General features: G+C 37.3%; 5 protein-coding genes across 14 annotated transcripts; 3 read left to right on the forward strand and 2 right to left on the reverse strand.

The window, feature by feature from the left end:
* The first annotated feature begins 273 nt into the window (after nt 1-273).
* On the forward strand, nt 274-13,972 carry st6galnac5b (ST6 (alpha-N-acetyl-neuraminyl-2,3-beta-galactosyl-1,3)-N-acetylgalactosaminide alpha-2,6-sialyltransferase 5b). The gene is made up of 5 exons (XM_051904373.1): nt 274-448; nt 1,175-1,351; nt 9,260-9,669; nt 11,013-11,120; nt 11,253-13,972. Exons 1-5 carry the CDS (start codon nt 434-436, stop codon nt 11,467-11,469), a joined length of 927 nt encoding a protein of 308 aa, XP_051760333.1. The 5' UTR covers nt 274-433; the 3' UTR covers nt 11,470-13,972.
* Nucleotides 13,973-18,008: 4,036 nt separating this feature from the next.
* Nucleotides 18,009-23,085, reverse strand: si:ch211-150o23.3 (uncharacterized). 3 transcript variants are annotated; one of them, XM_051903635.1, is made up of 8 exons: nt 22,502-23,082; nt 22,323-22,358; nt 21,308-21,622; nt 20,919-21,230; nt 20,530-20,844; nt 19,890-20,039; nt 19,756-19,811; nt 18,009-19,149 (listed from the first exon to the last, which is right to left on the reverse strand). In XM_051903635.1, exons 1-7 carry the CDS (start codon nt 22,533-22,535, stop codon nt 19,774-19,776), a joined length of 1,200 nt encoding a protein of 399 aa, XP_051759595.1. In that variant the 5' UTR covers nt 22,536-23,082; the 3' UTR covers nt 18,009-19,149; nt 19,756-19,773. The 3 variants fall into 3 exon arrangements, 2 of the variants coding, with proteins under 2 accessions (XP_051759595.1, XP_051759596.1); XR_007931343.1 differs by lacking the exon at nt 18,009-19,149 and adding an exon at nt 20,140-20,201 and having other exon boundaries at nt 22,502-23,085; XM_051903636.1 differs by lacking the exons at nt 18,009-19,149; nt 19,756-19,811 and adding an exon at nt 20,140-20,251 and having other exon boundaries at nt 19,892-20,039; nt 22,502-23,084.
* Nucleotides 23,086-23,493: 408 nt separating this feature from the next.
* prkcz (protein kinase C, zeta) lies at nt 23,494-138,363 on the forward strand. 8 transcript variants are annotated; one of them, XM_051903621.1, is made up of 18 exons: nt 23,494-23,555; nt 36,849-36,970; nt 38,792-38,881; nt 39,164-39,214; nt 88,658-88,743; nt 100,703-100,834; nt 101,525-101,621; nt 104,443-104,501; nt 104,730-104,918; nt 110,176-110,273; nt 110,964-111,050; nt 113,043-113,178; nt 113,292-113,379; nt 113,522-113,641; nt 115,436-115,515; nt 117,692-117,781; nt 127,725-127,840; nt 134,465-138,363. In XM_051903621.1, the coding sequence occupies exons 1-18, from the start codon at nt 23,509-23,511 to the stop codon at nt 134,550-134,552; spliced, it is 1,776 nt and encodes a 591-aa protein (XP_051759581.1). In that variant the 5' UTR covers nt 23,494-23,508; the 3' UTR covers nt 134,553-138,363. The 8 variants fall into 8 exon arrangements, with proteins under 8 accessions (XP_051759581.1, XP_051759580.1, XP_051759586.1 ...); XM_051903620.1 differs by lacking the exon at nt 23,494-23,555 and adding an exon at nt 25,881-26,463; XM_051903626.1 differs by lacking the exons at nt 23,494-23,555; nt 36,849-36,970; nt 38,792-38,881; nt 39,164-39,214 and adding an exon at nt 45,199-45,613.
* Nucleotides 138,364-138,422: 59 nt separating this feature from the next.
* Nucleotides 138,423-147,896, reverse strand: si:ch73-70k4.1 (damage suppressor protein). The gene is made up of 4 exons (XM_051903634.1): nt 147,651-147,896; nt 147,368-147,500; nt 144,916-145,751; nt 138,423-138,684 (listed from the first exon to the last, which is right to left on the reverse strand). The coding sequence occupies exons 1-4, from the start codon at nt 147,809-147,811 to the stop codon at nt 138,612-138,614; spliced, it is 1,203 nt and encodes a 400-aa protein (XP_051759594.1). The 5' UTR covers nt 147,812-147,896; the 3' UTR covers nt 138,423-138,611.
* Nucleotides 147,897-155,541: 7,645 nt separating this feature from the next.
* skia (v-ski avian sarcoma viral oncogene homolog a) lies at nt 155,542-226,934 on the forward strand. The gene is made up of 7 exons (XM_051903618.1): nt 155,542-156,900; nt 217,615-217,734; nt 218,248-218,363; nt 219,062-219,339; nt 220,451-220,779; nt 221,750-221,980; nt 222,909-226,934. Exons 1-7 carry the CDS (start codon nt 155,989-155,991, stop codon nt 223,104-223,106), a joined length of 2,184 nt encoding a protein of 727 aa, XP_051759578.1. The 5' UTR covers nt 155,542-155,988; the 3' UTR covers nt 223,107-226,934.
* The last annotated feature ends 61,424 nt before the right edge of the window (nt 226,935-288,358 follow it).

Genomic DNA, 288,358 nt, shown 5'->3' on the forward strand with positions numbered 1-288,358 from the left:
TGTTTTTCGAAGTTTCGTAAATCTTATTACATAAAAATGTTTTATCAATAAAATATTCCCAAATGAACCAAGAAATGATGTGGAATATTTTTTTTTCACGTGCCATCAAAATGTGTGCAGTAGAGGGTTAAATTATTCTAATTAATTTCGAATAATTTTAAATATTTTTCAATAGTTCATCATTTTTGTCTGTCAATAACTTGCAGTGTTTTGTAAGGGATTGAGACTCGGCGTTCTTTAAGACCACGCGTGCGCACGGCCGTGTGTGTGGACGGATGACTGTAGATCTGACAGAGTTCAGTGGAGCTTCAGTGTGAAGGTGTGTGAGCAAGCAGAAGTGCTGGATGGAGGATATGAACTGTGGATTTAGCTCCTGTCGGTGAGGCTGAATAACACGCCTGGACCAAGCGGACCAAATTATACACTTCACAATATGAAGACGCGAACGGTAGCGCAAACTCTTTCTGACATTATTCAGAGTAACTTTAGCTGCCCTCACAAACGTTTACCATGGTGCATAGTTTCCGCGACAGTGGCGTATTTACTACAGTTATTGTTGTTCTGCAAAATCGTAATCACTGATAAAATATGGGATCTACTTCAGGCTTTCAGAAACTTTCTGCTATTTTGGTTTTGTTTATTTTTTATATAAGATGTGTCAATGGCGAGTTAAGTATACTATTTTGGTGGAAGCTGGCTGCTATGGTAAATCACTGTAAGCGTGATTCCAGTCAAGACTATTTACTACAGATTAACATATCAAATAGAGTAATTTTTGTCAGAGTTATGTTGTCAGATTAATGTTTGGTGAGCACGTTTGTGTGGTGAAATTTATATGTATAAATACAATTTAATTTAAATATAAAAACTTATTTAGGAAATAGTTTTTTTTTTATTTTGGTTAATAACATTACTTATTTTTTTGAAACACACTAGCTGTTCATTCAGTCCACTGAACTCATTTCATTGTAAAACTGTATGTATCAATTTTTTTGTGATAAATTTTTTGCAGTTGTTTATCATTTAATCAGGTGTCTTGGGACAGCTCTCTTGTGAGAGTTTTTATTTGATATATATAATACCCATATTCACCCAACATCTCATTCAGAACCACAGATAGAGGATAATATGAGCATCCTTGATAAAAAAAAAATTCTTGTTCCTCTTGTTTCAGCGTCATGGGATCATATTGATTGGTTTTGTGACCGTGCTTACAAGCTTATTAATCCTGTACAACAGCAGTTCTACCGACACACCAGAAGATCAGATGCAGTCAGACGGACATCAGATGAACGTTTTAAGATGGCAAACATCCCACTTAGAAGGGTACAGCAGCATCATTGAACATAAGGTGACTTACTTTCATTAGGTCTGTAAAATGCGATCAAGCACTAAAATGATTAATATGGCACTTTAAAATGTAAAAACTAATTGAGATGAAAATCTTAAAAATATATTTATTTGACTAAACAACACATCAGTCTTGTGAAATCCTGTGAAATTGTGTAGTTCGTTTATAAGTTATAATGAATTCATTTTGATTATTGAAATGTTAAAACCTATTTTAATGCAAGTCTCTAGATATTCCTTTCACTGGGGCTTTAAGAATGTATTTTTTCCCTTTGAATGTTGCATTTGATGACTATAGAGCCACATCAGTCTGTTCTTTTCTATATCCTCAATTTTATATGGAGAAGAGCTCCAAACTTTTTGTTGTCTTTTTTTTTTTTTTTTGTAAATGTTTCACAGACATCTGGGAAATGTTGACCTTTAAATCCATAATCTAACCTCTTAGACTATCTGACCAGGCTGTGATCTCCTATTCTTTACCTTTGCACAAAAACATCATTGTTTCTAGAATTTAAATTTGCTCACTAATGTATAAACTAGGTGTGTAACAATATATTGTGTCACAATATATAGCAATACAAAAATGCAACGATATGTATCGTGGATAGTGACAATATGTATTGTGTATAGTTCACCCAAAATGAAAATTACTGTGTGAGGGAAAAAAATTCAAGTTTTAGTTTTAGTGTCAGTTCTACATTGAACTACTATATATATTGTTAAATATAATAAAATGGGGGAATATTTGTGGGTCCTGATAATGCCAAATGTCTTATGTTACCAGTAAAAAGTGGCCTACATTATTTTAAATATATCTAGTCAATGACAGAGTGCAAACATATTCGTATTTTTCTGTATTTTCAGCTTCAGAATCATGAATATTTTTATTCTGGTATCAACATTGTCCTGTGCATTGGGTTACCATCAGTCCAAGCCTGTTCATTTCCACTACCAATGTAATACCAAATTTAGCATTTTAATCAACAGTTAATTTTTTGCTATCCTTTTACCATATGTCTTGGAGTATCGCAATGATATCATATCTTGAGTTCAGTATTGTGATATGTATTGAATCGTGACATGAGGGTATCGTTACATCCCTAGTATAAACCCATTAAATGTTCTTTGGAAACATCAAGACAGTTGGATGATAACTTAAATGTGAAAAATAACGGCAATGTGCAGTATCCTTACCTTTTTTATCAAACAGTTTTGATGCAGTTGCATTTTTCCTTAATCGTCAAATAATATCCTCATACATATAAGCATTATTATACTGGCACTGGCATTATATGATATGCAGTGCACTATAATATTCAGAAGACTTGACAATTTTTCTTTCTTTCTGTCATCTTTTTCGGTCTTCTGCCTCTGCAGTTTTTCATGATAAATCAGGTGCAAGCCTTTAAAGCCTTTTTAAATGACACTATCCAGTGATCCTATAATTTCTTCCTTCACTCCTGATCAGATAATGTGGAAAGCTGCAAGCAGGTGTTGTCAAGCTTTGGCCTCATCTTTAGGCGTTGTAATCACCAGAACTATCAAGGATGTAAATCTGCCTCTCAGTTCTCTCTCTCTCTCTCTCTCTCTCTCTCTCTCTCTCTCTCTGTCTCTTTTCTTTCACTCCCGCATCTGTTTTATACTGTCACCAAGGATTAGGTTTAACACTATCCTAACTGTGCAGAAATGCTATTTGCTCTCTATGGGTGTTTAAATGCACATGTATTTTTATGTATAGGGTGTGTGTAATGAGAGATTATTACACACTGATTTCTCATTTAAGTATATAGCATGACATGTTTTGATCATTAAAGGGCTAGTTCTCCTGAAAAAATAAAAGCTCTGCATCATTTACTCACCCCCTCCCCATGTGACTTTCTTTCTTGTGGAAGATAAAAGGTCTTCTATATACATTGAAAGTGGATCGGGACCAAGGAATATCAAGCTCCAAAAAGAACAAAGAAGCACCAAAACACATCTTTATGCACCATATTCCAAGGCTTATAATAGCTTTGTGTCAGGAACAGAAGTACACAGTGTAAGGAACATAGTATACTTACCCGACAGTCATAGTCACCGTTCACTTTCATTGTCTGGAAGAGATCAGCTTGGACATTCATAAATAACCCACAAAGAAAGTCACAGTGGTTTATAAAGACATGAGGGTGAGTAAATTATGATAGAACGTACATTTTTAGGTGAACTATCTCTTTGATATGGGTGTGATGAAATATAAAGCATCTTAATATAAAACTTCTAAGAGAACATCTTGTTCTCGTTAGTGAAAACTTTTTTATTTTTGACATCTTTGTCATATTTAGATTTGACCCTAAACTGTGCTCATCAAAGCATGTTGATCTCACTGTCATGAGGCATCTCTGTCATATACTTCTCACTGACAGACACAGCTCTGAAGTCTACCGGCTGTCATTCGTCAAAAGAGCACTCTCATCTGAGCTAATAAGAGCTCCAGGATTCAGAGATTTTAATGGATACTGTGTGGAAGTAATTTTGTAACAGTCAGAAGCGTAAGATTTGCTTATATTAGTGTAAATGAACAGCCAGTGTAGAAGATAGCTAAATGAACATGGCCATCAAGTCTTTATCAAAAGCAGTTTCTAACCATCAGTGGAAGGAAATGGTTTTCCAATTTCATTTCACCCTGAAGAGTTGGTCGGAAAACATGCAGAGGATCTGTCTAATGAGAAAAGCCAATTTTGAATGGTATAATAACTATGATGCAATGTCAACTTACTTTTGGCATTTTAGCGAATGACTAAAGTCACCTTTAAACATAAAATATGATGTTTTAAAGACCCCCTTTGCTGAAAATCACATTTTAAATGTTGTTTATGTCTATGTGGTGGTTTTAATGTTTTAAGACAAATCATATGGAAATTCATCAGTCAGCACCATTGCTGCGTATTTTCTACTTAAAGGCGCTGTATGCGATTTCTCAAATTTGTTGTTGAACACTGTTGATATTTGAAATCAACCCAAACAAACCCACCCCTCTCTTCATTGCTCCACCTCCAAAACTCACATTCCAATACTAACCACCCTGCTCTAAGTCGGTCTCGAACCGACTGCAGCCTGATCACTGCTGGCATGCGAGGCGAATGCACTACCAATGACGCTAAACACCGCATTCTCTAGTGATTGTCAGTGTGCAGTTTTTTAACAGCAAAACTCTCACTATCTGGTCACTGTTACACACGCAATGCGAGTGGATGTCTGTTTATCACAGCTGATGCGCAACAAAATGCTTCACGAAAAATAAAGCGCAGTTGATGAACGAACGACAAGGAAGCACAAAGAATGAACGTACAGTACACAAAAGTAAATACAAAGTGTTCATTGTTAGTCACAAACAGCACAGCAGCTCCAGACAATCAAAACCCAGTGTACTCACATGAGTAGTGGGATCAAAGCAGCCTCTGTGTCTGTTTTCAGGCCTTCCCACTTAGCTCTCTCCAGCGCTGGAAAGCTTTTCTAATATAAACGCGGTCCTAAAGCGCTTGCCCAGTCATAAACCTTCATTCCAGTGATATTCTTTTGAGCTCTTTTGTATTGTGTTCCATTTCTCGTTCTGCAGTTTTTTCTTCTTATTTTCAAATCTCCCTCTTGGTCGTTCTCTCTCTTCAACCGTCATACGCCCCCTGATGCTGATTGGTTAGACGTTTGTTGTTGGTATCGGCCCGACTAACTTCCAAACAGTTTATTTGAAATACTACTGAGTCCCCCTTTAAAACTGCAGTCAATGTACCAAAAATAGTTTCAGAAACATGGTTTGAAACTGCCCATGTTTCTTGTTTCCCTGTTTCCTACCATTTGAAACCGTTTTCCTACCCTGTTTCTTTCTCCTCTCACTTTCTATCAGCTGTGTAACTTTGTTTTAAAAACTGGGTGGAATAGGAGTGTGTGTGTGTGTGTGTGTACTTGTATTTATTACTTTGTGGGGTCCAGATGATCCCACAAATTACAAAAGATATGGAATCTTTGACTTTGTGGAGGACAAAATCTTTTATATGAGACTAAATGTTGAGTCAATATACTATCGTCCATCCCTACACTATACCTAAACCTACCCATCACAGGAACATAATTCTAACATTCTTATAGAAAGTTAAATAAGTGTCAAAAGAACACTTTTGTGCCAATGAGCGGCAATGAGCACTCAGCATGATTTCAAAAACAAAACATCCCAGAGTCAGATCGCCTCTTATTTAACACCAGCGACGAATTGCACCGACGAACGAATTGCTTTTACATCCGTGCTGCGAATTGTTTCAAAAAGTGGTAGGGACAATATCGACCCTGGCAAAAAGTGGTGGGGAGGGACATGCCCCACCTGCCCCACCCGCAAATTACGCCTATGCTTTCTATGATGTTCAAAGTGTTTCTAAGGATGCTGATTTTTAGAAGGCTGTCTGACTCTGAGATGGCGAACAGGAACATGATTTATGTAACATTAGCAACACATTATTAGCTGTTTGATAACGTAGTCAAGCCAAAGGCTAATCATATTAATTACCATTATGTGTCCGACGTTGTAGAGAGCGATACATAACCATACGTTACCATTCTGATATGTTGACTTGTAGATGACCCTGTATAATTCACTCTTCCTCTTCTTCTGAATCTGTTTCTGGTTCAAACATATATGGCTGAATTAAACCAGTATTTCCACTTGCCATTGTGCAGCATTTACTACAGTAAAGTTGACCGAGTGGATCAGGTATTCTGATCTGGTGCGATTGAGTAAAGGCGGGGCTAATTTACATATTCATGGATCAGCGTACTAAATGAAGCAAGGGTGTAGAGTTACATTTAATCTAGTTTAAGGCATGAAGAAATTATTTTAACATCAAAACAAAAACATTTAAACGTCATTTTGATTATCAAAGATGAGTTTTAAGAGATGAAATTATTGACTGCAAGGGGACTTTAATCAAATATTGGTTGATGTTGGATATATCAGTCTGTTTTGGATATTTAATTTATTAATTTCCCCTATTTTTACTTTTAGATTACCTTTGCCATCATGTAACGCTTAAAGTTAATCTTTAAAAACACAAATAATTTATTAATGCTAAATACAATCAGTTAGCAAATCTCATACTGTACTTTATAATGCTGTGTTGCCTACATTCACTTGTAGTATTTAAAATTATTACTTTTTAGAGTTTTATCTTTAATTTATATAGATAAAATAGTATAGAATTCAATATCGACCATCAGTTATCAGCCGTAACTTAATTATTATTTTATCAGTATGGTCCAGATTTTTTATATCGGTGCATTTTCATTGATGCTAGCTAATGAAATAATCATGCAAACTTTCTGAACCACAGTTTAACCTCGTTAAAATGATCAAAACATTTGTATAGTGTGATGGAATTTTTTTAATTAATCACAACTAACATTTCTTTTTCCTTGCAGTAATAACGTTTATATGCTTTTGAAACCTAAATGTCCTCAAACCTTGAGCCTAAGTCAGTATGTGTCTGAAACATGTCCAAATATATGAAAAGTGGAAATGAAACTTGGGGACAGCTAGACAACTATCTAAATATAATAGCCCCATTATATTGAGTAACCAACGAACTAATAAACACATGATTTGGGCAGATCTTGCTTTACCTAGTAACAGGAGGGTTTGACATGAAGAACCAATCATATTGTAGAATGCTTTACCATGCTCCTATCCTATATAAACTGTTGTATTCTTTTTGCTGGTGGGATTCTCTGTGATTGATACGAGGTCCTCCGGCCGTGATTAAAGCATGTTCTAGGACAACAACTGGAGTCTCTGGTTATTGTGCAGCGCTGCAACTTAGACACTTGAAATCTATTTCCCAGGTTTTGTGTTGTAGGGGACGAGACGTCGTTCGACTCAGAGTGAGACTTTTAGGCGGGGTTCTGATTGCGGTCAGGTAACTATAACTCTTAGGCATCATATGCGGTCAGAGCAGATACACTTAGGCGTCAACCTCTGCGGGCAGAGTGGGATTCACCTGAGGATAATTCTGGTGGGTGTCAGGGACACCAGGTTAATTTAGGTCAGGTGCGTAGGGGAAATCTACCACAATAGGCAATTTGTTTGCCCATAAAGGATAATTATGGCCTGAATTCTTCCTTTTTCCTCAGAAAGGTTCTTAGAAGGAGAGGGAGATTACTGTTAGAGTAATTATGATCATATGTCCCACTGGAGATAGCTTAAGAATGAGGATGTTAATGAGAGAATAATAAGTGTGGATGGTTATTTACTGGGCCTGATTTGTGTTCTCTCCACTGGGCCATTATCTCCATGGAAACGACCCTGTTTATCACAGCAGAAGAAATCTAATCAAGAGTCTCTACAGCCAAGAGTCAGAGATACCCGCATAGGGAAAGGGCTGTCTGAGGGTGTACGGCTTCACGTGAATCATCTTACATAGTGGCAGGTGTGTCAGGGGGCCACTGCTGTCACATAACTGGCCCCATATGTCCTTAATCAGCCTTTTGTTTTGAGGTCATGTGTAAATTAAATTAGTTATTTTAGCTCAACTGTAAAATGAATTAAGCTTATTTTGCAAAAATTTAAAGTGCTGTGGATTGTATAGTACGTTTTAGAGTATATTTAGCTTGAAGATGCACACTTATCCTGTTTGGAAATTAGGTGAAATATTTGTATTTACTGGAATATTGATAAAAACACTTGATTTTTGGTGAATTAAAAGGGATCTGGATTCATGTTGAACATTTTATGAGCTGTATGCTGTACTTTCGTTTTTAAGTAGACTTTGTATAGGGTCTAGATAGACTGAGATCTACTAAATGATGGTTCAGAATGCTTTCCCTTGAATCTTTTCTCGTGGGTTGGTTCAATACCTTGGTGTTGATTATGCTGGAGGGATTCAATAATGGAGCTAAAGGTAACAATAAAGGTAAAGAGAGTCTTTGTGGACCAGGCACTTTGATCTGTTCTGCCCTTTCAGTGTGTTTCCATGCATTCATTTGCCAGTGATCTCATTCAAATGGATGTAAATCATTCACTCACCATAGGTTCATCCTTTTGTATTTTTTGGCTTTCATAATTGTAGCCTTTCATAAGCTTCATAGCTTTTAAAATTCATATAAAATGAGTACATCTCTTCTATGATGACATGTTTTCAATTTTGATATTTAGGATGTTTAGTATGGGGAGTAGAGTCAAAAATAGCTTGGTAGTTTAACTGTCTCGAGGTAAAAAGAAAAAATGTTGTTCTACGTAGTTTGGTAAAATGTTTAATTGTTATTTCTTTGAAAATATAAGCAGTGAAGCAATTTTGTTTTAAAAATATTATTAATATTTCAAATTATGTTTTCCAAATCAAAGTCAGTCTGCTATATCCAACATATAGGATGCCATTTTGTTGTTGTTTGACACAAAAAAACATAAAATGAATCTTTTAGACCCTTAAAAAATAAAAATGTTTTTTTAAAAAAATCTATTTTTAATGTTATTTTTTATTATTTTTTTAAAAAAAGAAAAGAAAGAAATATTTTGACCTTTTTATGAAAAGGCAGTTTTTGTTTAGGAAATGGAGTAAGAAAATGACTGAACCCCAAAAACACATTTTTTTTTTTTTTTTTAATTTAGAATTTTGAAAATTGAAACAATGTGTATGTGTGTGTGTGTCTATATATATATATATATATATATATATATATACATATATATAATTATTTGTAAAATAATTGTAGTTGTACACTCTTGTGTATTCAAGATGCAAGGGAAGTATTTTAGTACTTTAATTAACCACTTGAAGAGTAATTGCATTAAACTTTTTGTAGATTTTTTAAAAATGTTTTTCAAAAGTGAATGAAACCAACTTGAATAAATTATACATAAAAACAAACTTCTCATCATTGTCTCCATCCTCAGCCTCTTAGGATGCATTGCAGAAGTTGTGCCTTGGTGACCAGCTCTGGTCACATGACAGGAAGTGATCGAGGTGCAGAGATTGATAGCAAGGAATGCGTCATCCGTATGAACGATGCCCCGACAAAAGGCTACCAGAGGGATGTGGGCCAGCGGACGAGCCTGCGTGTGGTCGCACATTCCAGCATGCAACGTGTGCTACGAAACCGCCATGAGCTACTCAACTCCAGCCAGGACACATTCTTTATCTTCTGGGGGCCCGGAAACTATATGCGACGAGACGGTAAAGGCCTTGTCTACAACAACCTGCGCCTGATGAAGCAGATGATGCCTAAACTACAGGTGTATGTTATCTCACGGTTGAAGATGTTGCATTTTGATGAGCTTTTTAAGAAGGAAACGGGAAAAGACAGGTGAGGATGAAAATATTTCTTTGTGAAGCACGGTGGATTATTAGCACCATCAAGGCAGGAAAAGTTTGATTAAATCTCTTGATTTTGTACGACTTGCTGCACAACACTGTTGAAACTATATGAATTCCTTATTTATGTGTGGGAAGTACATATCAGCAAAATATTAAATCATCTAGGGTATTATTGTATAACGTGGCACTGTTGGTCGTTCTACAGGCTCACGGTTTCACAGCAGTTCGCAATCAATAAGTACTGCACATTTATTCCAAACGATTGCGTATTGATCTACTGTTGATGTATTATGACAATATTTACCTTATGGTGTTTATATCATACCTGCAAACTCGTCACAGATGCATTGTATACAGGGTTTACCAGGGTAACCGCTATATTTCTGCTGATATATATATATATATATATATATATATGATTTAGGTTTAAAGGCTAAAATGATAGCAAAATGGCAAGTAAAATTTTTTTTATTACTATTAAAAAATACTATTGGGTAAATTGGCAGTGGGCGGAATCACACAGACCAAACAAAAACAGACATTCTGACGTGGAACGCACATTTCAAAGTAGATTAACTGGCTGTAGCATTTGTTTTTCAAAGAAACAAGAATGTGAAATTAGCATGTTTCCTAAATATCTGCAAACATATTATAGTATTTTTATGCTAGGCCTATAGTAAAGTCAAAAATGACAGCACACTTAACTCTGAACATTAAATCTGGGATAGGAGGAAAATATTTTAATATTCTGAGAAGATTATACACATGTCCATTAATCAATTAAAAAACAAACAAACAAACAAACAAACAAACAAAAAAACTGGAGGAGCATCTTTTAAAGAGAGATGGAAGTGTAACTACTAATTCACTGCAGGAGGGTTTGTTGACTAATGTGCAGACCACCAGAGCCTGCTGGAGGGTTGATATTGCTGGCCCACAGGGCACACGGCTTGGCATCAATGCAGATTAAGGGTTAGTACAGGATCAGTGCCAGCTGGAGACAGCTGCCAGCTGGGATGCACCCAATCAGACACAAACTGCTTAAGGCAAAACACTCACATGTTCTTAAACTCTTGGGTTTTTTCGTTCAGTCTGTGGATCTTTTATCGCTTTTATCTGATTATATCACTCTTATCTCAATCCATCTCCCATTGTGCGTCATTCAGTGGAACTAAAACTGTAAAAATTATGCTGAAAATGTTTTTCCTCAAAAATCTAAACATATTTCCAAGGAGACAGCATGCATTGCATTTTATTTTTGAGTGTGTATATATATATATATATAATTACCACAGTTACATAGATGTCCTCTTTCTGTTTTGTTTTATTCAGGAAAAGGTCGAATTCATGGCTCAGCACTGGTTGGTTCACCATGGCAATCGCTATGGAGGTTTGTGACAGAATTGACGTCTATGGCATGATTCCTCCTGAGTTCTGCAAGTAAGACTTTCTGTTTGATATTCACCATAATGCTGTTGGATCACTTTTGCGTTTACCATGATTTCATTCAAACCTTATTGCATTTTGGTGGTTTATGACAGATTCAATTAAGCATGTGACTGTTCTTCTCAGGTCTCCCAAGCCCTCAGTGCCGTATCACTACTACGAGCCTGCGGGGTCGGATGAATGCACCATGTATCTCTCCCATGAGCAAGGCCAGCATGGCAGTCACCATCGTTTCATTACAGAGAAACATGTCTTTGCCAACTGGGCACGTATGTTCAACATACACTTCTATCAGCCTGACTGGAGACCGACGCCAGTCGCAAAGAACAGCACAGACTCCTGAAGTTCGGATGTTTTTAGGACTCAGAGCCTGTTGGTGACAGAGTGTGTCCTATTGAGGACAAATTAATGTTTTAACTTAAACATTTTAACTTGAACACATTATGAATGATGTTCTTTCTAGAGGCTTGAAACACCAAGAACAACTTTATACAAGGCACTTGTTGGACATAAAGACTTTTTTTGATGAACATTTTAATTGCAAAAGCTGAAGTGCTGAATGAAAATGTTTAACGAGTATGTTAAATGTGACAAGAGCACATTCATAATTCAGAAAACTGGGTTACTGTATAATTATATCACATTTTCTGTTTCCAGCAATTACTAGTTTGATATCTAGGCCATATTGTTCCCCCTGTGTAATTTCATTTAAATTACACAGAGCCTCACTAATTTTTGCCGCTTTTAGAGTGTCGAGCATATGTTACAAATGTACTTCTCTCAGTGGCATCTAAAAGGAACCATGTGCAATTTGTGCATTTTCCAAATGAGACTTTGTTCATAGGGCCTCATTAGATTTGTCTGATTTAGTTTTTGTACAAGTAAAAAAAGATGTTTATCTCTTAAAATAAGCTGTAAATATAGATTTATGCTAATACATGTGATGTTCTCAGTAGTTCTAGTCTTTCCTCTAAATCAGAGGTTTCCACAGACTGTTTCATGCTAGGACCCACCAAAGTAAGTAAATCAGTTTTAAGACCTTTTTTTTATATACAATTTTTTATCGTCCTTGTCATATAGTTTAATATAATATAGTATAATATTTCATGTTTTATGCTATGTCTTGATGCATTGACACGGAACTAGCTTAAATGAGTCTCATGGCAATTCTATTTTACGTTTAGTGGATAATTCATAACAATTAATTTCATATGATCGTACGTTTAAAGAATTAGTTCACTTTAAAATGAAAATTACCCCAAGATTTACTTATGACTTTCTTCTTTCTGATGAACACAATCGGAGTTATATTAATAAATATCCTGACGCGCCCAAGCTTTATAATGGCAGTGAACGGGGACAACAAGTTTGAAGCTCAAGAAAGTGCATCCATCCATCAAATACATACTCCACACGGCTCCGGGGGGTTAATTAAAGGCCTTCTGAAGTGAAGAGATGCGTTTGTGTAAGAAAAATATCCATATTTTACAAGTTATAAAGTAAAATATCTAGCTTAACTTACGAAGAAAGTGTAACGCCTCTCGCAGTTCAAAGTGCTTATGCTACGTCCTACACCTTCCATATTCAACTGATGCGACATTTTTTTCATAAGTTGAATACATAAGGCGGTAGGACGTAGCTTAAGTGTTTACACCTAGGATGGCTTGAGGTTGATTTTCATTTTAAAGTGAACTAATCCTTTAAGCCCCAGTGGCAGTTAGGTTTAGGTGCAGGGTTAGGGTAGGACCTTCATGCTTACTTTTTTCCAAAAATCGTACATTTTTCAACAATTCACATCGTACGAATTTATACATAGGTATTTTTTCCTGTGAGATTGGGTTGGTCATAAAGTATGTTGACTCAGTAGCTGCTGTGAACAATTCGTTAAAAGATTTGTCATTCTTATTCAAACCGATAACACCTGAGTTTGTTAGTCTTTTAAACAATGAACCAAATACAAGTTATGGCGAACTTGTTAATTAAATCAGAGAACTTATAGTTTTCATATTTATAACCTCCACCATTATTCTCAGACTATGTGCGTCCTACTTATTTCCACAGTTTGAAAACTGCTGCAAAGACTTTAAGCCATAGAAAATCTTTGGAAGTTCCAATGTCATAGATGTATGAAGCCCCTAAAAGGACATTGTAATGGAAAACATTTTGTGAGCAAATGCAAATTTTCTCCAATCTCATTTTTTTTTTTTTTTTTTTCATCACCATATCCCTTTAGAGCAGGAGTGGCCAACTCTGAGATGTGGGAACTTTTGAGGTCTGAGATGTGGGAACGGTGAAGAGAGAGAGGGCAAATAGTTTGCAGTTTAGCTCAGTATTGCCGTCTAATCAGCCAGTATTGTCTTAAATAGCCATAGCACTTCATCTTTTTATAACATGAGGTTTTGACCAAATGTAGCCTATTCAATCTTGATTTTGGTGAAATGTTGCAACAATTTTTTTTTTTTTTTTTTTTGTGAAAAATTACAGTTATGGACATACAAGGTAATAACAAATAAATTAAAACATCCCTTAAAGTAACTACAAATGAGCATGTAAAGCAAATATCTTCTGTTCGGAGCATGCCCCCACCCCACGCAATGTTCTCACCTTTTTCCCCCCTTACCTGTTTGCATCCCTGAAAGATTCAAGGAGGCCTTTACTTCTCTGTTAGCAAATGATATATAACCAGTGCTATAATGTATCCATGCAGACGTTAAATGTAACATCAAGAACTTTCTTATTGTCATAAAATCTCAAGAACCATGTACATCAAAAAAAAATGGTCCTTGATAAGGACAGTTCTTTGTTGAATTTCGTCACATTAAACATTTATATTGGAGTTTCCCACAGACATATTTTACATCATCTTTGCACTTTGGCACAAATGCTCTCATATTAACCTCTGTGGTCTTTCTTGTTCTTCCCACAACACTGAACCAAATCCACAAAACTCTGACCATGACAGCATGACCTTTAGAGTGAGAGAGAGAGCTGCCTTTGTTTTTTTTCTGCAATCCCGTGCTGCTCTTCCTTCACTTCCCATTATAAAGGTTGTGTAAGAGCGTATTGACTTGCTGCCTGCAACATTGTTCATTTTGCCTCTACAGCTGGAGGTTGGGGCCAATGTGGAATGCTAATAGTGTGACATTCTGTGTTCTTGCTCAGGCTTATGGAAAGTGCTCTGGTTTAATGGGATATCATGCTATGAGTTCTGCTTATTCGCAGTGCCTGGCGAATGTGCCTAGCACAACAACGACTGTCCCTCAGGAAGTCTAAGGAAATTGGAGGGCTTTAAAGGACGCAGGAGTCTGTAAATGAGGCTGGCCTTTGATTCAGCTCTGCTGGCTGCTCCTGTAATCAGTCACCCGAGGCACCACCATGATTACGGATGACCTTGGATCAGGCCTGAATAAAATAAATGTGTGGTGTGAGTGACGTTTCAACTTGGTTTAGACCCTCATGTCTTACATTTCCATTTTTTTTTTTTTTTTTAAAAACCTGTCGAGTTTACAAATGTCTCTGATTGGAGAGGGTTGTGTTGAAGGAGTTTTCTAATTTGTTACTTGTTCAGTTTCACACAATATCTCTATCTAAAGTATGTCGTAGAATGCTTTAACAAAACATTTCCATGAATAAGTTTGTCTTTTAACCTAATTCCCTAAACATAGACAATAAAGCTGCATCTGAAATCGCATACTCTCTTGAGTAGGTACTTATTTTGAGTAAGTAATTACTTCACGGCCGCTAAAAAGAACATGGTATGAAGGTGATGATACACGGGCCTACTTTTTGAGCAGTGTTGCCAGGTGATGTTGCTTGGGCACTTTCCCATTGAGAATGGGCAACAAATTTTTATCTGGATAGTGGATACTTTAGATCAAAATTTGTTGCCCATTCTCAATGGAATCTCGCCAGAAATAGTAGGTCACCCAAGTACTTTTTGGCTACTCTTTCATGAGTACTGGCTGTTTATTCGGACATAGTTACTTTTTTCACATACTGTTTTTTTTTGCCTACCATATAATTGGGAAGTATGCGAATTTCGGATGCAGCCAAAGTAAATAGACTGATAAATTGACTCATGGTCAGTACTGCCATCTAGTGGTAGTGTTAGTACCCTACATATTCCACTGTATGAATGATCACTTTCCCCAATTAAATTCTTGTAAGCTAGTGCTCGTCTGTTCAGGGTTGCAGTGTAACTTACAGCAGTAATGCTATAAATCTTATTAAGTGTAATATTTTTATATGTACACGCCACTCATTTATTTAAATATCACATATTTTGCTGCACCATCAGTAACAACTTTTTATTTTTTTTTGTCTCCCTTAAAAATGCTATCATTTATTATTTAAATCTTTTTTGTAAGAAAATAAAAATCTATTAAATTATGTATTTAATTGTTTTGATTTATTTAATTAGTTTATTTATTTATTTAAAATCTATTAAATATTACACAGGGGTTATTTTATTTTTATTATATAAATACTAGCATACACGACAGCAGTGTTTATAAATGTTTATTCACAGTGTATAATGGGTATCATTTTAGAAAGTTTAACTGGTTGAATTATGCGTAAATACCATCAATAAATTCATCCATCCTTGTCATCCAATGATTGCGCTGCGGAAGTGCGTCACATTGTTTACAACTCTAACGGATCTGGCTCTTATATGTAGGTGACCGCGACAGCATAACCACAGATTCCTCAGCAACCAGTAACCACAATGTCTATTTTATTTGCTTAAGCATTATATTAGTGTATCAAATATTCAAAGCGAGTCTGACCATTGCGAACAAGGTTAGTGTGCTATTTATAACTTTAGATTTCACGTCACTGAACAGAAATAGTCACAAGTCAAAGCCAGTGCATCTAGGATATGCTATATATGGAATAAGACATTCAATACAAAATTAAGTCCCTATTTTTTATGTATGAATCGAAAATAACATTGTGTTGGTTCATTTAAAATAGTTGCGGTCTTTTGTTGCCACTAAATTTCTACCACAGACTTGAGGTATTTACAGTACAGTACTAAATGCAATACCTAATATTGTGGACATTAAATACATAATGTTGTTTGCATAAGATGTAAATATAGTATCAAAAGTATGATACAAACATCACAAATCCCCCAGTCAGTCGAAGTAAATCAACTAACATCTCAAGGTTTTCTTGCCACTGTTAGTAACAAGAAATAACGAATATTTCATTTTCGGTTTCACAGAAAAAAGAAGTGTTTCATATTGAAACCCAGCCACTGTCATTCAGTGAAAGTTATGACAATGTTGAGCAATAAATCCAACGAGGAGATCAGATTGATGCTGGATGATTACGGAATAAAACATGGTCCTGTGGTCGGTAAGTTCAATTCTACGTGATTTAAAATAGTCACTGTTCTGAATGAGATTGTTGCAGTGTCATTGAGATGGATTCTTTTTTCTTTTCTATCTTCATGACTTTTTATGGTCTTCAACAGATTCCACCAGAGCCCTTTATGAGAAGAAGCTGAGAGAAGCCATGAATAAACAGCGAAGAACCAAACCTCAATCCAATAGGACGTATTACAGGGAGGAAGAGGGTAATCCTTACAAGATAATCAACACAAAACATGAGTATCTGCAGTTGTAATGTCACATCACACCACTGATTATAACTGGTTACGCCTTTGCTTTACAGAGGAAGTCACTTATGTTCACCATCGCAGGCCTGTGAGTACTAACAACACTTAATAAAACTAGTTTCAGACTTGTTGACATACTGACTTATGTTGATTTTTTTTTTTTTATTCATTTAGCAACACTATGGTGATGTGAGCGACAGGTAAGGCATTCTGAAATGTATAGCAGATTAAATCATGTTATTGTGAAATTGTGAAACTAACAAAAAACCTTTTGTTTATTAGAACGTGGTCTGATTATAGAGGGATGGACTACATAGATGAGTAAGATGGCTTTTTTTTTGTACAGAATTATCACTGTCAGGGGAAACATAATGTTATTAATGAATCTAAATGCATTAATTCTTCTTTTTGAAGGCCTGCTGTATATAGGACTCAAGCTTCTTACCGCAATACATCACAAACAAGAAACATGTCACCGGAGCCTCGAATTCAGAAAACGCCAGAGAAGAGTTCAACGCGCTTGATCCCAGTTTGGCTACAGATATTAGTGTTTCTGATTGTTTCTGGACTTCTGTACTTTGTTTTTATTAATATGGAACCAGCAGAGCCTGTCAAAAGACTGACGTAGCCTGATCTAAAACTTTAAAAAAAAAAAAAAACATTTTGCAGTGAATTTTAACTTCATAAATGTTGATGGTTATTGTGTGATGTTTAATCAAAGTAATAGCCCAACACTTTCACTCATTTGACAATATGAAGGAAGTGGGTGTTACAGGATGCACCTGTTGAAGGATTATTTTTAACATGTTTTATTTTGTTACTAGGTAATGATACAATAATTGTCCACCATAATACTGGAATCCATTTTACAGTACTGGATTTTTTTGGCTTTTAACAGTATATTACTACTTGACTGCTACTAGAAAACTTTAAAGCATTTTTGAATGAATTACATAAACATATTGTACAGATTAGTTACTGGATTTGGTGTTCATTGTTTAACAAAAGCAACAAGCTATTTTTCAATTGCAATATTTGTCTGGAAGTGTCACACTTGCATTTGGGTCAGACTCTGATTTTGTATGTATTTGAATACGCTGGAGCCACATTATATGAATGTCGGAATCGATTGCTTCTGATGCGATTTTAAAACAACAGGTTTTTATTAAAAGAAACATTTTAGATATGAAAATGTTTATTGTTTTAACAAAAAGGTTTTGTTTTTACAGTAAAAACACTACATGCATATCAAAACTGGATTTTTGTTTTTAATGGCAAAATAAGTCTACAAATTTTATTACATGTACCAAAAACTGCAACAAAAGAACAACCATTAGTTCTCCACACTGCTAGACATGAATGTAACAGGTAAGTGACAGTAGTGTTTTGTCACACACCTTTTTTTTTTTTTATTATTATTTTGCTCAAATATTATTTTTAAGAGTACAAAACATGTATGTTTTAAACTAAACAAGTTCATTTCAAATCTGTCAGCCTCTACCTGTGACATTTAGAACATCACATTTTGTATTTCCTTGTTACAAATGGAGTGTATATACTACTGTAGTGTTAGCAACTGTTTTCTTGGTGTATCTATATGATGCACTAATATAATGCTTAATCCACACTAAATCTTTTATTACTATTATTAATTATTGTTCCATTATATTTGTAAATACAGACATATCCTGTGCTGTACTACGTTAGAAATTTGTCTGAGGATTTGTACTTTTGTCTGCTTAAGCTTTACATAAGATCTAGTGAATAATGAGTTCAGAAAGCTCACTTTTTTTTCAAAGAGAACATATGAACAAACCAGGCAAAAAACTACTTCATGTAGTGACCTAATGTGATAGAGGTTGTTCTTAGGGCTGTCTGTCCCTGTTCCCACCTGTGATTAAACGGACATGATACACATAAGATCTTTAAAAACAACGGTAGTAGAAAAAACAATAAATACATTATTTTAAATTATAAAGCCCCTCAGAGAATACAAAGAAACGAAAAAAAAAAAAAAAAATTCCTCCAAACTTTTCACAGTTTTACAGTCTTTTACCTGCAACAATATGGGAAGACCTCAGGATGGGTCAGACATGGTACCTCTAAAAACTAAAAAGCCCTTTTTAACCTTGTTAGTGCAACAGCATGTGTTGTAATTTCACCTCTTCAAGTCTAGTGATATCAGCATTTACATATTTACTTATAAAAACACCAAAAGAAAAAAACTCCAACCAATGACAATCGAAATGTGTTTCTCTGTAACTGACAGAGAATGGCAGACAGTAAGAAAGGGTGGTTTCTGTGGTTCTTAAAACTTCGATCTTCCCTTTGGTTTGGACATGACACTGAAACACCAACCTCAGATGGACCAAGTGACCAGTTTAGAGAAGCCTCTAGTTGCTGAAACAACAAAAAAATACACAAAAATCAGAACACCAATGTTTTTTCTTTATCAACTTTCCTCTCTGTGAAATTTGGCAAATAAAAATGAGATCTGTTCATAAAACTAAGGTGCTTTCACACTTGGTTCGATTGCCTGCTCTGAAACCGGGTTTGATTGCTTCCCCCTCCCCTGCCCCTGCTGGATTGTGTTCACATTATATTATATGGGTCCGAACCGTGGAGCGTTTGCGTCATCAAAACAGAAGCTGTTTACCACTGTTGCTTGGTAACAACGATGCAGGAGAAGGCAGCAAAATGCATAGCGTTGCTCGCCTCACTTTTATATTTTGGTTACCCAACCTTGGATTTAGTCCAGTGCGTCAGCACATAACAGCTCGTGTCTATCTGCCGCGAATGCACTGCAAATGAACGCGGGAGTCCATTTCTACTGAAGGTGACCAGAAATGAGATATAATTCAAGTACTTAGTGCTTGTTTGCTATTTTTGTACTAAAACTCAGATTACCGTGAAAGAGTTCAGATGTACCATTCATCGCCTTGTTGTGTTGTGCCTGATTAGGACAAAAAATTAAAAATAAAACAAAATAAAGACACCTCGCATTACCTATGTTTTCATCTCCAATTACTTGATTGTCAAGGCAATGTAAGTGTTGTCAACACCTGTAATAAAAATATATAGTTCATCAGTGGAAGAAACACAAATTATTGAATATTCTTTGAAATCACATAGTTACTCACAGGTCCTACTCTCTCGCTCCAGTTCAGTGGGTTTCCTCGCTCTCTTGCAGTACACTTTGGCAACAATCAGAATGGCACATGTTGCCACCACAAACGTCAAACCGGATACCAGCAAACTGATGACCACCGGGCTCATCACCGGATCAACTTCTGAGATTTCAATAGAACAGCAAATCAAATTTAGTTGAGATGCATAAATGTCCTAAAAGTTGCAATGAAGCAAAAGTAGTGAAGTCGTACTGTGACGTACATCGGTTGTTAAATTGTTGTTTGATGTGGGCACTGCACTCAAAAATTGCAGATCAAAGCCAGCTTAGAGGGTTTAAGCAAAGTACATGATTGGAGAAGTCTGGCATATGTCACTAAAGAGAAGTGTAAAGTTTCACCCAAAGATTAAGTTATGATCTTAGGTCATTCATTTATTCATTCATAAATAAATAAATAAACACACACATGGATGGATCATTCACAATAAGATCAACAACACACATTTCAAAAATAGAATTTCTAGAGTGAATTTTCATTTCATGCCAACTATAAAAGAACTGTGGCTTTTATTCTGAATTATGGATGACCATTGGTGCTGAACGGGCGCTTTTAAACATCCCAAGTCCACCTGGGCTGGAATCACACAACTCACCTCGAATAGAGATGGGTAAAGGTTGACTCTCTCTTGAGATAAATGTGCGCTCTCCAGTCTGGACCTTGTAGAGACAGCAGTAGTAGCCCTCATTATTGGATTGGGCATTGGAGAAGGTGAATGTGACAGAGGGAGCGAGGGCTGGCAGAGAGTGCCGGACGGTCCCGTTGGGCCTGATGAGCCGCAGCTGAAAGGAGCCTCCTGGATACTGAGGCTGAGTGGAACAGGTGACATTGAAACCGTGGCCCCGGGTGACCCAACCTGGCCGGGCCTCAGGAGACGTGTTGTACCAGATTTGGGGAGTATGAATCTCTACTGCAAAGAGAAAACAAAAGTTAGTTTGAGACTTTTGGCTGTCAGTTAAAACTTTAGCAGCAGATGCGACTTACAGACTGTGATGTTGATGAAGTTGCTGTGTGGAGAATTTCCTGAAGCAGAGTTTCCTAGTTTGCTGTGTATCCTGTAGAGACAGCTGTAGCTGCCCTGGTGGGAGATTTCCAGGTCTGACAGAGTCAGATCCACCATCATTTGTCTGGGATCGGCTCGCTGGGTCACTAGTGGCGTGTCTACACCTCTTTTGTACAGATGGAAGTCAATGACAGACTGCCAATATGGGGCAGTGCATTTGAAGTGAACAGCTTCTCCGGTCGAGTAAGCATAGAAGCGTGACTGAATTGACAAGGTGGGTGCTGGAAGTTTTCCTAATTAGAGAAAGAATTATGAACAAACACAAACAAACACAGGTTCAATAAAATAAATCTTTCAAACAATCTTGTACCTGTACACTCCACTCCAGCATCCTCACTGTGTGTACACACATCATTGAGGGTACGTTCACAGAGATCCAGGGCAAACTCGTCGCCCGAGCATTTCACATCCCTCCACAGCACCTCTCCGCCGGCCCGCCCGAAACGAGCGCCACTCGGAATGTCCAACACGAAGCCGCAGTTAAGCTCTCGGCAAACCACTGCAGCATCCTCCAGATCCCAACCCTGCTGGCACACGGTGCCCCACTGATGCCCATGACGCACCTCCACTCGCCCCGAACATCGTTCACCCTGTCTGTCATTCACAAGTCTGGTGATTGGGTCGTCTGTGGAAATAATGAGAATGAACCAGTGTTGTTATCATTAACTGAAACTAAAACCATTATTAATCATTTCTGGCAACTGAAATAAAGCTGAAATTAAATGAAATATAAATATTACATGAAAAACCTAAACTTTAAAAACCTAAAAAATGTTGCATTGGCATCTATAAATGAAATAAATAAATAATAAAAATTACAAAAGCACATAAAATGATTAAAATAAACCAAAATAAAAAAGAAAACTGAAAAAATAAAAGATAATTCGTATGAATTGTAATGAATGTGAAGTTAAAAATAAAATAAATACAACCAAATTTAAATTAAATTGATTAAAATTAATTAAATGTTTTAAAATTAAAATGTTTTTTCAAATATCCTAAAGATGGATAGAGAAAAATAATTTTAGAATAACTATAGGCTGTTAACTAAAATAAATATTTTACAGATATAATTTTAATAAACTGTTTCGGTTTTTGTACAACGATAAAATAGGCAATTATTTTTTTTTTTTATTTATTTTTTTTTTTTAAAACATCTTGATAATGTCATGCTTAATGTTTTTAGACAATTAGTCTAAATGAGTTTCTAGAGCTTCTAAATATATCTACTTTTATATTTTAGGAAGGGGGTCATCATATTTTTGAGTTGACATAATAGTTTTAAAATCCCTACAGAAGACAACATCATAAAGCCAAAAACTCACCAAAGGCATGGACATCTTCAACAGCAACATTGCATCCTGTTAAAGAACACAAAAGTTATAATATAGACATATTCTTTTCATAATTCTGTATGCATGAATCAGAATGCTTGCAGCTGCTGATAATGTTTAGGACTCCTTTAATCATTTATTTTAAAAACAAAACATTATATTTTACTAACCAAGCATAACCAGACCCAGGAGAATCCTCGACATTTTAGATTTCCCATGTAACGCAAGTGCCAGGGATCATTTATTAACTAAATATCTCCGTCAGTGTCAGCAGCCCAAAAGCTGAGGTTCCGGTGTGAGGAGGACCAGGAGCAAGTTGATGCATAGCACTTCAGTCTACTCAGCTAGCTGGCTAACTAGCACTTCTGAATGCCTAAACTGTTTCTGTTCACCACCATGTGATTGATACAGTTACACTATCCATCAAAACCCAGGCTTCAAAACATACCTGTAATACTCGATAACAGCAAATAACACACGACAATTCAGAGTCAGACACAGAAGCTACCTGTAGGACTGGACGGCTAATATGCTAACGTTGCCTTAAAGTAAAAAGAGTTATTCGCAAAGCGAGAAACTAAAGAAATACTGATGTATCTACAAGGCATAACTGCGTAAATCTGTGTTCAGGTAACGCTTCGTGAGTTGGTGTTCTCCGCGCGTACAGTATTCCCACAAACAGTGTCATAATGCAGAGTAGTAAACTGGAGCCGTCCGATTCGTGAATGAATTGTTTTTTGAGTCGGATCTTTTGAACGAACCTTTCCGAACAGACAGAACCAAACGACTCAGAAGAGCATTTTGCAGGGAAGCGAGTGCTTGACTGATGGTGCGGAAGGTTACATCAATATACACACACGAAACAGTTTGTTTTAATGATTTAATTATTACGTTATATCTATAATTTAAATATCAAACACTTTTTTCCAGACTAGATATGTAAATGAATGTAAATACACATTCGTTTCTAAATGACTCATTCTCACGAGCTGAATCATGGCAAATCTGAAACAAATGACACATTAAATTACATTAAACAGCCGTAATAATAAACGTAATAAACAACAATTATTGTAACGTTTTAAAGCATGCCACTCAGGGATTTCAGGATAACGTAATGACGTATGCGTCGGACGCACAAGAATCACTGAATTGTCTTTTTAACGGATTCTTTTAAATGAACCGTTCATATGAACCGATTTGCGGAAACGAGTCAGACGTCCCGTAAGTAATTGAGACGAGACTGTACTGTAGATGTTCTTTTAACTGTTCTAAGACGTTGCGCAAGATCTGTGCACAAAAAGTTCGCTGATTTGCCTCAGGGCTTAAAACAATTTTAAGTTTAGACGTGGAAAAACAACACATTCAGAGACACCATTTAATGACGCCATAAATATCGCCCTGCTTTGAGACCTACAGTACTATAATTTTATGTATCCACCACTTGTTTAGTTTAGCATTTTTTCGTTAATCTAATTTCGGATTCTCTTTATATTATTTTTCAAACATTGCTTATTTATTCATTATTCTTTCCTGTTCATATTTAGGCCTAAGTATTATAATATTTTTTACGTTTTCATAGCCTAGTTCTATTGACAATTAAAATATTATCAAGTAGTATTAGCTGGAACTTCAGGACCATAACTTTTATTTGAAGGAGTGGTGAAATTTTTGATCCGACAACTACATGCAAGCATTTATGTGAAGGCGCCACCAAGTGGATAAAATTAGCATTACAACACAATCCATCTATCTATCCATCCATTCTCCAAACGGCCTATCCTCTGTAGGGTCGCGGGTAACCTTAAAGGGTTAGTTCACCCAAAAATGAAAATAATGTCATTTATTACTCACCCTCATGTCGTTCTACACCCGTAAGACCTTCATTCATCAAATTAAGATATTTTGATTAAATCCGATGGCTCAGTGAGGCCTCTATTGCAGCAATGTCACTGAACCTCTCAAGATCCATAAAGGTACTAAAAACATATTTAAAACAGTTCATGTGAGTTCAGTGGTTCTATGTTAATATTATAAAGCGATGAGAACACTTTTTGTGCGCCAAAAAAACAAAATAACGACTTTTCAACAATATAGTGATGGGCGATTTCAAAACACTGCTTCGGAGCTTTGCGAATCGAATCAGTGACTCGGAGCGCTAAAGTCACGTGATTTCAGCAGTTTAGCCGTTTGATAGGAGATACGAATCATTGATTCGATTCATAAAGCTCCGAAGCAGTGTTTTGAAATCGCCCATCACTAGCCTATATTGTTGAAAAGTCATTATTTTGTTTTTTTTGGCGCACAAAAAGTATTCTCGTCGCGTTATAATATTAAGGTAGAACCACTGAACTCACATTAACTATTTTAAATATGCTTTTAGTACCTTTATGGATCTTGAGAGAGGAAGTGTCATTGCTGGCTGTGCAGGCCTCACTGAGCCATCGGATTTAATCAAAATATCTTAATTTGTGTTCCGAAGATTAATGAAGGTCTTACGGGTGTAGAACGACATGAGGGTGAGTAATAAATTACATTATTTTCATTTTTGGGTGAACTAACCCTTTAACCAACAACGAGCAATACATTTTTTACAATATTTATTAACGTTAGTTAATAAAAATACAACTGTTCATTGTTAGTTAATGTTAGCTCAGGTCCATTAAATAATATTAGCAGATACTTTTTGATTTAATAATGTATATGCTTGAAATTAACATTAAGATTAATACATGTTTTTAAAGTATTTTTTAGTCCATGTTAACTATTAACAAATGTTTACCAAATGTGTATTAACAAATGGAACCTTATTGTAAAGCGTTACCCACCTTATATCCAGAGACACTTACAATACAATGTTACAGAAAACTAAAGCAGAAAGTTTTATTTCAAATAAAACATTTATTTATTAAAAATAATTTGCTGAAAAACCATGATTACTTAAATTTAATTTCCTTAGGTTGTCTTTACAAATTTCAACCTCAAGGTGGGAGTCAAACAAGGCTTCAGTTTAGGATGATAAATCAGCTTTGGTGTCATGATGCAAATACATTTGTGAATGACGTTTGTTTTCAGATACTACACTTTTAAACTGTAAAACATGAGTTCAACGACTCAAATAAGCTTGCTCCTTGTTTATTTTTTTTGTGTTTGCACTTTTTTAATGAAATCCACAAGTTCCATAGAACTTCATCATAGAACTTTTACATAATTTAACATAGCGCAATAGCACAAGGGCAGATATTGTGTGGGTGACCCCACCCTTACCTGCAGGCTAGCGCTTTAATGATTTTTTTAGTAAATAAATAAATAAATAAAGTTAAAAAATATACTCAGTGCATCTTTAATATTGACCAAAATATGTTTATTTTACTGTTTATAGCCGAATTGTTATACCTGCATCTTTCTCGAGAGTTCAGGAGTAGTTTTCAGCCCATTCACGTGCATCATTCTGAGCACAACCTTTTCTTCTCTCACCGACCTACTTCTGTTTAATTGGATAAGCATTCAGTCTCTACCGAGAGAGAGAGAGAGGGAGAGAGAAAGAGAGCGAGACCGGCTGGACCCACACTGTGCAAACCGTTATCCACCTGCAAATAATGCGTTCATGGAATCTGCACATTCCTCGCTGACGTCACAGCGGATCGAATAATGGAACAATCGCCGCGCGAAACACGCCGTCGAGCTGTTATGATGTTATGAAGTGCACTTTGGAATATTTCCTCGCGACACGGAATGTCCCATGGAAGCGCAAGTGAACAACAGGTGGATTCCGAGGCCAATCCAGCCCTGGAAGTAGCCATACTTCTGTGTCTCTCCGCCCCTATGAGTAACCATAGCAAAGACACCGTAAAATCCAGCGTACCGGAAAGAAGCTGAATAACGCGCTCGCGATATGGATCGTTTCAACTGTGACGTGACGTTGGGAGCGTTAAGGACACGATTGACCGCTGACAGAGTTCATTCGGAATAATGTCACTTTACATCTGATATCGTCTTCTAATAGTCAGCGGCTGTGTATTTCTGTCCCAAGAGAGTGTTTGTAGACTTTTGGAGTTATAATGCCTGTCAGTAACGGATCGATGATGGATTTGCCCTCGGAATATGTGAAAATAAAGGCGCATTACGGAGGGTGAGTGTTGTAAACTTTCACAGGTTAATGTTTTAAAGTCGGCCTGCTGTGCGTTGGCGTCAAAGGTCGGAATATGTCCGGCTTTTAGCAGTTTAATGTAAGCAGAACATGTTTGCACTTCACTCCCACACCTGGAAAACTTTGACGTCCTGAATGTTTTTGATATATTTTTTTTTCAACGTAAGATATAAGGTAACGTAAGGTAGCCTACATGTTGTTATTTTGGAGACGTTGTCAGCTGAGGCAGTTTACAATATCAGACATGTCAGAAAACATCCAGGCCTTTTCATGCCAATAGTAAAAAAAAATAGCAAATACTATTATTAAACTCTATGAAATGTTGCAAATGATTTCTAAAGGTGCACTCAGTTCTGCTAATTAAAAAGTTTTACATATAAAGAAATGAACTAGGCTATATATTTGAAAAAATCATTAAACGTATATAGACTCTTTTATTTTACTTAAAGCAGGTTGCCATCTCATGGGTGCCACCATGTTGACATCACATGACCAGCCATGCCATGTATTTGTCCAAGTTACTGGTATGTTTTTGACCAGCTAAAAAGTAACTTACTGAGTGCATTTTTCAATATGAAATATTGTTGTGGGCTGAAGATTGTGCTCGCATTGCCACTTGTTGCTCAAAACACTTATACTGTTTATATATATATATATATATATATATATATATATATATATATATATATATATTCTTCAGGACACAAATTAAGATATTTTTAATAAAATCTGTACCTCCGTTGACAGCTAAGCAACTACCACTGTGATGCTTCAAAAAGTTCATAAAGAGATCGTTAAACTAATCCATATAAATCATATGAAGCGGTTTAGTCTAATTTTTTTTTGAAGAGACATGATTGCTGTATGTGATAAACAGATTTAATTTAGGCTTTTATTCACATATAAACATTCATCAACGCACACATCAGTTGTGGTAAACGAAAGCTCAAGCATGTTTGCTTGACATGTGCGAACCAATGAGGTTTGACGTCTGAGCTTCCGCACAAGGTTTGTTCTTGCGCATCAAGCAGGTTCGGTTGAGCTTCTGTTTATGTTTGCTGATCAATGTTTATATGTGAACAAAAACCTAAATTAAATCTGTTCATCATATAAAGTGATCGAGTCTCTTCAGAAAACTTGGACTAAACCACTCAATTAATATGGATTCGTTTTATGATCTCTTTATGAACTTTTTGAAAGTGGTAGTTATGTAGCAGTCTAAGGAGGGACAGAAAACTGTGTTTTCTGTAATTTGTGTTCTGAAGATGAACGAAAGTCTTACTGGTTTGGAATGTCATGAGGGTGAGTAAATGATGATAGAATTTTCATTTTTGGGTGAACTATCCCTTTAAATCAGATCAGTGTCATTCCACCAGCTTATCTTGAACTGAGTAAATATAAGTGGCTGATGCCACACGACTTGAATTGGCTGCATTGGTTCTGACCCCCGCTGTGGCTTCTGTCATTAAACAATAGATAATTGTTTACTGTTTCCAACTTGTAATTATCCTCCTCAGGCTTTAAAATCTAGGCTTTATATTTTTGTTTAAATATTTTTGGCTAAAAGTGTTCCATGATGTAAGCGGTCAGGAGAGGGTGAGATAACACAAACACACACTGTCTACATACATCATTGTGAATCATTGTTATTAATCACATCATCACTCAACACAGCTTCAGTGCACAGCAGGTGAAATCACCAAGCTTTTAGTCAACAATGTGAATGATTTAGATTCCTTTTCGAAACCTCAGTGTCTAGTCATATAGCATTCTTAAAGCAATAATTTGCACAAAAATGAAAATTCATTTATGTAAATTTTGTCATCATTTACTCAAGGGTGAATAAAGGATGACAGACTTTTTTATTTTTGGGTGAACTGTCCCTTTAACAATTATCTTGGTGACAACTGGTAGTAATATTAATTTTCACACCTTGAATTAGAAAAGGTAAATCTCTAAAGTAGTTAATTTTGAATAAATATAGTTACAAAAAATGTAAGAGATTAAAGGGATAGTTAACCCAAAAAATTGAAAATGAAAATTTTGTCATCATTTACTCACTCTCATGTTGTTCCAAACCTGTATAAATTTCTTTCTTCTGCTGAACACAAAAGATATTTTGAAGAATATGGGTAACAGTTGATGGACCCCATTGACTTTCATAGTATGTGGTGAAAAAAAATAATATGGAAGTTCATATCAACTGTTTGGTTACAGACATTCTTCAAAATATCTTCTTTTGTGTTCAGCATAAGAAATAAATTCATACAGGTTTGAAACAACTTCAGGGTGAGTAAAGGATGACAGAATTTTCATTTTTGGGTGAACTACTTAAATAGAAAGAGAAGTTCAATTGTTCTGACTTCTTTGGCCTTTCATGTAGTATTTATGCTGATTTATGTGGTAAAAAACTAAATTGGCTTTGATTGTATTTTACTCATCTGTTTGAAACATAGTATTTAACTTCACTTATTTGGGTAGTTTTTCAAATAATGAAGAACGTGGATTCTTCACTTTTTTATATTACTGTTCATATTACTATTTAAAAAATATGCATATTGTCTAATATTCGCATTCCATAGATAAAAGCATGAGACAATGCACCATAAATCATTGTTGGACTGCATGCTTTACATATTTATGCAACATGTCCTGCTGGTTTAGTGGGTGGTGAAAGACCTTTGAATCAAGAGCACAATTACCTGATGGCGTGCCAAACTGGTATAGGAAGTGAAGAGTGAATATAGTTCCTCAGTGTCTGTGGAAGTGTAAATTCCCTCTTACATTAGTGTGTAAAAGTGCTCTCTGAATTTGGGTCAGCCTTTTCAGAGCATTTTGAAAGCCTTGGTGATTCCCACTTCTAAAAATATTTTGGAGGAAGTTAGCACCGGGCGGGACAGAAATCTTGGTGACTAGCTGACAACCTGAGCCAGGCAGTTGCCTAGCAACGGGTTATAAGCCTCAATAATGACTCTTTTTCACAGATTCTAGGCACTGTTTATTCAAGCACTGGCCTCTAGTTTTCAGTCCAAAACATTTCATTGTTGAGCAATCAAGAGAGAGATTACATGGTTTTAAATAGCAGATCTCTAAGGGGGAATTGCTGGATACTCCAACAACGTTGTTGACCCTGTGAGTCACCTGAAGTGTCACGTTAGCTTTGTATATTTAATAGACAGAAGTTGTTTGTCATGCTGGTAAAAAGTGCTGTAAGCTGTCTTGCCATACATAAAATGTCCCTGTTATTTGACAGATACTGATATTGCATTATGCCTTGAGTCTCAGTGACAGCCCTAGGCTATGCAAACAGCTAAAATGTGGCAGGGGAAGGGCCTGAACTTTTTTTAGCCAATCGGAAATGCTTTCTGCATGTCGATCATTTTGCAAGTTTGGGTTTGCTGACATGTTTAAGGGTGGGATTTGTGGTTGAAGTGTTGGGGACTGGTCTCAGTGGCTAAATCTAGCGGAAGTTAGCAAAACAACTTTGTTGTTGCTTAAAGCACTTTACTATCTCAAATAATAACATACTGTATTTTTCATTTGGATAAGACTTTAGGTTTTTTGAAAGAAATATACACCACCGTTTAGTGTTAATTTTGTTAATGAAAACTATGACAAAAAATGTTCGTCAATGAGCTTTTTCCCCATGACTAAGATGAGATGACGAGACGACACCAAGGTCAATAAATGTGACCATATTAACATGCAATTTGATTGACGAAAAAAGACAAGAGAGACTAAAATGTACTTAAAAAATAAAAACTTTACCAAAATTTCTCTTTGTCAGAAAAAAATAGTTATTAAATCTTACATACTGCTGTACAAGGCTCTACTACGAGCTCATGTTCATGTTTGCGATTGCCAGATGTCAAGTTTAAATCCTCCAATCGGAGCTTTTCTGTTAAAAGGATACATTTTTACTTAATCTTTGCAATATGGCAACCATGTGCGGAAGATGATGATCTGAAAACACAGACAATCAAGTAAGCTGAAGTTTAGCGATCTCCACTTGAGATATTCTGCTTAAATGAAAGTGTCATTCAGTCAGTTTGTGTTCCTTCATGAGTCTAAACTAAATATGCAATCAAACTGTAATAAATTCAAACATGGATCTCGACTGTATTGTTTGTGATTGTGCTTGCTGAAATTGCTGTTGTTTTAATAGAAAAACATTAATGTAATTGGGAATTATTGGGATTACTATTAGGATTCTCACTGTTTTCATTTTGAGAGAAGTGTCTTGTTTTACCAGTTTTCATAATGTAAACAGAGAGTGTCAATTTATATAATAAATAGCCTATAATAAATCAGTACACTACATGAGGTAAAAACTATGTGTATGAGTTAACATTCTTTTGATTTGTGCTTATAAGCACAATTATTATGATGAAATGTAAAAATAAATTTCTCAAATGACAACAGTCGTTGCGAAATAATCGTGATTATCAATTTAACCCTTATACAGCATGATGAAATGTGACTGAAATTTTCATTGACTAAAACTATGAAATGGCTAGACATTTAATCAATTAAAACTTCACTAAACAAAAACAGTAGAAGGTTGACTTAATATAATAAGTAAAAAATACATTTGATACAGGACTAAGACTAAGACTAAATAAAAATATAGCTGACAAAATTAACACTACTACCATTCAAATTGTGTGATCGTAAGGTGTTTTAATGTTTTTGAAAGAAGCCTCTTATGCTCGTCAAGGATGCATTTATATGATAAAAAAAATATTTTAAATTTTTGTTTTAATTTATAATTTATTCTTGTGATGTTCAGCATCATTACTCTAGTCTTCGGTGTCACATGATCTATCAGAAGTCATTCTGATATGCTGATTTGCTGCTCAAGTAACAATTTTATTACATTATGGATTTTGCTAAATTATAATAGTTCTTTTACATAATTAATCATAAACAAACCTTCAGTTTAATCTGTTGGCAATACTGAATTAACATTAACCTGTTAACCTTTGACTAATGACAGAAAAGAAGTGTGTAACCATACTTAAGTTTTCCTTCACTTAACCATCAGCAGCATGTGCTGCCAACAGAGAGTTTAACTTGGCAGGTATTTCTCATTTCCATTTCCAGTGCTGGACTTTAGTCCAGGGCTCATAAGGTTCAGAGAGATTTGATTTGCTATAGCAACCATACAGACAGGACTGGAGATAATGCTCACCGCCCATAAATCACTGTGAAACCACAAGTGAAACTTTAGGGACCATTATAATATGATCAAAATTCTCATGTTAGCAATGACATTGTTTTTTTGTTTTTTTTTAATTTAAAAACTAAAATGATTTCTGTGAGATGTCTCGTCTGAATTCTCTGAAATGATGCAGACATATAGTTTGAACTTGCTGGGAACAAACTATTCAGAATCAGTGAATAGGCCTTAAATCCCCCTTAAATTCAAAAGTTTCAGTCACAGAACACAGTGACATCATAACAAAGACTTAGCTTCCTAAACCTTTTCCCGTCATTCAAATCTACTCTGTGGGAATTTGAATTTATATCCAGCGCTGAACCTGATTACACTATTCTCCATAGAGACAGCACATTGTTCACAGAGCTTCATCTCTTGTGTGGGCTTCCTCTTTGGCTAGTTGCGCCATTTCAGGTTGGTTTTATAGTTCAGTCTGGCAACTCCACGAGCAGGGAGTGTTCTTGATGATTCAGCCTGTGCATATGAGGTACAGCTGTTACCCAAAACTGCACTCAACTGGACAGCTCATCCAAGGGTTTGAGGATTGTGTCTTTATGACAAAAAAGAGACAGGCCACACATGTACTGACAACTCTCAGGAGATTGGTATGGTAATAGAGATTGGCATAGTAATGGATATGGTAATGTTAATGTATTTTGTCTTGGCGGAATAGATCTGCTACGCTGCTGCTGCTGCAGAGCAAGTACCAAGGCTTGATATTGCCAATACATTCAGAGACATTGCTGTGATCATGTAAGACATGCTGCTGCTGTTGCACATGTAACACACATGAATTAACCCCCATAGCAGATATATACAGGTGGAGCTGGGGAAGTTTCTGCTAACAGCAACACTACCGGTATTTGTTTAAATGTTGAGCCATAGCTCACTGGCCATTGCTGCACCAGCAACCAATAAGCTGTGCTATGTAGATAATGACATGATCGCTACCAAATGGGTTAAAGACCTATCAGCCTGCGCCATCTAGAGTTTAATGCCAGAACTAGGTCATTACTATTTTACCATAAAGTCAAAGATTCACTTCTAAAAGAGAGTTTCAGAATACACCACAGTTCTGGATTCTGTGTTTAGTTAGGAAATTGCAAACACATAATTTTCTAGAACTCTGTACTACAGTAGCAAAGTCTGGACGACTGTGTGATGAAATGTGTTACTTAACCTTCTCTGAATGATATAAAAATTACAACTTTGGCTTGCTTCTTTTTGTCAAAGTTGCATTTTAGAATTAATTAAAAGAATTTAAAAATCAATTATATGGAAATTATTTTCAATGTACGCTACCGTTCAAAAGTTTCAGGGTCTGTATGATTTTTTTTTTAAGTCTCATCAAGGGTGCATTTATTTAATCAAAAATACAGTAAAACAGTGAAATATTATGACAATTTATTTTTTTTCTATTTTAATATATTTTAAAATGTATTCCTGGTATGGCAAAGCTGAATTTTCATCCTTCGGAAATCATTCTAATATGTTGATTTGCTGCTCAAGAAATATTTCTTCTTATTATTAATGTTGAAAACACGGTTTGTGGAAACTGATACATTTTTTCAGGATTCTTTGATGAATAGAAAAATATTTATTGGAAATAGAAACATTTTGTATTATAAATGTCTTTACTGTTACTTTTGATCAATTTAAGGCATCCTTGCTGAAAGTATTCATTTCTTTTAAAAAATCATACTGACTACAAACTTTTGAATGGTGTATGTCTAAGACATTTAGGGGTTATTATCACTGGGTTTGAATGATTTCAATGTTCATATACTACGTTCATCTTTATATTTAAGTTAGACAGATATGTTTTTGTGTTTAGAAACAGCTGAATGCACTGATCTCGTGACACTTTTTTCAATATTATTTTATTATTATTTTGGTCAGTGTTTTGGATAGGAATGGCTCAACTTTCGTCCAACAACCAACTTTTCGACCACCGTCCATTCCTATCCAACACCATGATGGTGCCATAATTTTTGTTAGTGTTTCTTACACGGTTTTTCTTGTTAAATGGCTATCACATCATTTTCACATAACTCACTCTGTAGGCCGCTAATTCACACTATCCAATTATGAATCATAAAAAGAGGTTTAGCTGCTGACCAAATTGCTTATTTTTCAAGAGAGGTGTGGCGGCTGTCTTGATCAATCTCTGCTGAATCTGTGTTTTCCTTAGAAGAGTTTATTTCTTGACATTGTGATAGCTGCTAGTGTCACACCTTTGTCAAATGTTTGAGTTTGTTATGTTATGCTGTGCCAGAGTCATCATTCACAAATCAAGAGTTTACTTATTATTTATCACCTCTGTTCTTCTTCTATTCAGTGCAAATAACATTATTGCCACTCTTATGATTCTCTTATGACTCTATTTCAGAACCACCATTTTCTGTTTTAATATGGAGTGAGAAATTAACACCTCTGAAATTACTTTATTTAACTGCTGGCATCCTCAGGGATGGTTAGCACTTATTAATGTTAATCAGAAATGTTTCACATGGCTCGCTCTGGAATTTAATTTCCCTCCCAGCCTCTTCAGTTACGTCAGAGCCGAGCGAAGCACCATCCAAATGGCAGCTTCTCGAGGGACTCCTAACGTTTATCAGTAGATCAGGCCTTAGAGAGTTGTGCAGTAGGAGATTCTTTCAGCCCCAGCTTCAGTGCCGGCCGGTCATACGGGGGCTGAGGATGGTGGGGGACGGATGGAGCCATAAGGGCAGAGTGGCAGATGATGAACTCATGATGAAGGTTTCCCCGCTGAGGGGCAAGCTGCTATACAGCTCATCTCAGCAGAAACACACACACATACACACAGTATATCTGACTTGTCATACATCACATTTTCCATCCACAAAAGAACTGTGGGAGGTCTGTAGGCTGATTTGTAAAACATATACATATATATAAAAAAAAATATTTTAAATGTGTCTAAATGCGCTAAATATTCAATATTTGTAAATGAAGATACAATTTTCTTTAGCTTTAAAAAAAAAAAAATGCAATTAAACCAAGCTCTTGGTATGATTAGATAAAGAAATGTATAATAATTGATGATAATTTTTAATTTAATTTATTTATAATAAATCTTTTTGTTGACACATTAATATTTTAGCAAGTAGGCTCTATTCTTCGCCACAATGGTAACGCTACAAAACTAACATAACAGAATATAACATTCAGCATAATTCCTGCAACTTTTTTCTATTAAGTACAATTAACTTTCATTATTATTTGAGTGAAACAAACTCATTTCACTTAATTAAATTCACTGTTCGGTTTTACAGTATTTAAAATAATTATATTAATAATTATATTAAATATAAATGCTCTTAATATTCAACATTTCTAAATGTTTTTAGCTTCTTATAAATATAAAAAGATCAAAAGAAATGTAATTTAATCAAGCTCTTTATATGATTAGACATAAATATAATTTAAAATAACATGATGAATGATCATTTATAAAATTTATGATAAAAATATGTTGTCACATTTAATAGTAATAATAAAGAATATCATTTAAGTATGCAATATTTAAAATATTGCAGACTTAAATATATTTAGATATTTAAGAGTTGCATTATAATTATATTTTTCTAAATGTGGGTACTGTTGCAACTGAACCAAACTTTTTATATGATTACATTAAGAAATATAATTTATAATAAAAAATTTCTAAATGTGGTTAATTTTTTCTTTAACTTATTATTATGAACTTTAATTTTCAATTTATGCTTTAAAATATTTGTATGCTTGAAACAAACAACTTTTTATATCATCTTTAGGTGATTTGAATGCTTAAATCCATCATTAAACAAATGTAACTCTTTCTCTATAATACGGTACTGCAGTGAATCCAGGACATGGCAAAGGCTGTTAACGGAAAAACTAGGTCAACGCTGGTTTATCCCGGTGTAATAATGTTTGTTAATGTTATGAATGAAAGTTATCATACAGTGTTACTGAGAAAATATTTATTAGTTATGCACAATATATCATCCCATATAACAACAATGCTGTGACAGAAATACCATGATAATAATTTCATATGATATTGAGTGTTTCTAGGATTGAGTATACTCAATTACTTGAGAAAACAGCCATTATGCCCCTCCAAAAAACATGAGATTATGTTGAATCCACACACACATTAGTCCTGATGCCCAAGAAGGCACTTTGAGGTCAGCGATGATTGAATCATTTCTTAGGAATATGTTTGCACTTTGAATCTCCCTCTCTATCTGAAGTGATTCCGAGCACAGCACCAAATCATGTTTTCTTGTACTTGGCTCTCCCTGACGCAGCTCTTTCCCGTATGCAGTGTAAAATTGGGGCAGGGACCAGACTAGGCAGCTGTGTACTAGAGAGAAAAAGTCTCTTGTGTATCCAAACAGATGTGGCTTGTTTGTCTGTGGATGGACCGTTTCAGTCCAGTGTTGCAAATTAAAGCTACAGAGAACATTTAGACCTCATCTGAATAAGAGATGCATGATTTTGTGATGTGATTCTGGACAGTTTAGACACTAATATAGCCTAGCCATGAATGCTAATGGATAAGGTGATAAACTTCTGAAATGGAGCAAAATCTGCTCTTTTGTGTTTTACCAATTTTATATTAGAATAGAATATCAGAGTTAGTTTTATTGTTATTGCTCTTACAAGAAATTTGATTTGTTGACAAAGGACAGACATTACAAGTAAGCATTAGCAGTAACTAATGTCTACCAAACTAAATATTTTCCAAATCAACTAGTCGGTGAGTTACCTGGGTAACCTGTTGACTTTCTAACTACTGTACTTGTGTACGGCTGTAGTTGAATTTTAAAAATTAGCTTTGGGGATGCTAATTAAAGCACTGCTGCTGCTGCTGCTGCAAAAAAAAAAAAAAAAAAAACGAAACGAAAGTCCAGTGACCAGTCAGCTGGACAAGTTGTTGACTAGTCAGCCATTGTGACCAATTACTAGCATCAAGTATTGTAATACAACAGCTAGTGTTTAAATGTAGAAGTCAACTTAGGTTGCATCTTTTATACTGTGAAATAACTAATCTTTAACTAAATAAATCCCATTATACAGAAGAGGAATTTAACAGTTCTCAGATCTGTATGAAGGTGCTTTTTTTTTTTTTTTTTTATAGAGACATGCTGATCTCAGACTTGGATTTGGCCATGACATACACAGAGGTGTGTGAGGAGGTGAGAAAGATGTGTGGTGTCCGCAGAGAGATGCCGATAACACTCAAGTGGATTGACGATGAAGGTATGTATGACCTTTGAACTCTGGCCTAAGTGGCTACGTTTACATGCACCAATTTTCATCAATCCGAATGAATTCAATCCAATTGCAGATCTGTTTATATGTACTCTAAACATTGTAATCTGATTCAAATATCTGTTTATATGTGTTTTATATACATTCCGATTAAAACTTTTGCGCATGCGCTCTGCGTGTGTGACGTCATATCAATCACATTTGTGGTAACCCGGGTTGCGTCAACAGACGATGATCATGTATGATCAAAAGCATCAAATCTTGGCAATATTAAGAGGATTTGGTATTTCCAATTAATGTAGGCCTGTTACATTCTTCTAGTCTATTATTTTAACTATTTAGGTTCAGCTTCTTTTATTATTAAATTAATATTATACCTGCTGTGAGGATAATAAAAGATTAGGCTATTAGCTAGCTTTGGAAATGTTTTAAACTTTTTTTTTAGGTCTATTATACAATAAATTATAGGCCTATAATTAAAATTATTAAGAGTGTAGGCTATAATATTTCCTAACACCGCAGTCATCAATGAAATACTGTTATTATCATTTGTTTCACTAGCCTATCTGTACGGCCACAAGAGAAATAATGGAATAAATTAAGACAGTTATATATACCGTTATCAGCATGTTATGTTGAAATTCGTCTTTGAGAGAATATGCCCCGTTAATGCAGCGTCAGACAGCTCTGTCACTTTTTACTTTCCGTTTCTGTAGTGAATACTGACCGAGGTTGAGACTTTTTCACCGGTATAACTCTTGTGCAAAGTTTGCACGTTGCTTCTTATGTGATATCCATTGGCTTCCCTTCTTGTTTTAAAACGGAAAGATTTACATTATTATAACGAAGGGATACAGCTACGCCACTGCCTGTTGGCATACATCTTTACAACTAAAGACGTGAACGTGAACTTGCGCACTGCGCATGTGCCCGAGAGACTTCTGAATACAATTGAGAAAGTAGTCGGATTCAAGCGTTTACATGGTCATTTTTTGCTGTTGGATTGGATTAGAAAAGGAATAAACCACCCCATTCATTAAGAAAGCAAAAGGGACCAATTTTGATTTCATGTTGACTCTAAGTCCAGGGGTTGTGCCTATAATAAGTCTTAAGTACTTATTAAGTCGCTTAAACATCAGCTAAAAAATCAGGTGTTTTCAAATGTTTTGATGTCAGGGGCCCCTAAATATGACGATTCCCCATTTATATTTATATTATTTTACATTTATAAAAAATATAAGGCATTATATTTATATTTAATAAATATAAATATGATTTATTTTACAATTTTTCTCAGAATCAGATAAGAAATAAAATAAAATATAAATATTAGATGAAAAAACTTAAACTTAAAACAAACATAAACAAAGCATATAAATGTTTCCTTTGTTGCAATTAACTGAAATAAAATTTTAAGTGAGTAAAAGTTTAAGAGGAACTAAAATTACTAAAACTGCAATAAAAATAAATTAAAGCCAATAGAATTATCAAAAAACTAATAAAATTGAAAAAAAAACACCAAAAAAAGACTAAAACTTAAGCTAAAGTTTAAGTAAAAACTGAAAATATAAAATAGAAGCTATTTCAAAATATTAATAAATACTATAGTATATAAATAATACTAAAAAAACACTTCCCTAGACTCCAGTTTGAAAATCCCTGAGCTAAATGTCAGCTGTAAATATTGAGTATATTTGAAAAAAACGAATGTTTAGAGATATACTTCAAAAAAAGCAAAATACCACCTATTGCCCTATGATATTTTAGAGTGTTTGTTTACATTGTTTTCTTTGTTGTCTTGTTTTTAAGGGGACCCGTGTACCATCTCATCCCAGATGGAGCTGGAAGAAGCATTCCGGATCTACAACCGGAACCGGTGCTCTGGACTCCTTTTGCATGGTACTCATTCACTCAAAACATCTGAAATGAATCTATTTTCCCCTTGTTTATTCCAGTAGTAGAATTACTCTCTTTTTTTACCATCTATTTATAAAGAGCTTAATGCAGCTTCAAACCACACAGCGGAAATCTGCCAAACCACTCAAAATGTGTACACAAGTTCATTTTCTTTCAACAATTGCGTATATTTGCAATTTAGCGTATTTGCTGACTACATGCCTATAAATGAAACCACTGGACTGAGTCACACTCATTTCTCTCTGTCTTTCTTTCTCTTTCTAGTATTCCCAAGCATTCCTGAAAAACCTGGTATGCCGTGCCCAGGAGAGGACAGTGAGTCAAAAGTCATTCTGCCACTTTCAGCCTTTTTCATGTGCTCGTCAGTGCTTTAAAGAGGTCATTCTGTCTGCTACAGTCACTCAATACAGGAAACAGATTTAAAATGATCTCTTTCAAGTCTGTCCCAGGAATAGTTTCAGTCTGTGCATTTCTTTTTTCCCCCCTTTGCTTTGTTTAACAGCTCACTGAACACATTGATGGTCCAAACCTCTATTAATTTATGACTTCGTGTTGTTAACGGAATAGTTCATCTGAATCATTTACTCACTCTCATGTCATTTCATACCCTTATGGCTTTTTTCTTCCATGGAACACAAAAAGAGAATTACACATTTTTTAAATAAATAAACTGGGCACTCTATATGTCTATATAATCAAGCTCCAAAATGACAGAAATCAAAAGGGGTACATACAACTCTTCGGAAGCCATAGATTGAGTCATTAAGGTCTGGTTCGTGAAGGAATCACTCAGGGGTGCGTTTCCTGAAAGCATTGTTAGTCAACTATGGTCGTAAGTCCCATTGAACTCTATTGGTAATGACTGAACTTGCGACCATAGTTCACTTTGGGAAACACACCCCAGACTGGGAACTGGAACAACAGATTAATTGAAATGATCTCACTCATAAGCTTTCGTGAATCGGACATTGCTGCTACTGTCAGAAACAGGCCAAGGAGCAGAGGCTGATGTCAAGATGCTCAGTGAACCTATTATGCAAAATTCACTTTTATAAGGTGTTTGAGCACCAATGTGTGCCCACAGTGTGTGAGAACAACCAGCTTATAATGGTAAAAAAATCCACTCACTTACTTTTTTTTATTTTTTATAATTCTCATAAATCAAAAGCGGTCTCTTTAAACAAGCAGATTCAGATTCATTTTCAGTGTGTGAGATTGTCCTGTTTTGTTGTTACCGGTATGCTAGAGCATGAGCTCTTGAAGCTCTGTCCTCTTCTTGAAAGGGGGCCAGGAGCACCAGCTCATTTGCATTTAAAGGGACTCAGACAAAAATGGCTTGTTTTTGCCCACTGCCCAAAAGTGGCAATTTTAACATGCTATAAACAAATAATCTGTGGGGTATTTTGAGCTAAAACATCACATACACACTCTGGGGACATCAGAGACTTATTTTACACCTTGTAAAGAGGGGCATAATAGGTCCCCTTTAAATTTTGCTTTATTTATCCTACAAAGCTAAATGGCTTCAGAAAACATGAAATATAGCACATAAGATGTGTGGAATACTTCTATGATACTTTTATGGTGCTTTTTGTCATATTAGTGCTTGATTGTATGGAAAAGAGTACATTTTTAAAAATTTCTCCTATCAGTTCAAGACTTTTTATTTGTCAAATACACAGTTAAATACAGGATACAACTTACTACTACTACTTACATAAGAAAAATAATGAAAAGATAAATAATAACAACAAATAGCAAAAAGGCAATGAATAGTCAAATGTACAGAGATATGCAAGAATAGGGAATACAAAAACGCAGAAAGAAAGTTATACGAAATTAAAATGACGTGAGGAAGAGTGAATAAGAGTAAATGAGAGAATTTTTATTTTTAGGTGAACTATTCCTTTAATGTCTTGTAAAAGGGTAATACATTCAGTTTTATTGTCTTCAAGGTAAGATTTTATGGTGGAAAAATGGCATCTCTCAGTGGGGCCGTATACCACATTGGTAAGTGCGCAGTAATCCTGTGTTAATGTGCACGTTTACTGCCCCAAAGGCCAGACGGGGCTGACCTGCTGAGTCAGTGCCTTGTACAGAGAAAGGCTGCCCCTTTCTGAAGGCGTTATGAATTCACGATCATCCTCGCCTATGGCACGGGCGTGAAAGATGCCGTCAGTGCTGTTTGTGTGTGTTTGTGTGAGAGAGAGAGAATTGTGTGCTGCCCTGTCATAGAAGTAGTGCTAAATTTTATTAATGGTTCTCTTGTGCATCTTGCATGTGCCTATGTGTGTGTATAACAATATGCGTTGTATACTTATGAGTGTGTGTGTGTGTGTGTGTGTTTTGGAGCCTCTTTTGTTTTGCATTACATACACATGAAAGTATCTTGCGTTTCTGTTCTTTGCCTGAATGATGTCTTCAGTTCACTGTGGATGTGATCTTGCTTTGTACATGAGAGGTGTTTGTCTGACCCCTTCTGATTGCCGTTCTGTCGGTACATAATGACTTGTGACAGGCTGTTAACTTCTGTCTGTGTTCGTTTCTGTTCTGGCCCACTTTTTTCTCCTTGTCAGCAATTTGTGCTGTATTTGTATCGGGTGTTTTCTCAGAGGAGGCAAGAGAGGCAGTGCCTGCTCATAAAATGTGGATGAGAAAATAATTTACAGCATAAATAAAACAAATATTACGAGTTTTTAAGCTGTTTCACTCAGCTATACATCACAATAGGGAAGAAAAGACTAACACAACTTCTGTTTCATGCTAACTTTAAATAAATACACGCTGCGTGTTTTAGAGTGAAGCGTGGTTTTCACTGTCTTGAAATGGCTCGATTCGTAGTAAATGCTGCTCTACATGAACTCATCTCTGCATGTACTTGGGTGGCTTATGGGTTTGGGTTGCTTATTACATGCATTTTGTAAATGCAGCATGTGCCAACCATCTTCCCAAACGTGTAATAAGAAGCCCTTATAAACCGGCTGTTGTCAGCAAAAGAGAAAAGTGGGCTCATCGCACTGTGCATAATATAACGCATATTATAAAACGGTTAGTTCTTGTCCTTGATTCTGTGTTTTATTCACGATAAAACACGGCTATGACCGCTTCACCCAACGGTTCTGTGTATCACTACACAACACCCTTAGCAACCACTCTTAGCAACATAAAAATGAATTGAAGCTTGCTGTATTATGTAGAACTAGAAGAGTATTGTGAGAAAGAGATGGAGTAAGCGAGTTTATTACCTGCATTCAGATTTAGCATTTTCCTTCAGGTCAGTCCTATGTTCATAATAAAAAATCTGTTTAAATGTCCGATGTATTATCTTGTCCTTTTAACAGTTAAGGGGTTTTCCTGTGACTGACAACGCTAGTCAAAGCATTTGTCAGTTGCATCTTGTTCCGTGTTCACAACAATTCAGTCTTTTCAATGTAAAAGTCTTTGCTACTGACTGACACTCTCATAAAGACAGTCTTTGCCGCCATCTAATGGCGTAATAATGTAACTGTTGCTTTTCACGGTCAGGGACTATTTTTTCCGGCGGAAGGAAGGAAGGCTTTTAGTTAAAGTTTACTTCATGAAAGTTGCATTGATACATATTTTTGGCTTTAATATTTGTATTGTGTGGAAGCCCTACAAACAAGCGCAGCAAACTTGTAACCTTTTATTTTATGACATATATAATGGTAGTAACAGATCAGAGCTTCAAAAAAGCTATTCAATAAAAAAATGCATTAACTTAATGGTACTTTACTTCGATGTGACTTGGTTTAAATAAAATTTAGTATGCTAATTTAAACATGTTTTCGTATTAAGTGTTTGCTGATGGTATAAGGTGTTTAACCAGAAACCATGTGGACATGAACATGAATTTATTAGACTAAAAAACCCTGAAAAGACTTTTCCCCCTCATTTCCAACCCACACTGCGGTGCTGAACACAGTAATCAAGGTTACTGTGTGATTTGACAGTGTAAAGACCTCAGGTTCAGCTGCTTACTGTTGTGTAGAATTGGTCTGGGCTTATTACTATGCAAGGTTAGTTATTCACGTCTTGCATGAAAGCTCAGTAACTTTGAGCGGCTCTGGTACAGTGTTGTAGGGACAAAGAATTATAACCTTTTATTCAGAAATAATCTGCTTCACTGATCATGGGTGCTTTTTTCCCAGACTTTTTTCCCAGAATGCTTTCAAAGCCTTTTAAGGGATTGTGACTAGACATTAAATTACATAAAAGCATCATAAAAGTGGTACATATGACTTATTCCAGGTCTTTTGAAACCATATGGTAACTTTGTGCATGGGACAGACTGAAATTTAGGGAGGGGTAGTAAATGAGGACATAATTGTAATTTTTGGGTGAATTATTGCTTTAAAGCAGCAAAAATAGGGACGGTGGTTCTTGACATTCCTGAGAGTCACACAGTAAAACCTCCAGTGTTAAATGAACACTGTTATTGTTAAATTAACATTGCCAGTGTTTGTATAATCCACACCGGATTATATAAACATCGGGTGACACTGGAAGTGTTAATTTAACACTGGATGTTTTGCTGTGCACTAATAGGAATACAAACAGTATCAGGGTCTCTTCCATTCCTACTGGACTCCACTGAGGGGTGTATGAGGGGTCCCTGACAGTTTAACACTGATCTCAAAGTCTTAGGGTTTTCGTGACTGTCTCTCGAGTCCTTTTGATTCTATCAGTGGTTGTAAACACTCACTGTTTGTTTAACACCAAAAACTAGATTATTTCAGAAAGTTAGTTGATTGACTAATCTACTAATCTACAAATGTCTGCACATTTTTTTCCACATTTATTTGTTTTTTTCTTTCACGTAAATAAGGTAATGAATAATATAACTAGTTCATTATTTTAAAGGGCATTTCATTATTTTTTCCCTCCATTTTATATGCAAATGATCTCTTATGATTGGCTAACATTAGTTCATCAGGGCGATGGTAATTACTGAATATATAATATTTTCCAGATATGTTGGTACTATCATTATCGACTGTTTTTTTTCAATTGATCCACATCTCTCGATATTGTATATTGGCTAATTAGATGTATTAAATATAATCTTTAGCCAGTGTCAAAATTAATATCAATTTTTCCTACTGCACTTTAAAATTTAGTAATCAATAAAAATTACTTGTAGATTTAAAATATTAATGTTTTATTTTTTTATTTATTTAGATAACTACATTCATATATACCAATTTTTCTTAGAGCAGCACATGATTTTAATTGATGGTATATGAGGCAGCATTTTTTCCAATTTGTCTTGGGATATGGCCACTATAAAATATGAATCCAACCCTTAAAATTTATATTGCTTGATTTGCATCAAATGAAAATTACCATATGTAATGAAAATTTGTCTGTTTACTCATAATTCATAGGAAATGCCTTCTCCAGCTGCAGTTAAAGGGATAGTTCACCCAAAAATGAAAATTCTGTCATTAATTACTCACCCTCATGTCGTTCCAAACTCATAATACTTTCACTCATCTTCGACAAAACACATTAGGATATTTTAAATAAAATGTGAGCTTTCTGTCCCTCCATTGACAGCTATGCAACTACCACTTTGACACTTCAACAAGTTCATAAAGAGATCGTAAAACTGAACAGATTGAACATTAGGCTTATATATATATATACATATATATATATATATATATATATATATAATTTTTTTTATTTTAAATTTATATATAATTTCCCATTTTCTGAAGGAAGTGTTAGTGGTGTTTACTTGTGAAGTGGTTGCTGGAGTGTTGCTAAAGTGTTGCAGTTGCTGAGATGTTTTTTATGGTTCTGGATGGTTGCTAGGTGGTTTCTTACAGACACAAGTGAAGAGAGCCCTCCTCCAAGTCTCAGATTCTTTTTCATTGTTAATCTGTGAAGTATGTTCACCTATTTTATCGTCCGCCACACAACCAACTTAAAAAAGTTAGCATGCTAGCGTGGCTTTCCTCGGCAATATGCGTTATTTGAGGTGTCCGTTCCACAAACAGTAAGTGGCGAAATGTAATACTTTGTTCAAATTACCACTAATTAGCAAACAGTCCCTGCCATTATCAGACACTCCATCCCCCGTTCTCCTCATTCAACGCACACTAAGCTCTTTCACCATCCACCCTGATGCTCCATTCCAGTCACCCTCCCACTCCACTCCATGTTTTCCACAAAGCCCCTCAGCTGTTTGCCACCGGCTCTCTGGGGACCCAGCTACACCCTGACGAAAGGATGAGAGAGAGAGAGAGAGAGAGAGAGAGAGAGAGAGAGAGAGGGAGAAAGAAAAGGGTGAGAGAGTGAAATAATAGAGAGAAGAAGCAAAGAGTGCAGAGCAGAGCCAGGCACCGTAGCAAAATATCCGTCTGTGTTGCAGGAACTCCCTCCTTTTGTCTGTGCCGCCCATCTCAATTAAGGCTTCCAGCAGAGCCGCCCGTTCTTGATAGAAACATCCCTCCATCCATCCGTCCATCCATCGAGGACGCAGCCTATACAAGGACAGCCAGCTGTAACGACTGCATGCAGGGAGCGACAGAACGGCAGGGAGGGGGAGAAATAATTAAATAAGTCACAAGGAAGAGGAGAGATTGAGCGAACAGAGGAGACCGCGAGGGAGGAGGGGATGTAGCCGGTGCGTCGTTGGAGGCTGCCAGGGGAAATGTGCTGAAACGAGCAGAAAACAGGAAGATACTGGTGAGCACTGCACTGTTGAGATCTCTTCCATTTGTCCACCCCATCATTTTGCCGCTGTCTTTGTGTACGGATGTGATTGACATTGAGCTAGCGTGACCGAATCCGCCGTGTGTCCAGACCTTGTCCATGCATGTGTGCTTGATGCATTCTCTTTATTTTCATCTCACCTGCAGTGATTTGATGGCCCGTCTTACTTGACATACTTAGGTTTAAACCCGTTTGGCTAGTGCGGCAGCATTGCGTGCGGGTGTATGTGTGTGCGACTACCTACCTGGCATGCTTTAGTCAGAGTTCCAGAGAGCCGCTAGCATCCTTTTATTTAGCTTTCACACACAAAGGAAGACACACACTCCCTACCTCGGTCTCTCTCTTGGTACTGGAGACCCAATGCATCCTAAGAAGGCTGACGGTATGTGAACGGTATTGTATCATCTTAAGGTCTTGCTTCGGGTTATTGTGTGCATATTTTCTTTTCAGATGTGTCACGAGAAAGGTTTATGTTTGTGGCCACTAATGAAAGGAAATGTGCAGTTTTGACTGTCGACTCAAAACGGGGGTATTTATGTCATTCATGAGTGCTCCTCGCTCTCCAAAGAGGGTGGTTAAAATAGATGCTCATGCATTATTTAAGTCTGACTGACATAATTAGCGAGATGTCAGTTATCCGCCACCTCTTGGCCGCGGTGCACCCAAACACGAGGCTCTGCATCCTTCCCATGACTAAAGACACAAGGACTCACATTCGCATTAGTTTGTTTCTGACGTTCTTGGGGAAATAACAAAGGGGAATTGTGCTCTGCTGGAACGGCAAGACCTTGATACTGTTGCTGCATGACGTTAGATTGATTTTAGAGTTGATTTTCTAACACAAATACCTGCAGATACAGCAGGATTTGAGTTGACCCTGCTGTCAGATGCATGGCGGGTCCGTTTGGGATCTATGGTTCATTGATTGCTGTTTGGTTTGTTTTCATGGTGCATTTAGTCACCGCCCTGTCCTTGATGTTTCAGACCAAGGAGGCCAATAAAGTTGCTGAAAGCAGTAGTTTTAGGGTCGTTTGTGTGTTGAACGCTGTTCGGTGTTGCTGTTTTTAGCTGCAGTGTCTGTGTTGGGATGTCATATGATCCACCTGTTCCAGTATTGATTGGCAGTAAATCTAAATATGGCCACTGCAGCACACCAGCGCCTGCTCGGGAGAACCCTGATGATGTGATGTAAATATCTTCTAACAAATCTTCCAGGGGTTATTGATGAGTTTTGTGATTTATAACTTTGTAGATGATGGTTCAGTTCAGTGGATATTAGCATTTCTGTAGGCATTTTAACATTTTTTAGTCAGTTAATACAGATGTGATCCCATGACTTTAAAGGGATAGTTCACTCAAAATTGAAAATGTTGTCATCATTTACTCACACTCATATTGTTTCAAACCTGTATGAGTTTCTTTCTTCTGTTGAACACAAAATAAGATATTTTAAAGAATGTTGGTAACCAGACAGTTGATGGTAGCCATTGATTTCCATAATATTTCTATTTCTACTACTATGGAAGTCAGTGGCTACTGTCAACTGTTTGGTTACCAACATTCTTTAAAACATCTTCTTTTGTGTTCAACAGAAGAAAGAAACTCATACAGGTTTGGAACAACTTGAGGGTGATTAAGTACAAAAAAATTTTCATTTATGGGTGAACTATACCTTTAAGGTATTTGGCTAATTATTATGTATGTCACATAAATGCGTAATGATTTGTTCTTTGAATACTGATTGACTACACATTCATTTCTCCTTCACACTGCACAATTAACATTTGACTTTTAGTCTTAAAGGGTTAGTTCACCCAAAAATTATGTCATTAATTACTCATTCTCATGTCGTTCCACACCTGTAAGACCTTCGTTCATCTTCGGGAACACAAATTAAGATATTTTTGATAAAATCTGATGGCTCAGTGAGGCCTGCATCGCCAGCAATAACATTCCCTTTTTCAATGCCCATAAAGCTACTAAAAACATATTTAAAAAAACAGTTCATGTGAGTACAGTGGTTCAACCTTAATATTATAAAGCAACGAAAATACTTTTTGTGCATCAAAAATAACAAAATAGTGACTTTAATCCACAATATCTAGTGATAGGCAATACTGCTTCACAGTATGGAGCAGTGTTTTTCAACCAGGGGGCCTCATGATGAGTTAAGATTATTTAAAATACAGGCAAACAAACTTTAAAATAATCTAAAACAACAAAAAAATGAAGATATTTCTTATTTTAAGACTTCCCCTCAAATTCTTTTTTGAAGATTTCTAGACCTGGAAAATCCATATAAATGGATCTTTGGCATTTTATACATTTTATGAATATACATTTTTGTAATTAAGCCGAGCTCTAAAATATTAGTAAAATAAGTAAAAATACTTAAAAAAAAAAAAAAAAAAAAAAAAAAAAAATTTCTTATCCTTAACCATTATCCAGTAAATCATAAACAACTGGAAAAGTATGGCCTTTGACTATTGTTGTGGAGGGTGGGTGACCTTGGAGTCAAAAAGGTTATGAACCACTGATATAGATTAGACAGGAAAATGCAGGGAAACATAGAAGTGGGATGGGATTGTATGAGGGCGTAAGCCAGATTTGAACTAGCACCCCCTTAAACACATCAACATAAGTCCCCTTCAACCCCTTTTAGATTTTTTTACACTAGTTTAACCAAACTTAGTAAGGAAGAACTTCTGTCAATCAGCAGTTTTAGCTGCTATCTGGTCCACAAGCTAGATCAGCAGCGCTAACCTGCAGAAGCCACTCTTTGAATTCATGCTTGTCTAAGCTGCTTTTGTCAGCAGGATGATGGATGCTTCCCAGATTTATCTGGTTCTCCACAAGTGGAGATATTGTAGAGAAATCTTTTTCATGAAAAAAAGTCAATCGATTTCAACATTGTTGGCAGATTCTCCTCAGGGTCTCCTACAGGATGTGGGCGTATCCAACGACTCTGCAAAGACCAGAAAAGTTTAATTTTATTCAAATGAGAAGTGACAACACGCCAACAACCAATAGGAACAAAGATCTCATGTGATCCGTCTTCTTTGAGACACTGTGTAGGCAAGACAGAGGAAGACGTTCATGTTACTGTGAGCGATTTCACAGTCCTAAATGTTTTGTCTCAGCCCACATATAGCAATAAATAAAAAAGGATGCGTGGAAAACTGCATCAGAAACTGTGGGAATTCTGAAGTGAGTTTGATTCATGCATTGATCTTGTTCATATGATGAATTATGCACTACTGAAATTTATATTCACACATTTTTCCTTGCTGAATGATCATTTTTAGCAGCAACAAGCTGATTTCCTTGTTAAAATAAAATTGCGTTTTCATTTTTACCAGCAATGCTCATTTGTGTTTGCCAGCCCACAACTTAATCCGCCTACTAGTGACCAACTGTACAGTGACCTTCAGAGCTGACGTAGAACGGTTTCTTGCTCATATAACAAGCATTAAAAGAATGAATCCAAATGTCTGGCTTGTTTCCTGTCATTGTATGTGATGTATCACCACTTGTCTTGTGTGATAAGTCTGTGGTTCTCAGTTTAACCTTCTCTTCAGGTCAATGGAGGGCAACTGCATTGGAGGCTTCTCTTTTCATTCTGCTCTGTTGCGTTCATGTTTTGTGGCTATTTTAGGAATTAGGTGTAAGAAGGTGCTAGCTTGTTATGTTAGCTGTTGCTGGGTAAGGTTTATTGTCATGGTAATGGCTGTTATGAGGTAATAAATATGGTGGATCTTCTCAGGAAGACAGATTGCTGTAAAATGGAGAATGTAATGGAGTGTTGAAGACCTCCCCTCCTCATTATTTCTCTCCCACACTCGTCATTCTTTCCTGCTCATTAACTGACTTTTTGACTTCACCCTCCTCTGTGCTGTTCTTTCTTTTCTCTCCCTCGTTCTCTCTATCCATCAGCCCTCTCTAACCATCTTACCAACTCAGCTTATTCTGCTGCGTTTGACTGCCCATCTTCCTCTCCTCTTCTCCTCCGCTCATGATCTTTCTGTTTTTTTGCTCTTCTCTTCCTCCGCTGTTATCGTTCTCTCTCTCTCTCCCACGCTGGTCACTCTCTTCTGTTCATTATCTGTGCTGCTGTTCTTTCCTCCTCCTTTCCACTCCTCCAGCAGCCAGGTTAGATTTCATCAGATGTCCTCCGCAGCGAGAAACCTTCCGTACTAAACATCCACGCTGGAAGCTTTTCCGGGATGTTCATTATTTAGTGGTTAGTCATTTCTTGTAACTGTTCTTTCAAATTTTAAGTGGGTGTTCTGAAATATGACTACAAGTTTTTCTTCAGTTTTGGGTACTTTTAGGAAAAAAACCTCACTTTAAACTATTTTTTTTAAATTTCTAGTTGATTTCATTTGTCAATTAATCATGTCCAAAAGTGGACATCGAATTTTATTTTATTTTATTTTATTTTATTTTATTTTATTTCATTTCAGTGGTGGAAATTACATTTTAAACAATCTTGCCTTAACCATTTTCATAGCTAGTGTTTTATGTATCTTAAATACACAAAATTAAAGAATATTTTCTTTGCATACTTTCAGTTATAGCTTGATTAGAAATGAACTTTTTTAACTTTATTAGGGGTCAAATGTTGGTTGTTGTGGAAATGATGCGGTGGAACTGGTGGACCGGTAAAATGTATATAATTTTTACAAAATAAATATTAAAACGATTTGTTTACTTTACTTTTTGTTTAGGTTATTTTAGTTTTAAAATATAATAATAATAATGCATTTTTTATTTTGGATTTTCATAATTTAAGATTGAATGTCTGGGTCTAGGACGGGGTAAAATCTCTACATAAAAGGCATTTTAAAAATATGTTATGTGACCATTATATAATAAAAAGAAAACGAAATAGAAAATGTGTTCATTGTTATTTTTATTAGTTGTTTTTTGTTTCATTTTGCTGTTTGTTTTCTTATTGTAATAGTTTAATAAAAAGAAGAAGAAAATGTTTGTTTTAATAAAATTCAACCCCCTTCCCAGATTTGAAGAAAAACCGTTATATACAGTATATAAATTCATATGTTTGTTTCAACAAACAGTGTCGGTAGTTCTCAATCCGCTGGTTTATACATGATTTTTTTTTTTTTTTATTTTGTGGTGTAAATGTGTTAAGACGAGGATATTCCATCTATTTCGAAGATAAAACATATTTTAAAGATCATTATAAGGCGGATAAGTGAAATCCCCCAGATCTACATTTGAAATCACCACCAGAAGCAGCCTCGATAAGAAAGCGGTTTTATCTGAGTTTACAAAGAGCATGAGTCCAATCCCCCACTTCTCTCTTAGTCATGTGATTCTTCTCACACAATGAAGGACTGAAATGTGGATCAGGCACCAGCAGTGCCCCGAGCCCTGAGCCTAGCTGCTCAGACACCCATCTTAAAATAGACATGCATTCATCCTCTTAGTACTTCTCTCCCTGTATCCTCCTGTCCTCTGCCTCTTTCTCTCCTCTCTCCCTCTTTTGTGGTCCAGAACAATGTTTGCTGGAGTCTTAAGTGGGTGCCAGTGCTTAGTGTTCTGTCCACACAATGACCGGCCCAGACCTCTTATCTACTGTCAGAGAGGCCAAGGACTTCATTTCTTGGTGCTGTACTTCCAGTTTGATGCCATGTTATGATGCTGTAGTGTTTCTTTAAGAACATTCAAACAATCCCCTTGAACCATCATACTTAAGTAACTTGCAGTGCATCATAAGGATGAATTTGATGTTATGTTGCCTAATATATGTATCAAATATAGGCAATTGTATATAAATTCATCACATTTGAGCAGTTTGTCAGACTCGCAACCACAAATAAATAGCTATTACAAGGGAATACTTGTGTTAACACTACACTAAAATGCACTTGCTTTCTCTCGATTTACTTAATGGCTTGTTTGGAGAGATTTTTCCCCGTGGCTATAATGATTTGCCTTCTCTGGTTTGTTTTGTGTTTTACAGCTCTCTAGAAATAGTTGTCATCCTTTATAAACCCTTATTTTTGCATGTTGCCAATCATTAGGAGCCATTTTTACGCAGTAAATCAATAACTCTGTTTAGGCTAAACATTCACCTGTTGTTCACCTGTTGAAAGGAGGAGGGTGGCAGAGACTTCTGCTCGGTCTTAAAGGGATAGTTCACCCAAAAATGAAAATTCTGTCATCATTTATTCACCCTCAAGTTGTTCCAAACCTGTATGAATTTCTTTCTTCTGCTGAACACAAAAGAAGATATTTTGAAGAATGTCAGTAACCAAACAGTTGATGGACCCCATTGACTTCCATAGTATTCCATATTATGGAAGTCAATGGGGGAACTGTTTGGTTACCCATACTTTTCAAAATATCTTCTTTTCTGTTCAGCAGAGGAAAGAAATTCATACAGGTTTGGAACGACTTGAGGGTGAGTAAATTACAGAATTTGCATTTTTTGGTGAACTATCCCTTTAATGTTCTCATTTTACAGGGCCAGCAAAAGGAAAATTTTAAAATATATGGGTTATTTCTCAAAAAATGAGGATGGTGAACACAGAAATGTTTAAAATCAATGGGGACCATCATCAGGAATCATGATGTTTTCTACTTTTATAATGGTTGCTACACTGTTGCAAAAGTTTACTACGAAAAATAATTTTCTTAATTGGTAATTATCTTTTTCTTCCTAACCCTAATCTTATATATTATCTAAACATCCTTAAATAAAGATACAAACAATACGCAAAACTGTATGTTATATTAAGGCTTGATTTCAGAGAATATGTCTTAAATTTAAGTTTTTTTTCTCATTTTAAGCATAAATCTAACAAAATGTAGTGAGTTTTATGCTTAAAACAAGAAAATTACCCACCCAAAACACATTTATGTAGTGTTAATGCACTTCAGTATAGTATGTCCTGCATTTCACTGGTTTTACAGGTGATGAGAAAAGAGAAGGTCCATAAATAAATAAATAGACAATATTTGCACTTTTATGGTAAAGTGGTGTCTTGGTGTCTTTCTGATGAGTATATCCGTCCAGCTGGCAAATGAAATCGCTCTGTAATGATTAGATCTGAGTGGTTTTGTACCAGAGTAATCAGTCAGATATTATTTGCATAGTTCTCCTAATCAATGTGATTTTCTCTTCCCTAAACAGTCTATCAAGCTTTGCTTCCATCACATCCATTAACAAACCACTGGGTTTTACTTTCACAGACCAAAACCTAATCAGAACCACCTGAAGAGTTTGATGAGCACAGTTTGGTGCTTTTATTTATCCCAAACCATTTATTATACAGCAACAAAATCACAGACTGATCCAGGGTGAGGGGATGCTCAAGCCAATTAAATACTCAAATAAGCTGAATTATCCTATCCTGAGGTAGTGCTCTCATTAGCATGTTGTTTCTATGCTTCCTTGACAAGTGTTTGTGTTCCTTCCAGTGTTGTGCTTATCAGAATATTCTATGATCTGCTGTTTTAAGATGGTTGTACAATGTGTAAAGTTATGTAATGATTATAGACCCAATGGAAAATTGCTTTATGGGTGTAGTTTTATTTTCTGTTTTGACTTAGCTTATTTCTTATTGAAGTTTGGATGGGACATATTGAAAAGACACCTTTTTTAATATCACAGGGTCTGTGCTTTGCTTCTCACTAGTTGTTTGAAAGTGGTATTAGGGACAGGGACGTTCTCATTCTAGAGCATTTGACTGGACAAAAATCTGTGTAGTGCAGGATGAGTCATCGATATTTTTAGCTTGTTAAATGTCAAATACCGTTCGAAGGTTTGGGATCATTATGATTTTTTTTTTGCTGTTAAAAGAAGCCTCTTATGTTCACCAAGGATGCATCTTATTTGTTTTAAAACAGTACAATTGTGAAACATTATTACAATTAAAATAACTGTTGTTGCAGTGATGGCAAAGCTGAATTTTTATCATCTTTACTCGAGTCTTCACTGTCACATGATCCTTCAGAAATCATTCTAATTTGCTGATTTGGTGCTCAAGAACCATTTCTTATTATTATGAATGTTGAAAACAGTTGTGCTTCTTAATAATTTTGTGTGAACTAAAAGCCATAGTCCAATTTTGTTCAGAGGCTTCAGTTTTGCCTTGTTTAGTTTTCTTCGTGTTGCAAATCATTTTTGGGGAAAAATATTTTCTTTCAGTTTTGAGTTAAATATACCTTTCTGCCTGTCTCAGTTTGATTTAAGGCCTTCCACTATAAAGAAATGAGATGAGGATAATGGTCTCAAGGTCCACAGCCTCACTCTTTTCTCACATCCTCTCTTTCCTCACTTTGCCTTCTTTTTCTGTCTTACCCCTCCCTTCCTGTTTCACAGCCTGAGCAGACGACTGTCAGAGTGAGAGACACCAGGTGTTGACATGCGCGCTCTCTCTCTCTCTCTCTCTCTCTCTCTCTCTCTCGCTTGCTCTCTCTCTAGAAACAGCCTTGTACCTGTTAAGATCAATCCGTGCAAAATGGTAATCATAATCAAATTTTTATTTAGTTTTAATATGATGCCATCTTTTTGGAGAGGTGGAGAATATTCAAAAATGTATATTCTGTCATCATTTACTAAGGAAATTTTAGAAAATCAGTTTGTTTTCTTGCAGTTTGTCTTTAATACATACTTTTTTTCTATGCAATTAGAATAAGTAAGGCTTTCGAGGTAAAAGGATGCAAAAGTACCATAAAAGGTGCCCTAGGCAATTTTTGTCGCTATTTGTTGGTGCTGTGGTTTTATATATACACGTATATGTCATAAACTATAACTTTAAGGCAAAACTGAAGCATTTGAACAAAATCTGGCTGGTGTGGCTTTTAGTCATGTCTCTTAGTTTTGAAGCCTTCTGTATGCTAGTGTACTACTAAATGTTGACAAAATTCATGTTTAGAAGATACATACAGCATAGCATTCAAATGCTTGGGGTCAGTAAGTTATTTTTTTTAAAGAAAGTATACTTTTATTCAGTGAGGGTGCATTAAATTGATCAAAAGTGACAGTAATGACATTTATAATGTTACAGCAGGTTTCTATGTAGCTAAATGCTTTTCTAACTTATTATTATATGTCTTGTTTAGTAAAGCTTTTGTGTTTATCATTAGGGGAGATCCCTTATTTTGTAAACCACCAAAATAAGATTCTTTGTAGCTTAAGTCTGCGTTCAGTGCAGCAATATGCGTGTGCATGAAAGAGAAAGAAAAATGAATCTTTGACAATAACACGGCTGTATTATTTTGGATCAGATGAGTCATCATTGCACATTTGTTTTAAGATATTATATACCAAAATGTCATTTACCAAATCCCCAGATACATACTTTGGGGGATCTATAAGTCTAATTGGCCCTCTGTGGCAGTTTTTTTTGATTCGGTTATAAAGGGATGGCACAATTCTTCCAGTGCACTCTTGTGTTGGCTAAGCAAAAGCTGAGAGCTGCACTGTCATTCCAGTGCTGTACATGTGGGCGATTATGATATAATATGCCCTAAATAGATACTGAATAACTTTAGGGTTAGTTTCAAATATGCTGGAGGCTTATTGTGTAGGAGGATTTGGACTGAAATAGAAGTTTAAAAAGTTGTGAAACTTTCCAAGTAAAATAAAATGTTACCAAAACTGCTTATCGCTTCTTTCCTCAAACATTTCTAAACCAAGGATGGGTGGCTGAAGGAGCAGTCTTTGAATGGCTGCTAGAGTGTTGACTTTGCAGGCAACAGGCTGAGGTATAAAGGTACGTTAGGGATCTGAATTTTGGATGTTCTCAAACTGTCTATCTTGTGACAATGCTTGAAAAATAAACAAGTGTTTTGCCACTATTTTCCCTCCTTCGCCCACCAGATAGAAAGGAGAGAAAGAGGTGACTTCACTTTTCCACCCACATCACACTCTCAGTGGTGCTCAGCTGTGAGGTTTGTTAACATGCATCTTTACTCCTGTTCAGTTAAACGCCTGGGGCTCTTCTCAACCCAACACTCATTTTAGTAGGAAGGGGCCTGATTATATCTTGTATTAGAAATTAATTTGAGTAATTATAGTTCTTGCAAGGTATTTTTATATACGCTATAGTTAAGAAATTTTAGATTCTAGTAGTGAAATCTCTCAGTGACCGACAGAAAGCTATTCAATATCTAACTGCCAGTGATGATGTCGGTGTAAAATTTGCATGCTGAATTGTGATTGGTCTCTATCGAAAAGTTATGAGTCTCAATCTCTCTCTCGCTCGCTTTACGTCTGTCCCTCTGTCTATTTTTGGGTTATTCAAACTTCAAAAAAGGAATTAATTTACCGTAGTAAGTGTTGCAACAAGGCATGAAATGCCTCGTAAGATTTCTTAAAATTAGTTATTCAAAATTCTCTGAACATGTGGCAATTTAGCTTCTAAAATTATTTTGTTTTAATGATGTTTAACGTATTTGTCCCAGAGAACTAGACAAATGTTTTTGCTGCCTTGCAAGCAATTTTTTTTCATTCAGATTTTATATGGAAACCAATACAAAACAGATATTTTGTTGGTTTCCACATAAATAGGCTTTGGAAAAGTGTATAAACGGGATGTTTGGTCAAGAGCAATTTGCTTTGCATGATGAATTGATGTTTGCAGTGATCTTCATTTTGTTGTAATTAGCGTGTGTCCCGTGATTATGATGACTCAGGGAATTTTCAGCTGCAGTCTCATAAGTGTCACACCCAAACTAATTCACCAGGGACTGTCAGCTTATTCTCTTCAGACACAGCTTAACACTTCCTGTTAATGTATTCTGGGCTTAAAATGGTAGAGAATCCAGATCACATAATTATTTAGCCAGAATCTTTTGGAGATATGATTGTGAAGCACAGCAGCTAAAAGAGATGTTGAGGAAATGATGGTAGGCTTGTGCAATCTGCCATGAACCTGATGGCAATAACTTTGTCCTTTTAGAATGATTTGTGTATTTTGACATAATGGTTAGGATTTGTAATTCACTTCCAAGGGAATATCTCACCATGGCTTTCAGTAAAAGGGCTACACATTCATTAATTACGCTGTAGTCTGTCTTTGTTTCCACCCCAAGTCTCAACTTATGATTTGTTCAGTATTATAAAGTCAGCTCTGTCTTCCAACCACTGGCAACACGCATCATAGCACTACAGCCAATGGTGTTTCTCCCTGTAGCACCTCACACCCAATAAGATTCCTGAGCTCATCAGCTGACTGACGTGAAAGCTTTTATTCATCCTTTTATTCATTTATTATTTAACATGAAGCTGTCTAGAAAGTCCTACTGACCTCCTTTTTGGAGGATGCATTATTATTTCATCCCATATTGGCTGTCTGTTGACCTCTGTTGGAGAGTTTATTGGATTATAATCCAATTCTTGAGCCTACAAATGAAAATAAATTGGATTGGTGGGATAATTTTGCTCAGCTAGTGTACTGCTAGATGATTTTAACTACAAGAACTGGTAAGACATTATAGTTTTGCATGAAATAGACCTACCATTTATAAGTAATTCATTAATCTCCTTTACAAAAGAATACCTGGTACAAACCTTGTTTATGCCTAAGAAAGGCTATATGAGACTGCTAAACTTGTTAGGAAGTCCACACCTTCTAATGAGGTGTGTGATCTTCTTTAAAGGAGTCTCTGTCATGTCATGTGTAGGTGGGTCACTGCTAATGAGCGCAGCATGTACTGTATGTGTGCCAAATATATGTTGCTGATTTATAGCATCTGTGTTTACCATGTGTTTGCATGGTGTTGATTAGGTCATCAGGATCAGAGTAAAGCTCAGATGGTTTTTCTTTCAGTTATGCGGATTGTCCACCCAGAATCATATCTTAGATGCGTCATGCATCTTGAATTGACATATATATATTATAAATAAATTACTACAATTCATTATTATCATAATATCGCAGCTGTTCATTTGGCATGCTTCAAATTCTAGTGTCTGGTGTCAAGTCTGGTGTGATTGTCCCTTAAAGAGGTAGTTCACCCAAAAATGAAAATTATCCCATGATAACTTACTCACCCTCAAGCCATCCTAGGTGTATATGACAATCTTCTCTCAGACGAAACACAATCAGAGTTATATTAAAAGATATCCTGGCTCTACCAAGCTTTGTAATGGTAGTGAATGGCACTTACTATTTTGAAGCCCAAAAAAGTGCATCCATCCATCATAAAAGTAATCCACACGGCTCCAGGGAGATAATAAAGGCCTTCTGAAGCAAAGTGAACGATTTTGAAAGAAAATATCCATATTGACAACTTATGCTTCCGCCATAAGTCGACTTGCGTACGGATGTTTGTCGGAAGCTGGTTATTATAGTTTATAAAGTTTTAAATATGGATATTTTTCTTCCAAAAACCCATTGCTTCACTTCAGAAGGCCTTTATTAACCCCCTGGAGCCGTGTGGAATACTTTTATGATGGATGGATGCACTTCTTTGGGCTTCAAAATCGTAAGCGCCATTTCACTACCATTATAAAGCCAGGATATTTTTAACATAACTCTGACTGTGTTCGTCTGAAAGAAGATAGTCATACACACAGATGGCTTGAGGGTGAGTAAATCATGGGATAATTTTTGGGTGAACTATCCCTTTCTTAAAAGTCTTTTAAGCCGTGTTTCCACCGCAGGAACTTTCTTCAGGAGCTAGGGACTTTGGGGTGATAGTCTGTGTGTTTCGACCGCAGAAACCAGGGTCTAAATGAAGTTCCTGTGGAAACGAGGCTTTATTGATATATTTACTTATAATGTGCTGGAAGTAGTGAAGATTACAGTAAATTCAGAGCCTGCAGCCCTGCTCTTTATGTCCCTTCATGTTCATGAACTAAACATTACCTGGTTTGATCTTCCTGCAGTGATCATTGCTTTCCACTGTAGAAATGATTTCCTATAGGGTGACGCTACTGGACTTCTGATTATTTGCCATTGATTCATTTTTGCCTTCATATTGATGTTGCTGTCTCGAGTTTGGTTCTGTAAATGAATCTATTAGTCCACCATCCCTGTACACTGCATGCTGACCTTGACTACACAATGTCTTGTATTCTACAGCAAGCACACACACATCGGATTTTCATGTTTAGTGGCCGTAAGGATTTTCAGACAAAGCTCTATGTTGGTGAGTTGACCCTGAGGGGCTTAAAAGAGAAAAATAAGAGGCTCTGTGTTCTCTCGGTCAAAGTAGAGAAAATGGAGGAGGGGTGTTTGTATATATGTGTTTGTGTGATTGCATCTAAGGCTCTGATTGGCTGTCTCCACTGAGCTGCTTGTCATCATGCATGAAGGAACCAGCTGTCGTTGTCATGATGAAATCTCTTATGCTCAAAGGATGACGGCGGTGATGGGTGGAAAGGGAGGCCTGGCAGAGGCGTTTTGACCGGAGCAATAAGGGAGGCAGTAAGTGTCTCCTCAAAAAATCTGGATAAAAAAATATTTGTTTTTATGTACAGTCAATTATTATTTTATTAAACGATATATTAAATATCTTTATATTTGATCTCATATTCATTCTAAAATTATTGTGAGATATCCAACAGTGCAAATGTGTTGGCATCCAACAGTGATGCCAGCAAATAATACTGACTATGCAACTTGATTTTAATAAATAGTTATATACAATAGTAAAAAATACTTATATATATATATATATATATATATATATATATATATATATATATATATATATATACAGATATATTATATAAATCTTTAATAATAATTAAATTATTTATATAAAACTATTCGTTTATTAGTTGTTTCATGGAAATGCAAAATTAACCTGGTAAAGCTTTATATTTGTTCCTTTGCCTCCTCATTCTTGAAGTCCACCGCATCCCACTGATGTTTTGAGCAGTTGCTCTCTGAAATGATGCATGGCAGGATATATTGTATGTAACTGGAAGACAATGCTGTAATCAGAAAGATTGACAATCCAATTTAGTTTTGGATAGAAATGAGGGAAGAAGGTAGGGAGTTTGAGAAGGACGATGAAATTGGCATGAGCTGAGAGAAGAAAAGCGAAAGTAGGGTAAATATGAGACAGAAGCAGGTAAGAGGGGAGAAGTTTAGTAAGAGCGAAGAGCTTCTCAGTGAAGGTTTGAGCCTCAGTTATTATGTTGTCATTGTCATGTGTAAATACGGAGCGTTCGCCTGAAGAGCTGCTCAGAGCTACATACCACCATGATCTCTGCAATCCATATTCAGTAGCTCTCAATGGAAATGCACAAATAAACAAAGACTGATGAGCAATCAAAGCAATATTTGACCCCCTATGAGAAAGGAATGAATAGAATAGGATAAATTTACATTTAATCAGTTAGCAGACACTTTTGTCCAAAGCAACAAACAAACGAGGAAAATCACTTACTTCAGATGTTTGCTTTACCTCCATCTTTTTCACTAGCCCCACCACTATTTAAATATGATAAATAGTAATTTGGTTTATTGTTTATTTTTCATTAACTGTTCAATTAAAACCACAAATCATTCTAGAAATGTTGACAAAACTCCATATGTTAGCAAGCTAAAAAATTAATAATGAGTTCGAATAGAATAGAATAGAATAGAGATGTGGTTTCAGGGGTAATGAATGTGGTTTGAGACGTATCCAGGAGCAAATAGAGTTTGAATCCTGGTTTGGTGATTTAACGATTTCCCCGACCTCCTTCGCGGTATTATTTAGTATCACTATGTGTGAGTCTGCGATGGACTGGCCATCTGTCCAGGGTGCTTTCCCCCTGCCTCTGGCATAAGAAACTGGGATAGGCTCCAGCCCTATGACCCTAGAAGGTTGTATAAGGATCAGTGAATGAATGAATGAATGAATGAATGAATGACTATGTGTGAGCAGGTTTACTTATTCCAACATGTACACTAGAGAGGAATCATGTTTATTGTGGATTTTCAAGCACTCACCTTGTTTGAGAAATTGGATTTTGATATGACAATACTGTGTGTTGTAGGATTAGTATTGGATTTCTGTAGTACATGTACATTAGTACATGGATTGGATTTCTGTAGTTACGTGCGGTGGAACATGAGCAATGATTCCACAACCTTCTGATCTTCCAGGAAAAGTTAATAATTGGGGTGTGTATCTAATTACAGCAGTTAAATAGTTTTTGTTAGGGATGCACCGATACCATTTTTTAAGGACCATGTACAAGTACCGATACCTTTTTTTCTAGTACTCGCCGATACCAATACCAATACATTTATTAATTTCTCTCTCTCTCTCTTTTTATTTATTTATTTATTTATTTTTTGGTGATGTTGCAGTTTCCCAAGCACAACACAGTGAGACTAATGAATGTAGGACAGCTTCTTTATTATTACTCTAATGAAAAAAGTAATATTTTTTATGTGCTTGTCACAAACTTAAAGAACAAAAATTTCACAGTGTCCAATAACCTTCAAAAGGCATAATTACCAATATATATAATTGTTGTTATATAAAAAGAAATTTACAAACATATTACAAACAAAACAACAAATACTATAGAGATACAAATTAAATAAACTTGTTTTTCAGATACAGTAGGTTTATTTACCATGTATACATTTATTTAACATATTTTGTTGTTTTATTAACATTAATGACAAATATAGGCTACGGTCCCTTTAAGACCGAATCCATGGATACTGACACACATCCTGTTTTCACCCAAATGTTTACGTCCACTTAAGCCATAACCGACTGTATTTACGTGAGATACTCCACACGATGGACATTTTGACAACTATGTGTGCATTTGGCCATTTAGGTGCAAGAAGAACTGGGATCGCGCGCAAGAAAGAGAGAGAGCGTGTGCGAGAGAGAGAGAGCGCTTCTGGTCTGTGTCATTCAGCGCGATTCCGCCTATCCCGCCTTCACTAATCTATAACGAATTGTGATTGAAAGCATGCAATTCGCAATGTGTGTGTTGTCATCATTAATTTTGAAGTATTTCCACACCCCTGAGGCTGACATTGTCTCTGTGTTACGTCATGTGAGGTATCGGTCTATTGGTCAAGTACATGAGCTTGGTATCGGGCCCGATGCCGATACTGGTATCGGTATCGGTGCATCCCTAGTTTTTATAGTACAACATTTCACTCTGCCCTAACCCTGACCCTTCAAAAAACATTTTATTTTTATTTTAAAATTATGAAAATTATTCACTGTATATTTTATTTTATTTTATTTTATTTTCTATTTTTATTCTAATTCTTGTACAATTAACTGAATATCATATTTTTTGTTTAATTTATATTTTATTTTATTTTTCACAAAATGATTTCTGATACAGCAGCATCCACAGAGAGACAAAAAGCCCTTTTCAGGACAGGAAGTGATTTGGCCCAGTGTGTCACATGATGAAATCCACAGTCGTGATAGAAGCCATTGTTTATTCACAGGACAATGCAGATCTCTAGTCAGATTACAAATAAAGTATTTACAGTAGATGTTACCACATACCCCAGATAAGTGTTCTGTTTGTTTAAATATGGGACTTGACTATTTGAGCATTTATAAAAAACAAAAAAACAGATCAATAATCATATTTGTGATTGCATAATGCTATTTAAAGATCAGCATGTCAGCTTTTTTATGCCAGAATTGGACTTCAGGATTAATGTCCGCAGTTGGATATTTAAAGATTTCAAGGGGATCCGTAATCTTTGTAGGATTACTGCTCCTGAATGGCTGACATCAGCTTTCGTAACTTTATTCTGTGTTGAAGTCGCAAGTGAAATTAAAGTGAGTGTGCAGTGTGCTCATAATCTCCCATAATGCATTCCTCCGTTTTTTTTTTATAGCCACAGTCTCTGGTGGGTGTTACCCCACAGTTAATCCTCTTTTTTAAAGCACTGTTCCGCCACCCTTCCTCTGCAGATCCAGACCCTCTCGTTAAAACGACCTCTTAAAAAGTGTGCCATATTTCTCTCTCTGCCACTCTTTTCTGTTAAAATCCAATTTAATGTAAACTGGAAAAAGGTGCAGCACTCACTCTTAAAGAGCTTATTGATTAAAAGATATGATGTTTCGGCCGTTCAAGGCCTTCATCAAGGGCTGCCTTGAACAGCTGAAACGTCATATTTTAATAAGTTAAGAGTAAGTGCTGCACCTTTTTCCAGTTTACATGCATTTTTGATTTTTTTGGTTGCACCTCCTCTTTTGTTGGTAGAGCACCTCTTTTTAACATTTGTTAAAGACCCCCGGTGGTGAAAATTAAGTTTTTAATGTTGTTTATATGTCTATCTGGTCTTTTTAATATGCTTTAAGACAAACCATGTGCAAATTCATAAGTCAACACCATTACTGAGTATTTTCTGTTTAAAACTGCAGGGGAAAAAAGATCATGGGTGCTTGTGACGTCACAGACTACCTTGTAACCAATCACATCAACGTGCTGGCGGGCTTTAGCATATCATTAACTATGACCGCTCTGAAGCAAGAGAGTATGGAGAGAAGCCAGGTTATCCCAGTATATTTTCTGTTGATATGAAAAATTGTGTAGATTTAGTAATATGATGTATATTATGATGTTATGAACTATTTGCCTTTTTCCACTTATGTTCTGAGTTGTTCAAAGCATTTGTAAGGATACTGATTGTTAGAAGGCAGCTGTCTGACTCTGAGATGAAGAACGGGAACATGGTTTGTGTACACATTATTAGCTGTTTGATAACGTAGTCAAGCAAAAGGCTAATCATATTAATTACTGTCATGTGTCTGACAGAACCGTCGCAAGGGCTGTGCCAAGTGTGCGAGCGCATAGGGCCTCGCTCCAAAGTAAAGTGACAGCTGACTTGAAGTAAAGCCAGTAAAGTTCATGTTTTTGACCTTCGAAATTTTTAATACTATAAAACATAGCTAAAACAAAATTGCTCTGAGCGTGAGCGTGTGACCGTGATTCATGTGCATGTGTCAGTCAGGGTGGCATCACATGTCAAGTTCGGAGAGAGCTTTATTCGTTCCATTGTAATTCTGATTTTGGCCGCCTCTGAAATGGATCAAACCATAGATATTAGCCTACCTGATAAGTTCAAGTAAATACGCTGGAAATCCGCGCTCATTCAAGGATGTGCGTTTATTGTATGTAGGCTACAGAGAAGGCACGGGCGCCTGTAGGATTGCAGGTAACGTTATGCACAAAGGGTTTTTTATTTAACAATAAGAAGTTAAATAAGCATATATAGCCTAACTATTACACACTTTGAGAGCAATGGTTCTGCAGAATGAATGTAGCTCTAGCTCTAGACGTTTTAAAAGTTTTTTTAAAACTGAAAACTGCAAAAAGCAACGAAATTGTCAGACATCCATTTAGCGCATGTTCACAGAGGAAAACGGCTGAAAAACAGCGCTGCTTGTTCTCTCGATATTGTGTGTCTTACTGAGAAATCACTTCAGGTGATTCGGTGAGAGTGCAATCCAAATGAATGCCTGTGAATTCAGACTGTTTTGCAAAGGTGTTTTACCAATTCATAATTTAGAACACAATTAAAGCGTCAAAAAATATGTGAACAGTTCAGTTACACAGCTGTTAAACTGAATAAACGAAGCGAAGCAAGCTTTTTTCTTAAATATCCACAACAAAAACAACAAATTGCTTGTGAGTCCTCACTACAGCAACAGTAGACTCTCTCAGTGCGAGAGAGGAGGTGGGGCTAATTTGCATATTCGTTTAACTATGAATATTAAATGAGGCACGGGTGTAGAGTTATATTCAAGCTATTTTAAGGCATGAAGAATTTTTTCACTGGAAAAAACGTTTAAATATGTAATTTGGTGATCAAAGATGAGTTTTAAGGGATAAAATAATTGACCACAGGGGGACTTTAAAATCCAATTTAATCTCTTTATATTCACTATATGATGATGTCATAATGGCAGTCGTTTAAAATCTGGGACGATCATGCTCTTCCATGTTCCGTGACATCATCGCGTCATTCCATTCCTCCTTTTTTCTCTGTTTCTCCGAGCTTACGCTCACTTACGTAACCATTGATTCACAGATGGCACAGCTGACCTGCTCTCAGTTAATGTGTTTGTGTGACCTTCTGACACTCTACGGCTGGAAAACGTTTTATCTGAATGACTCTACATGTGTTACATTTAAAGCAGGAAATATGAGAATGATCATTGCTACACAGACCCAGACTCAGATGAAGAATAGACCCCTTAGGACCCGGATGACTAGACTTGTACCTTCTAAGACCAGAAAAGACTAGACCTCTTAAGACCCAGACCAAGATGGCTATGTTCACACTGCAAGCCTTAGTGCTCAGTTCTGATTTATTGCTCAGATCCAAATTTTTGTTTGGCTCTTCACAGTATCAGATTCGAGTGTGAACAGGTCAAAGTTCCGAACTGACCCGAATGCACAAAAGAACAATAACAAAGATCAACACGCAACATTAGCGCAGAATTGTGATGAATGTCAATCTAGAGTGATGTAAAAGTCGCATGAACTCAGACTGAGTTCGCATTGCAAAACATCTGACCTGTATCTGATTTAGTACCACATATGGAAGTGGCTCAAATCAGAATTGGAAAAATCAGATTCCATGTGTTTTGTGCTGTTCACACTGTTTTGAGAAAAACAATTTGGATTTGGGCCACTTTTTCCTGCAGTCTGAATGCAGCCAATTAGACCCCTTTAGGCCTAAATCCAGACCAATCTCTAATCTATTTGTATTATTAGCTTTTTAAGACATTCTTTAATGTATTGAAAGGTCTTTGTCCACCTTAACACAAGATACTACATGTATGATGCCGACCTTTGACCTTTTCATTCCTTATTCTCTCTTGTTGAATCAGAATGGTCTTGCCATCTGATGTGTTTCATGACAGACCTCGACTTGTATTAACCTGAATGACCTCAGTCAGTAGTGTAAAATAACATACTGTGGATTTCTTTCCTTCTAAGTGGTTGTTAGGCTAATTGGCTTGTTGTCTGAGGATGGATGTCTTTGCAAAAGCTTTTAAAGTGACCACCTCCTCCCCCCTCTTCAAACTGTTTAATTTGGAGGAGTGCCCAGGATAAAAGGAGAATATTTCTGCCATCTTATGTGTATGTGTGTGTTTATGAATGTGCAGTTTGAAGTTCATAGACACCATCTGCTCATCTGCATCAAACATATTGAACATGCACTGTAATGTTTTCCTCATATCCCCGATGAATATTAATCTTAGACTAAAAATTGCACAACATTATAAATGTACCAACTTATTCGACATCTTCAGAGCTTGATTGAAGCTACAAAGAAACAAATTTCTGTTGTCTCTGGTTCTTAAATGGTTTGTCGAGAACAGTTTTCTTTCATGTGTTGATGTATTTCCTATTGAAACTGGTTTGAGTAGGTTATATTGACCTGCTCAGTAGGCAAGGATCATGATTTGCCACTTGCTATTGCGTTCACCTTGCGTTTAAGGTGATTTTGATTAACTTTTAGTAGTGCACTAGCATATAGATGACCTTTAAAAATAATAGCCATTGATTAAGAGTCACAGAACCCCTATTGAGTTTTTAATGTTCTCTCCAGCTAGTGTCCGGCTGTTCTTGTGAGTGATGTCATCCTGTCAGTCAAAGTGAACATGGCTTTTTGCTTCACATTTTCTTCAATGCCAGTTCTGTCCAATTCGCTTCATTTTTACCAGCGTGAAACATTTGTCAAGCGTCACGATTCGATTACGCAGACACATGTGTTTGATAAATACATCTGACAGGCTGCTCAGAATGATTGTGGTATCAGGATTCAGTGTGTGGTCGGACTCAGACAGGAAGTGTGACTGTGAGAGTTCTCAGAGTTAAACTGTGTCAGAAAAAATTAATCTTAATTATGTCAGACAACACTTAAGCAAAACATGGTCAGGTCAAAGTGTCCAATAATTTTTGGTTCCAAATTTTTATCAATTTTACTGGTAGTCCACTGTATGAAAATTTTTTGGGTATAATATGTCACAGTTTACTTTATTTATCTATCCTCACTTACATAAATTAACTAGAGTGTCCTGCACCCACTAGTAAAAATATATAAAAAATATCAAAAATGTCTGAATAATTTTTGGTTTGACTGTGTATATATATAAAAGTCAATAAAAAATTTAATTATTTAATTATTAAGCACCATTACAGAAGAGATATTGCTTGAATTGGTGCAGAAGTGATGTGATAATTTTAATAGTTGATGTACTGAGTAATTAATTATTCATTAGGCCACATGTTTGTACTGTACTTGTTCCCTTGCCATTTTAAATGAGAGGCAAAACTGTTTGAATTGCTGAAATGCATGTTTGTTTTAACCACAGGATGATGTTTGAGCACATCTGCTCAATGACTGATCGACACACATGCAATTTAATTTCGGTGATGCACCACTGGGGCATAATGGAAAACCATTAGAGTTACACAAACCTTTAGCTGTTTTCTGTCTATGTACCAGTCACAGGGCCTTCCATTAACCCCTTTATTTACATGAAAACACGCATGCTCACTCAGCATACATTGCTAAGCCAAACCAGACAGACCAGATGGGTTCATTCCATGTAGTGAGGCACGTAAACAGAACTGAATTAAGGCCTAATGGCTATGTATCGAGTTTGCCTTTGGGTTTCAGTTTTACAGTGTTAAGTTTTTTTTCTATATACTGTTAGGATGGCAAATCATTTTGCTGTCAGATGGCAACACTGAAACGCATCAGCTCCAGCACAGGAAGTACGGTTGGCAGCACTGGACATAATGTGCTCTTTCTCATTGCAGAAATTCCTGGCATCATTTTTAAATCTGCGTCAAACTCTTGCCATTTCTATTTGTCACATTAAATGTCTGACTCATACCGAAGGTCGCGTCCTCCTTTTATAGATACTGTGGAATGCAATAATTGCTTCACTATTGCTAAACTAACAACTGAAAGGACAGGAAGTGGACGCGAATATGTCGCGTGGTGAATCTGAAGTAGGCAGTATGAACTGGAGCAGTGGTGGAGGTGAAAGTCCTCAGATGAGATGAGTTTCCTGAGCGAGGCTGGACTCTAATAAAGCCAACCATCCTGAGGAGAGAGAGATATTCTCATTGTTGTGGAAAGGCTTTCACAACCTCCAAAGTATTGCAACATCAGCCAGTCAAGGAGAGAAATTGAGGTCTTTGCAGGGGGAAAAATGAGAACAGGAGGAAGAGAGGCTAAGCGATATATAGAGGTCAAATATTCTGAATTTATGGTTCCAAAGGTATCATAAGTGGAGAAAGAATGTTGAACTCTGATCTCTGCTATGCATGTGTGTGTAGGCATGATTATGTTGAAAACAGTTGTGCTGCTTAATATTATTGTGGAAACCGTGATAGATTCTTTGATAAAGACAGAACAGCATTTATTTGAAATAGAAATCTTTTATAACATTATAAATATATACTTTTGATCAGTTTAACCCATCCTTGCTAAATAAAATCTTTCAAAAAATGTTTACAGACCCTAATTTTTTGAATAGTAGAGTAAGTGTAGGTGTTTTAATGCATATGCGCTAATTGTTGTGCTGTTTTCTATTATATATCCCTTAAAATATTCCATATATAGCCTTCTATTCACTGTTAAAGCTTCAGTTTCTTGGCAATCACGCCCTCTCCATCATCTCACAAAATAATAAATGCTTATCTCTGCTATATGTCAGTCTCTGAATCCTAAAATATGGCTTCACCTGCACGATTTTCCTTTCCTGACTCTCCTTGCTGCACAAGGTTTAATAATAGCACCAAGTCCCCACAGAGCCAGAGAATCAGGCCAGTACAGTCTGAAAAGTCAGCTTTGCCCTCTTGTGGCAGGTGCATGTTATAACAAGTTTCTACAAGTGAGGGCATCAACCTGCAGGGGTCCTCATGAAACAAGAAGAGAGAGAAAAGAGAAGAGGAACAAGCCAAAAAAAAAAAAAAAGAAAAAATCCTTTAAACATCCAGTAGAGATAAACTGAGCATGCTCAGTTCCGCTGTGCTTTTCAGATGTGTGTGTGCAAGCAGGCAGAAGGAGACAGAGGGGTGTGTGAGGGATTGCTACTGAGCAGGAGTGGGAACGAGTCAGTGGGGACCAGAGACACGGGCTGAGCTCCAGTGGCATGGCAGGAAGGATGGAAGAGGGACAGTGAAGTGGATCCAGGCACCACCAGCCCATATAGGGATGCTGCTAACACTGCTGTTCTATCTGCGAGTGAAAGGTACCATTGTATGCTGTACACAGAGACCGAGAGACAGACAGATAGATAGATAGGATGAAAGGATCAAATGGAGGGATAAATAAGACAGAATGGTTGTTTTATATGATGGATTTTGTTCCTTAAAGGGATATTGCATCCAATTTTTTTCAACCTTATGTTATTTCAAACCAGTTTGACATTCTTCTTGCATGGAACACAAAAGGAGATGCTTAGCAGAATGTCCAAGCCGCTCCTTTTCCTCCAATGAAAGTGAATGTTGTTACTGGTTATTTGACATTTCAACTAAATAAAGAAAATATTTCAGGTTTGGAACAACATGAGGGTGAGCAATGACAGAAACGTCACTTTTGGGTGAACTTTCTCTTTAATCTTCCAGTAATGGTTGTGTATTTTGACGTAAGGGTTCGTTCATTCTATTTTTGCTTTTGTATGCCCTCTTTCTGTGTCTCTTTATCTTGTCCTTTATTTAACTGTCCTCTATGCGGAGAGAGTTTTCAATTAGCTCATGGTCTAACAGCTACACGCTTTCTACATGACTGCAGTATCACGTCTTTGTAATGTCAGGTTTCGGATCTTTCACTCGGGTTGACAGGATCTATTTAACTCAACGTCTATGTAATCTGAAAGCTGTATTAACGTGTAGTGACTCTTATTATGAAATGTGTCCCCCTTTGCACCATTTGAAAGTGAGTTCCTTTGCATTTAAATGTCTATTTATGGATTATGTGTCTATTTTTAGTGCATAGCTCAATAATAGTTCCTCAGGGCTCTGTGCGCTGTCCACTTTTGTTTCAAAGCAAAATGATGTTGACAGTTTGTTCACATGTGCTGGAAGCTTAGCTCATTGTGTTTAGCAAATATTGCTAAGGGTGGTGTGCTGTAGTGGTTAAAGCTCAGGGTTAGTAATTAAAAAACAATAAGCCATCACTGTCGTACACTTGAATACTGAACCCCAGCTTTCTTGCCCTTGCAAAAGGTTACGCTGCAATGCTGGGGTGGTTGTCAAGAGTTTTGCTGTGTGGTTGCTAGGGTGTTCAAGTGCTAGTGATTTTAGTGTGTGTTTAGTTGCTATGTACAAAGGGTACTGTGTAAGAATGATCTAAAAAGTCGGTGTTCAGTCTACTGTCTACTGCTGAGGCTTCTGCTTGGTCATAAAAGCTGTTGTTTTATGTGTCTGGCTGCAGTTTTGTTCTTCGCACCATGGACAAACAAAACAAAGCCCTTCAAATATAATGATTAGTCTATTTCTCAAAAAATGGATGAAATTTGAGGTATCATTTCCATTTGTAGCACAAACGGTACAGGAAATGTCACGCACTAAAGCTTAACACTCAAGGGTTCAAATAATAAGTGGTTTATCTAAGGCGACATTGTGTGAAAGCCCTGGTCGTGTGGTGATACAGTACATAAATATTCTACGATGAGGAATTGATACCAGATTTGTACATGTGTGTTTTATTTTTTCCTGAGTGCATGCTTAACATTTCAAAGACTTCATCATGCATGTGCACTCAGCAGTGGGCTCTCATGGGAGTTTTGTTCTCCCAAGAGTGAAGCTTTTTTGTTTACTTCACTCCTAATTACCTAAAACTGCCTAATTCTGTGAAGCTCACACTTATACTTGTTATGTAATACTACTTGTACTACTAATATTTTGCACACACATGGCCCCAGACACGTTTCTTGTCTTAGGGTCATCTCAACAGTGACAACACGAGAGACTCACGTTTGGGGAACAGTGATATTTTAAACCTTTGAAGCTCTGAATGGGGTGTTTTAAAGTTTTAAAAACATCCCAAGGAGCTAAAAGCTCATTATTGATGAAGAATATGTGTTCAGTTCATATGTAAGGGAATAGGAAAGAGATTGTCAGGCCAGTGAAAGAGAGGCTTAAAACGAGGCGCCTAAAATCAAAGAGTTGCCCGCGAGCTCTGCTGTTTCATCCTGGATAACTCTGATGAGCTTGAAGTAAAGGCTGCCACTCTGATGTCATTTTTTTTAGGCTTTTCTATCAGCAAAAAATTTCAGGAGCCACAAAAAGTGTCTCCTAAGAGAATTCCCCCCCCCATAAGGTGAAATATTAACCGGGCGGTTATGAAGACTGTTGCTGAAATCTGAATATCTCTGACTCGCGGTTGGTGTGACACACAGACACAAGACAACTGTCTACGTAACTTTTACAGCATTTCATAATGCATCGCAAAAGTTCAAAGAAGTTTCGGAGAAAGAAAAGGATGACAGATGAAAGGTGATAGAACTATCAGTGTTTGTGTGTTTGCTTGAGGCTTTGCAGACACATTGTGTGACCTTAAATAGCTCAGAACTCATTCTCTGCTGTGGAGTTTATTTCCACTGTATGATTCAGTACAAGCATCAGCGTGAGACTAAAAGACACATAAAATCACTTGGTGGTTTTCTTTCCTGTGTTGACATTTCCTGTTGAAACAGGAAGTTTGGGAAGGATATATCGGACTTCTCAGCTAGTAAAGTTTTTATTATTTATTTTATTTTATTTTATTTTATTTTGGTTGCTATGGTGTTGCTATGCATTTGCTAGGGTGTTTTCTGTTTTGGATGGTTGCTAGGTGGTTGCTATGGTGTTGCTATGTGGTTGGTAGGGTGTTCGGGATGGTTGCTAGGGTGGTTGCCATCAGTGTTGGGGTAACGCATTACAAGTAACTTGAGTTATGTAATCAGATTACTTTTTTTCAAGTAACTAGTAAAGTAACACATTACTTTTAAATTTACAAAATACCTGAGTTACTTTTTCAAATATGTAACGCAAGTTACTTTGTTTTCACATTTATTGACTGACCTGTTGCCATGTTGAGAGAAATCGAGAGCAAGTGTAAACGTTGTGTGTAAACATGACGATTATTGTAGTTTTAGACTAAATGTGAGTATTGAATATAGCACAAACCTGCAATAATTAAATATATATTACATGAAGCAAATATACTTTATTTAATCTCACTTTATTAACCAATGTCTTTGCTGCTGACCTTCGATGATCCAATTCAACCATACTAATAAGCAAAAATGACTTTAGATAAACATCACGTTTGTGATCAGCCTGAAGCTTATTCATTTTACTTTTGGTGTGAAAGGGCCTTTACATTTACCAAAAAATAGAATGTTTGTTAAAAGTTGTTATTAAAAAGCAAACAAGCAAACCCAGCCCAGGTAAGAAAAAATAACGCTAAAGTAATGTAACACATTACTTTGCATAAAAAGTAACTAAGTAACACAATTAGTTACTTTTTAGCAAGTAACGCAATATTGTAATGCATTACATTTAGAAGTAAAATGGTTGCCATTTTATTTTATTTATTTATCTTTTAAGAGTATACTAGCATATAAAAATTAACCCTTATGTTGTGTTTGGGTCACTTTGACCCGGAGAGGATTTTCTTTTTTCCAAAAACGTTAGTTAATGTTATCGCTTTGGACTAAAATTTACTGACTTCGCGCACACAGGGTATAACTACTTCCCAAAATTTTTGGGATCATTTTTGTACTTTATTGGGATTTTTTCTCCACCTTGTTACACTTGTGGTGTTCCCAGTCAATAATGACCGGCCTACAAAAAATAGCTTATAAATCTCTCGTTATGCTATATGCTATATTATCACCAAATATTGGATTCAATCTTTCTGTCAACTCGTTTTCTTTTAATTAGGACAGGTTTTGTATTTAATTTTTAAACTAACTGACTGTAGGCCCCATTTTTGACTGGGGACTCCAAAGTTCCCAGTCAAAAGGTGTTACAGGGTTTTCAACACAGTGTAAGGGTTAAATAAAAAAAGTCAAATTTTGATTTAAATACACAATCACAAAATTGACTGCGCAAAATACATAGATGTTAAAGAAATAAAAATGTCAAGTAAGTAGAGAAGAGAATTAAGTTTCCTGAGGAGTTTTGGACCAAATATTATAGGCTGATTTGCCAGTTTAGGTACAAGCAGCAAGTTGCAGTTGGTTAATCTGAGATGTAGCTGGAGTATATCTCATAGTCATATTGCTAAGGTATGATGGACCGACACCATGAACATTTAAGTGGGATTTAACTAATCAGCATTTTTCCAGCTGCATTCTGAATTGTTTTAAGTGTTTAATAGACCTCTTTGGTGAGTTCGTTTAACTCATTTCGCTAATTTTCATGTATTTTTTCTGTATTTATTCTATAATGTGTTGGTTGCTCACAGAGTCAAATATGTTGTATTATGCTTATGCAGATATATTGTGTAGGTGCCAGTTGTCACAATGTTCTTTAAGGCTTGACTCACTGATTGTCTACATTTAAGCAGTGTGTGTGTGTGTGTGTGTGTGTGTGTGTGTGTGTGTGTGTTTGGCTTTTGTCCAGTGAATCCCACACACTCTGTGTGAAATGTACAGATACACTCCCATCCCACGCGAGAGCAGATCAGAGGGGTTACATCACAGCAAAATGTGGCAGCAGTCAAGGAGTGTATGAGTGAAAATGTGTTGTGATCTGATTACTCTGACATTGTGGGAGACTTCAAAACGACGTTAAAACAATACAATTGCATACATGGAGCACTCTACAGGAATCAGGGGCATCTGTGTGTGTGAATGGGTAGTCTTGTGCCACATGCTAACTCCCAAAGTAATCAAATTTTGTCTAATCTTTTGGATTAGGACACAGCTGATAAATTAACTTCCTTTTTAAATTAAGTACAAACTTCAAAGCAGCCTATTCACAGTAATGTTATTTGCCTTGCAGTGGTTTATGAAGCTCCTCCCTGTCAATTAACACATTACGTTAATGTCTGCTGCTGAAATTAGCATCTTCTCTCAGTGGGATGCCGCTAACACGCTCATTGTCATTTTCTCAGCTGCTATTGTCCCTGTTATATGCTAACACATTATTTTTAAGGGCTATATCCTTCACTTTTATAGCATTGTTTTTGTCTTGTATCCCACTTATAATGATAGTCAAGGTATCTGGCAGTTTTACGTCATCTTTTTCCTAACTTTCTGACAAATTTTAAAGGTACAGTAGCACAAACCACCTGTTCTGAAATCTATGCAAATGACCTGTACCATTATTGGCTAAACAGTTTGCCTGTGCAATGAGTATACTCTCAGAAAAATGTGCAAAACTTGTACCTTTAGGGGTATAACAGCATGTCGCTGGGGCAGACCCTTAAAGGGACATCTTTGTACCTTATTTACCCATAAAAGTTCATGGTAGTAGTACCTTAAGGGTACATATTACTAATCTAAGGTACTAAAATGCACCTTTTAGGGGTTGATAAGGTACAAAGTTGTCCTTTCAAGGGTACTGCCACAGTGACAAGCTGTTGTAACCCTAAAGGTACAGTTTTTGCACATTTTTTTCTGACAACTTTTATTTACAGTTATCTCGTCCTCCCCAATAACAGCCTCTTAGCAAGTTCACAAAGCAATTTGGCCAATTATGTGCTATGCAACTGTGTTTGTCTTCTCAAGAGCAAGGAAAATCCTGTTTTCCATGATATGACCCATTTAAATTGTTTTACTTGAGGGCACAAAAAGTCAAGTAAAGGTCATCTTAGGTCCTGATCTTCTCCTCAGGAAGCTCGAAGTGGTGGGTGTAACTGTTGTCAGATTTTGTTAATAACTGACTTTGTCATTGTTAGTGATTTGAAATTTGTTTCTGGATTTATTTGTCAGTGGAATGTTTATGCGGAGACGTCCAGTATTTTTAGTGAGAAGTATTTTTAGTGAAAACAAGACAAAATACTGATTTAATAAAATGTTTTTTGCAGTAAAGCCTCTCTGAGAAGAGTGAGTCTGAAGTGGCCAAGAACAGAGGAGTTAGTGTTTGTGTATGTTCAGGTCTCAGTGGCCGAATATAAGGGCCCTTATACAGAGAGTGCTAAAATGTTCTGCTCCTGCTGCGTTCCAGCCGTGCGCTTCAGTCCCGGTTGTTCATTCAGCTCAAATCCCACTGTCTGCTTTGATCCTGCACACCCTCAGCACAGCAAAGGAAAGCCCCCTTTATCATCTTCCTGCCAGCCCAACCAACAATGTGTGGAAGTGAGTCAAACCCATTTTAACTGGTCCTGCTCTCTGAGCCCCTAGCCTTTACACACTCACCAGACAAAGACCCTCACAGAGGACGTTCAGCCCTGGCTGGAGCATTCTGGGGTCAGCGTGGCACGCCATGGCGGGCTTCTCCATTTTGATCCAGAACTCGCAAGGTGCAACTCTAACTCTCGTGCCGCTGTGTTCTCTCGTCGTAGCTCCTCTGACCGGAGGAGGAGGTGGAAGAAGAATGTGGGGTGACGCAACACTGGTCTGCTCTCCGACTGTCGCAGGAGGTATCCTCAGCATTTATCTTATCAGTAGGGAGATGGACATGAAATGGAAATGAATTTAGGTTACAGTTTTTTTGGAAATTTTTCATCTGTTCCAAGACTTAGTGAAGTGCCTCGCTGCCTAACTGAAATGAAAGAGATTCATTTGAAATTATTTGATGTTCTGAATAGGCAACAAACCGCATGGGAGATGATGCGTTACTCTAATAAGCTGAACAACACTGCAAAAAATCTGTTATTATTTTCCAGTTAAAATATCCTAAAGTTCTTGAAACAAGATAAATTGACTTGAGAAGCAACGCTGCATAAGATATTAAGATTTGTTAGCAGATAATGTCTTTAATATGAGTGTATTTTGCCTTAATAGACTGGCAGATTTTTTCCCCCTGCTTGTTTTTAATTTATTTCTACTTTAGTCAAGTAAAAAAAAACAAAATGACAAAATACACTATGCAAGATGCAATCTATCAAAAAAGGCGTACTACCTTATGCAGCTTTGCTTCTTAAAAATGTCTTGTTTTAAGGATGTTAACAAATTTTGTCTGGAAAACAAGTTAAAAATTATTAATTAAAAACTCCTTTATTCAGTGTATACATAGAACACACAATTTTATGCTAAAATAGTGAGTTTATCTATTAATTTCAGCAATGTATGACATCCCTATATATATATATATATATATATATATATATATATATATATATAATATAGGGGTGTAGCGGTATACAAACATGACAGTTCGGTACGTACCTTGGTATTGAAGTCACGGTTCGGTACAGGTTCGGTACAGAAGTGGGGAGAAAACTTAACATAAAATTGCTTTTTTTTTCTTCTTTTAATTAAACAGTAGTTTAATACATTACTAACAGGTTAAGTAAATTTAATGAATACATAATCTAATATAGTACATATATTTAGTGAAATTCTCCCCTCTAGAGTTCATTTCTCTAGTGAGCTAACATGCTGTGGACAGTAAATGACTTGCCTGAGGTAAAAGTAATGCTACGTGAGATATTATTCTCAAGCTGTTTTATTGATGTCTTTCCGCGGTTCAAAAAACTTATTGAGAGATTACACACATATCTAGATCGTCTGTTCTTCTTCTGCGCTTTTTCTCCACCGCACGCGCCCCCTTCTGGATTGGAGTGTGAATCACCGGTGACTGAACCGTGACGTCCGTACCGTACGGTTCGGGACGAATACATGTTCCGTTACACCCCTTTGCAACAGAGGAATGCCTATGATATGACAGTATCAGTCTCATTATGGTTTCAGCAAGCATGAGCTAAAGTAGAGAAAACAGTCTACTAGATTTAAACCTCTCTTCTTTTCATGTATTTATATACAGATATGAGATGGGTTCTAATGTGTAGATGAAGTTTGATTATTCCATAACTCTGGTTCTTACTCTCTTTTCATAGTCAGTAACAGATTCAATGTAATTCAGTGTAGACTTTCTGGCTCCAAAGCCATTGTTCAATTTAAGGTCAGAGATTTGGATGACTGCCATGATACCTGCAGTCTCGCTGGATCTGCATCAATTCTTTTTAACTTAGCCTTCCATTAATGGTGCATTTGTCTCGTATTTCATCAAGTGAAATCTTCACAAGTGTGCTGGAATGTTCTCTAATGCATTATTGTCATTAGTGTTGAAGATGCATTAAGTAATTGTTTAGTTTAGTTAGTTTAATTGGCCAATACAACAATGGTCTTAGACTTTATTCTGAGATTTCTGATGCTTATAAGCATACAGTTGATGTATGTTGTCAGTTATGTAACAAGTATGCACTGTATACACTAAAAAAAGACTTCTTAAAGAGTTTATATACACACACACACACACACACACACATATATATATATATATATATATATATATATATGACTCGTAGTCATAATCATCATAAATAGCAGTCACAGTATGCCTGTCATCTGTCTTCTGACATCACACATAATAGATGACTGTGTGTGATTGTGTAAAGGATGATATGGCATGATTCCAGGTCTAATTAACAAGGTCAAACGAATATGTTAAGTGCACCGCATGTGTGTGCGGTCACGATGATGACTGATAACAACTGACTTGACTAAGTAGCGTTGTGTGATCACATCTCTGCTGTGCTAATTCAGTTCAGTGTGGAGAATGCCAGCATCGACTCTATTCCAGTCTTGCTTATACCCTCGGGTGCGGCGTCGCCCTCCATCCACTGGAGCAAGGGCAGATTTATAATGACGGGTGTAAGTTCATGAGCGTGCTCTGATTGAGCAGTTGCTGTCACCGGTTAAGTGCAGCTGTGAAAAGGACAGGGCAATTAAGGATAGCAGGGATGGAGAATGAGAGCACAGTTATGATCAGAGTCAATCAGAAGCGGAAAAGATCACCGTCATTTTACTTACTATACATACAATATGATGGTTTAATAAGTGCTAATGTCTGTGATGAATGTGTTCACTGTGATGATTTTTCCTGGTTAAATACATGATATAGCATTAACATGCTTTTAACTTCCGTAGTGTGATGTATTTCCAGGCGAGACAGAAAACGAGTGGGAAATAAGATTTTCTTCAGGGTTTGATTGCATCATAAAAAGTAGGCTATGATGTTATTAGTTAATATTAATGTCCATGCCAACCTTGAATTTGTCTTAAGGAAAGAAAAGTAATTTCAAAAGTGGTGAAAGTTATTAAATTTCAAAAGAAGAAAGTTAAATGGTCAATTTAGTATTTCATTTTCTGATACATGAACTATAAGTTTGGTTTTCTGGTAATGTTTCATAGTAACGTGTTCACTGTTGTTGGACACTGTTTTGCACATTTGGGGCCAGATTTACTAAACAGGGCAAATTAGCGTGAGAGCGCAATTAAAAAAAAAAAAAAAAAAAAATGCCGATGGGAGTGGAAAGTTCTGACAAACGCGCAAATTAAAGAATACAGATGCAGCCTGATCCTTTCCATAATGACCAACACAATCTACTAAGAGCAGCGTAAATTAGCGTCTGGTTTAAGACATGCTTTTTTGGAGCAGTAAATAATGGCACAAATACCAGTAAATTGACTAGCGCAAACCTTAGTAAATCACCTTGCATGATTCATGTAAATCCCTTTCAGACGCAAAGTCTATGGGAGGAGAGTAAACACCTACAAATGCATATGCAATAAGTTCAGCCGCAAAAATAACGCCATTTCAGCGCTATTTTTTCACTGGGTGTCTTTAGTAAATCCTGACAGTAGTTTTTTAACACCAAAAGAGTGTTTGTGCTGATGCAAACTGTTAGCAAATCTGGCCCTTGGACTGTTAAAAGAAGAGCTTATGTGGAAATTGGCCATTCTTTAGTCACTTTCATATATTTCCAAAACTATGCTGTTGTTTTTTTCTGTACACTCTTAAAAATAAAGATTCTTTATTGGCATCCAATGGTTCCATGAAGAACTTTTAACATCAGTGGAACCTTTCTATTGCACAAAAGGTTCTTTAGTTTTTTTTTAAATGTTCCCCCCCAAGAACTGTTCACTGAAAGTTCTTTGGGGAACCAAAAGTGGTTCATCTATGGTAGTGGTTCCCAAACTTTTTAGAGTGGAGTACCCCCTGAGGCATTTACCATCCTTCTGTGTACCCCCTCTCTTCCACTTAGACTGCACCTTTTCCATTAAAGGACGATATTTGCCCCCTAAATTGACTTTCCAGTGAATTTATTATCTTTATAAATATCTTTACATCATAAAAAATATTTTAAATAAAAAAAATTTCAATAGTAAAATATGCAATGATGATTAAAAATGTGAAAAGTGATTCTTTTACATACTAAAACCGCCAGTAGGTGGCGGTAAGCCTTAATGCATGAGTCACCGAATCATTCGTTCATTCAGTAACGAAGCAAGTGGCTGTATATATGAATAAATTATTGGATCAAGACTTTCACAAATGATTCGTTCAAAGCCACAGATTCGTTCACGAAACACCGCTGTGTCTGTTGTAGTTCTGCTGTGGCTTTCGTTGGAACTATTATTTCGTTGCAATATAGAGTAAATACTGACAATATTGTGAAGAACATCACTTAATATTACCCGTTTGTTTGTTTAACTGTTCTATTTGGATGTGCATTCTTGCTCATATAATATTATCAACATTAAAAACAAGAACTCACAAAAGGTATGTTTTGTATCAAAAGTTTGAATCTTAAATTGATCCATGCACCTCCTGTGCCAGACTATTTGTTTTTCATGCTAGAAAGTGCTAAATGTACAGGTACATTGTCGAGAATGGCAGTAATGTAGCGCGATCTGTTAAGGCAGCAGACTCTGACGCAACCTATCAGCACCCATATGCACCCTGCTTGTGTGGAAATGGATTTAGTTTGACTGCGAAAGATGTGGTATTTTTTATTGGATGTCATGTATTTATGGCATTGTGCCCTGAAATACATGCTCGGTTTTAATGTTATTTTAAGGTGGGGAAGAATTAAATGAATGACAAAACTCAGCATTTTGTTCGCGTACCCCCTGTGTCACATACCCCAGTATGGGAACCACTGATCTATGGCATTGCTGCGAAACCCCCATTTTGGAACCTTTATTTTTAAAAGTGTATTACGCAAAAATATTTTTCACAAAAAAGTTTTTCCACATACACAAACATACCAAAAAAAAGCACCAATAAGTGGTCCATATGACTAGCGCTCTATATTTAAGTTGTCAGAAGCCATTGAGTAGCTTGAGAAACTGAAAAATCTGTAAAATCTTTGTTTTCATGGATGTTTTATGTTAGTTAGTGTTCTTTTTAACTTAGGAAGAACTGGTAAATACGCAGATGATATGGTCACATGACATCCAGCCTGAGAGGTGTTGGTTGTGGACATGGAGTACTCTTTCTCTTTCTTTCTGTGGTCAAATGTTAGAGATAATGACAAAAAATAGTGCTGGGTAACTATGGCAACAGCACGGTTTCTCTAGGTCTCTCCCTGTAGGGGTGAAGTTAATAAGATTAGAGATAGATCTCAGCGATGACAGTGCTAAAGACCTCGGCTCTGCCTTTTAATTAGCCCCTCGCTTTCCCTCTCTCTCTCTCTCTCTCTCTCTCTCTCTCTCTCTCTCTCACACACACACAGACATGCACATACACAGACACAAAGCAAAGGAGTAATTGTATGTTGTGACATTAACATCATCTGGTATTCTTCAGTCCTGGCAAAAAAAAAAAAGAATGAAAAAACAAAACAAAAAACAACAGCTCTGCAGAAATTGAGAAAATTGATTTATAGTTTCATTACTCTGAAATACAAACCCGATTCCAAAAAAGTTGGGACACTGTACAAATTGTGAATAAAAAAGGAATGCAATAATTTACAAATCTCATAAACTTATATTTTTATCACAATAGAATATAGATAACATATCAAATGTTGAAAGTGAGACATTTTGAAATGTCATGCCAAATATTGGCTCATTTTGGATTTCATGAGAGCTACACATTCCAAAAAAGTTGGGACAGGTAGCGATAAGAGGCCGGAAAAGTTAAATGTACATATAAGGAACAGCTGGAGGACCAATTTGCAACATATTAGGTCAATTGGCAACATGATTGGGTATAAAAAGAGCCTCTCAGAGTGGCAGTGTCTCTCAGAAGTCAAGATGGGCAGAGGATCACCAATTCCCCCAATGCTGCGGCGAAAAATAGTGGAGCAATATCAGAAAGGAGTTTCTCAGAGGAAAAATTGCAAAGAGTTTGAAGTTATCATCATCTACAGTGCATAATATCATCCAAAGATTCAGAGAATCTGGAACAATCTCTGTGCATAAGGGTCAAGGCCGGAAAACCATACTGGATGCCTGTGATCTTCGGGCCCTTAGACGGCACTGCATCACATACATGAATGCTACTGTAATGGAAATCACAACATGGGCTCAGGAATACTTCCAGAAAACATTGTCGGTGAACACAATCCACCGTGCCATTCGCTGTTGCCGGCTAAAACTCTATAGGTCAAAAAAGAAGCCATATCTAAACATGATCCAGAAGCGCAGGCATTTTCTCTGGGCCAAGACTCATTTAAAATGGACTGTGGCAAAGTGGAAAACAGTTCTGTGGTCAGACGAATCAAAATTTGAAGTTCTTTTTGGAAAACTGGGACGCCATGTCATCCGGACTAAAGAGGACAAGGACAACCCAAGTTGTTATCAGCGCTCAGTTCAGAAGCCTGCATCTCTGATGGTATGGGGTTGCATGAGTGCGTGTGGCATGGGCAGCTTACACATCTGGAAAGGCACCATCAATGCTGAAAGGTATATCCAAGTTCTAGAACAACATATGCTCCCATCCAGACGTCGTCTCTTTCAGGGAAGACCTTGCATTTTCCAACATGACAATGCCAGACCACATACTGCATCAATTACAACATCATGGCTGTGTAGAAGAAGGATCCGGGTACTGAAATGGCCAGCCTGCAGTCCAGATCTTTCACCCATAGAAAACATTTGGCGCATCATAAAGAGGAAGATGCGACAAAGAAGACCTAAGACAGTTGAGCAACTAGAAGCCTGTATTAGGCAAGAATGGGACAACATTCCTATTCCTAAACTTGAGCAACTTGTCTCCTCAGTCCTCAGATGTCTACAGACTGTTATAAAAAGAAGAGGGGATGCCACACAGTGGTAAACATGGCCTTGTCGCAACTTTTTTGAGATGTGTTGATGCCATGAAATTTAAAATCAACTTATTTTTCCCTTAAAATGATACATTTTCTCAGTTTAAACATTTGATATGTCATCTATGTTGTATTCTGAATAAAATATTGACATTTGAAACTTCCACATCATTGCATTCCTTTTTTATTCACAATTTGTACAGTGTCACAACTTTTTTGGAATCGGGTTTGTAAATCAATGCATATTTAGAATTAAAGGCCAGTGGACAATCTCATATCTTTAAATCAGTGGACAAATGAAGCTGTTTATTTTCTTGTTTTCCATCCATATTTGTGTGTATATACACAATTTAATGCAAAAATAATAAGGAAATAACCAGTTTTATTTATATATATATATATATATATATATATATATATATAATACAGTCAAACCAAAATTTATTTAGACTTGAACATTTCATTCATTAATACAGTTTATTCACTATAGTTTAAAAAAAAAATGGTAATAAAATATGACAAGATGTCAGATAACATGGTCAAGTCAAAGTGTCTGAATAATTTTTGGTCCCAAATTTTTATCAATTTTACTGGTAGTCCACTGTATGAAGAATTTTTGGGTATAAAATGTCACAGTTTACTTTATATCCTCTCTTCTATCCTCACTTACATAAATGAACTATAGTGTCCTGCACCCACTAGTAAAAATATATAAAAAATGTCTGAATAATTTTTGGTTTAACATATATATATATATATATATATAATAACCAGTGTGTGTATATATATATATATATATATATATATATATATATATATTATATATACTGGTTATTTCCTTATTATTTTTGCATTAAATTTAAGTTTTACATTCATCTGTCACTTTGGTTTAAACTATATTTAGCCTAGTGTTTGTTCTATGTGTTATGCTGGTATTATTTATGCGTTTATACAATTGTCCGTTTTGTCATATCAATAATTTAGCATATTGAAAAAAGCAGTTCATCAAAAAATAAATAAATATATGAATTTGAGGACATTTTTGTATGGTACTGTACTGTGTTAGGTCGACCTTAATGCAGTCTGTTCAGAAGAGTCATCTAGCATTTGTTTTTGATGATTTGATGCTGTCTGAAGCCTGCGAGTGTTTTGCAAGATCAAAAACTTTCATATTTGAGGAGACAGGCGTAGACTCAGCTCCTTTTAAACAGAAAGAGAAGAGAGAAAGCTCAATTATTCAGCTTTTGTTTTTTTTTCATCACATTCTACTGCGAAATTATTTCTGGTATCTGGTAGATGCTTTTATTCCAAGCGACTTTCAAAGTAAACCTAGTCAATTTATGTGTTCCCTGCAACTCCAACATTGACCTTGGCGTTATTAACAGCATGCTCTTTCAGTCGAGCTACAGGGAATGAAAAAATGTGTGCTTATGATGCAAATATCTACAAACCAACCCGATTATATAACAGAGAAAGACACTGCTCTGATTTAATGGAGCTCAGGGCAGTTTCTAGTTTTAAAAGTAGAGCTTTTAGTTCTTATTTTTGATGTTCCTCCTCCTTTGATGCCTGTTTTTGCACTTCACAGTGTTGTCAGTGATGCATTTTGTTGCGCAGCATTTGGCAAACCGCTTTGTGTTTTTGTTGTAGCCGATGTTGGATGTTCAGTGTATTATTGCATATGGTGTGTTTGTTTGAGTGTGCGTCGGCTCTCATGTCCGGATCTCTCGTCCACAGAGCTGCTGGCATCTGGCACGTATGGCACAGGAGAGAGTGTGTGTTGCCATGGCGATGATGGAAAAATTGAATTTGTGCCTGCCGCACCCTCAACCAGGCCGTTTCCAGGCGATTGGTATCAGCTTCACTAAAAGAGCTCTGTCAAGCAGGAAAGAGCGTTTAAAAGCAGCTCCTTCATGGGTGAATCACTTGAATGCATCATTGTGACTCAAAATCACTAACATGTCATGGAAGATGTGGCAGCCAACCACCCTGCCAAGTTTTCCAGTGCAAGAAGAGTCAAGTTTACATTTACAGTTGCTTTGGCTTATGGGACCTTATGACTGCAACAGTCAGTGAGGATTGTGGGATTGAGAAGAGAGACTACAATGAGGTATAGTTCATAACAAAATACACGATTTCATCTTCAACATTGAGAAATAAATTACTGTTATGTGGCCAATTGCTGAGCCAAGATGTCGAGCAGGGCTTCAGACCTATACATGCTGCCTAACAGGTCGAAGAACAGGTGTTTCGGTGCCCATCTGGATGATTATGATAGCAAACACGTAGCTGTTTCCTGAGCAGCTGTTACTGTGCTCTGTGAGGGGGATGAGCGTTTGTAGTTTTGTTGAAGTCTGTCACTGGTTTGATGAAGGAGAGGAACATTGTGAATTGTTTTGTTTGCTGGAAGAAGGTAGAGTATAATAACTTGCACTCGTCTGGCTGTTTTAAACATTTGTTGAAGGAAATATTTAGCTAAGAAATACATTTATTTAAAGGATTAGTCCACTTTTAAATTAAAATTTCCTGATAATTTACTCACCCCCATGTCATCTAAGATGTCCATGTCCTTCTTTCTTCAGTCGAAAAGAAATTAAGGTTTTTGAGGAAAACATTCCAGGATTTTTCTCCATATAGTGGACTTGAAGGTAAAAATTACAGTTTCAGTGCAGCTTCAAAGGGCTTTAAACGATACCAGACGAGGAATAAGGGTCTTATCTAGAGAAACAATTGGTCATTTTCTAAAATTTTTTTAAATGTATGCACTTTATATTAACAAATGATCGCCTTCAAGTGGTTCCGCCAAAACCGCACTTCCGTATTCTTCAAAAAGCTTACGCTGTATGTCCTACGCCTCCCTATTCTACTTACGGAAAAAACGGAACTGGCGCCGCGTTCGTTCCTCATCTGGCATCGACCCTTATTCCTCGTCTGGTATCGTTTAAGGCCCTTTGAAGCTCCACTGAAACTGTAATTTTTACCTTCAACCGTTTGGAGACCATTGAAATCCACTATATGGAGAAAAATCCTGGAATGTTTTCCTCAAAAACCTTCCTTTCTTTTCGACTGAAGAAAGAAATACATAAATATCTTGGATGACATGGGGGTGAGTAAATTATCATGAAATTTTAATTGGAAAGTGAACTAATCCTTTAAGGGTGCCATGTTTTAGCATTTAGCATTTTAGCACTGTAGCATTTTATTTTTCACCTGAAGTCCATTATAAGTGAAAAAGTCATGTGCTGTGTCCGAAATCTCTCCCTATACCCTCATTCACTATTCACTACATTAGTCCACTAATATAGTTCGCTTGAGGGAGTGAATGAAAACAAGTGAGCGAATTCAGACACTGAGTGTGCCGGAAGGGCTGCTGCTTTTGCATAGTAATAATTATTTGAAATATTAATTATACCTAGCAAACTGGCAGCTCCAGTAGTAAGATGAAAATATTTATCTTGAAGTCTAGCTTGAACTAGTCTTGAACTAGCATGTATAGACCTTAATTATACAATGTAATAATCTATTAAAAAGGAGTTTATACCTGTATGATATTACACTTTACCCACATTCGACCAGTGGTTTGGAAAATGGATGGATGGAGAATTCAGCTGTGGGCGCCGTCTTCTGGTCAGACGCGGAGATTAATTCACTGCGCGACTTTCATAGTGCATTATGGGTATTCTCTAGCTGTTGAGCGTACATCGGTTATACACTCGTTATTGTGGTGCATTGTGGGATTGAATGAGTGCACTCGATAACGTCCACTATCCCTGACTGCAACATAGTGTCGGCCCAGATCCGGCCCACATCTGGTCCGCGTGGAATCCATACTGATGTGTGCCAGATCTGGGCCGACACTATGTTGCTGTCTGGGTATGGATTTGGACACTACTACAAATGGCTGTCCCCTCAAACAGTGCCCTATTTAAGGGTATATGGGACGATTTCGGACACAACCATAGTTAACAGGGTTAACAGGTTTTTTTTTTTTATACTATACCTTTAAGATATACTACCATTTAAAGTTTGGGGTCAGTAAGATTTTTTTTAAAGAAATTAATTAAAATTTTGATAAGACATTTATAATTTTACAAAGGATTTATATTTCAAATAAATGCTGTTCTTTTGAACTTTCTATTCATTACAATATCCTGACAAAAATGTATCATGGTTTCTACAAGAATTTTAAGCAGCACAACTATTTTCACCATTGATAATAATAATAATAATAATAATAATAATAATAATAATAATAATAATAAAAAAATCAGCTTTGCCATTGCATGAATAATGTGATATATATATATATATATATATATATATATATATATATATATATATGTGTGTATATATATATATATATATATATATATATATATATATATATATATGTGTATATATATATATATTTTTTTTTTTTTTTTTTTTTTGAAGGATGAATGATTAATTAAACTTTTGGCATGTGAAAACTGCCATCACGGCAGGCCAAGATGCTGAATATTAATTGATATTTAAATATCAGTGCTAATTTTAGTATTTTATTATACCTTTAACCAGGCATGTCACTTCAAATTGGTGAAATTTGTCTTTTTTAATCCTTTCTCAGCTTAATATGCAGACAAAACTATAACTAAGCCATTAATTGGTTGATTTCCCCAACAAGTGTAAACACTGTGGCACCATTAAATCATTGCTCTGTTTGTTTGATCAGCCTCACAACAGCAACTTTGGCTCAACCAGTGGTGTGAGTTTGGGACAGGGCTATCATTTTTTTCTGACCAATGACAAGAACATGGTTCTTTAGGAACAAGATTTTAATTTTTCAACATCATGTTAATGTGTTCCATAATATGATGACCAGTAAGAAATAGTAAATAATTATATTTCAATTAATCATATTCAATTTAACTAGATTCTTTTTTGTTATGTAATCCACTTTTTAATCCATTTTTTGTCTGGCCTTTATCAAACAATGATAACAGTGACTGTTTTTCCTCACGTCAGCCTCACAGGGTTGGATGTTAAAGTTTAAGAATTTGCTCCTCTCCTCGTGTTTAACTGCTCTGTTGGGGCACCAGTCATTCCTCTAGAAGACTGTGTGAGTTTCAGCTTTATCATGTTCTATTAATAAATGATTCATGTTGTGTAGTTTTGATGCAAACGACACTTTAAATGTCTGAATGTGTGGTATGTTTATATGTTGTGAGTGTTGATTTTACGCTGACATTTTAGGTTTAGTGCACTCCAAAGCTGAATATATGTTGTGATTGGTGTTATGTTTTAATATTCAAGCACTGCTTTATGCCACACACTAGTTTCTGAAGGCTTAACAGACTTTCATTTTCTCATTTTGCTTAGATCTCTCTCTCATACGCACAAACGTCCCAGGCCTTTGAATCTCCTCTGGTGCTCATTAGTGGCTGACACTTGAAAGTTTCGACAATATTTCAATATTTATCGGTTTTACGTAACTGAGCTGCAGTTGAGGGCAGGAACATGAAACGGCAGCAGACAGAGCGAATCTCTAGGGTTTGAGCACAATTCTCAGCCTCTCCTTTATACTTGAAAATGATGAAGGTCTGCCAACTTAACTGGAACATTAGATAAGGGGCATAATGACAGAGAGATATTGGGGTATCTGAGGTACCTGTGGATCACTAGCGAGGACACTATGGTGCTTGTCTTTCAATGAGTTTAAATATCAGTATTTATGTAATCTCATTTTATCTTCAGTGATAAAATCCATTGATAATTTAGTCAGTAGACATCATTGTCATTATAATAAGCAATTCAGCCACTAAAGGGATAGTTTATAGACAATAACAGCTGCTCACCCTCATGTCGTTCTAAACCTATATGACTTTCTTTCTTCTGTGGAACAGTAAAAGATTGAAAATGTCTGTTTTTTTTGTCCATACATTGAAAGTCAGTAGTGTCCAGTGTTGTTTTGGACCTCACTGGCTTTCAATAAATGGACAGAGAGAGAGAGACAAAATGGTATTTAAACTCTTTGAAAGACAAGCACCATAATTTGAGCAATGTAATTTGTACCTTTTAGTGATAATTACCATTATTAAATTAGTTCTGTCCACATTTTATTTTTCATTTATAATAAGCAATTAATCTACTAAAGGTGATACTTAAAGGGATAGTTCACCCCCGAAATTAAAATTCTGTCATTTTTTTCTTTGAAAATTTTCTTTCATTGACTTTCATTGGTTGTATGGACAAGGACATTTTTCAGAATATCTTCTTTTGTGTTTTGGCATACTATTTCAACTCACTATTTTGGACACACGAATCCTAATTTTGCACACTGTTTAGGGTTTATAGTATGCGAATTCAGATGCAGCCTGTATTTTGGTCTGTATGTGCTCAAAAACCTCCCAAAAAGGTCATCTGTGAGACATAAAGACAAAACCCCAGAGATGCAGCAGATCAAAGTCTCATTGTGGTTGAATCAATTTAAGTCAAATCTAGACGTTTGTCACTTTTACATGAAACAGTCGACATGTGACCAAAGCGATGCTGCAGGGAATAACAGATCGACAAGAAAAAAAGAAATGAGAGAGTGAGAAGAGGAGGGTGGGTCAGATGGAGACACTGAAGCAACGAAAGAGAGCAAGAGAGGGAGGGATTGATAGCTTTTTCCTGTTGCTTTTGAGTGGGGCATGTTTTCATCCAGTCGCAGTTGAAATCCATCCACATTCACTCGGGGTCAAGACCAGCCACACCTCTGTCCAACTCCTTTCTTCTGTCTCACGTCTTTGAATCCTCATTCCGTGTTGGGATTGATTTGTTTTCATTCCTCGAGTCTCCATGTTGCTCCTATACAACCGTTTCCTCTCTCTCCTAGAATCGATCTATCGCCGTGGAGCTAGACGATGGAGGAAGCTGTACCGGGTGAACGGACACCTCTTCCAGGCCAAGCGCTTTAACAGGGTGAGTTAAAATCCTCTAGTCCTCACCAGCTTGAATGATGACATCTGATTGGATACTTAATGTATTTAACCCACTTTGTTCAGATGTATGGTCTGTTTGTGAGATGATTGCATTTTATGATAGATCTTGTTTAGGGCAAATAGCATTCTGTGATAGTGAACACATTTTTAAAGGGTGTCAGAGTTGTTTATGTTTAAGCTGCAAAAAAAACCTCTAAATCTGTGGATGTCGTACACTTGAGCAAGATGGGCAAGAGAGAAGTAGACTTGCAATAAGTATCTGTTGCTGTAGTAAAAAACCACTGCAGATGAGTTTTTAAATACAATCTGTGTAGCTATTTTTTAATTACAATAAAAAATAATATACTCTATGGTTCAAAAGTTTTTTTTATTTATTTATTTATTTTTTTTATTCAGCAAGGATGCATTAAATTGATCAAAAGCTAGTGGTTTTCCCAAGTTACTAGCCACTCAGCATTTTCACTGGCCAAAATTTTGACATCGATACCATGGGAAGAAAACTGGCATATAGATATTTTTAATATTATCTCATAATTTGGCAGCAGGTATATTAGGCTGCTGTCACTTTAAAACCGGACGCACGGATCCATTATACAGTTACACATGTGTTTTCTTTCTTAACTGTGTATGTTCAGTTAAAACATACCTGATTGTGTTTACATGAATACTTGCCAAGACCAGCATTCTGACATTATTTTGTGTGTATTTGACTGTTTAAGTGCAATAAGCAGAGAAAAAGAACTCAATTTAGTACTGAGAGATGGCTTTATGTGTGCCCACTTTGGGTGTGAGCACAAAATCTGTGGGAATGAGTAAAATTATGCGCAATACGCAAAATCCCATGCTGAAATTCAAGCCCTGTAACACCAACAATAGTCATCCAGAGCAAATGAAACGAGTGAGTGAGGGGAGGCGGTTTTGTGTGTCGACTCGAGAAAGTGCAGCTGGTATCATGTATCTATTCTGTGGAAAATGAGTATTGGAAGTGTTTCAGATATTTCAGTAACGATATGTAAAGTTTGATTAACTTTTTTGATCCACTTCAAATGTTGACTACAGTATTATATATAAAATTCAACCCGCCAAAGTGGCTAGTAAGAGTGACTGCGTTACACGCCACTGCTGAAATCCATAAGCCCTGTACATAATAATAGTAAATATATTTTTATTGTCTAACCCTTCTCTTCAAATGACATTTTTGTTCCAGAATAAATGATTGAGTAGCCGTAGTAGCAACTGTTAGCATATTAAACTGTAGTAGTGACTGTTAAAAAAAAGTAAAAGTCTCTTTAACCATCAATAAATATCTGGAACTCTTGACTGGAGAGAGTTTTTTTTTTGGTGGTGTAATGGTCTGCTTGAAAAGTGTTTGGTTTTAGCCCCAATTCTCCCACTCCAACCCAATCTAGTGCTTGGAATGTTTATCATACTGACTGATAGAAAGCCCACAGGAAGGCAAGGGAGAGATAGACCGAGGCTCATGAGTGTGATGTTTCTTTTATGCGGCGATGCCCTGCCTTTAATCAGATATCATCCCTTGAGGGTTTGTTATGTTAATGCAGACCTCTTCCTGCAGTAGTCTTCATTCTTCTACTGAGCAGAACATGTGCCAGACAAAGAAGAACACCAAAACAACACAAGAGAGAGTGATAGAAGAGAGAGAGGGAGGAACAAAGACAGGGTAGAGACGGAAAGGGACATTGTTCTTTTTCGCCTGTGCTATTTTTGCGAACACTGAAATGTCCCGTTTCTTGGAGATGTTTCAATGCCCCCTAGCAAAGATGAAGGATAAGAAGAAAACAGAGAGAAAAAGAGGCTTAGAGAGAGAGTGACGCATGATGAGGAAAGTGCCCTCAGAAAGCTCCCACTCTCCACAGCAGGTGTGTGCCATGTTGATGTGCGTAAATTACTCTTCTCATTTTCTCCTTAACAAGGTCATCAATGTTTGACCACATTATGAACAATATGGTGGAACTGCAGTATGACATCATCAAGATGAGCAGTCTCCAAAATCATGTCTAGAGAGTCTAATTTTTCAGATTTCCTGAAAAGCTCTAACGTCAGACTGCAGACAGGGCAAAACTCTGCTTAACCCAGACATCCATTTGAGTCCATGAGTGTAAAACACTTTTAGCCAAGCTAATGGTGGCTGTTTAAAGATGCAGTTTATGAATTCTGTGCTACTAGTGGCACAAAATGGAATTACAAAAATATTGTGAACAGCATCCTATATACAGTATATATATATATATATATATATATATATATCATGCATACTGTGCACAATATGCAAATTTTCTGAATGAATAGAATATATGGAATGTCTTTTAATCTATTCTTTAAATTATTTTTATATAACATTTTAAAAATAAATTAATGTTCTCATTATTTTTTATATTTGATTTATATGTGATTTGTTTTATATAGACATTTTTACAAAAAATATAATTATAATTATATTATATAAAATTATAATACATCTAAAATTTGCCAAAACACACATTACTTGGAATACTGTATCCCACAATGCAATGCGGTTTTACCTTCTATTTCCAGTGAGAAGCATCTTGTCACAGTCACCCTCAGGTTCTGTTTGTTTTGGTTCTGTCGTCACACGTGCTTCCTTGTTCCATGTTCCCGCCACTCATCAATCACCATGGACACTAACCACCATCACAGCTGCATGTCATTAGTTAATCTCTCTTTGCGTATATCAGTTCCTGTTTGTGTTCAGTTCCTTGTCCGTTCACCGTTATCCTAAGTTGTGTTGTTCCTGCCTGTCTGCCCGTTTGGATTGAACTCATTAAACTTGGAGTATTTTGATATTGACCTGTTCGTCTTCGTCTTCCTGCCTTAACGCAACCTGACACATCTATTGTTAATATCTATTTTTTAATTATTATGTGATCAAATTATTCTCATTTATATTTCATTTTTATATAATGTTTTTTTATATAATATTAGTTATATTTTTGTTCTTTTTTAATATATGAAAATTATTTGAGAACATTTGATTGTTTAATACATATTTACAAAAAATGTAGTTATATTATAATTATATAAATTTTATTAATATTTATTCATAAGATGATAACTAGATGCCAATCACACACTGAAGTCTTCTGACAGTAATGTAGCATACTAAAATTTAATACGTTTAACATTGCATAATACCTATCTAACTTGCTATTTTTTTTTAAATAGTAATCAATAAGTAGTTAGCTTGTAGTCAGAGTCTATTCAACATCAGAGGAACTTCCTGTGGCTGCATCTCTCTCTCTCTGAGAACACATTCTGCCCTCCTGCTACTTTTCCACTTCTCTCATCTCATTCTCCATAGAAACAAGGGATAGAGCAGAAGTAGGTCATGTTTTTTCCTCCCTCTGTCCTTCTTTTAAGGATCTGACTCGTTCCCTCCCTCCCATCAGCACCTCTGTCTGTGTTCTCAGCACTCTTTGGACAGACAGGACATGTGCAATCTGTAACAAATCAATTGAAAGGCTATATAATAAATTCAGTTTTACCATCACTTTTTTTCTCTCTGTTTTCATGTGCTTTTCATCTATCATATGTGTGAACTGTGTTTCCGCTTTGTTAAGAACAGAATAATCAAGTCACATCCTTCTCCAAACAATACAGATGCATTTCAAAGCCTCTTGAGACTTCTGGAAGTTTATTTTCCTGTAATGTGGCGGAACGACACAAAACTTGTGCAGTTTGCTGAGATTATTTCCACTTGTCCATGTTGTTTTGGCTCTTTGATCGTGTGTGTTGTGTCTGAAAATGAAAAGAGGTGGAGATTTTCATCCAATTTGAGTACGTAGTTCACAGAGATTAATTTATGATGTCATAAATAAGGAAATTGGCATCTGTTGCTGTGGCGATGGAGGTGGCAGGTGTGGCGTCTGTGGTGTATCAGACAGACCGTTGGAGCTTTAGAGCATAATTAAGAAACAGCCCTTAAAACTAAGCAAACTGCAATTGAGCTGTTACAGAAATGAAGATATTTTCTAGGAATGGTCATAATTCTTTATATCTACAGTGTTTTTGTGGTGTTTTTTTGACTTCTTAATATTGTTTTTAAGGGAGATTGTCGGATGGCTTGATCTGAAGTGTTTCTTTTCTGTGTGGATATTAAATGACGGATGTTTAAAAGGTTTGCTCATGCTACGAAGGACTGGCTTTTGTCTGAACTCTGCTGTTAGCATGTCCTTCCTTAACAGGTAAGAAAACAAAGTGGCGATTTCAAATGACTTACATTAAGTGATGGATATTGACATGCACAAACTCTAGACAGTCAAAGCACTGTTTTAATGGTAAGTGTTTTAATAGTGTGTGTGTGTGTGTGTGTGTCTATAATGCGCTGAGATCATTTCCAGGCACTTCACTCATCTCGGCTCTTCTGAGGGCACGGTCAATAAAAACCGAGCCTAGGTTTCTCTCATCTCTTAGCCGACTGACCTGTATTTTCTACACAATTGGCAGCGATAACAAACACTTAACACTTCACCTTCACCCAGACACCAATGATAACAATTTAAAGGGGTCGTATTCTACATTTTTACATAAAAGAGCAGCAGATTTTCTTCAAATGTGAGTCAGTGTTCATAGAGATTAATTTATGATGTATATAAAAAACAAAAGTGGCATCGGTTGCCGTTGAGTTTTGTGGTACGTATGTGTACATAAATATATATTTAGGACCTAACTATCAAATATACCAACAACTTCAGTGTTCAGCCCCTTCATTAGTTTAAGGCATGTTCCATTTCGTTGGACAGATTGTACTTTTTGCCTCTATTGTGTTCTGTGTGTTGTCGTTTAAGGGCTCGTGGCCAAAATCCCTATCAAATTTACGTCATGGAGCCCAGCGTAAATGGAAATCTGTTTCATCCAGCACTCAGAAATCCATCCTGGTTGTATGATTTGTAAGGCATCTCGGGTGAATCCTCATGATGAGTCTGATCCAGATCTGCAGTGCTGTAAGGATGCCGTGGAGCGTTTGCCAAGTCGTGAGGGAGCAGAATGAAATCGCACCCTGTGTCTTTCTCCCATGCTTTTTCTCATCAGTTTTTTTCATACATTTTTTCCTGGTGAAGCAGTTACATGGTGTTCTCCTATGTTAGCAAAAAGACTATTTTTACTTGCTTGTGTTTGTTTTCTGTCACTGCTTTTCGATGAAAATGTTTTTTCCTTGTTCTGCAGCAGTTCTGCCAAGCATGCTTTGCATTCCTTTCAAGCTTGAACTCAGGTTGATGAGCCCCAGTCCGTTTGTTTTGAGATCTGAGCATATATCGAAGATTGTGATTAGTGTGTGTGTGATCAGTGTGTGTGTGTGTGTGGCACTCCCACTCTTCAGAGATTCACAGATGATGTCACTCTGAAGAGCCTCAGGTCCTTGTAATTATCGTCAGTGTCCCACTTATGGCTCAGGAGTGCGTGTGTTTTAGAAACTGCTGAATGACATGGATGGCTTTGAATTAGACATGTTTTATTCCCTCTTTACAAAAGAGACAGAGAGGGAGGATTATAAGAGGAGAGGAAGTGAAAAATACAGAGGCAGGCGAGGAGGGCTGTGTGTGTATGTGTGTGTGGGTGTGCATGTGAAAGTGTCTGACATAAACGTTTGATCATCTCTTGGTGCTTGCTCCTGCTCCTCATAAAAAAATAGTGAGCTGCAAAAAAGAGACAGATATTCTTCTGCTGGGTTAAAAGTTTTGCATTAAATTTTTATGTCTTGTCTCTGGTCATGTTTAACCGCTGTTTTTCTAGCTCAGAGCTGGGTAGTAACGTATTACATGTAATCTGGATTGTGTAATCAGATTCCAAAAATCAAGTACTTGTAATTAGAGTAAACTACTTTTTAAAATACTCGTAATCAGACTACAGTTACTTTTTTATGGATTACATGATTACATATTATTTACACAATGGCAGTAAGTTGTTCACAATTCATTGATTCTCCTAATTTTTCATTTTTTTAACGTTTATAATTTTTTCATAATAAACCTGCTGCTTATATACATTTGTGATTCTTCGAGTTTTTCCGGCAGTGAGGGGGAAATATATATGAAATATAGATGAATATATATGAAATAATAATAATAATAATAATAATATATATGAAATATAGATGAAATATTTGATGTAACAGTGATATTGCTGTGAATTTCATGTTTTTCAATATTTGTTTTTGTAATTTGCTGTTTTCTAAATTTACTTAATTTTAAGTAAATCTGTTTTAAAATCATAAGATGTGATTTTGTTTTATTCAGTGTTACTATCAGCAAACACTAACAGGTACATTAGTGTTAGTATTTTGAAGTATTAACTGTCCATACATTGCACTTTAAAAAGAATCTGTTGAGGCTCTTGTTGGTGAATAGAATATATTTTTTGGAATATATTTTTTCTTTGTATCTGTCAAAATACTACAAGATTATCCTACAATATATGTGTCATCAAATAAGGGTTAGCACAAAAGTAATCTAGATGTAATCCAAAAGTAGTCAGATTACGTTACCAAAAATGTGTAATCTAAGAGATTATATTACTGATTACAAATTTTGTCATGTAATTTGTAATCAGTAACTGATTACAATTCATAAGTAATCTACCCAGCTCTGTTCATGCTCTACATGACGTACTTATAAAATATATATATATATATATATATATATATATACCTTTTGTCTATTTGCTCATTTATATTTTACTCATCTGTCATCTGTCACAATAATGTCTCTGAGTTAACTTCTTTTTTTTCCCAATTATTTATTGATTAATTAATTCATTTTATTTTTTATAAAATATTGATATTTGTGCTTAATTGCAATTTATTGACTTAATTAATCTGGATATTATGTAATTAATTAATTTTTAAAAAATGAATTGATTGACAACCTTAATTCAAAAACAACTTTATTGAAAGTGAGATTGAAAATGGATAAAGTCTCGAAATGTGCTGTTCTTTTGTCTTTGTTTCGGACAATCGATTTATCGATTTAATGTGTTAATTTAATATAATTAATTAATTAAAATGGCAACAAAATATTGTACCACTTTCTTTAAATTATCCTTATTTTTTTATTTATTTGCAAATATTGATATGTGTGATTAATTAATTGCATAATATGCAGACTTAGTGCAATTAATTTAAACATTTTAATTAACGATTGACAAACATAATTCAAAAACAGCTTTATTAAAAGTGAAATTGAAAAAGGTTAGAAATAAGCTGTTCTCTTGTCCGGATTTGGGAAGTGACACTGTCCCACCCACTTATACATCAGATTTTAAGAGGCCAAATTCATATCAATTCTCTTTTCTTTTCTGAAGTCCAATTATATAATTTTAGTCAAGGGCTTTTGCACCAAGAACATTTATAATTAGTTTTGAAAGAGTAATTAGTTTTCCACCTTTTCTCTGAGATTAAGGGTACATTTACATGACAACGATGTACTAAAAACGGAAACGTTTTTTTTTTTTTTTTTTGTACAGATGACAAAGTTATCAAAACATTCCCTGTTCACACGGATCCGGGAAAATGACTAAAAACGCTGTATTACGCATACCAGACAAGTAGTTGGTGATGTCCCTTTGTAAAGAAAGACTACTTGCCTGCACATACACATTCTTTTAGAGAGCACTCACGCCAAACTTGCATGCCTATCCACCTTATTTTTACAGTTTACTGCATTTCGATATCCCCTATTGGGGCTAATAAAGTGGAAGTTTCCTATTTAAATTGGAAGAGTTAAACAGGCTGTTTTTCCTATTATACCTTTTTTATGTAAATTACTTCTGTTGTGATTGGCTAATCTCTTTGCATATTAAAGAGATTAAAGATTAACATCACCCACACTACGACACTCATTATAAGGTTGATATGTAAACATGCTGATCATATGTTAATTCTCATACATCATGTTGAATTCTGAACAACACATTTTTGCTGCTTTTCTCAGCTTTTTTTTCCCCGCTTAATAATCACAACAACACAAACAAAGGCTTATTTAGATGTTTCAGTAGCTGTATTCAGACATCTGCCTTCATCTTGCCTTACATTCCCCTGAAATTCCTGCTGTATCTGGGATACATGGTGCACACGCTCAGCCCTGAAGGCCCCATTCGCTCAGCTGTGCTAAATGTTTGCTATTTGTTGGGGACAATTGGTTGGGTTTAAAGTTTAATCCACTGTCCTGAATGGAAGCCCGATATGTGCAGACTTGATGTGTTTTAAATGGGTGCAGAAACACATTGTTTCTCTGGCACTGCGTTTGCTTAGCAGCGCTGGCTCGATATGCTAAAAAAGTCCATGGGGTGGAAGCTGTGCTGGGATTCAGATGCGAGAGGGGGAGAGAAGAAGAAAGAGACTGTTTATATGAAAGATTGCTCATATTTCTAAGAATAACGGCACAGAATCAGTGCATATAGCTTCAGGTGGATTCATCATGTTCTTCTTTGATCATTTCCTGCTGATGGGTGATCTGATGCTGCCTTCTAGTCATCCTTGAGGAAGATCCTGAGATTTGGTCGGAAATAAAACAGACGGGTTAGGATGTTTAATACTTCTTGCATGGTTTTTCATTCCCTTTCAAAACACAGGAAGTTTTTTTTTGTGCTAGTATAACAAAAAGCAAAAGATTAGGTGTTATAAGCTGCTGGATTTCAGATAAGTCGCTGCTACACAAACTGGTTAATTAGGTAGAATTTCTGTTTTGTTAACAGTTTTTGTAGGTACATTCTTCCGTGGACAGAACAGCATACTAAAGTACTCTGACAGTGTTTCCAACACTACTATTTACCGGCACTGCAACACTTCTACTGAATCTACAGTGCGAAACAGACCAAATTATTGAGTGAATAGGCCTAAATCTTTTAATGAGCTGGTCCTCTTTAGTGAAACAGACACAACACAACCAGTGATGTTTGATTTCACAACAAATGACTCGTGTGAACCGGTTCTTTTTAGTGAATCAGACACATACAGGATAACAAGGGTAGTCCAATTTCTAAATAAATGACTCTTATGAGCCAGATCTTTTTAGTGAATCAAACATATGCAGCGCAGTGTACTCTGATTCCCAAACAAATGACTCTTATGAGCAGGAACTTTTGAGTGAATCAAACACATACTGGTCAACCAGTGTGATCTGGTTAGAGAATCACTGACTCTTATGAGTCTGTTATTTATAGTGAATCAAACACATACTGTACAGGTCAACCAGTGTAGTCCGATTTCCGAATAAATGACTCTTATGAGCCAGATCTTTTTAGTGAATCAAACGCATGCAGTGCAACCAGTGTACTCTGATTCCTGAACAAATGACTCTTATACGCAGGAACTTTTGAGTGAATCAAACACATACTGGTCAACCAGTGTGATCTGGTTAGAGAATCACTGACTCTTATGAGTCTGTTCTTTATAGTGAATCAAACACATACTGTAGAGGTCAACCAGTGCAGTCTAATTTCCAAATAAATGACTCTTATGAGTCAGATCTTTTTAGTGAATCAAACACATGCTGTGCAACCACTGTACTCTCATTCCTTAACAAATGACTCTTATGAGCAGGAACTTTCGAGCGAATCAAACACACACAGGTCAACCAGTGTGATCTGGTTAGAGAATCACTGACTCTTATGAGTCTGTTCTTTTTAGTGAATCAAACACATACTGTACAGTGTAGTTCGATTTCCAAATAAATTACTCTTATAAGCTGGATCTTTTGTGTGGATCCAATCCACACAGCACAGCCAGTGTAGTCCAATTAGAGAATGAATGACTCTTATGAGCTGGTTCTTTTTAGTGAATCAAACATATAGCTTGCAACTGTGAGACTTAAATCAAAGTGACTGACTTGTTGTTCCTTTGACAAGGTTTAGTTAACATTATACACATTATACATTTTGTAAGTACTATTTAAATAGTACTGTTTGTTCAGTATTGTTGTTTAAAGTATAATTACTGAAATTATGCCTCCTCTAAAACACTGTGAAAAGTCATTTAAAAAGTCTGTAAAAACATTTCTGCAAAAATAGTTTTACATTTTGTTTTTTATTGAAATAATATCATCATTTGGTAATGGAATTGCATTTCTTTTCTTTTTTTTCCTTTAAATATTTATGCCTTTCATGTACTAAAAGAATTGTTAATGGATTCATTAAGGAACCAGAGCTGTTAAATTCTTTACTATTTCCATCCCTAATCATAAGAAACATGTTTATTTCCTGATGCCAGCTTCAAGCTTTAGATGTGTGTGCTACTTTCAAGCCCTGATTTTCGAACGTTTAACCCCAGTTACATAAATTGCGCACCTGACAGAAAGCGCCAAGAAAATATAGGTCATTCATCAGGGCTGGAGGCTTCAAAGATACAAAGAAATCACTGCAGCAGGTGAACATCTCCTTAGATGGTGAGAAAGTGCTGTCTGAAACCTCACCAGCAGCACAGGGATCATGACATGCTCACAGAGCTGTGAAATAGAGTCGAGGAACACAGAGGAAACGTCAAGCACTGACAAGAAGAGCATCATGTATATCCAGTGAGTCCTTCTCTGAGGGTTTGTTGAAGGTCTGTTAAACAGATGATGCTCAGTTATCTGCTATGGCAGAGAGGGGAAACTGTCAGAGGAAGTGCATGTCCATTAATGAAAGATTAGCATATTTTAATAGGATTATGCTACATGAAGCACTAAAGTCCTGCTGTTAGAGCCCCCTGGTGGATGGTTTTCATATCACATGGAGAGAAGACTTTTGCCTATAGCATCTTTCTTGGTCTTGCCCATGTTATTCTTTGCTGTATTTATTTTGCTAATCATTTCAAAGTTTTGACTAATATTATTTACTATATTTCTATCATGCTTTTAAATATCACTTTTTACCGTAACATCGTGTCCCTCTCAGGCTTTAGCTCACTCTCTCTCTCACCTGCAGACAGATGGAGAACCTCACAACAAACTGAGCTAAAGATATTTTCATTTATTTATGACTCACAGGGCGTGTGTGTGAGCAGGTGTGTGTGTTTGAAACCTTAATGTTGGTTACAGCACTGTCAGCAGAGTCCTCTGATCTGCCGTGCTTGGATTTTAAACAAAATCTGTTGAAATCATTAGCTAGGCTTTAAGTATGTACGGATGCTGACCGCATTATCTAGCATGTGTTAGCTGTACACTGGTAGCTTGCTATTTTAGCAATTCAGAAAATGTGAATAATACATTGATACAAGTATGATACATGATATTTATCAACCAACATCCTGTCAGAAATGGTTAATATTTACTTTACATACAGTTTCAGTGCTTATGCTCACCAAAGCTGCATTTATTTGATCCAAAATACAATAAAAATGGTAATATTGTGAAATATTATTGCAATTTAGAATAACAGTTTTCTATTTTAATATATTTGGACAAAGTATTTTATTCCTGTGATGGTGAAGCATCATTATTCCAGTCTTCAGTGTCACATGATCCTTCAGAAATCATTCTAATATGCTGATTTGTGCTCAAGAATTATTATTAAAGTTGAAAACAGTTGTGCTGCTTAATATTTTTGTGGAAACAATGAAACTTTATCCGATCTCTTTGATGAATTTTTTAATGAAACATTAATGTCTTTATTGTCACTTTTGATCAATTAATGCATCCTTGAGGAATACATTTTTACTGACCCCAAATGTTTGAACAGTAGTGTATTTAATTCATCATGCTTTGTTTTATTTTTACTTTTATACTTAATTTTAATTCAGAATTCATTACTCAGCAGCTCATGTGTGCCATCTACTCATGTGATATCTGTAAGACATCCCTTTTTTCCTTCATTGTTTACTTAAGTTTGTTGTAAACAGATTAACTCATTCATGAAGTGTTTCGACTTGCTAAACTGATCATAGATAACGATAGTCTAACTTCAGTATCTGTCTGTGTCTCTCTTAGAAAGCGTACTGTGGCCACTGCAGCGAGAGGATATGGGGACTGGGGCGTCAGGGCTACAAGTGTATCAACTGCAAGCTACTGGTCCATAAACGCTGTCACAAGCTCGTCTCACTGACCTGTCAAAGGCATATGGTGAGTCTTTTAGTCAGATCTAAAAATATTCATCATCTGTATGTTGTCACTGAGAGTCATAAAGAAGCATAAAGTGAAAATTTGACTTGCAAAATATAAAACCATAAATCAGTTTTCTTGTATTTGTCATTTCATTTAAATAAGCACATCCTCAGCTGTTGAAAACCTCATTACTTTTTAATTTAAATGTTTTTTTTTTCTTCGACCTTTTGAAACTATTTGCCTCTCTTCTCACTTCTCAAGAGTGTTGTTGGATTTTTCAACAGTGTTTCAAAGATAGCCCTTGTGGAATTTGTCAGATGATAACACTGTCTTGTCAGTATTGAATTGACCCAATTCTGTGCTTAGACAGAATTTCGAAATCATAGACTGAAAACTGTAACATTAAACGTCTTCACAACACCACCTTCTGTAAGAAACTCCAGTTTTTCAGTGAAAACTGTAACATTAAGATTAACTGTAACAGAAATTCAGTGTGAAATTCAACAATGTACTTTTGATTTATTTACATGACAGAAGACATCAGACTTCAGATTTTCTACGTCAGATTTTCTTTGAACAGAACCCAAAACTGATGAGTTTTTGATTTCATGTTAGGATAAGTGAAAATCTGATTTGGAGCTTCAAAGATGAGAGGAAAAAAAGATATTTGAAAAATACCTTGCCTGTATCATCTGTTTTTCTCTGCAGGATCCAGTCATGCCATCACAGGAGCCGTTGGTAGATGATGATAAAAGTGGAGAGGAAGTGGAGCTCCCCCCTGAGGACCCTGAGGAAACAGACGCAAGTAGGTCTCCATCTCCGCTGCATGCATGTGTAAATGCTGTTTTTGTGTGGGTATTGGGGTCATTCTGTCCTCTATCTGTCAGAGGGCACTGCTGACTGTGGTAGGATACTGTAGTACATCAGGTGTGAGTAATGTCACATTGACCTAGTTGAGAGAGAGAGAGAGAGAGAGAGAGAGACATGCTTATCCCTCTGAGACAGTCCAGTCTGTGGCTCCCCCTGCTGGAATATTATAGCGTTACACATTAAACATTTCTCTTAGTGAAAGGAAATTGTTCTTTTGAATCGGTTATTTTTAATGATTCATTTAAAGTGCCCCTATTATGCAATTTGAAAGCTTCCTAATTTTGTTTTGGAAGACTTCTACAATAGGTTTACATTCATCCAAGGTCAAAAACACTTTAATTTTCTCGTAATATGCATTTCACATCACCTCATTTCTTAATCTGAAAACGGTTTATTCGAAGTTTCAAGGGATAGTTCACCCAAAAATGAAAATTTTGTCATCATTTACTCACCCTCAAGTTGTTCCAAACCTGTATAAATTTCTTTGTTCTGCTGTACACAAAGGAAGATATTTGGAAGAATGTTTGTAACCAAGCATATCTCGTCCCCCATTGACTACCATAGTATTTTTTCCCCCTGGGTGAACTATCCCTTTCAGTCTCTCTAAACTCCTCCTTACTGCGAGCCTACTCTGATCAGACGGCCCTGTCTGTTATGATTGGTCTACCTCTTACAGTGCGTGTCAGAAACGAAACGTCTGTTTCCATTTCAATTCCGGTGTGAGTCCTCATCCTTTTTAAGTGCATGCAAAGTGTATTCGCAGTTCAGAAAAAAAAGCATCTTTTCGACATGTCGACAACACAAACCAAATTCTTTCAGGCTTCAGCTACAACTGCAGTGTTTGACGGCAGGCCAAAGTAGACGTCATTCGCTGGCAGCCAATGAAGACCACAGGCTGGCATTATGCAAATTTGTTACATAGGTATGAAGTGAGACAGGGATAGAGTGATGGAACTATGACGCATTTTTGTAGGCCAAAACCCAGAAGCAAGTTAGCATTTTAGCACTTCTGGTTCCATCGTCCCAAAGTCAATGGGTTTTTTGAACGGGTTTTTGGCTAAATGGCTTAAATAAGGTCCGTGGTTAACACAAGCTCAAGATACTTTCATGTTTTATTCTACAACATAAAATACATCAGTATTAACCGACACGTGATTTTTTTTAAGGTGTTACATTACATGTCTTGAAAATGATGGTTGCTCACAAGTGGTTAAATCAGACTATAGAGGCTGTCAGTGACATTAAACATCATCAAGCCAAACAAGGTAAGCTTAGTCCGCTTTTACAGCCTCGTTGTGCTTATAATTGCGAGCTTACGAACTATTCTAATTCAGTCTTTCAGGGAAATGTTTTTTGATAAAGACTGAAAGAGTTGTGGGAAGCTTAGGTGGTGATGCTGAAATTGTGCGACCGTGGTGTAGTACTTATAGTCTACCTTTATCTTTTTACTTTTGGCAACTGCATTTAGGCTTCAGAATTCATAAAAGTTGTGTTCATCTGTGAAAATTATCTTGATGGACAAAACGTGTAAGTATCATAAACTGATTACAGAGCTTATTTTTTGTGATAATCCAAAAGCCTATGGAAAAATCCTATTGGGTTTGTGTCGAGGGAACCAGCGTGATGCTAACTGCCGATTTGCCTACAAAGCGACGTCATCACCACTCTATTGCTGACTCGTTTCGGCAGTTCAGAATAGATTTTTTTTTTTGTAGAAGACAATAACTTTATCTGCCGTGCACTTTGATCTTTAAAACTTTGCAGACATTTTACATTCACAAGCAGCTACTATGTTACACACTACAATAAAAGGTAAGATTCAAAAAAGCATAATAGGGGCACTTTAAACTAATTTCAAAACTTTTGGAAGTCGTTCGACTGTAACGGAGAACTTTGTTTGGGGGTTAAACTGTGAGGTACAGTAGGCTACATTTTAGAACAAAAAACATTTGATTTATTTAATCTAATTGAAAACATACAATGCATTTAATGTAAAATGTCTTTTGAGAACTAATTGATGAATCTTTTTATTTTTGTTTTTGCTGTAACTATAAAATGAACTGTCTGCATGAACCAATTCACTACAGTGAGAATGAGTAGACTTCCCAATCCAATTGCTGTGAAATTTAAAGGGAAAAATGTAATTTTTCCTATCATCTCCTAATATATAGATTCATATATTAATAATAATAATAATAATAATAATAATGATTGCTGATAACCATTATTATTTCTGAGTGATGCATCAAACTAATGAATGATTATTTTTTTACTATTGCATTGAAATGAACCGTCTGAATGGACTAGTTAATCTACCCAGTCCAACTACTGTGAAACTTAAATGGGAAAATTTTTTAATGTTAAAATGATCCCTTTCTGAATGTATGTTAATAATAATAGTAATAATTATTGTTGTTGTTATAATTATTGCTGATAATTATTTTAATTGTAATCTTTTTTTCTGAGTGATGCAGCAAAATGATTGATTCTTTTTTCATCATCATGAACCAATTCACTATAATGAATCAGACTTGCTAATCCAACTGCTGTGAACATGTTTATCTTTCTCCTAGCCTCTCTCCAAATATATAGATTAATATATTCATAATATATCTCTCAGTTTCAATTTAAAGTGCTTTATTGGCTTGACTAATAATATATACAATATTTGAAAAAGAAAGATAACAGAACAGAAATGTAAAGTGAAAGGACAAGAACATAATAAGAAAGACTCTCCCTCTTTCTCTGTCTCTCAGTTCCAGTCCCTTTCTTAGCACACAACCGGAAAGTGGAGAAAGCTGAAGATGACGCAGAGGTAAGATGCAAAGCATAACCGATTGTCCCAAATTTCCACAAGGTCTTATTCACTAAATAATCATATACAAATGCTTTTACTCACATTCTTCATACCTATATATTTTGTACAGGAAGTCAGGAATGCATGTAACATAAAACCTCACTGTATTTCTGCAGCATTTTTGAGTTTGTTCAAGAGAAATGTTATAATAGTTTTGCACAAAAAGTTTCTGCTGTGTGTGCACAGGATCTGAAGGCGGTGGTGGACGGGATCGAAGGGATTCAGATCTCTCAGTGTCTTGGCCTGGGGGACTTTGACCTGATCCGGGTCATCGGGAGGGGCAGTTATGCTAAAGTGCTGCTGGTCCGACTCAAGAAGAACGAACAGATTTACGCCATGAAGGTGGTGAAGAAAGAGCTGGTCCATGATGATGAGGTAACAGACTGTTGTCTTGGTGATGATACGTGAGGGTGGGGCTGCTTCAGTTTTATCATGGTGTCTCTGTGTGTTTGTTGCACCTCACAGATCTATGAAAATGCAGGAAGTTGTATAGTTTGGACATGTGATTGCAATTGACACCAGTAGGTGGTGCTGTGGGATTGTGCTCATTTTAATTGCTAAATCCTCCATCACTAGCTTGCAGTTCATCTTCAGGGGTTTTCATAAGTTCATTCATACAAAAGATAAAGGCACTTCCCATTTTTCTTGTGTCCACATAACATTTTCAGGAGCCAAATAAAGCTCATAATTGAGCATGGCATTAATATATATATATATATATATATATATATATGCAAACTTCTGCAAACAATAATAGAAATAAATGAATAATTACTATTTTGGAAAGATAGCTAATTAATAGATGAAATGAATAGTACTTTTTAATTGTCATAAGAGTAAGAATACTCACTTTGTCACAACACAATTTTTTGCATTTTGTTTTAAAAGTAGCCCGCCCACATTTAATTTTCAGAGAAAAGATATTGCTTTTTTTATTTATTTAAAAATGAGTCTTCATGTATTTCTAAACCCACTGTAAATGTTTCTCTTTGTGAGGTTTGGTTAGTGGTGGCTGAAATGCATCTTTAAGCACAACTGCCAGCCTGCATGGAGAGACTCCAGAGACACCGGCAGGTTCAAATACCTGTTTGCTGCTCAACACTGGCTTTTTTTATAGCTGCCCTTTTAATACAATTATTTTTTTTGACAGGAACTTTCCTTAATAAGCCTTTATCTGACCGAGTTCTGCTGTGCTCTAAATCACTCACAAATCTTATGATAATTCGATAATCTCCATTCAGTTTTCACACAGTATTAGTTGTTTTCATGCCTTTTGCACAACATTGCACCATTTCATGCTTTTCATCTTCAGAAAGATCTTTCTTCCTCCCCATATTGCATGAGAACTGTGACTTCCTTAATAATGTGGAACAACCTCTAAGTAGGGTTTCCATAGACCTGGCAAACTATTTTGTCTGAGATTGATACCAGTTATCTAAAAAGACATGGATAAATAAACAAACAAACACTTTCTTAGAAAAAACTAAAATCTGAATGTTTGTTGTACTGAAATCCTACTGATATGTCACTTGCATAATACTTTAAAACACAGTGTATATAGGTTTTATATAGTTATTGTAATGTAGTAATAAATGTAATTTATTTATTTACACTATCGTTCAAAGGTTTGGGGTCAGTATGATTTTTTTTTTTTTTAAAGACATTTAAAAAAAAACCTTTACATTTGAAATAAACTGTGTGTTTTTTTAAACTGTTTTCAACATTGATAATAATAAGAAATGTTTCTTAAGCAGCAAATCAGCATATTAGAATGATTTCTGAGGATCATGTGACTGAAGACACATGATCCTCACTGAAGACTGAAGAATTCAGCTTTGCATCACAGGAACAAATTACTTTTTAAGATACACTCTATTGCCAAAAGTTTTGGGACACCTGCCTTTACGTGCACATGAACTTTAATGACATCCCATTCTTAATCCGGGTTTAATATGAAGTTGGCCCACCCTTTGCAGCTATAACAGCCTCAACTCCACATGGCTTTCCACAAGGTTTAGGGAGTAGGTGTTTATGGGAATTTTTGACCATTCTTCTAGAAGGGCATTTGTGAATTCAGGCAGTGATGTTGGCGAGAAGGCCTGGCTCGCATTCTCTGCTCTAATTCATCCCAAAGGTGTTCTGTCGGGTTGAGGTCAGGACTCTGTGCAGGCCAGTCAAGTTCCTCCACACCAAACTCGCTCATCCATGTCTTTATGGACTTTGCACTGGTGCGCTGTCATGTTGGAACAGGAAGGGGCCATCCCCAAACTGTTCCCACAAAGTTGGGAGCATGAAATTGTCCAAAATGTCTTGGTACGCTGAAGCATTAAGAGTTCCTTTCACTGGAACTAAGGGGCAAAGCCCAACCCCTGATAAACAACCCCACACCATAACCCCCCCTCCACCAAACATTACACTTGGCACAATGCAGTCAGACAAGTACCGTTCTCCTGGCAACCTCCAAACCCAGACTCGTCCATCAGATTGCCAGACAGAGAAGCGTGATTCGTCACTCCAGAGAACACGTCTCCACTGCTCTAGAGTCCAGTGGCAGCGTACTTTACACCACTGCATCCGACGCTTTGCATTGCACTTGGTGATGTAAGGCTTGGATGCAGCTGCTCAGCCATGGAAACCCATTTCATGAAGCTCTCTACGCACTGTTCTTGAGCTAATCTGAAGACCACACGAAGTTTGGAGGTCTGTAGCTATTGACTCTGCAGAAAGTTGGCAACTTCTGCACACTGTGCGCCTCAGCATGCGCTGACCCCACTCTGTGATCTTACGTGGCCTACCACTTCGTGGCTGAGTTGATTTTATACACCTGTGGCCATGGAAGTGATTGGAACACCTGAATTCAAAGATTTGGAGGGGTGTCCCAGTACTTTTAGCAATATAGTGTATATTAAACAAAAATGTTTAATATATTGATAAAATAAATGCAGCCATAGTGAACATAAGAGACTTATTTCAAAAACATTAAAAAATCTTACAGACCCCACACTTTTGAATATTAGTGTGTTTATTTATTTCATGAATATAGCCTTTGAATGCAGTGGAATTTGAATTTATGCTAAAAAGCACAAATACAACATTGAGAGACATTATTGTTTTTTGGTTGCATCAATTAAGCAAAATCAAAGAGAAACTGTGTTTCTGTGCACTATAGCATTAGCGATATCTTTATTTCTCTCCCTGTTACGAAACCTGGTATGTGTGAATGGACATCAAACAGAAAGACAAACCGAACTGTACAGCTATTAATCGCAATGTAAACTCTGTACAGTCAAAGCTATTGTGTCTTTGTAAACTTGGCACACTGAGGAACATAAAGCCATATGGCTGTCAGCTAATGCACATGAATGAAGTTCACGAAGAGCAGAGGTCTTTCCAGAATGACAGAGACATGCAGTTGAACTCTGAATATGCACAAACAATATAATGGCTTCCTGGAAGGCAGGCGTTCCTTCAAGGAATGTTCTCCATCTCTTACTGTACTGTACATGTGCGTTCTGTGTAGACTATGTATGTTGTGCAATCACCATTCACACTTTAAGGTTAATGAGGCAATTTAATGATGCATTCAGTTTGGAATTTATACAACAAATTGCAGTTTGACATGCTGTACTTAAGCAATAAGGTATATGAGATGCCGTGCTATATTGTGAATATAGTCACATAGAGTGTTGTTCATCCACTGATCTCTGCTGGTTCCAGAAAATGTCTTGAATTCAGTTTTATCAAACTTAATTTATTAAAAAACAAACAAGCAAGCCCAGCCAGGTGAGAAAAAGTAATGCAAAAGTAATGTAACACATTACTTTCTATAAAAAGTAACTAAGTAACGCAATTAGTTACTTTTTTCAGGAAGTAACTCAATATTGTAACTTCATAATAGGTTTTTTCTCTATGGATAGGCCTACTGTGCAGTGATATATAATACACCATAGCTATTGGTCAACATGTGTTTTGCATCATAGCTATAGTGTTTCTTTTAGTTTGACTGAAATGCTGTATTGAGCCGTCAGCATCTAGGACTGGAACTATCCATTTTATTTCATTATTTTAGACAACATTTTTCAAATCTTGTCTGATTATCATATATGCATTTATGCACCTCATATGAATTGAGAGGGAGATTTGTGCATGAATAAACTGCAGACTAATAAAGTGGTTAAAAATTAAAAATGCTGAAAAACTTTAAAGAAATGCTGACTAGTCACAGTACCTAAAATATACACTTTCCTATAATATATTCATATTAATTTTAGCTTAAAATCCTGATGATGGAAAAACATTAGTGAATGAATTAAAGCCGATGTTATTTGTCGATTACAATAAGGTTTATTATAGTTAACAATTAAAAAAAAAAACGTAAAAATGTTAATTTATTAAAGTAAATGTTAACTGAAATAAAATATGTGTATAAGTATAAAAAACTTGTCTAAAACTAGTAAAATTACTGAAACTAAAATGTAAATAAATAATGATAAAAAAAACTATATAGACATATCAAAAAACTGATAAAACATACAACAATATATGTGGGTGTGTGTGTGTATGTATGTATATATATATATATATATATATATATATCATCTGTTTCTCTTCATGTCTTTATGCTGAGACTGCTTTCCTGTAATCTGCTTTCCACTCGTCCAGGAAATTAAATTGCTCTGGTTTTGGAAATCAGACTGTGTGTGTGTGGATCATGTTTTGCCTACATCCTGGGGCCAGAAGTCCCATGAGGAATATGTCTTGATAAACATGCTAATTAAAATCTAAAAATCCATACAAGTTTCTGTTAGTGTTAAGTTTAAGGTCAGGGGATAGAATACATCATTAGCTTGGTTTAAAAACAATATTCGCCAATGAAAACGTCCAGACATGATAGAAAAACAAAGTGTTTGTTTGGGCTGAGATCTCTCATTTCACCCTTAGCCTCTCAAAAGATGTTCATTGTCATTTTTCAACTTTAGTTGTTGAGTAACAGACGTTCTCTTGAGTTCTTTGAGCACTTTTTACAAGTGTTGCTTAATGTTAAAGTGTCGACACAACAAAAATACTTGACTTTATCAACACATCACTGAGCCGTGTCTTCACACCCAGAGACATTCTCAATACAGATGTTTTGTAACATCCTGTCTGGACTGTTCTGTGAAATGAAAGTGTAAGCATGTTTCTAACAGGAAAAAAAAAAAAGAGTGTTAGGTGTACATTTGAAAGATACTGTACAATATATACCTTTATTGACTGATCTTGTGATTTATTTACATGTCTGTTTCTCTTTTCTCTGTTGTCTTTCCTTTCTGCGCTTTTTAAAGAAGAAGAGAAAGGTGCTTTTCTTCTTTTAAATCTGAGATTTGCCTCCCCAAAGTGACAGCATGCAATAGTGCCAAGTGTTTTCCGCTGTTAAACGATCAATAGATGAGGTTTTTCTCAGAAAACACAGGCTTGTTTTTTTCTTTATCCTGCAATATTCCCCCAGTAGAGGCGGTGAAACATCATGTCCTCTCCTCTAGTTCTTAGAAAGCAGTGAACCAGATTCCTGTCATGATCATTTGCAGTTCATTATTCATGATAAGTCAAATGTCTCTCTCTTTCTCTCTCTCTCTCTTTTTTTCTGGTGTAGGACATTGACTGGGTCCAGACAGAGAAACACGTGTTTGAACAAGCATCGACCAATCCATTCTTAGTGGGACTTCACTCTTGCTTTCAGACAGAAAGCCGGTGAGAGGAGAATGTATTTCATTCAGCAAAGCTTTTTGTAATAGCACAATTAAAATAAGAAACCTTCGCCACAAGAAAACAACCATAAAATGTGAAACGAATCACAAAGGACATTTTTGTTAAACATTGTTTGAGATTGACAACCGTGTTTTTTCACAGATTTGATCTTCAAATTACACATAAAACTGCAGGTATGAGTGGATCAAATAATGTCTGTGTAACAGGAAACCAAAGTCAATGGTAATAGCCATGTTTACAGCCTGTAACCATAGCAACAGATAATGATAGTAAATATTGTGTTTTTTTCTTCTGAGCTATTTTAGGCGTTTTGGAACAAACCTGCATTCTCTCTGAAATGCCCCCAAAATCTCTTCTTTCTTCCACCGAAACTCTTTAACAGGAGTTTTTTTCTAGCTGTACATCTGCACAATATCACTATTTAGTGCTATTTTTCATAACTTGAGAGGTTAACAGTACTAACAATATTGAAAAATGACTCTCAAAAGACAACTAGTAGTGTAACTCGTCTGTAGAAAATTTAAGGGAGATACTTTGAGTTATAGAACATGGTTGTCAATCTCTTTCATGACCAAATGTAGTGTGAACATATAGCCAGTATATCTGTCACATACAGCACATCTGAAATAAAAACTAAAAAGAAATGATGAATGTCTCCTGCTCTCCGTTCAGGCTGTTTCTAGTGATTGAGTATGTGAATGGAGGAGATCTCATGTTCCATATGCAGAGGCAGCGGAAGCTTCCAGAGGAACATGCCAGGTATGTGCAATTAAAATAGAGATTGATTGATTGATTGATTTGATATTTTTAATACAATAGGTGTATTGACGGACGGACGGATGGATGGATGGATGGATTGATGGGTGGATGGATGGATGGATGGATGGATGGATGGATGGGTGGATGGATGGATGGATAAATGAAAATGGGTGGATGGATGGATGAATGGATGAGTGGGTGGCTGGGTGGATGGGTGGCTGGGTGGGTGGGTGGATGGATGGAAGGATGGGTGGGTGGGTCTATGGACAGACGGACGGACGGATGGATGGATTGATGGGTGGATGGATGGATGGGTGGGTGGATGGATGGATGAATGGATGAGTGGGTGGATGGATGAATGAAAATGGGTGGATGGATGGATGGGTGTATGGACGGATGGACGGATGGATGGATGGATTGATGGGTGGATGAATGAATGGATGAATGGATGAGTGGGTGGCTGGGTGGATAGATGGATAGATGGGTGGGTGGATGGATGGATAGGTGGATGGATGTGTGGGTGGGTGGATGGATGGGTGGATGGGTGGACGGATGGATGGATGGATGGATGGATGGGTGGGTGGATGGATGGATGGATGGATGGATGTAGGAGAAAAGGAACAAAGAGTTCAGATGAAGTAGTTCACTAGATGAAAAATTCTCAACGGGTGGGTTGCTAGCCAAAAAATGGGTTGCAGGTCTGTTCTGAATGAGTTGCAGACCACAGCAACTATAAATAAAAAAATACGAACCATTAAAATAGCTGATTTCTCTGGATTTAAACATTGTTGGAAACTTTTGGGATAATGTAAGTACACCAGTCAAAATATATAACATTGTTCTAGTGGTTTTTGGATATTTTAATCCAAAAATCTTACATATTATGCCTTTAAGCTCACGGCATTCACTCTGGCACCATCGCAGATATCAGACTTCAAAAACATGACTCATCTGTATAGTTTTATTAACTTGAAATTGTCCGTCCTAATGTTTAAACCTAAGCCACGCCCTTGGTTTGAATGCAGATCTCACACACTTCTGTTAGGCTATTTCTGTTAGATTATGACTCCTCCTCAGTGAATCCTGTTACAGCGACTGATCAGAGCACTGCAGTAATGCCCCTTTCACACGTCTGATAAACTGAGATCAAACACAGGCTAATTAGTCGAGTCAAGCGCACCCCGACCGGTCCTATCAGTATGCGTCCTGCACACCACACATATGCAAATCCACATGCTAATTACGGGTAATGAGCCTAAATATTCATGAGTTGCTCCTAAAGGTCTCACGAGCCCTTGCTGAGCGCCGACATGAAGCAAACGATGCAGAGTGCCAGACGTGAAACCTGATCGGAAATGTCACCGCTCGTTTTTTCTACTTTGAACACCTTTCTTTTTCTTTTTGTTTTTTCTAACTTTAGACAGGCAGATGCTGAGATGGTTAGAAGCACAGCTCCCGCTTGGGAAAATCTAAAAAATGTATCTAATATTCTGTGTTGATTTCACATATATATTGACTACATAGTTTATCGACAGTTTATTTTTTCCTTGTTTGCGACATTGTGCCGGGTAGCCCACTGTGAAATTTCATTGGTCAACAACACCAATCCTCTTAACTAAACATTAAAGTTTATAAAACTGTCCCACTGTTTTTTTTGTCAAAAATGTATATGTTTATTCAGCAAGGATGCATTAAATTGATCAAAATTGACAGTAAAGCCTATTATAATGAAATAGTATATACATTCAAATAGAAAACAGTTCTTTTAAATTGTAATAATATTTCACAATTTTACTGTTTTTACTGTATTTTTTATCAAATAAATGCAGTCTTCGATGATTTACATTAACAAATCTTACTGACCCTAAATTTTCGAATGGTTGTGTGTGTGTTAAATGTGGAAATCAACAATTCATCTTCAATTATTCCTCATCTGTATGCTTTAAAAATGACGAGTCTTACCAATGACTTATTTTTTCCTGTTTCCCACAGATTTTATGCTGCTGAAATTTGCATCGCTCTTAATTTTCTGCATGAGAAGGGCATTATTTACCGGGATTTAAAACTGGACAATGTACTATTGGACCAGGATGGCCATATCAAACTTACAGACTATGGCATGTGCAAGGTAGAACCTAATGCTGATCACAAAAGAAGTAGCAATAGTTGTATCTCTCAATAAGTCAAAACATACTGTTAAAACAGGGTAGAACTCATAACAGATTTTTTTAATTGTTTCAGGAGGGAATCAGACCAGGTGACACCACCAGCACTTTCTGTGGGACGCCCAACTACATCGCCCCAGAGATCCTGAGGGGAGAGGATTATGGTAGGTGTGACTACATGAATCCATACACGTCCTCGCTATCAATACTGCACAATTCTAAGTATTATAGTAAAATGTATTTATTTACTGTTATGTGAATCATACTGATAAAGACTGAACTCGCTCTTCTTTCTCTGTATCTCAGGGTTCAGTGTAGACTGGTGGGCCTTGGGTGTGCTCATGTTTGAAATGATGGCAGGCCGATCTCCCTTCGACATCATCACTGACAATCCTGATATGAACACAGAGGAATATCTCTTCCAGGGTGAGTACTTGTGAATTCAACGTTTAGTTCAATTCAGTAGTTCAGCATAAACCATGTATTATGGAAGTTTTATTTACTCTCCAAAGCTAATTTTACTTGCATTTTACAGTGATGCAGCGACTTATATAAATCTGTGGTAACACTTTATTTTAGTGTTCTTGTTACACATGTTACATGTAGTTACTATAGTTATAACTATAAATTATGCATAATTACATGCAACTAACACTAAACCAAACCCTAATCCTAACCCTAACCCTAGAGTGAGTACATGTAGTTAATTATTATTACTCAGTACTTAAGTGTATAATTACACTGTAACACGGACCCCTTAAAATAAAGAGTAAACAAATCTCTTTATCTTTTTCCAAATTTCAGATGGTATGTTTGATTGTAGTAGATGAGTGAAAAGGACACACCTTTGAAGCAGTTTTTAGTCATATTTTTGTCACAAATATCATCAAATGTATTCTAGTCACAGCCAATACAGTCTTATTTTTAATAACATGAGATTTTGGTCTGAGCGCCCACTTAACTACAGTAAATTTTATAATGTGCAAGTTGATGAAAACGCAATGCGATGTACTTACTGCCTCAGATGCGGCTGTTCTAATGATGGACAAAACACATATGTCTGAAATTCACTGGTCAAAAACTCCATTTGAGCTTGATTTTGGTCAAATGTTAATAATATAATGACAGATACAATTGTTTGACCATAAATATAGCCACAGTATCAACTGTAACAAGGCAGTGTTTAATTATTTAAAAAATAGTGTTTTTTTTTTGGTTTTTTTTAATTTCCTGAAAAGTAGGAGATTTTTGGAGATACAAGGTTTCAGCCCGACAGCGATGATATGTTCATATATATTTCTGAGCCCTCCCTGGCATTTGTGTCATTCCTTTATGAGACATTCTTTCATCCCCCCCCTTTCCTCGCCTCCCTTCCATCTCCAGAGCAGAGAGTGTGTGGTCATCTGCTTCCCTGTCTGTTCTCTAGTGCTCCAGCCGTGAGGGCAGCGTGCTTCTGGATCACTCTCGTTCATACAGACACACACAACATGAACCTGGATATCTCTCCACAACCGGAACTCCGTTCCCCCCATCCAAACCTCAGTTCGTCCATATGCTGCAGCGTCGTCCCGGTCCAACCTCCCCCCGGCCCTACACGGCCTCCCCTGCCGGCACTCCGCCGCCCACCCAGGAGCAGGGCAGATGCTGCCACCGCCGAGCCAACACTTTAGCCGCTTTCGGGCCGCCGTCCAAACCGCGTCACAGCAGCAGGGCAGAGCCCCAGCAAGACCTAAATCCCTTTAGCTTTTCATTCGGAAAAGAAAACAAACAGGGGATGTGGCATTCAGAGAGGGGAAAGATAAACGCTCGTCTGCACTCCGTCTTTGAGAGAGAGATGAAATTTAACAGGCTTTACTTCTGGACGGTTGCCCAAGATACGAAACTGTAAAAGAAATCCAAAAAAACGCAGGGATGAGACGTATTAAAAAGACATTTTTTTACTTTTTGTGGGGTGTTTTAAATCCACTTAACACCGCGACAGAATTTTATGAATTTACAGAAATAAACACGGAGCGGGGAAGAATCTTTTGAGTCTTTGATTGAATATCGAAGGGTTTATTCAGGCGTCTGTAGTGTGTGGGTGTATGAGCGAGAGATTTTGTGTGTGTGGGTTAAAGCCTGTCTCTCTCTAACACTGCCGCACAACACGACGGGCATACTCTGCAAGAATGACTCATACTCTTTTATCTTCTGTCTTTCTTTTTCCCCTCTCTCTTTCAGTAATTTTGGAGAAGCCGATACGGATTCCCAGGTCATTGTCTGTTAAGGCTGCGAGTGTGCTGAAAGGTTTTCTGAACAAGGTGAGAACAGAATGTACTTGGTACGTAAACGAACGCTGCAATACAGCTGTCATGTTTTTGCAAAACACAAGGAGACGAGGTTATACAGAACAACAAAAGAAAAGACTGCAGAGTTACAAAGTAAAACAGCCATTCAATAAAATTAAATTATTAGTGCTATTGAATAAACTAGTAGTGCATGTAGCAACACCAAGGTTAAAGGTTTCCCAATACCTTGAATGTGCTGTAAGGTGCTGTGATAAAAAGGACTCTGTAAAAACATTGCAGCATTTCATGAACTCCAAGGTCATGCTTCTATCGAAAGCCAGTGTGATTTCAACTTAATTTCTTAAAAACTGTGTTTACGCACTGAATTTCTACAATAAAATTCTTATACTCCCAACCCTGAAATGACATGCACCAATCAGAGAAGTTTTTGTAGGCTAGTGAAGTTTAGGTAGGTAACATTAGCTATAGCATAACAGAAATAAATTGATATTTGAATTATTGTAATGTAGGGGTGTGATGATATCTCGTGCCACAAGATCTTGCGAGATTAAAATGTGACGAGATTTCTCGACGAGGTGAAAAGCTGTCTCGTGATATTGCCATGACGGGAGTGTGAGGGTGAAATTAGGATAGAATATGCCACTGCTACGTTTACATTATGCCTCCACTGTTGTTTTGCTTTTTATAGAAATAAAAACCATTTAAATCAGTTGGATAACGGTCGCTTCAATCCCATCCAGCTCATCCAACACAAGCTGCAGAATCGTACGTAGTTCAGCAGGAATCAGAGTTCATTGATCACGTGATGAGAGTAAGTGACTGACAAGACTGTGGCAGAGGATTCATTGCACAACAGAGCCTAAGTGTCTGACAAATGTCTGATCTTTAGAAAGCGAAAGTAAAACGCGAGTGCGCATTCAAAGCCGATTTCAATACCCCGCATTTTGAGTATTGTTATTTTACTGCATAAAACTGATAATTTTACTGATAATTCATACTCAGAAAGTAGAACTGAAATGACATTCATTACAAGATGATTAGTTAAAACATTACAAATGCACCTGCAGACTATTTTTCTATAGTCATGTATTTCGTCATTGAGGATTTCTTAAAAATACTGTGTAAAAATCTTGTCTCGTCTCGTTCTCGTTCTCATGAACTCAGTCTCGTGCCTTGTCGTGTCTCGTGAGCTAACTGTCTCATCACACCCCTATTGTAATGTTTTACCTATTCTATTTTATATTTTGGTTAAATAATTCACTAAATATTTTTAGCAAAAATTCTCAGTTGGGTCAGGGGTACGCTTGATTCTTTCTATTCGAGCGAAATTCAAAAGTCCACTACTTCTTAGGTATGTGTATTATATCTTTATTATTATAAATATATATTATATATATATTTTTATTATATTTGTATATAGTTATATAATATAAATAATTTATAATAAAAACTATAAACGACAGTACTGGTATTTTGTAATAAGCAAACCCAGACTGATTCAGTTACATCTTACAAAATTCTTTACATAATGAGTAGTTTCTTCTTTTTCTGCTGAAAACTTGATCACTGTTACGCTCCATTACACAAGAAAAGATGGATGAGAAACAAATAGGTTCTTAGGGAAGAAAAATGCCATAATTCATGAACATTGCACACTGAGGTTTATAAACGAGGGTCTTAACTCTACACAAACATGCACACAGTTTGCCTCTGATAGAACAAATATATGTGCTATAATTAGGAGGGTCATCATCCTCCAGATGAAACTGATCTCTTGAGGGTGCGCACACTTCTTTTCGTGTGCCTGTGTGCGTGCAACTTGATTAAATCTATGAATAATGAAGCGTTTTCCTTTAATCGTCAAGACAAATTGCGTTTATTGAAGCTCTGGGGTTCCTCAAACTCAACAACGGCCTGTAATCAGTGTTATCAGCCCTCTTAGCCACTGCCTGATTCATTGAGATTAAATGAGCGTAGATCAGTGCAGCGAGTCGCTCCAAGACCCCTGAATCCTCATCTAACATCTTGAAGCACAAGATAACGTATGCACTAGTGAATGTGTTTTGGGTTAAACCCACTTTCCTGAAATAAAAGAGTACATGAAATGAAGTTTCATGTTTTTGAAGTTCTCTACACCAGATCTGGCTTTTGTTAGATGTGTTATTAATAGGGTGTGTGTTCTGTTCAGGACCCGAAAGAGAGGCTGGGATGCCAAGTTCAGACCGGATTCACAGACATCAAGGCTCATACGTTCTTCAGAAGCATAGACTGGGACCAGGTAGGCTTTTTGTCACTTTTTATATGGAGACCAAAAAGGCCGACAATATTTAGAGACTTACGTTAGCAATAATGGAAGTTGCTTCGCTGGCTCTGATATTTTTTACCTTTTTTTCCCCCTCAAAATTAGTATCATCAGACATTTTGTCAATCTTTTTAATGGCCTGAAAGTTTTTAAGGGTTGTTTTTCCTATTATTCTTTTTCGGGTATTACCTTTCAAGTAGTGTGTAATATAGCCCTTTGTGAATGAAAAAGGTCTGCAAAATTTTAAAGATCAAAGTGTGCCATAAATGGAGTTATTGTCTCCCTAAAGAACGAACCGATTCTGAACTGCCTGAAACAAATCATACTAGTCTTACTTCCTGCACAAACCTACATAGGTTTGTAACTAATTTGCATAGTGCCAGCCTATGGTCTTCATTGGCTGCCTGTGAACAACATCTACTTTGGCCCGCCCTCAAACACAGCAGTTGTAGCTTAAGCCTGGAAGAGTTTGGTTTGTGTTGACGACATGTCGAAAAGATGTGTTTTATGCACAAATCCACTTGCATGAGGATGAGGACTTGGGCTCAAATTGATACGGTATTGGACCGACGCCATCGTTGCTGTTCATATCACTGTGTATACAAGTGCTGAGGAGCTGAAATTCAGATATGGTAGTAGGCGTTTCTTTTCCGGCACGTGCTGTAATCGGTAGACCAATCACAACAGATTGGGCAATCTGAGCAGAGTAGTCTCTCGGAAAGGAGGCGTTTAGAGAGAATGGATTATTTATTGAACCATTTAGAGAAATGCGGTAATGATGCAGTGTATATTATGAAAAAATGAAAGTGTTTTTTGACTTTGGATGCATGTAAATCTATTGTATGACCTTCAAAACAAAATTAGGAACCTTTAAAATAGCATATAGGGGCACTTTTAAAATAAAAGTTGCAATGGGAGTTATCCAAGAGGATCTGGTTTATAGTACTGACCCAAACCCAGATTGAATCGGCTTCCTAAGAAGTTACAACAACAGTAAAAATACTAGGATTACAGCAACTCTATGAGTTGTTTATGAACTACACTTTAGGAAGAGAGGATGTAGTGTGTGGTCATTGATAGATGGGTGTTATTCTCCGTACGAGCAGCAAAAATGAAAGGGAATATCAAATGCGATTCAGCCTTTTCTGAAGCGGCACAAGGTTTAAGAGAGGGATGTTAATTGGTCTGGTATAAATGATGCACACAATGCTGAAACATGAAAGTCAGTGAGAGAGCATACAATATTCAGGAATTGCAGAGTGTGTGTGTGTGTCTATGTGTGTGTGTGTGTGTGTGTGTAATGAATGAATTAGTATGTGTAAGAGGAAGACTTTGGGTGGAGTACGGAGAGGTAGAGATAGACAGATAGGTAGACAGAGAGATAAAGATAGAAAGATGAAAAGAGTGAGTTGAGTTAATAGATTCATGTTTAAGCTGTATAGTCCCATTCCGAATCTACACCTGTTGAATTCTGAAGAAATTTATTATGATTTCCATAGAATTTACAATCCCTCCCATCATTCACAGAATCATCATGTTGTTAAAAATCAGGTAAATTAGGTAACTAATTATGTAATGTTAGATTTTTAATCGTTCACAGCTTCTTTTTAAGCATTTTATATATATATATATATTTTTTTTTTTTTTTTTGGTCAACATGATATCAAAATTAACCCAGTTTGCTTTCTAAATCCATGTGCATGTTGTTCCAAAGGGAAAAAAAATGCTTGTCTTTGTAATATATATTTGTAATATTACCACCGGGCTCCATTCTGGTCTGCAATACCATTTTTGTCAAGTTCCAGTCAGTTTAAATGGATAAAACCACGTCCCGTCTACATTTTTTATTCAATTGAATATCACGATACACATTACAGAAGTAAAATGGGATCACCATTTCACGTTGATTTTGAATTTGTTCAGGCTGTGAATTAGAGGGATTGTGGGGTTTTGACCCACCTAATTAAGGCTTGAACCCTCCCAAAGGAAGTTGAAACAAATGATGGCAGTTTTAAAGGTATATATATTCTATATATGCTTAAGCTTATAGTATATATGTCTCAACAGGGATTTCAAATGTTTTAAATACCACAAAAGTGGACAAAACAAAAACATTCATCACAGATTATTCATCATTATATATTATATATCACAAATGTGTCTAAAAATGTTTAGTTTTTGTTCAAAAAGTGAGCATGAAATGGAAATTATCTCTATTATTTTTTTAAATGCATGCTATTAATGAACAATTCAACGATTCATCCATGCATATGTCAATTTTTATGTCATTAAATGTCAAAACTCAATCTTCCGGTGTAATTACAGACTCTGGTGAAGTATGCTAGACATCTCCAATAATTTAGTCTGCATAATTGTCCCCGTCCCTTTCTTACACTCCACTGCAAGCTCTCATTCAAATCTGCCTTCAACCAATCAACAACCAATAGATTGAACCAGAAAGATCTGTCGCTACTTCTGCTCGTACATCACGATTTTAAAATAGTTAACATTTGTCTTGTTGTGTATCTTGTGAATTCTACAAATCACCGCAGAGAGTCTGAAAACAGCATACAGATTCAGTCTGGGTCATAAAAACTGCAGAGGCAGCAAATGAGCTTTTTTCCCCCCACTACATCATCTCATACTTGCCTCAGAGACACAGTACTTGCACTGTACATCTTCACATAACTGAGTCCTCAGCCAGGCGTTCAGCTGCGATCTGTCGCGTTTTGTTAGCTGTAATTGCGGTTAGCGTTGGCTGGTCGTGTCCGCCGTGTATTTCCTGATGTGCACTCAGAAGTTCAGCAACGTGGAAAGGAAATTATGCGCTCTAGAGTTCTGTCACTAACACACCATGCTTCAGTTGCTGGGATTTTCCGCCATTTTACCAGCGTAATGGATGAGTTTGGACACACAGACTCGCACACAACCCCCTGAGCTCCTCTAATGAACGGGGTTGCGCTACACTTGTTGTTAATTGCTCATGAATGAATGAAGACATTGATTTGATGCTCAACTGAAAGCACGTAGCATGTCTAAACTATTTCCGCGTTTACACTGATATACCCGTTGCAAGTGGATATTTTCACTGCTGTGCTTTCTTTCAGTTTGACCTTTTCAGTAAAAGCTGTAATTGCCATTTCAGAAATATTTCTTTTCATCTTTCTTTTGATGATTGATCGTACACGCGTGTGTCTGGCGCCTGTCTGTGACGAGTCAGGAGAAATTTTTCTTTCAGCTTTACCAGATGTCAAAGAAGTTTCTTTAACACACCAATTCACATATATGGGTGTTTGTTCAACTTTGAGTTATTTTCGCCTTTTTAAGAAATAATCGTTTTTTGTATTTAAATTGTGCACTAACAATGTCCTGCAGATGTACATATATCACAGGACAATCCTGTCATTTTTGTCATTTTTCTGAACCAACAAATGTCAAGTTATGGATTGTAAATAATAACATTCTGTGGTGGAAATAACATTAAACATTAGCAAATAATTTTCTTGCTAAGGCTAATTTCATAGCTATCATTTTATGTATGCTACAGACACACAATTAAATTACATTTTCACATTTTGTTTACACAATTTGATTAAATTACAGCATGATTGGAAATGTCAAGCAATAAAATATTCTATACCTTCATTTTTCTATACATTTCATGTGTCAAAATTCTATAGCATTTAAAAAAAAAAAAAACTTTATCAGGGGCAAAATTTTTGGTCATTGTGGAAATGACACCACAACTGATTTTTTAAGATATTTTTTACATTTTTCACACTTCACAGTATATATTGTAATATTTATTATTAAAGTTTATTAAATAATGTATTATTGACCTAATTTTTATTAAATAAATTATATATCGTTCATTTAAAATTATTATTAATTATTATTCAAATTAACAATTAGTGTTTTAAGGATATAATAATATTTATATGATGGATTTAATACTTTAGGATTAAAAGATTATATTAATACTTTAAATTAATTATATATTAATTAAGAAATTAACAAAAATTTAATTTTTTTAGCTACTTTTTTTAAAGGATGAATGAAAGTTTCTAAGACAGTTTTAATGTGACCATATAACAAAGAGAAAAAAATTGAAATCTGTCGTTGAAGACTCACCCATATCCTAGCTTGCAGAGAGTGTTGTGACTATTTTGAAAATGGCAGAGAGAAAGAACATGGAAATAGGAAATATAGAAAAAAAAAAGTCATGGAGTGAAGATTAGTGAAATGAGAGAAGCTTCAGTGTTCCTTTAGGGACTGTGATTTAGACAGTGAGAGACAGAGGGGGTGAAAGAGACGGTGTGAGGCAGATTGCAAAAGATAGAGTGAGAAAGGCTTGAATGAAGAGAGGGAAATGATTTTAGACAGCGAGAGACAAAGTGGGAGAGAGTGAGAAAAGGAGAGAGAGATGAATGAGAAGAGGGAGGTGGACTGAGACGGTGAGAGACAAAGTGATAGAGAGCGAGCTGAATGAGGAAGCAGGGGGTAGACTGAGCGAGTGGGACGGGGAGAGAGACAGAATGGTGGGGCTGGTGTAAAAGCTTCTATTCGCTCAGACAGATCCTCTTCACACCGTCTGCAGTGTGGGCCCTGGAGGGGAGACGCAGCAGAACTCTCACTCTCTGTGATGGCAGCATGGAAAGACAGATTTAGCAGGGGAGGCTGCACAGGAAGTCCACATCTGAGACCAGTACTGAATCTATCATTTAGATACTCGAGTGAGGAGAAATTGGTTTCAAAGTTCTCTCTAATTTTTGTTTTTGCTGAGACCTGTTTGAATTTGATGGCCCATTCGACAACATAAACAGTATACATACTGTACAATGGGGTCCAAAAGTCTTGAGATGGCTTGGGATTTAAAGCCTAATTTAAACCTTGAAATAAACAAAAGTTTTTTTTTTTTTTTTTTTAAACTAAGATATATTAAAACATGATAAAATGAATGAGAAATATTTCAGATTATTATACTAATAATATACTTTGTAATTAAAAAAATGTTTGAAATTAGAAATAAATGACCCCACTGTGTGTTTGTTTGAAACTATTTCATCAAAACTTGCTACGTTTGAATGCTTTTTGTAAGCAGATGGTGTACTGTAGTTACAGCATCTACCAGTCCAGCTAACTGGATTATGCTAACCATCTGAACCTTGGGCACTTGATAACACATCACAAGCCAAGTTTAGAACCTGACCTGGAGTCAGTTTTACTCTTCACAGTGGGAATCAGAGGCTCCTCAGCTCACATCCACATGTACAGTAAAAGGACATTCAATTAGCTTGTGTCTTCTTCAAGTGGGAGAAAAAGAAAATACTAAAGACGTTGTGGCTATTTGAGACTGCGTTAGAGCATGATGAATGCATTAACATGCTTTACACCTCATAGTCGCTGGATCAGTGTGTGTAACAGAGCAATTGCGATTCTAAAAAGAGAGAATTACTGTAACTCCTTAAATGCTGTGTGTGTATGTGGATCCTCTCCACCTTTTCTGAACTGTCTATACATGGGTTTATAATTGTGCGTAAGGCACAATTATTTATATTCAGACTGCAAATTGTAATACATAAATATTGCACAAAATCAAATATGAATATGATGCATAAATTCACTCACACACACACATACACACACACACGCACACACACACACTGTATATTTGCACTAGATACATTCGTCTGGTTTTCAAACTACCCCACAGTACTCGATCATAGATAATCCTCTTGTATGTGGATTTCCTGTTTTTTTATCCACAGCTGCAGTGAAATCAATGTCTTTTCTAATGTTTATAGAAAGACACAACTGTAAATCAGAGTTATTGTTTAGTCTTAAAAGAATAAGTCTTAAAAGCATGTTATTCAAATTGTCTCAATTAAATGAATCATTGTAATTCAAACCAAATTGTGGCAAATAGAAAGAAACCAGCTTTTCTCTTTTATTCTAGAACACAGTCAGAATAGCCATGACATGCTGTCACAGGGATCAGACATTGTGTGTGTGTGTGTGTGTGTGTGTGTGTGTGTGTGTGTGTTTGCGTGCGTGCGTGTGTGTGTGTGCGTGCGTGCACGCGTTTTTGTGACAAATCAGGACACAAATTTGTATAATGACATGGGTATGACATAGGTTTTACAAGGAGAGGGTGACTTATGAGGACATTACCCCATGTCCCCATTTTTCAAAAGGCTTATAAATCATACAGAATGAGTTTTTTTGAGAAAGTAAAAATGTGCACAGTTTTCTGTGATGGGTAGGTTTAGGGGTAGGGGTAGTGTAGGAGGATTGAAAATACAGTTTGTACAGTATAAAAACCATTACGCCTATGGAATGTCCCCACAATTCACAAAAACAAACCTGTGTGTGTGTGTGTGCGTGTGCGCGTGTGTGTGTGTGTGTGTGAGTGTGAGTGTGTGTGTGATTTTTATTTCAGCCAGCTTAGCTACTGCTGTTGTTTGAATGTATTAATTATAATTATCCATTCCTGTGACAGCAGATGTCTGTGTGAGAGACGAGTAGTTACACGTTTTTGGTTTTTTTTTTTTTTTTTGCAGTTGTTTTTCTACACTGGGTTAATCCTTTTTTCTTTTCTTTTTTTTTTTTAAGTGAAATGAAAGTCAAGGCTATTTTGGACCCCATTGACTTAAATTGTATAGCCAAAACCACATTCTTCAAAATATTTTGTTTTGCAAAAAAAACACACAAAAAAAAAAAAAAAAAAAAAACTCATACAGGTTTGAAATGAGACTTTTGTCCTGTTTTTGTACTCATTTTGTATTCATGAAAACAGCAAAAATACTTAAAATTTTTAAAAAGTTGATTCAACTTAACAAATATTTGTTATGTGAACTCAAAAACAAATTAAATTAAGCAGAACTCAATCGGAATAAGTTACTAGAAATAATATACTGTTTTAACTCTAATGATTTAAGTTACAGAAATTAATTTTATCTAGTAGCTTACGTTTATGGCTAACTACAACATATTTAAAAGAAATTTGAACTTATTCCATGGTTTCTAATATCTTGTAAACAGTGTTTTCCGAGAAATTACATTTTTACAGCTTAGGTTATGCTTTTATAGCTTTCATCTCCTGTTCTGTCACCAATGTTAGGTTTTGCTTAGTCGTAACTTTATCACTTCGAGTTTGATGAACTTAAACCATTTAAGGCAATCGGTTTCCTCAAACCATTTAAGTAGCTATATAGTAGTTAACACTAAGATTTGTTACTTGAATTCAAACTGAATGCGTGAAATAAACTTAAAATCTCTAAGTTTAGTTTACTTTTATGATTGACAAAACCAACACTAAAATATTAGTGAGTTTAACTTAATGTATATGAGTTTACAGTACTCATACTTATTGGTTTTAAAACTGAAATGGTTTAAGGCAGTCGGTTACCTCAAATGGTTTGAGTCACCGTAACTTATCGGGTTTTACAGTGTACAAATCCAATAAGGTTGCATGCATTTGATTCAAAATGTGGTATTCTTTGATCATATCACAGTGCAAACTGGCTACATTTTTGGCACTTTTAAGTGCTATCCGATTGTGATGCGATCACAGGAAACGTGTTAATGCCAGGTGTCAAGGGAGCCATAGTGTCCGATTGCAATCAGCACCATGTCATCCTAGCAGATTACCAGTGAGTTTACGTTCATTTTGTCACAGAGAGGATGATGCAGGACCCCGACAGAGAGAGCAAGAGAACGGCGGGAAGCGAGAACTAGCGAAGGAGCTGTGTGGGAATAATCCCCTCCCACACATCAGTGAGAAGAGTCTCTGTGCATCTGGATGGGTGTGCGTGTGTAATTGGTTTTCTGCTACAGAGACGAGCGTTAGCATGTTCCGCCAGGCAGGTTGCAGCCAACTGCGTCACGCCTGACTCTCTGGAGTCAATGGCCTCGAGAATAAAAAACACGCACACATGGCGGCTGGGCACCAATTAACATCTCTTTTTCCCCAGTGTGCCGTCTTTAACTCTCTGTAATGTCTCTCTCCACTTTTGTTTTGCCATTACACTGCAATCCACACATACACAAAGGCAGAACATATTGCTCTTGGGAAAGAGTAGGATGACATACACTACCGGTCTAAAGTTTTTGAAAAAAGTCTCTTTATGGTTGCATTTGTACAGTTAAAACAGTAATATAAGTGAAATATTATTACAATTTAAAATAACTGTTTTCTATTTGAATATATTTTAAAATGTAATTGATTCCATTATTATTATCAGTGAAACAGTTGTGCTACTTCATATTTTTGTGGAAACTTTGATACTTTCTTTCAGGATTCTTTGATAAATAGAAAGTTTAAAAGCATTTATTTGAAATATATGTCCTTACTGAACGAAAGTATTAATTTCTTAAAAAAAAAAAAAAAAAAAGAATATTACTAACCCCAAACTTTTAAACGGTAGTGTATATATCGAAGAATGACAGAAAATGATTTGAAAAATAAGAGAGAAGCGGAAATTGAGACATGGCAGGCTCTTTTGACTATGGTCACACTTTAGCAACCACCTAGCAACGGCCTAGTAACTGCATAGAAACCACTCTGAATATTCTGACAACCATATACGGGCTCACAATTTCTTTAATAAATGTAAAAATCTATTTGCGGCCATTTGACAGACCGATGCAAGACATTAAGCTGGACTCATGAATTAGACTAAATAGAGAGAGTGAGATAGTAGTGAAAGGAGAGAAGAGGGGCCATCTGTTCCAGTTTGTGCAGATCGGCGTGGAGTGGAACACAGCAGGATCATGTCCTCAAAACACACAGAGAACGTTAGCAAGGCAAAAAGAGTCCAAAATATAAAAAACAAACCTTATCTGACCCATAGTGTTGATGTCCTCAGAATATGTCTGTTCTGACAAGTGCTTAACATCAAACCTCAGCTTACAGTAAATACTGTGCTCCTTTTTTTTTTTCCTTCTGCCCTCCATTACTTCTCTCTTTATCCCTCTCCACTTTGTTGTCTTATTCTCTTTCATTAAAAACACCCTGAGGTACTTCAGAACTTACACAAACTGAAGTGTTCCTCACATAAGGGCCATTCGCCATCTTTTGTTTTGTTTCAGAGTGTTTTAATGCCGCGAGTAATGGAATATTAGTGGCCTTGAGAGAACAAACAAAAATGGCTTGCTTTCTTTTGTCTCTTTTTTTGTGTGGATGGATGTCACAGTGGCTCAACCATTTATGAAATCTCATAAACATTGGCACATATGATCTGGTCCAACTTTAAAAAATATGTTTTTGATATGAACTTGCCTGGACATTATGCCCTTCCAAGATGGTGGAGTCGAGAGAAATGTTGACTATAAATTGTATTTCTTGTGTTTCATTCAATACCAAAAAGTATCAATGAAAACTTTAATTCTAATTTAAAATGTACTCGTTTCCCCAGTATTTTTGTTTCCAATGTATTTTATGCTTATGGACTACAGCTTTCTTGAGATTTAATTTTGTGCCACACCAGAAGCCATTAGAATATGGACTCTTTATTGGAATCTATAGCCGCGTTTCCACCAAAATTACCCGGAACAATTTGTCCCAGGAACTTTATTTAGACCCTAGTTCCTGCGGTCAAAAGTACCACCCCAAAGTTCCTAGTTCCTGGGAAAAGTTCCTGCGGTGGAAACAAGGCTTATGGTTCCACGAAGAACCTTTAACATCAATGTAACCTTTCCATTCCATAAAAGATTCTTTATATTCACTTTTTAAAAAATGGATCTGTTAAGAACTGTTCCCTGAAAGGTTCTTTGGGGAACCAAAATAGTTCTTCTATGGAATCGCCGTGAAAACCCTCTTTTGGAACCCTGAATGCCTGAGTGCTATTTGTGTGGCTTCCTACATAGTGTCCCAAATCGTTCTCCACTAATCAGTCATTTTCTCACTTTTCTCTTCTAGCTGGAACAGAAGCAGGTGACGCCACCATTCAAACCTCAAATCACAGACGACTACGGTTTAGAAAACTTTGACACGCAGTTCACCAACGAACCCGTGCAGCTAACACCAGACGACGAGTAAGTATTGAAAAATGTTATGGTTGGCCGAAGGGCATTTCATTACCACAAATGATCAGTAAAGATCTATGACAGAAGAATCACTCCACCTGTTTTCCAAAGACCTGTTCAGTTTCTAAAAACCGCTAATACGACTGGACTCGTGTTTGGTAAAATATGTCCACATTTTGAATTATGAAAAGACAAACTGGCATCTTCTTACACACCTTAACATCTTCCAAATGTTTAAATGAAAATTAAAGTCAGTCGTCACTTCTGTGGAATCCATCTCGAGAGCGATTATGTAATAATTTAACGACTTCAAAGTTACATGACTGCACCAGCAGAAGATTTAGGCGTTTAATAACGGGGGTTTCCACTCAGCTTGATTCTGCTGGTCAGGATGGTGAGGTTTATGTCTAAGATTCCCCTTCAGAAGTGAGAGCGAGATGAAGTGAAATGGTTTACCCATCTGGAGGCTATCGTCAAGAGGTGGTGATGTCATATGGAAACATCCCCTCTGGAGTTTCTGATTGCTTTACAGTATGAGGTGCGCCGAAAAGGGCCACATTGAAAGGGAGGACAAAGAACAACTCTTAAATGGCCGAGAGGCATTAAAAACCATAGATTCAGGTGGAAACTGGCTTTAATCAATGTGAAGTGAGTTTCTAGGGGGGCTTTTAAGCTTTCAAGTCTTTTCTTCAGTCGCTCATTCATAAACTCGGTCCTTTTGAATACCGCTGTGATTAAAACAAGTGCTAAAATAAGAGGCTAGTCACTCAGTGCACTAAAAATGTGCATTTATTTGATGGTGGAGGATTGTAGGTTGACTCATTGCGTGTCTGAATACATTTGGGTCAGTTGTTGAGGTCTCACCCCATTTCTCTCAAGAGTTTCTTCAGACATTCCAGTCATTCTGCGTGGAGGACAATCACGCCAGGCTTTGAGACGTATTGTTCTGTAGAGGTGTATTTCTCTGGAGAGGGACTCCGGTCTTCACAATGACTTTTATATCTGGCTGAATTTGTTATTCTGATTTGAGCCATGGAGACGGGCAGCCCTCAAGCTACTAAAAAGGATTCCTGTTTTCAATTTACATTAAATGGAGCTCCAAAAATGCAGCTCAGAAAGAGGGCGGCATTTTTAATTAAAAACGTGATTTAGTACCATGACTGAAATTTATCCAGTTATCGCCAAAATCTGAGGGCTGTGCATTCAAAACATGCAATGCTTACTAGGGTTATGCAAAATTTAGAATTGAAGAATTAGCTTCTCTTCAATTCATGAGTGTGAATTTGAATTAAATTGGCCACAGCGCACAGGAAGATGAAGTGGAATTGGAATGAAGAGTAATTTATTTACTGAATTGTAATTCAAAGCACTTCAACACAGTTGGTGTGGACAGACAAATTGCTTGTCGCTGGAATCTAATCACGTTGCATCTGGTTAGGACATGGTGTGATGCTTTCGAATGAGGTCATCTGATATCTTGAGGTGATTTGATATCTTCACTCTCCATGAGAAGCCCAAGATGCTCCTTGAACTATGAACACTAACCGTTAAGAACACAATCATTGCAGTCTACAAGCCTAGTGAAGTCAATTTGTCGGTAAACCTGTCACTCATAATTAGCAGAACGCAAGTGGGCTGCAGTCAGATGAACTGACAGACAGTAATCTATAGAGCCACGGCGGGTTCTTAGTTCAATACAAGATTTTCCAAGCAGGCTTCAAAGGAGTGCAGCAGCCAGACACTTCAAAAGCAGAGCGAGCTCTGGAAAAGCCTGACGTCCCACACGGTGGAGGAGAGGAGGAGGGGGAGGAAGTGATGGAAGCCTTTTTTGTTTGACGGATCTGGCAGACGAAAAAAGCGGGTGGTGGGGTGAAATCCTTCCTTGTAAGAGATTTAGTCTTTTGGATTAAAGGAATGTGCGTCCAGAGTGGGATGTGTCTCAGAGCACAGCGGAAAAGGATGAACTGGAATCCATTGCGACTAGAAACACGATTGCCTTTTACATGCTCACACAAACGACTTATAAAAGAACTTGGATTCCCAGTGTGTTATTATCTAGTTTAGTTGACTCCACGAAATTTACACAAAGTACACTACCGTACAAAAGTTTGGGGTCAGTAAGATCATTAAAGGGATAGTTCACCCGAAAATGAAAATTGTGTCATTAATTACTCATCCTTATTTCGTTCCAAACCTGTAAGACTTTCGTTCATCTTCGGAACACAAAGGAACATCTTTTTAATGAAATCTAAGAGCTTTCTGTCCCTCCTTAGATAGCTACGCAACTGAGACTTTGATGCTTCAAAAAGTTCATAAAGAGATCGTAAAACTAATCCATATGAATTAAGTGGTTCAGTCCAAATTTTCTGAAGAGACTTGTTCACTTTATATGATGAACAGATTTTTAATTTAGGCTTTTATTCACATATAAACATTCATCAGCGAACATAAACAGAAGCTCAACCGAAACTGCTTGACGCGCAAGAACAAACCTCTTGCGGAAGCTCAAACATGCTGCGTAACACTCGAGAATGAACCTCATTGGTTCTTGCATGCGTCAATCAAACATGCTTGAGCTTCTGTTTACCATAACAACTGATGTGTGAGTTGATGATTGTTTATTTGTGAATAAAAGCCTAAATTCAATCTATTCATTATATAAAGCAAACGAGTCTCTTCAGAAAATTTGGACTAAACTGCTCGATTCATATGGATTAGTTTTACAATCTCTTTATGAATTTTTTGAAGCGTCAAAGTGGTAGTTGTGTAGCTGTCAATGGAGGGACAGAAATCTCTCAGATTTCATCAAAAAGATCTTTATTTGTGTTCCGAAGAAGAAGTTTTACAGGTTTGGAACGACATGAGGGCGAGTAATTAATGACAGACTGTTTATTTCTGGGTGAACTATCCCTTTAAATTGATCAAAAGTGACAGTAAAATCATTTATAATGTCACTAAAGATTTCTATTTCAAACAAATGCAGTTCTTTTGAACTTTCTATTTATTAAAGAATTCTAAAAAAAATAAAATAAAATAAAAAAAAAAGGTAACACTTTAAGGTAACACTTTAGTATAGGGAACAATTCTCACTTTTAATTAGTTGTTTATTAGCTTGCATATTGGATGTTTATTACTTATAAAGCACATATTAATGCATTATTCTGCATGACCATATTCTACATCTCTAAATCCTACCCCGTACCTAAACTTAAACGCTAAAACTACCTTACTAACTATTAATAAGCATTAAATTAATAGTTTATTGAGGCAAAAGTCATAGTTAATAGTGAATGTGTTCCCCATACCAAAGTGATACCAAAAAAAAAAAAAAAAAGTATCACAGTTCCCAGAAAAATATTAAGCAGCACAACTGTTTTCAACACTGATAATAATAAGAAATGTTTCTTAATCAGCATATTAGAATGATTTCTGAAGGATCTTGTGCCACTAAAGACTGGAGTAATGATTCTAAAAATTCAGCTTTGCCATCACAGGAATAAATCACATTTCAAAATACATTAAAATAAAAAAAACAGTTATTTTGAATTGTAATATTAACAATATTACGGTTTTACTGTATTCTTGATCAAATAAATGCAGCCTTGGTGAGCATAAGTGACTTCTTTCATAAACATTAAAAAATTGTACAGACCCAAAACTTTTGATAGTGTACATTTGTAATTGCACATCATAAGTCTTTTATCTACACATACCTTTCATTTAAAGTAATGTCCTTTCATAAACCAAATGTTCTCATTGCCTGTCACAATAATCTTGTTTTGAAACAAAGGTTGTGTGAAAAGAAATGTACAGTCTTAATGCATTCGTCTTAATGCATTAAAACCTTTAAATGAACAGCTAGCTGTGTTGGAAGTGTTATCAGTTTGAAGTTTTGTTCAAAACAATTGTGTACCTTTTGTGAAAATAGTACCAAAACTTTCTCTCTTTCTCGCTTTCAAATAAGCTCCACCTTATAATTCTTTTCTGAAGAAACATTTGTGCAGTAAAGAGGCTTGTTTATTTTGGTCAGTGCCCAGAATGTCCGTCTTTCTGTGTTTCTTCCTCTGTGGCATCATTTCCCCCCTGTACTGCCTTTGAAACCTGAGCCTGATATTACGGCATAGAGGTGTCATTCATGTTATTTTAGGTTTCACTCTTGCTGGAAGCATTTCGACCCCACACACACCCACATATAGTCAAGTGGCCCTCTGAGGACTTTATTCAAACAGACACAGCACAAACACAATTGGGCACTGATCCCGGATCTAGTGAAATATCAGTTCTTGCAGAGCTTGTTGGAGAGGAGAATTGCCCTCCATGGACCGTGTTTGACAGAACGTGATAAACTAGTTTTGAATCGTCTCAGCATTACGCCATAGAAGAGGTGGAGCATTACAGCGGTGCGGTATCCTCAACAGGCTGATAAAATAGATCAATGGATTCCTAAGGTTCTGAAGACCAAGAGGTCTGATTTCAGCAAGAATGTTACCATCTCTTTAGACATATAAAGAATCGTTGCCAGTGCAGAAAATAGCCAAGAGGAGAAAGACGCCGCTGAATTTCTCAATTGTACTCTAGTGAAATTCTGTCTGCCCACTGCTGTAGTTAGAGCCTCCTTTGTGGTTAACCAGCCCCTTGACGCTGATGTTGTTTCTGTTGGGCAGGCTGCATTTACAGATGTGCTCATAAGTTTACATATCCCCTGTAGAACAAATAAAAAAATATAAAAAATATATAAAAATAATAATAATAGATGCAATCTTAAAAATATGATTTTTTTTAGTACTTAAGTAAGATTTTTAATGTTTTTGGAGAAGCCTCTTATCCTCACCAAGGTTGCAGTAAATACAGTAATATTGTGAAATTAAATTACATTTTAAAATAACTGTTTTCTATTTTAATATTTTAAGATTTAAAGGGGTCCTTGATTATGATTTCACTATTTTACTTTAGTGTGTAATGTTGCTGTTTGAGCATAAACAACATCTGCAAAGTTACGACGCTCAAAGTTCAATGCAAAGGGAGATATTTTCTTTTACAGAAATTGCTTTTTAAGGACTACAACAAACGGCTGGTAGGGACTACAGCGAGCTTCTTCATGGGTTGGTGACATCACAAACCCCAAAATTTACATAAACGCTGCCCCCGGGAACATGCAACAAAGGGGGCGAGGCCATGTTGGGCTGCTTTAGAGAAGAGGAAAAGTTGTTGTAGTCGAGTGTTGTTACCACGCCGTCATTTTACGCCGGACAGCTTCACAAACGAGGGTCAGTTCAACGCTGGATTTGCACAAAAGATTGACATGACGGCACATGCTAGTCGATGAGTTGAATCAACTCCACAGCAACTACATAAATTTATCCACTAACCATTAAGAAATGTCCAGTTGCATTCTAAAAGTTGTAACTTCTTCCTGAGTCTTTCCATCAGTGTCCGACTCCGGTTTGAACAATGTAAGGCTGAACACCGTTACTGACAATCGTCATTTTGGCTGCGTGAGATTCCCCTGCTTTGTTGTTGTTGAGCAACTGAAGCGCGAGCTGTTAAAGCCCCGCCCTCTTCTGGAAAGCGGCAGGGAGCCGCGGTTCATTTGCATTTAAAGGGACACACACACAAAAACGGCATGTTTTTGTTCACACCCAAATAGGGGCAAATTTGACAAGCTATAATAAACGAGCTGTGGGGTATTTTGAGCTGAAACTTCACAGACTGGGGACATTCTGGGGACATCAGAGACTTATATTACATCTTGTGAAAACGGGCATAATAGGTCCCCTTTAATTCACTTCTATCATTTTCAGCAGCCATTACTCCAGTCTTCAGTTTCACATGATTCTTCACAAATTATCTTATTATGCTGAATTGGTGCTCAAGAAATATCAATGTTGAAATCAGTTGTGCTGCTTAATATTTTTGTGGAAACATTAATAAACTTTTCCAGGATTATTTACTGAATAGAAAGTTCAAAAGAACAGCATTTATTTGAAATAGAAATCTTTGTAGCATTATAAATATCATTACTGTCACTTTAATTTCTCTCTCTCTCTCTCTCTCTCTCTCTCTCTCAAAAAAAAAAAAAAAAAAATCTTACTGACCCCAAACTTTTGAATGGCAGTGTATATTCCCCAAGAAAATAATTTTATTTTGCATTTTTAATTTAATTTTGTGGAAAAATATCTTTATTTTTTCCTGGTCAATCAATTGTTGAACAAAAAGGAATGTTAAAAATCACGACTGTATTTAATCACACTGGAAATAGAAGGTCAAATTGGGCACATATTCAAAATTCTCTTCTCAACAATGTTCGAAACGTGGTATTGTTGGCTGTTGTCACATTATTGCCTCCTTGGGGTGAATCACTTTTCTGTATTACTCATTTGTAAGTCACTTTGGATAAAAGTGTCTGCTAAATGAATAAATGTACATGTAAAAGATGTGATGCCAGCAACTAGTCCTTCCCTGCAATTCTTATTAGCACATATTGGAAATTCCTTTAATCAAAAACTACACCTTCTTCACTTTAGCTTTCAATTTTTTAAAATATTCCCCACATTCTTTGCTTTAAGCCTCAGTACGGGGCATGTACAGTTGAATTGTAGCTCTTCCATTAATAATGTTGGTTTCTCTCCTCAGGGATGTGATAAAGAGAATAGACCAGTCTGAGTTTGAGGGATTCGAGTACATTAATCCTCTGCTGCTCTCCACTGAAGAAAACGTATGAGGGAAGAACAATACGGCCGATGTTTCTCTGCCTGCGGCTCCACGAGACTACTACAGCTGAGTTTAGCTCAGACTATGTGTTCACAGAGAAGAACTTTTCCTTTAAACTGCGTTAAAGACAAAAAGCAACACTAAAAGACTTAAAGTTTCGGACCCTCCCTGAGTTATTTTGGGGTTACACTGGACGAAGAAACGACTGCAGGAACTTCAGAAAACAAACTCAAAACTATTCCCCAAATTTCAGCTGTTGATTGTCTTCCTGCTTCCCAGCATCCTCTTTAATTTCGACACCCGTTTGTGTGAGTGTGCGCGCACTGTTGCCTGGGACTCAAGTTAGCTCCATCTGTGTGCCTGCGTCCTTCAGAGACTACATTTCCCATCAACCCTAGCTAAATATGACAGTTCTAACTTAATGTGCACTTTTTTATTTTCTGTTCGACTTTTTTTTAAATTCTCTTTAATCTTGTATGAGGTGCGTCCTCAAGCGAAACAAGAATGTATAATGTTTAAAGGTAAATGTTGTATTATAGTGTAGGTAGCCAATCGAAGAATTTATGATGCCTTCTATGATGCAAAGTGGCACATTTTAATTAATGACCATGATGGTTTCCTAAACAGTGGGTAGCTGTGTTTCAGACCACAGGCTTTTAACCACCCATGTTGATTTTACAGAGTAAATAGGAGATAAAATGTGTTTTTTTGAAGAAGTGCCTCAAAGATCCAAAATTCACCATGCTCCAAACTGCTCTGAACTCCATGTTAGATCGGAGTTGATTTTCCAATGTACCATCCAATGAGAAATGTGAGCTGCAGGTGTTTTTTTATTTTGTTTTATTTTATTTTATTAATTAAAAACATAATTAACACTGATACATATGTTGAAACCAAGACATGAAGGTTAGAAACTGAATAATCACAAAGCCCAAATACATCAGACTGGCAGTAATATTACCAACCCAGACTCATTGGAAAAAATCTGCTTCTACCTACATTTTTGCAAAACTTCAAAAACGTACCTATATAAATACATTTCACTACAGTTTCCATCTGAAATGAACACTTGTGGCAGTAAAACACCAACACCTTTCATTCCTTTTCACGCAAATTATGATTACAGTGGCAGATTTTTTGATCAATAAAGACTTATTTTCTAGCAGTTCCTTGCACAATCCTATGTTACGACCTGAAAACACTTTTACCGTAGTGCGTGATTTGTAAACTTTTTGATGCTTGCATCACATTATCAGCTTCATATGGCTTTTCTGATATAGTAAACTTGCTTGGTACCTCACCTGGTACAGCATTGCATATGCAGGCAGATGTGGAGTGCTTGGATACGAGTCCTGTGAAACACAAATCTTAATAAAAGAGCTCAAAGACATGTAGAAGCAAGCTAAAATGACCCCTACGGTCGTTAACACAGTCAGTTAAGTTTAATAACTAGCTTCCGCAGACCGCCTTCCGTATTCAACTTACGAAGAAAGTGTAACTGATGTACGCTTGTTTCATAAGTTGAATACGGAAGGCGTTGGACGTAGCATAAATGTTTTGATTTCTGAAGTTAAATACGGAAGGCGGTCTGGCGGAATCTAGTTTTTCTACTTTATAACGTGTTAAATATGGATATTTTTCTTACACAAAGCATCGCTATGCGTCAGAAGGCCTTTATTGACATAAATGTTGCCACAGGCACGATTTTCCAATGAGCCTAGGTTTAATATTACAGTAGCATTCATTACAACAGCACACTATATTACTCAAATGGCTGCTCCTCACTCTGATAAGAGGGTTTTGTGTTGTTGTACTCATGTGATCTGTCAATAATGTGCTTTTGAGATGTTGTGGAGGGCGAGAGAACACAAACAAGGGGTTTGTACATCATGTCTCTGGTGTTATGTGGTGGTAAAATTGTGCAACAGTGATGTGAATCTCAGATGACCTCAACACATGGGGGAACTGTATCTTTGCAGTCGCAATCAAACGGCCAAATTCAACCCATTACAACACTCAATATAAAACACAATTAGCACAGAATGCTAATCTTATATAATTTGTTGCTGTGTTCGGAATAGGATTCTAGCCTACTACTTGTAGTAGTATATGTTGTATTCTGCTACTTTTACTAATAGTAGGTGAAACGATCATGCCGATAAACATTAGTATGCTACACTGTCACATGGTATCTTGTGATGTTGCATATAAGCAACTTATAATGACTATTTCATAATCTAAAATGTTGTGTAAATGCTGTTTGACAAAATAATGAGCCAAAAAAGATTGAAATTGAAGGTCAAGGTTGCGCATTGCATTCTGGGATACATTCTGCACTATGTGTGTGTCTTGGCAAATGTAGTAGATCATCTGGGTATCCCATGCATACTGTGCACAGTATACATACTGCAAAGCTAGTGAGAGTAGCATGTTAGTATGCTATTCCGAACATAGTCGTATACACTTCTACAAACTTTTCCTCTAGGGAAACACAACTAAAGCATAATGTCTCTTAAAAAGCTTTAAATTTCACTTCAAAACATTATTTTTTCTTTAAAGAATAAAAACAGCCAATCACAGGCTAGCTTGACTGATTAATCCCTCACAGTGATAAAGTATGGTGTTATTAAGCAACTAGATATGTTTTCTATCTTCTGTTGCATTTAATCTCCAAGTTTTGGGGTTTTTTATTTCCCCCTTTTCTTGAAGAGTGAAGACGACACTCTTAGATGTGAATGCTTTGAAGAAATCAGACCTGTATGAAGAATTGCTGCCATGTTAACAGGATTAATTAGCTGCTTTTGTGTCAGACAGTAGTGAGATTAGCAGACGGGCTAAGAACAAAGAACGGCCCAGGAGATAACAAGCGTGACGAACGTAACGATAACGAGGCAGAGAGAGCAAAGCCAGATTACCCCACCATGTTTTCAGCTCTCTAATGAAAAGCTGGTACAGAAACAGCCACAAAATTTCCACTCTTTATGAATGATATGTGGATTGTTTATGACAGAAACTTCAGGTCAATGCAAACTGCCAACATTCAAGTATAGTTTGCTGGTGCGAATTTTCAGGTTTTTAACGTAAAGATGGCCCTACGTGACATTATTTGACTTTAAATTTTCATTCCTGTAAACTGATGATTATTCGTACAAACTGTTTGAATAACAGGTACTATAGTATATTACAAAGGACCAAGGAATAAACCATCTTCATCTGACCAACCTAATTTTCCACCAGCTCAAGCTAATGTACAGAATCCACATGAAACAGTCAGATTTATGATTGTCCTTTGTTTTGGTTTTATTCATGTTTATATTTGAACTGGAATAAGTTTAGCATAATTGTAAATATCTGTAATTTAAACCTTAAAATTTTCACAAAAAGAGCGAAATAAATCTGTTTCTGCACCATAAGAGATCTCTGAATCCAGTGTCCCAACCGCTAGTCTCAAACTTAGAGCCCAAGACTGCAATAAAATACAAGTTCCTGTCCCTGAAAACATTTTTAACAAAGAAATTTCCATTATTTATCAACTTGCCAAATACAAAAGCCGCCGCAAGCTGTTTTCTGCTTTTCTTTCTTTTTCAGTTCTTTCCTTATGTTGAGTCCAAAGCAAATTACGCTCTTATCAATGTGCTACAGGGGAATACTTTTATATTTGAAGTGTTTGTTTTATAAATTATTGTAAATGAAAGCTCCAGTAGAGTTTCTGTGGGCTGAGGGGAAGAGAGAGAGATGTGAACATGTCTTTGGTTTTATGAAGTTAAGTCTTAAGCATCTTAGATAACAACTGTAAATCAGTAAATGTTCATTGTAATGACTTCACATTTCCTGTCTCATGATTTCTGGGTGTGGAGAAAAAAGAAAAACAACACTGGTCTGAGAGAATGTGTTCGACACTGTGTTCTTTATTGCATAATGCATATTTTTCCATCATATTTTATAAGAAATACTTAACAGGTCCTCTGGTTACAGTAATCAAAATGTTAAAGTAATATTTTGCAAGCACATGAAACATAAAGCTACAAAGGAAAACACGGGTATCCAAAATAATAGAATTTCATTATCATCACCAAATAATATCGTCATGCATCTCTGATAAACATTGTGCAAGATGACCATCGCATTCCATTTGGGTGAACCTGAAAAAAAACAGAACACATACAAGCTTTTTAGTAATAGTGAGCTGTACAAAAAAAGCACACACACATTAGATCCGATACATAATAGATACACAATAAATTGTATACACAACACACAAGAGAAATCAGCGCCGGTTCCAGTAATCTGTGGTTTGTAAACCAAAACACGAGAGCGCTAATGCAAGACCGCTTCTCTCTTGCACAATGAGCAGTTTTGGAAACAAAATGAGATTTCTGAGTCATGATAAGTTATTGATCCCTCACTGTCTTTCAAAAACTATTTGGGAATAATGCATGTTGATGTAAGTTTTGGACTGTAGAGAAAAGCGGTTTACAATGTAGTTGATCCCCTGATATCACTCAAAAAACATTTATCTGGAAACACTTCAATAATTTACAATTCTCCTTTGATTTTCTCTTGGTATCCAACCATTCTTAACATGCATTTGCTGAAAACAACTCTGTCAGAATACATGCACCTTTTTCTAGGATTGAAGATACTCGTTTTGGTAACACTTTTACAATAAGGTCCCTTTAGTTAAAGGGATAGTTCACCCAAAAATGAAAATTCTGTCATCATTTACTATCTCTCTGGTTGTTCTGTATGAGTATGAGTTTCTTTGTTCTGCTGAACACAAAGGAAGTTATTTTGTATCCAGTTTGTAACCAGGCCACTTTGGGGCACCATTCACTTCATGGTAGGAAAAAAAATACTATGGAAGTCAATGGTGCCCCAAAGTGGCCTGGTTACAAAGTATCTTCCTTTGTGTTCAGCAGAACAAAGAAACTCATACAGGTTTGGAACAACCAGGGAGATAGTAAATGATGGCAGAATTTTCATTTTTGGGTGAACTATCCCTTTAAAGGGTTAGTTCACCAAAAAATGAAAATATTACCACTTTGATGCTCCAAAAAGTTAATGAAAAGATTGACGCGTGCAAGAACCAGGTTTATTCATGTGTGTTACAAGCAGGTTTGGTTGAGCTTCTGTTTATGTTCGCTGATCAATGTTTATATGTGAATAAAAGCCTAAATTCAATATGTTCATTATATAAAGCGATCGAGTATCTTTAGAAAATTTGGACTAAACCGCTCGATTCATATGGATTAGTTTTACGATCTCTTTATGAACTTCAACTTTTTGAAGCGTCAAACAAAGTGTCAGTTGTAAAGCTGTCTATGGAGGGACAGAAATCGTTCAGATTTCATAAAAAATATCTTCATTTGTGTTCTGAAGATGAACGAAAGTCTTATGGGTTTGGGACGACATGAGTAATTAATGACAGAATTTTCATTTTTGGGTGAACTAACCCTTTAACGTTAGTTAATGCATTAACCAGGGTTTGTACAGATACTGTAAAATGAAATTCCAGGATTTTCAAGGACTTTTCAAGCACTACTTTTTTGGTTTTCAAGGACTACAGTCAGAGATCACACTTATAAAAACAGTATTTATTATGTTTCAAATAAACAAGATAAATAGATAAAAAAAATACACTAATTAAATAAAATGGTATAGTGCAGCACATGCAAAGTATGCAATGACTGTGGCAACTTTAAGGATGGGAACATTAACAAAGCCCTAGAACTGTCAGTGCATAGAAGAGCCAATAGAATGAGGGCATAAACTGGTACACAGTTTTCACAGGGTGAATAGACAAATGGAACCTTATTGTAAAGAGTTACCCTTATTTTTTACTTAATGGGATTGTTCACCCAAAAATGAAAATTCTGCCATTATTTACTCACCATCAAGTTGTTTCAAACCTGTATGAATTTCTTTCTTCTGCTGAACACAAAAGAAGATATTTTGAAGAATGTCGGTAACCAAACAGTTGATGGACCCCATTGACTTAATACTATGGAAGTCAATGGGGTCCATCAACTGTTTGGTTACCCATATTTTTCAAAATATCTTCTTTTGTTTTCAGCAGAAGAAAGAAATTCATACAGGTTTGGTAATTAAATGATGACAGAATTTTCATTTTTGGGTGAACTATCCCTTTAATGCTAATGAACGGTTGATGGCAGACACAGAAAACTACAAGTGAATAAATCCATTTATAGTAGTTTACTGATGTGTGCACACAAAAATAAACCACTGAGGAATAGTTTGTTATAGTACGCTGCTGGCTAACAAGCACGCATAAACTGCGAGGTCACCAGGTCTCAAATTTGACTTTCCAATGATCGTTTATAGTACGATTCAGAAATCCTTCCTCCCTCCAAAACGACACTCATTTCCACTCGCATTCATTTGTTTGTATTCCCTTTCCCTTCAAGACTCCTTCCTTTCCTCTCTAATCCCTTTTCCAACCCAGACGGCTTGATGCTTCCCAGCAGCAAACCTCAAAACCATTCTGTGAATCTACACGTGCCAACCCACCAGTTCCCTTGATTCCCTCCATCAAGATTTCCATCTCTTCACCAGTCCTGCCCTCTGCTCGTATCGACGCCCTCGGAAACTCGCTCTCTATATCTGCCTCTTTCTCTATCTGTCCTCCCTAGACAAGAGCGTTCATTGTGTCTCTCTCACGGGGCCGCCTGTGTTCTGCTGTGCTCTGCAGTCTGGCCAATGTACACACGGCGGGCAGAGAGCGGGCAGCGGCGCACGCCAGCCCTGCACTCGCAACAAAGTGCTGCCTTGTTCTAGGACGTTCAGTGCTGCCCACCACGCCAAAGGAGCGCTGCTCTCGCACCAAGCAAGAATCTGGTGACTTTTTGACCCATTCTGATGAATAACTGTCCTTCTTAGAGTTTCTCTTCCTCCACTCTTTAAGTACACTCACAGTCTGCCATGTTTTAACATAGTGTTTCCTCTTTCTGAGAAGTGCTCCAAAGTTCACAAGCAGAAAAGTTCATAAACGGCCTTTCTGGAGTTGGCATTGATTAAAGATGGCAGCAAGGTGAAAATGACGCCTATAAACTGGTATGTGATTATACAGGCTATATTGTCTTTTTTAATCCAACATCAAGATTTTAGCTTGAAAGTATATGAATCTGCAAGGAAAATTAGGTAAAGCTTTACAACAAAGTTAAATTCCTTTACATAAGTTAAAATAGTTGTAAAGACATTGTTAAAATAGTCCATGTGACTACAGTCAGTGGTTCAACCTTAATGTTATGAAGCGACGAGAATATTTTCTGTGCGCAAAAACAAAACAAAAATAACGATTATATTCAACAATTTCTTCTCTTCCATGTCAGTCTCCTACGCTGTTCACATAGTAAACAAAGTGCAGCGCTTCATGGTTGTACATCAGAACGCCGGCTCATTATTGGCCAGCTCCTGCATCAGCATCACATCAGGGCTGCAACAAACGATTATTTCCATAATAGATTAATCTACCGATTAATGAAACGATTAATCAATTAATCGACTAATCGTCGATTATTACACCAATTAATCAGTATGCTTTGTTCAATTATTCCACTTTAGCAATTAGTTAAAATATTGAGTTTTACTTTAACTAATAAATAAAAATCACAGCTTTTGAAAGTGTATTTTTAATAAATTTCGAGCCACCTGAATAGACCACTCTCCTTCAGGTTTTCTTTTCTCCTCAGAAGTCATCAATAGTCCAACTGTTAAAATGACTGTTTTTATTAAGTCTGGGAATTGTAATAACTTTTTAATGAGTAAAAATATGAATATGTAATATTATGCATATTTTTTTTAAAAATGCCCCTCTTTCTTTCTTTTTTTACTAACTATCGAGTTTGTGGTCATTGAATGGCTTTCCTGAGGTAAATGTAACATTTTGTGACATTAGTTTGCAAGCTGTTTCTGCGGTTGAAAAACTCTGATTAAGTGATTACATTAGAGATGGATTCATTTTAGTAAGTTGTACTTTATCTTTCAACATACTTTCTGATGTTCATTCATGTTTATTTCGTGCTGTAATAGCAGAAAAGAGGAAGAGATAATAGGTTCACATGCCGCTTGACCTGAGGCGCTACAGCGATCTGTCACGCCACATTAAAGAGCGCCAAAACCACATGTATTGTTTGAAACCCGTAGTAAAATTGACAGAATTTAAAAGCGAAGACTATTTTATATCAAAAGTAACCTGATCTGTCTCATTTGTCGGCGCGTTGTCTGTCCTCTTTGCTCTGCTATATATTTTTCAGTGCGTGAGAAAATGGACGTGTGGCGTGAGAACAGAGAACAGTGAGTTTGAATGAGAGTTGGTGGCCCTGCATGACAGCCTTTTTTTGTAGTTATGCTAAACGTTATATTTGTTATGTTTTATGCTATGTTTAACTCCCACATTTTACGGGTTCAACTTCGTTTGCACTATGCACTCCGAAGCACCGTGTCTTCTTCTATTGGATTAGATCCGGGAGGGCTGCATTACAGTATTGCGCTACAGTGCCCCACTGGCCAAACCACGTTATTGCAGGCCCTTCAAATAGGTCTTATGAGATCAAAAGACTATTCAACAGCAAAAATATTTGTCGACAATTTTTATTGCCGACGTTGTCTATAATGTCGACTAATCATTTCAGCCCTACATCACACGCATGTGTCATGCTGCTCAAGTGAACAGCGTCGGCCAATACTGAGCCGCCGTTCTGATGTAGAACCCGGAAGCGCTGAACTGTGTGAACAGCGTAGGAGACTGATATGGAAGAGAAGAAGTTGTTTTTTTTTTTGTTTGTTTGTTTTTTGGTGCACAAAAAGTATCCTCGTCGCTCAATAACATTAAGGTTGAACCACTGCAGTCACATGGACTATTTTATCTTTACTACCTTTCTGGGCCTTGAATGTGGTAATAACGTAGCAGTCTATCGGAGGCCAAAAAAAGCATGGATTTCATCAAAACTATCTTAATTTGTGTTCCGAAGATGAACAAAGGTCTTACAGGTTTTGAATGACAAGTAATTAATGACAGAATTTTTATTATATATATATATATATATATATATATATACACTGTAAATAGTCCTGCAAATGAAAATGCATTTTTTGAATTAAATATTATTATTTATATAAATAAAGGTACAAATATCATGTAGTCTTTCAAATAATAAGAATTCAGCAAGCATAATTATAAAATAAATAGAAAATGCTGTTTAAATCATGTCACATCGCAAAACATGTCAACTTTCCAAAAAGTATTTCTTAAACTGCTTCTTAAACTCATTTCAATTAATTATAATTTTATAATATAATTAACTTTTGTACATCTAAAGACTAGTTTATCATAAAGTACCAGGGTATTACAATCACTGTACCACCTCATTATTAAGTCTCAAAATTCAATGTCATGTGTTGTGTAACACTTTGCATACTTCATACTATAGTACAACAACAATAACAGCTGCTAAACGTTGCTATGTTCATCCATCAAAATAAAGAATCAAGTGTTCATAAAGCATCAAATATAAATCCCATCTGAACTGGATCCTCTGCTCTACATCTGCAGGGATGACATCACATCCAGGAGTGAGTTACATAACCGTGGCTGTGATATCCATCTCGGAGTGCTCCACCAGCACCCAAGGCGCAAACACTCAAATCCATTTCATTTAGGGAAAATAAAATGTCTTTCTCCAACAAATGACTAATTTTATTTTGCCCATTTAAAAAGAGGTGATAGAATGCATGATTCCATCCACCAACACTTCATCTTAAAGCCTAGTGAAACAAGTGTTGCCAAGAGGTTCATGAGAGTGAGCGTATGTATGTTCTGGCTTTACCTAAAGGGCCAGCTTAACATCTCTAATGCCAAAGCTGATCTCAGTCTTCTAGTCTCTGGTGTTCTAGAACATGCATCAACTCTACAATGACAGCAGATCACATTCCCTGCTTCTTCATTTGAGTTGCTGTTCTGCAAAACACCTGAATTCTGAGAGTTTTGCCTGTTTAATTGGCATCTGAAAATTGAGAACTCTAGTGAAGAAGAACAAAGAACTTCAGGCATTGCATTCTGAAATACAAGTGTGAAGTTATCCGTATGGATTTCCAATAAGACTATTTGCCAAAACCAACCAACAATGTTCTTCTCTGGTCATGCCAAATTGGGAAATGTTGGGATATAGCATGTTATACGCATTGAACACTTCATGGCGGCCACCCAATATAACATTTTTGGGTTGCTGAACTAAATGTAATAACATTACATTGATTGATGCACTGATTTTGTTGTCAACTCTGGTTCTGCATTGTGAACTTGATCAACTTTGTGGAATGGAATTTTTACTTATTTATATGAAACATTCACTCACCCTTCAGGAAATGGCATTAGACACATTGGGCAGCACTCCAGTCCTGATCCAGATACTTCTGGACCTGATTTTGTTCCTTGCCCCAATCCAGATCCACCTGCTTCTGAATTTTTTTCCAGCCCTGACCCAGATCCTTCAAGTCCTGATTTTGCTCCCTGTCCTGCTCCAGATTTTGTTCCCAGTCCTAATCCAGATCCTCTTACTCCTGAATTTGCCCGCTGCCCTGTTCCAGACCCTCCTGCTCCAGGTTTTGCTCTCTGCCCTGATCCAGATACTCCTGCTTTATGTTTTATTCCCATGCCTGATACTGATCCTTCAGTTCCAGGTATTGTTCCTAGCCCTGATCCAGATCCTCCTGCACCTGTTTTTGTACCCTTCCCTGTTCCAGATCCTCCTGCTCTTGATTCCACATCTGATCCTGCTCCAGATCCTCCTGCTTTTGATTTCGCATCCAATCCTGCTCCAGATCCTTTTGTAAGCTCTTGCATTTCTGAGACTTTCCCCGCTTCGCCAAATTTGTCATCCTGTTTGTCTGACAATTTACGACCCTTAACGCCATAGACTTTGTCTTCAAGGTGGCGCTGCTGAGCAGTTTGTATGTCACATACTGACACACTCTCCTGATCAGGTGAAGATATATAATTCTCTTGATCGGCGAGTGCTGGTGGGTCAGATTCCCCCATGTTCTCTGCTGCTGGAGGTTGTGAAGGGTTCTTGCAGTCATTCACTGGTGGTGGGTGAGTGAGGAAAGATGGAGCGGGCAGATCTGGAGGGGGATTAGTATCTTCATCTGCACTGCACCACCTCCAATCACTTACTTTTTGCACAGGAGTTTTCTGAGGAAATAGAGAGAAAATCACACTGTATTACACAAATTATCACACGTGTGAATTAGACCCTTCTGTTAGCGACATATTTTACACATTATATGTGACCCTTGACCACAAAACCAGTCATAAGTCGCACGGGTATATTTGTAGCAATAGCCAACAATACAATGTATGGGTCAAAATTATTGATTTCATTAGGATATTAAGTAAAGATCAAGTTCCATGAAGATATTTTGTAAATTTCCTACCATAAATGTGTCAAAAATTTGGATATGCATTGCTGAGGACTTCATTTGGACAACTTTAAACACAGATTTCTCAATATTTTAATTTTTTTTGCACCCTCAGATTCCAGATGTGATTATGATGCATAAATATCAATTTAAAAAAATTGACCCATATAACTGGTTTTGTTGTCTAGGGTCACATATATGGTGCTGCTTGGATACCAGCTTTGTTAATGGTTCTGAACAACATTCAAATCAAGGTAATCAATGAAAAAAAAAATGATGCCAGTAAACTTTTAACACTTGCTAATTTGCATATTTTTCCATTAAAAAAAAAAAATCCCTTTGCCTGAAATGAAAGGAGGCACTTATTAACCTTCAGAAAATGTTGATCATCAACCTTATGAGATTAAATTACATAGTATATATTTTATATGAGAAAACTAAATATATAATAAATAATTTGTGCATACCTGTCACAGAAAAGTACAATTTAAATCAAAATAATTTATGAAATTTTTAAAAAGTTACAAATATTTTTCCCCCCATAAAATAATATTAAAATAAGGGACACAGCTAAATATTATGTTTGGTTAATAAAACATAGTTATTAATAATATATATATATATATATAAATAAAATCAAGTTCAACTAACTCAATCAAACAGATGACTACATCCTGATATTGCTGTATGATTTTAATTGTTTGGTATTTGTGCCTCAAATGTTATTTGTTGAATGTTTTTAAGTAATGTGACACCAAAGTGTACCATGGAAAATGCCATTTATTAAATAAACATGCTGACCAGGAAAGCACACTACAGCCTTGTTGATAATTCTGGAAAGGACAAATTCAGTGCTGTCCATCCTCTCATCTCCATGGAAAATAACATCAAGCCTATTTTTCCCATGTACAGAGGAAAATGTGAGATTTGCGGTTTCACAGTTAGAGGGTGGGTCCTGCTTTTAAAGTCACCATGAAATCAAAATGGACAATTCTTAGTTTTTATGGAATATTGCAGCATTTTACATAAACGATTTATCCGTGCACATCATTATTATTACTATTTTTTAATTCATGTTCCCTCCTAATCTTATTTTAGTGAAGGGAATGAAGTGTTCAGTGCACTTGCCTCATAATGTGACTGTATGAAGTCATCTCTAGACCTTACAGTGTCTATTTGCATCCAACATCCATTTCAGTGCAGGAATTAACACCTCACAAATCATTCATGCTGTATTAAATAAGATCATACAACAGTATGAGATTGTCTTGTATAAATATTACAATATCTGCCATATTGCATGTTAAACCATTTATTATTCTCCTAGATGTACAAGCATAGAGCCCTTCCCCTTTCATGATAACCACTGCTGATAACCCGATGTATTACCGTGGATGAAGGTGGGGGGAGCTGTGGAATAGGTTCTTCCTGATCTGACTGCAAAGCTGGGCATAGAGCTCTCAAGGTAAGAGCCCAGAGTCTCTCCACATCACTTAATTCAGAACTCTCCCACCACCTCTCCCTGTAGCATTGAATATAAAATAGTTTTAAGTCAACATTTCATTACAATATGTTACAGAATAATTGTATATTATATTATATTATATTATATTATATGAAGAGAGCTTCTTTTGCAGAGCATTAAATGCAATGTCATCAGGCTTCTTCCTACCTGCCTGTAGATGTTTTGCTGCAGCTACTGTCCTGTACTGTGCACAAACTTTCGTTTGACTTCTTGATCCTCGAGTGCTGCTCAGATCTACTCTCTTCAACTGATAATTTCTTCCTCTTCAGTTTAGACATCGTAGTCATTCGGTTGTAAACACACTGCATCTCTATCAGACGCACATGGCTTATCCAAACAATGAAAACTACGCGGGAGTTTCTTTGAACGACTTCCGTGTTCGGTTACAAATGTCTTTTTGCGATAAAGCTGCGCACTGATTGCGCAGTTCGAATGACATTCCGTTGCAGAAATATACTGCGTCGGATTAGTATTGTTTATTTGATTATAAAAACCAAAGATGTCCATTGACTGAACTGTATTGTGGTTATTGAAATGTTTTTTTTTATTTTAATTTAGTTTCATTATTCAGTTGAACATCATTATTATTATTTATTTATTGGCATTATTGTTTTAGTGTTGTCAAAGCAACAATACACATAGGGTGAATTCAGGTTGATTGGGACAGTTTTTCCAAGTCATCTCAATGGCAAAAAGTGTCCCAATTACCCTGAATTCACCCTACATACAAAATCAGTGGTATTATCATCATCATCTGATAACTGATAACATGTATACCTGAATGCAATGTGAGTCACTTTGCATGAAGTGTCTGCCAAATGCATAAAAATGCAAATGTGAAAATGTAAATTATTATTATGTGTAGCCTATTGTTGACAATATTGTATGTAAAACACAGTCATGTCACTCTCTTCCCCCCCCCCCCTTCTTTTCAAAATGGGTGCACAATATGTAAAGTAACTTTTTGTTGTTGTTGTTGTTGTTGTTGTTGTTTGGTTGTTCTAGGTCTAGGACACATCCCTCTGTAGAATTAAACCTGTCCTGGATGACTAATATCACTAAATTTATAACTAATTTATCACATAAATTAGTAGAGATGGGACTGTAAGGATAAAAATACACAAGCACTATAATTGGAATTGGCTACACCAAAAATAGCAACTAAAAAGCTATCCAAATGATCATGTAGTGACTGAAGAAACCCACACATGCACACTATGAATGTCATCGCATTATGAAGGAACACATGGGGGGGAAAAAACTGAGCAAATTTCTGATGGCCACCTCGAAAATAAATGATCCATACGAGGTGCCTCCTCAGCTCTGAGCTCTGGAGAGGCTGAGGCAAGGGTTGGAACCATCTCTCTCCTCTGGATGAGAATTCCAGAAGGTTCTAATGCTGACACTGATGGTTCCATAGCCACACAGTGGGAGAGTACAATAGCAGATGAGTTTTGAGTAAGTCTGTTCAGGGATGGAGCCGGGGAGACTGCATCCAGGAAAGAGCGCTTATGTCATTAGGACTTGTGTGAGGCAATGTTGTGAGCCGTCGCCATGGTTGCCTGATGAATGATGAAAAATGTAAAAATAGCGGGCGCTACCCGAGTCCTTCCAAAAGCAAGCTTTCACAATGCTCTGTGGAAGAAGTGTGAGATGGCGAGAGGAGAATAGGAAAGAGAGTGAGGAGATTAAAGAATGGCCAATGTACAGGAGAAGAAATTGCTTGCTAGCTTTTGTCGAAAAGAGGGGCCTGCCTGAGGCGAATGTCACAAGAGACCCCCTTAAAAATCTAATTTGGAAATTCTCAAATATTAAATATTTGTTAGTGATGATATAACAAATCTGAAAATAGACTATTTTGTTTTCGGGCCGACGGTACCTAAGGCCCGAAAAGCTAAGCTGTTATAAATTTACTGTAAACCACGGCTTCACGGGGCTTATTGCTTTTATAAAACTGTTACCACACAATACAAATATTAAAGCCAAAAAATATGTATCAATGCAACTTACATGAAGTAAAATCATTAAAAGCCTTCCTTCCGCTGGAAAAAAATAGTCCCTGACCATGAACAGCAAAAGAAGTTACATTTATTACGCCATTAGATGGCGGCAAAGATCGTCTTTATGAGTCACTCAGTCGCAAAAACTTTTATGTTGAAACTTATTGTGAACACGGAACAAGACGCACATTTGACAAATGCTTTGGCAAGCGCTGTCAGTGTCAGCAGGGCAAGGGAAAACCCATTAAATGAGGACGAGGATTTTTTTTTTATTATGAACATAGCTGACCTGAAGGAAAATGCTAAATTTAAATGCAGGTAATACACTCGGTCACTCGATATCTCTCTCACAATACTCTTCTACATAATGCAGTAAACTTAAATGAACAAAATCAATTGAGAACAAACATATGTTTACGTTGCTAAGTGGTAATGCGGTCAGCTGTATGTTTTCTGGAATTTTACAACGGCTTCGAACGCGGCTCAACCAATCAGAATCAAGGGCCGGAACTATCCGTTTTATTTCTGTTTTTCGATCAGTATCTCCTTGTCATATGTGAGAATTATGTCCACATGCTTTGTACATGAATTTGCATTGCTGTGGTGCTATTTGCACACCGTTTTCCGCTACTGTGGAATTATTATATTGATCTGAGTAGGTTTTGAGTATTATTCTGTGTTATGCCTGAATGTTTCTTCTGCTTGGAGTTGTTCTTTCACTATTAGACTTATAGAAATATTACATGTGTAGACGTAGTAGAGTGTTTTTTTTATTTATTTATTTTATCTATAATAAGAATTTAGTGAGCACACTGGACAAATCTCTGTTTTGACATTGCAAATTCGAGAATGTGAACCTGATTAAATACATATTTAAGAAATGTGGTGCTTTTGTGGAGCTTAAAATAACAGAATTTTCATTTTTGGATGAACTATTAATTTAAAGGGGAAGTGTATATTTTTTACATCACTAATGCCACCAAACAAAATGTCAAAATTAATCATTGTTTTTAAAGGGATAGTTCACCCCAAAACAAACATTCTATTATCTTTTACTCACTCTCATGTGGTTCCAAACCCACAAAACTTTGATTAATCGTCGAAACACAAATTAAGATGTTTTTAATGAAACATGAGAGGTTTCTGTCCCTCCTCCATTGAAAGCACAGGTAACCAAAATGTATAAGATTCCAAAAAGGTCATAAAGGCACCGTAAAACGAATCCATATGAATCAGCAGTGTATAATCCAAGTCTTGTGAAGAGATATGATCACTTTATATGATAAAACACAGAAGCTCAAACGTGCATGTTGAAGTTTTTTCTAGTATGTGACGCAGCACGAGTTTCTGTGTTTACCATATATCATGGGCTCTATGTATGTGAGTTTAATGAATAAAAGCTTAAATTAAATCTGTGCATCATATAAAGCATGTATCTCTTTACAGGACTTGGATTAAAACGCTCAAATTATATGGATTAATTTTACATCGCCTTATGAGTTTGGAACGACATGAGGGTGAGTAAATGAATTCATTTTTTTCTCTTTAAACAGGTTTCCTGAACACTCCCTTTTTCTGCCATTGGTCAGCTAAACCGATAGCTCCACCTAAAACTCCAACCCAAATTGTTTGAGCAATCTTTTGAAAGTGCCACATTAATTTGGCATGAAACAGAAGTCTTTTCTTCCCTATTGTGATGTATTTCTGAGTCAAACAGCTTCTCAAACAAGACAAATGTAGGGCGGGACTTGATTTTTTTTGTCCATCGGGAATTAATTGAATGGTTGTGGTTTGCTATTGCGGTGATGTCATATGAGTGACAGGTTGTCCCGCCCTCGTGCCAGTAAACACATCAGAGAAGAGAAGAGATGTCGGTGCAAGAAGGATGGGAAGTTACTTTGATTAAAGATTACAAGGGCACATTAAAGGGATAGTTCACCCAAAAATGAAAATTGTGTCATTAATTACTCGCCCTCATGTCGTTCCAAACCTGTAAGACTTTCGTTCATCTTTGGAACACAAATGAAGATCTTTTTGATGAAATCTGAGAGATTTCTGTCCCTCCATTGACAGCTACGCAACTACCACTATGACGCTTCAAAAAATTCATAAAGAGATCGTAAAACTAATCCACATGAATTGAGTAGTTTAGTCTAAATTTTCTGAAGAGACATGACCCCTGTAAATGATGAACAGTTTGAATTTAGACTTTTATTCACATATAAACATTCATCAACTCACACATCAGTTGTGGTAAACGGAAGCTCAAGCATGTTTGATTGACGCGTGCGAGAACCAGTGAGGTTCAATCTCGTGTGTTACGCAGCATGTTTGAGCTTTCGTAAGAGGTTTGTTCTCGTGTGTCAAGCAGGTTTGGTTGACCTTCTGTTTATGTTCGCTGATGAATGTTTATATGTGAGTAAAAGCTTAAATTCAATCTGTTCATCATATAAAGCGATCGAGTCTCTTCAGAAAATTTGGACTAAACCGCTCAACTCATATGGTTTAGTTTTACGATCTCTTACGATCTCTTTTGAAACGTCAAAGTGGTAGTTATGTAGCTGTCAATGGAGGGACAGAAAGCTCTCAGATTTCATCAAAAAGATCTTCATTTGTGCTCTGAAGATGAACGAAAATCTTACGGGTTTGGATTCGGAATGACCACGATCACTGAGGGTGAGTAATTAATGACAGAATTTTCATCCCTTTAATTAAACAAAATAATAATGATGTGCACGGATAGATAATTTTTCACAAATACTGCAATATTCCATAATAACAATTGTCCATTTTGATTAGGACAATTGTTATTATGTTGAGTTAGTAGGAAGTATTTGTAACCTTTACAAAAATTACAGACATCACCTTTAAGACACTGTTCGCAAAATGAGTCTTCTCAGCCAGTATCTGTTACCAAACTTCTGCCTGCCAAGCTGCCAGTATGTAACCGGAGGAGTGGCGTCTCCTCCGGGGAGAGATGTGGGCACGGCCTCTCACCAGAATGATTAAGCTGCAGGTCTGCCCTTTCTCAAAAAGGTCACGGCTCTGACGGGTTTGACTTGTCAGACAGCTGGCACAGGTTGCACTGGCAGCGCTGAGAAAGAGAGACTTCTGCCCACCACTAATCCGTGTGTTTACAAAACATCAGCATGTATCACTGCATATAATTCTGCTTCTTATAAGCTGAATAAATGGCAGTAACGCAGCACTTATCTTTAGTTTCTTCTTATCTGAGCCTACCAGATATATGTTGATCCTGTTTGTTAAGAGGGTGGTGGTGCTGTAGCTTGGGCAGAGAAAACTGGCTGTCAACGTCAACCACACACAAAATCTCTCTTAAACCGTGCAGTTCATAACCTTTAATGGCGACCCACCAGATCAAATATTATTATTCACACCTCTTTGTTCCATTTTTGTCTACCTCTTTCAGAAAATAAGTGTTTTTTTTAAGTAAATAGATTAAATAAATGAATTAGCAAGTCTGATTCACTGATTCCCACACTGTTACCAATGCATGAAAGCAAACATTCGTAATGTGTCTGCCATTTAAATTGTCACTGCATAAATTTAAATAGGTAATTGACTCTTCTGCAATGTAATTATTGCAGACATGTCATGACGCCTACACAAAAAACAACCAATCCCAATGCATTTGCGTTTTAGGGGTCTGGCTTATACAAACCTGTTGTTATAGTCACAAATTGGATTTCTATCTCTGGATCCAAAATAGAGTTTTTTTCTATTCATATGCTTTTTACAGCTGTCTAAATAAAGCTTGTGTGCTTATCTGACTCTAACTAGTCTATTTAGTGTTAGTAGCCAACAAAGGAATTTTATTCAAGGACAGAAATACTGAAACGTCTAATGCGAGTAGCCTTAATGGGATGAAAAAAGTTTATTGTTATTCATTTTTTGATTGCACGTCCATTATGGTGGATGAGTAATATTTGGCATTTAATAACAGGCCTAAAAAAACTCATCCAAAAAGAGTTTGGTTCAGCAGTTCGTGTTCACACCACCCATTTGAATATATTTCCATATATGTGCAAAAATGTGAGAGACAGCAGAGGCCTAATGATCATATTTTGGTCAAACTCGCTGGGCTTTTCCAAAATCCATGACGCAAATCCAAATAAAACTTTTGAAAGAAGGAATCTAAGGCACTGTTAAAAAGAATTCCCTTCTCTCGTCGCATTATCACGACGCTGCAAGACCAGATCACATATAGACTTCTGTGGAAAAACTAAAGCTATCCGAATGAAGAACTGGTAACGCATTTAGCTCATATAGTCAATACAGGTAAAAGGGATTTATGCACATTATTCAGTTTTTAATTGTTTTCTTAGCAAATCAAATGTTCTGTAGCACCATTTTACATTATTTTACTATTTTAAATATATTGTAAGTATTTGTTTTTCTAATTTTGTACGCCTTTTACAAATGGTTGGCAGTTTGGTGAATTGATGCAATGCATCAAGGCCATTTGTCCCATTGTATTCCACCTGCAGTAACATCACCTTGGAGCTAGAGGGAGCTACTGCAACAGATTACATTGACCTCTGTTGGACTCAATATAAAGAGAATTATTAATAAATCACTGGCATATGCTCAGCACTGTAGTGTTAGAGGAAATGTGAATGAAATAAGTCCCATAACCATCTACAGACATACATAACATCCATATATATATATACTGATTTAAACAGCAAGAGATGAATATAGGCTATATATATATATATAGGTCACAGCATTATTCACAGAAAGGAAGTGTTGGAGGTCTGTGTGGCACAAGCCTGAGATGTTTTAATGGTGGCACTGAATATCTTTTTATATAATTAACATCCATTTACAATATAAACATGTATTGCTTGATGTGCTTGACCTTATTGTTTGATATTATTGGCAAAATATTAAAAGTAATTTGTCATAAAAAATATTGTGAAACAACATGCTTATGTAGTTCCAGTACTTTCCCAGTTCAGTCTGCTGTACTCATCTCAGTCTAGAAGTCTCAGGAAAACCAAAGCTTACAAACTCAGACCGCAGTCAGTCTAAATTAGAGCGTCTGTTTCAGACTCCACCCATCAACCCACTGCCTGCAAAAAATGATCTTATTTCCTCCTCCCCTGAGACTTAGAATGTTCAGTGTACAAATGTACCGTTTTACAAACTATTTGAGGTTTAATTGCAGCCTTAATTTAAAAGTGGTGCAAGACAACCTGCAGTGATACGTTGTTTTCGGCAACTTTGAATTTACTCATAATGAAATGCATACATTTGAAATAACAGAAATGTTTGATGGAAACAAAGAAATTTAGAAAAACCTACATTTGCATTAAGTATTAATAAAAAGTGCACTAACAATAGAATAAAATGTGGTACACAATTAATTTAATAAACATAGTGTAGCAGACAATGACTGTGGTCCTTAGCCTCCTTGTTAGAGGGCCCGACTCCCATGCCAGCGGACCCGGGTTCGAGTCCTGCTTAGAGCGGGCGTTTCGAACAGGAGGGGCCTAATACAAAAACAATGTTGTGCTGTTTATTTTTTGCTGTCACTTTCTTTTATTATTCCCTATTTAATATATTTCTTTATTTACCTCAACCTATTTATTTTTCGTATTCTATTGCCTATTTTAATATTTTAAGTACTGTATACGCTTTGACAATATTGTAAATGATTACAAATAAACCTGTCATATATATTAAAGATATCATATTTAATAATTATCAGAATAATTAAATATTTATAATTAGACTAGTATATAATTAATAACTAAATAACAAACAAGGTAATAAATAAATAAAAATAAAGTATATATATATATATATATATAAACCGTGATATCAATAAATATTTGTATTAATAAACAGATATAAGTACAGTCAGTGACTGTCTCTCTCTACAGCAGTAGGGAGTGAAGGCTGGTTCTTGGAAGAGCCACAGCCTGCGGAGTCAGTCACATTCTTGGCTGGGATTCAATGACTGAGCCAGACACACACAAACACTGAGTGAGTGAGAGAGAGAGAGAGAGAGCGCGAGAGGCTGTGCTCACTGACTCAGTCATACTGAACTGCAGGGGCAGAGGAGCGGAGGCGACGCGCCGTGTCCGGCTGCAGCGATCTCTACTCGCAAGGAAAAATACGGATTTAAAGTTCGCGGATTGTGTATTTGACTCCTTAATTTGACGTGGGACAAGTTCGGCTCCCCCGTGGGATAGTTTTGCTGCAACTTGCGCGCTTTTGCTTGTGTTACACTTGAGTTTTCTGTACGCGTCTGTCTGTGGATATGGACAGGAGAGAGCCCGTTGCAGGGGAAGAAGACACGCCGGTGGTAACCTTCGTCTGAGTGGGGATTTGATGAAGCCCTATCGGCCTTCTTGTGCTTGTTTTAACAGACTTGGATTTAGAGACGCGGTACCAGGACCTTTGAGTCGTATTTCTCGCCAGACGCTCGGTTTCAACGACAACACATTGTGCGAAACATGGAAACAGTAACACGACAGAGTTTCCAGCCTCACCCGGGACTGCAACAAACTCTCAAACAGTTTCACCTGAGCTCCATGAGCTCTCTTGGAGGACCGGCCGCTTTCTCGGCCAGATGGCAACACGATTTGCTCTTTAAGAAGGATGGCAAAGACGTCCCGGAGCCCGTGCTGCATCTCCCCCCGATGCAGCCTCCTCCGGTGATGCCAGGGCCGCTCTTCATCCCGTCCGACCGCTCCACGGAGAGGTGCGAGACGGTCCTGGAGGGCGAGACCATCTCGTGCTTCGTGGTGGGCGGCGAGAAGCGCTTGTGCCTGCCGCAGATTCTCAACACGGTGCTGCGGGATTTCTCGCTTCAGCAGATCAACTCGGTGTGCGACGACCTGCACATTTACTGCTCGCGCTGCACCGCCGACCAGCTGGAGATCCTGAAGGTGATGGGCATCCTGCCGTTCTCCGCGCCGTCCTGCGGACTCATCACCAAGACGGACGCGGAGCGCCTGTGCAATGCGCTCATCTACGGGGGCACGTACCCGCCGCACTCCAAGAAGGAGCTGTACGGCTCCATCGAGCTGGAACTCACCGAGAAGAGCTTCAAGATCTATCATGAGTGCTTCGGGAAGTGTAAGGGTCTGCTGGTCCCGGAGCTCTACACGAGTCCCAACGCGCCCTGCATCCAATGCATGGACTGCAGGCTCATGTACCCGACCCAGAAATTCGTGGTGCACAGTCACAAATCGCTGGAGAACAGGACTTGCCATTGGGGCTTTGACTCTGCAAATTGGAGGGCGTATGTGCTCCTGAGTCCGGATTACACGGGGAAAGAGGAGAAAGCGCGTCTGGAGCAGCTCCTGGATGACATCAAGGAGAAATTTGACTTCGCCAATAAATACAAGCGGAAAGCATCACGGGTGAGCCAGTTTGTTGCATTTTGCTGTGCTCTAGTACGGGGAGAACTGATTAAGTTTTGTTGTAGTGTGTACTGCAAGTGTTAGACGTCTATGACAAGCCGTTTCACCCCTTTAAACTAACTAGTGCCTATTTTTATATTAGTAGCTGCTGCTTGTTTTTAAATGACCAGCAGTAAGCCAACAGTGACTAGTACTATCTTTTCCAATTTCATGAATAACTTTTCAGTTGATGCTTATTCCAGTAGTGACAATAGCCTACTAAATTAGTAATTCATTGCAAACTAGTACTTATTCCTTTGCCGCTACTTATCTTGGTAGTAGCAAATATTTGCTTCAGACATCAACTGTTCACTTCCAACTAGTATGTTTTTTCAGCTATTTCAGTTTTATTAGAAACTATTTATTCATTCTGGCTTACTAGAAATAGTTTGGATGCTAGTATCTGTGACGGTTTTCCTAGAACTAATTGGATCATATTCATTTATTAGACGCTATTGTATTCTCACTGTAAAAAATTATGATTTTTTCATGATTTGTCATCAGAACATTTTTTCTTTTGTCAAATCAACTTCAGTAATTCATGTGGTTCAGATAACATAATATTTTGAGTTTCTGTTGATTAAACCAATCACCTTCATTGTATTAACTCAAATTTTTAATTTCAATGAACTCAAAATTTTAAAGCAACCAGATAACTTACAGCAATTATTTTTCTACAGTGTACTAGAAACATTTTATATTGAAAAATAAAACAGACATTCTGACTAGTCAGTGCATCATGCAAATAAAAAAAAACAACTGAAACTAGTGACATAATTATGAGTGAAATTGAAACTTTAATCACTTTTGGATTACTTGTTACTAGTAATTCAAAAATAACTATCAGAAACATAAAAATAGATATTGTTGAAATGGCTTGCCACAGCCGTCTAGAAATGAATGCTTGGAGAAAGGCCAAGAGTGTCAGTTCTTTGGTGACACAAACTTCAGACTTAACAGTAAGTAGTTATTTGGCAGACGTACAGTGCGCTTCTTATAGGGACATTCCCCTTGGCACAACCTGAGGTTAAGTGCGACGGGGCACTGTGGCGATGTCCATGAATCACCTCTGCTGGTATTCAAAGCAACAATCTTAAAGTTGGCAGACTAGATGTTTTAACCACTAAGCCACACCACCACGGTGAAATTTGTATGTCTTAAGTTTTGCGTTGGCATATTCCAAGTAGTGTCAGCTTCCCTCCTTAGATGAGTGCTTGGAAAGGGGCCAAGAGTGTCAGTTCTTTGGTGACCCAGTCTTCAGACTCCAGCGACTATCATGATATAGGTTTCCCAGTCCAAATGTTACAACCTGATATCCGGGAGGGGGGTGAGATGTGGATTCTGTGGGCGGACGTCAAGATAGAATAGCCGTCGCAGTGGCCTAAATTTAATGGCATGAAATATTTAACTTGAGCAGACCAATGCAAAAAATCACAGAGAGCATTTCTGGGCTTTACTGAATTTAATTGACCAATAACTAACCCTCAGTGTCACAACCTCTGTCCCGTTAACCTTTACTGTGGATACAGTGCTGACTGCGTAAACAAACAATCATTTAGATCCATTAAAGGCCGCTTGTAGTCTTCATTTCTCTCTCCCTCTCTCTCTCTCTGTCTAGTGCTTGTTTTTTATCATCTCGTTCCTCCATCTGTCTCTCTCGAGCTCAGCATGACTTCCACATGTCCCACGGCAACGGCGTCATGTTATGGTAATTCCGAAATGGGCCGTTTAGCTATCACAGGTACTTGACAGTGGATGTGTTTTTAATGATCGGGCCATTGAGGGTTTAATCACGGGACTGCTGAGGGAAAAACCTACTCTCTGAGCTACAATCCAACCAAGTTTGCTGCTTAAATATGCATCATTTCTGGGTATTTTTGGAAGGAATAATGCGATAAAGCCGTCTCGGGCTGATTGTTTTATGTTTATCTGCTTTGGGTTGTCTCCAGTCTCGGGTTACTCGCATGTGTGGCGGCTCTTCTTACCCCTGGGGCTCTAATGCTTGACTCTTGCTGCAGACAGGGTCCTGTTTGTGAGGTAGAGGATTAGAGGAAAAGTTTTTTAGTGATGTGCCCCCCTCCAATACACACACACACAAACACACACACACACACACACAAACACACAAACACTCAATGAATGGCAAGCCTGGTCATTTGCATGAACTGTTTCCCTTGAATGGAGCTGATGATGCAGGGATTGGAGTATTGTGGTGGAAACGGAGTATGAACCAACAAAGAAGTGCATTCACCAACATCTCCTCCCTCCCATCTCTCTGTGATCAGCCCTCCACCACCTCCAGCTCTCACCCAGTTACTTTCCCAGTATGAATAGAGCGAGAGAATGTAAACCGTGGCCTGCGCTCCAGCGTGTTTACACACATTTGCCGTTTTCTGTCTCTTTTTGCACCGATGATGTGTGTCATAAGAGCTTTGCAGATTGAATGGGCCCTTACGGTGAATGACGTTGGCTCGTTAACATCGAGCTGTTTCCTTCGGTCTCGAGTGAGCCCGAATGTCCCGGAGCTCTCTGCATTATCACATTATCAGACCCCCCACAGCAGGCTTTTATTCATCTCAAGAGCTTTCCTGCCTCTTACCACACACAAGAGGGAACACTCTCAAACCGTCTGGAAACGGAAGTGGAATATATCAGTATATCCATCTAGAGAGAGGGAGATTCGGTGTATTTTTACATACGCCCAACCGCCTGGTCACTCCTTTGCCAGGAAGAGTCAGCGATTTGATATTGATGACTTCATAATGGCCTCCACACAATTTCATTTGCCACTCATATGTTTGCAGAATAAGACTGAGGCTTGAAATGCACTTGATGCGAATGCTTTGAGCTATGCAAGCTCGATTTCACGTCATTGTAATGTGAAATATGTTAGTGTCATTTGCAATGTGACACGGTGAAATGCAGTTCTCTGCATTGCTGCAAGGGGCACTGTAGTGAGCGTCTTCTTCTATGATTATCTTTTTCTGTTTAGGTCAAATACTGTCATCATACCAAGTTAAAATTAGTTAACTGTCGATATGTTTATAGCTAGCTACTTGGTTAATAACACTTTTGGTTTAATGCTAGAGTAACACTGTTGTTATTCTATATATTTTTTTAAGTTATTCTGTGCCATAAGAACACGTTAATATATATATATATTTTATTATATATAATAAATATATTTATACAATATAATAATAATATATAAAATATATATCTTTAGTGTTAATACACTGCCGTTCAAAAGTTTGGGGTCGTAATATTTTTTTAATGTTTTTGAAAAGCCTCTTAAACTCATCAAAGCTGTATTTATTTGATCAAAAGTACAGTAAACAGTAATATTTTGAAATATTATTACTATTTAAAATAATTGTGTTCTATTTGAATATATTTTAAAATGTAATTTATTCCTGTGATGGCAAATCTGAATTTTTCAGCATCATTACTCCAGTCTCCAGTGTCACATGATCAGTCAGAAAACATTCTAATATACTGGTTTAGTGCTCAAGAAACATTTCTTATTATTATCAATGTTGAAAACGGTTATATGTGCTCATTTGTATGAATTTATGCATTTGCAACCTCAAGTATTCCACATGCAAGTGATGTAGATGTAACAGTTTGTATACTGTGTTTCTGTTGCTGTCTGTGTGATTGTGACAGAGCTGTTTTGTTTTTTGCTGAGTTATTTACAGATCTTACTGTTCCTCATCTGTGAAAAGTAGTCTGGCAGTCTCTCTCTCACTCTCTCTGTCTCTGGGTGGGGTGAAGGAACTTCCTCTTTCTCTGCTGCTTGCTGAGGGAAGGTCACAGACTGTGTAGTTACTCAACCTCCCTCGACATATATGTGTGTGTGTACAAGTGTTTGTGAGTGCATGTCTGTCTGGTGCTTTCAGTCAGCAGCCGGAAGACACAGAAAGACAGGATGTTCAGTGTCCCTCGCTCAGACACACAGTCATAATTAAGCGTAAAATGTACCTAGCCATTATGTTCTGTCAAGCTGTCTCAGGTCCAAACGCATCATCTTTTAATACTCTGTGGTGAAGAAAATTGTGTTACGCTTGTCTGAGATCTTGTTTAAAGGGTTCAAAAGAGTTTGGCAGCTTGGCAAACAAGGCTTGAGTTTGCTTTAATGTAGTATGCAGGTTCAAAGTGTAAGTCTAGGTGTTGAGTTGGCTTCATGAGCTATCATGATTACTTTATACTGATAAAAATGTCTGGACGTAATTGTCAGGAGTGGCGCTGAATGATTAGGTGGATTAAGGACAAAATAACTTGAGGGGCCGTTTGCACGACACACTAAAAACGGAAAGCTTTTTATGCATTTTGGCTGTTCATTTACATGACAACGGTGTTTTTTGGGGGGCCTGAAAACAAACTTTTGAAAACGGGTTTCAAAGTGCAAGTTTTGTATCTATGTAAACTACAGAAATGGAAATTTGTGAAAAACGGTGACGTAATGTGCATGCATATTACGTGTTCAGTCTATAGGTATGTAGTTTTTCTTTAAAAAAGACTACAACTACTAGAGCTGGGACAATTCATCGATTCGCGATACAAAGAATCTGGAGCGATTCTGATGTATCGCGATTCGCGATTCTTTCTCGAATCGATTCTGAGCTTAGCTTTTAACAGAAGATGACACTACTTGCTTTAGAAACATCTGTACTCTGCTTGCTTCCAGTTCCTTTACACACACCACTTAAACCTAAAATAATCATTCATAAAGTTCAAAAAGGTTGAAACGAATTACAAGGGTATTCGCACTTCGCAGTGGTCTATGTTTACATCAATTTCGTGTCATAAAAGCATTCTGAGCCGAGGTGCAAGTATATTTAACCACTTACAAGACTCAACCGAACGCACAATCGCTCTTCAGCACTCTTCTTTGTGAGCATTTGAGTGTGCGGTCAAAACTAAGCTCAGAATTGATTCGAAAGAGAAAATATCAGAATCGATCCAGAATCATTGTATCGTGAATCAATGTATTGTACAGCGTTTTTAATTGTTTTTGCAGATCCGTGTGAACGGGGATCGTTTTGACAACGTTGTCGTCTGTATGCAAAAAACGCAAAGGAAAATTTTTTTCGTAGTATTTAGTACATCGTTGTAGTAAACGTATCCTAAGACTGTAAACAAGCGAAGTAAGTGATTAAATGCTTTTAATGAGACTCAATTTTAGAGATTTCAATTGATTAAAAATTAATTTATTACATGGTACACTGATGAATAAATTAAATAAATCACAAATAATCAATATTTGATGAGAACTTCAAAATGAAGATTACTTTCATACATTAATATGGCAGACGAAAGCATTAAATGGACAAAAAGTTGTATTGAACATAAGCCTATCTTTGACATACAGGTCACAGATATACATTTTACAATTGAGTTTATCTATCCGTCTGAGGTAGACTTCACACAAGATGCATTTTTGCATTATGTCTTTGCTGTTTTTAATTAATGTAATTAAATGTATTTTAAATTAATGTTTGATGAAACATTTTTTTAATCGATTTATTTGCACTAAATGAATGTTTTAAATTTACAGCCCTGTTACAACTGTTTTTTCACTGCACATTTTTTGCATTGTCAGATTTGCTTGATCAAATAGTTGGCATTTTCCTTTTTCAGAGCTGTAAGAAAGCCCATATCATGAGCATTTCCCACTTAGTCATGCATTTGATTTCCCCCTCTGAGTTTCCTGTTAAATGTGGAGGCGTTTTATCAGGGGTTATTTAGAGAGTTTTGGCAGATGGCTTGTTCTTGCCGCCAGTGCAGGAAAACCGCAGCTCAGTGACGGGAAGGGAGAGTTGCGACAGCCGCATTCCAGGACAGCCACTCCCAAAGTGCAGCGAGAGACTGATTATGCAAATGGGAGTATGAATGGGCATGAATGAAGCATGCCCTCTCACTCTCTTTTTCGCATTCGCTGCGTGTCTGCCGGCACACTTAGACACACACACACCTGCTCAGTATCAGAACCCTTCGCCTGGTGACTTCTCGTCTCCTCTACAATCAAGTGTTTTTTTTTCCTTTCTCTCGATCTTTAATTCCCCCCAGGTGCTGGAAGTGGGTAGTAAACCTCTCTAATCATCCAGTCATTAAAGCAGAATTGAACCGCTCTCAGCCTTTGAAGCCGTTTTCTCGCTTAATTGTTCGCTCTTTGGAAACAAAGCTACGTAATTTACTCTAAATCACGCCCTTGAAAATGCTTTTGATGAACACCTTGCGTGTTCATTTTCTTTCTTCCGTCCTCCGCGTTCGGTTCGGCTGACTTGTGATTTTTATTTTGGAGGGAGAGCGTGGCATCTTTCCAACTCCCTCTCTACCACCCCCAGCGCCTCAGAGAATTCTGGGATATCTGGTGGAGAACTGAGAGGGTGCAAGAGCTTTGGGAGAGGAAGCCAGTTCCCTAAGGGGATATTAGGTATGTCCCGTCTCATTCGCCAGGCATATCGCTCTTAAGCCGCACACACACATACACACAGCGGATGGCTCAACTCGACTCAGCAGCAGCTGGCCCCTGGTATGCATATCAATGGCTGCAGCGCGAAAAGCTGCATTTGCGCATTTCTCTGCCTCCCCTTCAGAATCCGAGGGGCTCCACGGGTACGGATAGTCCTGCAGCTGCCGACGATACAAACCAGAGGATCCGTCTGAGAACCGAGTCGAACGGCTGTTCTGAAACCTCATTGGTCAAAGTCTTCATAAGTATGTTCCAGAACTTGGACTCGTGAGGTCAAAGACCTGCGAGGCAGAGAAACGGACCCTGTGTTGTTCAGTCGGTTACTGATATGAACAGGCTTTTGTTTGGATATCCGCAAGGGTCATTTTTATTGTTGCGCAAGATTGCCAGACGAGAAACCCGAACAGTTTTACAAAGTATGAAACTCTGCGGAAAAAAAACATGGTAATCTCTTGCTTTCATAACAAGGCTCATTCTTCCCACTGATCCTGATTTAAAAAAAATCCCTCATGTAGTCCTGGGTGGTTATTAAATTTGACGTCTTTTTTTCAGGAGTGAGCAGCAGCTGAGTGTTCTAACGAGTCTCCTTTAGGTGCTAATTAAGATTTTTCAAATAGTCCGTCACTGACAAGCCCGAACTGATGGATCATAACTGTGATTAACCGGGCAAAGAGAGAAAATATGTGGCTTTGTTTTAGAGATAAGACACGAACATCTCCCTGGAACAATTCAAACCCTAATTGCTTTTGTGGCTCTAATAGAATGCAAATTCAAGTCAATTCATTAGTTTTTTTTTTTACATTAACAGTTCAGTTCATGTGTGAAGATTCACGCTTGGCTTATTTGCCACATCCTTGCTAATTTGATCAGTTTTTCACCTCTCAAGCTGAATTTTCAAATCAAAATGGCACTTATTCAGCTTTGCTGTTCATTGTTATTTAGCAGCCTCAGCAGGGAGTAAGTCTTTCTGTTTTCCCCCCCCATCAATGACTTTAAAATATGCTTGAGAGATCAAATATATTTAAGAAATAGACTTAATTCACACTAGCTGCCCTATTTAATTTGAAGCAAACAAAAGCGAGGCTGTGAGGAATGGAAATACAGTTTTCACAACCAATTTTTTTCCACTGGAAATGTTTTATATAGGCAATGTTTTGTCATTTGAACAATCTATATCCATGTAAATGATAGTGAAGAGACTATTTCAATGTCAAACAGCCTCATTTGAATTCACATCAAATGAAATATGCTGTGTAAATGTGGTAGCATAATAATAATTAATAATTTAAATGAATAAATAAACCCCACATTACTCCTATAGATACCTCATTTTGGCCAAATTAAGAGTGAGAGAAATATTGATTAAAAATATAAATGATTTAATATTGAAACTAAGTATCAGTACAATAAGTGCTATGTATATTATATATAACATTTTAGGTCAGTAATGAAATTCTAATGTAGTAAGTATGCTGAATAGTAGGCAGCTCACTAGGTTTTGGAACTCAAATCATTGTAACTCAAGAGAGCTAACCTGAAGCCCTTACTGCCTACACAGTTACAGAGCTTCTTAGTGAACGAAGAAACGTTGTAATTTCAGTTATATTGCAATCGCAAAGAAGACTGTACATTTTGGACAATTATACATACCCTCTTACATAATTTCCCCTTCTGTTGTGACATTATATCACACCCTCTTACACACACGCTGCTAAGCCTCCTAGTCTGTCCACCCCCTCCCCCAGGATGCAGTAGCTAAAATCTCATTAATGTCAGATGGAGATAAACACAGATAAAAGAGAGAGGTTCATCACAGGGCATCCTCTCTTTTCACACTCCTTCCACCAGCCCCCACACATCAGTCAGCCCAGTCAGTGTGTGTGTGTGTGTGTGTGTGTGTTTGTATTGGCTGGCCTTTGGGAAAGCATTCATATACCTGCCTGATAGGGGCAGCTGGGGGAGGTGGAGGAAGATGCGATGGGGGCTGGCAGACAGAAGAGTGTGGGATGGAGGAGGGAGCTTTTTTTCTGTGTCTGGCATGAACAGGGAGGAGGGGTGGGAAAATAGATGCGTTTCGGGGGTTTCCTCGATTACTCAATGCAAGACTGGATGTGCTAATATGTAAGGTGTGAGGTAAATGTTTGATTTGATGAAAGACATTGTGAACGTTTAGTTTCAGGCAGACTGTCGGAATGGGCTCATGTGTCTTAGTCACAACAGAATAACAAGTACAAGTGAATGAATGAATTAGGAAAGGATGAATGAAGTAGGAAAGAAGGGAACTAGATCCAGTGTTCTGACTGGCTTTATATCTGCGACATGCACTCTTTGCTTTAAACAAAACCTCATTCATTTCTACTTTTTTTGCTTTCATTCATTCATTCATGTCATTGATATGTATTATTAATGACAGTAAAGCACAGATAGAAAGAAACACTTTTTACTGGATGAGTTTAGCTTTGAAAAATTCATCACAGAACTGAATATCCTTTACTTTCAGCCTCTTTCTGTGCTTTAACATAAAGATTGTAGGATTTTTATCTATTTTCTGTATTTTAAAAGAAGTCAACATGACATCAGATTTGACCTTGCTTATTTTCTTTAATATTTTGATTGTATTGCGCGTGATTCTGAAACAATTTTTGTTTTCGTTTGATGTAGCTAAGCCCGTGCGGGCGGGGATGAATTATATATACCAATAATGTCTACTTTTCACAATCCAATCAAATGCATATGGATGCATTCATTTGTCCTATGTTATTTACTGCTGACTATTCAGTTTAACTCTGAAACATGTCAAATTACTGAAGTGAGTAGTTTTATGTTGTTTTTTAAGCTCATAAATTCAATTTTTATACAATTTGTGTGGGATTTCCTGCTGTATATTACACTGCTCTCTGGAATACTCAATTCTGATTGGCCAGTTCTTTTCACATAATGCATCCTATATGAAATTTCTTTCTCTTGACTGCCACAGTGATTGAAGATCGCTGAGCAAAATATATATATATATTTTTTTTTTGGTGTGTGCATGGGGATTTTCTGCAATGTCAGCTGAGCCCTTTTGTCTTTGTGTGACAGAGTGAGTCACACTTTAGTTGGAAGTGTGTGTTTGTGTGTCTAAGAGCAGTCCGACACATGACCCTTCCCATCAAACCCCTCTCTATTCAGACAGACTGACCAATCAAATGCTTCCATACAGCTCCCATCAGACAGATGGCTGTCTGACAGAGGCAGCGTGACATATACACACACATTGAAAGACAGCGACACTTCCTCAAACTAAATGACTATGAAAAAAAATGAGTTATTTTTGGAGTCACACTGCCCCTTTTGGAGTCACACTGCTCCTATAGCAGCTATCTATAAATCTGCATGCCATAGCTTGAGGGAAAGATTGTGTAAAGTACACGTGTTTGTAGAACCTACATAAATATCCTATGTTATTCAAGTATATTGCATAAAATATTTTGTATATAGAGATTAAAACCCAGTTTTATTATATTTTGACGCATCCAGTGTAGACAGCCTTAAGCTGTTGCGACAGTGATCGCGCCGAGGTGGTGTTACAGCATGAGAATTAGAGGAAATGTGCTTAACTGTCATGAAAATAATGCAATAATGCTAAAAATCTTTAAAAGACCTCCAATTTCTTTATTCTAAATATAATTGTATTATTTCCCTTTTGAGTTTGAGGTGAAATATTGTATTCATTCTTTAATTTTACCTTATTTATTTCATACATGTGTACCTTGCAAGTTCTTAAAGACTTTTTACAGGCGTGTAAAGCCTTGTAAACTCAGCCACTGAAAGAAAAAAAATAGACATGCAACATCCTTCCTAACTCTGTTCTAAATGAAGCGTTCGTCTGGGCCCAGTGGCACTGGTTTGAGATGCACCATAATTTGGTTTGGTTAGTCAGACTTTTATAACTGTCGTTCTTTGAAGCGTGCCCTGCACAGAAGGAGCCTACTTTATAATGTGTAATTTGACATTGAAATAAGTAGACAGACATACTATTACAGTACACGGCTAGAAAATACGCAACTCAAACCCTCTAGGTATGTTTGCTGAGAGTGGAATCACAGGGTAGGGTGAAACACTGCTGTCTGGGCTCTTGGCTACGGAAAAGAGAGAGAGCGAGAGAGAGAGAGACAGATAATGGGTTTGCTATCGTGACTGCTGTTCTTATGTCAGTTCCAGACCGGCAGCAGGGTATGGATGATATTAATTGTACGATTCAGAATGAATGTGCGTACAGAGGTAAATACATTTACTCACGCATAACTCCATCTGTCTATCACCCACCAAAATGTTTCATCATTGAATCAGAACATCCACACATTCACACACACATATATACCCTTTTTCTTCTAAATAGTAATGGTGTTTTTACTGACTCGAAAGCTGAACAATGACGTATCACAAGCCTACATAACCTGCCCACAAAAAACATGCCACAATTTTGAAAAGATATATTAAAGCGCCTTTATGTAATCATGAATCAGAAGGGATAATGAATAACAAATTATATTTGTAAATAAAATATGTAGAAATAAAGCATAATGTGGAGCGTTTCAAATGTAGCTTAATACAAGCAATGTTTGTACCATCTTGTTTTCTTTCGCTTCGATCTTTCCAGACTGAGGTGGAGCTGATTTTTCAGACCCCAACTCGCTTTTTCTTTGGTAGAAACGTCCAGCACCCACAGCCTTTAGAGGTTATGTTGTGGTCTACTAAAATGTGAGTAGCATCTGAGTTGGCAGACGTGTAGGTTCCACTATGACATCACTCAGGTGAATCCCTGACCACATAACACATAGTAATCTTGTTTCAAAGTTGACCTTTACAGGCCACAGGCCAAGAGTTACAAGATTACAGGCCACACTACTGGGGCAAAGGGTGAGTGTGCAGGCGTCAGTCTAACCACACAAAGACCTGTGCTTACACCCCGTCTTAATGAACAACCACAACTCTGCGGTCAGAAACACAGCACGGCTCTGCCATTGATGTCTCCTGTGTGTTTGCATTACATTGGGAGGCAAATCTGAGTCTTTTTGTCTTGTTTTGTGCATGCGTGAGTGTGTCTTGGTGAATGTTAAATAAAAGGAGGGTGCAGACCTAATGTCGAGGGACACTTGTGGTCATGAGAGGGGTTTTGTCTTTGGAGTGACGGAGAGCACGTCAAGGTCCCACCTCTCATCCTGCGGTTCGACTGGGCTCCTTTTGTCCTTCATATGTTTAAAAAGGATCAGCTGGAGCTCAGGAACAGGACTAAGACTAGAAGACAAAGCCCAGGCCTGAGACTATTGTCTTGGCTGTGGACTTCTCAAGCCATGCTTCATTTTTTTGTCCTGCTTTCTCCAAAATAGGGCCGTTCACATCAAGGACAATAACTATAATGATAACTATAAAGTTTTAATAATCATTCTAATTCTGTGAGAATAGGGAAGTCCACACCAGAACTATAACGACACAGAGAAAAGATATCATTGGAATCACTTTCAGAATGAAATTGTATAGCTGATGAACAATAAAAACATTGACAACCTAAGCATTTAAAGTGGCAGACGACATAACTGTAGTGCGTGCTTAGAATAGATAACATTATTGTGTGTTGGTGTGGATGCAAAGATAGTTATCATTCTTGCTGTGAATGGCCTTAAGGCTAGCATAGCTAACATTTTGATGCTTTAAGATGTAGAATGTAGCGTAGAGAGAGAGAAACGCAATGTACAGAACAAGTAGATAAACATACGTTTGCAAGATATCCGCTAAATTATTAATCTAGATGGCATTTCTCACTGTTTTAAGTGTTATATTTACATAAAAACATAAAAAAGGCAGCTGTACGCATATTTTGAATCACAAATGTTGTGTAAACATTTAGTTAATGTTGATCTAACGTCTGCAAGGTAATGTATTTTCCTCAAAAACTGTAGGGGAATATCAGTTGTAGTTCAGTACGCTAATACAATTTTTTTGATGCTCTGTACAGATTTTCTAAATATGTTTTTTTTTGTTTGAAAAATAGAGCTCTTTGCTGTTTCCCCAGACACAACAATATAATCACTTCATCACTTCCTGGTTTGCTGTTGCTAAAGATGGCTGCCAGTTAAAGCCCTGTGGCTGTAGTGGAGAGGCTGGGCTAGGCATGACACAGAAAGCTTGTCATTTTGCTCTTTGATTAAGGGACGTGGTGTATCAGTTCCAGCCTTAAAGCCCGCGGGCTATTTTGGTTTTGCTGAACAGGTAACAAAAGAATGTCTGTCTCTGTTCAACAGCACCCTTCCCCCGCGCTTTTTCTCGCCGGAGACTCTGCTGTCAAGCGCTAACAATGGCACGCTAGTCGGTAGCCCACATGAATCATGTTGCGGTTTTCCAATGATTTTACATTGTGGTTAGCAAATAACTTTTTATTTTCAAATCCACAATTAGTTAAATTGATTTATGAGACAGATGCTGCTGGGGTGCAGGAACAATCAGAGTTCTGACTGAATGACATTTTTCCATAATGTGAAATAAATTGAATGGTAAACAACATGTTTTCCTGTAAAGTACAAGAGCATGATTTGTTGCTTATTTCTGATTTACTTAGATACGCATTTATGCAATTTTTTAGCTATTTATTATCTTTGTTGAATTGAATTGAGGCTTCACAAATGTTTTATTTAAAGGGGTGGTTCATTGCGATTTCACTTTTTTAACTTCAGTTAGTGTGTGATGTTGCTGCTTGAGCATAAACAGTATTTGCAAAGTTACAGCGCTGAAAGTTCAATGCAAACGGAGATATTTTCTTTTAAAGAATTCTCTGTTTAAGAACTACAACAAACAGCTGGTAGGGACTACAACGAGCTTCTTCCCAGGTTGGTGACATCACTAACCCTAAAATTTACATAAACCCTGCCCCCGAGAACACGCAACAAAGGGCTGAGGCCATGTTATTGCAATACAGTATGTAACACAAATGTAATAGCATGTCATAAAAGCAAGATGACAAAATTAGTTATAACCGTAATAAAACTAAACTATACCTGTCCTGTCTTCATGCAGCATATATTCTCTGGCTCTGTAAGCATCTTACAACAGTTCCCACAAGAGCGATTTATAGATTATCATGACAGAATATGCTAATCAATGACTTTAAGATAGTTAACTCCATCTGCTACATAAATTCATCAACTAACCATTCAGAAACATCCTGTTGCATTCAAAATGTTGTCACTTCTTCTTGAGTGTCTCCATCATTGTCCGACTCCGTTTTAAACATAAAAGGCTGAACAGTTTCTGACAATTTCAGTGAGTCTGCGTGAGGCGCTGCTAAGTGCTAACAGGAGCTCCTGAAACTCCGCCCCCTTTTGAGAGCAGCAGCTCATTTGCATTTAAAGGGACACACACACAAAAACAGAGCGTTTTTGCTCACCCTCAAAAAGTGACAAGTTTAACATGCTATAAAAAATGATCTGTAGGGTATTTTGAGCTAAAACTTCACATACACACTCTGGGGACATCAGAGACTTATTTTACATCTTGTAAAAGTGGCATTATACCACCCCTTTAAATAAAATGAGTGAATTTTTGTCTCAGTTTTACAAATTTGTCAGTCCACCACATCAGGTGTCATTTATTACTGGTCTTATTGTGAGCAATTCCATGTTAATTAAAAAGAAAAATCTTGAATAATATTCATTTTATTAAATATCTGTTTCATTAAAATATTTATTAAATAGCAATTTAGGCATTGTTTTAGCCACATCCATATGGACAAAATCAAGTCTGACTTGGATTTACATTTTTTTATTCAATTTTATTTGACTTTAGGAGAGGAAGTGGAGAAGTACTCCCTGAGAAGTGATTGGACGAATGCTGGTCTGGTCACACCTCCTAACCAATCAGAAGTTGTTCAGAAAGCCCATGAGGTTTAGGGGTTGAAGGAGCATGTCTGTGTGTGTATAGACGAATGTGTGTGTGTTCTAGGCTTACTCCAGGTGAATTAAAAGTGTTGGAAACAGTGGCATTTAATACCATTAGCATCCGGGCTAGTGTGGTGCCTCAGGTTAGTGATCGTAGGTCATAGATCCCTCGCAATTAATACTATTCCAACCCAGTACCACTCCTCCAAATGAGCTGACAGCGGACATGCTAAATAAAACAATGTGTGTGAAACCAGAGCTGTGTATGTGCGTGTGTGTCCGCGAAAGGAGGTAAAGGCTCAAGTTAAAGCCGCACGGCTCCCCCTGCACTCTGCGCTAACCTGTAGACGTTCTACAACACTACTACAGAGGAATCCATTGATTTACTGTCTGAAACCACTCCTCGCCTGCCCACACATGTAATCTTGTTCTGAAAAGGACTGTCACACACGCTCACATGCAAACACGAGCACACACAGACATGGAATCAGAGAGAAAGCCGAACACAATCTCTGCCAGCTCTCTATTTTTTTTTTTTTTCCAAGAGGAAATTGAAGATAATTGTACCCTCCAACTAGCCTGCCCGGTTTTAAAGGGGCATCCTATATCTGACAATACTTCATTGTTTGCTCTCTATAAGACTGTCTCGATGAAGTACAATGTCTGAAATAAATCGCACCAGTAGAGGGATCTAATTACAGGTTACTACTATTTACATTTGCACCGTGCAGACTTTTGTAGTACTGGTTTGATGTATCGTCCCCCTCTCTTTTTCTCTCTTCACTTTGACCTTTATCTCACTATTAGGCCTATCAGTCTGTTTAATTATCTCTTTACCTTGGCTTCTAACAATCTGTCCTATCTGTAGGTCAAGGTGGTTGCTGTTTTCTGCAGCTCTTTGCCAACAATATTGTGCTTTTAAATACTCAGGTCAAGACTATCTACTATGAATCTGCACTATACTGAATTAATTGGACTTATTTGCATGAATGGAACCCAACAAACATGCTTTTCTAAATATTAACAGCCTCAAAGAGCTTTAGTTTCTAGAAAATGTCAACGTTGTGTAGGTTTCCCTTGTCTTTTAACTGTATGTTCAGACTCCATTGGAGAGCTGATCATTTTTTGTTACGAAACCATTGTGCAATATTCAAAATTTGAATTGGAATGACAGGAAAATAAATGTACTTCCTCTTTATTGTTAGTCTAAATTATTTTCACAGGTAGTTGACGTGATCTAAAATCAGATAAATTAGCAAACACTGAAAATGCAAATAAGAAAGTGTTATCCATGCTATAGTTTAAAAGTAAGCACAGGCTCTTTTTAAAATTTTTATTCCTTACAAATCTGTCCAGAAGTGTCGGATACGGTAAATGGTGTCTCCGGGTCTCATCCGTCTTACTCACTCTGCCTTCCATATCACCATCTATTGCTCCATCCATCTCTTCACGGACGCTAATGGAAACATTAGCCTGTGTTAGCTTCAAGCGAGCTTATTATGCAGCGCAGGCCTTATCAATTCACTTCTGTCTCAATTAGCATCAGCTTCAATGCTGTCTCTCTTCGGCCGTGTGGAGCTGCATCGATCTACGACTCAATGGATCTCTTGAACGATTTCACACGGACCTGGCCAACACTTCAAACGTATTCATATTCAAAGTATGAGCATATTTAAACACTTTATACTTTATAATGACCATTAATATGATAGCTATCAAAGATATATAGATGAGGTGTCTTTTAGAGCTGGTAATATTTCAGTTTGAATGCGATTTGGCTTCGGCGTAGCTTAAGTGGTTGGTCGATCGCAGAGTGGCTTTTAAAGCAAAACTAGGGTGAAATAGCAAAGCTGTTCTTCAAGCAACAATTACATAAATTTTTCAAAAGGCTTGTTGTTTCCCTCCAAGTCTGATTAAAGTGCAAGGGCAATTTGTTTATCCACTCACGCCCTTGTTAAGTCTGTGCATGTGTGGGGGTGTATGGCCCTGAGATCTATTGATTGCTGCAGGAAGCACATTCTGATGTTACACTGGGCTTCCTGAATTTGATGCCATCTCCTTAGACATTGTATATGAAGGCATTTTGACAGTGTGTGTGTGTGTGTGAGAGAGAGAGCGTGTATTCTTACCTCCCCTCAGACACAGAGACAAAACAGCTCAACCTCTGTCCTTGCTTAAAGACACAACAGCTCTCCATTGACACAGACTTCTGTCTCGCTTGCCCACAATAATAGGCTACAGCTCAGTATTTTTCTGAATAACACTCCAGCCACAGTGCTGCCAGATTCTCCATATTATAAAATTGCTTATTCACAACTTGTGTTGCGTCCCACTTATGGCGCACTTATACAATGTACTTATGTACTCATCCATGTAGTGTATGAATTTTATGTTTATTTTGTCATTAAATATCAGAGTCTAATCCCCCCTCCCCCTCCGCTACGTAATTAAAGCTGCGACAGCTGAGTCCATGAAGTGTCCAACATTCCACACTTCATTTTTTCCGTTAAAGAAGTTCATCATCCGGGTATTTAAAGTGCACTTTTTCTTTTTGGAATTTTCTGTGTGAACGCACAACTCGCACTATTTATACTTAAAAACAGTGGCATGCACAGACCTCCGCGAAGGCAGGGGCGCAAGCGCGTCCCTGGTTTGTTGTGGGTTTCTCCCGCGGTAGAAATCGTGTTCCAGGGGGGAGAAATGGGAACGCGGGGGCACCGCGATGCGACCACAAAGGGCACTTTTGCGATCAAAGGGGCAGGGGCTCAAGCCCCTCCGGCCCCCCCCTTGTGCACGCCACTGCTTAAAAACGTCATAGAATAGTGCATAAGTACACGAATTGGGATGCACTTTTACACTTTTGTTCCATACCGGGTTGTGCGCCATTTATAACTGAATTGAGAATGTTTTTTTAAATTACAATTCCTGAATTTAACTAGAAAAGCAAGTTTGTTAAGATAAAGTCTGGAAAACCTAAAGGTAGGTAGGTAGGTAGGTAGGTAGGTAGGTAGATGGATAGATGGATAGGTGGATGGATAGATAGGTGGATGGATGGATAGATGGAGTGAGTCTAAAAGACAGGGAGAAGGAAAGTAAAAGAGAGGATCTAAGCCAGCAGGTTCTATTCTTGAGTGTGTAGTTTTTGGCAGCAATGACAAAAGAACACACACTCTCTACGTCCCCTGTGCAGGGACCTTATTCCAGCTCTGCCTGCTTATCAGATGAAATCAGACCCGTCTCTTTTCTGCTGCTCAAACTGTCTCCTGAGGAGGCCCAGATCGCTCCTCTGCCTGGGTGTAGTCGCTCTCGCTGGGTCTCAGCCAGTTCTTCCACTTCCTGGGGCTCTCCATTTACCTAAGGTCTATTCAGTTTGTCAGACTTGCTCTAGATGAACTACACAGTGACCTGAAACAGGGATCTTGAATGTTGTCATTGCAGGCTAATTTGGCACTGGTCTAAGGGCTGTTGAGTCATACCCAGACAAAGTATTGTTTTAAAGCTTTGAAAAAAAGTTTAAAAATCCTTAAAGTTTAAAGGTTTATAGGCCATACAGATATATAGGTAGGTAAGTGGGTAGAGCAGTAGGTAGATAGATGAGTAGATAGATATGAATATAAAGAGTAAATTATTTAATTATGAATTTTGCTTCTCAGAGTCCTAAACTTCTGAAGAAAAACCTTAGAAACAAGTAAGTAATGGTAAATGTTATAAAATATTATCGATCACTTCCTCTTTGCCTCTCTGTCCCTAATTCTCATTCCGGATGGATCTCTCCTGTCCCCATTCACAGGTCCCATCCCCCTCACCCCTCTTTTATGCCTGTAACAGTAAGCCTTGTGATTGTGCCCCAGAGCGAAGGCTCTCCCCGAGCTGAACTCATTTGGAACAGAATGCTGGCGGCTTTGAGGGAAAGAGCCAGCATGTTCTAGTCAACCTGCTGAGCGTTCAGTGAGGCCAACACCACTCTGAGACTCATGGGCGCACACATACACACACAGACACACAGATGTCAGCACAACTCGAACAAACACACACTCCAATCAAAGCTCCTTTGTACTGTCCTCTCCCAAAGACAAGGGCTGCCAAACAACATCAGCAGCACCAACAAGCGCAACAATTCGCCATCCACAAAACCCCTCACCAAGCAGGAACTGTTGAATTTGCTCAGGAGCCAGTTGTTGGAACATTTCGACACTGTTAACCAACTTGAAAGGAATCAAAAGAGCAGATTGTAAAGCAAACTCATTCAGCTTGTGTTTTTCTTCTCCGTTCTCTTTTCAAAAGCCCTGGCGAAGACAAAGCCCACATGAAAAGTGTTTAATTTCACATTGACGCTTGTGTAAACAAGCAATCCTCTCAGCCAAAGGTGATCTCTCTTGTGAAATCATTGTGTGAAAACCGACAAATGATAGCGACCAAACCCCACCGCGCACCGGCTCATTGTGCGTGATTGACGGCACATTGACCGAGAGTGATCACAGCCGTTCGTTCATGCTCATATTTAATAGCAACCGAGTTCAGGATTTGTTTGGCGAGTAAATTGTGCGGCTGAACTTTGAAACCTGAGTTGGGGCCCCAGACGCGGAGACAGGGAAGTGATTGGGCCGAGCAGAGCATGCACGCTGATAAATGTTTATTTAGTTTTCGATAACATATCGGCCGGCCTCTTCAGCTTCTGTTGAGTGGAACTGGCTCGACTTCCTGTCTCTCTCTCGTTAATCTCCTCCGGTTCGCGATAGAAACAATCTATCAGAGTCGAGCTATCAGTCGATTGCAGTCAAAGACCCCATAGATTGGCTGTGGGAGCTACAGAGCGACGTTCTCATGGCCAAACGGCTTTGAAATTGGTTTCAGTATGAGCTTTGATTGGCTGTCTGTGTATATGTACACTCTTAAAAATAAAGGTTCCAAAAGGGGGTGTCAATGCCATAAAAGAACCATGTTGGGTTCCCCAAAAAACCTTTCAATAATGATTTTTTCTTAGTGTGAAGAGAGTTTTAATGATCTAAAAAACCTTTGAACCTTTTTCCTTGGATGTTAAAGGTTCTTCATGGAACCAAAGATGCCAATAAAGAACCTTCATTTTTAAGAGTGTAAATAAAAATACAGTCCAGATTGGCACATAAATTGAATTTACTCAAGGGAAGGTACCAGGTTTTTGCACAGCAGCGCTCAGACCTTTTCCCGTTGAGCGTCTCAAGAGTGGTATTTCCTCTGCGAGTTCAAATATCAGGAAAACACGCATGTGTGTAATGTGCCTGCCCGTGCACGCCTGGCCGTCACTAAAGAGGTATAATTCCAAATACCTCAGTGACAGGAGAGTTAATGTGGTTGCTAAGCATATCTGCACTTCCTGTGCTAAATAAGAGTTCCACTGACTGCTTCCTGGCTGGTGGGCTGGAAACACACACTCACACACACACACACACACACACACACACACACACACACACACACACACACACACTCCTACCCTGCTGCAGACATGCAGTGGTAAATGGGCCTGTGCTAGTGTGCTCATGTAGAGAATAATTGCATTACTGAGGGGGGTTGCCCAACTCAATGTTTTCATGCTGCATCCATTCGACAGGAAATGAGCATTTTCCCGATTAAATGATCACTGCAATGATATAAGATTTGGTCGTCTGTCAATTCACTTCTTTCCTGTTAGATTTATTTATTTAAATTTAGACCCTTTGACCTTTTTACTACTCTAGCCAACGCTAAAAATGACACTAGCCATTACAGCATGGGGTTACGTAGGCATGTGTAACCCTGTAAGGTAACATTACAGTTCCACCGTGCAGCCATGCAGACATGTAAACCGTATGTGTGTAATGGTCTCTCACACTCAAGACGGCTAGCCGGTCATTCCGTGAAAGCCAATCCTGATGCCGTGGGTCAACTGTCCATCATGCTGGAGTGAGATTTCATAGCGTCCAAGTTCTTTAATTACAGAAGTAAGGCAGTGGAGCCAAACCAAAGTTCAGGGTGTATAGTACGCTGCAGGGTATTAGCATTTTATCAGGTGATCTGAGCTCTCTGGGTAAGTAATAAAAGTCATAAATTAGAAATCTTATTTATTTATTTATTTATTTTTTGCAATGGACGTGTGATTAGTATCTAATTTCTTTTTTGATATTTTGGTTTGATAATGATTTCTTGATCGTATTTCACCCCAAAGCAAAAATTATAAAATTATATTTTGCGTAAATACAATAAAGCCTAATTTTAAGACCATTAATATTTTTTTTTACTGTAATGTATTTTCTTTGCATATAATTATTTTTTTTTTTTTTAATTTTCACAATGCAAAAATAAATCTTAAAGATTTCCACAATGTTATCTTTATGATTTATTTTTTCATTGTGACAATTTAAAAAAACAATAAGCAAAGAGAATACATACTGGAAATCACTAGAAATTTGTATCATTTATTTTTGCTTTGTGACAATTAAATAAATTTTAAAAAAAATAAGCAAAGAAAATACATCACAGAACAAAAAAATATTAATGGTCTTAAAATCAGGCTTTATTGTATTTATGCAAAATATAATTTCATATTTTTTCATTTGGCTTCGGGGAGAAATATGATATGAAATATTATCATTATCAAAACAAAATATCAAAAAGGAAATTAGAAAGGTTTTGCATCTTATTCTAAAAATATGATGCCACACATATAATAACACAATAAAAGAAAAGGACTTTTAAAATATATATATATATATATTTTTTTTTTTTTTTTTTTTTTTTTAAGGTTATTTAGTGTTTAAAAGTGAAAGTGTCATCGGTCATGTATGCGTGTGTCTGTGCATAGGTGGAGTTTTGAGTCTGCATCTGTGTGCTTGCTAGTGTGTGACCTGATTCAGCTAAGTGTGGCGAACTCTCTCTCGCTCTTTTATGGATCAGACTGCATAACAGTGCGCCTGACAGGCTCTGCAGTGCCATGCAGAGTAGCCGTGCCTAGTTTAGCGTAATGCTTTTACGCATGGCTGCATTTACTCTTCCCGGGTAGGGTAGCCCCGTAGAGGGCAGATCCAGGACCTTTTTAAAGACTGATATAATCTGTGATATTTATGGGCAGATGTGGTGAGATTACGCTGGATCCGAGGAGGAAAGAAAAAGAGTGTTAGGTTATTCCCAACAGGAGGGATCTGGGATGCACTGGTGGCTTTGATCACAGGTCACCTCTAAAAGGCTGCTCTCTCTTGGCAATCTCAGAAGATATTTTTTCCTTTTTTTTCCTGAATATCGAAGGTTTCAGAAGTAAAGCTCAACCCCCTTTCTTTTGTCTCTCTCTCTCTCCCTCATTTCTTTCCATCTATTACTCACTTAACCCTGTTGAAGGCCTGACACACCACCACTGGCTTGTCACTCCCAATTACTCAACTCTCTTTCTTTTAATCCCTCCATTCTTTGTCTCTCTCTCAATTTTTCTCTCTCTCTGGCTCTTTTACCCTTTTTAGTCTCCTTTTCTCTGCCCTTGCTCCTTTACTCATGCCAGTTTTCAACAGGCAGGGCTCATTTCTCCGCTTCCAAGTACCTTCACCAGTGTGACATTAGCCTGCGCACCTCACCGTATCAGCTAGCGAGAGATCTCTTCTGAGGGACAAGATGAGAGATGAAGGGCTGGGAGGGGGAAGAGGAGAGGCCTCTGTTGTCATTGAGATAGGGCCAAAACAGTTTCCTTCAGCTTCAGAAAGAGGCCCTCGCCGCTAGTCTTAGCTTATCGCTCTGCTAGCAAAGCACCTTTGGCCTCTGTGGTGATGTTTGTGCCTGTGTGGCTGCTCGTGTCGTGGGAGAGTTAAGGAAGTCTGGCACTATTTTTACAGCAGCAGCTTTATTTTATTCTGTGCCTGATTGGAAATTGATAGAAAATTGTTGTTGTTTTTATCATTAGTCATTAAAATATGTCTTTTAAATTCAAACTAGGCTCACTGGGAAAACATGCCTCTACCTACATTTTTGCATAACTCCAAAGACGTAGCCTACCTATACAAACAATTCACTGCAGTTCCCACCTGAAATGAACACTTGAGGCAGTAAAACAACAACTTTTATTCCTTTTCACACAAATTTTGATTACAGGGGCAGAATAGTGATTAACAAAGGCTTATTTTTGCATGGTTCCTTGTACAATACTGTTACTGCATAAAAAAACTTTTACCATAGTACATGATTTGTAAACTAATACATTTTGATGTTTGCGTCATATAATCAGCTCCATATGACTTTTCTAATGTAGTAAACTTGGTCGGTAGTGCACTTGGTACAGCACTTCGCTTGCAATGTGGAATACTCGAGTATGTTTTGGATAAAACTTCCTTTTTTCTCTTTAAAAGTGTCGCGTATCGTGTAAGAAGCAATGTAACATCAATTTGCTGAAATGTTACCACAAGTACGTATTTCCACAGAGTCTGGTTGTTTAAATTTAAAATCACATTATGTTACCAGAGCTAAAACATTTCTCTTTCTTTGTGTTTTCACTTAGCCTTCTGTTAGCAAGCTAACAGTCCAAGCTAACTAGCTTAGCATAGTACTAACTGGTCAAGAAAAGCTATTTTGATACACACAAGATACACAACAACTGCATCAAATTTCGTCTTGACATCACAAACCCAACTGTATTTGATGAGTTAGCATATAACTAAAGTCAAAATTCATTTTAAGACTATTATGGCAGCTTCAGCTTTATATTTTCTGCCATTTTCAGCACAAGACTGTGGGAAATATTACCCCAATGCATGCATTTACACCTTGACTCACTTTAAATACCACTATAAATACAATCACAATCTGAGCACCTTTAGTACAGGCTAGTTATTTTAACCTACTATGCTTTGGGAGAACCAATCCTAATTTGCATAATATTTAGGACAGATTGTATGCAAATCTAGATGCAGCCAGGCTCTCCACAACACCACGATCATCACGTAAAGGGTGTTTGCTCTCAGAGGAGGGGTCGAACCCACAAACGAGTTAAAATTACAATCCGTAGAAGATTAGATAATCAATAGATTTAATCAGTCCTTCTATCTAATCCATCTCAGTTGTGGCCTAGCCGTGATATCACCTCCAGTCAGAGAGACCTTTCTCCAGGTCACGGCAGCAGCTGGTTCTCCGCATCTCTAAACTCCCTAAAGCCGCTTTTCAGATTATCGCCAACAACAGGTAATCAGCACCTCGTCTTGGCACGAAAGGCTTATCAACTGCAAAGTGTACATTATTCACTTTAACTGCCTTCTCTATAGAAACATTCGCTTCTTGTTCACTGGAAGAGCGTCTGTCGTAGCGTTCAACCTCAGTCCCCTGAGGCTCACCTCAGCTTAGCTTGTGTAGCGTTATCATCAAAGTTTTATTTCCGTTCTCATGAGTCATACAAATGACATAAAGATTTAGTTTTGGTAGCTCAGTCTGTGTTCGATGGGTTAAACATGCTGACCTGCGTTGCAGACCGAAGGGATGTTTTTGTGTTTCATTACGCAGGCTTATCTGACTAGCGTGTAATGATTTCCCCCACCACCACCACCTTAATATCCTAAACTAATAGCATTAGCCAGCTGTTACATGCATCTAAAGATCCGGCACAGAGATTGAGACATTTCACAGAGCGAATACTTTTGGTACAAAAAATATGAAGTGCTTGCCATTCAGAACACCCATAAACATTGATTTGAGAGAAAGAGATCCCATCATCTGAGCTCATGGTAATATAACCATGGCACATTAACAGTGTATAGCAAGATGGAAGAGCATCTTTACCCCACAATGGCCGAACCTCAGGGCTAAGATTGTTTCTCCTCATAACAAAACCCTCAGCTCACTCTCTAAAGCTCTGAAGTGTAAACGTCCTAAAGTCGCCTCCAACTCTGTATCTATTTCTTTCCCTTTTTCTCAATTTCCTTTAAACATGAGATCCTGACTCATATTCTTTTGTAATGAAGGGCATAAGGACACAGTGACGAAGAAGCTTTTCCTCAGGCAGGTGTCTGCGCATGGGTCTATGTGTGAAGGGAGGGGAGGAGAAGACAAGAGCCGTCCCACAAAAATGAGGACAGACACTCTAATTGGTGATAATGGCTGAGGTAGAGAGTGATTCTCGCTTGGGAACAAAGCGGCCTTTATTGCCTCTGTGCATCTGACCCTTTCACACACTGCAAAAACTAGAGCTGGAAACTACAGATTTTTCTAGACATTTTACTAAAATGTCATTTTAAAATGTCATATTAGGGGTTATGGATAAGTGATTCAATTTGAGTGTATATTTTATAACTTTTTTTATTTATGTATATTAATGTATTTATTAACATTTTTGATTTTAATGTTTTATTTTTAATATATTTAGAAAAAAAATACTATAGAATTTTAATATTATATTTTAATATTTATATTTAGTGTATTTTTCATTGATTTCTTTTTTTTTTTTTTTTTTGGAAATTTCTATAATGAATATATATTTTTAGATAAAGAAAAAATATATTCATTTATTCAAATTTCCAAAAAATTTCCAAATTCCAATTGTAGTTAAACAAAAGTATAGCAGTCAAAATGCAATTTTTGACCGCTATACTTTTGTTCAACTACAATTGTAAGGACAGAGAAAAGTTGTCGACTGTAGAGTCTAGCTGATAAGTGGGCTTTCTGGTGGAAAATGGTTACATATCCATCTCCAGTCCCCCCATCTCCATCAAATGAACTCTCATGTGCTATTAATCAGCCCAGAGAATGAAGATGACGTCAGTAGAGAGCGAGAGAAACAGAGATGGAGGGGGTGACTTCCCTGTTCTCCAGATGTGTAATAGAACTAGAGAGGGGAATAAAAGCGTGCAGTAAAAAGGATCTTGTAAAACAAAATGGACGCCTCTTTCCTCTCCTGGTCTTAACAATCTCAAATTCCCTCTTCCTCTCTAACGGAGGGGAGGCCTCCCTATCAGGAGCGCGAAAATGCTTACAGTTACAATTTCACTGAATGCCCTGCTTTTGTCATGGTGAATTATGGGACTGCAGAAAGCTTACCACATTTTTTACCACATCATACCATATTTTCTCGTAATATTTTGAACATATGGCAGATGTGTTTCCATAAGCTTAGCAGACTAGTCTCTGTATCTTAGCTCTTGTAGTATCAGCAGAGTATTATTTAGAAGTATTTAGTAGGGATGCGCAATATGTACTGATACCATATTGTTTATTTGACAAATAGGAAAACAGCTTATAAATCATACTAAACAGGTTTGGCTATACTTGTGAAGGCCACATGTCCTCACTTATAGAGTGAAATATTATGACAACCAACTAGTAAGGACATTTTACTGGTCCTCACTAGTTAAAAAGGCTTATAAATCAGCCAAAACATGTTTTTATTGAAATCTAGTGTTTTGCACGTATCATATATATGAACTCAAACCTCCTTTTGTGTTCTTTGAACAACCTTTGCCCTTTGACGGTCCACAAAACCTCTAAAGAAGACACTCTGATTTTCTGGTTCTCCTTCATTCTTCTTTCCAACCATCCATGCACTATTTCCGCTTTACCTTTCATTCCCTCCCTCTGTAGTTCCTGTCATAGGGTAGTTGACGCCCTGTGTTTCAACCTGACCTGAGACTGACCCGGGCCAGGGGCCGTTAGCAAGCCCGCACTCATTAGGCTGCATTTGGCATCATTAAGCTGATTTGTCTTTGCTGATCACTTTTCAAGATGGCACTTAAAGTGCCTGGCTGTTATTCTTAAAAGGGCTCCAGACTGCCCCTCCTAAACTTTACAGTGTGAAGGGTTATAAACCCAAACGGGTGTGAGCCGTTACGTGGAGTGGTCGTGGGTTCGCGACCTCACCAAAACAAGCACAGGTCTGTCTCAGCTGCACTGGTTGGATGGTAGCTTAAAATGAAGGAATGAAAAGGTTTGGGCACCTTTAGTACTTCAACTGTCATGTAAATAAAAGTCAAAGTGCAAATGGAAAATGCAACCAAAGACATCCTCAGTTTTGCCAACAGCATGTTTTGTCTCTCACAGTTCTTACGTAGCACTTTTCCATGATGATGATGTGCCACTGTGTCTTTTCTCTATCGGTGCCTTGAGGTCTTGAATGCCCAGTTTATGTGACCAGGGTCAAGCGGTCACTCTTAACAGAGGCTCAGGCTAGTTCACAGGCATAATGTGGGTTCCATAACATCTGGCAACCATAAAGTGACATGGCCGCCTAACCTTTAGTCTTAATAGGGGTGAGGGGGGTCCTTCTAAATGTATGACCATCATCTCAAGGTCATACAACCATTGTATGTAATACAGTTCAACACTGGTGTATAATATCAGAATATATATATAATCAGATAAGATCAGTGTGAATGAATGATTCAGTGACAAATACAGTTTTTAACAGTCACTTTTCGCCATTATTTAAAGCATCAAGTTGCTTTCAATGGGTGATTTAGTCTATTTTGATCGCTACCGTAGACATCATTGTTTATATCCGAACTATAACCATTTATCCCAGTGCTTCTGTGATAATTTGAAAATTTGTAACAGAAATACTGATACTGTGTGGTTGAAAAGACTGTTTGTGAAGCTGTTTCATACCTATGCATGAAAACTGCTCTCTCTGAGTTAACGGCAGCGCAAACGCAGATTGGAATGTTTTGGTGTGATTTTGTCGCAAAAAACATTTAATTTTAATTTTATTAATTGAAATAATAAAAAACACATTTTCTTTATTGGCATCAAAAGATACGTAAAAATCCTGGCATAGGCTATTTCCGATGTTTATCTTAAAAACAATTGGTAAAACTGTCAAAAATGACAGCAACAAATTGCTAATCGTGAATAAAACACTTCCTCTCGAGGCCTTGCATGTTTCAGAAAGTCTTTTGAGAAGTTGAGAAGAGTCAGAGTGAGGGCAACTGTTCTCAGTTCTAGTGAGAGTTTTGTTGGTTGACACTTTCGGCAGATGCTTCACGAAAACAGCGTTTTGGGCCTAATGCATGTACTCACATCTTCCTCTTTCCATTCTCGGTTCTTATTCGTCTCATTTTTGTGTCTTTTCTCCCCTTTGAACATTACGCTTGTACAGAACTAGAGTCAGACCGGGCTTTCAGATGCAAACCGGCCGATAAGGTAGTGAGAAAGGAAATGTGCTCCCTTTCTCAGATGGGCTTTAGCTAAACCAGGCGTTCACAGTTAGCAAATGGGGTTTAAAGGTTAAAGAAAGATAAACACAACAGAGCCCCCTATCACCACTTATGTTTGCAGGCAACATGTCCCACCAGGGATATTCAGACTACATGTCTTGGAGCTATGAGGAAAAAAAGATGGAATAAACTTGGGAAGTTTATACACAAAGAAAGAGAAAAGAACACGTAGCCCCCTAGCTAGCACCAAGACCTCTTGGTGGGGGCGACTTAGCCTGCTGAGAAACAGAGAGAAGAACACAGGGAAAAGAGGGGGAAAGAAAGTGAAAAAGAAAAAGAAGTCAAGAACTATCATCTCTCACTCTTTGTCTGTTAGGTTGATCCCTTTTCAGATGAAAAGTGCCACTTTTCAGTCAGTCTGGGTTATGTTAAATAAGGAACATTAGCCAAAGCAATCCTGTTAACAGCATCGGTATTGAAAAAAAGGGGAAGACAATCTTCTTAAGTGATTAATCTCCATGAGAAAGTGGCGTCTTTGAAGAGAATCATCCACCTTAAAATTTCAGCTGATCCGTCTGCGCCCTATCCGTCAGCAGATATTCACAGTTTATCCCTCAAAGACGGTAATGCGTTTCTTTCCTGGCTACCAAAGCAAACATCTCTGTCAACTGAGGACGTAACATCAAAATTGATACGCTATAATTCTTTGGTGACCCATTTCAATTTGTAAGGATTGAGCCTCCACCAGCATGAGATGAAGACTTAACTGCGAAATACCTTAGAATTAGTAGAAATTTGTGAGATATAATTTTAAATGAATTAAAGTTTTGTTTAACGTAATAATCAAAGCAAAGATAATCATTTTTGAAGGGCATCACAATATTTGAAGGTCTGTGGTGTCAAAAAATTTGATTTAGACAAGTTTAGAGTTTAAAATATATAAACAGGGGTGCTGAACGTCATAGCGACTTTTAAACGTCTGTTGTAAGTGTGTTGTGATTTTTGCTTTAAAAAAAGAAATATGTTTTTTTTTTTTTTTTTTTTTTTTTCGTTCTTTGCCAAAAGTCACACAGAAGAAGCTAGATTTCAGGATTTAGGGGCTTGCACACGTTTTCTCTCTCCCTTTTCCATTCCTCCTCCTTTTTTCTCTCTCTCTTTCTGTTAAATAACGGTGAATGATGATCGTTTGTGGGTGTCTGACGTAGGTCGTAATGAGGGGGTGAGGTGAGAAAAGCAAACAGATTTGCTAAGGCTTCACCTCATTAGCTGAATAAGTGTGTGTGCGCATGCATTTCTTAAGTGAACATGCAAGTGTGTCTATTTGTAAAGCAAAAGGTCCCACTCGAGTTCCACTCAAGCCATGAGGTTCTCGTTAGCTTAGCGTTAGTGTTAGCGCAGTATTTGCCTTCAGCACAAATAAAACTTTTGCACTTGCTCAAAGAACAGCTTAGTTAGGCAAGGTTTGGTTTTGCACTTTGAAGATTAGTAAAGCGGTTTTGCTATCAGTACTATTTTTGCTCTTATCTGACCACACTAAATACACATCACTCAAGTGGCTAACTAGCTTAGCCTAGCAGAAGACCACAATTCAATTATGGTCTTCTGTGGACTTGTAGAACTGGAAATAAGATATTGAGACATGAAATTACTAATAAAATATGTCTTTCAAAAAATCTCTAAAAGACAATCTGTGTGCCATTTTGAGTCTTTGTGTGCAACAAATCTTCGAAAAAGTGTGTGTGCGTCTGTGTGTAATTGGTGGTTTTCTGAGGCAGAGGGGGGAACAGACGGCGGGTTTATGGGCTGAAATTCTCTCAGCTATAACTACCTCTAATGAGCTCCACTGCATTGCCCTCCGCCACTTACACGGAGGTTAGAGAAAACAGAGAGAGAGAGAGAGCGACAAAGAGAGAGACTGAAAGAAAGATCGAGATCAGCAAATAGGTGCAGAAAGACTTGCAGAGGTCTTCCTTTTCACAAGCTCTGTGTGTTTTGCGTGTGTTTATGTGGCAGTACGCAGCCTTGTGGTTTTGTGTGGGCGGAATTTGTTTTCTTTTTTTATTGCGAACTAAAATGTACGTGCTTAACAGAGTCAGGCTTCAGGCTGTCTTCCTTCCCTTGAACTTGAGAGATACTGTTTTTTTCCATAAAACATGCACAGAATAAGTGAAACTGTATGTGTTTTGCAATTTGGGGGGTTGTGCTATCTTGAACTAACTAACTTACTAACTTTCTCTGTTTTTTTCTTTTTCTTTTTCATGTTTCTGGACCTGCTTTCTACCATTTCTAGGTAAGTGTCAGTCGTTTTTTCTGATATACACTAATCTGGTGAGTTGTGAATGTGGAGATGCATGAGTTCATGTTAAACCTAAGCAAGGGAGGATCTGGGTAAAATGGTTTTGCGGTAGCGGCTTTTGCAGTGCACACACACACACACAAACTTAGAAAATGTAGTGAAACTGCAGCGTAGGCCAGCGTGGCTTTAAGATAGACCGAGACACACACCACACTGACTGTTACCGCGGCCGAGACGGTTTACCACCCAACTCTAACATACAACACACAGTCTTATCGGAAAGGTACACAGCAGTACACCTCTATGGTTTTGGTTTTTGAATTCTTTGTGGGGAAACCAAACCAAAAACCGTTTTTTTTTTTTTTTTTTTTTTTTAAAGACAAAGAGATCCAAATCTAAAGTGTGGGCGAAATGATAGGGTGACTGTAAGAAAATATGTTTTAAAGGAATTTTCTGAGTTCAAGTTAAGCGCTGTTGTCAGCATTTGTGTCTTGATGTGAATTACCACAGAAAATAATTACCTAATGTGCTTTCACATTGTCTGAAAATTGTATCCAGTCTTTCAACTTTTTTTTTTTTACCATGTTGCTCCACCTACAAGAGTGGTAAATGTAAATAAGAAGAATTAATAATGATGATTATTATTATTATTATTACTACTACAACGTTAACATTTAATATAATAGTATTATTTAAATGATTAAGTAAAATGTTATTATTAAGTAATATTATTTATTATAATAATTTAAATAAAAAATATAATATTTTTTGAATATAATATTTTAGGAAGAACATCATATTTTGGCTTTTTAACCCTCCAGAATGCTGGTTTACTTCCATGATATGTTAGAATTACGATTTTTGAATAAAAAGATAAAATTGAGCGATGACTCAAAATGATTTTTTGTGGTAATAAATCATATGCCATAAGTGCTGTTGATATAGCTTAACTTGAACCTGTACATTCCTTTAAAGGTCAAATTGATTTGTAAGTTTCACAAAGGGCAGAATTGAAAGGGAAGTGAGTATCCTTGTGTGCAAAGTATCACATGCCTTCAAAAATCATTCTGCTGAGCATTTCTTCAAAAAGCATGGCTAACGCATGAACGTTGGATGAACACGCTACTAAGTGGATATCTGATAAGGCCACTCTTCCTTCAGTAAATCTATTTCCCCTCGAAAGTCTCTGGGCTTAATGTGTGGGGCTAAATCATGTGAATCATCATGTAGGTCAGGAAGAGCCGCATAACTCTCTTACTACATCATCACACAATCGCTTTCTCTCTATCCCTGACTTTTTCTCCCTTCATCACCATTCAGCAAGTGTACAGTGGAGCTGACTTCTGTTGTGATGGTGATGCGAGAAATGTCAAGGAATAAAAAAAGAGCTGACGGTAGTTTGTGGAGGAGTGTGTGTGTGAAGGAGGTAGGCACACCCTTGCGGGTTTCTGTATCTCTCAGCTCTCATTAAACTTTAATGGCTTCCTCTCCTGGCTGGCACGAGGCTCCACTTTTCACTCAGCGAGCAGGAAAAAAGCCTGAAAGAGCGAGCGAGTGAGAGAGATGCAAGTGTGCATACTGAGCAGGTAGATCAGAGCGAAGGACAGGAAGGACTAATGCTGACAGTCTCAGCACAACTCAGCGAGACACATGCTAGTGTCTGGCTGCGGAGAGCAGCGTCTGCTTCTGCGGAGCGAGACGCCGCCGATTCAGCTGTGGTGACGGTTTTCAGCAGACACCTCGTATAGTTTTGCACTTTCAGCTGTGATGTATGCAACTACGCTCTAATCATAGACGTCATTCAAAGCTGCACTTGTGCTTTGAACCAGAGTTATAGACAGTTTGAACCAGGGTATTGACAGATTCCTCTGTCTATAGACCTTAAGTAGCCACGCCCCTTTTCAGTGTGTTCTATCTTCCGGTTTGTATTTTCACAGCATGAATGTAAGATCTTAAGGATTTATGAATGAGCCGCTCATTTTAAAATCTTCCCAGTCTACTGACATTTGTTATGATATCCGCTTCAAACATTACAATGCCCGTGATAACTTTCGTTAACGCTAAAATAAGTAAATCCATTTCACTAGCTAATTACACTTCGACAACAATGTCATAGAAATATACAGAGCTACCGTAAAAACTGAAGTTCAAACACAATACCAAATGGAATTACAAAAATAGTGACTGTTTTCAAACAGGTTTTTTTGAACACTCCACCCAATGGTCAGACATATAAATTGTCACCGCTCCCAAACTCACCTCACTTGTTGAACCATTGTTTCTATATTGGGCCAGTTGAGATGACCAGTGTTGTTATGGTTTAAAAAATGTTTTGAAACGTTGTTTACACTTCTCTTGTGTTAATTTGGTATTGGAGAAAGTATTTAAACCTTTAAGAGAAAAAAGATCTCACTGTCCTTCTTTTCTCATAAAGAAAGCCGTGCTGCTGTGATTACATCTTTATAGTAGAACTTTACAAGCCTTCTTGGCTTCTGTGATAGCGTCACCTGAAAGACCTACAGTTTTTCTGCCCAGCTCTCGTCAGTCTTATATCCTCTCCGGCCAGTCATTCTGTTTAAAGAGAGAGAGGAATGTGGAGAAATGAGGGAGAAAAAGAGGGAGAGAAGAATGGCGCTCTGTGTTCCTGGTTAGCGGCGACCATAACTGAAGTGAACTGAGACCAGAAAAACTGTGCCTGTCACTTTAAGAGCCAAAACAGGCTTGTCTGCAGTAACTCTGCAGAGAGAGAAAGAGAAGATGGAACATCTGTAGTCTGGGCCTATAGCCTTCTGGCTAGACTGCTGAAACTTATTGACTTCCTGTGTGAGTGAAAGAGAGAGAAAGACAGAGAGGTAATGTTGGCTTAGTTCCATGCCCATTTTTTTTTCAATGACCTTGCTTGCAAATTGCATAGAGACCTTCATAAGTGAACATTTCACAGGAAAAAGACAATTTTACATTATTAGAAATACTTTATTTTAATATATTTCACATGAGATTGAGTCTATGTTTTAATGAAGTTGTATTCACAGCTGCATGAAGCCAATATTGCTGATGTTACATGCAGACTTTCTTCCTTTATTTTTTTCTTCCATTTCTCTCTGTCTTACACACATACTCATGTTTGCATAGCTATGTACTTGAGGATATGCAATAGACCTCGGTAACACTTTAGTTTGGGGAACGCATATTCACTATTAACTACGACTTTTGCCTCAATAAGATCTTGATTTGCTGCTTGTTAATTAGTTAATAAGCTAATTGTATCGTTTAAGTTTTGGTATTGGGTAGAATTAAGGGGTGTAGAATATGGTCATGCAGAATACAGCATTAATATGTGCTTTATAAGTACTAATAAATGGCAAATATGCAAGCTAATAAGCAACTAGTTAAAAGTGAGAATTGTTCCCCATACTAAAGTGTTACGTAGACTTCTATCGTTGGTAAGATGCTTGTTTTTTAATTTTTTTTTAAATTATTTAATTATTATTTAATTATTATTATTCATTTATTTTTACTTTTTTACAAATCATTTGACATTTCTAAACCCATACACACAAACTTACTCGCATCCACCCTTGTAGACAGTGTCAGGGCTTTAGGCCTAGTTTTAACACTATTTCATCTATAAGATCCTTGTTAACTTCCGCATAATCCACCATGCCATCGTTCATTGAATAAACAACCTCCATTAAGTAACTTGTTGACGAATCAGCGCTCTCATCACTCCCAAATGTTATGAGTTGTTGTCTTGAGCATGTGTCCAATGAGATAATTAGAGCTGATTGCTCAGTGTTTATTCAGGGACTCCACAGAGAATGACTATGTTGTCAGGAGCTGTTTTGTCATGCATGCGTACACACATACACAACGATTTAGTCGTACTGACCCTGCTGACTGCTAAACAGATCTGATAGAGTGTGAGGGGATGTTCATATACCATCTGAGCTTTTTCACTTGCACACACAGGGCTTCAACGGTGCATTTGACTGCTCAACCCAGCTCAGACTGTAAAATGTATGTTAAAAAAGAGCTGTAGGCTCAGAAAAACACAGTAACTGGTGGGGAGGGGTGCGCTTGTTTGAAGCATGTGCAGTATGAAGACATGTGGAGCGTAAAGGGCAGAGAAGTCTGGCATTACCCACAATCCCCCACACCCCACACTCACCCCCACCTGAGCGCCACCTGCTCATCTGTCTGTCCTTGCACTGCAGTCAAAATGCGCAGAGACCCCCCACCGCATGGCTGGCATTTGCTCTCTCCCACACACACAAGCGCACTGTCCTCCTCCTCAGCAGTCACAACACATTGTGACCCCCTGCACCTCCCCTGGCATGGGGATGTATACACACACATACACATACAAAGTGAGAAAATACTCGACCTTTTCAGCCTCTGTCCCAAATTAAGCAAGCCAAATGCACATTTAACAGTTGTTGCATTTATTCTGATCTGAGCTTTCTCTTAGCATGAAACCCATATCATTCCTTGATGGGGCACCCACATTTATATTTTATAAAATGTGAGTAAATCATAACAGTATAAAAATGTCTAGACAACTCATATGGCAAAAATTATATATATTTTTAATAATACATTTTTGTTAATATAGATATATTTGCATACATATATCTTTGATTGTCTATTCAAATATATTTATAGTTAAAAATACTTTTTAAAATATATATTTTTTGGCGTTTGAAGTACATTTTGAAATATGCTTTTTGCTTAAAGGGTTAGTTAACCCAATAATGAAAATTCTGTCATTAATTACTCGCCCTCATGTCGTTCCACATCCATAAGACAAGTAACAAAGTCAGAAAACATCCCTTTAAAACGAAGGCCAAGTTAATTGAAATGCTGTTTACCGAGAGAGAACTTGTAAAAAAAAGAGGTGACTCTGTTAAAGAGTAAAGAACCCATCAGGAAAGCTTTACAGGCTCTTATCCTTTCACATCCTACTTTAAACAGGAAATGGCTTAGACAAAATGGCTTGATGTTTCTCTCGCTTCCATATTGGGTGTTGATATATGTTTCCCTTTTTCTGCTGATCTCTGGCCAGTTTGTCCCAGAAGAATGTTTGATGTGATGTAAGTGAATGAATGGAAAAATAAAAACAGGAATGAGTGCACAAACAAAACGTAGCAGGGCAATTTTACGCACATCAAATCATTATTCCAATGCTGACATATGATTGAAAGGTGTTAAATCATGTATAATATCAAAACAAAGCATTAAAATTGAGAATGGCCTTGGTTTGTAGAGCTCTAGCACGAGTTCAGGCTGAGTGAGTGGCGTCTTTGGGAGCAGATGCAAAAGAATGAGCTCATTGTTTATGGTTGAAACCTGGTGCAAATCTTCCCCCTAAAATGCTCACAGCTGCCCAACTGCTGTTCAGAGAACTGCTGGCACAAGAACGCTCCAGCCAATGCCTTGAGAGATTAAGATGTCTGCCATCAGGGCACAGGCAATCTTTTGCATTATAGCATGTGGTCATGTAAGGCAATGCTTTGGCTGGTTGACTTCAGCAGCAGTGTGCTCATTTGTTTGCTTTTGTTGGGTTAGACTCTAGGGCTTTGTTCACACTGCACATAAATCAGATTTGGATTTCAAATCCGATCTTTAGCTCTGACTGTCCGCTCATATTGTAAGTGATGAAATCTGATCTGTTTGTTCTGTGTGTGATTCATTATATATCTATAATAGCGATGTTATCATCAGGAAATTTGGTCTCTGTCTTTGATTAGACCGTTTACATTGAAAATCAGATTTCAAACTACATATGAATGTGATTTTTTTTTTTTTTTTTTTTTTTTTTTAATTGGGTCTGTAAACATTCTGGGTTTGAAACAGATTTCATGTTTTGTTGCAGTGTTATTTTAGTATTCTTTGTATTTTATTTTCATTTTAGTCATTTTGTTTTGTTCTTTTGTCATTTTTTTTTATTTTAGTTTTTATAGCTTTAAAGTTTTTTTTTTTTTTTTTTTCGGTTAGGGTTTGTTAGGGTTAGGGTTAGTTTAGTTAGTTTGCCAGGCAACAATTCTCATTTTCGTTTAAGTTCAAGTTTTTCATGCAATATTTACATTTTATTTAAGTTTAGCTTTATTTCAATACCAAAAATTATTTTTAGTTGTTTTCGTTTTAATTGTGAAAACACCAGTGTTTTGTTGCAAGTCAGACTTCAAACAATGCAACAGATTGAGAAATTTGTGCAAAGCAAGCACACACCTGTGTGAAGAAGACAAAAGTTTTGTGGTAACTGGATGAGCCTGTGCCGACTATTTGTGTTACCAAAACACACGCCACAGAGACCAAAACATCCTGTCGAACAAGGTTATTGAAATGCAGCTCTGCAGGTGAAAATGCATAAGTTGGAATGCTTTAAATTGCAAAGATAACATCTACGATGAAGGCAGAAAAAGAGGAGAGAAGAGTATGTTAACTTTAGTTAGACAACCTCCAATAACAAGGCCAACACAGAGCTCCTTTCCCTTTACTCTGAATCAGAACGCCATTGGCATTGTAGCTAATTCGATCATGCTTTCAGCTACCAATCTTTAATTAGAAACTGTGTTTAAATCTGAAAAAGTCTGCAGATTCTGGATATGGTTAGTTATAGTTTTGCATGTACAGTCACAGGAAATCAAAAGATAATAATGTAAAAATAACTTTTTGAAACTACATCGAGCTAAATCGAAAGTTCTTGTCTTGTAAATAGGCCCTCTTAAGACAAGTTGAATTGCGACTTCCTTCCATTTTGTGCTTTATTTTATTTCAACCTCCCCACCTCTTCTGTTCCTTTCCACCATCTCTTTTCCTGGTGTGGAAAACGCACTCCTCTGAGCCAAGATACAGGCGATGAGAACAGCAGGAAACACGCCCCTCTTGCTTGCTCGGAGACCACGAACACTGTCCCACTCAGAGGAAGGGAGAAAGTGAGGATATGAGAGTGTCCGAGAGTGGAAGAGACAGGGGAACCTTAGAGGAGGCATGTCAGTGGAAAATCCTGGGTCTTGCCAACTCATGCTGGTACATCCTACTCCTCATCCACACACCCCCAACCCCGCTGTAACTTCCCCCTTTTTCTCTCTCTCTCTTTCTTCGCTGAGAGTTAGCCTTCTTCCGATTTTTCTCACTCAGGATTTTACTGAGCACAAACTGCATCACAGGCTGACTGGGGAAATATAAAAGCGGAAGCCTCAGCCAAGCCAAGGAACGCACTCTTGAGTCAATGTGGAAAATTATGCAAAGCTTCTTTTTTTCCCCTCAAATGCTTTCCTTATGCATGATTGTGAATGGCAGTTTAAGTTGCAGTAATCCTTTCTGTCATTGAAAAGTTGTGATTGTGTCACTTTGAGAAGCACTTCTGAATCAGACCGAATGGGAGAGATCTTGTCTCCCTACCTTGCCTATCATTTCCACATTATAGAGTGAACTAAATATGTTCCCTTGTATTCTGTATCTTTAAACGTCTAATACTAACATTGCCACAGACAAATCAAGATGGCACAGAGAATGGCTTGTGGCAAGAAAAGCAACACTATTTACGAAATGTTGTTTTGTAATGTAGCTGTGGACTTGGACCAGTAATACGGCAGTTAGAAATCTCACACACATGCTCGCAAATCTCTTAGCATGCGGAAGTTAATATGAAGAAGCCGGTGAGTCAATTGGCTGTATTGGTATTTTTAAGCTTCTTAACAGTGCCTGACCTTTTACCTTGTGGTCTATGGATTGAACTTAGCCTCAAACACTTAACACACTCTGGTAAGGACTGATAAATACACTCTACCTTGTCTGCATGCTTTTGCATAAAGGCAATGTTGCAAGACTAGGCCCTTTTTAAATTCAGCCATCAAATGCATCTGTCACATCCAGAAAGAACAATGTGTTTCAGTGGGAAAGCCTTTGGAAATGTAGTACCTCTTGACATCCGTCATCTTTTCCATCTGTGGGCTAAACGCTTATGTAACCAAGACAAATATCAATTTTTGTGGGTTTTGTCATTTAAAGTGGGTTTGAAACAAAAAAGGCCAGTTTTTCTGGTTGAATGCACGCTCAAAATTGTGTTAGCATTCAGGAAGGTTAACCGCAGCGTTCAAACTGAATTTTCACCCTCGCGTGGCGTCAGTGATTTCATCTTTTATATTCCTTATATTTCTTGCGCACGCTCTCGTTTCATGCGCAACCTCATCATACAAATATTAACGATCCCCAGGAGTTTGGGAATGACGTCTGTGTTCGGAACTGTATCCTTTAGAACTGGCTGAGCTGAACAAGAGAGTGAAAAACAGAGAGAGAGAGAGGGGAATAACAGGACTGGATGATAGATTTGATTTGGTTCTGTTTGTAGAGCTGGAGTTTGGCTTAGGCAGACTGTTATGTCGGTTTCCATGGAGAAAAACACTCGCTCTGCCAGACACTGAAGAGTACAAGAACGAAAGAAGCAAACGGAGAGAGAGAAGGGGAGCAAAAGAAAACGCAAGTAGGAAAAAAAGACAAAAGTCTATCCAAGAATTTCTAGGGTGTGGAGACGGACAGTGTATCTCGCAGTACTGAATGATGAATAATGTGCAGACGCACAGTCTCGCGCACATTCTTTTTTACGACGCCCCCAAAATATGCTAATATGAAATGTTAATGAAACAAGATAAAAGGATAGGAAAGCTTCTTTTCCTCCTCTCCCCTCCACCGATTCTCTTCTGCTCCTGTCTCATGATGCATATGCTCTGCGTATGACACGCTATCTGTCTCTTTTATGAGGTGAGTTACAACTCGCTCCTGTCTGTCTTCATGAATGAGGGATGAGACCCATTAGCAGAGGCAGAAAGAGAGAGAAAAGGAGAGAGAGAGCTCTGAGAGGGATGATTGATGCTTTGAGTTTTATTCGACAGATTGAACTGAGGCAAAGGTCAACTTTTAAAGAGAGCAAGGCTCTAGAACCCAAGGCACTTTCATAATTACTGTGTGTTTTAGTGTGTGTGTGTGTGTGTGTGAAAGAGACAGAGAGAGAGTCACTCATCTCCTATAGTAGGAAATTAGTTTTAGTGTAGGTTTTTTAATTTAAGGGGGATTTGGGAGGGTGGATGTGAGCATTTGGGGATTTGCGATATATCAGATATTCATGCTATAGGTATACGATTTGCTTACAGTTTAAAATTAAGCATTTGGTATATCATGACGATTTTAGTGCATATTTATTTTACATTCCTAAAGGCTTTTCTAGTAAGTTCAAGAGGGTTAACATGTTTTAATAGCGTCTGATTTTTGGAGACTCTGTGAATAATTTGAGTGATGAGGCAAATGAATAGTTGAATCTGAGTTCCAAAAATTTGAACTGATTCATTTACATGAAATGAATTGAAATGAATGAATCAATTGATTCGGAACTCTGATTCGATGATTTATCACTTAAAGGGATAGTTTACCCAAAAATGAAAATTCTGTCATCATTTACATCATTTACCAGACAGTTGACGGTAGCCATTGACTTCCGTAGTATTTTTTTCCTACTATGGAAGTCGGTGGCTACCGTCAACTGTCTGGTTTACCGACAATCTTCAAAATATCTTCTTATGTGTTCAACAGAAGAAAGAAACTCATACAGGTTTGGAACAACATGAGGGCAAGTAAATGATGACAGAAACTATCCCTTTAAATCATTTTCATGATAAGTTTTTATATATTAAAATGTTTTATTAGAGCTGTTTATTATTGTGTAGTTATATTGGTACATATAAATGAAAATTACTGAATTCCATTTTGCCTTCCATATGTATATGATGATTCTTCATTTTAGAGCAATGAGTAGCAAGATATATATATATATATATATATATATATTGAAGCTATATATTGCCCAGATGTAGTAGGTGGGTGGGTGTGGATTGGTGATTTTGTAAGGGTGTCTTTTTTTCTTTCTCAGTCACAGTCTAAGCTTTCGTTCTGCCTCACTAAAGACTTTCGAAAGGCAGATTTACATTAAACAAATACGCAGACACGCAGATGTACAGTTGGACACGCCTCGGTACTTCAGAGAGAGACTGAGAATGAAAGAAAGGCCTGTCCCTTTTTTCTGCTTGGGTTTGTGAACGAGGGAAAGGAATTTCCAGCTTCGTGTCTGTACGTGCACGTCCGCTATCAGATTATCGTCTCAAGGTTCAGGTGTGCTCAGGTATGCAGCGGCCCTGCATTGGACTTGAGTAATGCCAACATGATCATGCCCACCTTTAGAGGCAGGTGCACACAAACAAACACACAGCAGACAAGCTCACACACATCTACGAGGCTGGCACTCCCTTTAACTACACTGCTGGAGCAAACAGGGCACAAATCTCTTGACACACAGACATAAGCACACGCTGAAGGCCGCTCTTCGGTTGGTGCTGTGTTGGGAATTGCTATAGTAACGTCAGTGGCATGGTAGAGCTGGCAGGATTTAGTTTGCTCGGACGCATGGGAAAATTGCTCTCGTCTGGACCCTTATGTTTTGGTCAGTGGATTAAGATCACATTTTGGATAACGTTGCCATTTTTGGCTTTGCTTAGAAGTTTCGTCTAGTGCGTGTTTGTGTGTGTGCGTGATAGTTTAGTCTGCATAAGAGGTATGAAAAATATCTTCTTCAGATCAGTGAGCCTTTGTTCTGCGTTTCTAAAGAAACGACTCTGAATCTAGGTTACATATTTAGCAAATGATAATGACAAAAACATTTTCGTAATTCGTCTGTTAACACTAAAACGTAAAATGCAAATTTAACAAAACCGCAGCCAATCAGAATAATGTTGATATTTAAAGAGGCCATATTTTTTTATTCAAGGCCAAGTCTTGATTTTGTTTTTGGGGTCTACTAGAATAAGCTTTTATGAATAACCATTGTTTGTCACATATTTTATATTGCTGCAGCACCTCTCTTCCCAGTCTGTCAGTATCGCTCTGTTTAGTTTCTGTCTCTATCCGGCCCCTCCTTCCAGAAAGCGCAATGTGCTCTGATTGGTCAGGCTGGACCAGTGTGTTGTGATTGGTCAACCACTTCCAGTGTGTTTCAGAAATGTCACACCCCTTACCATAACCGTGAGTTTCGACACACTACTAATGCAACTCAACTAGGCCTCGCCACTTTTTTTGCAGATGCCTTGCTTGGGAATTATTGAAATGAGAATAACTCTGCCGTGTACGTTCCTGGAAGAAAATTTAAGACTACAATCGATCAGGGAGTTCAGTGCTTACTCTAAAAAAAATGACTGCAAAAAAACGAAACAAATATACACAGTAAAATACCGTTTTCCAGTGTATTAAAACAATGTATTCTGGGTAATATTTGTCATTTTAAGAAAAGAGCTGTATAGGCTACTTTCTCGAAAACGACATAATATTACCCAGAATGCATTGTAATATACAGAATGTAAAAACAATGCATTCTGGGTAATATTTGTCGTTTTCGAGAAAGTAGCCTATAGGTTACTTTCTCAAATTACTAATAATATTACCCAGAATGCATTGTTTCTATGGTATATTGCTGTTTCAATGGATAGCGGTATTTAACTTTTTTAATTTGTTTCATTTTTCAAGTTATTTTTTAGAGTATATAGAGAATGGAGAATGTAACTTTGAAAATGTAAAAAAGCATAATACATCCTCTTTAATATACAGTTATGTGGATACGGATTTGAGATTTCACTATGGGCAGGGCTACAGTACAGTACCAAACAACTGATAAAACATCCTATTGCCTGTCGAGGTCACAGTTGTTAGTACAAAAATACCTTTCATAACTTTTCATAACTCACTCTTTTGTGTATATTTTTCTTTATTTCAGCCTCAGAATATTTCATGTATACGTAGCAATTTATGCAACTCCAGGCAAATGAAGCGATAAAAGATTCTTGCGCTTTTAAGATTGGAATGCGAGTGTGGATGGAGTGAATGAATAACTGAAATGTGTTTTCTGATAGGGGTGAGGACGAGGTCAGCGCTTCCTTATTCTGTGCCGTTATAGTGTCAGACAGACTTTCCTGCATTGACACATTCTTCAGTAAAATTGCTCTTTCTACCACCGCTGTTGGCACACACACACACACACACCCAAACACACACACACATGATGAGGAAAGCGAGATTGTTCTCGCTGAGGAAATAGTCATCTTCCTGTCTGCGCACTAAACAGTTAGTGAGAAATGTGTGTCTTCAGAATTACGGTACAATGGTAGGTTTAATTGACCCGGTCAGGGTTTGTCCTAGACATCATTTAACTAGGTCAGACTTGGGTGTGAAATGAGTAGAATTGAGCTGCCTGCACGTTTTTAATCGAAATTATGTGTGTGAGTAATTATTACCAATCTAATAATGTCACTCTTAGTCATGATGACTTGTTGTCAGTGTAAACGCAACACTTGATCATATTTGTCTAAGATTAGTGCCTAGTTATAAAATCCCAAGCCTGTCAAACCTGAACCGTAACTTTCTACCTGCTAAAAAGGATTTCTGGCCATGCTTTGTGGCTTCCCTTGCATTTGCCTACATAAAACATGTACATTAACTGTCTAAAACCTGTGTTAAACGTGAGGTTAAACAGAACCACCCAGACGGAGATATTTTCTCACTCGTTCTCTCTCTCTTTTAGTCTGTCTGAACATGTTTGCAGTAAATTGTCTCTCCTCTCCGGCAGTCACATAAAACCAATCCTTTTTAATTAAGACCAACTCCAGTGAGAAAAGTGCCAAGCTTTTTTCCCTTTCCTATTTTTTCTCTTTTTTTTTTAACCACAACATCCTGTCTTTTTTACCCCTCTCTTGCACTCCTCCTCCTCCTGCTTCTTTTTTTTCATCGCTGTTATTTCTTTAACACCTCCCCTCATCAAGGAGGAGAACATTAGTGTCTGTCTCTCACCCTTCATGTTTGTTTTGATACAGACCAGATGGAATCAGGATCTTCTGTGACCCCCGGCCTACTCGGCGCTTGCTTTTTCTTTACATCTCTTCCTTTTTTCCCCCTCCTCTACTTTTCTTTTTCTGTTAGCCAAGTCATCAAACTATGAGTGGAGATTTGGGTATGAATGGTAGCAACATGTCCCTTTCAAAGTGAAGAAAATCCTTAATCATATCTGACAGTATTTCTAGCGTTCACAGTTGTGACCGAATAAAATATATTTTTATTTGTAAAAAAAAAAAAAAAAAGTATTTATTTCCCTTTATGAATAAAATTAACATTTAGAAATCATAGTTATGAAAAAAATACATTTATATTAAAAAAGATGCAATCCATTTGTTTGCTTTCTACAATAAAAAAAACCCTGATTTTAAAAAATAAAATCATCAACCAACTAATATATAAATAGTATGTTTTATTTTAAAATGTCCCTTACAAATCCACACCTTTAATTCAATTTAGTTTTTATTATTTAATTTTATGCTTATTTTATTTATTTTTTTATTCAGCATATTCTCATTTTACTTGCATGTTGTTTGCACAAAACATTAAAGATATCTTGGGAAACCAGGAGGACAGTTGAACTCCACATGCCCCCTCTGGCTTGCCCTGACCTGGCTTTGGCAAGCAGTTGTCCCCCTCTCTGCGTGCAGTTTATAGCGCCCTTGCTTTCTTCAGCCTGATTAGGGTTGGGGGGGCACAACAACCAGAATGATGGCTGTAAACTTCAGACTGTTTACGACTCAGGACTGGTCACTCACCTCTGAGTGAACCCACCTAAACAGAGAGAGAGATCGCTCGACCCCAACTTCACCCCCGGTTTTTTACAGGCCCGTTTTTTTTTTTTACAGCCCTCATAGGCCCTTTGCACTCATCCTTCTCACACCATAGTTGTTGTTCCCCCTCTCTTTTTACCACTTTATTTCAGTTTTCACTGTTTATCAGTTTAACACCTGGTCTTTCCATCAGCGCTGTGGTCACTGTGTTTTTAAAAAGATGCCATCAGTAAACGGTCTGTTTCCCATAGATGCTTTAAAGGCACCGTCGTAAACATAAGAGTGTTGTATTATCTAGTGTTTTTTATTGTTATTTCTATGTATCAAAAGAATTCCTTTTGCACATCTTTGTCTTTTTTTGGTTGTAAAAAATAAAATAATAATTAAATAAAAACTGTCATAATTTAATATTATTTAATTATAATAAATTTAAATGATTTCATAATTTGACCCTTTTTACACAGTGCATCGGTGTCATCAGTGTTTTAAAGGGGACCTATTATGCCCCTTTTCACAAGATGTAATATAAGTCTCTGGTGTCCCCAGAATGTTTCAGCTCAAAATACCCCACAGATCTTATTATAGCTTGTCAAATTTGCCATTATTTGGGTGTGAGCAAAAACACGTAATTTTTGTGTGTGTCCCTTTAAATGCAAATGAGCTGCTGCTCCCGGCCCATTTCCAGAAGAAGGCGGAGCTTTAACAGTTTGCGCTTTAACAACAACAAAACTAGAGAATCTCACGCAGCCAAAATGTCAGACATTGTTAGTAGCGGTGTTCAGCCTTACATGTTTGAACCAGAGTCGGACACTGATGGAGAGACTTAGGAAGAAGTTACTTGAATGGTTAGTAGATAAATTTATATAGTTGCTGTGGAGTTGATTCAACTCATCGACTAGCATGTGCCGTCATGTTAATCTTTTGTGCAAATTCAGCTTTTAACTGACCCTCGTTTGTAAAGTTGTCCGGCGTAAAATGATTTGTGCAAATATATAACACTTTACCGACGTTCTTCGGCACATTTCCTTCGTAAATGAAATTTAACCACGGTGTCCTCAGTGGATCAGATGCTGGGAGTCTACGGAGGCTCTTAATGTTCGTTTGAACATCCAATAACAGAACATTTGAAATGTTTTTTGGTGCAGACATTTTATATCTCCAGCTGCTACATCGAGGAAACAGAAATGGCAGACTGATGCAGCTTACTCAGGGTGGTATCTATGCTAATTAGGCAGATCGTCAACAGTCATGGGCGGGGCTTACGTAAGAGTAGGGGGAAATCTGAAATTTCTGATACCATTCAGTATTAGTATCACTAATATCGGGTGATAGCTGATATGGTACCTATATATCATGCATTCTACAAAAAAATCTTGTTTCATTCAGGTTAATTGTGAAAATGGGTCTGTGGTGCACGTGTGTGCATGTAAGTTCTCAAGTTGCAGGCCTTTAATGTGCTAGCTTAAGAGCAGCAGGTGCTGGTTTTGACTTTAACACCATGACTCGAGCAGACCCACACACGCACAAACACACACACACACACACACACACACACACACACACACACACACACACACACACACACACACACACACACATATACACATGCTCAGAGTTGCCTGAGCTGCAATGGACACCAGCCAAGACACACACATACACACACACAGCCACCCAGGTCTCATGTGTCCTGCCCTTGCTCTGGCTAGACTGATAATTGATTGCTGGTTAGAAGAGGGCCAAAGCGTGAACTCGGCAGTCCAAGAGCATGTTAAAGTCACAGCGCACTTATAGTGCATTTCAAACCACCAGCAAACACTATTAGTGCATGCAGCTCAGGCTGAACAGTGTTTCCTGAATGTCAGTAATGTCTGATTACATATCACTGTTACGAGCATCCACAGTTCATCAGGTTTAAACACAACAAAAGTGTAAACTGTTTTTAACTGAAACATAATGTTCATGATCTGCAGATGTTCGTCTTATGTTTATTGTTTCAAAATGTAACTATATTATCACCCAGCTCTGTATATAAACTTTATCCGCAGACATACAGTATCTTGCGTAGGGAGATATGTATACTATATTGCATATCTCAACTGCTTAATTGATAGTATGATAACAAAATGTAAACTATATTATCACCCAGCTCTAATCTGCTAAATGCAACTATATGGCATGAATATATTATTAATTAATGTATATTATGGCATGAGACGTTAACATTATGATTTTCTGTAAAACTGCTTTGAAACAATGTGTATTGTGAAAAGCACTGTACGAATTAATTTGACTTACATGATGTACATAAAAACAGCACAGTCAGAATATAAAAAAGCATCTGACTAGCACAAGGCAGGCATTAGAGTTGTTTGACAGAAGTAGGACAGGGCATTTGGGCACAGAGTCATTTTTTCCCATGCCCCCTTTTTGTCGCCCTCCTCTTTCTCTCTTTCTGGCACACTTTCCGATCCTGCGTTCAGAGGAGAAGGACCTCCTGCTCTGGGAAGCTAATACCAGGTGGGCCACCTGCAGTTTTTTGTGTTTCTCTGCATGTACGTGCAGAAATTCGGATGTGACTAAGCTGATCAGTGCTCCATAACTGGCCCTAGCAGCACAGGGTCAGAACAGGTTAATGTGTGCGTGCTTGTTTGGAATGAGGTGAACTATCATGGCAGTGGTCGTTATATTTCAATATATAATGCAAACCTTTGCACAAATGGGAAAAATTATGTTTTAGTCTTATGGGTTTTGGTACGGACCTGGATTATGGTTTTAAGATACTCATTTAAAAGTCTGTCTGTTTGGGTTGGGACGACTAATACGAGTGGATTATAATCCCATCTGCCCGTCGCTGGATAACGTACCTTGCGGATTAAGAGCCGAGCCGGCAACACACATGCAATTCACCCAGCGCAGTCTGTCTGTTTTCCTCTAGGAATCAGTGTACTATCTGGTGGGAATCTTTGGATTGGCCTGGTTTATGTCACCTCTTCTAACACATCAACTTAAAGATAGAATCAATGCCAACGACTTGTCTCGGATCAATTAGGATCGGTTTGTTTAGTGGGCAGAGACATTCTTTATTGATTCGTCACACACATTGGTACAACTACAGATACACCTCCATGAATGCTTCGTCTGAAGGGAAGAAAGGGAGCGAGATAGAATGTTTTAATTCTTATTATCACAGAATGATTTCATCCAAAATACTTGTAATACATACACCACTTACAATGACTTGCACTTGTATTCATTTTGCTTAATCAACGCATATTCTCCAAGAGTACCCCAAGGCCATGTGCTCTACCTTATTTTTTTGTCTCTAGAAATTGTGAGATTTCTATGCTCTTGTCCGAATTTACAGAAATTCTATTTTATTTTTAATTTTGAGCTTGAATTAAATGTGATGGGATCAAAAGGCTACCACAAAAATAGATCTAGCATAGTTCAGTTCATGAACAAATGACTTAATATATTAATAACAGAACTGCATTTCATAAATCGGTATAACTGCTGACTGGTCATTCATATGACATTGTGTGGTCAAATATACATATTTACAACACTGAAATTTTAATTGAAATTAAAACTTTATCAATGTATGTTAGTAAACAGATAGATAGATAGACAGACAGACAGACAGACTGATCATTTATAATTAAATTTTTTTATTACATTGTGTATGTGTGGGGGGATATTTGAATGGAAATTTTTTGCTGTGAAACGATAAGCTTTCTTTTTCCTCACCGTCTACGGGAGGCCATTTCCCCATTTCCACCCATGATGATGACGACCCATTTCCTCTCAGATAGGAAAGCTGTTTGTCCGGTCTAAGTCTGTCTGGACTGTGTATGTGTGTGTGGACTGCTTTCTAGCAGCCACCACCAGACTGTGATGATATGAAGCCATGCTGTGAAAAATCCCTTTAGCATGGCTCTTTTACAGAGGATTTGTCTGTCTGTTGGAGAGAAGAACACACCATGATTGTTAGTTAGGGATTTAGAGTTGTAATTTAACCGCTTACTTCCTTGAAATGGTGATTTTGTTGAGGGGAGAGGTGTGTAGGCTTAGCTCTGCTAACGCTTGTGTTAGCATGAAGATATAATACATTACTGCTGCGCTAAATGTTAACAAAGGCGGAAACCAAAAGCGTGCGTGTGTGCGTGCAGTTATGCATGTGAGGCACAAAGCCAGAGAGCGAGGTCTGCATTAGTGGAGCGCTGTCTGGGTCAGCTGTGATTGTGTTAGACTGGGGCCATCTACCATTCATTTGCCACAGTCTGGAGCCTGGCTGTAAATGAACCTGGCATTAACATGCTAAATCACCCCGGCCTGGTGGTGCCATCCGATTGGTCATCGTCTCCGCCCCCCTGTCCCGGTCAGCGTCCCACGTTCACGCCACCTTGCGACCTCAATCCAGCACTGGCGGCCCATTGACCTCTCAGAGAGTGGGTGTCCATCCTGTTTTTACTGTGCAGATTCCCATCTATCTATATAGAGCATTCTCATTGACGTAACAAACATGTTAAATCAAGAAAAGATCAAATAAAACACATCCCTGCACTGTAAAAGCTCCAAGCTCTAAGTGTTGGTTCAGATAACATAATATATTGAGTTTTTGTTGATTAAACCAATCACCTTCATTGTATTAACTCAAATTTTTAATTTCAGTGAACTCAAAATTTTAAGGCAACCAGGTAACTTACTTTTTTAAGTTAAACCAACAATTCTTTTTTGTAGAGTTCATGAATCTATCTTCACCTAACATTCTCTATTCTCAGTCAAGTATGGAGAGGGTAAACTGAAACAATGTAGCAGCTGTATTTGAAGGAACATCTAAAAATATATTAATGTTATTAATATTATTTTTGATACTTCATACTTCATATTTACATTAAAGTTTGGGGGCGCCAGGGCGGTAAGATTTTTTTTTAAATGTTTTTGAAAAAAGTCTCTTATGCTCACCAAGGCTTCATTTATTTAATCAAAAATAGAGTAAAAACAGTAATATCGTGAAATATTATTACAGTTTAAAAGCACAGTTTTCAATTTCAATATATTTTAGAATGTATTTTATTCCTGTGACGCACAGCTGAATTTTCAGCATCATTACTCCAGTCTTCACTGTTCTTCAGAAATCATACTAATATGCTGATTTGGTGCTCAAGAAACATTTCTTATTGTTATCGCAGTTGAGAACAGTTGTGCTGCTTAATATTTTTTGTGGAAACTGTAGGTGCGTACTTATGCACTATTCTATGACGTTTTTAAGTACAAATAGTGCGAGTAGTGCGTTCACACAGAAAATTCCAAAAAGAAAAAGTGCACTTTAAATACCCGGATGATGCACTAAATTAACGGAAAAAACGAAGCGTGGAATGTTGGACACTTCATGCACTCAACTGTCGCAGCTTTAATTATGTTGCGGAGGGGGAGGGGGGATTACACTCCGATGTTTAATGACAAAATAAATGTATATAATTCATACACTACATGGATGAGTACATAAGTACATAGTGTATAAGTGCATAGTGTACAGTGCGTCATTTGGGACGCAACCAGTGATACGTTTTTAAAAGATTCTTCGATGTATAAAAAGTTCAAAAGAACAACATTTACTTGAAAAAGTAACATTATAAACGTCTTTATTGTCTCTTTTGATCAATTTAATGCATCCTTGCTGAATAAAAGTATTAATTTCTTTCGAAAAACACTTTTTTTCCCCCAAAACTTTTGAACGGTAGTGTATATATCATAATATGTTATTTTGAATGGCAAAATTTGCTTCTTTAAATGAAGGATATATCTGAATCTCGAGGCTTTACTAAGGGCTACGAGAGAAGGAAAGAGGGTGGGAGAAAAGAAAGGAAAGTAGTCTTTGTTCTGTTATTCAGATACAGCGTTGCAGTTGCTATGGGAGACAGTGGAAAAAGAAGAACAGAATATTCTAGTGGAAAGCACAGCTGCTAAAGGGAGAGAGATTTGAGAAAGTTATGGTCAGGAATGGTCATCTCTCTCTCTCTCTCTCTCTCTCTCTAACAGCTGTACTTTCCACCAGAAAAGTCGTCTCTTCTTTTTCCGACCCTGTTCAGGAGACTGCTGGGTGCTGGGCAGTTGTGAGGCGGCTCAACGCTGCTATATTCAGGCCTGCCGTTAATAGCTCCCTCTCTATTTCAGTCTCTCCTTCCTGCCGCTGCGGAACAAGAGCGCTCGGGCTAATTAAAACCGGCTCACACCCCTGAGCCGCATCCCGTATGTGTGGCGCTCAGGTCCGGGTGGGTCAGCGTCAGGAACAGAGGCCATGCATTGTCCCCAGCGTTCCCCGGTGGTCTCCTACTTTCCATAATGGTCCCGGGTTTCCATAACACTTCCGAATGCTTTCATGACTCTCAGCCAGTTATGACCGACGTGTCCCTGTGTGTTCCGACTAGACGGCGCATGCTGGGAAGGACACAGCACGCACACGTATTGCCACGGGAGGTGGGGTCGTTTAAGTTCGTCCTGTTGTGTATCATCCCCTATTTAAGCTATTTTTAACGGCCCCCTTCCGAATTATTTCTTTATTAATAACGCAATTGTTTCTGCGGGCCACAAGCCGGAAACATGGGGCCATTTATTTGTTTAATTTGATTTGGTGTTTACCCAAATCTGATGTAAACGGACCATTGATTTCTCAATTCTTGTTGACTGCAAGTATTATGGAGGACAACAGGGAAAATGGAGCATTACGAAACAGATGGGGCGAGAGACGGCTGCTCAACTGCTGTTTGTCATATTTCTTATACTTCCTTCTTATAGGAAATGACTAATCACAAGTGAGAATTAAAAAGGATTGCTTGTGTCTCAGCGCTCTGTAAAATGTACTGAATTTTGAAGAGATTAAAAAATGTATTCTAGTGGAGACTAACTTCATCATATCCTACCATTCGGAAGTTTGGGGAAGTTTTGTAATGTTTTTGATAGAAGTCTCTTATGCTAACCAAGGCTGCATTTATTTGATAAAAAATACAGAAAAAAAAGAGTAATTTTGTGAAATATTTAGTAATATTATTATTACTGGCCTCAAACTTTTGAACTGTAGTTTATGCTACGTTAGCGCTGCGTTAGCACTGCTGCTAAATAAATGTCTGTAAGCGATTTTGTTTTGAAATACCTCTAATAAAATGTCCAGACAGATGAAATGTGTTATGACTGTAAGCTCTGTAAACAAAAAAGACAATCACTTTTTTTAGCTAACCAAGCAAAGCGATTTTGAAAATTATCCTCAAAATTAGCATCAGAAATGCTGTCTGCTTGTGTCTGTGTAGGTTTGCTAACAAATGTTTGGCTGTCATATGTTTTTGAAGGCAAGGTTTGTAGAAAAAGATAAAGTTAGCAGAATGATGTAAATTAGCAGAATGATGTAAATTAGCAAAATGGCTAAAGTTAGCAGAGTTCGCAGAATGATGGAAATTAGCAAAACGGCTAAAATATAGTGTACAGCACCTTTATGTGTCTTTTCAAATCAACTGTTGAGATGTTCCAGGCTTCTCAGAACACAAAAAATTGATAGAGAAGAGGAGAGAAAGTGATAGAGAATAGTAGGGTTAGTTGCAATAATAAATGGATTACAAGTCAAAAAGACGACCCACACACATTCTTGTCTGAACTGGCTAGTTCAGCATCAGTCAGCGCCACACACACACTCATCCTCATCTTCTGAATCAATCACTCTTTCATTTCTCATCTTTTGTTTCCCTTCCATTTCTTTCAAGAGTTTGTGACCTCTGAATCTCCCTGAATGAGTGTGTGTAGGCCATGTTTCCTATTCTGTGTGAGTGTGTTTGTTTTGGCGCTTCTCTCGGTCCGTCACATGTAGAGACATGTGTGTTTAACTCTGCAGAGACTACCGAAATACCTCGCACTGTTCCACTGCCCCTAAGTAATACTGAGCACTAGTGTGTATGAACCCCCCGTCCCAGGCCATCTGTCTGGAAACAGGACATGCCTGCACACACATATAGATTCACACACACATGCACACTAATCCACAGTTATTGATATGTGCCTGTACTGGCACTAAAAGGGACGTGTTGTCCAACAACTAACTAGTCATTTTGTGATTTTGACTAGATTTTGATATCGGGACACCAGCCTAATTATACAGGGACTCCTTCTAAACCGATTAGCTGACTAGTCGTTCATAAAACCCACCAACAAGTCGATTTTGAAAATATTTCGCTTTGTTTGTCACCCAGTCTAACCTGCTCCTGCTCTCTTTCTCTTTCTGTCTATCTTTCCTCCCTTTCTTATGAGGAATGAGAGAAATCTCTCTCTCCGACTCTTTCTATCTCGCTATGGTTGACTTTATGAGGTCATAAACGCTGGAATTTTTCGGTGAGGCTCTCTGAATATTTTTATGAGCACACTCACGACGGCGGCTCCTTTGACAGCGCTGAAAGGCAGTCATTAAAAAGAGAGCGAGAAAAGAAGGCAGAAGGGAAAAAACGAGTCCTGGCTGAAAGAGGCTTCTCTCCTGAGGGGGTTTAAACTGTCACTGCGTTTGAACTTTGCTAGAAACGACTGCCATCTGCAAGCCGAAAAGCAAGTTCACCACTGTCTCACACTCCGAGGAAAGTTTATAATCATACAGTTTATTAGTGACAAAATCAGTATTGTTAAATAGTTGAATTGTTAGTTAGTAGTATTAAAATTGCGATTTTATTTTATAGTATACGATTTTGCCCAGGCTTATTTTTCAATTTTTTTTTAATCTGTGTGTGATTAACATAATATAATATAATATAATATAATATAATATAATATAATATGTAAGCAATAAGGTACGAGAGGCTGTGCTGTATCGTGAATAAGTCATGGCTAAAGGGCGTTGTTAGGCACAACGCGACGCATCAGCCGTGACTTATTCACGATACAGCACTAGCCTCGAGTACCTTATTGCTTTTATAAAACGGTTACCACACAATACAAATATTAAAGCCAAAAATATGTAACAATGCAATTTTCATGAAGTAAAATCACTAAAAGCCTTCCTTCCGCCGGAAAAAATAGTCCCTGATCGTGAACAGCAACAGAAGTTACATTATTATGCCATTAGATGGTGGCAAAGACTGTCTTTATGAGTGTGTCAGTCAGTAGCGAAGACTTCTACATTGAAAAGACTGAATTGTTGTGAACACAGAACAAGACGCAACTGACAAATGCTTTGACTAGCTACTGTCAATCACGGGAAAACCCCTTAACTGTTAAAAGGACATGATAATACATCGGACATTTAAACAGATTTTTTATTATGAACGTAGGACTGATCTGATGGATAATGCTAAATCTGAATGGAGGTAATAAACTCGCTCAATCGATCTCTTTCTCACAATGCTCTTCTACATAATACAGTAAGCTTCAATGAACAATATCAATGAGAACAAACAAATGTTTACGTTGCTAAGAGTGTTTGCTAAGGGTGTTGTGTAGTGATACACAGAACAGTTGGGTGAAGCGGTCCTAGCCGTGTTTTATCATGAATAAATCAATCAGAATCAAGGACAGGAACTAACCGTTTTATATAATATAATATAATATAATATAATATGATATAATATAATATAATATAATATTTTAAATGTTTATTATTCATTGATTAAGCCATCACTCAGTTGGTTTATTGTTCATAATAAAAGATATTTATTTATAATAAACATTTATAATTAAAATATAAAATTTTTTGTATATTTGTACACTCATTGACGGAAAAAATACACAATTGACATTTGATATATCATTGTAAACACTGCTTTTAAAAAAAAAAAAAAAAAAATCAACAACAGACAAAACTATATTTATGAAATAGGTTATTATATTGGTTATCGGCTCTCAATAAAAAAAAAAGCTGATCGTAACAAGAGATTAGAGATCTGGCTATTAGTAGACATGAGGTAAGACATGGTAGAAGAAAGCAACATACATACACTCATAGATCAATAAGCGTCCATTAGGGTCCAGCCTCAGCAATTTCAACAACTTTTGAAAAACATTGAAATGTGATTATCTTGCTCTTAGATGCTTTTAACTTTGAGAGTAAATGAGTCATAGATTTATGCCTCTCTCTGGATTCCTCTGTTTTCTTGCCTAGTCTGCATGCACCCGAGGGCTCTCTCTCTCTCTCTCTCTCTCTCTGCCGTCCTCTAACTATATATATTTCGCTCTCTTTCTGCTGATGTGCGTTGTCGTTTGCATTATCAGCTTCTTATTTTGAATAAAGTTTTTTTTGCAGATTGGAATGTTTAATTTGTTTTTGATTACAGTGAGATGTGTGATGATGATAGTCGTGAAAAAAGCAGGACGTGTACCGTCTTTCCTGAACTAAGGATTTGCCCCCTATGTGTCCGAAGGGAACAGGGTCTACTGCGTTCCCACACAAGCCGTTGCCAAAGCAAATTTGGAGAGGAAGTGGAACCCTATCCCTCCTCTCTGGTGTGACCAAGTTTAGAAAACACCAGGTTTATGTGTGTGTGTGTGTGTTTCTAGTTGAATATGCAAGCAAGCAGCTGCACAGAACGGCTCACTTTTGAAGTGGTTTCATGTGTGCGGCGGCGTTTGTGTGCTGCTCTGTGGTTTTGAGTTTGGAAATGGAGTCCGTGCTGGACCCTGCTTGTGCGATTGCAGGAGATGGTTCTTATTTAGTTGCTTTGCCTTATTGTGGTGCACTTGTGAGTGTTGTGCGGCCTTGTTATGTCTGGAGTCACTGGACTCTTCCTGGAAGTCCAACCTCAACACACACACACCACAGACACTAATGACAGGCCTGAGTCCTCTGCCGAGACCTTTGTCCGACAATGTACAGCGAAAAACTTCTAACCACCATGCAATCTGAGTGCTAAAAATAGCCCAGACATGATGTGTCGTTCTTCCCATTGCCCGTTCAGAATTTTGACATTTGAATGCAATGTCAAAAAAATTATATAGTTATTTATTAATCATTTCTAATACAAATATTGTAAAAAATAAATGAATAATACAAATAATCATAATTTACATTACATAATAATATTAATAATATTAATTATTAATCATTTAATAAATAATTTCATTGAATTAGTTTTTAAAAAATACATATTAAAAATATTTTATTTTTATAAAATATTTTTTATTTGTTAAAGTCTTACATGATTATTTTGTCTTGCATGCTTATTTTATCTTATTTTTTAATTATTAAATATTTAATAGTTTGTTTATATACTCTTAAAGTACTTATTAATGTTTTGAATTAGCTTTTATTTTTAATTATTAGATTTAATTTTAATTTCAGTTCAAAAAGTTTTTGTAATTTTTTTTTATATATTTCTGTATAGCTTTAATTAATTTTTTTTTTTTAGTTTTAGTAATTTTAGTACTTTAAACTTATTTCAGTTAGTTGCCAAAGAAACATTTCTAATTTTCATTTAAGTTTTTTGTCTAATATAAATATTATTTAATTAATAATTAGCTTTATTTCAGTTACCAAAAACTATTCTTAACATAATTTCCCCTTCCTCATTCCTATTTGAAACTGGATTCTGTGTGAACGCTTTGTAGATTAAATCTACAGGTAAATGTCACAAAAGTCTCACAACGTGATAGCCAAACATCTGATAGTCTGGGAAAATTGAGACATCTGTATGTGTGTTAGCATAGTTAGGGAGGTGTTTTGTCTAGCAGTGTTGTGTACAGACGCCCGTTCCTAATGAGCTGGGTACTGGCCCAGAGTGCAGGTCTCACACGCTCAACACATGAGAGAGAAAAAAACTAATTTCACAGTTTCACTTTACACCTCCACCTCCCCAAAACCAGATTTCTCAGAGGACAACACGTGTTTACCACCAATCGAACCATATTCCTTTAGGAAGAACCTTGAATTACATGACAGGATCTGTATACCCCAAATACATTCACATACGTCTTTGAGATGCTTGTTGCAAAGAAAGTTGTCAAGCTTTCTAACTGAAGTTAAATATGAGATATCACTTTTGATCATCTCTTTTAGCACTGACGTATAAACAAAAATTCTCTCCATTGCAACATCGTGGACATTGTAGATCGTGTTCAGTCTGACACCTGTACGCTTAGGGTTTCTGTGGTCACTGCCTGGTGAGAAATATGACAACCCATTTGAAGACTGCAAGAGATGCAGGGAGAGAGGGAGATCTGCGCTCTGTTAGTTTTACAGGAAGTTCCTCCCTTCCGGCTGAGGCCTGTAGCTCAGCTCAAGGGGGAGGCCATGTTCAGGTCAGAGAGAGGGTGGAGTATCACTTACACACACTGACGCTCACAGAAAACTGGTTTGCTCTTTTGGCGTTCACACTTGCGTGGATATACAAGCTTGTCACACAAGCTTCTAAAAAACGGTCTCATTGTCTTAACCTGTCTCACAGTTAAATAGAAACATTCATCAATCAAACCTGTCTGTGGAGAACTTCACAGACACAGGAACAAAACACGGCACGGTAGCCACAACATTTTCATGTAATCATCAGCATCAGCAGAATTTTATGACTCTAAATTCTGATTGGATGAGCAGTCTTAGCACATTTTATTTATTATTTATTTAATTTAAGAAATTAAAAATGTTAAGAAAATTATTTTAAAATAACGATTGTGCCATTTGTATCTTTTTTTGTGTAATGAACTATATTACTTGAATAGTTCAGCTGTTTGTTTTGAATATTAATACAAATATTCATTATTAATAATAATATTTTATGATTAATTTTTAGACACAACATGAAGCCTATAAGAAAAATATTAATGTCAATATTAATATTAATAGTTTTCTTTTGCTTCACACTGTGTATAAACTGTGTGTAAAATTAATTTGTCAATATTGTTATTAATATTTCTATTACTGCTAATTATTTTTATTAATAATATTAAAATTTCATAATTTTTTTATAATTAAATATATTACTTGAATAGTTCAGTTGTTAATTTTGAATATTAATACTAATATTAATATGATTAATTATGAATAATATTTTATTATTTTATACACAACATAAAAACTAAGAAATATTAATATTAGCATCAAAATTCATATTTTTCTTAGTCTTCACAAAAATGCCTAAAAACTATTAATGTTCATTGATGTTAATATTATTATTAATTTAAATTTTAATTATTATAATTAATATTAATATAAAAATAGGCTTCATGTTGTGCATAAAAACGCTCTTTACCTGTGGTAAAATCGCAGTAATTCATGTCTCTCTCTTATTGCTTTATTTAAAAGCAATATCACAGTGACCCTAGGAAGATGTTTACATTGCCAGCGTCACATCGGGAAGTTTCTGTCAGTTATGTTTGTTTGGAACGCAATTGCTTGTTTAGGAGGGAAATCCTGCAATCTGTGTCACAGGAAACACAGGACTAGACGGGGAGGGGTGGCATTATGAGGATGACTAGACAGGAGAGGTGATTTAGCAACTCAGTTAGCTAGTTTAGTAGGCTAATTGTGTGTAATGTAGCAAGAGGTGAACGTTTGTGTGGGTGTTCAGCCCTTCGAAACACATTTCCTTTGTCATCCCTCAAGCGAGCAACAAAAAACCTTCGAGCAAAAACCTTTCTTTCATTCTCACACCAATGTGCAAGGCAGAATGTATGTGTGTGTTTGTGTGTGTCACCCCGCCCTTCCTCAGACACCTGCAGTTTTAAACTGCTTTGCAGAAACTTGTCCATCCTGTGTACTCCTGTTTTTAGTGTGTCTGTGTATCATATTCAGTCAATTTGAAGGTGTCTATGCACTGTCTTACATACCAAAGATAGCACGACGAAAGCAAAGTGTTAGATTCCTTAGAAAGACAAAAGGAGATAACGTATTTGTGCATTTTTTTTTTTAGAGCTGAGCTCATATCTAAGTACGTCTCTCGCATGCTGCTGCGTCCTGCTTCCTATCAAGAGGTGTGATTTCCTGTCTGCGTGTCTCACAGTGCTTTGGATGTCTGTCTGTAGCATCCTTTCTGTCACATTCAACACACACACACACACGAGCTAAGATGCTGCATGGGTTGGTGCCATTTTTGTACCCGTAAACACATTGGTTGATGTGAAGCTGGGGAACAGTTTAAAAGGGCGGGTCATTGAAACCAGGCCACTTTGCCACCCATCAGATGAAAGAAAGAGGAAGCAACGACTGTGAAAATGACAGACTGATAGACAGAGACTCTGATATACAAAGTTAGTATTTAAAGATCTCTCTGGCCCTGTTTTAAATGCCGCTCTCAGCCCGTCTTCAAGTCCATACTTTAGTGACGGTCAGGTTGTAGTCCACTATTAAATTTGAATCTTGAGTTCTCCTTTTCATCTATTTGTCCTGTCTTCTCAACTCCCAATGCTCTCGGGACTGGTTCGCCCTGCAGGCCGTCGAATCACGCCCAGAGAGAGAGAGAGAATTTTCTGAGTGAAGTGACCCCATAGGCTGTCCAGTCAGTGTCAGAGTGCTGGTGTGGGCTGATGTGCTTTAGAAGGACCTCAGAGGGTCCCACTGGAAGACAGACTAAAGAACAGCTACAAGGATGTTATTTATAGGTCATTTCCTCTGTCCTGTGGTGTGGCCTGACTGTGGTCATCTGACTGTCTGCAGTTGGCATGATCTTATAAGGGTGCGTAATAGAGTCTAGAATGGTGTTATCCATTCATTACAATAGGGGTTTGTCGCACAAGTAGGGATATATTGTTATTGCATTTATTGTTAATGGTCAATATTGGGCATTTAATTGCACATATCTTAAAATACATTTTAATGTTGTGATACCTAAATTTACTTGTAGCATTTAAAACAATTCAGTTTCATTTTACACACACACACACACACACACACACACACACACACACACACACACACATAACAAAAACAATAATAATATAGTAATAATACTAATAAAGTATATATCTATTTATATATGTATATACAGTGCCACTTGAAAGTTTGTGAACCCCTTGCAGAGATAATACAAAATGCATGTTATTTTTTATTTAGTACTGTCCTGATTAAGATATTTTACATAAAAGATGTTTACATATAATTCACAAGACCAAAAAATAGCTGAATTTATTAAAATGACCCCATTCGAAAGTTTGTGAACCATTGATTTCTAATACTGTGTGTGGTTACCTGGATGATCTACGACTGTTTTTTTGTTTTGTGATGGTTATTCATGAGTCCCTTGTTTGTTCTGAGCAGTTAAATTGCCCAGCGTTCTTCAGAAAAATCCTTCTGGTCCTGCAGATTCTTCAGATTTCAAGCATTTTTGCATATTTGAACCATTTCCAGCAGTGACATAATGATTTTGAGATCCATCTTTTCACACTGAGGACAACTGAGGGACTCAAACATAACTATTAAAAAAAGGTTCAAACATCCACTGATGCTACAGAAGGAAACACGATGCATTAAGAGTCAGGGGGTGAAAACTTTTGAACAGGATGAAGATGTCCAAATTTTTCTTATTAGGAAGCCCTAATATATATATATATATATATATTTACACATGTGAATTATGTAGACTTTTATTTTTTATTTTTTTACAACCACAAAATAATATTTTTTTTTGTGATTAAATACCTGTGTGTGTGTGTGTGTGTGTGTGTGTGTGTGTATATATATATATATATATATATATACACACACACACACACACACACACACGTGATTGTGATTGTAAAAAATAAATTATATATATATACATGTGTATAATTATATATAAATGTATAATATATATATTATACATTTATATATAATTATACACATGTGATTGTAAAAAATAAATTATATAATATATATTATATATTTGTTCTAGTATGTAATCACCCTGTGTAAGAGATGGACTAGGATGCCAAACATTTTCCTCTAGCCCAGATTAGCGAAGATCTCCCAGATTTGGTGCACTTATGTCAGAGGTCTGATCCACGAATAAACACAGGCACGTGGCAAGTGACTGCATTCGAGGTCAGAAAATCACGCTCTGCAGCTGGAAATTCACCACGCCCAAGCAGACCGGCCTGCCGAATGAGGTCATACGTGATGCAATCGTTCATGTATGCAAACAGCGCTGGGCCATCAGCGCGTTCTTTTGCATGGATGACTCTCTTTTCACTCTGCAAGTAATTGACTCCCCTACTGCATTTATTCAAAAAACACAATATTTTGCATTTCTGACTGCAAGAAAAGAGACTTTAACATACAGCTCTCTCAGCGTATGATTGGCTAACTGTGTCAATCCCGCCAGACACCATGCAACCCAGTTGGAAGCATCTTACCCAGAAGCCCCTGCTTCTGGGGCCAGTTAGGGCACTAGGCCGGGACGCTGCAGTTTGTCAGTTAAGTTTCTCTCACATTCCCACGAGGAGCCCTGCTCGAAAATAGCTCTCACAGGCTCTCGAAGTCCACCAGACAAAGTTGGCGCAGATTTATAGCCGGAGGCTGATACCGCTTGTCCAGTCGCTCTGCATTATTTTAGCATTTAAACGTCTGCGGCTTGTGTTAATAAGCGGGAAATGTGTGGGTGGTGCACACCGCAGGTTTTCTGGAGTAAATGAGTGTGTAGAAAAGGAAGGTCAGTGTATTTTAGGGATTATACTGCAGTCAGTGAGGAATCCAGCGGGAGTGAGGTCATCGCACAAACATTAGTGACAAAACTAAACAAATACTGCTTTGACGTGTATTTGCACTCGAGTGTTCATGTGGCAACATAAAAGCAGATGGTTCTGTCAGCCTATTAAGCATCTGAGCAATACGACGGACCTTTTCCTTCCGGCACACACATACACACATGCATGCAGTCTCACATAGTATGAACACTCATACTAAATTTAATGTTCGCAATTTTAGTCCTCAGATATGTTCCCTTTGCACCTGTCTCTTGCAGTTCACAGTTCTGTCTGAGGTGGTAGACACCCTCTAGTGCGGCTTTCATTTAATGTGGGCGATTGCTCGCATCGATCCTACTATTACTGTACTGTAGTTTTTCGAGGGCTGTAGGGCATCAGAACGCCTGACTAGGCGGTACAATGCGCACTGAACCGAATGCAGAAACATGAAATGTAACAAATCAGAATGATGATGAGTTCGTTTTTCTTCATATTGAGCAACACTCATCGTTTCCCTCTCTTTGGCTTTCTTTTTCTCCCTCTCTAGGCGTCTGATCCCATTCCTGCCAAGAAGTCCAAACACGATGACTTTCCAGCACAGTCGCCCTCTGGAGACAAAGACAAGCAACCCGATTGGCTTCGATCCCTCTCTGCATCAGCCAATAAGGTTACAAAGCTTTTTTTCTTTCAGTGGATACATGCATTTAGTTGTACGAGAATACAGAGTTCAGATAATTATATATTTATCTATGCATTAATAATATACGAGCCTGTTTACGAATCTTGGCCATTCCTGAGGAGATTTTTTGGAGCCAAGCAACTGTTTTCTTGCCACAGAGAATCAGATTCTTCTGAAACAAGATCTCAACCCAAAATAACTGATGTTCTTTTGTAAAAATCAATTCTCCTAAAATGAAGAGAGCCTGCAAATAGGCTAGCACAGTTCTCCGATTTCAAGCAGACACAGTGACCTCGGTGTACTTGTGCTGCTGGTCATCCTTCAAGCTTCTTTCTCAGTTAAATGTGAGAGATTTTCAGCAAGTATTTCTCAAATAATGTTTTTTGCAGATGGTCTCTGTTCTCTGCGTTCATGTTGGAATGCATTGATTGTGTTCTCTACTGTGAAAATACTGTATGTAACACAACTGACGTCTATTAACTTTTCTCTGTCATGCTGCAGGGGCTCAACTGCATCCAGCCCAGACAGAGACCGTCTGCCTTCAGGCCATGGTCTCCTAACATCTCTGTTGGCGATAAGGAAGGAGCCGGCAGACCTGCTAGTATGTTACGTGACAGGTAAACAATAACAACAAATATTACAAATAATACTTGATTCTGGTCAATACTCGTCATCATATTATTTCAGTTGTTTTGGACAACAAAATCATTTTAGTTTTTACAATATTTTTGCTGCAATGCAAACAATCTGCTCAGCCAGCTAGCTAGTTAGACAGACAGACAGACAGACAGATAGATAGATAGATAGATAGATAGATAGATAGATAGATAGATAGATAGATAGATAGATAGATAGATAGAGTGCTCAAAGATTTTAACAGTAATCTTGAGAAAGGGTGTGTATATGTCGATTTGTGGGAAATCAGCATAAAACCAGCTTGTTAGTCAGGCTAGGCTGCGGTTTTTCTAAAGGAAATCAGCAGAAGATTTAGATCTTCTGTACAGAGGACAATGATGCAATCTTGTTGGCTGTTGTTTGCTTAGATACATGTGGTTTTAGCTTTACCATCATAACTAGAGAGGGTTTGGGTGAGTCATCGTGTCGAGCCCAGTTCAGTTTCTCTGAAACCGCTCGCAACAGTTGCTGTTCTCTCCCCACCCTTCAAATGTGGGTTGCAGAGATGCTTTTTTCCTGTCAACCTGCCATTTGGTTTGTATTATTTACTTCTAAATCACCCATACTCTTTAAGATGATGTTAGGTAACGCCATGGCACAAGCAGTCACTCACTCACTCACTCCGAATCCTCTTCCGCAGCTTCTACAACTACAAGAGCCTGGAGAGTGCTGTGGCCCCCAACGTAGCTCTGACGCCCCTCCAGAAAGGAGGACAGGCCTCTCCTTCTGCCCCCAGCAGCTCACACCCACATGGGGCGGAAAGCGAGGGTGCCAGCCGTGGGAGGAAGAGGCGGCTGACAGGAGAGACCCACCCTAGCCCACAACCCTGCCCCTCGGCCACTGCCAGCAAGCCCCTGCCGCCCTCTCAGGAGGAGCGAGACTCTGACGTGGAGGTGGAAGTGGAGAGCCGTGAAGAATGTGAGTACAGTGTCGCGCCCTATCACTGTTGCTCCACGTCATTAAAGGAATGTTCCAGGTTCAAAGCAAGTTAAGCTTTATTGACAGCATACGTGGCATAATATCACAGAAAATATTAATCAGCACAATTGTTTTCAACATTGATAACAATAAGAAATGTTTCTTTGAGCACCAAATCAGAATTTCACAGTTGTATTTCCACAATAACACTGTTTTTATATAAATAACAGTATATAATTTCTATAGATTAATGCAGAATGTGATATCAGAAAATTATCAGAAATTGCTTTTACAGTAATGCAATCACAATAGAAGTCTATGGGGCAGAACACACACTGTTTAAACAGTAAAGCCACAATTAGTGTTAGTATGAGACTAGTGTGATAAGATAATTTACAAACTTAAATGCATTAAATGCATTTTCTTACTGTCACTCATGTACTTGTAAGTCGACAAACCCAATTACTTTCACACAGTGTGCACAAGGATATCAGAAAGGTACTATTTTTCCTTTATTCATCCACCTTTACCAGTTAGGCCACCACTAAACAACTTTACAAACTAAATAACACATTTCGTCCAAAGGAATTTATGTGCTTTGAGAAAAATGTTCTTTACTGCTTTTAAACCCTCTGAAATGCCTTGCTCAAGTTTTTACAAACTGCGGGACTAGTCAAAATTCTTTCAAATTAATGAAAGAATGTCACATTCCTTTAATGTATTTGAGGAGTGTTTTAGAAAGGCAACTGTGACACCCAATTATATCGGCGTGTTGTGAAACAAAAGTGCTCGTTTAAATACATTAACATTTCGTTCACACTTCATTTGCGCACAGTTCATTTTCAGTCAACCTTGAGCGCTCTGGAGAGAGGTGGATTAGAACGGTAACAGCTCTTGTGTGAATGCGGCAGAAAATCAATAAGGGTTCTTTAGTTCCTCATCCTTTATGGCTCATTTTAAAGCATGTCTTGTGTATTTGACAGGTTCTTGAAAAAACAATCCTTTTGCTGCCGACATATGAATTAATGAAACCCACGTATTCTGATCCACCACTCTAAACCTCTTCTCTGTTTTTTTTTTTTTTGTTTTTTTTTTTTTTGTTTTTCTCCAGTCACCTCATCACTTTCCTCACTCTCCTCCCCATCTTTTACGTCCTCGAGCTCCGCTAAAGACTTGAGCTCTCCCTCCGGCCCCGGACCCACCTTACCAGCAGTTCTTACGCCAGCCAGCGGGCTCCCTGAGGGCCCCCTGGTGTCTGGAGGGGAGGGCCACGCCATGACGAACCTGGAGTCGGAGCTGGAGACGCTGAGGCAGGCACTGGACAGCGGCCTGGACTCAAAAGAGTCAAAGGAGAAATTTCTACACGAGATAGTCAAGATGAGGGTAAAACAGGAAGAGAAGCTCGGATCCGCCTTACAGGCCAAACGAAGTCTGCAGCAGGTACAGACACACAGAAACATGAAAAGCAAATGGTTTTTGTTTTTTTTGTTTTTTGAAAATCATTTATAAATGCACTCTTAAGTAAATTGTACCGTTGAATTTAATGCAACAATTTACGTAAGAATGGATTTACACAACAGCACACAGGAGGTTTCATTTCAGCTTTGGGTGGGGACAAAAGTCATTTATGTGATGTTGAACTTTTAATATCTATATATAGTTATATTTTAAATATATACATTATGTAATTATATATAATTTTCATAAATACGTTACGTTTTTATGAAGATACATAAGATCCGTTTCATTTCTAGCGCTTTGAGTTTGAGAAAGGCGCACTATAAATAAAATGTATTATTATTATTATTATAAATAGCAAGTTTATTAATTTTAGATGTAATCATTTATCATTTGATTAATATCATATATAATTAGAATTTATTTTGACGTCAGCAATTGGATCATTATATTATTGTTATTATTATATTTTATACAAGTATTAGATAGATAGATAGATAGATAGATAGATAGATAGATAGATAGATAGATAGATAGATAGAGCAAATGAGAGCAAAATCAATGAACTTTTCAAGGTATTACAACTGAATCTCTAAATTTAGCACTAAAGTGTTCTAGCAGTAGTCACTCATGTATCATCCACATGATCAACCAGATAAATAAAACTGAAAAGGGTGTTACTCCTTTTCAACTATGTAGTGCAACGCCATTCTTGATGAGTTCAGAGAACTTTGTGTTCAAGTATGGCTCAAACACACCCTAGTGTGCCAAAGAAGTGTAGACCATTTTGGGTGGGAAAATTGACCTATTAATGGATTTATGATTTACATAGACATCCATTATGCTCATGTTTCATAAATAAGCCCTATTATTTCTAATAGATACTGTATATATCATCACATGTTCATTAAAAGAGTGAATAATCATCAGTTTATTTCCATGCCTTCCACAGGAGCTGGAGTTTCTCCGCGTTGCTAAGAAGGAGAAGCTCCGTGAGGCGACCGAGGCCAAGAGGAACCTGCGCAAGGAGATCGAACGCCTGCGTGCCGAAAGTGAGAGGAAGATGAGAGAGGCCAATGAGTCACGCATTCGGCTGAAGAGAGAGCTGGAGCAGGCCAGACAGCTACGAGTGTGCGACAAGGGCTGTGAGGCTGGCCGTCTGCGAGCCAAGTACTCTGCGCAGGTTAGTTCAATCACATCCCTATAATATTTAAAAATGTAGGCTAGTAACCGAAAGGTTGTGGGTTCAAAGGTGTGATTCAGAACTATTATGCCTTTGAGCAAAGCACTAAACCACCGATTGGTGACTGTCCCTGTGCTATAAATGTACTAGAAATGGCTTTGGATAAACAAGTGACTGTTTAATAAAGAGTAATCTAAAGTATACTTAGATTGATGTAACATGACACCCCACCCACACACATTTTCAAATGAACTCTCAGACTGGGTGTGGCCCTGCAAGTCTGATGAGATTCGTTTCATTTCTCAGAAGGAAACCGGGTAACTTCCTGTCAGGGATGTGTGCTACAGACTAAACAAGAGAGAGACATCACTGAGATGTTTGTCTGGCATTGTTTGTGTATTTGTATGTCGTTGTTTAACTACAATCATGCCGCCTTTTTGAAAAAGTAGTTAGCTATACTACAAGCTACAAGTGTAGCGTAGCAACATTTTGATGCTATTTAAATCAAAAACTATCAATATCAGCTGATATAATTTATGTTTATGAGATTGTAAGTTAAATATTAGATGAAAAACTACTAATTACAGAAGTAAAATCTAAAACTAAAATAAAAATAAATATATATATATATATATATACATATATATATATATATATATAAAAATGAATAAAATAACAACATTTCCAAAACTACAATTAAAATAACTGAAACTTCTGAATATTAATAAATACTATTACAGTATATAAATAATACTAACATAACAGTGATTCACAAAAACGAATCTTTCCCATGAGAGAATACATTTTTTTAATACATTGTGCAATATGATGTGACTAAAGACAGCGCTGTAGCATTTTGTCACTGATTCGTTGGCTATTTGTGGCCAACCTTATTCATCTTTTATCATTTTATATGCTGTATTTTCAGATTGAGGATCTGCAAGTAAAGTTGCAGCATGCCGAGGCAGACCGAGAGCAGCTGAGAGCCGATCTGATGCAGGAGCGGGAGGCACGGGAGCACCTGGAGAGAGTGGTCAAGGAGCTACAGGAACAGCTGTGGCCCAAAAGCCCCAGCAAGAACGGCACAGACGCACCACCCCCACCCGCCAAAGACTCCAACAACTAATCCTCTCTCTATCTCTTGACTCCGCCCAATCCACATCAACACCGCCCTGATTGACAGCACCAACCGCCCAATCATGTCAACTAGCATGCGGGTGAGCCCTGCCCATCTGCCTCTTAGCCAGCGCAAAACCGGAGGTATCCTGAACGTTTTTTGAGGGAATTTAGATACATTCTAGAAAATGTTTTACTTTGAGAGCACTGAAAATGCACCTCGCCTTCAACCAGATGAAAAAAAGAAGATGATCAAGAAAAAAAAAGTCCATTCGGAAAGGAAGAAGCCAATAGCACAAAAGCTAACTGTGCCTGAAACTGAATACATTTTGAAATGAAGACTTTTCTATGACAAACAAATTGGTGATACAATGAAAAATTTTACACGGCGATTTTTATGATGACCTGAACAGCATGCTGTCCACCCCGCATTGTTATTGAAGAGACAAGGACTCATCATCTTCATCATCCCATCAGAAATTCCTGTTTCCTCACTCGTTCTGAGGAAGTATGGTGAAAATCACTTCATAATAAGCTATTTAAAAGACTTGTTAGTGAGCGTGTGTGAGATATACTTATCAGAGCCTCAAATTTACCCCTCTTTTACATGTACATACATCATGCTGGTTAAAAAAAAGCCATGGAGACAAATGGTTACACACACTTGTATCTTTAACAATGTTAAAGAGATACTGGTCAGGAGAGCGTTGAAGGGCTTTGGAGAGCTAGAGGTGAAGAAGTTCAGCCCTGTTGAAAGGGAGAGATACTTGTATTCAAGTAAGTGTTATGATCAAGCCATGAGCACTTTCTTTTTATGGCAAACAAATGGCTGTCGTGTGATACGCCACCAGCGCGGGTCAAAACCTGTCGGCAGATCTTAAGATCACGGTCAGTGTGCAATTGGAGGTTTGTGGCTCTTGCTCTCCGTGACTGTTTGGGTTTTCTTGTCATCACACACGCGTACAGCTTCTCCGTGGGCTGAGGTGCTTACAACTGGCCCGGCTCACGATTGTGGGTGGCCAATTTTTTTAGGAATAAACTAAAAGCATAACAAATACGGCTTCTAGGGCAGGAGGTGTCATGTGATCAAGAACCACAAATTGTTCTTTTTAAGTAAATTATAATATGTAAATATGAAAATGTTTCTTTTTCTTTTCGCTTTGTTTTTTAACTTTACAATAATGAATCGCACTTTGTCATTACAAAATACTGTCTAAATGCATTACGCTCCCACACTCTCCCACACATTTATCTCAGAGAGTTTTTAGTATTCCTAAGTATAAAATTGAAATAAACATTTTTGTTAATTATATGCCATTCTAATAAATGCAATGTAATCATGTGTTTAAGACAAACTATTGTAAATAAAACCGCAAGAATTAAAAAAAAAAAAAAAACGGTTCTACATGCTTGCTTGCTGAAACGTGGATGGCACACACAGCCGTCCCCTCAATCTGACTTTGATTCAACATTTATCATAGTTATCGATATATGATTATAATCGTTGCTAAAGTGTTATTGTTACTGTCCTGGATTCCTACAGGTTTTGAACATTTCCGAATCAAATTTAAAGCCGTTCAGAACTAATAGGACACACAAATTGTCTAGCATTGGTAAAAGGGAGTCTAAATATCAATGCAGGTGCTCCTCTCAGCTGTGAGCAAGAGCGTATTACTGTGTACAAACAAAGATGAGGATGGATGGATGAATAAACGAAAGTTTAGATGGTTTAATAAATGCATCTTTAAAATCTCACACACTTAGCTGAGATAAATTTGTTGAAAATACATATATTTTATAAGTGATTTATATACATTGGGTACAATGCAATCAGAATGTATGTTACGTTTTGGCTCTTTTCATTTTGTTGTTGATGTTGTTGTTATAACGGATGTTTTTTTTCAGATTGTGTGAATATTTTATTGCTTATGTTCCTTCTTTCAATAGCAAGCTTATGTAATTTCTTTCATATGCATGGAATTTAAAAGAAAAAGATAAAGTCTGCCGTTCATATATTCATTATTGGGCATTAAAACTGTATATGTAATTTTTGATTATGTTATGCAATATAAAGCAATTTTAATCTTGTTTTTAACTACAAAGGAAAACGAAACCCTCTTAACAATAAATTTCAGCTCTTAACAATCTTAAACGCAACATTAACGGCATTACTCTTGGGCTAAATACAAACCTTATGTGCATATGCAATGCTGGCGACCCTCAAGTGCCTGTCTTTGGGCCCTTGGGGTTCCAGAAGAGGAACAATTATTGAGCTCGTTTTCACGGTGACCGACTGTAAGGTGCATTGAACCGCTTCAGACAGCGGTCAGATGATGAAAGCGGGCCGTCCCATTTGCACTGTCATTTGGGGGGGAGCTCTGTGGTGCATTTTTTTTTTTGCACTCTTTTGCTCACCCCATTTTGCCAGAATGAACTTGACTATCATTGCTTAAGAGCAGCCGCAGCTTATTAGATAGGTTTTAATGCCAGTTTGTCAGTATTCCTTTGATGTTTTTTCTTCTTCAGAAATCGATGAATTATTAAATAAAAGAAAAATGCATAGCAGAATTTAATGCTCGAATTGCCACTGGTAAAGAATTTAAATCTTATACTAAGATAGCTTTTAAATGTACGTCAGAATAAATAAACTTTTTTCTTTCTCTGTTTTTAAGAAATAAAAAATATATTTAAGAGGTTACTTTTGCTATAGCTGTAAAAAGAGCCTTTGAAATATGATATGAAATGCCCTGACCTGTACATTGCAGGCTACGGCGAAGAAACTAAATGGGGGTCTAAAGGAAGCTCAGTGTCTTAACAGTAGCAAGAGGCTGTGCATTTTTACAGACCAAAAAAAGAAATGAATAAAAAAACTAAAAAAATTATTTCAGATGAGGTTGTTTTGTAGTTGTTTTTACACGCAAATTCATATGTGTAGTTTACTTTGTTCACGGTTTTCTATGAAAAAGGGAGAAATTGATCACAGAGGCTCCTTTGCTCCCAATATAATACAAAAAATGTGGATTTTTTTCTAAAAGAGCCATTTTTGCTAACAAAAAAGCTAAAACACAGCAATAATGACATAACATCACTGATAAATGAGCAGGATTAGCCAGTCTGATGATGAAAGTACAAATTCACCAATGTATATAGCTGTTTTCTTTTCATTTTACAAAAACTGTATCATAAATGTATAGTGTTACTTTTTTTTTCTTTTTTTCAGAATGAGAAAAAAAACCTTACATAATAGTTGTTATATTTTATGTTGTGTTTTTAAAAACAAAAAGAAAGAAAATGTTTTAAAAACAATTATTTCAAAGGTTGTATTCCCAATGCAAGCATATTCAGTCTGCTTTTTTTCCCTTTTTTTGTGCTACAAAGAATGATAGCGATGTTCAGTAGAATCTTTATGGTAAATGCCTTTCTTTTTTTCAGTTATCAATGTTTTGTTACGTTCAACTAAATATCAAATACATCAGTTCTGGTTGAATCAGACATTCAGATTCTTGTTTTAACAATCTGTTTTCTTTTTTTTCCCATGCCGATATCATATTAGCCCTTCACTGCTGCTATAACAATATACTATAAACTTTGCAACTCTTGAAATTATTTTTATGTAAGAGATTAATGTATGCTTTCTTCTTCTTCTACTGATGCCACTTATACACCTGGATCTGGCCAATTTCTCCCTCTTAGACCTCCCCTCTCCCCTCACAAGGACTATAATGTAAGATAGAGAGCTCTATGAGATTAGAGTTGAAAGTAGTTCGGCTTATATACTGCAGTGTCAGGATGTACAGTGTATAGACCCATAATCAGAAATAAAGTTGTTTGTCCAGAAGTCTTTTGTTCTGTTTGTTATTTCAGTCTCGGTGTAACAGCATCTTTATTTCGTTGTCTTTGAAATGACAAATACAAAGTTCTGTCATGAAACTCTAGTTGGCACAGGCCGATAGGTCCTTTACTCAATCTGCTTGCAATCACATCATTCTAGGACACAGCTGATTGGTTCCTGCTGTGTCATTAGCCAATGAGCTTGCTGCTCAATCTTCAAATATTTGGTTAGCATTTGCTGTAGCAGTTGCAGCGTGCTTTCAGAAACCCTCCCTCTTCCCCAGCTCCACTTGTATAGATCTGCTACGGGTAACTCATGTACGCTATATTTTACAGCAGCAGCATATCTTACTTGCTCACAGCAGCGTGCCTTTTATGTTTTGGCAGTAGCAGGTCCTGTACTTGCTCTGCAGCAGCAATAACCAACAGCAGCTGCAGCGTAGCAGATGTATTCCACCAGGAACAAACATATCACCATTGTCATATTACCATGCCAAACACTCAGTTGTTATGACAGAACTACCTTTTTCACACTTAGAAGTGTCTCTAGACATACCTTAATTGAATAATATGAATTCAGGAGCAATATTCTTTCTGTGGCATATAATGTTTTGATCCTGCAAAAAAAATCTGTTTAGTTGGTCCTATTTTTTTTTTCTACATCTTGTGGCTCCTGCTTTACAGGTGAAATGAAGATCTAATGTAGCACTTTTATCATTGATGAAAGTATAGCAGCTTACATGAAGCAATGAATACGATCAATGAATCATGCTGATTAATAATTCAACAGGCTGTAGTACCTCATCTACCTTTAAGATCAAGATATGTTATGTGAATAGAGGGGGGGAAAAAAAAATATTTCCTTTTATCAAACTGAAATATAACAAAACAAGAATTTTTTAAATATGGTAACTACACACACACACATACTTATATATATATATATATATAATTTATATATATACATACAGTGCTCAGCGTAAATGAGTACACCCCCTCTGAAAAGTAACATTTTAAATGTTATCTCAATGAACACAAAAACAATTTCAAAATGTTGACAAGACCAAGTTTAATATAATATCTGTTTAACTTATAACATGAAAGTAAGGTTAATAATATAACTTAGATTACACATTTTTCAGTTTTACTCAAATTAGGGTGATGCAAAAATGAGTACACCCCACAACAAAAACTACTACATCTAGTACTTTGTATGGCCTCCATGATTTTTAATGACAACAGCAAGTCTTCTAGACAGTTGGCGACATTTTGCAACGTCTATCTTTTTCCATTCTTCAAGAATGACCTCTTTTAAAGAGGATGGAGAGTGATGCTCAACTTGTCTCTTCAGAATTCCCCATAGGTGTTCGATTGGGTTCAGATCAGGAGCCACTGAATCACTTTCACCCTGTTCTTCTTCAGAAATCCAACAGTGGCCTTAGATGTGTGTTTAGGATCATTGTCATGTTGGAAAAGTGCACGACGACCAAGGGCATGGAGTGATGATAGCATCTTCTCTTTCAGTATAGAGCAGTACATCTGTGAATTCATGATGCCATCAATGAAATGCAGCTCCCCGACACCAGCAGCACTCATGCAGCCCCACATAAGGACACTGCCACCACCATGTTTCCCTGTAGGCACCATGCATTTCTCTTTGTATTCCTCACCTTTGCGACGCCATACAGTTTTGAAGTCATCAGTTCCAAAAACATTTATCTTGGTCTCATCACTCCAGAGTATAGAGTCCCAGTAGTCATCATCTTTGTCAGCATGGGCCCTCGCAAACTCTAGGCGGGCTTTTTTGTGCCTGGGCTTTAGGAGAGGCTTCTTTCGTGGATGGCACCCATGCATGCCATTCCTCTGAAGTACGCCGTATTGTGTCACAGGAAATAGTCACCCCAGTTTGGCTTTCTACTTTTTTAGATAACTGCAGTGAACTTGCATGCCGATTTTCTTCACTCCTTCTCATCAGAAGACGCTCCTGTCGAGGTGTTAACTTCCGTGGACGACCTGGACGTCTCTGTGAGATGGTTGCAGTTCCATCTTTTTTTAATTTTTGTGCCACTTTTGCTACAGTATTCTGACTGATAAGTAAAGCTTTGCTGATCTTCTTGTAGCCTTCTCCTTTCTGGTGTAAAGAAATTATTTTCTTTCTCAGGTCTTGTGACATTTCTCTTCCATGTGGTGCCATTGCTGACAGCATGAAATGGGAAGGGGTTTTAACACCCTTTTATAGTCAACTGTCTGCTGAACACCTGTGTAATGAATAATTAGACTCACCTGTGGTTGAATTCTTGTTAAATTAGACATTTGTAGTCTAAAATTTAGCTTTGCTCCAGAAACTTTCAGTGGGGTGTACTCATTTTTGCATCACCCTAATTTGAGTAAAACTGAAAATTTTGTTCTCTACGTTATATTATTAACCTTACTTTCATGTTATAAGTTAAACAGATGTTATATAAAACTTAGTCTTGTCAACATTTTAGAAATTGTTTTTGTGTTCATTGAGATATTGTTTAAAATGTTACTTTTCAAAGGGGGTGTACTCATTTACGCTGTGCACTGTATATACTGTATATATCTCACAATTGCGAAAAAAAATAAATATATATATGTTAGTTATTAAAAAATCATTAATATGATTAATATAATTTAATTGTTTTGCAATGAAAATTTCTTAACTGATTTAAAATAATTTGTCCATAAAACAAACACCAGAATTATACAATATTATTATTATTATTATTATTACTTAAAATACAGAATAAAATAAAAATAAAAATAACAGTATGTAATTTGGTTTATGTAAATTTGCTAATACAGTTTGTCTTAACTTGAAATGAAACCCTTTTTTTCTGTAATAAGACTCCATGACTAGACGGATGTTTCTTGCCGGATTGAAAAATCATGCAGTCAGACAGCTGGGAGAAGTGCTCCGTTTTGAACGTGTCATTGAACAGTGATGGCATTATTAAATCAGTGGACCTCGGGGGATGAGCATCAGTCGATTCCAGTTGACCCTGTGTGTGACTGGATGTCTGGCCCGACAGACTCGATTTTGATGAAGACTAAGTGATGTTGTGGGAAATGTAGTTTCTTTAATCTCTTGGGGGAATGACTAAAAACATGAAGTTGGATTATTGGTTCTTCTTCTGTCTGTCCGGATGCTACTGGGCCAAAAGACACCCAACCACACATATGCAAATGATTCATATTACACACAGGTTAAAAGCCTTTAATAGTTTTTTTAACTTCACCTAGAAAAGGCTGTATACTGCCAGATATTCACCACTCATATATGTATAAAACATTTTATTGTGGGAAGCATTGGATTTAATTCTGATAAAGCTGAGATCTGATTTATACCTGCATGTGCTCTGGTCTGGTCATGGCTGCTCTACAGACTGATGCTTTAATAGTTGTTGTTCAGCAGCCCTCTTTAATAATTTAGCCAGCTGGAAAATTCCGGGGCAAAAATCCCAGGTGTTCTTGGTGGTTCCATCACAAGCACCAGGCGTGGATGAACAGCACCCATCAACCAGCTCCTGCCCCTGAAGGCCATCCAGCTGTGATTGGTCTCTAAAGGGAGAGATGGAAATTCTTTAGTATTTAGAAGGATAAAATTATCATTTCTATTATGCAGTAGGTCTTTTCATATATATATATACACACACACACACACATATATATATATATATATATATATATATATATATATATATATATATATATATGTTATCACAAAAAAAAAAAAAAAACGGTTTGACTGTTTTCTATCATCACAAAATGACAATTAAGTAAACACTGGGGAAAAACTCAGTTTCTTTAAATGCAGCCTGGGTAAACATAAGAGACTTCTTCCAAAAATATGAAAAATTGTAATGTTTCCAAACATTTGATTATATATATATATATATATATGGGTTTTATATTTTATATAAATATTTTCTCTAGAATATTTTAATTAAAAGATGTTTTATTTCAAATGGGATAAAACATAAGAACATAACTAAACAGTTTCCCACAGTTGGTGATTCCTCAGCAGTCATTTCTCTTTCCTGTTGCATCCCACAGTATGCAGGGTGCGGCCCCTCTGGGCTACGTTTAGGAGCCATTAAACTCCCACTGTGGTTGTGAGTGTATGAACGTGTTAGTTGGGAGAACCTGTCTGTAGTAGGGTTACAGATACTGCGAGACTGTGGGCTTAGAGCAGGATAAAGATAGCAAGCCAGCGAGCACTCTAAAGGGATCGCTGGTTCGGAAGCTCGTTTTAAATGAAGCTGACAATGAGAGATGTGTAAAAGTTGAGCTGGATTTCACCACACACAAACAAACAGCGGCCACAATGGTTTCTGAAGTCAAGCGAAACACGTAAACAAGTGGAAGCTACTGCATGATAAGGCAATGTGTTTCTCAGGGTTAAACCTTGGAGTTTAACCTTGGTGAGATTGGAGGCTAAAGTAACAAAAAAAAGAGGTAAAAGAGAATGATTTAAAATGGCAATGTAAGATTATTTATACACAGAATGATAAAGCAAAAAGGACAAAGTACCAAAAAATTGTCAAAAGGATGTTTTGTATGATATTTTTGAGAGAAAAAAAGACAAAATCTTGCACTCTGCTGTAACTCTCAAATTTCTGATTTTGAATTTTCAGGTGTTTTTGGATGAAATGTATATCTATGTCTATATCTGTATATTTATAATACCCTTGAACACCTGAAAATGAAAAATTTAAATGTAAACAACAAAAAATTCTTTCTCTTTTTTTCCTCAGAATTGGACTTTATAACTCACAATTGTGTTTCTCACAATTCTCAGAAAAGAAGTCAGAATTGCGAGAAATAAACAAAAACAAAAAATAAAAAAAAAGTTTGCGAGTTTATATCTTGCAATTGTGAGGAAAAAGTCACAATTATTTTTTTAATTGTTCTATTCTGTTACAAAAACAATCTTCCATATTAAACCCTATTGTACATAACTGAAACAAAAAAAAAAAAAAAAAAAAAATGGGAAGAAACAATTATTTACATGAAAATCCATCAAATGTGAAGTGTCATACAGGGAATTTTGGTAAAGTCACCTTACAGATTGACTGCATTATATAATCATGTGTTCTTGTTCTTTTTCACTTTCAAAAACTGTACATTTACCAGTAAAACACCCATATATATCATAGTTGTTTGAACCTCTTATCTCATCATGACTGGAGCACATGCACTAGGCCACAGCTCTGACAGAATTAGCAGGTTTCTATTGTTTTTCCCGCTGAAGGGTTAGTGACTCAGTGAGATGGAGCGAGACAGAGAGCCATCAGGTGGAGAGGAATAACAGACCGGCTAAAAGAGATGCTGAAATGTCAGCGCCAGGCCGATTATGCCAGGCTGGCACTGCGGTGCCCGCTGGTGAGATGGAGATGAAAGAGCCTCCCACTGGCTTCAGAAACCAAGAGCTGAGCTCGCAGGAGGAAGACACAGCAGGGGGGGCCTCGTGGGCGTCAGACGGAGTGGGATGGGGGTGGCGTGTCTGTATGTCTGTATTTGTCTATGTGTGTGTGTGTGTGGGAGCTTCTCTCTTTATTTAACAGGCACTGCAATAGAAAGCAAAAGATTTATACTATATATATATATGACTAAAATTAACAGAATAGTTCACTCAAAAATGAACATTCTGTTATTATTTGCTCATCTTCATGTTGTTCCAAACCTGTTATTTTTTTATGTGGAACACAAAAGGAGAATTTTTTCAAGAAAAATTGATATTGTTTACTAATAATCTTCCCCTCCCACTGTTAGAACATCTGTGAGTCGAGTCAAAGAGTTGTACTCAAGAACCAAATCTATTCTTTAAATAGTTTGAATAGTTGATAAATCATTGAATGATTCATTCATGAAAAATAGCTCAACTCTGACCCTGATGATCCTTCAATGAGGCTCTTCTCAATGAGGGTCAATGACTCAGACCAGTATTGTATTTTAGTCCTTCATAGTAAATAAAACACCTTACAACTCACTGTGGTATGTTGACTTAAAGGGTTAGTTCACCCAAAACTGAAAATTCTGTCATTAAATACTCACCCTCATGTCGGTCCAAACCCGTAAGACCTTAGTTCATCTTCAGAACTTCAGAAATTAAGATAAAATTTTGAAAAATAAAATCCAATGGCTCAGTGAGGCCTGCATTGCCAGAAAGACCATTCCCTTTTTCATTGCCCAGAAAGGTACTAAAGACATATTTAAAACTGTTCATGTGACTACAGTGGTTCAACCTTAATATTATAAAGCGACTGAGAATACTTTTTGTGCGCCAAAAAAACAAAATAACGACTTTATTCAACAATATCTAGTGATGGGCGATTTCAAAACACTGCTTCATGAAGCTTCGAAGCTTTACGAATCTTTAGTTTCTTCAGTGGTTCAGAGCGCCAAAATCACATGATTTCATACGTCATACGAAATACATCATAAGTGTTTTGAAATTTCAATAGTTCACGTGACTTTGGCAGTTTGATACACACTCCGAACCACTGATTCGAAACAAAAGATTCATAAAGCTTCAAAGCTTCATAAAGCAGTGTTTTGAAATCGCCCCGTCAGTAGATATTGTTGAATAAAGTTGCCATTTTGTTTTATTAGTGCACAAAAAGTATTCTCGTTTCTTTATAATATTAAGGTTGAACCACTGTAGTCACATGAACTGTTTTAAATATGTCTTTAGTAGCTTTCTTTGCATTTGAAACTGCTAATTATCTTGCTGGCAATGCAGGCCTCACTGAGCCATCAGATTTTATCAAAAATATCTTAATTTGAGTTCTGAAGATGAACGAAGGTCTTACAGGTGTGGAACGATATGAGGGTGAGTAATAAATGACATAATTTTGATTTTTGGATGAATTAACCCTTTAAGTCATATGCAAAATTGATGATTCTTTTTTATGGAAAATTGCATTACTTATTATAAATGATTTATCCATTCACAATAGGGAAGAAATACTATCACAACTTCCGTTTCATGCAACTTCAATCAGTCTAGAGAAAAGTCATACTGGTTTGAAATGACATGGTAAATGAAAAAAGTTTCATTTTTGGATGAACTACCACTTTAAATCACTCTTTTGGCCAGACCGCCTTATGTTTGTCAAACTCATCTCTATCAAATAAATGAAAAACCATCACACCAAACCACATTCGTGCATATTTTCACATCTCTTCAGCATTAGTTGCATTTCTTTGCTCAGTTTATAATCAGTAATGCATACAAGCTCCTGTGAAGAATCATCCCGCAGATTTGAAAAAGGAATCCTGTTGTCTGGCGTTCCATGCGTCACATGGGACGTACCACTCGCTGCGCTCATCTCTCCTCCATCTCAATCTTTCTCTCCACGTGTGGGATGCACAGTCTCTATGAGTTAGAAAAGTGAACGTGGGCTGCACACTCTCGACAGGGAATATGAAGAGCGAGAGACAGAGAGATCAGATGAGAAACACTCCAAAAATGAAAAAGAGGATTAATTGGGAAGGACAAGAATTGAGGGGAGAATCAGTCAGTTCTCTGGATACGATGCAGAGACCTATTAAAAATGTATCAAAGTGAGATGGATGTGTGTAACACAAATTAAGAGGTTCTTCTCTGGCTGTCTCTCTCGCTCATGCACACACAAGGTAATGAGAAAGGTTATCAGTGGTGTCATGAACCCCCATCGGTCACACATGCAGTGACACAGTTACTCACTAATTAACCCGCAGACTGACACTTTTATTTCTGCCTCACATCTATCAGTGCTTCCATCCTTCAGTTGTTCATCGTTTCATTGGATAAAATGCATTTATTTATTTTGTGAGAGCTGTCACTGACTATAACTACGTAATAATTATGGTTTTCAATCGACTTTTAATCAAATAATTACACAATGTGTTCGGATATTTAATTAAATTAATCATAATTAGTCACATATAAACTAATTAGTCACATATACATTGGTAACAGTAAGATTGTTTTTTGTTTTTTTAAAGAAATATGCTCACCAATAGTGCATTTATTTCTTCAAAAATACTGACAAGTAATATTGTGTATTATTATTATGATTTAACATTTTTTAAATTATTCCTCTGATGGAAACATTGAATTCTCTCTCTCTCACTCCCGCTTAGGGGCCGTTCACACAGTGCAGGTATGTGATCAAAACATGGTTTTACCAGGGTACATGCCCCAACAACCATGGTATTAGCATTAAATATATATCCAAAAAACACAGTATTGCCATGGTACATGACGTTTCCATTAATACATATTCAAAAATTTCCATGGTAAATGTCCAAACAACCACACTACCACATTCGTTCTTGTTAGTATGACCATAAATCTTTTTTGTTTGCTTTGCAAATGTAAAATGACTGCTGCGGTATATTATTATAAAACTGCATCTTGCTAATGGACTCTATGGCTGTATTTTTGTATGCCTAAATAGTGTGTCTGAATTGCCTCTGGCTGCTGGTGTGATCGATATTTCAGAAAGCAGAACAGATCACCACACAGACTCCAGTATTCTGGAGGACTGCCAATAGAGCTGCAGCAACCCACTCACACACACACACACATGACTGTAACCCACTAACCTGCCCTTTCCCCACATACCACAACACACACACATGACCTACACCCACTTGACAACACACACAGACACACATGCTCGCAAACACACTCGTACACATAATCTGAACCCACTCACCCACACACAAACACACACATGACTGTTCTGCACTCACAGCCACACCCACACATACATACACAAGCACTAAACATACACTCACACGCTACAAGCCCTCTCTCTTTCTCTTATTAATTTAATCCGTCAATAGCAACTTGATTGCAACAACGTATGTTAAAAATAGATGTTTATATTTTCTAAAGAAAATGTGGGTGGCGCTTGGATGTGCAGAAGACAAGTAAGCAGTTGCTAAATGGCTTCTTACTGTTCATTAGTCCAAAGTATTGAACAAATTCAAATAAATAAATAAAATAAAATGTGATAATCATTTATTCACCCTCATATCAATCCAAACCTTATTTTCCTCAAATTTGGGTGTACTGAATTTCATTGAATCAGGGGGAAAAAATTCACAATATCGTTTGTGCTTCACAAAGTATTTATTGTTTGGAACAACAAGAGGGTGATTAAATAATGCCAGAATTTACAGTTTTGGGTCAACTTTGGGTCCTCTAAAGGCCCCAGAATACTCATGGCGACTTTTTATTTTTTGTTTTTTGCTTAGGGGTAAAACGAAGTTCGAAATACGTGACCAACAGTATGCTTGCCGTTCACACTGCTGAGAGTGGTGTTTAGATGAATATGTAAATATGTGCTGCGCACTTTCCCCTCAATAACAAAATAAACACAACAAAAATGACAGTGGTAAGAAAACAGTAGTTAAAAAAGCATCTGATTATAGCGATGTGGATATGTTTGCTTGAGCTCTGCAATTCGGCACTCCAGTAAAGTCACTTCACGTTTATTTATATAGCACTTTATACAATAGATGGTTTAAAAGCAAGCAGCTTTACAGTATTAAACATGAAAAAACAGTCTCAGTGTCTCTTTCAATTCGAATTACCATTCTAATTGAAAGAGTCTAAATCGGAATCTACTTTAAAGGAGCTCTCCAGTGTATTCATGTTTTTAATTGCCGACGTCCGACCTCGATGGATTGAACGGAAAAAATTAACCGGAGAAGATTTTCACCTCAAAGAAGGCGGAGCCTCAGAGCACACCTACCTATTACGTCATCGCCACAGACCAACAGTATGTAGTTCAAAGGTGCTACCAATCAGATCGAAATTTTCTGGAAAGTTCGCTTTGGCCAGCTGTTTTAAACTATTGAAACAAACACCAAACAAACATGCTTTGGCCTGATTTTGTTCAAAATGATGTCACACCAGTTTGTTCTTCCATTTCACTTGAAGTATTAGGGCAGTTTTTGGGACTATATTTACTAAGAGGCTTGATTCTTGAATTGTTCTGTTCACACAACAGTTTACAGGCATGGCTCAAATAATGCCATTATGAATGAATAAATAACCAGTTTTAATAATTACTTTGTTATGGTAGCTAGCTACTTAAGGTCCATTATCTGTAGCCTACTTACCAACGTATTTTTATTTTGAATAAAAATAACATTCCAAAGCATAATATTATATTTATTTTTAATCCGCAACATCGTTCCTTGTTATTTCAAACTGAAGAAATCGATACCCGCTCTGTGGCGATGGCCGATTCATGAACAAATAATTCTTTTCAACCGATTCTTTTTGAAGTACCTGTTAAATCGGACGATTCATTCACAAACTGTACTGATCCGATTGAAGGCGTTTGGAGTCAACAATCATGTCTAACTCAGAATGAGCAAAAAAACGTGAATAAAGTGATCTTCAGAGCTCAAGCGTGGGGGATTTGACTAATCGTGCGAAAAAGTAAGTTGCTAATGCTGAGATTTAGTATAATTTATTGTACATGAATCACATTTATATGTGATAACTGCTAAATTACAACAACTATTGCGTCCACACCAACATACGTTAGCATTATTTTTATTATCGTTCCCATGATTCTTAAGTTGAAGTCCTCACTGTTTCTGGTCGGTTCTTCTGTCACAGTTGGTTGTAGTAGAGAGGCACAGACATGGACTTCAACATAAAACTGGGTTTAATCACCAAAGGAATGTTACACACCAACATAAAGCAAACAATAGAACCGACAAGGGAGTGCAGGGAGTGAGTCCAACTTAAAGGGAGTGCTAATGACAATGAACAGGTGCAGGGAATCCAGGGATGGCGGGAAAGCTGACGAGGGAAGTGCAAACAGGTGATGAACAGGGAGGATTCTGGGAAACGGAGTCTGGGACAGGCGTGGTTATAACACCTCCCTGTTCTCACAGAATTAAAATGATTATTAAAACTTTATAGTTATAGTTATCATCCTTGGTGTGAATCGCCACTTAAGTATAAAGGAGCTATTTACTCTCATTGTATGAATGCCTGAATGTTGATGTCTAGTTGACAGTATACAATAATGTCAGACTGAGATTAAACCTAGTTCAGCTTTATCCTGGGACAAAGACAGACACACAGATAAAATAAATACTATAATAGTTGGCTATACTCATATAATGCAAATATATGACTGCAAGTCTTGCTGTGTTCTGTACGTATACATAACCAATTGGATCTGCAGCTGTGGAAGCCACAAACAGATCAGGTCAGTTGGTTGCTCATAGCTGTCAATCATTCAGCAGGTATGCAGTCCTTTCTATTCATTATTTCACATAATACAGTCTTGTTTATTTTCCTGTCTCCATATACAGAATCCCACATATGTGCTAGGCTAACCCTGCGAATAACAGTAGCTATCCTGCCAGGCAGCCAGGTCAGCATGTGTGCGTACGGTATATTTGAAGACAGGAAGTGTGGTTTCTAATAGATAATGGACTGACAGGACGCATCATTAGCCACAGTACTACAGAGTCTGGCAGGAGTTACACATACGCTGTATACCCATTAGTTCTGACTGTCACGTCTGTCTCGCTGTCTGCCTGTCGCCCTCTCTTTCTCTCAGGTTGTCTCTGTCTTTCTTTTCCCTACACTTTCTGACAACTCTTGAGGATACGCTGTCTGTCTGTCTCTCACACACACATACGCAGCTGCTGTTCTTCTCCTGGTTGGATGAGTGTCAGTAATCATTACCGGTGTCAGTCTGTGCCCTCAACCGCTTCCACAGAAACCATAGAAACCAGCTCTGTTCCTCATTACTGTCACAGTGCCAGGAACATATGCAGTCATGATATACCGACAGGATTTCTCAAATAACATTTGCATTCAGTTTTCCGGTAAAGTTTACCATCTACAACGATTATCAGAATAACCATAAACACTCATATGTGCCACCTCAGATTTTTGAGCTGAATACAATTTTAATGCAACTTTCCCTCCTAAAAACTTGACTGAAAATTCTAACGCTATCTCACGACCAATTTGTACGTATTTTACGAGGTGGCTAATTCGTACAACCTCACTCGTACGAATTCATACGATTTGTCTAAACCCCAGTGACGGGTAGGTTTAGGGCCGGGGTTAGGGGTAGGTCATTCGTACGAATTCATATGAATTTGGCAACTCGCAAAATACATACGATTTAGCAAAAAACTTATGAAATCGTACAAGTGAGGTCGTATGAATTTGTACGAATTAGCCACCTCGTAAAATACGTACAAATTGCCGTGAGATCGGGTTGGAAAATTCAGTTTCTTTGTAGGTCAAAAAAGGAGTTTGTCTATTCACACATTCACATGTATAAATTCAGTCAGTCCATTTGTTATAAACCAACAAATCTGTCATCTACACCCTTTCAAAAAATTTTTTTGGTAATACTTTAGAATACTGATCCTTCATTAATGAATAACTTACAAAGGAACAAATGAGTAATGCATTATTAACACTCTAGTAACTACTATTAACTAACAAGAAACTCTAATTAATGAATTAGTAAGTAATTGTGATCAGTAGAAGGTGGTAGTTCACTATTAGCTAATCAGTAACTACTATTTTTTTCATACCTCCCAGAGAACTACTAAGAACTACTATATACAGGTTCATAATTAATGTGAATAATGCATAATGTATAATTAATTCTAAAGTAAAGGTCATGGTAACCCACTAGTAATGACTAAAGTATTACCAAATCCTTCAGAAGGAATTACTAATTATTTGGATCAGTATTCTAATGTGAAAAACATGATAACTCTCTAGTAACTACTGAAGTCATTGTAAACTTTTGAGGTTTTTGTAAAGTATTGGATAGTAATAACTCAGAGTTACTACATAACTCTAAAGTAACTACTACTTATTACTAAAGTGAAGATCATGGTAACCCACTAGTAATTACTCAAGTGTTACTACATCCTTCTAAAGGAACTACAAATTATTTGGATCAGTATTCTAAAGTGAAGATCATGGTAACCCAGTAATTACTTAAGTGTTACCAAATACATCATAAGGAATTACTGTACAAAACTGTACAAAAACCTCAAAAGTTTACAATGACTTCAGTAGTTACTAGAAAGTTCATGTTTTTCACATTAGAATACTGATCCAAATAATTAGTAATTCCTTCTGAAGGATTTGGTAATACTTTAGTCATTACTAGTGGGTTACCATGACCTTTACTTTAGAATTAATTATACATTATGCATCATTCATGTTAATTATGAACCTGCATATAGTAGTTCTTTGTAGTTCTCTGGGAGGTAGTTACTGATTACCTAATAGTGAACTACCACATTCAACTGAGCACTATTACTTACTAATTCATTAATCAGAGTGTCTTGTTAGTTAATAGTAGTTACTAGAGTGTTAATAATGCATTATTCATTTGCTCCTGTGTAGTTATTCATTAATGAAGGATCAGTATTCTAAAGTGTTACCAAATTTTTTTTTTACCTGCAAAACAAAATGTCAAAGCTGCTTTTCTCATAAAATGAAAATTCGCTGTAATCACTGACTATCCAAGTTCAGTCACAAATAATTTATTAAAAACAAATTAACAGAAATTTATCACACCCAAAATTAGTTGGTGCATAAGATGTCCGCTAATAAACAAAGAAGAAAAAATCCTGCACGCTAAAGCTTGCGAAAACATCAAATGTTCAATATTTTGCTCATCCAAACTTTGTCACACATTCAAAAAAGCTATATTTATCCAAGAGCATACAATTTGTCATTGATTATGCTTTCCATATACAAAGACATTTGTCATTGTTTATACTGTTGGATAACTCTATTAGGAGGAGTTATTTTAAATTTGTTGGATGTGCACCTTTTTTTTTTTTTTTTTTTTGAATGCTTGACAAACGACAGATGATTGAAACCTTGGAGTAATTGCTGTTTTTTTTTTTGTTTGTTTGTTTTTTTTGCAATATGGTAGAGTGAATGTTTTTTCCCTTCTCTTCTGGTTTTTCCTCTCTATTAAAAAAAACAACAATTGTATGTTAGTGTAGTAGGTTGGCATCTGAACCCAACCTAACATAAAGAATTCAGAATAGTTCAGTACAGTAGTTAAAAAAGTGTGTTGTTGTCCTTTGGTCATGTCTTATCTTGCCTATCCACACTCAAAAAATAGATGTATGAGTCATGATGCCTTTGCCCATTAATGATGCTATAAGAATAACCATAACAAGACTTTCTCGTATCAGCCTCAGATAGCATGAAAACAGACTGCCAATGCATCATTCATGGACCATCTGATGCATATCGCATATAAAAATAGCAAACGCTGGCTGAAATCCAAGTCAATTTCAGTTCTAATCTGATTGGCTGACTTAAATGCAGTTTTCTAAGATTCAAAACTGTTTTTATCACTCCATCAACAACAAAGTCATGTTTACTAGGTACTAGGTTGATATAATGAGCACTTCCAAGGAAAAACTAATTCCTGGATTTGCCAAGAAGTACATGGCACTGAAAATTGAAAGTTATTCAAGAGTTTTGCAAGCTTGAACATGCCTTTATAATTTGCTTTGTTCTGAGATGTCCAACTGTGGTTGGACCAGACTTTATGCCAATAGTCAAAAGTCTGGCTCTGAGAGATTAAATGCTTTCTAGCATCGCATTGTGCTTGGTATCTTTTACAATAAAGCATAAAACACAGATACTTACTGTGCATTTCAAAAACTGCAATGACTTTTGTATATAAAACAATACAACTTTGCATCAACGATTCTTATTACAACAATGAACATAAAAAATTAAGGTGCCTAAATGCAAAAAAATCATGCATACAGTGACAGTCTCGTTATAACAAAACAAGCCAAGCATCCTCCACTACACCTCCTCTTGACAGCATGTGACTGGATGTTTGTTTTAAAGCTTAAGTCAGTTAGTCAATGAACACAATGGATTGGGATCATGCCGACTTTATAACAAACTGATAAATTGGCTCTAGAGCCAATGAGTGACAGGTATTGATAACCCCTAAGCATTGTCTTTCAATCCCTAGAGTTGTTACCAATAGACATATCTATTAATTGATCCCATCCTACGCATAACTCGAAGATATAAATAATGCAGGCTAAGTTTGCCACGAATCTGTCAGAGAGACATATTTGATCCATGCCTGTGTCATGCAGAGTGTTGGGAATTATGTTCATGAACATGGATAATGTTCCAGCATCAGTTTCCATGATCAATAGAGATATATGCCCTTTTTCTGCTTAGAGTGTTGTCTCGCAAACAACAGTTCCAGCAAGATCAAGCTAGGGTTCAATATATTTTACATCAAAATATAGCATAAAAAATACTAATTTAATTAAAAATTATGAATTTGATCTGCTTTGTGTGATGCATCTCTATCTATATTTAATATAATATTAATATTTAATTCAATATATATCTCTGTCAATTCATTAGAGTAAACATGCTGTCCATCAGGCTACAATGCCACCTTAAATTCTGTTGGAAAATAAGTAAGGTGCGCAGCATAATGTAAAGTCAGGGGTTCCAGAATTCATAAATACGGCGCTGCGTGTGGGAACAAGAGCTATGACATCATCATCACACTCCCCTATTGCAAAGCAAGGTTTTTAAAGATGTGCCTGTCCATCCCACACACACCCAAAGAACCGTGGAGGAGGACAGGGGCAAGTCACCACCTCTTTCCATTTAAAATCTACTCCAAAATGGCCAAAATTCAACTACACCCACCATATGAGTAGATATAAGTGCCTGTGGGACTTCATTTGTGTAAGACAGCGAGGCAGAGAGGGAGACAGACAGATAGACATCAAAAAGTGTGAGAGAGGGAGAGTGGGTTCTCAAACCGAGTCCCGGCCCTCCCTGCTTTATTGAGTGCAGAAAAGACAGACAAGTCATCCCTCCATCGCGAACGAGAGGTGCTCTGCTCCTTTCAATGAACACTTGATGTTTGAATATGTGAAGTTAAGCACATAGATAACAATGTCATACTCCTACATGAACATGTGGGCATCGATTCAAAAGGTAGACTGATTCTCTGTGCTTGAGAGAGGCAGTCATATAAGTGAATAAATGGCTTCTCAAACAAAGAATGTTGCCAAATATTTAAGATTGGGGGCGGCACTAGCTTAAGAATCAGCTATAGAGCACAGAAGTGATCCACGTATATTTCTCCCATTCATTTTCTCTATAGGGATTTCAAAACATTTAATCAATCAAGAATTCTAAGCCATGAACCAAACTATTCAGCTTCGAGATTTGAAGTATATGAAAAACTCGCAAATATCTTTTGTGAAGGAATAAGCACCAGTCCCATGAAGCACTGCGAATGTGTAATCAAATCAAAAAGAAACATTCAAAGTATAAAAACAATATAATAGGGTTTAAGCAGAAGGTCACATGAACAAACAGGAAAACAGGTCTCATCGCATTCATTTGTTGGAGAAAGTGTTAACGACAGTATGAACTGACACGATATCTATGGACTTTTAAGGTAATCAGTGATCCAACTAATTATTTTTTATTGTTGGTGTTTTATTCCATTTTAAAATCCGAATGTTAGTGAGAAGAAGAAGAAAAAACTTTTAGATACCAATCTGCATATGTGATGAACATCGATTATGCTCATCTTTGGTAGCTCCTTTGAAGGCATCTTGAGTAAAACAGCTCTATATTTAAAAAGACCTGAACCGGAAGTGATGCAGCCTGTTTTACACAATACAGAAGTTTGCTGCACATAACCCATATTTCAAACTATACATATACAATATGTACATGGATATTTTTATTTTAAAATGTGCAATTTTCATTAATTTTTTTAGTTTTAGATAAAGTTTTAGTAATTTTGCTTTGTGTTTTTGTAATTTCTATTAGATTTAGTTTTTTATATTTCTATTTAATGTTTGATTTCATTTTTAGTCATTTTAGTATTTCAAACTAATCTTATAAAGATTTTTGAGATTCAGTTTTTCATGTAATATTTATATTTTATTTTATTTTTATTTCAATTAACAAATACATTTTTTTTTACGAAAATCACATTGGAAACATATGGAAACTAAGCAAAAAAAAAAAACAAGCTTTAGTTTTTAGTTCTTTCTCTCTTTACGTTAGTAGACTATAAGCTTGTAAACAACATCTTAGTATTACTTAGTTTTTTTCAACTGCTTACACACATTTTCAAAACTTTGCCTCTTTTTTTCAAAACTTAACACACAAATCCAAGAATTGCACACACAAAATGCAAAATGCCTCATATCTCTTGCAAAATGAAGCACTGCATTCAAAATATCACAAACACGTCTCAAAAGCAAACATTTGTTTTATGTTGCAAACACCTTTTCCATAATATTCTATTTTTGGATATACAGTGGGTACGGAAAGTATTCAGACCTCCTTAAATTTTTCACTCTTTGTTATATTGCAGCCATTTGCTAAAATCATTTAAGTTCATTTTTTTCCCTCATTAATGTACACACAGCACCCCATATTGACAGAAAAACACAGAATTGTTGACATTTTTGCAGATTTATTAAAAAAGAAAAACTGAAATATCACATGGTCCTAAGTATTCAGACCCTTTGCTGTGACACTCATATATTTAACTCAGGTGCTGTCCATTTCTTCTGATCATCCTTGAGATGGTTCTACACCTTCATTTGAGTCCAGCTGTGTTTGATTATACTGATTGGACTTGATTAGGAAAGCCACACACCTGTCTGTAAAAGACCTTACAGCTCACAGTGCATGTCAGAGCAAATGAGAATCATGAGGTCAAAGGAACTGCCTGAAGAGCTCAGAGACAGAATTGTGGCAAGGCACAGATCTGACCAAGGTTACAAAAAAATTTCTGCTGCACTTAAGGTTCCTAAGAGCACAGTGGCCTCCATAATCCTTAAATGGAAGACGTTTGGGACGACCAGAACCCTTCCTAGAGCTGGCCGTCCGGCCAAACTGAGCTATCGGAGGAGAAGAGCCTTGGTGAGAGAGGTAAAGAAGAACCCAAAGATCACTGTGGCTGAGCTCCAGAGATGCAGTTGGGAGATGGGAGAAAGTTGTAGAAAGTCAACCATCACTGCAGCCCTCCACCAGTCGGGGCTTTATGGCAGAGTGGCCCGACGGAAGCCTCTCCTCAGTGCAAGACACATGAAAAAACACCTGAAGGACTCCAAGATGGTGAGAAATAAGATTCTCTGGTCTGATGAGACCAAGATAGAACTTTTTGGCCTTAATTCTAAGCAGTATGTGTGGAGAAAACCAGGCACTGCTCATCACCTGTCCAATACAGTCCCAACAGTGAAGCATGGTGGTGGCAGCATCATGCTGTGGGGGTGTTTTTCAGCTGCAGGGACAGGACGACTGGTTGCAATCGAGGGAAAGATGAATGCGGCCAAGTACAGGGATATCCTGGACGAAAACCTTCTCCAGAGTGCTCAGGACCTCAGACTGGGCCAAAGGTTTACCTTCCAACAAGACAATGACCCTAAGCACACAGCTAAAATAACGAAGGAGTGGCTTCACAACAACTCCGTGACTGTTCTTGAATGGCCCAGCCAGAGCCCTGACTTAAACCCAATTGAGCATCTCTGGAGAGACCTAAAAATGGCTGTCCACCAACGTTCACCATCCAACCTGACAGAACTGGAGAGGATCTGCAAGGTGGAATGGCAGAGGATCCCCAAATACAGGTGTGAAAAACTTGTTGAATCTTTCCCAAAAAGACTCATGGCTGTATTAGATCAAAAGGGTGCTTCTACTAAATACTGGGCAAAGGGTCTGAATACTTAGGACCATGTGATATTTCAGTTTTTCTTTTTTAATAAATCTGCAAAAATGTCAACAATTCTGTGTTTTTCTGTCAATATGGGGTGCTGTGTGTACATTAATGAGGAAAAAAAATGAACTTAAATGATTTTAGCAAATGGCTGCAATATAACAAAGAGTGAAAAATTTAAGGTGGTCTGAATACTTTCCGTACCCACTGTATCATATACACAGTTATTCAACCTAAAGCTCTTCCTTCATGAGCTCCTATGTACATTTCTGTACAAGACTGAAACTAATTAGCAGAGAGATTTTCACGGTAAACACAAAAGCAAGATTGTAACCAAACTATTTATTTTTTTACCGCATTTGTGGTTGTGAACATACTATTACACAATACGAAAGAAAAGAAATACATCAACCACGTGTAGTTGGACAGAAACAATGTTTGTGTTTGAAAAAGGAAATCAAGATACTTCCTGTTCGATTTTTGTGTGTTACATAGAGAATTGCGTGTTGTGTTTTGCAAAAAGTGTTTTATGAAATTGAAAATTGAGTCGAAGGCTGAGAATTAGTGTATGGTTTTGCAGATTTGGTGTGTGGTTCTGGTGTTTGAGTGTCAGATTTCAGAAATAGTGTTACAAGTAAAGATTTTGTGTGTAAGCAGTTGAAAAAAAAACTGTAAATACAGCACTGTAGCCTGTAGCAACCTCTGCCATCTTTTATGCGGACACCCCTTCAACGTCACAACTCTGCAACTCGAGTATCCTTGAGAATACCCACTGGTAAATAAACAGCTTTGCTTGGTCATTAATGCCCGTAACTTGCAATTATGATATTTCTGACTCCACTTGAAGAGAAACTAGGGGGATCACATCCCCTTCAGTGTCTATGGTGGTTACGGCCCTTGCTGTCAAACACACTGTGCTAGTTCGTCCACACGCTGTCGAGTGGATTTGAATGGAGCTGGGTGTGTGAGTGTGTGTATATTGTCAGACAGAACTTAGGCTGAGTGTTTAGTGATTAATGTCTTTCTCTGAGATGAGGTGGAGGGTGAGGGAGAAGAATGTCTGCAGGGTGTGTGTTTGTACGGTTAAAGGGAAAATATTAGCACACCTGCATTAATATCAGCCTTTTTATTTCCCTGATTGCTAACCATAAAAACATCTAATCATATCCTAAATCATGTGATTTCTCTGCCACGGTGATTTTTGTTCAACAGCCACAGAGTGTATGGAAGCGTCTAATTTCCCCCGCTCTAAAAAACTGAGCTTGACTCTCCATATGCAAATGAGATTCAGTGATATCGCTTCTGAGAATGAAAAGTGGCTGTAAGATGTATGCTTAAAAAAGTGTATTCCCACAAACATATACTGACAACACACTAAATAAAATATGTATGCTTATTGGCCATAAAATGAAAATAAATAGTTTATTGATATCGGACAGAATTTTTATTATCGGTACATCCCTAATGTACAAAACTCAGAAAAGAGCAGAAAAGTGTCTAAGAAGGTCAGACTCAAAATACGCATGTAAATCTCTATTTATAGACGGCGCAACTCCCAATAGAGATGATAGTTATCAAACGTATTGAAATATTGTGTGAGAACGGCTATGCCTCATTTTTGTCCTAAGCATTCAGGTTCCTCAGACACACAATCAGAGGATATATAGTCACCAAGTTCCTCTCTATCGCTCTGAACTGTTATGTTATACAGTGATCTCGGTCTCTGTGTTCATTAATAATGCTCTTTTTTGTGTGCTTTCAATAGCTGTCTACATACATTACTCAGAAAAGGTAAATGTACGAGGGCATTGTGAGAATGTGGGTCAGATATTTGATCAGCAGTGAAGTCTGGTCTTCTATTCTCCTCACGGTTCTTCAGGGAGTCATTATCAGATATAATTGCACCTGTCTGTTGTCCTCACAAGATTATATGAGAATGTCTGCTTCACAAGGAAGCAGATTCATTCAGATGCATCTCTTAAATCAAATGCTGACTCAGAGATGTTCACAGTTGTTTAATTTAACAGATCTGGATACTACAGAAAACATTTTTAAAAGCTGTATTTTTTCACACTATCATTCATAATAGTGGGGTGATCAGGACACGATCAATACTACAGCATAACACGCCCTGTTATGCATACATAATACTGTATATTGCCTGCAAAATCTTTTTTTTTTCTTTTTCTTTTTTTTAAATATCTTGAAATAGACATTTAAATATTTGTATCCAAAGCATATATTACATTAGACTTACAGTTGCAAGAAAAAGTATGTGAACCATTTGCAGAATCTATGAAAATGTGCAAAATTTTAACAAAATAAGAGCGATCATACAAAATGCATTTTTTTTTTTATTATTTAGTACTGTCCTGTGTAAGATATTTGACATAAAAGATGTTTACATATAACCCGTAAGACAAAAAAAAAAATAGCTGAATTTATTAAAATGACCCAGTTCAAAAGTTTGTGAACCACTGATTCTTAATACCGTGTGTGGTTACCTGGATGATCTACGACTGTTTTTGTTTTGTGATGGTTGTTCATGAGTCCCTTGTTTATTCTGAGCAGTTAAACTGAGCTCTGTTCTTCAGAAAAAATCTCCAGGTCCCAAAAATTCTTCCGTTTTCCACCATCTTTTGCATATTTGAACCCTTTACAACAGCGACTGAATGATTTTGAGATCCATCTTTTCACACTGAGGAACTCAAACACAACTATTAAAAAAGGTTCAAACATTCACTGATGCTCCAGAAGGAAACGCGATGCATTAAGAGTCAGGGGTGAAAACTTTTGAACAGGATGAAGAGGTCCAAATTTTTCTTATTTCGCTTGAATATCATTTTTTTTCATTTAGTACTGCCCTTCGGAAGCAACAGAAGATACTTGCATGTTTCCCGGAAGACAAATTAAATACAATTTACCTTGATCTTCAAATTCCAAATGTTTTCACCCCCCGTCTATTAATGCATCATGTTTTTTTCTGGAGCATCAGTGAATGTTTGAACCTTTTTTAAAAGTTGTGTTTGAGTCCCTCAGTTGTCCTCAGTGTGAAAAGATGGATCTCAAAATCATTCAGTCACTGCTGGAAAGGGTTCAAATATGCAAAAAATGCTGGAAAACTGAAGAATCTGCAGGACCTGGAGAATTTTTCTGAAGAACAGAGCTCAGTTTAACTGCTCAGAATAAACAAGAGACTCATGAAGAACTATCACAAAACAAAAAAACAGTCGTAGATCATCCAGGTAACCACACACAGTATTAAGAATCAGTGGTTCACATACTTATGAATGGGGTAATTTTAATAAATTCAACTATTTTTTTGTCTTGTGGATTATATGTAAACATCTTTTATGTAAAATATCTTACTCAGGACAGTACTAAAAAAAAATAACATGCATTTTGTATTATCTCCCTTATTTTGTTAAAATTATTAACATTTTCTCAGATTCTGCAAGTGGTTCACATACTTTTTCTTGCAACTGTATTATTGAAACAGTCCCCTTGGAGCAATTTAGGGTTAAGTGTCTTACTCAAGGGCACAATATAGTTCAATACACTAACTATAGTCGACGTCATGACAAATTGAAATATTTCTCATTCATCACGTCAGTTCTAAAAATGACAGCTGTAAATAATGACCAGACTTCAGACATTTCTCAAATCATGACCCCACCTCCAAGTCACTCTCAGCTTTAGGACACACACACACGCATACACACACATACACACACACACCATACATCCGACCCTCTGTCTTTTCCTCCCCTCCCTCTTCCTGAGAGTGTGAGAGACTCTCTCTAATAACCCTCAATCATAAATCAATTTCCACTTGGCCACGAATGCCTACAGTAAAGTATGGTGACTGGCAGCTGCAGCAGAGGTGCCGATCTGAAGCGTTCTATCAGATGACAGCGTGGCGACCATCTGTAAGCGATGACGCTTAAATTATCAGCTGCCTTTAAGTGATAAACAGAGGCTAGCAGGTTGAATATGACTGGATACTTGGCACAATGACTAGTTCCACAATCTCAATCTCAACGTCTACATCAGCTGTCTGTGATTTTTTTAAATTAGCTTACAGATACCACTGAAATTTGTCCTGAAAAATCACTTCCCTCTTTGAAAACATTAGTCTCTGGATAAACCAGCCATCTTTTCTTTATGGGCACTCAGTTCCTGATTTTTTTTTCACCTTGGGGCCAGATTCATCACAGTCTTAAGAAAAAGAAAAATATTCTTAAGGCCCTATCAAACACCAGGTGTTTTTTGCTAGTTTCAGCCCGACGCAGTTATCATTTTCATGTCCTCCGCCATGTTGTTTAAATAGCAAATGCATTTGTGCCCATTTGTGCACCCATGGGCGTACTGGTCTGAAAACAAGGTGTGTTCAGGCGCATTGTTGACGCGTTGCTATTTTAAAGCAACTGAAAACGACTGTGCCATTGACCAACTGAAACCTGGTCTAAAGTCAATGGCGCAATATTTTTTTTTGTGGTTATTTAAAGAGCATGTTAGTAATATGCGCCTATATGCGTGTGCACGACGCGCGTACACTCTGCTTATTACACACACAGGGACGCGCAGCAGCAGCACAAACATGCCAAATATTAAAAATAAAAGGACTACAATGTAAAAGATTATTATTGTGTGCATAAAGATAAAAATGTTTGGTGGAATCCGGCTTGTCCCGTAGATGGTCTGATCCGTCAGATCCGTTTCCTCACTAGGGAAGCGTTCAGTTTTTCTGCTTGAAAAGTCCGCCATGCAAGTAGCAAATCTGCCATGGCGCGAGTGCAACTGGCTTTTAAAGGGAATGGGAGATGAGACTCTGACTGGTTTATTGCACGTTATACCCAAAACACACTCATTACTCATTAAGAGAATAGGGACAACCCTTTTACACCATGCGCCGGGCACGCCGAACATTTTTCCCATCGTTAAACTAGCAAAAGTGGATTCGGACACGCCCTAAGTGCACTTGCACCGTGCGCTTTAGACCATGCGCTTAGATCGTTAAAATAGGGTCCACAATTTTTCTTGATTGTACAAATTTAATACTTGCTGGTAACCATTACAAGTCAAAAAATATTTGAAACAACCCAATAAATTAATTATACATAATATCTTTTGGGATTTAATGCAAAATTTTACCAAAGTGAAGACAAAGCTAACATCAGCTTAATATTTCCCCTTTTAAACCATTTTTAAAAGATGACAATGGAAATGTTTTCCAGAAAAAAATGAGTGAGATATTTATGTAATTTTACAATAAGGTTTCATTTATTAACATTAGTTAAAACGAACTAACATAAACAATACTTCTACAGCATTTATTAATCCTGATGTTAATCTCAACATTTACTAATGCATTTTTAAGATGTATTTGTTAACATTAGTTAATGCACTGTGAACTAACATGAACAAGAACATTTTTATTAAGTAACAAAAAGGTTATAAATGCTGTAAAAATATGTTGTTCATTGTTAGTTCATGTTAGTTAATGCATTAACTAATGTTGACAAATCCTTATTGTAAATTGTTACCTATTTTTGATTAATTGAAATGGCTGTCAATAAAGAAAAAAACCTTAATTTGCATAATTATGCATGTGCACACCTGATGCTGTCAGCTTACCTCAGTATTGCGAGGAGAAGATGTAGTTGTTTATATACTCATGGGTCGAGGAACATAAACCACCCACTCTTGTTATTTAAGGCTGCACATCTCATGAGATAAAAAAATTACAGTGATGTAAGTTTATTTATAGCAATCAAACTAAAGCTAATACTAATTATCAGGACAAATGGCAACTCTGTTGGGATGAAATCAGGACTGTACTGATTGTTTTGGGATGCCTAGTCACACTATATGCTCATTCACAGGCACATGCACGCATGTCACTCCATTAGCTGGAAATGGTGACTCTATCTTGCTGTCTCCATACACAAGGGGCTTGACAGAAAGTGATTTAATAGCAGTTATGCACTTCTCTTCAGCTCCACTGACAGTCTGATGACCGGAGACAGTGAAGCTCGGCTTCATTTACCTTTTCACACCTCTATCTGTCACACTACACTGTACAATCACATTCAGCTCATATTAGACTACTATTGAATTCTTGGATCCTAGCAGTGTGCTGTCACAGCCATTGTCTTTCTCCTCCTCCAGGCTAATGGCTCTCACAGGACCATGTCCTTCACAAATGAAGGTGTGGTTGGCTGTCAACTATTGAGGCTTCAGATGTGTTCCCATGTGCCAGCCGTTGGGAACTGGCATCTTGCCCGTTTGATTCTCGGGTGAGGCACCGCTGAGGGATTTACTGTTCCCATCACAACATTGTGGGTGTCAGTATTCATGCCCTTTCACAGAGTTCTGTAATCTTCAGCATTGCAAATAAAAGCAGGTTATAATACCTACAAGAAAGCATCTTTTATAGGATGGGATTAGGAAGACTACACCATCTGCTTTATACATGAAAAAAATCTGTTGTAGTGTATTGCATTCATAACCACAAGTAATGCATGTTATATAGATTACTTTTTCATGTAATAAGTAAAGAAATGTTATTTGTTCAATTTGAACCATAATGTGTCACATTTTCAAATATATAGGTTATAATAAATAATTATTGACAAACACATTGATGTTGTAGTGTGTGCAAGCATTGTTGTTCTAGAGAGTGTATGTCATGCTTATCTGACAGAGCACAATCAAGTTTAATTTCATACGGAAAAACATACGGAGAGCAGCAGCTTTTGTCAACAAAGTCTAAATCCTGTCTGGTTAGCGTGCTTCCCATAATGTTTACGATTAGGTCAGTAGGGGGAGAGTAGACGGTCTTTTGCGGCTGTTCGAGCTCGACTACATGAGTGTACGAAAGCAATCCAGTTGAATGTGTTTTCGAATACCTCTGGAAGTGGTCGAAAGTGGACAAGCTTACACCTGTATTTAGCATCGTCCACTTGTGATCCAATCAACCAAAACGCATCTTAATACCAGGTGTAAAAAGGGCCTGAAATAAATCTGTCTCAGTGGAATCCAGTTGTACTTGTTATTTGTAGCAGACAAAAAAAAAAAGTATATGGGTGTTGCCTCAAAGCAGTGGTAGGTTTGCTTTGCCCTGAAGCTCACAGGTGCAACGTCAAAAATGTAACATTCAGGTCCATGATAGATTGCTTCCCTCAATTGTGATTCCTGTGTAAATACAATTATGCCACATTAAAAAGTCAAGACACACACCTTTTCTTGGTGTAGCCTATATGTTATTGCATGCAAAGTTTTATGTCCACATAAAAAGCACTTCCAATGAAAAAAACATGCTTGCAAACCAAACACACACAAAATAATAATAATAATAAATATAATAAAAATACCAGTTTAAATAACTGTACACACTATATACACTGTATTGCTCAAAGTTTTGGGACGCCTGCCTTTACGTGCACATCAACTTTAATGACATGCCATTCTTACTCCATAGGGTTTAATATGGAGTTGGCCCACCCTTTGCAGCTATAACAGCCTCAACTCTTCTGGGAAGGCTTTCCACAAGGTTTAGGAGTGTGTTTATGGGAATTTTCTGACCATTCTTCTAGAAGCGCATTTGTGAGGTCAGGCAGTGATGTTGGACGAGAAGGCCTGGCTCGCAGTCTCCGCTCTAATTCATCCCAAAGGTGTTCTGTTGGGTTGAGGTCAGGATTCTGTGCAGGCCAGTCAAGTTCCTCCACACCAAACTCACTCATCCATGTCTTTATGGACCTTGCTTTGTGCACTGGTGCGCAGTCATGTTGGAACAAGAAGGGGCCATCCCCAAACTGTTCCCACAAAGTTAGGAGGAGGAAATTGTCTAAAATGTCTTGGTATGCTGAAGCATTAAGAGTTCCTTTCACTGGAACTAAGGGGCCAAGCCCAACCCCTTAAAAACAACCCCACACCGTAATCCCCCCTCCACCAAACTTTACACTTGGCACAATGCAGTCAGGCAAGTACCGTTCTCCTGGTAACCGCCAAACCCAGACTCGTCCATCGGATTTCCAGACTGAGAAGCGTGATTCGTCACTCCAGAGAACACGTCTCCACTGCTCTAGAGTCCAGTGGCGGCGTGCTTTACACCACTGCATCTGACGCTTTGCATTGCACTTGGTGATGTAAGGCTTGGATGCAGCTGCTCGGCCATGGAAGCCCATTCCATGAAGCTCTCTACGCACTGTTCTTGAGCTAATCTGAAGGCCACACGAAGTTTGGAGGTCTGTAGCTATTGACTCTGCAGAAAGTTGGCGACTTCTGCGCACTTTGCGCCTCAGCATGCGCTGACCCCGCTCTGTGATTTTACGTGGCCTACCACTTCATGGCTGAGTTGGTGTTGTTCCCAATTGCTTCCACTTTGTTATGATACCACTAACAGTTGACCGTGGAATATTAAGTAGTGAGGAAATTTCACGAATGGACTTATTGCACTGGTGGCAACCTATCACGGTACCACGCTTGAATTCACTGAGCTCCTGAGAGCGACCCGTTCTTTCACAAATGTTTGTAGAAGCAATCTGCATGCCTGGGTGCTTGATTTTATACACCTGTGGCCATGGAAGTGATTGGAACACCTGAATTCAATGATTTGGAGTGGTGTCCCAACACTTTTGGCAATATAGTGTATATATAACTTTGATGCTGGTGATTCTTGCAAAATGGCCCTGCTGAAGAAGAAGAAGAAGATAAAAAGTTTGTTTGCAAATTGTTGGTCTCCCAAGCTTGTGTTAAACTAGTTTAACTGGCCAACTAGGTGGTCTCCCAGTGACTAGAACTCCTCTAAACCAGCAAACCGGCTGGTTTAAGTTGTTTTATTAAAAACACACAATGTATTGATTTGGAGGGTTTGGGCCAGAGGGACACTGATACACTCCCCTCCAACACAAGCGCACATATACAAACAAAAGTTGAGTGGGATCTTGTAGTCACATTAAGGTCGTCATATACAGACTTCCAGCTCTCTAAACACAGATCAGCTCTCATCTCCACTATTGCCACCCCATTGCCTGGAAATCAAGTCATTCAAGTAAACAGTTACTCCAGGTTTGGGAATTATTACGTCATACAACTTCTTCATACTTGAATGAAAATCAAAGAGACAGCACTTAAATTGTCACATTTCTGCAATTTCACTCAGAGATCTTGGATTAGATTATGGACTTTACGCCATTTTCTCTCTGTGTCTGTAGTTCTTTCTGATTCCTCAGATCAGATTATGTTTGAAAGGGGCTTTTATGTCTGCTGTTAAAAACCTTCCACAGCAAAAGAAATGACAGTTGGTTGTTCAAACTGCGGCCCCAAACTTGTGGCATTGGGTGAGCCATTCAGGATGCTTAAACAAACAGAGCAATTTTTGGTAGTGCTGTCTTCACTTTGCATCTTAAAAAATTTATGGAAAAACCATTATACACATCACCTATAAGCATATTTCTTTCTCTCATTTTCACTTGACTCTACTGAGTTGCTCAGTAGACTCTATTCAACCTACAAACAATGATATCAACATTCTATAATCTATAGTTTCCCTGGAAACAAACTCTAGAAGTGAGATTCCCATCAGGCAGGTGCTTTGCACTTCATTAGAGTGTTCCAAACTGGCGGCTATTCTGTGATGCGTTTTATTATCAAGCATTACAGAATTGACAAATTCTACCTCAATAAAGATCACATTTGTCTGAGTGGCAGTACAAGAACATTTGCATTTTGTGAAAAGGAGATTGCTCTAAACAGTGAAATGATATTTCTCAATAAGATCCGAAGAAGACTCATCATTACCCGACCAAATATCATTTTTTACAGTAAAAAAAAAAGAAGCTTAATTATTGATTTGGAAGTAACCCACATACCTTCATCCAACAATATGATATTATATCATACACAAAATGATTTGAGGCAGTAATCAAAGGTACTTCGACTGAGTACTGAGTTAAGGGTCTGAATATTTTTAAGGGGCTATTTAAAAAATAAAATAAATTAACTGAAATCAATATATATATATATATATATATATATATATATATATATATGTATATAAGCAAGATTTTATATCATACTTACACACACACACACACACACATACACACACACACACAAGAGTATATATACAGTAATATGTAAGAACGTGCTTTTGGAGGGAGTCGCCAAAGCCAATTTTCACATACAATCAGGTCTTGACAAGTTACAATGGTAGCACTCAGATCCAGTCACTTGTGATAGTTATAAGCTACTTTTGATCTAAAGGTGATTTGATCACTGAAATACATAAACTACACAATATACATAAGAGCTATCAGGCTTGTGTTGACCTATATGTTGTGTGTATCTGACTGGGATGTTGGCTGGACTGATTTCTGTGTGAAATGTGGGATTGATCTGCAGCTGTAACAATGAAAAACTGTAACAAAGACTGTCAATAGGAAATCAATCAACCACTCTTGTGTTTGTTTGTCTAGTCGAAGCCGGACGACACTGAGAGGATAAATGCTGCAGGTCAGAACAGACGCTTGCCTGCACGCAAGTAACTCTTTTAAGCAGAAATTAAAAACTAATTATGTAATTATCAGTTTAGTGAGTACAGTCAAGCCTGACTTGCTTTAATAACAGCTGACTAGACAGAAGAGACTGTTGCAGAAAAGAAAAGAAAAGAAAAGAAAAGAAAAGAAAAGAAAAGAAAAAAAAAAGAAAAGCAGTGTGTTGATAAATGTGTCAGGGCAGACAGCTCCTCCTGTGGTGAGTAGTAACAGCTTGCTCTCCGCTCGACTGCGTTAAACAGCTAATTAAGCATTGAGGCGTAATGAATGCGACTCCATGCGAGTCCCTGAGGAGCTCGCCAGCCACAGCACCGTTGAGAGAGGGCAAAGGTCACACTACACCCACAGGCACAACAGGGATATGCAATGCTACTCTACATTTGCCCGCCGCGGAGACATGGCAGCATGTAGAACAATGACTAAACAATTACACAGACATCTATGCGGGTCAGAGAGAACATTAGTGCTATACGATGTGTGATTCATATATACATACATATTGTTCAATGAATGAAGATAATAAAGCCCACCTTTCATTTCCTCTCTTTCACCCAGAGGCCTCATGTTCTGATTCACTGTGGCAAGATAAATGACTGCATCCTGTTCCTTTTTATCATCTGATGGTTTAGTCCAGATACTCCTGAACTCGCATTCATATGCACACAGGTTTAATTGCACAAGAACTACTGTGTATTTTCTGCACACATACATTTATACTACTGTTCAAAAGTTTGGGGTCTGTATGATTTAACATTAACACTTTTATTTAGCAAAGATGCAGTAAAGTGGCTGTAAACACATTTATAATGTTACAAAAAAGATTTGTATTTCCAAATAAACGCTGTTCTTTGAACTTTATTCATCTAAAAATTATAAAAAATTATTAATTCTAAAAAACAAACAAACATTGTATTCACAAAAATGCTAAACAGCACAACAGTTTTCAACATTGATAATAAGAAAAGTTTTCTGAGCACCAAATCAGCATATTAGAATGATTTCTGAAGGATCATGTGACACTGAAGACTGGAATAATGATGCTGAAAATACAGCTTTGCATCACAGGAAAGAAAATTCCATTTAAATATATATATATATATATATATATATATAAAAACGAGATATCTTAAATTAAAAAAAAAAAAGTATTTCACACATATTTTTTCTCAAATAAATGCAACCTTGGTGAGCATAACAGATTTCTTTTTAAAACATAAAAAAATATATATAACCAGAAAATATGTTTTTTTGCGCAACCCTTCTATAGACGGTTTCATTGGACGGACAGACGGACGCGCGTTGCCACGGTTACGCGCCTGGACCGAAGTTAACTTCCGGGCTGTGTTTGTTGAACGGGTCTGGTAGTAACTTTGTTGCATTTAAGTTTGGCCAAGTAACGGTTCTTTTCTTCTACTGGTAATCCAAAATAATACTGGCTAGACATAGTTTTAACTTGCTAGCTAATGTAGTATGTTGGATTGATTCTTTGTGGAAGTCTACAGGAAGTTAAGTTTGGTCAAAGACTATAGAATAACACAAGATGCGTCACTCGTATTATTTTGAATGGGAGAAAGTGCAATGCGCAATATGTCGGAATAAGTCCCGCCTTCTAAATAAATCTTTTGTCATGATTCGAGCGTTTAGAAACAAAATTTATGAGACAGTTGTCGTCAGATTTCATTGGTGATTTCAAATATGAAATTTAATCGAAAGCTTGGAAAACAGCTTTGGAGAAATTGATGTTTCCCTATTCAAAGAGATAGGAGCTGCACTTGAATGCCCGAGAGGCGTTTCAAAGATGGCCGTCGAGTGAAATGACTTTTCTTAAAGGGACTTTGGTTTGGTCCACAAAACGTTTGTTTATGTTGTTGCTGTTGAAACTGGCGGGGGAAGTTGTGGATCAACGATAACTGCAAGAATGACAATTCATAACCACTACTGATCAATTATATAGGGTGAATTCAAGTTGATTGGGCCACTTTTTCCAAGTCATCACCCTGAATTCACCCTACATAACTACAACAAAACTAATAATAGAATAGTACATATCAGAGCGCCTCATTAACAGACACATACTTCTTCCATAGCACTCGGCAATCTGCATCTTATAATTATGCTGTGACGGTAGGAAGTGTGAAAAATACACATTTCAGTCCGAAACACGTCCTAAACTGACCCTACAGCCTATTTTTTTTTCTTCCTCTCCGCTCATGTTGTAACAGAGACTTGGGAAACTGTCAAGGCCACATCATTTTAAAAACACTCAAATGTTCCCACAGTAATTACTGAAATATTCCTTTAAAGGTCATTTTTGACAGCGACATCAAAAAAATATATAGCAAAAAAACAGCCCAGAGCTTCTGGGTGGTAAATGGTGTTACACACTCGTTACCTTGGGCTGGGAAAAGGAACATGTTTTTCTCTCTCTCTCTCTCTCTGTTACCTTTGCATTCCTAGCTGCAACATGCTTGATCCTGCCTACCTGGATGGAGTTGAAAGGTATATATATGTGTGTATGTGTTTGTCTTTACACATATGCATACAGTATATGTGTGCAAATATGGGTTTAAAGATGGCTGGCTAAGAATAGTCATCAAATCAGAGAGCAGATGGCAGCAACTAAAATACTAATTTAAATGGTTTTTATTCAAGTAAAAAATAACTAAAGTACCAGTCACTTATCAGCTTGTTTGTGTCGTGCATTTTTATTTTTATTGAAAGTTTAGTACAATTTTTTTTTAAAAAAAAAGAAATTTTGTCATAATTTACTCATGCCATTCCAAACCTGTATGACTTTCTATCTTATGTGGAAAACAAAAAAGAAGAAACTTTAAATAATACATTTGTCGCTTTGCCAATTACGATAAATGAAAAAAAGGATGCAAATGCGGTATAAAGCAGTCCATTCCAAGGAAATGTTAATAGGTATTCACAAATAATCTTCCACTTCAGTGGGCCTGGATGATTAAACAAGATCAATCTGATTTGATAATGAATTATTCAGTCCAGTTTTGTGAACCAGAGCAACCAATTTATTGAAAAGATCTGGCTCAAATTTAATCACTCATGTATCAGACATTGCTACTCTCATTAACAGATATTCAAGAAAATTATTTGGATCAACATGAGGTTGAGTATTCAATGACAGGATTTTAATTTTTGGATGAACAATTCCTTTAATTTTTTAACAAAACTTTGTTTTTCATTGCTAGTCCATTTGCTTTTTCAACAAAGATGTATTTAGCACTATCAATAGCGAACAAATCCTCACTGCTCTGTGAACTTGTTAGCAGATTCATGTGAACAAGTAGCATAGGGCAGCGCCCTCGGTCATGGTCTGTCTGTCAGGCCTGGTGCTAAACTGGCATTCTGCCATGCAAGACAGAGGGATGGAATCTGATGTGTCTCAGAATAGGCATGTTAAGCTCCATTCTCTGCTCTGAACTCAGAGCTTGATTCTCTGGGACAGATGGAGCAGCTCGGTGCCCCGTCAAAATGCCTATGGTCATGCCAGGGGGGTTGTGGTTGCAGTCTATGCCCCCTTCATGAACAAGCTGGCATCTGTGAGTATCTCTTATGATCAGATACTCACCGGACCTTCCTGGGCTCCAGGGACGCCTGCTATCCCTCTCAGTGCCAGTTAGATCCTTCTGACCCGCCTGTAGCCCCAGGCGAACCTCCTGTGATCAGGGCAGACATGGCCAGGGACCTGGGCTGGCTCCAGAAGAGAATGATGGTGATTTGCCAAGCTGGTCCATCCTTTAAAGAACTGCAAGGCTGGACAGACTGTGTTTGTACTGACCGCAGGCTGTGTCTTGTGCCACATTTTAGTTAGACTTTGAAAAGGACAGATCATCTACGACCAAACCTTATATTTTTACACAAAAGAAAGGTGCTTTGATTTTGCAAATTATACAAAAATACATAAGCTATAAATTAGCTTTCCATTGATGTATGAATAGGATAGGACAATATTTGAGAGATACAACTATTTGAAAATCTGCAAAAACAATCAAAATATTGAGAAAATCGTAAAAAAGATTTAATTATCGTATAGATAGATAGATAGATAGATAGATATACTATAATGACATTGTAATAATAAACATATAATAAAAATAACAATTTAGAGTAATATATGAGGGGCCTACTTAATTTATATAGTTATACTGTTTAGTAAAATGAAATACATATTTAACTTTAATAAAAAGTATAAAATTTGATTTTGATCAAAATCTACTAGTAGTCAAATTCATTTCTTCATTGACGCTCAGTCTCTGAACTCAAAGGGTGACTCAGGGAGAAGTGATGTTTGCTAGTTTTCTTTCATTATCCCATTTTGTTTCTTTTTTAAAGTGCTGATAGTTTATTCATGCCACCCACTATCCCTCAGGAGAACAGAAATCAAGCAAAAATGATCCCAGCTGTCTTTCATAGCCCTGACTCATATTGAAAAGGCATCACTTTATACGAATGACGGGAAGTGGCAGCTTTCAAACAGCTTCGACAGAAAGAACAAGAAGGAAACCTTGAGATGGCACCCCAGCTCTCCGTTCCTCTGCCCCAAACCTTCTTTTCCTATTGTTCTTTTTCAAAAGACATGAATGAACACGATGACAAGACGGTCATGGACACATCATTCTCATTTTCTCTTTTTTCTGCTGTCTGTCCATCTCAAATGAAAGCATCCACCTCCCCAGAGCCAAAGGGATGAGAGGAGAAAATGAGAGCCATCTGTGGTGCCCCATAGTGCAGAGATGATTGCCGTGGACGAGTCCCTCTCCAGCGCCAGAGCTTCCATCTTGGTGTAAAATACCTCTAGTTTCAGCTCTTAGACAAGACCAACACAATTTGTATTCATATGTAAAGCACTGTAAAAAGACAGTTTTGGTGCACACAATGCACAAAGAGGAAACACCTATGTTATCAAATAGAGTAACGGATGAGTACAAAATGTCCTAGAGTGCTCTATAGTCATTGGACAGCACTTAGGAAGTCTGTCTGCATAATATATATATCTGTCTGACAGTTGACGCAAAAGGACATGAAAGTGAACTGCAGCATTTATCGGCTGTAAGAACAGACAGCGTGTATTTAGCATTCATTTCGTTTCAGTTACGAGACACAGCCGCCCATCCATCTTGGAATCGATTAGATATTGTTCTGTCATAAATTATGACAGTGTAGAAGGGCTGAATGCATAATCAATTGACATGCTAATTACGGTAATTGTGTGTTTTTCACAAGGCTGACAGGTCCCACTCCGAGGAGTTTTTTACTTTAAAGGGACAGTACACCCCAAAAATTTTTACATTAACATTAGAGAAGATATTTTAGTATGTTGGTAACCAAAGAGTTTTGATTCCCATTGAATGGACAAAAAACACTACAAAACTCTTCAGCTACCAGCATTCTACAAAATATCTTCTTTTTTGTTCAACAGAAATGCACACAGGTTTGGAATGACATGAGGGTGAGTAAATGATGACAGAATTAACATTTTTGGGTGAACTATCCCTTTAAGGCATGAGCTGCTGCGGTGAAGGAGCTTCTTAAACCACAGACCAAAAACCAAGAGGGCTGGAGAGGGATTTCAACCTTGTTACCGATACACTGAGAGCTGCGATGATGAAGGAAAGAGTGTGTGTGTGCGAATATGTCTTGGGGGTCCACTTTGGCTTTTTATCAAGCCAGTACCCCTAAGCCCAGTCTCCAAATACACAGAGCAGTGTTTGAATCCGTCACACATCAAACAGTGGCCAGATCTTCTGATCTGCCACTAGTTAGCAACTCCTGAAATGTACTCTGCCCTGAGAAACGGCAGCCATTCTGAATGGTCTACATCTTATGACAGGGAATTATAATGAAGAGGGAGCAGAAAAGAGCTGAAAATGGATCCGTCTCTCTGTGTCTTTCCATCTGCTTAGTAGTAAAAGAAGAGTCCCTCATGAGAAACAGAGACACAGAACGAGAGAGGGAGAACAGGCCATTATTGACTAGAATTGTTAGCAGCGGTAAACAACATGCACATGGCTGAATGTAATTGCCAGAAGCTGCAGACACATCAGAGAAACGGAAACAAACTGACTGAAGAAGGGAATCGGTGGCTGCAATTAAAGAGGGGAGCCTTTTGCTTTACATCTGAAAGACTAGGGCTATCAATTTATGTTTTGATTTAGTATGATTAATTATAAAAATGTATGCAATTAATTATGCTATATATGTTGCATACAAAAATATATTGTTAAAATGGCTGTTTAAAAAATATTTTAAACAGCCATCAGTGGAGAAAGATGCTTTTCAGAGCCAGATGGTGTACTTACAGCATCTGCCAGCAGGGGCTAACGGGTTCATGTTACCCCCATTGTTAGCCAAACCTTGACCCCTTGGTCTCCCTAAAGAACTCATGTGACGGCATTCGCCTCACTGCTGCCCTCACCAGCTCTGGAGCTCCCATGGCATTTACACTACCATACTGTTTTTGAAAGAAGTCTCTTATGCTCAGCAAGGCTGCATTTATTTGCTCGAAAGTACAGTAAAACAGTAATATTGTGAAATATTATTACAATTTAAAAGAACTGTTTACTCTTTTACTATATTTTAAAATGTAATTTATTCCTGTGATGGCAAAGCTGAATTTTCAGTAGTCTTCCACTCCAAGTGCCACATACAAGTATTTAAAGGGGTTTATAACATGGATTTTTTTTTAAAACTATTTTAATATGTTCCTCTGAGGTTAATTTAATGTTAATAAAGTTTTTTCACACGCACTCAAAAACAAATATATATGTGAAAAAATTATTATTTTTAACCTACATGCTGACCCTTTGTCTGAAATGACCCACTCTCAGAGAAAAACAGTTTGAAGTATCTGGTCACTGTTAAATAAATAAATAAATAAATAAATAAATAGAGCATGCTGATATCAGGAGCAACTACTATTAACTAATATTGTCCACTCAAAAAACATGATTTTGTAGTCATAGACGCACATATGTGTTGTATCATACAGTACAAAAATGACATTTTGTATTTTAGAAACTAATTATTATTATTTAGCACATTTTAAAACATCTATGTTTGAGCCGATATTCACAACCACAGTATTTCACAGTAAACACTGGTCTAAACATTCTAACATTCATCATTTTACAGTGTAAATACTCATATTTTATATCGTACTGTGTTTTATAATATTATAGAGCATAAAACATCCTTGCGTTGTACAACATTTAAATTTATTTAGACATTTAGCAATGAAAGGTTGCCTATACCTGCCCATATATTTCAACATGTTTCACTCGATTTCACACATTTAAGTCTGACCATATAGTTTGGGAAAAGTCCAACTAGTAAAATGTTAATGTAATGTACAGTGCTCAGTGTAAATGCACACCCCCTTTGAAAAGTAACATTTTTAAACAATATCTCAAACAATTTCCAAAATGTTGACAAGACTAAGTTTTATATAACATCTGTTTAACTTATAACATGAAAGTAAGGTTAATAATATAACTAGAACAAAATTTTCAGTTTTACTCAAATTAGGGTGATGCAAAAATGAGTACACCCCACTGAAAGTTTCTGGAGCAAAGCAAAATTTTAGACTACAAATGTCTAATTTAACAAGAATTCAACCACAGGTGAGTCTAATTATTCATTACACAGGTGTTCAGCAGACAGTTGACTATAAAAGGGTGTTAAAACCCCTTCCCATTTCATTCTGTCAGCAATGGCACCACATGGAAGAGAAATGTCACAAGACCTGAGAAAGAAATTTACACCAGAAAGGTGACGGCTACAAGAAGATCAGCAAAGCTTTACTTATCAGTCAGAATACTGTAGCAAAAGTGGTACAAAAATTTTAAAAAGATGGAACTGCAACCATCTCACAGAGACGTCCAGGTCGTCCACGGATGTTAACACCTCGACAGGAGCGTCTTCTGATGAGAAGGGTTGAAGAAAATCAGCATGCAAGTTCACTGCAGTTATCTAAAGAAGTAGAAAGCCAAACTGGGGTGACTATTTCCTGTGACACAATACGGCGTACACTGCAGAGGAATGGCATGCATGGGTGCCGTCCACGAAAGAAGCCTCTCCTAAAGCCCAGGCACAAAAAAGCCCACCTAGAGTTTGCCAGGGCCCATGCTGACAAAGATGATGACTACTGGGACTCTATACTCTGGAGTGATGAGACCAAGATAAATGTTTTTGGAACTGATGACTTCAAAACTGTATGGCGTCGCAAAGGTGAGGAATACAAAGAGAAATGCATGGTGCCTACAGTGAAACATGGTGGTGGCAGTGTCCTTATGTGGGGCTGCATGAGTGCTGCTGGTGTCGGGGAGCTGCATTTCATTGATGGCATCATGAATTCACAGATGTACTGCTCTATACTGAAAGAGAAGATGCTACCATCACTCCGTGCCCTTGGTCGTTGTGCACTTTTCCAACATGACAATGATCCTAAACACACATCTAAGGCCACTGTTGGATTTCTGAAGAAGAACAGGGTGAAAGTGATTCAGTGGCTCCTGATCTGAACCCAATCGAACACCTATGGGGTTTTCTGAAGAGACAAGTTGAGCATCACTCTCCATCCTCTTTAAAAGAGGTCATTCTTGAAGAATGGAAAAAGATAGATGTTGCAAAATGTCGCCAACTTGTTCATTCCATGCCTAGAAGACTTGGTGCTGTCATTAAAGATCATAGATGTAGTAGTTTTTGTTGTGAGGTGTACTCATTTTTGCATCACCCTAATTTGAGTAAAACTGAAAAATGTGTAATCTAAGTTATATTATTAACCTTACTTTCATGTTATAAGTTAAACAGATGTTATATTAAACTTAGTCTTGTCAACATTTTGGAAATTGTTTTTGTTTATTGAGATATTGTTTAAAATGTTACTTTTCAAAGGGGGTGTACTCATTTACGCTGAGCACTGTAAGTAGGAATAAATTACTTACTCATCAAAAATGAAATCCTCCCCTGGATCAAGCCATGAGTCGCATCGCGTTCTTCTTCTGAGGTAAATTCAAGGTTTATTTCTCACAGTGCATCTTTTTCCAAAAGCAGAGGAAACTGATGAAACTTGCTTTGTTTATCAAGGTGATGGGGCTCACAAGGGTTGCGTGGCTCACGTGGACGATTACCGTATGAATAGTCTGCAGGAAAGACTGTACCTCTCATTGGTTTCATACAGATTACATAAAAAGAGAATATTATTTTTTGATATGACTTTAAAAGTAGACACTTCAAGCTTTGTAAAAACATATCTCTCACGTCTATTTGGGCAAGTATACGCTGAGTTTTGGTTCATTTCTGCCTTTTGACGCGTTTAATAAAGAAATTCACAGAGACGGCAGAAAGTGCACCCTGTTTGTTTTCTTTATTTTACAAAAGAAAGTTGCTGTTATTATGTACACAAATAAAATGAAACCCTTTCGTATGATGTATTCCTCTTATCTATATGACAAAAAATGACAAAGTATTTTAAGTTCTTTTCGCCATTATCAGGAAAAAATGCAAGTGATCGCACCGGCACAGACCCCAGAGGCTTAAGGGGCGGCTCCTTTATGGCTTGCCTCTTTTAGAAAACAAAATGCTCCAAACAAATATATAATCCAACGCGATCCTGGATGCCATTAAAATAAACCATCCATTTGTTTCCAATGCTGGGATTCTTCTGAAGTCTGTACAGAGACGCAAACGAACGGTTTTAACTGGACACGTCAAAGCAAATGTTTTTTCACTATTTCCTTTGTCCTGTTCTTGACAGACTCAAGTGTGTGGAGTATGTCAGAAACTAAATGCAAAATCTATATACTGTTTCCAGTGTAGACAGCATCAGTGATTATAATGCATTCTATTTGCTTTTAACATGACACCGACGATTGTAGGAAAATGTCAGCTGTTAAGCGACTGAACGCCAGTGGGTGAGGCCTATGGTGCGATGATGCATAACTATACATCAATGTTTTGCTCTGGAGGCAGTCATATGCAAATGTATTTGCCCATGTGACATCACAGATCCCAGAATATCACAAGCCATTTTTGTAGCTTGATTAAATAAATGTTTATAATGAGGAGGACGTTTTAAGCTATGAAACTTGCAGGATGTTTTAATGGTACAAAGACCTCTTATATGTCTCTTATATTGATTTCTCATGTCATGACCCCTTTAATTTCCTTCCAAAATAATAATAATAATAAAGCTTACTGATTCCAAACTATTGAATGGTATGTGACCTGTGTGAAAAATAGCATAATGACCACTGGGCCACTGTTAATGTCTTGAGTTTTAAAATATTTGTTAAAATACTATAATTTCCTTGAGATTTAAAACTTTTTAAGTTGTAAAAACTACTTAGTGCAGTTTTAATCACTAACAAAACACCTGTACAGACAGCAGACACCTGCATACAACCACATAAACACACACACAGTCTGGTGCCACAGCAGGAGGCTGTATAGTAGAGATTTGAAGAGCGTATGTGTGTGAGAATCAGAAGATTAACTCTCATCAAAGCACACTCTGAGACACCAACCACAACAAGAAGAGTGACAAGCCTTCGAGCATGCATGTATTAGAACTGTGCGCCAAGGACTCGTGTCACAGTCTGCATAAAATCTATCTGTGTGTGTGTACACATGTATTTATTTGTACTATGTGCCAAGGACTGCCTTTCTTTGTGCCTTTCTCTAAAACAGGAAAGATGGTAGGCCACCATTTTGCTTTCTAAAGCTGCCACAGAGTGTATGAACAGAAATGAATCAAAATGAGAGCCAACTTCATTTGTTTAGTCTTCACAAAGCAAATTTTTAAACTTATACAGTAGACCTTAGATTTTAATTTAAAAATGGAACACTTCCCTGATAATGTATCATTAAGTTAATCAAATTTTGGCCAACCCACCAAAATACGGTTTTGTTGCTTAAGAACACCTTTGTGTAATTACAATATAAATTTGTATATAGGAAAAATATAATTGTTTAATAGGGATTTTTAATGCAGCAAAGCAAATATGCACACACAATAACCCAAATAATATGTACAATATTTAGCCAACTCTTTTCATGTATTAATCTCTTTTTTATATTTATATTTACACTACCAGTCAAAAGTTTGGAAACATTACTATTTTTAATGTTTTTGAACGAAGTCTCTTATGCTCATTAAGGCTGCATTTATTTCATAATAATATTTCACAATATTATTGTTTTTCTGTATTTATTACAATTTAAAATTATGGTTTTCTATTTTAATATACTTTAAAATATAATTTATTTCTGTGATGCAAAGCTGAATTTTCAGCATCATTACTCCAGTCTTCAGTGTCACATGATCCTTCAGAAATCATTCTAATATGCTGATTTGATACTCAGTTATTATCAATGTTGAAAACAGTTGTGTTGCTTAAAATTTTTTTGGAACCTGTGATACTTTTTTCAGGATTCATTGATGAATAAAAGGTTAAAAAGAACAGCATTTATTCAAAATATAAATCTTTTCTAACAATATAAATCTTTACTATCACTTTTTATCAATTTAACACATCCGTGCTGAATAAAAGTATTAATTTCTTTCAAAAAAAAAAAAGAAAAAGAAAAAATTACTGACACCAAACTTTTGAACGGTAGTGTATATTGTTACAAAAGATTTCTATTTTAAATAAATGCTGATATTTTTTTAACTTTTTATTCATCAAAGAATCCTGAAAAAGTATCACAGGTTATAAAATAATATTAAGCAGCACAACTGTTTCCAACATTGATAATAAATCAGCATATTACAATGATTTCTGAAGGATCATGTGACACTGAAGACTGGAGTAATGATGCTGACAATTCAGCTTTGCATCACAGAAATGAATTATATTTTAAAGTATATTAAAATAGAAAACCATAATTTTAAATTGTAATAATATTTCACAATATTATTGTTTTTATGAAATAGATGTAGCCTTAATGAGCATAAGAGACTTCAAAAACATGAAAAATAGTAATGTTTCCAAACTTTTGACTGGTAGTGTATCTCTTTTTTATATTTTTATATATAAATATTCCCATAAGAATATTACCCAATAACACCATTTTTTATTTCATAATAGCTTATATAATGTTTAATATAAATAATCTATAATGCTTAATATTTACAAGTAAATAACTAATACAGAATAAATAATACATAATAAATTTGAAATATATTCATACATTTAAATAAAAGCACATGTTTAATAGGTTTATCATATGTTTATTTGAAAACTCTGCCAGTAGAGGGTTAACTACTGACGGGAGATTATAAAGCATAAAGGACGTCAGGAGAATAAGGTTAAACAGGAAGCGAGCTGTGGTACATCTGGCATCTGCATCATTTACAGAGCACAGCTTTGCTCCGGAACCCCCTCGGCCGCTGGTTTGCTAGGGGCCCTGGGCTCAAACTGTTAACTGCGTCCCTTCACAGGGACCTGTGTGTTATTTACACACACTTCTCTCACACATACACACATTCATCTAGGGAGATGACTTGCATTTAGGCTCCATATTCCCACAAGCTCACTTGTAATTAATTAGCTAGTGGCCCCCTTCCAAACTTCCTGTCACTTCTCCCATCCTGGTTTTCTGGCTGAGGACAGAGTCATCTCCTGGGTTACAGCTGGAGTAATCAGCCTCTTTGGGACCACAATGCATCTCAATCTACTGCACAGTTGAGTGGTACAAAAGAGAAGGTGTGTTTCTGCTTGTGTGTGAGTGAGAAAGAGAGAATGAGAGAAGCAACCCAATTGGGAATCCGTATCCACTGGGACTAATTCACTTTGCTATTCATTAACCTCATCCTGTTACCGTGCAGAGGAAGTCTGGGGACAACAGCAACTTTCAAAGACGATGTCAAAGGAGTGCTGACTACAAATCCCAGGGTACCCTGGGAGATGATCCAAGTCTTCCATTAAAGTGAGAGGCAGGTCTTGATCAGGTTATCAGATTAAAGCGAGCCAGCCAGAGGGCTGAAAGACGTACAAAAGACAAAAGCGTCTTACTTTGCTTTGATTTAAAGGCGAGCAAACCCAGTCTGGTCTCTTCTGCATGCAGCGCACAGCAGCTGTGGGTGAACACAGGCTGATTTCTGCTGATTAAGCAAATGTGCTTCCATTCTCATTCAGTATTCGGGACAAGGGCGGAGACAAGGGCTCACGCAGTCAAGTCAAGGATAGGACAACCCTTTCTACTCTCAGAATAACTAATGTCTGCCTGGCTGTTAAGAGATACACCACCTTATTTAGAAAGTTTAGAAAGAATGTTTTCTTTGCTCCTTTGAATGAACAGTGCAGACATACTCTGACACAGTGGTTCTCAAAAATGGGTCGCAAGGCTTTCTGTAACAGCAGAGAATAAACAATGCAAATAATAAAATGCAACCAACCATATAATTGTGGACAGAAAATAAACAGACTAAAGGCCTGTTCACACTAAGGACGATAACCATAATGATAATTATAAAGATTTAGTTCTAAAAATCATTCTAAATATAAAAGAATAGCAGTCCACACCACAATAAAACGTTATTATTTGATGCACTTTCAGAAAAAAAAAATTCAGCTGATGAACGAAAAAAACGCTGTTAAAAACTTTAAAGTGCAAACAGCAGACAACATAATGGCAGTGCACGCTTAGAATAAACAGAACTATATTGTCTGATGGTGTGGATGCTAATATAGTCATTGTTGTAGTTATCAACTTTTTAAATGGAGTAGATGTTGTTGACATCACAGGCTGTGCATCCAATCAAACTCTATGCTTTTTGCCACCAGTGTTGGGGAAAGTTACTTTTAAAAGTAATGCATTACAATATTGCGTTACTCCCTAAAAAAGTAACTTATTGTGTTACTTAGTTACTTTTTAGGGAAAGTAATGCATTGTTACTTTTGCGTTGCTTTTTCTCATCTGGGCTGGGCTGTTTGTTTGTTTGTTTGTTTTTATTACAAGAAAAAAGTTATATTTTTGTCGAATGTAAAGGCCGTTCACACCAAAAATGAATAAGCCTCAGGCTGAAGGAAATGCAAATCCACGCCTGTACAGTAGAGGGCGCAGCTCAAATAAACCTTTCAGCTCTGCTGCCATTCTGGATTAAAGAAGAATAGGATGCAGGAGAAGTAAATGAGTAAATGTCTGCCCATATTTAGTCTAGAACTAGTCTAGAATAACCATCATGTTCACACAGCGCACACAATGCCTCTGTACTCCTGATTTTTCTCAACATGGGGACTGGAGAGGTGTCAGTCAATAAATCGGAAAACAAAGTAACTTGCATCACTTATTTGAAAAAGTAACTCAGAAAATTTGTTGTAAATTTAAAAGTAATGCATTACTTTACTAGTTACTTGAAAAAAGTAATCTGATTACGTAACTCACGTTACTTGTAATCCAACACTGTTTGCCACAAATTCATCCATCACCTGGTAGAAGGCAGATGCCAAAACAGACAGGTTGCATGACATGGGTTCATCCCATTTTATGTAAATTTGTATTCATTTTTAGTACAATATACAATTTTTGGTCCAACGCAAATGTAACTGTAAAATTTGGGCCCTGAAGCAAAACCATTTGAGAACCACTGATCTAACATTCACAAGGCAAAGCTCACTCCGCAGTCCACCCATTAAAGGGATAATTCACCCAAAAATGAAAATTCTGTCATTAATTACTCACCCTCATATCATTCCACACCCATAAGACCTCCATTCATCTTCGGAACACAAATTAAGATATTTTTTGTTCAGGGAGCCAAAGTCACGTGATTTCAGTAAACGAGGCTTCGTTACGTCATAAGTGTTACAAAATTTCAATAGTTCACCACTGGGGGGCGTGACTTTAGCAGTTCGATACATGCTCCGAATCACTGATTCGAAACAAAAGATTCATAAAGCTTCGAAGCTTCATGAAGCAGTGTTTTGAAATCGCCCATCACTAAATATTGTTGAATAAAGTCGTTATTTTGTTTTTTTGGCGCACAAAAAGTATTCTCGTCGATTCATGACATTTAGATTGAACCACTGTAGTCACATGAACTGTTTTAAATATGTCTTTAGTAGCTTTCTGGGCATCTGAAAGTGTTAATTATCTTGCTGGCAATGGAGGCCTCACTGAGCCATCGGATTTTATCAAAAATATCTTAATTTGTGTTCTGAAGATGAACGAAGGTCTGACGGGTGTGGAACGACATGAGGGTGAGTAATTAATGACAGAATTTTAATTTTTGGGTGAACTAACGCTTTAATGGAAAATAAGCTGCCAAAACAAGTGAATCAGAAATAGTCATACAGCACGGACGCAGACTACTTGTATTTATACTACTGAATATGTAAGCTGGGATCTGCTCGGCGGACGTGTTCCACACATGCGCAGTAGATCGGTGTGTACAGTTGCACGCATGCACAGTAGATCAGCTTGAACAGTAAACAAACATGGATTATTGCACATCATTATTATTGCACATCTGGCTGTCTTTATATTGTTTTAACGACGGATTGTAGAGGTGCTTGTAGCGACGTACTTCTTCACACAGTTGTTTATCCAGCGCATGCACAGTTGGTGCTTTTGTAGCCTAGTGACCGTGCGTACTTGTCCGTGTGGTCACAAAACATGGGATGCACACAGATGTCCGCAAAGAGCCTCCGCGTACACCCTCCGATGACGATTTTTACGTCACACGGACCCTCGTGCTCTCGCGCACACAGAAAGTATAACACTAGCTTTACTCACCCTCATGTCAGTCTAAACTTGTATGACTTTCTTACTGCTGTGGGATGCAAAAGAAAACATTTTCAAATATGTTTCCATATGTTAACCCATATCAGGGTCAAATGTTGTTTTGGAACTCAATGACTTTTATAGTCCTGTATGGTAAAAAGTTTGCTTTTTAAACATTCTTTACAATATCTTCTTTAGTGTTCCACATAAGCAAAAATACAGGTTGGAATGGCATGAGGGTGAGTAAATGATGTCAAAATGTATTTTGGGTGAATTATTCTTTTAAGGAAGGCATTAAAAAGTCAAATAGTGGATGAAAACCTGAAAAATGTCTTGGGATAAACACATTATATACACTGTGTTCCAAATTATTATGCAAGTGACGTATCAGTGGGATTTAATTACAATAAACATTCAGATGTTAGTTTTTCAAAGAAAGTGTTTGTTTGTTTTATTTCTCTTCTTTTTAGATAACTGGTATCAATCTCAGACAGGTTTGTTAAATAGTCTGCTAGGCCTACTTAGGTAAATGGAAACCCTACTTAAAGATGTTGTTCCACATTATTAAGCAAGTTACAGTTCTCATGCAATATGGGGAGGAAGAAAGATCTTTCTGAAGATGAAAAGCATGAAATAGTGCAATGTTATGTAAAAGGCATGAAAACAACTAATATTGTGTGTAAAGTGAATGCAAATTATCAAACTATCATAAGATTTGTGAGTGACTTAGAGCACAGCAGAACTTTTAAGGAAAGTTTCTGTCAAAAAATATTAGTTGTATTAAAAGGACAACTATAAAAAAATAAAATTAAAAAAAAAGCCGGTGTTGAGCAGCAAACAAGTATTTGAAGCTGCTGGTGTCTCTGGAGTCTCAAGAAGCTCTCCATGCAGGCTGGCAGTTGTGCGTAAAGATGCATTTCAGCCACCACTAACCAAACCTCACAAAGAGAAACATTTACAGTGGGTGTAGAAATAAATGAAGACTCATTTTTAAATAGTTTTATTCACTGATGAATGCCGTACTACAATGGATGGTCTAATTGGATGGATTTCTGGATGGTTGGTGAGTGGCCACCACGTTCCAACAAGACTGCGACGTCAGCAGGAGGCTGGCGGGTGATGATTTGGGCTGGAATATTGGGAAGTGAGATGGAAGGTCCCTTTAGGGTCTCTGAGGGTGTCAAAATGACTTCTGCAAGATATGTAGAGTTCATAACTGGCCATTTTCAGCTTTGGTATATAAAAAAGGATAATTCCTTCTGAAATACAATGCACTATGCACTATCCCATGCTGCAAAAAACACCACAGCAATAAAACTGTTTGAAAATGTATTTCTACACCCACTGTAAATGTTTCTCTTTGTGAGGTTTGGTTAGTGGTGGCTGAAATTCAATAATACACATAACTGCCAGCCTGCATGGAGAGGTTCTTGAGACTCCAGAGACACCAGGAGCTTCAAATACATACTGCTCAACACTGGCTTTTTTATAGCTGCCCTTTTAATACAATTAACTTGTTTGACAGAAACTTTAAGCCTTTATCTGACCGAGTTCTGCTGTGCTCTAAATCACTCACAAATCTTATGATAGTTCCATAATCTCCATTCAATTTTCACACAGTATTAGTTGTTTTCATGCCTTTTGCACAACATTGCACCATTTCATGCTTTTCATCTTTAGAAAGATCTTTCTTCCTCTCCATATTGCATGAGAACTGCGACTTGCTTAATAATGTGGAACAACATCTTTAAGTAGGGTTTCCATTTACCTAAGTAGGCCGGGTAAACTATTTAACAAACCTGTCTGAGATTAATACCAGTTATCTAAAAAGATACGGAGAATTAAAACAAACAAACACTTTCTTTGAAAAACTAAAATCTAAATGTTTATTGTACTGAAATCCCACTGATACGTCATGTGCATAATAATTTGGAACACAGTGTAGACATGTACAACTGACTCTGGACTGTTGATTTACTCAAAAATCAATACAATGCAAGTGATAACTTCTGCATTGTCATCATTAATTTTTTAACCTTAATATTATTTATAGCTAAACCAATATAATTCTACAGAAGTGTTTAATTATTGGTTGTTGGTGTTATTCCAAAATGCTTCTATTAAACCTGAATGAGTAAATATCAATCATTTAAAAACATAATGAAGTTATGTAAATAAGTTTCACAATAGTAGATACAGTATGCATATTCATAAGACTTTTTTGTTGTTTCATATTTTTCATGTGCTCAGGAAACCTTCCAAAGAATGTGATGCTTTGTGGAATCTCGGTCTCCATGACAACAGGAGGAGACAAACAGGAGGCTGAACGTGACATTCTAATTCGTAAAGATTTGACAGCTGTCATTGTTAAAGAACTGCCTTGAGAATCCAAAGATGTTGACATTTAGAGATGGTGAACATGGAAATAGTGCTTGGCTTAATGATAGGCCTCTCACATGTAGATGTCATGTGGAAACTGTATAGGCCAGTGTTATAAAAGACTGTGGGAAAATGTCTCCTTCTCTTTATGTGGTACAGCGCAGAGCCAAAAAATCAGCGCAATTAATCTGCTATGCGAGACCATGTTTGGGAAATCATTAAACAATCGACGTCTGCCTCAGATTAAAGCTAACATGTCAGTCTGACATTTCTCAGCAACTGTCCAAAAACATGTTCTGCCGTGCCTTGTAATACATCCGCAGACAAAACATGGAGGAGCGTTTAGCCAAAGAGCAATGATTTCTGCCCCTTATAATTCAATTTCCTGTTGAACTTTGCTTTACCTACAGTGGCCGTTGCAATGCGGCAGCCATTTGTAAGGCCTCGCTCTCTCTCTCAGGCCCTCATTCTCTCACTGTATGGCCTAGTTTGATTTTGTCCAGATGCTGCTGAAACACAGGGCGTCTCTGTTCTCGGGGAAACAGGGATAGCACAACTCCATCCCACCCCACCTGTCTCCAAAAACCTTTCTGCTGTGACACAAGGCTGGTAAAACTCCACCTGAGAACCCTGAGCACTGCCAGACATTGCACAAAAACGGTCATTAAAACCCCAGCAGCACCCTGAAAACCAACATTCTCACTCATTCAGTCCTGTTTAAATACTGTCTTCGAGTTTCCACAAACCCACACTGCAACTGAGCTGTTGTAAAGATCCTTCAACAAAAACACATTGTGTGATTGGGCTGTAAAAACACTGAGGTCTCTCAAACTAAAAAAACTGCTTCTTGACTGGTTGCCACTAAAGTTTCTTGTTCGCTTGATAAAAGTTCAGTATATTAATGTATTTAGCCTAAACTGGTTTACTAGTCTTAGCTGGTTTAAGTTTTAGCTGGTTTTTAGCTGGTCTACTAGCCTGGACAAGCAGGTGTTCAGCTGATTTAGTGGGCAGTCAGGAGATCTACCAGCCTAACCAGCTGACAAGTGCCCAGAACCTACAAAAAAAACCTTCAAAAACCAGACCAGTTTGACCAATAAACCTGAGGTTTTTGATCATATATTGCTGAATACATGGCTAAATTTGAGGTTAATAATGAACTAAATATATATAACTTCATTATAATTATATGTTAAATTTATAATTATATTGAAATTATAATAATTGTATAAATATTATATTTTGTATATTACAAAAAATATAAATAACAAATAATGTATAATAATATAAATAAATATACATAATAAAATATATAAATTAAACAAAAAAATGATACAAATAATTTTAACATCTTAATTCTGTAATTAAAAATATGAAAATTATATATTTTAATTATATACAATAAACATTCAACATTGATAATAATAATAAATGTTTCTTGAGCAGCAAATCAGCATATTAGAATGATTTCTGAAGGATCATGTGACACTGAATACTGTAGTAATGATGCTGAAAATTCAGCTTTGCCAACACAGAAATAAATTGCATTTTAAAATATATTCAAATAGATAACAGTTATTTTAAATTGTAAAAATATTTCACAATATTACTGTTTTTGCTGTATTTTGGAACAAATATATGAAGCCTTGGTGAGCAGAAGAGACTTCTTTTAAAAACATTAAAAAATCTTACCGTTCAAAAACTTTTGACCAGTATACAATTGGAATAATAAATATAGAATAATTTTGAAGAAAATAAAGTAAAATAAAACTATTTTCATACATTATATTGTACCAAAGGTCTTTTCCAAAGTCCCTTTCAAGGAAAGTCTGTTCACTCTGTGTTCATATTTGCAACGCCTCCGGGCAGCCATTTCGGGCATCCAAGACCAAGTCATATCTATTTGAATGGGGGAATCCTGAAATCTCAAAAACTGCTTGCCGAACTCACAATTACATAACATATTTCAAATCAGCAACAAAATCTGACATGAACTGTCCCATAAATGTTGTTTCTTATGCTCAAATAGCGTTAAAAAAGCTCATTTTTCAGACTAGATCAGCTAATGTGCATGTGCAGTCCTAAGCGCTAGTCTCAGATTTCTATTGGAACCAGAGCTTCTAACAGCAGCTGCAGTGACGCAATTACTTTACCAATCAGCGATTGGCTCTTTGACTTAGAACGCGGGACGTATTCCGCCATATTGCGCATTGCAGTTTCTCCCATTCATAAGGAGTGAACCGTCTTTCTATATCTATAGTCTTTGCCTTTTCTTATTTTTCCTGAACATTTGTTTTTTACATTGTGAACATCTGACATTGTGGAAATCTACCGTGTTGTGTGAATTTAATGCCCATGTGTGGCATAAGTCATCAACCTGAGCAAAACACTGAGTTTGTTTGTTGGCCTTGACTTTACTGCTCAACACTGCATGTGAATGTTGTTTTGTGTGCAAAATCTCCTCTGTTAGTCAAGAAATATCTAGTAGGGGAGATGTGGAGGGTCGATGAAGAGGAGTGGTGATAATTTGTATCTGTTTGTTTCTCTCTTTTCCCCTGCTTCTCTCTATCTCAGATTTCCGAGCTACTCCTCACTCGGAGAGACAGGCCCAGCAGGGGAGCAGAGAGCGCAATTTCCCCCCATGCTGTAATTCCAGCTTTGGGTCCACTATGTATCATTACTGAGAGCTGCATGTAGTTATTTGTGTCCTGTGGCCGGATGTGTTTTGAGGGGGGCTGGAGGAGGAGAGACTGGAGCCCAATGAAGAGCTCTAAAGCTCAAGTGCAGCTCTCAGGCATCTGGGGCTCCTGCTGAACACGGACGTCACCGTGGATTAATGTAACTGGAGCTATGGGAAGACACTGGATGATGGAACGGAAAGGACGGGACAGGCAGAGAGAGGGAGGAGGAGGGGAAAGTCAGGCAATGGAGAAAAGTGTGGAAAGAGAGCACTGGGGGTTGATATAAGAGGGAAAGGGAATGGAGAAATACAAGGGTGAAAAGCCATAAGCGTACAAGGATATCTGAGCTTTATATGTTAGGATAAACAGAGCAGAGAGGAAGGTCAAAATCCATCCATACAAAGCAAGATAGAAAGAGGCCTTGTTTGTCTGTTGTTCTTGTGTATGTTTCTTTGGACTGTTGGTACTCAATTAATCCATAAAATCAGAGAAAATGCTCAGATGACAATGTGTTTTCAGCTTTCTGTGCTGCTGCTGGATTAGTAATACGTTTTGCATATATTTCCATGACATTTGCACTTACAGTATACCACTAAGTTACATATATTAACCGTATGTGTCATTTTCAAGCTTAAACGCTGGAATGTGGTACTTATGTTGAAGAGTTGAATAGATTATATTGCAACAAAGTCTTGACTTGCTGTCAAGCAGACACAGGGAGAGAAAGAGAGATGGAAAGAGCGAGGACACCAGTGCATCCTGTTTGGGATGAGAATGTAAACAGTTTCACCCATCCAGACCTTGTTATGTCTGCTCTATGTCTGGCCAGTGCTGCTTTCATAACTTACGGTAATTTCTAATGCTAAAAGCTTAGATAACAGTGTCCATCCCACAGCTCCAAAAGAGAAGACCACAAATCAAGCAAACCACTGCACATCCTCTTCCAATAGCATGTGGGTTACAGAGGCTTCTCATTAAAGAGTTAGTTCACCCCAAAATTAAAATTGTGTCATTAATTACTCACCCTCATGTCATTCCAAACCGGTAAGACATTCGTTCGTTCATTCATTTTTGTTTTGTTTTTGCACACAAAAAGTATTCTCGTCGCTTCATAAAATTAAGGTTGAACCACTGCAGTCACATGGACTATTTTAATGATGTCTTTAGTACCTTTCTGGAACTTGAAAGTGGTGGTTAAATTGCTGTCAAAATATCTTAATTTGTGTTCAGAAGATGAATGAAGGTCTTATGGGTTTGGAACGACATGAGGGTGAGTAATTGACAGAATTTTCATTTTTGGGCTAACTAACACTTTAATATTTCAACTTTGGCTACTTTTGGCTAAATTATTCAAATTATGTGCTCTTACTATGCATCTATTTGCATAATAATTAGGGCTTTTTACACTGCACTTAACCCTGGATTACTGTCATTCTAAACACTGCTTTTAACCCCGGGTAAAGGAACGTTTCACACTTGTAATTTAGAAGCGGAGTTAGCACCTCTTTTTACCCAGAGTTAGCGGTGTTAACCCCGCATTGTGGTGCCAAACTTGTAGAGAGTGTGAAATGATGCAGTGTTAGAATGTTACAACTAGCAACAGACAACCAATCGTGTACTCATATTTGCGTGCTTTGGACAGTCACGGAAAAACTGAGCATTGTATATAAACAGTATATTCAGCATTTGAGAGGAAAAATGTCAAATGCTGACAGAAAATGCAACAATTTGAGCGAAGAAGAGTCCGTTTCATTCTTACCTTTATTGTCCGAAATGTCCATTCATTGACACCACAAATATGCAAATAGGAACATTAACCCAGGGTTTAGGAATGTTCAGTGTGAAACGTCAGATTATGAATACCCAGGATTAAAGGATTAGTTCACTTTAAACTGAATATTACCCCAAGCTTTACTCAAGTTGAATACGGAAGGTGTAGGACGTAGCATAAGCATTTTGAACTGCAAGAGGCGTTACACTTTCTTTCTAAGTTGAATACGGAAGGCGGTCTGGCAGAAGCTAGATATTTTACTTTATAACTTGTTAAATATGGATTTTTTTTTTACACAAACGCATCGCTACGCTTCAGAAGGCCTCTATTAACCCCCCGGAGCAATGTGGAATATGTTTATGATGGATGGAGACACTTTCTTCAGCTCATACTCCTTTGGTAACGCTTACTGCCATTATAAAGCTCGGATGCGTCAGGATATTTATTAATATTTCTCTGATTGTGTTCATCAGGCTTGAGGGTGGGTAAAGCTTGGGGTAATTTTCATTTTAAAGTGAACTAATCCTTTAATTGTTAACTCCGGGTCAATTATGAGCAGTGTGAAATGTGAAGCAAGATAACCCAGGATTCCATTTACCCAGGGTTTAGAATGACCCAGGGTTAACTACCCAGGGCACCAAATCAGCATATTAGCACATTCATTTTTTCAAAAAAAAACCAGGACGTCTGGTCACCCTACTTTAGCACTACACAAGACAGTGAGTGCATAATTCAATCTACTAGTTCATCCAAGAGCACATGAAATCATCCTTGGACAAATCTACATCCCGAGAAAGAATTTGGAACACTTAATATATCACTTCATGAGCCAGAGGGGTGGGATTCAGCAGAAAATCCCAAAATCCAGAGCAACAGCTGATGGTCTTCCAAAATTGACGCCTTTCTTTGGTATGTCAGTGTGGAAGCGCTTATGCATCATAACCAGCGTAGACTGGATGTTTTACCCATGAGTCAACAGTTTTACACACAGACCCTGCAGGTGCACCTCCACAGTGAGTTACGATCGGTTCAATAGTGACACTCCTCCTTTCCATTCTTTCCATCCTACGTGAGACTGACTCAATCTTACAGCATGAAGGAGTATCAAAATAAACAGAGCAGACAGATGGCCTCTCCTCCAACATTTTAGCATGCCATACAGAGGATTTAGACCGCCAACTTATTCATTACTCTTACAACCACATATTAGCTGATAAACTTTAGAGACAGACTGCCATAGTATGAGTATTTACACTAAAAGACCTAAATGGTTTGGATAGTTGGAGGAACTGAAGTTGTGTTGGCACTTACTATGAATAGTGTTCGAAATAGGGCCTAAAAATCTTTTTTTTTTTAACAAATGGTCCATAAAAAGGAGCTGACCTTAAGAAAATGTTGATTGCCAGCCTTCAAAATTGTTTTATTTTATTTTTTTACCAATAAACATTAAATACCAATTTTCTTAAAATAACTTGAGTAACAGGGTTGAATGGTTGATCGTCATGAAAGCAGTCAACCCAATATCTATCTATCTATCACCCTGTTGACACCTGGTATTAAGATGCGTTTTTGTTGATCGGATCACAAGTGGATGGCGCTAAATACAAGTGTAAACAGGGTCTAAAAAGTTTTGAGCTTGTCCATTTTCGACCACTTCCAGAGGTAGTCGAAAACTCATTTGACCGGATTGCTTTCGTAGTGTAGACGCTCATGTGGTCAAATATGTTCAAACAGCCACATACTCTCCGCCTACTGACCTAATGTGTAAACATTATGGAAATCACGGGGTTTAAACTTTGTCGGCTGTACACCCATGTTTGGTTTGAAGACGAAAAACATACCAAGTCACCATTCCTGATTTCTAACACAAACACACCATGATTTGTGTTTTTGATAGCATGGTCTTGCGGCTATCAGTGTAGAAACGAAAGCTGCTGCTCTCTGTGGGCCCTATCATACATATGCCAGGCGCGGTGCAAGTGTTTTTTGCTAGTTTCAGCCCGACGCAGTTATCATTTTCACATCCTGCGCCATGTTGTTTAAATAGCAAATGCATTTGCGCCCATTTGTGCACCCATGGGCATGCTGGTCTCAAAACTAGGTGTGTTCAGGCGTATTGTTGGCGCGTTGCTATTTTGAGACAACTGAAATAGACTGCGCCATTGACCAACTGAAACCTGGAGTCAACGGCACAATATTTTTTGCTACTTAAAGTAATAATCCACTTTTTTTGAAAATAGGCTAATTTTCCAACTCCCCTAGAGTTATTTTCTATTTATATAGAGTTAGTTCCCCTAAGGAACTTTGCTGCAGCAGGCGCAATGATATTACGCAGCGCCTGTGACCCCCTGCTTGCACAGGGAGCATGCCTTGCAACCATGGAGACATTTGTGAGAGACGCTGAGTAATATCATTGCGCCTGCTGCAGCCATGGTACGGCAGCAAAGTTCCTTGATTATTACACTGGAATGACAGTATAGTTCCTAGCCATATCGGCCTAGAAAATCGCAACTTTTCATTTTCTGTTGGTTTTAGTACACAATGTAACTACAGAAGAGTCAAGTTTTAAATAGGAAAAATATCGAAACTCTTTGGTCATTTTTGAGTGAGATGCTAACGGTCTAATCAGATTCAATGAACTATGCTAAGCTATGCTAAAAGTGGTACCGCCAGACCCCGAGATCGGCTGAATGGATTCAAAAACGGTAAAACTCAACTGTTTAACTCTAGGGGAGTTGGAAAATGAGCCTATTTTCAAAAAAAGTGGAGTGTTCCTTTAAAGAGCACTTTAGTAATATGCACCTATATGCAGGTGCATATAGGCGCACATCCTAAGTGCACTTGCGCCATGTGCTTTAGACCATGCGCTTAGATTGTTAAAATAGGGCCCTGTGTCTTTTCCGTCGTCTCTTTTCACGTTCATAAGTAATTTGCTCAAGTTTATTTCGTCATTAGATCAAAAGATCTGAAAAAGCCCATACCTGCCCATAGACCCTCCCCTCAAAGAAATCAGGACAGAAGTGGTTGAAAGTGGACAAACGAGACGGATTAAAACACCAGGTGTAAACGGGAATGTGTTTCCCTATGCTTCTGAAGAAATCTCTAATAAATCTGGATAAAAGGCCAATTTTTAAAGTGGACAACTGACAGTTTATTTAATATATCTAATAGTTCTCAAGAAAATGTTTTTATATCTCTAATGCTTTTTTTTAAGCCAAGGGACAAAGTATATCGTATCTGTGGAATGTGACTGATACTACATTCTTTACATTCAGTGTCATTAACTATCTATTCCAGTACTACCTCTATTTCCAGTAGTACAAGGAAAGTGAATATTATGTTTCTGCTGTTAAAACCCATAATGTGAAACTGTCAACTTTACAGCTCTTACCCTCGTAAACTCAACTTTACTCAACAGTGTCAGCACTATATATCGCATTACCATAAAAACTTAACAATGATTCACAATACAGTAAAACTTAACACTACTAGTCAGTATAAATAGCCAAAAATATGTTCAGCTAATGAATTCCCTGCCAAAATCCACTAATAGGCTTGCTAGACCTTTAGTGTTACGCTGACGGGGGGCAGATATTACACAACGGTGCAATATAGATAAAAGAATATGGCAGGATTGATCAGAAACAGTGTAAGTGTTGTACAGATGGAGCTGTGAACAGCTTGGTGGCCTCCATCACACACGCACTCACACACGTCCAGCATAGTGATTCACCTCTTGTCCTCCTACTGACAGTGTGTGGGCCTGTCTGAGTCAGACACCAGCCGCATGGCAACCGCACCATGGCAACCGTCTGCCTCCAAACAGATCCACCAGCTGCGAGAGAGTGGCTATGGTCGGGAATAGCATACTGCCTTACTACTAGTACCATTTCTACACTATATATTATTTATATTGTAAACTGTATGCAAAATTCAATTCAATTTCACTTTACTGTTGGAATTTCTTCCAAAATTTGTCTCGGGTCCCACAGAGTTTACTGTCTCCCATTAATTCACATCCACATCAAATAATAAGACACTACAATAAACACCAATTAAGAGAGAAAAAAAACACATCCAGCTGCAGTGCAACACTTAAGTCCCGTCCATTCTTCAGAATCCTGAGGCCTATTTAGACCCCCAATTCTGATTTATTAATTTTAGCGACTGATGAACAAAAGACTTCCGTAATCTGTTCATTCTAGCATAGGGTACTCTAAGTCTTCTGTCTGATAACAAAAGTTGATATTCCTCATATAGAATATGGGAAGGGTCCAACATAATTTTACCTGTCAGGAACAACATTTTTTTCATGTACAACTTATTAAAACTTGCCTCAAGCATTTGGCCCACAATCTTAGAACAGATATCAGTCAAGTCGAGCTTTGAGTTGAACAGAAAGACAGCTGTACCACGCACATATTCCATATTGTACAACACTCTGTATTACAGATTGAAAAAACAAGAGCAAGATCTGTTTGTTTGCTCCAAAGGACCTTAATCTCCTAAGAAAGTAAAAACCCAAGTTTTTATAAGATGACACTTTTTTGATCAGTGTATCATGTATAGTCACTTGTGTTTGATGAATGTACTCTGGAAGACCAAAGGTAATTTCCTTTGTCTTCTTTTCATTTATAACAAGTGAATTCCTCACACCAATCCACTAGTCTATTTATACAACACTGATACTGGAATCATCTTCAATCCCCAATAAAGACAACAGCACAGTTCTCAGATGATACTTCGATATATACACCGATCAGGAATAACATTATGACCACCTTCCCTTTTGCTGCCAAAACAGCCCTGACCCGTCGAGGCATCGACTCCACTAGACCCCTGAAGGTGTGCTGTGGTATCTGGCACCAAGATGTTAGCAGCAGATCCTTTAAATCCTCTATGTTGCAAGGTGGGGCCTCCATGGATCGGACTTGTTTGTTCAGCACATCCCATAGATGCTCGATTGGATTAAGATCTGGGGAATTTGGAGGCCAAGTCAACACCTCAAACCATTCCTGAACCATTTTTTGCTTTGTGGCAGGGCGCATTATCCTGCTGAAAGAGGCCACAGCCACCAGGGAATACTGTTTCCATGAAAGGGTGTACATGGTCTGCAACAATGCTTAGATAGGTGGTACGTGTCAAAGTAACATCCACATGGATGGCAGGACCCAAGGTTTCCCAGCAGAACATTACCCAAAGCATCACACTGCCTCCGCCGGCTTGCCTTCTTCCCATAGTGCATCCTGGTGCCATGTGTTCCCCAGGTAAGCAACACACACGCACCCGGACAATGTGATGTAAAAGAAAACGTGATTCATCAGACAAGGCCACCTTCTTCCATTGCTCCATGGTCCAGTTCTGATGCTCACGTGCCCACTGTTGCCGTTTTCGGCAGTGGACAGGGGTCAGTATGGTCACCCTGACTGGTCTGCGGTTATGCAGCCCCATACGCAACAAACTGCGATGCACTGTGTATTCTGACACCTTTCTATCAGAACCAGCATTAACTTCTTGAGCAATTTGAGCTACAGTAGCTCATCTGTTGGACTGGACCACATGGGCCAGCCTTTGCTCCCCACGTGCATCAATGAGCCTTGGCCGCCCATGATCCTGTCGCCGGTTCACTGTTCCTTCCTTGGACCACTTTTGATAGATACTGACCACTGCAGACCGGGAACACCCCACAAGAGCTGCAGTTTTGGAGATGCTCTGACCCAGTCGTCTAGCCATCACAATTTTAGCCCTTGTCAAACTCACTCAAATCCTTACGCTTGCCCATTTTTCCTGCTTCTAACACATCATAAGGACAAAATGTTCACTTGCTGCCTAATATATCCCACCAACTAACAGGTGCCGTGATGAAGAGATAATCAGTGTTATTCACTTCACCTGTCAGTGGTCATAATGTTATGCCTGATCGGTTTATGTGTTTACACTGTCAGTTTTACAATCATCTGTATACAAAGTAAAAAGGAAAGGTGAACTCGCACAACCCTGAGGCACTCCTGAATAAGTGACAATGGGATTTGAATATTTCTGATTGACTCTAACTATCTGTGTTCTACCTATCAAAAATGAGTAGTACCAATGAATCATGTAAGTATTGACTTTCATTTGAAACATTTTTGTCAATAGAAGCTCTGGTTGTATTGTATTAAATGCAGAGGTAAAGTCCAAAAAAGGGCCCGAGCTATAGTTTTAGGCTTATCCAGATGTTTCAGGATCAGATGTAATAATGTTACCACTGCATCTTCCGTACTACGATTTTGCTTATATGCAAACTGGTAAGTATCTAATTTACCCTCTACTGACTTCAAAAGCTGTTTTACCACAATTTTCTCAAAAGATTTCCTAATAATAGGAGTTAAGGCTACGAGTCGAAAATTCCTCCGCCCCTACTTTCTTTGGAAGAGGTATTACATGAGCAAGCTCATCTGAATTTTTTTTTCAAAATGAATGCGCTTTAAGATTATCTGGTCCTGTAGCCTTCCTCTGATTTAATTATTTAAAAGTACGCCTCACCTGTTCAACTATAACATCAATTCTATCTGACCACTCTGGTACAACCGAATTAATAATACTCATATTTTGATCTAAAATATTGCCTTTATCAAACCTGGAGAAGAATTTATTCAGTTGATTTGCGAACTTAATCTCATTACTAATGACTTCTGTGTGGTTGATAATCCAGTCATTCCCTTCATGGCATCCCATACCTTTTTCGCATGATTACTTTTTAAAATCCTTTTCCAGTTTTGACCTATGTGGCATCTTCGCCTCTCATATTTTCCCCTTTAACTCCTTTTCTAGACACTTTATTTGTTTTGTATCCTTCTTCTTGAAAGCAATCTTCCTCAAGTTCATCACATGCTTAACATCTATAGTTATAATTTGGATAGATCTTTATCTCCTTTAATTGGTATCACTGACTGCACATAAAAGTCTATGTACTCCGTTATTACTGTGGATATTTCATTCAAGGAGCCATGATAAAACTCCTCCCACACAGTACAATCAAAGCATGCTTTAAGTTGTTCAATGCTATCAGAAGACCAAACTCTGATCACCTTTTTCTCAGGTTTCCTGCTTTACAGCTTAAATTTATAAGTTGGTACAAGATGTACCACATTATGATCAGAATTTGCAATTGGTGCTCTTATCCTAGACACATATGCACTCTCCACATTTACAAAACATTTATCCAGCAAATTACTTTTCTTGTTTGCCCCTTCACATATTGCTTAAAAGAGAACATTGCACAGGGTACCGTATCCCACAATGCAATGTGCTCGAACTTGACCTCTCATTTCACGAGCCACAAAATGTATCTACTATTTTTAACTTTTTTGATTTGATCAGACTACCTAAATGTATGATATTTCATTTTCACAACAAACTTGGATTAAAAGTACATACATAACATAATGTGGTCAATATAGCATGCTATATTGCATACTATTCTATATACTTGTACTTTTTTGTTTAATTTAAGCAGGCAGCATACAGTATATACTATGCAGTAAACAGATCCATAAGGGCCAAAGAGAGAGAGAGAGAGATGTGTATACACAATTACAAATTTGAGACTTTTCCTGTTTAATCAAATTTTTCCATTGGAAGTAATAAGAAATAAATGTCTAAAGAGCAGTTAGGAGTGTGTGAATGATAAGAAACTAGATCTGGCAATCCCATTTTATGTCTAAATCTGATGCTTTGTTTCGGAATCACTGACATGGAACAATTGTTTATTTATGTTGCGCAAAACTGTGCGGTCTGATGAATTTTGGAAAAGCATAAAATGAAAATGGGTTTCAAGTGTAATGGAAATCTTAAGTCATATTCTTTAGGATTGCAAAACCGTAACTGGAGAGAATAAAAGAGAATTGCGTGTGTAAGTGTTCATTCACAGTGAATGAATCATACTTTAAATATGGTGGTTGTGCTCTGATCATGATTGCAAATACTCAGGAACTGAAGAAATACAAATACTATGATTGTAACCTGATAAACAGCTTGTGGCATCCTTAAAATTTACTGTTGTAACCACAGTTTCTGCCAAAATAATTTACCATGTTCAACCATCGTAAATTAATAAGGGATCTCCTTCAAGTCTATATATGCTCAATTATTTTTACAAATATATAGTGAAACAGTAATATTAATAAATAATATAAAAATGTTCACAATTGCAAGTTATAAAGTCAGAATTGTGAGTTATACAGTCAGAATTGCGGGTTACAATTTCAGAATTGTGAGATATAAAATATAAAATGTTTATATGTCGCAATTCAGACTTTTTTTCTCAATTGTGAGATTATATCTCACAATTCTGACTTTATAACATGCAATTGCAAGTTATAAAGTCAGAATTGTGAGTTATAAAGTTAGAATTGTGAGATACAAACTCGCAATTCTAAGAAAAAAAGTCAGTCTTTTTTTCCTCAGAATTGGACTTTTAAGTTTATATCTCGTAATTGTGAGTTTATAACTCGTAATTCTCACTTTATTTCTCACAATTGTGAGTATATCTCGCAATTCTGATGTTATTTCTGGCAATTGTGAGTTTATATCTTGCAATTCTGAGAAAAGAATTCAGAATTGCAAGATGTAAACTTGCAATTGTGAAAAAAAAAGGTCAGAATTGTGACGTAAAAAGTCGCAATGACCTTTTTTATTTTTTATTTAGTTTCGGAAACAAGCTTCCATACCAATCAGAGATCGTAGCATGTGAAAATTTATTATATTTATATTTTAAACTTGGGGTCCCTGTGTCTCCAAACATGGAGGATGTTTGTCTCTCAGCCCCCAAACTGAACTGGAGGGTTAAAATTATGTTAAAACACCAGATCCACAAAATCTGAGTATTTATACATGGTGACCACCGGTGCTCATTATGACTGATTTATAGCTGGCCCTCTTTGTGTCAGTCTCTCCACTCAGCTGTATGTGTGGAGCAGGACGTCTTGTCTTGAAGTGCAGTTTTCCTGAGGCCATGCAGTCTAGATTTCATTAAAGCTTATCAGATGGATCTTTTATGGCTCTGTCTCAATCCCAGCCTGCTTTGTGACTCAGGGTTAATTCAGTAGGTACACAGAACGCTTTCTGATAAACCTCCTCAAGATGCCAGCCGCTCTGTCTGCTGCTCAAACACACAAACTTTGAGTCAGCATGAATCATTTTACACACATACACACATACACACACACACACACACACACACCCTTAACAAACAAGCCACCTGTTCAATGGCATATCTGGCCTAGTAGTGTAACCTACAATACAGCTATCAGGATGTTTGTGTCTGTGTGACTCACAGGTTCAAGGTTCACAAAACACTGCAGTGATTTCATCGTACCAATGGTCAGTCCCTCCAAGGGAGTTGTGAAGACATCAGTATAATATTTTCATGTTTGATTTATTGGGTTTAATATGGTCGTGGACTCCCTTAGTGCATCAATTTAGTGTAAATCTAAATTCATATCTTCCAAGAATGTGTCGCTAAA

This window comes from Ctenopharyngodon idella, chromosome 8, assembly GCF_019924925.1.
Source record: "Ctenopharyngodon idella isolate HZGC_01 chromosome 8, HZGC01, whole genome shotgun sequence".
In the NCBI taxonomy this organism is placed as follows: domain Eukaryota; kingdom Metazoa; phylum Chordata; class Actinopteri; order Cypriniformes; family Xenocyprididae; genus Ctenopharyngodon; species Ctenopharyngodon idella.

Coding starts and splice junctions, on each gene's coding strand:
- si:ch211-150o23.3 (XM_051903635.1), bottom strand. CDS start 22,535: ATGTCGAGGATTCTCCTGGGTCTGGTTATGCTTG. Junction 22,359..22,501: donor CCTGGGTCTGGTTATGCTTG/GTTAGTAAAATA, acceptor GTTCTTTAACAG/GATGCAATGTTGCTGTTGAA. Junction 21,623..22,322: donor TGAAGATGTCCATGCCTTTG/GTGAGTTTTTGG, acceptor TTATTTCCACAG/ACGACCCAATCACCAGACTT.
- si:ch73-70k4.1 (XM_051903634.1), bottom strand. CDS start 147,811: ATGCAGTGTGTTTACAACCGAATGACTACGATGTCTAAACTGAAGAGG. Junction 147,501..147,650: donor AGCAAAACATCTACAGGCAG/GTAGGAAGAAGC, acceptor TCAATGCTACAG/GGAGAGGTGGTGGGAGAGTT. Junction 138,685..144,915: donor CTAATGCCATTTCCTGAAGG/GTGAGTGAATGT, acceptor GTTTTTTTTCAG/GTTCACCCAAATGGAATGCG.
- skia (XM_051903618.1), top strand. CDS start 155,989: ATGGAAACAGTAACACGACAGAGTTTCCAGCCTCACCCGGGACTGCAA. Junction 220,780..221,749: donor CCAAACGAAGTCTGCAGCAG/GTACAGACACAC, acceptor TGCCTTCCACAG/GAGCTGGAGTTTCTCCGCGT. Junction 221,981..222,908: donor GAGCCAAGTACTCTGCGCAG/GTTAGTTCAATC, acceptor CTGTATTTTCAG/ATTGAGGATCTGCAAGTAAA.
- prkcz (XM_051903620.1), top strand. CDS start 26,393: ATGCCTGTCAGTAACGGATCGATGATGGATTTGCCCTCGGAATATGTG. Junction 26,464..36,848: donor ATAAAGGCGCATTACGGAGG/GTGAGTGTTGTA, acceptor TTTTTTTTATAG/AGACATGCTGATCTCAGACT. Junction 113,642..115,435: donor AGAGGAATATCTCTTCCAGG/GTGAGTACTTGT, acceptor TCTCTCTTTCAG/TAATTTTGGAGAAGCCGATA.
- st6galnac5b (XM_051904373.1), top strand. Junction 1,352..9,259: donor GCAGCATCATTGAACATAAG/GTGACTTACTTT, acceptor CTCCATCCTCAG/CCTCTTAGGATGCATTGCAG. Junction 11,121..11,252: donor ATTCCTCCTGAGTTCTGCAA/GTAAGACTTTCT, acceptor TGTTCTTCTCAG/GTCTCCCAAGCCCTCAGTGC.